The sequence below is a fragment of the Podarcis filfolensis genome (assembly GCF_964270895.1).
Source record: "Podarcis filfolensis genome assembly, chromosome: 5".
Taxonomy (NCBI): Eukaryota; Metazoa; Chordata; class Lepidosauria; order Squamata; family Lacertidae; genus Podarcis; species Podarcis filfolensis.
Genome location: NC_139608.1, coordinates 33,238,023 through 33,501,317, shown reverse-complemented (window position 1 = coordinate 33,501,317; position 263,295 = coordinate 33,238,023). Strand labels below are relative to the sequence as shown.

The 263,295-nt window shown below is 42.6% G+C and overlaps 4 protein-coding genes and 4 long non-coding RNA genes across 33 annotated transcripts; 3 read left to right on the top strand and 5 right to left on the bottom strand.

Moving 5' to 3' along the window:
• Positions 1–20,599: 20,599 nt before the first annotated feature.
• PER2 (period circadian regulator 2) lies at positions 20,600–44,584 on the bottom strand. 16 transcript variants are annotated; one of them, XM_083613696.1, is made up of 24 exons: positions 44,236–44,578; positions 38,930–39,048; positions 37,473–38,672; positions 36,379–37,195; positions 35,318–35,472; positions 34,635–34,756; positions 33,574–33,775; positions 32,601–32,652; positions 31,774–31,910; positions 31,599–31,677; positions 30,433–30,539; positions 29,381–29,534; positions 28,082–28,187; positions 27,165–27,299; positions 26,887–26,989; positions 26,456–26,612; positions 26,216–26,334; positions 25,520–25,723; positions 25,055–25,315; positions 23,503–24,347; positions 22,811–22,997; positions 22,523–22,712; positions 21,697–21,847; positions 20,600–21,384 (listed from the first exon to the last, which is right to left on the bottom strand). In XM_083613696.1, exons 4-24 carry the CDS (start codon positions 36,600–36,602, stop codon positions 21,274–21,276), a joined length of 3,801 nt encoding a protein of 1,266 aa, XP_083469822.1. In that variant the 5' UTR covers positions 36,603–37,195; positions 37,473–38,672; positions 38,930–39,048; positions 44,236–44,578; the 3' UTR covers positions 20,600–21,273. The 16 variants fall into 16 exon arrangements, with proteins under 16 accessions (XP_083469822.1, XP_083469814.1, XP_083469813.1 ...); XM_083613688.1 differs by lacking the exon at positions 37,473–38,672 and having other exon boundaries at positions 35,318–35,469; positions 36,379–36,803; positions 38,966–39,048; positions 44,236–44,584; XM_083613687.1 differs by lacking the exon at positions 37,473–38,672 and having other exon boundaries at positions 36,379–36,803; positions 38,966–39,048; positions 44,236–44,583.
• Positions 44,585–56,908: 12,324 nt separating this feature from the next.
• On the bottom strand, positions 56,909–78,089 carry LOC310763114 (vesicle-associated membrane protein 3-like). The gene is made up of 5 exons (XM_083614927.1): positions 77,826–78,089; positions 64,396–64,519; positions 61,510–61,668; positions 60,921–60,972; positions 56,909–59,008 (listed from the first exon to the last, which is right to left on the bottom strand). Coding segments are annotated over exons 1-5 (354 nt in total). The 5' UTR covers positions 77,828–78,089; the 3' UTR covers positions 56,909–58,991.
• Positions 78,090–83,317: 5,228 nt separating this feature from the next.
• Positions 83,318–86,009, top strand: LOC310763137. Its single transcript, XR_014548508.1, has 3 exons — positions 83,318–83,361; positions 83,479–83,611; positions 85,792–86,009. It is a non-coding gene; the product is annotated as an uncharacterized lncRNA (long non-coding RNA).
• Positions 86,010–91,560: 5,551 nt separating this feature from the next.
• Positions 91,561–195,035, bottom strand: PIK3CB (phosphatidylinositol-4,5-bisphosphate 3-kinase catalytic subunit beta). 10 transcript variants are annotated; one of them, XM_083613732.1, is made up of 25 exons: positions 194,899–195,035; positions 190,371–190,521; positions 143,220–143,359; positions 131,367–131,550; positions 129,117–129,342; positions 125,831–126,054; positions 123,908–124,090; positions 123,294–123,455; positions 122,432–122,518; positions 120,273–120,524; positions 118,788–118,884; positions 116,756–116,886; positions 115,247–115,300; positions 113,834–114,022; positions 112,162–112,283; positions 110,367–110,510; positions 109,169–109,268; positions 106,969–107,147; positions 105,819–105,928; positions 105,046–105,124; positions 98,710–98,877; positions 97,025–97,148; positions 95,603–95,748; positions 94,171–94,303; positions 91,561–93,030 (listed from the first exon to the last, which is right to left on the bottom strand). In XM_083613732.1, the coding sequence occupies exons 4-25, from the start codon at positions 131,517–131,519 to the stop codon at positions 92,893–92,895; spliced, it is 3,201 nt and encodes a 1,066-aa protein (XP_083469858.1). In that variant the 5' UTR covers positions 131,520–131,550; positions 143,220–143,359; positions 190,371–190,521; positions 194,899–195,035; the 3' UTR covers positions 91,561–92,892. The 10 variants fall into 10 exon arrangements, with proteins under 10 accessions (XP_083469858.1, XP_083469859.1, XP_083469862.1 ...); XM_083613733.1 differs by lacking the exon at positions 194,899–195,035 and adding an exon at positions 192,609–192,725; XM_083613736.1 differs by lacking the exon at positions 194,899–195,035 and having other exon boundaries at positions 143,241–143,359; positions 190,371–190,659.
• LOC310762657 lies at positions 172,416–182,335 on the top strand. Its single transcript, XR_014548113.1, has 3 exons — positions 172,416–172,543; positions 177,625–177,708; positions 179,422–182,335. It is a non-coding gene; the product is annotated as an uncharacterized lncRNA (long non-coding RNA).
• Positions 195,036–196,190: 1,155 nt separating the features above from the next.
• Positions 196,191–202,980, bottom strand: LOC310763106. 2 transcript variants are annotated; one of them, XR_014548487.1, is made up of 3 exons: positions 202,394–202,980; positions 200,943–201,069; positions 196,191–196,300 (listed from the first exon to the last, which is right to left on the bottom strand). It is a non-coding gene; the product is annotated as an uncharacterized lncRNA (long non-coding RNA). The 2 variants fall into 2 exon arrangements; XR_014548488.1 differs by lacking the exon at positions 196,191–196,300 and adding an exon at positions 199,839–200,047.
• A 33,468-nt stretch (positions 202,981–236,448) lies between these two features.
• FOXL2 (forkhead box L2) lies at positions 236,449–238,662 on the bottom strand. The gene has a single exon (XM_083615171.1). It carries the CDS (start codon positions 238,263–238,265, stop codon positions 237,024–237,026), a length of 1,242 nt encoding a protein of 413 aa, XP_083471297.1. The 5' UTR covers positions 238,266–238,662; the 3' UTR covers positions 236,449–237,023.
• A 5-nt stretch (positions 238,663–238,667) lies between these two features.
• Positions 238,668–245,751, top strand: LOC310763281. The gene is made up of 3 exons (XR_014548559.1): positions 238,668–238,929; positions 242,461–242,555; positions 244,568–245,751. It is a non-coding gene; the product is annotated as an uncharacterized lncRNA (long non-coding RNA).
• Positions 245,752–263,295: the final 17,544 nt, after the last annotated feature.

The following is a 263,295-nucleotide window of genomic DNA, read 5'->3' as shown; positions in this document are numbered from 1 at the left end:
CCCCTTAGACCCTTGAATAGGCAGTGTACATCTTGGTACCCACACATTAATAATGGACTACCTATGCAATAAATGAATAGGAGTTTTTCAGGAGAAAATAAAACTGTAGCCAGCCTTGAGTTGCTCTTTGCACATTGTGAGCAGCCTGTTATAGGTACTTAAGCTGTCTGCACTTATGGGCGATTATACTCTCTTTATCCAAGTGGGTCAGTGGGTCTGGCTGTTAACCAGAAGGTTGGTGGTTCTGGCTCACCCAGGGAGGAATTCCTGTGTTGCTGATGGCTGGACTACATGAGAGCCTTGGGGTCCCTTCCAACTCTATGATTCCATGTTTCTGATTCCTGGGTACAAATCTGAGAGGTGTCTTGTGACTGGGTTCTATCCCTGAGGGCTGGGTTTACGTACCTACCAACCTTGTATCATTCTTCCGAGCCATTTTTCTCAAACCTGCTGTGGGGAGAGGAGGGGAGACAGAATGTACAGCCAGCTTTGCCTTGCTAGTTGTTAGCTGAAAATAATTCAAAAACTGTTATAACCATGTGCTTTGTGGCCCCACAGAAAGGGACACATGTTATAAGAGTTTATGGTTCCCTCCGCCTAGAGGTGGGTGTGGGAAGAGGTTGCATATACAGGGCATGGGTAGGTATATCAAAAGAGGTTTAAAGGTTTGGGTGGTGCAGAAACGTTAGCAAGTTCTAGGTGTGTGGGTTTGTGCACGCAATGTAGGCATTTCTTCTTGGACTTTTGCGTATTTGTGGGAGCACTTTGTGCATAATTGCATGACTTCTAGTAGAATTGATCATATGAAAGTGGGAATCTGGAAGATATGGTTCATCCAGACTCATATTTCCCCTTTCCCGTGTGTGTATGTGAGAGAGCCACCTCTGTCCAAATCTTGCAGGTTTGCTGTGTCAGTAGTTTTCTCACTTGCAGGTCTATGGCTTTCTAAACTTCTGCCTAGGTGGCTTTGACCAAAGGAAAGCTAAACTCATTCTTGTCAAAAAGACGACCTCAGCCTTTCCTTGCTATTCAAGTCTCATCTCTTTCTGAATGATGATTATGGGAAGCAGCTGTCAGATCCCATCCAGTGTAATTGGCAGTTCTACTCTCCAGCCAAAGAGAAATGAACCTTTTTTTTTGGTCCTGATACGACTTGCAAGCCTCAAAGTGACAACCGTGGAAACAAGCAAATACTAAAGTCGTGAATTTTTAGCAATAATTGCTTGGGTCACTTTGCTCTATATTAGTCTTTCTGAGTGTCACTGAAAAAAAGGAGGGTGCAAAAAGCAAAAACAAAACCCCATATTCTGTTCACAAACCTGTACAATTCATGCCTACTTTTCTAAGGTGCCAGAATCTCTGGTAGGTCTTTGCAACTTTTTGTTGTGATCCTGCCAGATGTGAGTTTGTTCTGGTGGCACAATTATGTACTGTAGGAAGAGCTGTCATATTCCTGAATGCTGCTTCATGTAATTCCTGCTGCTTGTATGTAGTAAACTCTAGGGGGGAGATTAGTCTTCTCCTTAGTTTAATACAGAGGTGGGAAAACTGTGACCATCCAGAGAATTTTGGATTCCAACTCCCATCATCAGCTGTTGGCATGACTGATGGTCAAGGGTTGAGGTGGGGAGTTATAGTCCGACAATAACTGAAAGGCCGCAGGATTCTCTCCCACCAACTTGCGATCCTGAAGTCTACTATCACATTTTTATGAGGGCAGCATCTAGTGTAGAGAAGTTATTTTCTCCTTTCTCCAGTAATGTTCTGTGTCTTTAATAGGTATATGACACATTCAACCAATTAAACGGATCCTTGCATAAGCAACAGAGAAGTCTAACCTGTTCAAGTTCTGCTTGCCATGCAGCCGTTTTGAGCAAGAAAACCACACAGCTGTTTTAACAAAGCAATTTGATACGGTAATGCTCCTTTCCCCTGGTTGGTAAAGCAATTCTGCTAATGCAGGGGTGTCCAACCAGTAGATCGCTATCCTTATCCTTATCATGTACAAAAAGTTATGGGGCAGGGAGCTAAAAAACTCTGTGCAATCCTTCCCCCAAAAAGCTCAACAACTCTGGGCACTTCCCTCCTAAAAAAAGCCAATGACAATGGGTAGATCACTACCAGTTTTTTTTATACTGGGAGTAGATCACAGTCTCTTGGGATATGGCCATGCCTGTGCGAATGGAAATACTCTTGTATGCATTGTGTTTGGGTCAAGGGTGTTGTTACTGCTCTCAAAACAATGGTGTACCTATTAGACCAAAGTATGTATGTAGCGATTGCTCACTGTTGAATATGCAAAACAGGAATTTGTGGGATGAAAGCCTAGTTAATTGAAGATAAGGTACTACAAGATAAGGTACGACTACTAGTAGCTGCAAACTTGGAGAAAGGGGGAGTATTGTAACTTGTGAACAAAGTTTAACAAAAGTGAAATTTTGATGCTAGAATAGAGAAGAGAGTCAATGGAAATAGGACAGCTGATTCTGAGGTATGTAATTCTGGAGTTGCACTTTGTATATTTTTTTTGTCTCCTGCAGACATGCAGGGGGTTATAAACAGGAGGTCTAACAAACTGAAGTCATTCAGAAGAGCAAAGGACCATCTTCAAGTTCTGTATTTTTAAATTGTCCAATCTGGAAATGTACAACTAGCATTGAAACATTCTGAGAAATGTTGGGGTTTGAAAAACACACAGCACAAATCCACAAATTAAGTTCACAGAAAGTTTACATCCTCTCATTAGGTGTTACCGGGTTTCAAAAAATTTGCATTTCTGTACCTTACTGCAAAGGTGTGAGATCTGACACCTCCTTGATAAAGGCAGGAAGAGTGAGCTTTTCATTGGGGTGGGGATGTGGTTTCCAGCAGTTACACTGAAAAGAAAGTTCATGCTTTTTCTCTTTTCTCTCCACCCCCTACATAGAAACTGCCTTTATTCTTTGCAATTTCAAAGTAATAGCAAGACCCTAGCTGGGTTGTTACTGTACTAGATTGTAAAAAGAGGTACACCCCTCCATGCCATAAGAAGGGGGATATTTGTTTGATATGCAGTTGGAAAACCCTGTAGTTATTAGCACTACACCATTGGCAGTGGTCAGTGATGCTTGTAAATAACTTAGATCAGTAGAAAAGGGTCTGGGAGAAGGGCTTGTTACTGCTTTGGGTCAAATGTCAATGGGGAGTATTTGCCTTACAGATGATCTTGCATCCCCCTCATAATGGCATGCTAAGCAAGGGCAAGGCTCAGAAAATGTTTAGAGTACAGTGAGTATTTGTAGTGCCAAATGGTCATCTATCCAACCCCTCTCCTCCATGCCTGTAGTAAGCCCAAAATCCAGATGACAGGAAGTTTCAGGAAAACGTTTGCAGCCAAATAGTGGATAATTAACCTTGGTGGCTCAACACCATTCTAGCCACCTTTAGAGACTAAAAAAGCCCTCTGTGGCAAGATGTGTGAAAAGGTCACTTAGAATATATGTGCACAGAGGTCCAGAGAATTTGCTTCTTTTAAAGAGGTCAAAAGGCCAATGGCGCAAGGAAGAGCTGTGAATATGGAATATACTATATGGAATGTAAATAAATATATAGGCCAGGGAAAGGTACACTGAAATCTTACTGAAACGAGTGATAAACTTGGATGATGTGCTGTGGGCTCAAATCCAGTTGGTGTTTTCTGTTAAACAAGATTTGAGGTAGACATATGACCTCTTCGGGTGTTCTCGTATTTAAAACCAACATGGAAGCAGGGATGAGTGTGTTAAGCTCCACCACCACCTCCATTGCATTCCGGAAGCAGGGTGTTTTCTCATCTGCTTGTGGAAGTTCCCCGAGTCATTTAGACTTCTGGTCTTTCAATCTTCTACCTCACACAGGGAGCCTATCGTAAGTACAAGAAGAGCTTCCACAGCTTTGAAATTTGCTGTCTAATTAGCAGAAGGTGAGAGGAGAACCTGGTACTTCTGGTGTCCTTTATTCACCCAGGTATGTGAGGGCTGCTCACCTGAGAGGAGGTCCTCCAGGGCTAGAGCAGTAGTTCTGTATTCAGTCAAGTGGACAGGGCCAAATGAGTCCATACACACACCGCTTCCCAGAATGCTCCTGCTTTTTTGGAAAAGACCCACAAACGTCTGCCTCCCCTCCATTTAGATGTTCTCCAAGCCTCACAGATAAGCAGCTCCTACAAAGAACTTCTAAAAGACATCTTCGTTTCAAATTGCTTTCGTACTCCACCCAGTGTGTTTTTGAAAAAAAGCTCAGATCTTTTGGCTTGAGATCAAACTGTTTTAGAAGCAGTGAATAGTTGTGGCAGTTACAAAGCCGCTGCTACAAACCCCACCCACCCCCAGCATTTTTCTTCTTAAGAAATGTTTATTTCCCTGCAAAAGTGCTGAACAAATGTTTACAATGAAAAACACGCTGGGGAGGAGGGGATTTTATAAAAGGTGGATTGTGGAAGTGTCCTAAGTATGGCAAACAACCACACTGGAATGAAAGCCAGGGACTTGAGGCAGCAGATGACTTGAAGTTGGGCAGAAACCATTTCCCTCTGCTGGGGAGAAGTATGTCTATATCAGGGGTTCTTAACCTGTGGTCCAGGAATGGGTTTCAGGGGATCTGGGCAGAAAATCAATTTCTTTCCTGTTACTTTGAAAATTGCCCTTCTGAAAAAAAATCTGAGGTGGGGGGTGGGCTCCATAACTTTCACCTTATTCTCCAAGGGGGGCATGACCCCAGAAAGGTTAAGAACCATTAGTCTGCAAAAAGCATCCTGAATCACCTGCTGAAGACTGTCACATACTCAATACAATCCCTTAACCCAGGGGTCAGCAAAGTGTTTGTGGCTTGGGCTGGTTCACGATCCCGCAGACGCTGCAGTGGGCCGGAGTGTGCGCACACACACACATGCGCAAACGCTATTTCTGGTGCTCCTTCCAGCGCGGAGGAGGCGTGCGCAGCTTCCCATTGGTTGCAGGAGCTTCTTGCAGCCAATGGCAAGCTGGCCAGTGTTGCGGAAAGTGGTCCCCACTCTGCTCTGTGCCGGTTTAGCGCGATGCACAGGAGCCAACCAAGCGGGCGGTGGGGGTCCATGGGCCGGTTAAATGACCCCCATGGGCTGTTTGTAGCCCATGGGCCTTAGGTTTCTGACCCCTGTCTTAACCCTTTGTCAGAAACCCCCTCCCCTTTTTGCATAATATCTAATCTGAAGGAGAGCTCTGTGAAACTCACAAGTGATCTTATTCTGTGACTTTTGGCTACTCTGAATAAAGATGATACGCCCGCCTTGTATGCTAGCCCACAAGAGTTACTAGTCTGCAAAAATAGGAACAGGTTCCTTTGCAATGGACAGCATACATTTGGACACAATTAATCACCCTTCCCTAACCTGATGCCTTCCGGTCAGTTGTAGACGACAGCTCCCCAAAGCCCCAGTCGGCATGGCCAACAATCAGAGATGGTGTAAGTTGTAGGTGGCCAACCCAGTGAGCTTCATGGGGATTTGAACCCTGGTCTCCCAGGTCCTAGCCCAACGCTCTGACCATGGCACCACACTGGCTCTCTATCTTGAGGGCAGCCAGTGGAATTCTTCACAAACTGCAGGTAGGTTCAGCTAAGAACTGGAAATGCTCACCAGTGCTTGAAAAAGGGACTCTTTCTGCCTCCCACCTCAACACAGTTTGCACCTTGCACACTCAACAGAAGTCCTCCTTTTCAAAACGCTTGCTCAGTGTTTGCGCGGATCCATTCACTTGAGCTGCACAATGTGGGCCTAGACGTTTAATTTGTGTACCATTCTCATGTATAAAACAATGGTTCTGGCTGTGCTCTTCCTTCCTTCCTTCCTTCCTTCCTTCCTTCCTTCCTTCCTTCCTTCCTTCCTTCCTTCCCAAGATGGCCACTATGGTGGCTTATTCTGAAAAACATGCTTGGAACATGATCCAGGATCAACTCCATAATGCTTGGATGCTGTGACTCCCTTCCCTAGTTTCTACAATACTATACAGTGGTACCTCGGGTTAAGTACTTAATTCGTTCTGGAGGTCCGTTCTTAACCTGAAACTGTTCTTAACCTGAAGCACCACTTTAGCTAATGGGGCCTCCTGCTGCCGCCGCGCCGCAGCATGATTTCTGTTCTCACCCTGAAGCAAAGTTCTTAACCCGAGGTACTATTTCTGGGTTAGCGGAGTCTGTAACCTGAAGCGTATGTAACCCGAGGTACCACTGTATTTGGATAAATTCGGTGTGAAGTTCAGGCTTGCGGACTTCTTCTCAAAAGAGCATCCTTGCAGCTTTCCCCTCATAATCCTGAGCTTCCACTACTGTGTAAGTTATAAAGAGAGGAAATCCCATGATAAACAAAAGATCACGCAGCCAGGTATTAACCACGCAGGCAGGATCATAACCAGGCTGACAGCATTTTTCCAAATGAGCAATTGGCACGGTTTCTGTGCCTCATTCCATTCAGCAGGGAGGGAAAGGATGGGGAAAACCAGTTTTACCAAAATGCTGCCTTCGGAGAGCTCTGCTACGCAGACTTGCTTCAAAAGTCTGAATTTCACTGTTGAAGGACTGCTGGCATTGCTCTTCTTACATTGCCTACAGCAGCCGCTGCTGAACTCCAGCCGTCTGCAGACTGCAAAGTGAGTCTCAGTTTGCTTGGGTGGGAGAATAGGGGTGGGGGGAGAGCAGAGCTGCTCACTCTATCGAGATTTAACTCTTTCGGCAACTCAGTGGGTTTGCCAGCTCAGAGGGACTGAGGATCTGATGCTGTTCTCAAAAGTTTCAGGGGAAAAGTCTCCACTTTCCAGACGGGCAGCAGCAACTCATATTCTTTTGTAATTTCATAGCTGTTAAAAGGGACAGCAGGCCTGGTAAGAAAAGATAGGCGACCTTTTAAAAAGATAGGCGACCTTTTAAAAAGCTAGGGGGTGTTCTGATTTGCTGCAGCCCAATGTATTTTGCTAGAAAACATTTTAATCTTGACTTTTCAAGTGGTTTCTTTTCCAGTGTTTCTCAGACAGGGTGGGAATGTGGCACACCAAATAATTTCTGCAAAATCCACTCAATCCCCCCCCCCCAATCATTAAAGAGTTATTAAAATGTATAGAAGCAAACATAATAATGATTATATTTTATATAATTAGCTAATTCCTCTTTTTTGGTGCAATGATCAACAGTGTCAGTGAAACCTATTTCCCCATCTTTCTAAGCACACCTATTTATCAAGTGTGTCCAGCATCCCAGGCTGCCTCTAAAGTAGACAAAGTTCAGACAAGGCTGGTTTTATATTGCATTTTGCAGGACAACTATGTCTGGGTTTCGTTGCTGAGTCCCTCTAGGTCTATAAGCCTTCAAAGGCTACACGTAGCATGGTTGTTCAATGACTTCCTGAGCATTTGGACCCTTTGATCATGTCAGATGCATCCAACAAAGACTCTTACCTGTAAATATGCTGCTGTCAGCCTAATGGAGTAAAAGTTGACACCATAAAGTTCACAGGCTCCATACAGCCTAAATTAGGTGACAAAAGAAGCAAATTCCGTAGGGCTCAAGAGGGTGGATGCTAGCCTGAAGTACACTTACTCATGAGTAAGGATGCTAAAGATCGCCACACACAGTTCTACAACTTGACTTACCTCTGTGACAGTTTTGTTCAGCAAATCCATTGGCACATTTAAAAAGACAAATAAAGGTCATGTTGTCTGCAACAAGTTTTAGATAATTCATACCCCATTCCGACTGACACTGTTTTTGCGTGCGTGAGTGTGATTGCACGACTTTATATGGGGCTAATTTTATGCAACCTATTTTTGTCATAAAAACCTATATATTCATGCGTAAAAGCCACATAAGCTTGGAACCATTTGATGTCTAAAAGGAAATGGAAACTTGCACCACAGCCTGCAACCATTCACATGCCTTGCACGTGTAATCATAGAACTGCTGAGTTGGAAGGGACCTTGTGGGTCATCTAGTCTAACCCCCTGCAATGCAGGAATCTTTTTACCCAATGTGAAGCTCGAACCCAGAGCCTGAGAATAAGAGTCTCATGCTCTACCAACTGAGTTGTCCCACAAGTTTATAACAAAGGCATCCTCGGATTTAGATCATCTACAAGGTTGTGGCATGAGAACTAAATGCAAGAAATTGTTTCAGCCGTTAACTGTTTTAGAAAGTGCATTTATAGGTATTATTCTACATGTAACTGGTCTCTTTACTGCGGTCTTTGCCACACCTGTAGCCTGATTTTTCTTGTACACTGTAAATAAGTTACATGTTCTTGCTAGAAGCACTTGCACCAGACAAGTACAGTACAGTGGTACCTCGGGTTAAGTATTTAATTCGTTCCGGAGGTCCGTTCTTAGCCTGAAACTGTTCTTAACCTGAAGCATCACTTTAGCTAATGGGGCCTCCTGCCGCTGCTGTGCTGCCGGAGCACGATTTCTGGGTTAGCGGAGTCTGTAACCTGAAGCGTATGTAACCTGAAGCATATGTAACCCGAGGTACCACTGTACAAGCAAAAATTAAGCCGGAATTGCCTAACTTAGGGCAGGTGTGGGTTCACCCTGTGGAATAAATGAAATAACCCAACAGTAGTATATGCTCCAGTCCATTTTTAATGATTATTTCAATGATAATTTATATTTTACCTGATGCAATCCCATGAGATATAGAACACACCAGAAACCAAAGCACAACATGAATTCTAAAAACGCATGAAAAACTTGCTTTGTATAGGACCAGTTTGCCCATCGTAATCTGGACCTGGAGATGCAGTTTCCGTGCTTCCTTTGTGCTGCATTGTTTCTTTTAAATGCACACAGAAGATCTGCCTGCGTGTCCTTAGCTTTATATCAACACAACTCTTCAATAGTGGAATGAGACATGTATTACAAACTTTACAGCTTTAAAAACTGAAATCAAATGGCCCCATCATTTCTTTTTCATTTCTCTCCCCCCACCCCCTTTTTGCTAAATGGGAGGTGGAGTTGTCAATAAAAGTTTGGATTCCTGCCTGGGATGGAAATCAGATGCAGGCACAAGGCAGCCACCCTGCTCCTTGCCAACAGAATGTCTGCGCAGAGCAGATGGGACATATGGCCTTCAGGACACAATGCCAGCAAGCAGCACGGAGCGAGATAATAGAGGCTGAACAAAACCGGCTCGGAAAGCAACTGCCACATACACGGCTCCAGCTGCTGCTCTGGGGAAAGTCTCAGCACCCTCTTTTACTCTGTGTCTTTTCTCCATTTTTAAAAACATCATTCCGAACTGTGAACAAACGAAAGTGGGGTTTTGGATTCCATTTCTAGCAGAGAGCACTAAGCAGAGAGCACCAACAAAAGTGTTTTTATTAACACAGATCTGTATTGCTTTGGACTGCCTTTTCTTTTTCTTCTAGATTCAAAACTAAAGGAGGCATCACCTACGGCAATCTTCTGCACAAACCCCACAGCAGTGAATGGAGGTTACATCATGAGCCGCTCATTATTTGATCCCAGCGGCCTGCCTATGGCATTATTATCCTCTTCTCCACACAAGGTTTTTAAACAACACTTCATGCAAACACAAGAGCGTGTGGGTTTCCTCACCCCCCCCAGCCCCACTTTTGAGAGTCATTCAGGGCATGTAAAACAGTAGCAGCAATTAATTTTGCAGGCCAGCTTCCTGCCGTCAATTCCAGAATGGAAAACCTGGACGCTGCCAAACAAAACCATCTGCTCTGTAGTGATATATCATTTACAGTCACCAACATTCTTGCTACCACAAGCAGAGTGGACGAAAGAGAAACTAGTTTCAGGCAGGGAAACAAAAGGCTACACCTTGGAGCTATAAGGAAATATATTTTGGTGTTTCCCCCTTAAGCCATTCCCTGGGGGTGGGGTGTGTGTGTGTGTGTGTGTGTGTGTGTGTGTGCAATATCTGTGGCACAGGACACGTCATACTAAACTGCAAACTTTGCTGCATTTATTTGGTCTGTGCCACAATCTAGGTAAAGGTAAAGGGACCCCTGACCATTAGGTCCAGTCGTGACCAACTCTGGGGTTGCGGCGCTCATCTCGCTTTATTGGCCGAGGGAGCCGGCGTACAGCTTCTGGGTCATGTGGCCAGCATGACTAAGCCACTTCTGGCGAACCTGAGCAGCGCACGGAAACACCGTTTACCTTCCTGCCGGAGCGGTACCTATTTATCTATTTACACTTTGACGTGCTTTGGAACTGCTAGGTTGGCAGGAGCAGAGACTGAGCAACGGGAGCTCACCCCATTGCGGGGATTTGAACCGCTGACCTTTTGATCGGCAAGTCCTAGGCTCTGTGGTTTAACCCACAGCGCCACCCGCGTCCCTTGTGCCACAATCTAGTTCAGGACAAATAAGAGTACTTTGTCACGCAGTGCAGTTAAATGATGAAACTCACTCCCCCAGTGATGGCCACCAACTTGGATGGCTTTAAGAGAGGATTGGCAATTTTGTGGAGGCTGCAGTTATCAATGGCTACTAGCCATGATGGCTATGCCCTGCCTCCACAGTTGGAAGCAGTAATGCTTTGGAAAACTAGTTGCTGAAAACTGCAAGAGGGGAGAATGCCCTTGTGATTGGGTCTTGCTTGTAGGGTTCCCACAGGCATCTGACTGGCCATGGTGAGAACAGGAGGCTAGACTAGATGGGCCACTGGCCTGATCCTGCAGGCTCTTCTTTATGTTCTTACCACTTTCCATGACGCCCTCTAACTGCAAATTCAGGGGGTGAGGGCTGGCAGGACTAGTGCCAAACCAAAAAAGAGAGCAAACCCTAAGGGAGTATCTGCCACACCAGCTGCCCAATGAGGCCTCAGAATGCTCTGTAGCCACAAAATGTGGAACATGACTTGGAAAAGAAAACCTGAGGAGGAGGGTAACAGAATAAGAGAATTGTTTCTCCTATGCTTCAAAGTATGAAATTCAAACATCCACTGTAGGGGCTTGCAACTGATAACTTTTAACAGCAGTGCTTCTGCTCAGCCAGCCATGTCCCACAGAATATGCTATTCTCTTGTCAGAATTTGGGACTAGTCAGAAATAAACTAAACAAGGTTGTGAAAACAAGCATAGAGGGGCAGGCCCCAAGAGCCAGCACATTAGAGATCTATGTGGGACAAAAAGAGGACAGACAAATCCCATTCCCTCTGCCGTGCTTACATGATCTGCCTGCAATCGTGGTCAGTGATTAGATTGGCTCAAAAGCCAAATTTATCACCAGTGGACCACAACCTCTGCTATTCCTGGTTTTGCAGGACTTTCTCTCTGTGAACCTTCACTCAATGTCAGCAGCATTTGCAGGGCAAATTTCTTCTCACCTTATGGCCATAAGAGCATAAGAACCACCCCGATGGATCAGACCAAAGGCTGATCAAGTGTTTCCCTACAGTGGCCAACCAGATGCCAATGGGAAGCCCACAAAGAGATGAATGTGATGGCCCTCTCCTGCCGTTGTTTCTCAGCAACTGACATTCAAAGACATGCCATCTGCCACTGATCCTGGAGACTGCCCTTGACATCACTAAAATACAGAGAAAAAGCATAGGATGCTTACCTTGTATACCACTCTGCTGTAATGAACAGCAGGGTGCTCATCAATGAACACAATGCAAATGTGAGCAGTCACAGAAACAGGACTTCAACACGAACTTGTTGCTAAAAAGGGGGGTCTTCTGAAAAGCCAGCAAAGAGGTAGCTTTCTTCTCCTTTTCTGGTAGGACCTTCCAGAGTTTGGCAGCAGTGATCACAAAAGTCCTGTTCTGAGCCACTGCAGTTCCAATTTCCAATAAAAATGGCAGGGGGGAGGATCATAACCAATTCACAGAGCACTTGTCTTAAATGCAGAAGGTTGCATGCCATGTCCTTAATATAGGACATGGAACGACTCCTGTCTAAAACCCTGGAGAGCCATTAGCAGTCAGTGTAGGCAACTCTGAGCCGGGTACGACTCAGTATAAGGCAGGTTTCAACAGATAAAAACATTTGTTTACTAGATCTGTTAGTGAAGGGACTCCACGACCCTTGAGGAATGGGACCAGGCTGAAGAAAGGTTAAAGGTTTTTTAAATGTTCAAACCAGTACCTTGAACTAGACCAGTGCCCACTCCAGATGATGTTGGAAGGCAGTGCTCTTCCTTAAACATATGAGTTGTGTTGGAACCATGTAGGGTGCATTGCGGAAGTCAAGCCTAAAAGTTAACAGAAGCATAGATCCACCTAGCAAGGTTTGATCCATTTAGGAGAGGAAGAAAGTCTGCTCATCTGCCAAACTTGAACGAAGGCACTCCTACAATGACGCTCAATGTACTTCTCAAGAAGCAATACCAAGTTCAAGGCTTCTGAGCTGGTCAGGCAAAGTCAACAGGGAGACTGTAATAGGCTAGCTAAGTCCTTCCAGAGACAGTATGTACCAATATCGCATGTGTCATGCTGGGTTTCAGTATCAAACTATTCACCCTCATCCAGCCTCTATACTGGTTCAGGAAAGAGATAGTGTATGTGGCAGGGCTGCCCCAATATGGCTGAATTTCTGAATAAGAGTTTTACTAGAATCTCTTTGATAACTAAATGAACTATTTCTACACCTGTATACAGAACAGGATGTGAAAAGTAAAACCTTATTTCTCATCCCATAACAGCAGCCCAGGGCTCCATTGCCAAATCCTGGAATCGCTTCTTCTATCTTTATAATTTATGTAGATTACTGGTATGCTAGAGGGTAAATTGCCCTCCTTGAAAAGACATAAACTGAAAACATCTAAAGGGTACAGCTTTTTTTGTTGTCGTTATATGCAGTGCTTTTTTTTCTGGGGGTATGCATACCCCTAAACATTTTGTGAATCTTTGTACTTTGGTCCATTTACTGTATTTATTTTCCCCAATTTGATTTTCTTGAGTCAAGATGAGTACCCCTAAACATTTTTTAAAGAAAAAAAGCACTGGTTAAATGGCATGGTTTTATTTCTTATACAAATAAGGGCACACAGTTGCTAACTGTCACTAGCATATGCAAGTGTGTGGTGATGTCATTATTAATCTTGCCAACTAGATAAAGGAAAGACCCATGCATATTCATGATGCTGAATCCCAATGCTACACCTATCTCTGTTAAGAGAGGCTTCATGCAGATATTAAGCAGCATTCATAATAATATGAATGCTTCCCTCCGTGAGGGAGCCTTCCCAGACCCGCTGAAAGAGGCGGTTATTAAACCGCTTCTTAAAAAACCATCTTTAGATGCGGCCACGATGGCCAACTATCGCCCAGTCTCAAATCTTCCATTCTTGGGCAAGGTGATTGAGCGAGCGGTTGCCGAACAACTCCAGGCACGCCTGGAAGAAGCGGACCATTTGGATCCCTTCCAGTCGGGATTCAGGCCTCATCATGGGACTGAAACTGCCTTGGTCGCACTGGTTGATGATCTCCGGTGGGCTAGGGACAAAGGTGAGAGCTGTTTCCTAGTTCTGCTGGATCTCTCAGCGGCGTTTGATACCATCGACCATAACATCCTTCTGGACCGTCTTCAGGGGCTGGGAGCTGGAGGCACTGTCATACAGTGGTTCCGCTCCTTCCTCCTGGGCCGTGTTCAGAAAGTGGTGGTGGGGGATGAGTGTTCAGACCCCTGGGCTCTCACTTGTGGGGTGCCTCAGGGTTCTGTCCTCTCCCCCATGCTTTTCAACATTTACATGCAGCCGCTGGGAGAGATCATCAGGAGGTTTGGGCTGGGTGTTCATCAGTATGCGGATGATACCCAGCTCTACCTCTCTTTTAAATCAGAACCAGTGAGGGCGGTGAAGGTCCTGTGTGAGTGTCTGGAAGCGGTTGGAGGATGGATGGCGGCTAACAGATTGAGGTTGAATCCTGACAAGACAGTAGTACTGTTTTTGGGGGACAGGAGGCGGGCAGGTGTGGAGGATTCCCTGGTCCTGAATGGGGTAACTGTGCCCCTGAAGGACCAGGTGCGCAGCCTGGGAGTCATTTTGGACTCACAGCTGTCCATGGAGGCACAGGTCAAATCTGTGTCCAGGGCAGCTGTTTACCAGCTCCATCTGGTACGTAGGCTGAGACCCTATCTGCCTGCGGACTGTCTCGCCAGAGTGGTGCATGCTCTGGTTATCTCCCGCTTGGACTACTGCAATGCACTCTACGTGGGGCTACCTTTGAAGGTGACTCGGAAACTACAACTAATCCAGAATGCGGCAGCTAGACTGGTGACTGGGGGCGGCCGCCGAAACCATATAACACCGGTCTTGAAAGACCTACATTGGCTCCCAGTACGTTTCCGAGCACAATTCAAAGTGTTGGTGCTGACCTTTAAAGCCCTAAACGGCCTCGGTCCAGTATACCTGAAGGAGCGTCTCCACCCCCATCATTCTGCCCGGACGCTGAGGTCCAGCGCCGAGGGCCTTCTGGCGGTTCCCTCATTGCGAGAAGCAAAGCTACAGGGAACCAGGCAGAGGGCCTTCTCGGTAGTGGCGCCCGCCCTGTGGAACGCCCTTCCAGCAGATGTCAAAGCGATAAACAACTACCTGACATTCAGAAGACATCTTAAGGCAGCCCTGTTCAGGGAAGTTTTTAACGTGTGATATTTTATTGTATTTTTGGTTTTTATGGAAGCCGCCCAGAGTGGCTGGGGAGGCCCAGCCAGATGGGCGGGGTATAAATAATAAATTATTATTATTATTATTATTATTATTATTATTATTATTATTATACTGAGCCCTGTGGAACCCCATATATTTCCCATAGACATGGACATTCTGACATTCTAATACACATTGCCTCCACAATAACCCGTCTTTGAATTATATAGGAACAAACCTATTGGAATGCCTTCTCAGAGACACCTAGAGGTTGAAGGTAGGGCAGAAGAATATTATGGTATTCAGAATCAAAAGCCATTGTAAGGTCTAACAAAATTGCAAGGCCTAACAAAATCAGCAAAGAAATAATCATTTTTCAGCCTCCAGATCAGGGCTGGCATGTCTAGTTTCCGCCACTTGAGGCAAAATGGGAAGTGCTGCTCACCTCACTCGCAGAAATATAGCAAAAACATTGCATGCTCCAAGATATCTGAAGAAATTGGTGCTGGTACTACTTTTCCCTGGCAGAGGAGGCAGTGGGGCACCACCTTTGAGACTTTTGCCACCCGAGGCAGTGGCTTCACCCTGCTTCATGGGTGGGCTGTACCTGCTTTAGATTCAAGTAACCCACCAGGTAGTTCCACAGCCAGGGTGGAAGCCAGATTGACCCTTTCAAATAAAATCTGCTATTCAGGAATGTCTGGAGTTGCTCAGGCCGTCAGTCAGAAATGAGAACACACCAGTGAAAAATTGATACGATATTCCTTATCCCAAACTGGCATTTTCAGAAACAAACAAGCCCTTTCTTTACGGCTGATGAAAACAGTCTCCATCATACATACTGACAATTTTGGCCCATAATTTACCTGCAGTTAGCGGAGTTTAGGCAATCTGCATGTTGTGGCTTTTACCACCCCCAACATCCTGTCAATATTCTTGAGGAACAGCAGATCTCAAGAAACTAAATACTTGAGTCAAACTGCTGTTTCCAGTACTAAATACTGCAGTGCAGACTACACTAGTAGACAAACAACTTACTGGATAGACTACATGAGTACCAGGGAATGACAGGAAGCCAGAATGACATGATCCAGTGATTCAACAGAGGTGATAAGAGTTGGTCTTTTAGCTAATTTAGTTAATCCATTAGAGTATAAGAAAAGCAAAACCAGCACATCTGCAATGCTTTCCAACTGACTGATACTTTCAGAATTCAGACTCGTGAAAATACAGTGCGACTACAAAATTGTATGAAAAATGGAATCCTGTATCTGTAAAATACTCATCAAAATTCTAAACAGATTTTGTTGTTGTTGTTGTTGTTGTTTAGTCATTTAGTCATGTCCGACTCTTCGTGACCCCATGGACCAGAGCACGCCAGGCACCTCTGTCCTCCACTACCTCCCGCAGTTTAGTCAAACTCATGCTGGTAACCTCGAAAACACTATCCAACCATCTCATCCTCTGTCGCCCCCTTCTCCTTGTGCCCTCCATCTTTCCCAGCATCAGTGTCTTCTCCAGGGAGTCTTCTCTTCTCATGAGGTGGCCAAAGTACTGGAGCCTCAGCTTCACGATCTGTCCTTCCAGTGAGCACTCAGGGCTGATTTCATTAAGAATGGATGCATTTGATCTTCTTGCAGTCCATGGGACTCTCAAGAGTCTTCTCCAGCACCATAATTCAAAAGCATCAATTCTTCGGCGATCAGCCTTCTTTATGGTCCAGCTCTCACTTCCATACATCACTACTGGGAAAACCATGGCTTTAACTATACGGACCTTTGTTGGCAAGGTGACGTCTCTACTTCTCAAGATGCTGTCTAGGCCTGTCATTGCCCTTCTCCCAAGAAGCAGGCGTCTTTTAATTTCGTGGCTGCTGTCACCATCTGCAGTGATCATGGAGCCCAAGAAAGTAAAATCTCTCACTGCCTCCATTTCTTCCCCTTCTATTTGCCAGGAGGTGATGGGACCAGTGGCCATGATCTTCGTTTTTTTGATGTTGAGCTTCAGACCATATTTTGCACTCTCCTCTTTCACCCTCATTAAAAGGTTCTTTAATTCCTCCTCACTTTCTGCCATCAAACAGATTTTAGGGATATCTAAATGTGTTGGAAGAGTGACACCTACAGGCCACTAAAAAGTTGTTTTTTAAAAATATTAAAGATTTCCTTGGTTTACAAAAAGGACATGCCTTGTCTCTTTTTTTCAGGTTGTACAGTCTCTTACATATCAGTTACATTTGTTGTGAGACATTAGTGTTGAGTACACTATAAGGTTGGGGAAGAAGAGCGGGGAGAGGTGGTGAGGCATATTATTTTATAATAGTGTGCGTGTGGGGTTTTGTGCCACTAAAAGGTTTTGTCAGCGTTTCAGAGATTACAAGCACACTCTCATATTGGTTAAAATTGGCAATGTATTTTGGATTGTATCCAGCTAAATTATAGTAGACCCAAAGAAATTAATGGACCTAAGTCAGCCAAGCTCATTAATTTCAATTGCTGTACTCTCTGTATGACTATCATTGGCTGCAAGCCTGTGTAAGTTCCATCTATAAAGAATGACTATCAAAATAATTTATTACTATGTAGGACAAGGATGCAGAATCTATGGTTCTCCAGATGTTGCTGGCCTACAACTTTCATTATCGCTGACTACTGACCATGCTGGCTGGTGCTGATGGGAGTCCAACAACATCTGGAAGACCACAGGTTCTTCATCATTGCTGTAGCAAAGATATAAAATGATTGACAGGCTCAAGAGTTATACCAATACCCATCTGGAAGACAAGAATGACAATTATTCAAAATTCTGGCGAGGATTTCATTTTAAGCATTGCAATTTGGGTGCAGACATTTCTCATAACAAGTCTTCTCAATTCACTGTAGAACAGTTTAACCAGAGAAAGCAATTATGGAAAGACTACAGTTAAAAATAAAATTTCTTTATTTACCGATTTTCTACAAAGCACGTAGTAAAAATAAGTCACGTGACAAAAAACCAATATTGCACAGTAGACAGAAAACATTGTTTGAAGATGGAAAACCTGCACATTAATGAAGTTCTCTCATAGTGACCAAGTATTTTTAAGCTAAAATAATCTACAACAAATCTGGTTTCAGAATCTTGCCTAAAAAGAGAGGCTTGCAATTTTAAAAATTTATAGGAAAATATTTTAGTACTATTCCTGTAAATAAAATAGGTTTTAAAACGATGTAGACATCTTTATGAAACCACCCATTAAAGGATTAAACAACTTTTCTCCCCGGCCTCTCAAAATCGTCGTGAAAATGACCACACATACACGTTGCAGATGTCTACAAAAATAAATTTACACCCATAAGTCCTATACTAAATACTAAACCACACTTGTCACACCAGTAAGCTTCAGAGAGGACTTGGCAGGTGTGGTGAGACTCCCACCTCCAGTGCTTTAAAACATACCCTCAATGCCATTTCACAAGGCTGCTTTTGAAGCTCTCATAGTAGTTTCACCATGCATTGGGTGGCTGCTATAAAAGAAGAAAGTCACAAGCCCAAAGTTCTGTGGAGTGTGGAATTAATCAGATGAGACTCTGAATTTTGACACTTTTAAGCACCGAGAGTTTTCCATGTGATTTAAAAATTACATGTAAAGCCTGTGCATAAGTGACTGCAGAATCAGAATTTAAGTACATGCCATTCGATAAAGCTTCATTTCCTCAAAATGGCCCTCCTCGTTTTATGCTAAAAATGACCAATTTAAGTGCAACAGGATATACACAACATGTTGATGTGTGAGCAGCATTAATAAGTTCAATTACCTAGTTTACAATGAGGAAAAACTACATCAGGCAGGGTTCATAGCTACATGCACATAATGCCACAAGTTGCTCTGAGAGAAGGTTGCAGATAAAGCAAGTATTATTTACCTCTTTCCCGAAATACAAAAATTAGAAGGCACCAGAGCAACAGAAGCAAGCTGAAAATCAAGATACCTGGAGTACCCCGTAATGTCTGCCCTCTTGAAATCTGCTTGTACAATGGGACTTATGGTTTCTTTTCCCTCTGTAATCCCCTCCAATATACTCCTGAGTGCTCCCCAACACTCTCGAGCAGTTTCTGGGGGTACACGAGGGAAGGAGAAGCCCTGCTAATGCTGCGTTGGATTTCACCCTTATTTTATACAACTCACAATTAAGATGTACAATTTATTGGTTCAGATAAAGTTGATTGCTAGCCGATTGCGGAAGGCAGTAAAGGGGTAAAGGGACCCCTGATCATTAGGTCCAGTCGTGACTGACTCTGGGGTTGTGGTGCTCATCTCGCTTTATTGGCTGAGGGAGCCGGCGTACAGCTTCTGGGTCATGTGGCCAGAATGACTAAGCCGCTTCTGGCGAAACCAGAGCAGCACACAGAAACGCTGTTTACCTTCCGCCAGAGCGGTACCTATTTATCTACTTGCACTTTGATGTGCTTTTGAACTGCTAGGTTGGCAGCAGGGACCGAGCAACGGGAGCTCACCCCGTCGCGGGGATTCGAACCGCTGACCTTCTCATCGGCAAGTCCTAGGCTCTGTGGTTTAACCCACAGCGCCACCCGCATTGATTGCTAGCTGATTGCGGAAGGCAGACTCACATTCAAAAATGCCTACAAGCTTCTGACTTAGCAGGAAAGCTTGGAAACAGCCACCATCATCACAGCAGCCACCCAGGAATAAATGAACCCATGATTATCCTGAGACAACTTCTCTTTGCTAAAGCATAGGTTACAAAAAGCTATCGGACTGTATCTTTGGCTCAGAGGACCACTGGCCAGATCTTGTCTGACAGTTCTTACGTGTTGGTATCAAGCATGGCATGACAAGATTCTTGGACAGATAGATTAGTATGCATATGTACATTTATGTCTATTTTATTTTACTTATTAAATTTTTACACCGCCCTTCATCCAAAGATTATAGGGCTGTTCCCAACATAAAAATGAGAACACAAACTACATATTAAAAGAAAAACAAAGCAATATCCCCCCCACACATTTAAAAGGCCATAGAATGTAAATCAGCCCAAGGCCTGGACGTTGAGAAATGTTTTCGTCTGGCGTTTAAATATCTGTAATGAAGGTGCTATGCCAAACTCCCTGGGGAACTACTACAGAAAAGGCCCATTCTTGTGTTGTCGCCCTCCAGACCTCTAGAGGAGGGAGCACATGAAGAAGGGTCTCATGATAAATGCAGGGTCTGGGTCAGTGCAAGTGGAGAGAGGCAGTCCTAGTTACATAAAAGTGATTTTTATGCCGTGACTAACTCCTGAAATCAGCTCTGCTATTCAGCAACAAACAGCATTTTCTATACAGTACTAACACTTCAGTCTTTGGAAGTTAACTTTAGGGGCACAAATAACAAAAGTGATAAATCTAAAAAAGCTTGAAAATGAACTGAATGCAGTTACGGATATCAGATGTACATTAACGCTCCAGTTGCAGATGGCTTTCTAATATGATTTTATTACCACCCTCCACACCACAAGAGGCCACAGTGCTAATGATATATAGTCAATGTAGTATAGTTAAAGTGACTACTGGGCCAGTGGAGAGGAAATTGCCTGTAATCCAGCAGGTAAAAGAGTGCCAGCTGTTTGAGAAGGCAAAGAGGAGGGGCAATTAAAAGCTGAAATGTGTTCTGGTCATGTTGAGCCATGTTTCCTCGGTGGCAGACTCCTTCACTTAACTTATCCTCTTATTTAAATATATGCAATCATTGCAACTCCCAGATTATTATTCATTATGGAAATATTATAATGCCAGCTAAATCAGTCTTAAGATTAGTTTCCCCCGTTTGGGAAAATAGCTCCTTTGGTTCAGAACGCCAACCTTCAAGGGGTAATTTTGTTTTTTTGGATACTAGCAGTTTTTTGTATGATTCTCTACAAGATTGTTTCTGAACTGACAATTACTGATGGCTGATAAAATATGGGAATTCGTGGGAACAAACATCAATTAAAACATTTAACAAACAAGTCACTGATGCATATTTCAAGAATAATTTATTATAATTTTGGATCAAAGATAATTGAAAAATAGGATGGGAATGGTTCAACACTGGCGTGGGGTGGGCGGGCCGCCAGGGATTTTTCATGCATACAACCTTTTTTTAAAGAAGCTAAACAAATTACTTGATATCTTGGAAAGGTGAAATTATTTGAGTTGCTTTTAACAACAGTAAGTATTAGACTATCGATGGGATTGGGTGAAGTTAGGTTTGGGAAACATGCATGATTTTATCCGCTAACCTGAAATTCATTCAAAACTAGAAAATATGCCATATATTTCTAAATTATGTGTCACTGAAAAAAGCAGTCTGAAATAAATTTTTAGGATGGCACAATATTTTGTGAAATTCTTTGCTGTATCCATTCAGGCTCCGAGTATATCCTCCATAGTTTTAAATAATGGATATTATACTTCTTCAGAAATGACTGGTTGAAGGATGCAGCCTCTCAAAGAGATTAATCACAAATGACCTTTTTCTAGAACAAAAAATCCATTTGCTTTATATAAAATTAGATCCATTTCACAAGAAACAAACTTAAAAACCCTGAAGATCTAATGATGTACTGCAATAGTTATAAAGCAGATCATGTTCGAAATGGATCTTCATGGATTAAACATTTTCACTGTTGACTTGGTTCAGGGTAGTTGAGCTATTCCCCACCAATGGCTTCATTCATTTCATTAAGCTCCATTTTATGGATTTCTTCTTCATCTTGTGCATACAGTCTGCTGTTAACATTTTCTTCACAGTAAATACACTCCTTCAAAAAAACAAGACAAAAAGTAACTCATATTTCCTTCCTCAGTGGTATCTTGTAGTTTGACATGTTACTAGAAATACCCAACAGCATGAATTTCAAAAGCGTCTCCCATACTATGTCTGAAATTTTGTGCACACAAACCTGGGAGTAAACCCAGTTAAATACAATGCGACTTGATTCTGCAAAAACATGGTTAGGGCTACACTGTAAATATGGTTCCGAGTGCTCCAACTCTGTGATTTGAGTACTCTTAAGTCTCAAATAGAAGTTAATGCTTTCATACTGAAAGAAGAAATAACCATTGAAACATACCGAATTAGTAACAGCCCCCGGTAGTCCACCCTTCTGAATCCATGGATGCACTTCAAGTAGCTCTCTCTTTTGCTCCTCCGTAAATTTTGGCTGGAACTTCTGCATTTGTTTCAGTTTCAGTTTGTCGTCTTCTAAAACAGTTTCTAAGTTTCTGAAGTAAAATATACAGACAAACCCCTTTCAGGTCTTCAACTACCCGAACATGCAGACTTTATAAATAGTTGATTATTCTGGAGCTCAGGCTTCCTGCCATTGCAGGTATTATGCCAAGCACCCAAATGCCAAATTCCATTTTGTCTGAGAAGGTAAATTAAGTTGAGGGAACTAGGAGAAGATCATCTTTAGCACATTTGCTAAGGCCACATCTGTACTAGACATTTAAAGCACTATCATACCACTTTAACAGTTGTAGCTTCCCCAAAAGAATCCTGGGAGCTGTAGTTTGTTAAGACTGCTGAGAGTCGTTAGGAGACCCCTATTTCCATTACAGAGCTACAGTTTCCAGAGTAGTTTTATATATATATATATATATATATATATATATATATATATATATATATATATATAAAAACATTATTGATAACATTATTGGCATTTGAAATTGACACTAACTCACTTCATTGTAAAGAGGATGGTTTTCCTATTTTATTATATTTCTGTATATTATATTTCTACTTGTTAATTAAGTTTGGTTAAACTGGAGGAAAGAGGCAACAGAAAGAAGTTCTGAGAAATGAATTTTTTTAGTGCTGTTTCAAGTATACATCTACTTGAAGTGGCAGTTCACAGTGCAAGCTGCTTCAAGTCTGAACTAACGTTGAATTACCGGGAGGGTATCTGGTAAGTCATCATAACAGTGTCATCTGTGTTTGCCATCAGCCGCCAGATGGGATCCTGGAGGACATATTTAATGAACTGCTCATTTTCTTCCAGTTCTGATTCCTTTGTTTTCTGATTGTTTTCTGATGAGTCAATGCTCCCAAAATATTTGCTGGTATGACTTGTTTCACTACTTCCTTCAGAAACAACAATAAAAAGGTGTGCTTTTAATTACGGAGAACAGATTTTTCATTGAAATAGCCTCACGATTTCTTAACCGCACACATGATGTTACCTGTTCCACTACCTGACATGCCGCATCCATTTGAAACTGAGCCTAAGGACTCAGCAGCTGCTGAAACACCACTTCCTGACAAAGCAGACCCAGTGCCTGAACTTGCATCTTCCTGGAGTAAAATATCAAGTAAATCACTAGATACAGAGAAGGCATCGCTATTTTGAACTTCCATTGGCGATCCAACCTGAACAATGAAAGAACAAAACCACAAAAAACAAACTGTCAATTCAAAAGGTATTTTTTGTTGTTCATAACTCCAGTTCCTAATCTAAGATTATGCAACAAGATGATGATGATGTATTACATTTGTATACCACCTTATATCCGCAAGTCTCAGGATGGCTCACAGGATAAAACAAGAGCTTGAGATTCATTTATAGTTGGCTGTTTTATTATGGTTTGTTGTTTATTAGTGTTTTTTAAAAGCTTTAAATTATTTTGCATTATATATTTTTGTCTGTACTGTAAAATGCCCAAGATATTCTTTACATTGGGCAACACATAAATTTAAGAACTCTAATATTAACTAGTACAAATCTTCCCAAGGAACATGCACAATTTGAAATTGTTTTAAAATGGAATTGTTTAAAAATTGAGCTTATTGAAAGAGCTCTCCATGTGCATAATTAGATAAAAATGTTGGCTTTTTCCAGACAGATATTTCCCAGAAAGTTACAGACAATGCTTACAGTGGAAGATGCTTTTCTGTTGCAGTCATCTGAGCTCATAGGTTTGCTCGTCACCCCTCCATCAGTTAAAGTTCCATGGCTTCCTAGTGTACCAGCAGCGCCACTTTCAGCCACTTTGGGTATTTCTTCTAATTGCAGAAGGTTCAACTGTAGAGGAGAACTGCACCTGGACTGGAACAATGGTGGTGAGGCTTGACCTTGTGGGCCAGGAGACTGTGGAGTGCATGAACGGGATTGCTCATTTCGAGATTCTACAACAATGGTCTTTTCACTCCCTGCCAGTGGATTATAGTGGAACGGTTGAGGTGGGAATGTGTTTGAGGCAGTGAATGGAGGCTGTGCTGTAAACACTGCTTGGGAAGAGAAAGAAGGCTGAGCAGGAAAGCTAGGTGGATCAGGATAAAGTGCTTGGGGGATCCCATTGTTCATTGGAGGATACATGTAGTTGGGGAGTACAAGTGCTACCACTGGAGTCATCAGAGGGTTGGGAAACTGTGATAATGGCAGGTGACAGGGATTTCCCGAGTCCTGCGATTCACTGAAAGCAGAAAGAGGCGCTTCAGGACCTGGTGGCACAGTTCCTGTTGGTGGAAAAACTGGAAGTGGGTATGTAGACATAACTGTAGGAAAAGGCATTCCTGGATAACTTGCTTGAGAAGTATCTGACGGAGACCAGGCTGTGCTATTTGGGACAAGCCGGGGAAACCTGTGTGGAGGTTTGGTACCAGAAGTTGTGCTGTCTGAAGAATTGTGTGGCTTCTGTCGTTTTGGCTTAGATTTCCTGTTCTTCCCATTTTTCTTCCAAGACTGATCTACTCCAGAGCCATGTCGTGGTCCATGAACACCTGGAGAGAAAGGCAGAAAATCTATTCAACAATGCATCTAACTTTTAAAAAGGTTGACATCAATACTCAAGCACATCTTTGGACCAAAAAGCTATTTCCTGTAAATTCTAGATACGTGGAAACTGGCTACTGCTTATAAGCAGACGAGAGACACTATGCACACATTTAGAGAGACATTCTTTTCTTCACAGTTACCAGGGCCGAACTGGTATTTAAATGAGGTTCCAGTTCTAAGCTGTGGGGAGCCCCAACACAAATCATGTCTCTTCCGCCATCTCATTAATCCTGTGTTCCACACGTAATGGCAAACCTCTAAGCTAGAAGAATAGCACAATCCTATGCATGCTTGCTCAGAAATAAGCCTCACTGTACCCAGTGAGCCTTGCTCCCCAACATGTATGTTTAGGAAAGAAATTACCTTCATTCTTTTGCATACAGTAGCAAATCATGTCCTCTTTAAATCATGGAGAAGGGGAAAACTATGCATCACTGATGATGTGAGTTTAATCCCACATCCACCTGCTTAATACTTCTAAGGTTGCATATTGAGTTTCTGGAGCAACCGATTGTCAGCCAACTACAATTTGGTTTGATAGTAAAACTGAACTTAACTAAGCACCCTGAACTGCCTATGCACATTTGCAACATGACAATGGGTTTCTTTCATTCAGATGGTGTTATGAGGCTATAAGCAAAGAGAGTCGTACCACGGTTACCAGGATGTCCTTTGGGTCTTTCTTGAAAGTAGTAACTGCAATTATATTGAAAAATATGGAACCTTTTGATTTCTTTACATTTGGTCAGAAAGCTCTGCTCTTCTTTTTGTGTATGCACTGCAAGGACTTCCTTTGTAAGCCCCAATTTCTTAAATGACTCTTTTTCTTGATTCTTTTGAGTAGTGGTAGATGGTGGAGCAATAAGCTGACTCTCCATGGGTTCTGTTCCACTGGGACCATCTTCTATTATTTCTAAAAACAAACAAACATTTAGGGGAAACAAAGTGAAATGTTGATCTCATTTTCATCTAATCAGAATTTGTTCTTCCAAATTCGCATGATCTGTCTTCCCATGGTTCACTTCTACATAAAAGAGCACATAGTCATTCTTAAAATCTATTTCTAAAATTTATAAAAGTCTATATTCCTCTTAGAAACTGTAAAGCAGTACTGTACCTAGTTCAGGCTGTGTTTTTTTGTCTCCAACATGAACTATGGTGCTGCTGTAGCTGCACTGACTGGTTAAAGATACAACGCTCTCTGGCTTGCCAGGCAAAGTTAAAGAAGTTAAGTGAGCACCAACAACAGCAGAAGCATTCGATTTCTCAGGTATCTCCAACTCCGTAGGGCCTATGTGGGATTTTGACAGCACACTTTCTTCTCAAATACCAACATATAACAACACAGAGATACACACACACAAAGAAAAGAACAAGAAACGTATAAATTTAAGTTTCTCGAGACAAAATAAATGTGATGGCAAGTGAAGAATACAGTTCAGGTCTAACTAAATTACTTTGAGGAGTCAAACACAGTTCCCACCCCTACTTAACATGACAAGTGATACTGATTGACAAGTTTTTATACAGTGCATTATTCGTGGAAGCAGCAGAGGCTGGTCTGTTAGGCAAATGGGGCACTGCTCCACCAAGCTCAGTCTGCCCTCAGCCGGCCCCCACCTGCCTGTCTTCTTACTTGTCTACAACCAGTCAGGGAATGACTGTGCCTGTCATTGGCTCTGGTGCCACCTGCTGTTGGTCTCCATGCCTTCCACCCCATCAATCCCAGCAGGCACCAGCCACCACTGAGTGGGACTTACTTCTGAATAAACATGCATAGGATTGCATTACAAATTCGGTTAACAGTAAATACCTGTGGGTGTTTTAATGTCATGCCTTTTCTCTCTAAGCATATCAGAATTCAGTGAAGCAGCATTTGAGGAAGGCTGTGATTTATTCACTGCATCACCTGCACTGCAGCTTTCCAAATACCTACAAGTCAAAGCAAAAAACCCCAGAAACCCTTGGTTAAAAACACACACCCTGATATTCTTAGAAATAAAGTTGTCAGTTCCATATAGCCATTGCTTTAGTGGAGTGGAATGTTGTTCACCTGATAACACTGTCTAAACAGCTGATCTGCTGATATGAATAAACAGGTTGCTCTCCCCAAGCCAGTTCTTCTGCAGCCAAACTCCTCTGACAAGCCATTCCAACAGCATCATTTTCTGCTGGCTGAGTAGCACTTTCCACGAGGTCACTGGATTTCGCTGTGTAACAGAAACATCCCAAGAATGTTTATATATGGACCTTTCAAAAGCCAGGAAGCTGCTCAATGCACTCCTGGGAACATAGGTGGGGGCTTTAAGTATGAGCATGTGAGAGTTTCCAGCCTACAGCAAAGCTGTTTGTGCAAAATGACAACTACAAACAGGGCTGGGTTGTGTGCACTTGACCACACATTGTGGACAAGGTATTGCTGGTTAAAGCTAAACTATTGGAGTTATTCCAAAATCTGATTCCAGATTAACTTGGCTATCATACCTGCATATTTTTTCTCACTTTCAAGCTTTGATCTGGAATTGATGAAGACGTGCTCTTTATTTTTGGCCTCACGTCCATCTTTACAAATACCTTGAGAAGAGTTCTAGAGTGAAGATTTAAAACAAACAAACGAGTTACTGAAAAAACTTACAGTAAGCCATACACGGTAATTGCTGATTGGGGTGAATGAAGAAGGTATTAGACTTCTGTTAGAAAAAACCCCAGGGTCAATTTCCCATTAGACTGAAACTATTAAGATAATATAATGAAAATCTTACAGGCTTGGGTATCCTCTGGGTATCTTCATTATTGTTCCCATTGCTGTCACTGGATGAAGCCACACTCATTAGGTGCTCATGTGATCCATTGCTTCCCAAACTTCCATAGCCACTAGAGCCACTGTTATGTACAGGCTAAATATAAATATATACACACATTTTCAACAGAAAAGAAAATGACTAGCTGGAGTCTATATACTGCAAATATTCTGCATACTGTAACTAGTAAGAATCAACCAAGCAATCAAGCAGTTCAAGAATCAAGCAAGCTATCAAGAAAGTCAATAGGGTTTTCCTCATATTCAAGAAATAATTTTAGAATTGCACCTAGAACCTGCATCTTCACAGACACAACCTCCTGTATAGGCAGACAATGATTGCAGGGATATATTTTCATGATAAAACAGGATAACAGGATAAGCCAACATTCTAGTTAAGAAAATGAATGTCATTTTGCAAATCACCCGCAGCATAGGTGACATGACACACCTGGGAAAATGCAAGTACTATCAGCAAGTCCATGCTCCAGAACAGAAATGGGGCAAAAATTGAGTCAGCATACCCATAAAACCCCAGTTGTTCTAGTTTATGGTGATGTAATCCCACTAATTTCAAGGTGAGCAGTCCAGTTTTAGTATCGCTTGAGCCTTCTTGTCCATAAACCTACAGTCAACAGAACTGCTGAAGTGAATAATACTGCAGTGGCTGAAGTAATGATAAATTTCTTAAATAACTGAGAAAAGAAACCCAATGTTAATTTCTAGGTCAGAATTCTAAGAACAAGTATCTAAATACTTTGTAAGCCTACATTACTTTGGGACAAAAATTTATGAACATTTCACCCTATAACAGTCTTCTAGAGGAGACCCCAGAGGTTTAGGTAAATTTAGATTTAAAACACAGTAAGGAAAGTGTACCTGTAATAATAACCGATATATTTGCTCTGTAATTTCTTGGATGCTAGGGTGAAGGATTTTCTCTTCTGCGCACTGAGGTGTAAACACATCTTCGTTCAACGGACCACTGTAAAAATCATTAATAATATCTAGAATACGACAAATGCATTTGTTTCAGTTATATCAGCCCTTGTTTTTCTATTGCATCTACAAACTTTTAAACTAATAAAATATTCAGGCTTACTCACTCCAAACATGACTTCTTCATTCTGAAGTAATTCTTGACAAGATTGGAAAGATCTGCAGCACTTATAAGTTTCTTGTTAAAAGCATTTACTTTATAGCACATATTTAAAAGAGCAATTTTTGTGTGTACCCTCCCTCCTCAACAAATCTATGTTCAGAAAGATGGTTGCAAATAGATTCCATTTTCTTATGTGTGAACTTTGCATGCTCCACACATTTGACAAACGTCTCCATAATTACCAGTACTAAATACACAGAAGCAAAAACACCAGAACTATCCCAAATGTAGTCAGATATTATCCAATTATCACTGGTAAAGCATTTTTGAGCAGTGGCCATAATGTACAACAATTATTATTGCATGAATGTTCTACATTGAATGGAGGTGGTTCTTGCTACTACTAATATGAAAGCCAGCAACTGTTAGTAGAAAGGTTTTCCAAAAGTTGTGAAATATCCACATCATAGGGGCAGCAGATGTTTCAACAATTTAATTGGCACACTGCCATTCTGCAACTGCATGAATAACTTTTAAAAATAAAAACAGGTGCAGGAGCCTGAACTGGATTTGGACCCTGTCGTGAAGTGGGGAGGGGCATTAATGGAGGATTTAATCCTTTGTCCCCCAATCTGGATCAGGTCCTCTGCACTTGCTATTTTGTACTTGAAGAAAGGTGCCCATTAACACCAATAGAAGTGTTTCTTCAATGCAAATAGCACATGAGCCCCCCCCCCCACCTCAGATCAGGTCTGGACTTGGAGTGGGGGAAAGGGTTAAAGTCCCCCTTATATCTGCCAGCATCTTGATCCAGAATGGGCACTCCGCACCTGTTATTTACTTTTAAAAAGCCACTCCCATAATTTCTGGTTATGTAATGGAATGTGTTTCCGAAGATGTATAGATCAGCTCTTAAGAATTATTTTGGGGGATGGGCAGCATTTCCAATAGGTTGTTGCTATTCAGGTAGTTGTGGAAATCGGGTTTCCACATTATTCTTTTCAGTATTTAAGAGACCAATCTCAAATAATTCATGACACAAGAACCTTCATTTTTATTACCACTTATTTACTTACGTTCTAACTTTGTGTCTTCCAATTATAAAAGAAATCTTTCGACTCCAGGGATTGATGAAACTGGACCAGCTAGTATCCAGAGTTATGTATTCACCATTTCTGGTGCAGAACCTGATTGGTGAATAATCAAATGGCTGTCCACCGCACTGAAGAACTGTAACAAAAAATAATTGATTCAAATTTCAGCTTTATTGTAGAAATATTTACAATTTCTCATTTTAAATGATCCAAGCATTTGTAATTCCCATGATTTCACATTGAAACATTTAAATAAAGGTATCAAAATTAAATGTGCTTGAGAACTGAAGACTACTGATTCAATTTCAATTTATTTACGGCTATTAGCCCATAAAGAAGACTACTGAAAATTCACAGCTAAGCATTACTCTATTTTAAAATGCTTCCCTAATTATTAATATTATCTATTTCTGAGTGGGGTAGAGGAATTTGTGGTGGTCTTAACATCAACATGGGATCAAATGGGGCTGTGGGTGTATAAAGAGTCAGTGAATAATGTGAAAACACCAGATGTTATAAAAGTTTCAGTACTAAGCAGATGTAGACCTGGATGGGAGACCCATGTACAACCTAAAACAATAAAAAAAATTAGAACAAAATATATGGGTGCATTAATAACATATTACTCCTAATTTAATACAGTGGTACCTTGGTTTACAAACTTAACCCATTCCGGAAGTCTGCTCTTAAGTGTTCTTAAACCAAGGCATGCTTTCCCATAGCAGCGAGGGGCTCAATTTACACACACTCAACAGGAAGCGAAACATGTTCTGCTTCACAGACCAAAACACCTACTTCCGGGTTTGCAGCGTTCTTAATCCAAGTTGTTCATAAACTAAGCGTTCTTAAACCAAGGTACCACTGTATGATCTAGCTCATGAGTCTACAATAAACAGTGTGTGTATGTTTTTATGATCTAATAATCAGAAGAGCAATGAACTGATTAAAAGTTACCAAAAACTATATGAGGATCCCTCATCCTTTATTTCCCCCAACCTTCATGAAAAACACACTATGCAAAAGGAGTCACCTACTTTTTTTGTGAATTGCTATCATTAAAGGTCTGTCACTTGGATGAAGATGTACTAAGACAGGAGTTCCAATTAAGTCCTGAGGCAAGTATCCCAACAAAGGCACCGCTCTAACAACAACAAAAGGTTAAATAATCATGAAGCAAAATACATTTAAACACAGCCTTAAGTTCATTTACAGACTTTGTTGAAATAAAAACAGAATGTTTGGACTTGTATCAGGTTTAGTTCTGCAAACCAATAAGCGGAACCTAAATATTACTGTGTAATATTTACGACACTCTTTTCTGTGTTAATTGTCAGGACGTAAGAGGCAACTATGAAGCATGCAACCTCCGAAAAGTCTAGTAACTCTAGCAGTTGTGGTCACCTGTGATAAACCAGAGTGGTTTGCCAGGTGGGGCAGAGCTACTACATTGGCTTTATGGCAGGAGAGTCTCTCTTGCTTATCGGGGGGCGGGCAGGTGAGATGGCAGGGAGGTCAGCACAGTGCAGACAAAAATATACTATACAAAACAGAAGCAGGGTGGGGTGGATTAAGTATGCCAACTTCCTGGCAGGTGGGTTGCAGCTGCTTATCAGTAGCGGGTGAGGTGGTGCGGAGGTTGGCATGGTGAAAATGCACCATCAGAAGCACCAGATTGACTATGCCAGTAGATTTACACCACAATAACCTTTTCCCTGCCTCACCTTTCTCCCTCCTGGTAAGCAAGAGTGACCCACCTACTGGGAAGATGGCGTAGTAGCTCTGTCCTACCCAGCAAGCTGCTATAGTGACCATCTTCCCCCTTTTCCTACATAGAACAAGGTATCAAAATAAGATTAAGTTATGCAATTTCAGTATGAGTAAATAAAGAAAAAAGGAGCTAAGAGGTCATCCTAGAAATGCATCCCATCACTGTTTTGAAGAACATTTCAAGAAAATGGGCATCAGAAAGACCTCTCCTGTCCCTAATGTAATACGGGTCAAACATGGATCAAATTCACAATTAGATTCACTAAGAGCTATTATTATTTTTTAATATCCTCATTATTTAAACAACTGCAAAGGTATCCCACCGAGGACATTTCACTATAGTCACACATCAATATTTCCTACCTATTTTTGCATTTTAGTCAATACTATAGCTAAAGACACAACCATGTATATCATAGTTTTAGTAGTTCACCTTTCATCTACATCTTGGAACAAACAACTTGGGGTGTGTGTAGTTGTAAATATCCTTTTATTAGAAGGAATTCTGGGCGCTGAAAGGAAAAAAAAGGACAAGGTTTGTAGAACTAGAGCATTTATATGAACAAGATGCTTTATTTCAAGCACAAAAATAATTGCTGTATTATTACCTTCATAACCAGAGTGGACCTTTTCTGCAAGCAACACACAACAAAGCTGATCATCTTCATCTTGTACTTTGATAAGGTATGGAGTCATACGAAATGGGTGGTAGCAGATCTCACTAGTATGCTCCTCTTTCCCTGCACTAAAAATTAAAAGAAACAACAGTTGAGTTCTTATAGTTTGCATAGCCCACAAGCAGAATAAGGTATTTGGTAGGTGCATCTAAGCGATGGGCTTTGGACTATGCTACTTCCATGCACATATGGGGACTCTTAAACCCTCCTTCTTACTAAAGCATCCTCTGAAAAATCACCAGTGAAAAATCAAGAGACTCTCCAAGGTGACACTCTAGGAAGTGCAAGGAAAGGAAAAAGGCCAACCTCCCGTTTTCCATGACCATCTATGTGCAAGGGCCATTAGGCCTTATTATGTGAGAAGCAATACGTACAGTAGCGGCCAGGTGGGACTCTATTGCTGTTCTCCTGGTTTCCCAACACAGGAGTTACAGTCGCTTACTGAGGGGAAGAAGGGGAGGGGTAAGTTATGGGGAGAGAGATGTAGTCGAGTCACTCTCTTGGTAAGCAACCCACAGTCTTGGGAAGCCGGGAGAGCAATAGAGCCCACCTGCACCACCTCACTTGCCACTACTGAATATGCAACAGCCTAGAAACTGCTTTTTGTGGTGACATCTTAAACTGTAAGGTCTATTCAGCTTTCAGTGAGGATTCTGGAATTCATCTTTGTAAGTCGGCTAAGCCACATACCAATGAACATAAACAGATTGAAGCAAAACATCTGTTAGTCCCCACGCTGACTTAAAATTTTGCCTCACCTGATGCGGCAGAAAAAAGACTTTTCCTCCATGCACTCCTGGGTGGTAGACTCTATAAAAATATAAAAGTATGAAAATGACTTTATAATCTACAGTAACAGAAAGAAGTGTATACTCTGAAAGTCAGAAAGATGTCCCCTGTAATTACTCAGCTGAAAACAATGCAAACACAGAGTAACTGGCAGAGAAAGGTGCCTTTCTTCTTGTTATTTTAGTGCAGTTAAGAGAACTCTACATTGTGTTTGCACCAAACTAATTTATCTAATACTAGATGTAGTTGTTAAAATAGGTTTTCAAAGCTATAAGAGAAAATTCATATTTTAAAATTTGGAAGCTCCTCCCTTATCAAATTTGCTATCTCTCAGGGCATCAGAAGACTGGGAAGTAACGGCATGAAGGTTGTTGTTCTATTCTGAACAATACAGTTTTAAAAGCTGGACAGAGTATATTCACATTAACTGTATGACGTTCCAGTGAAGGGGCTGGAATAATATCAAAAGTAAAGTCTTGTTTTGCCAAAGAATTGAACGGAAGTATGCACAAAACAAAAAAAAAAATTATTCTGGGACCTTAAAAACTAATACAAAAGCTTTCCTCACACAGAGCCCACCTTGTCAGACAAACAACTCAAGGAAGTAAGCTCAGCCCCATGAAAGCTTCTGCCACAATAAATTTTTTCATATTGTTTTTAAGATACCACAAGGCTCCTTGTTGATTTTGAAGCAACAGGCATACACAGTGACCTCTCTGGAGCATGTAAGTACAGTGCTTAATCATCCTATTAGCCAGATGAAATGAGACAAAACAGATCAGAATATATAATATTCGTATCTAATAGCTACAAATGACTGTGCCAATTAAAAAGAGCAAAACACTAAAGAAACTGCAATTAAGCAAAGACATATCCTAATGGCTCAAATGCAGATGAGCAGTGGCGGGGGGGGGGGGGGGGCAACAATTTAAACACACTTACCAACTCCATTGCAAATAGTCCAGGATGGCAATCTGTATGGAGTAGTAGAGCTGTAGAACACACTGACATCCTGAGGTGCCAGAAACTCCACAAATTTGGCATTTTTAAATACATCTTTCTTACAGTGGAGAATAGAGGCAGCCTGATCGGAGATGTACAGAATTTTCCCAGTAGCCAAAGAAACAGCTACAGCAAACATATCCTTGAAAAAAACACAATAAAGCACCCAATACACAGTACGTCAAAACTAGTTCGGTCAGGGAAAATGTTAAACAGAAGTTTTGTGAGTTACAAATATTCTAAAATAATGAGACATGGTAGGTTTACATTTTTTCTTGTTAAGAGTATTAGTATTTACCTGCATATTTATCAATGATTTTTTAACAAAAATGTGGCAGTTGTAATCTAAAGCATATTTTCTTAGATGCCACACCAGAAGAGTAACTCCATATAAGATTGTGTGGAGTACTCCAAGCAGTCATCAACACAATCTTCTTTGCCTCTTCTCCTTCTTGCAGATTGCCTTTGCACTTATCTGAGACAGACTTCCCATTTACTTAGAAAGAATAGGTTCCAATGGCTTACTCTTGACTCTTAACTATGGTTACACAATTATGAATGTTGAGTCTAACTAGACCAAGAGCATTCTCTGTTCACAATGTGACAGATGTATGCTTTACCTTGGAAGGCAGTGGTTTCCTAGATTTTATTTTTCATTTCCTACAATGTTATCCTGTCTTTCCTCCCAAAAGCTGAAAGCAGCATGGGGATCTGGGTTGCTCACCCCAATGTAACTTCACACAAACTGTGTGTAGAAGACAGGCTGCCCTGGGGTCATCAGTGATCTTCACAGGCAAGAGGGAATTTGAACCTACATTTCATAGACCAGGTTTAACACTTTAACCACCACACCACACTGTCTGTGACGTAACACGGTGTACGCTGTTATTCGATTTAGAAATATAGAATCTGTGATTATTAACAACCGTGAATTTCTGCAACTCCCAGTTCAGTCTTTTAAAAAATCATTTGCACATGTGTTCATGGGCAAGGATACTCACTGCATTCTTCATGATGTATTCTGTTGTAATGTTTTCAACATCTTCCACAGTATAGGACAATACATCAAGGCCACATGGATAGCTTTCATTAGTCATCAACAACTGGTAATATTCTTCATTGGCTACAGGAGAACAAAGTTTATATTTTGAATAACACTGTTTACATGGTAGTCTAATTAGAACAGAAAAGTAGCTCAGGAATATGCATCCTACCATCAAGGTTTCCAGAGCCTTAAACAAACATTAAGAAAAGACAACCTCTTCTATATATCTTCAGGTTGCTAAGCAGGTAGATGGTAATCCCCTCCCCCACCTTGGGTTATGACACCAGCTCTCAGGTGGCAGGTAAGGCAAGAGAGAGAGTGTGTGTGTCTAAACATGCAAGCGGTATCTTGTTTCAGAGCAGTTAATTTGAAATTTTTACTCTGCAATGCTTTTACACTGTTCATCTGCAATACATGTTCATACTGAATAGATATCAAACAACTCCCACCCTAGTGTTTTAGCTGAAGAAAGTAAAGACCAAGAAGAGGAAGGTTATGACAAATGAAATGTTCCATGAATCCAACCAGCATACCAAGAGACACAGCTATTAATTCAGAATCTCTCTTGCTGTTTCCTACTGTAGTTCAACAATGAAGTTTAAATTTCACAGATTCAACAGAAAGGTCTGATATAGTTACCTCTGACTTGCTTAATGCTTCCAAGTGCATACTTCAGGGTTGCCAGGATACTAGGTTTGCCTTTGATCCTTTTATCAGGAGGAAGATGCCTTTTTAATTCCTGCAATGTTTTTATTAGTTCCTTCTGGGTTTTAGATTTAGATGGTAGTTCGCTGCTAGACAACATGAACAAAAACAATTCTGGTTTAAATGTAGCTTTGTATTCTGCAAAGCCCAAGTTCTTAATGTTTATTACTTAAGAGAGCAAAATGATTAACTGGATGCAGACTGGGTATACATTGCTCTTAAGACTATTGAGATTTATAATTATTTCTTCCTTACATGGAGTGTTTGTTCATATAAGGATCTAAAAGATGTGTGGTATGATCATTCTTAATTTACTGTTATTTAATATAAAAGAGATTACTTGAGAGAAGACCCAATGGAATTAATGGACAAGACTAATTTAGTTCTCTTTATTTCAATGGGTGAGATCCAACTGCAGCAGCTGTTAGTGCAACACAATACTAGTAGTAGAAGCCCTATTCTTAATGTAGTAGGGATGCCCTCGTGGGATTTCACAGGTCAGTCTGACTTCCTGTGAGATCTCATGACAGCATCCCTGCTGGTCCCAGAGCCAGCACATCAAGCAGGCCTTGCCTAAGAAGCAAGGTAGGGAGCTTAAAAGTTCTTTTGGTGCCTAGTAACCCAAGAGGACACAGAGTGAAAAGAACATTTAAACTCTGGCCTTGCTTTCTGTTCAGCATGCTGACTCTGGTCCCTCTTCACTGTTCGTGGCAGCCCAGTTCCAAGGGAAACATGCTTTTGACTATAGGTGACTTTTGCATATACACTTTACCCTTGGAACCGAACCCCCTCATAAGATGTGAGCATGTTACATTTCAAGTTAGGACTTAAAAACCACCAACACTCTCAGTATCTCCATATAAATGACTGATGAGTGGGGCATATCCAAGGCACCATATTGGATGATTTTGTAGCTACATTAGTGCAAGTTACATATACATTCTCTCTCTCTCTAATTCATTCATACAACCAAAAATACTATGTAGCATCATTACCTTTTATAGCAGTCTAAAGATTCCATAATCATAGTTGCTTCTTTCCCATTTTCTTCACCCTCATTGCTATGTGAATCATGCCCACTGGAGTAATTTTCACTTGCATCATTTCCACTGGATCCACCATTCATTTCAATATCTTCCTGAAGGGCTTCCAAATTCTGTTCATTCTTCATTTGAATATCCATGTTTTCTGCATTTGCCATTTCCAAATAGTCACTCATTTTGAGCAAAGAACTTCAGGGTGAATGACTGTTATAAAATATTTCAAAGAGTTCAAATTGTTTCATATAGTTCAGAATCCAGCTCCTCCGTTATAGAACAGAACACCTGTACTTAGCATAAGCTGCCGTACAGTTCTGATATTTTTAAAGCCATCTTTGTTATCAGTATTCAGCATTTTCAAATTTTACATCTGAGTTCACCTAGGAGGAAGAAAAACATTTGTTGAATGAGCATGCAAAGAACTACTGGCTGAATCTAGATGAAGTTAGTCACACTTTGGTACCACTGAAGTCAGCAGATCTTAAATGTATACAACATAGTTTGCATCTAACCCCATAAATATTAATTGTGAAAAAATGTGTTAATATTCTGGTTGTATTAACAAAATTAGCATATTGTTGCAGGTCATATGGTACATAATCACTTTAGATTTTCTGGCTCACCATTTCTATATAAATGATGGAAGGTTAGAGAAATTGTCCAAAAGCGCTTTCAGAGTTAGTCTCATTTAGGAGACTTAATATAACCCTGATGAACCAAAGGTTTATATACCCTAACTGAATTTTCTAGACATTTTACATCTTGACCCAAGCTTTCACAAACATGCAACACTCTTCTTCCCAATTATCTAGAGATGCATGCAAGATAATTTGCTTTTGGTTGAAAGAGGAATTGCACTTTATGGGCACTGCTAAACTACATGCCAACTACAAGCTAAACTCCTGCCAACCTTGCAGTTCGAAAGCACGTCAAAGTGCAAGTAGATAAATAGGTATGCTCCGGCGGGAAGGTAAACGGCATTTCTGTGCACTGCTCTGGTTCGCCAGAAGCGGCTTAGTCATGCTGGCCACATGACCTGGAAGTTGTACGCTGGCTCCCTCGGCCAGTAAAGTGAGATGAGCGCCGCAACCCCAGAGTTGTTCGCGACTGGACTTAACTGTCAGGAGTCCTTTACCTTTTTAAACTACATTACTACTGCTAGCCATACTTGGATACTTTCTATTATGAAACTTACTGTACTATTCCTCTTACACCAAGAAACAGCCTTGAACCAAATAGCAGCAAGTAACAAGAGGGAATAAGCAAATAATTGGATATAAGTATTTGCAGAGCCATAAATCTATATTGAGAGATATGGTCAGCTACTGGGATCACATCATGAAAGACAACTGTCATGCCTTACCTTATATTTTAAAAAGAAAGGTTGGCATAAATGTACCATACATCACGGTCTCTCCCAGCTAGCATCAAAAAGCACAACCTAGGTCCAGAATGCAACGCACTTAAACCTTGTTTCTTCCTCTTCTAATGTTAATTCTCAGCCATTAGGATCCGGACACCTCTAGAACTATAAAATATAAGAGGAATACCTGGAATCCCACCCCAATGATGTTCTCTACAAATATTTTGGAAGCACATAAATGCCAAAGATGGTCAGTTATGCCAACCCTGTAACAAATAACTATTTAGCCTTTCATTTACAAAAGAGCACCAAGATCCGATTGTCCTTAGACCTTCATAGTTTCCAATTAGATTTTTCACTGACAAGTGGATTTTTCAAGCAACCTCTTGATGTATTTTTTAATAACTCTGGAACAAAAGGTATGAGAAGGGGGAAAAGGCATTACAACTTAAACTAGGTTTATACAGAAGTACCCATGAAATCCAAAAAATGTTACACTATAAAATAGTTTCTAACAGATATAGAATTAATCAGAGCTCAAGAGCAGATAGCATTTTAAGACCAGTGTGGTATTTACAAAGGAAAGTACTTATTCCCCCTAAAACACACACACTAGCAATTTTTTAAAATTATTTTATTTATTTAATAAAATTTATACACCACTTGATCATAAAAAAAAATCAAAGCCGTTTCCAAAAAGATAAAACCAAGAAATCAGAAAAAATTTACAGTACATGAAAACTTTTTCATTAAACAAAAAATTCAAAACATTTCAACTAATTCCTAAGCATACTTTAAGAGGATGTGAGTTCCTCTAAACTACTCAGTCACCAAGGTATCAGATGTATGTGTGAGGGGGTGCGTGCGTTCTTATTATAGTAAATTACTGTATTTTTTGCTCTATAAGACTCACCTTTTCCCTCCTAAAAAGTAAGGGGAAATGTGTGTGTGTCTTATGGAGCGAATGCAGGCTGCGCAGCTATCCCAAAAGCCAGAACAGGAAGAGGGATCGCTGCTTTCGCTGCGCAGCGATCCCTCTTGTTGTTCTGGCTTCTGAAATTCAGAATATATTTTTTCTTGTTTTCCTCCTCCAAAAACTAGGTGCGTCTTATGGTCTAGTGCGTCTTATGGAGCGAAAAATACGGTAAGAATTAAGGATTTTAAAGATTGAAAACATACCAAGCACCTGTTTTAGGGGACACACCTTTTTCACGGGCTTCGAGTCAGTCAAACCGTTCTTTAGAAGAGAGCAGAAGTCGCACCTGTAGCATTAACAAAGACAGTTGTAAATTGGCAGTTTTTGCAATGAAAAAATCCAAACAAACTTTCAAAAAAAAATTCCTTCCAGTAGAACCTTAGAAACCAACTAAGTTTGTTATTGGTATGAGCTTTCGTGTGCATGCACACTTCTTCAGATACACTGAAACAGAAGTCACCAGACCCTTATATATAGTGGGAGGGTGGGGAGGGGTATTACTCAGAAGGGTGGTGGGAATGGGTGATTGGCTGATAGATGTGGTAAACCTGTTGATGACTTTCTGTTATAGTAACAGGTGTAGATTTATTTATTTTCAATTACTCCCACAGTACAATTCAAATAAAATATGGACCATTATATGCAGCACATTTGCTTTCTTAACACCACAGTGCAACTATGAAATTGACAACTAACCAGCACCTTATACTAGAAAAGTGCTGACCACTACATGCTTCCAGCTAAAACTCAGAAATAACACACTGCCTCCAGCCAAGCCTTACAACATAACCATATTTGTTCCAGTTACTGGGACAGGGATTTACCGGTAAATAAGGAAGATGCATATTAGAAATTAATGCATCAACATTTGTTTTTTAGGAAGAAGAGTGATCATGGTACATTCAGGCATGGCTAACATTTTAACATGCCACTTTTTTTTTATAGAGGCATTCATACCTCTTGTAGGAACTGACCAAGCACCTCTCTCCTGAAAATCCAAGTCTCCTAGTCAGGTTTGCAACATCAAGCATTTAATGCAAGTTAATATTCTAATACCATTTCCTGCTTAATCAAGAAAAACTAAACTTTTCTAAACTTCAAATGGTTCCACCATTTTTATTTGCATTCCTCAAGAGAAATAAAGTGGAGATGTAACAGATCTGTTAAATTGCCCCCAGTTATACCTAAGAACAAAGGTTGCATCCCTACCAGGTACAATGGTACCTCCGGTTACGAACTTAATTCGTTCCAGAGGTCCGTGTGTAACCCGAAACAGTTCTGAACATGAGGCGCACTTTCGCTAATGGCACCTCCCACTCCTGCTGTGCTACCAGCATGCAACTTCCGCTCACATCCCGGGGCAAAGTTCGCAACCGGGAGCATCTATTTCCGGGTTAGTGGAGCTAGTAACCTGAAGCATTTGTAATGAGGACGGTATGTAACACGGGTTTCCACTGTACTGTTCATTATAACCATCATTAACTGACAGTGCAAAGCTGTGCATGTTTGCTCAGAAATAGGTCCCATTGAGTTCAAAAGAGCTTTCCTCCAGGTAAGTGGGTATGGCAGCTTTTGCCAACCTGGACCCCTCCAGATGTTTTGTACTACAACTCATGCACAACCTTACTAGCTGGGGCTGAAGTGAGTTGTAATCCAAAATATCTGGGGGGAACCAGGTCAGCAAATGCTGGTAAACAGAACTGCACTCACAGTTTGCCAATAGTCTTCAACAGCAGACACATCTTTCTATCTCATAACCATCTCCAGATTTTCACTACAGATACTATAAGAATTAATTGGCTTGTTGCTATGTTACTTAGTAACTAGGCCTTTTTTGGCAATGAAAACCAGTCTGTCATAGGTATGTGCCATGTGTTTACATAATAGCTTAATGACAAAATGTTTTCACTGACTCAGCTATGAGCAAGCTACATTTGTTACTAAAATCATCTTTGCACATAAATAGGTCTATGACCAAACCTCTACTTGTCCTTTCTATCATATGCTTCTGTATGTTCAATGTATGTTTAAATGAAAAGCTGTCAAGAAACACCAATATTGTAACATTTGTTTTCAAAAGAGAACCATTCTTACAAATGAGGTAAGGGTTTTCATAAAAGGAAGCTGAAAGGGTAAATTAAAGATGTTATTTGACCTGCCCCGAATCTGACACTTTAACCCCTTAATTATATTGGATTTCAGTGTAAAGTCTTGTCCAAATGATGAAACAAGAGGGCTCCACAAATTCTGTCAAAACTGAGAAAATAAGTGTTCTATACATTAAGGCCACCACATTTAAATACGATAAGAGTGGGAAACTAGGGAGAGAAAAAACTGATTAAGGATAAGGGACATTGCAGAGAAGTTGAATGAGTTATTTGCATCTGTCTTCTCTGCAGAATATACAATTCGAAGTCATTATTTCAGGAATGGTATCTGAAGAGCAGAGTGAAACAGTGACAACAGATGAAATTCTCAGACTTGGCAACAAAACTAAGAATTAGAAAGTCACAAGACAGAATGTATTGGAAACGACAGGCAAATTAGCTTAAATATTATATACATACACACAGAGAGTGCATACACATATAGCAGAACAAACCTCACAAAAAAGAAGAATCAGCATGGATTTTGCAAAGCATAGTCCTGCCTCACCACACTTTTCAGTTCTTTGTCAGTGTCAACAAGCATGTGGATGGGAATTATTTGGCAGACATTCTAGTCATGGACTTTCAAACAGCATTTGACCAAGGTTTTCATTAAAAAAAACCGGGTCCTCTTATGGTTCACTATCTTCTGACAATTGGGGAAGCAATGATAAAGTAACTTTCCCTGCCTTTCAGAACCAACACCATTGTTAAAATCAACTCTGAATTACACACACAAAAAAATCATGAATCCTAAGTCAGGCAACTGAAAAGGACCTCTAACTAGCAGGCTTTTAATGGGAAACCAATAGAGGGGGAAATAGTAGACTGCACCAGTGGTTTATTATGAAAACCACAAGCCTCAGGCCAGGGCCCTGTTAGCCTGTATGAAAATCCAAGCCTGGTCAGAACAGCTTCAATTCCATCATCAGAAAAAATAAATCAAGTGCAGGGCCAAGTACAGATATTCTCAAGTACTCTGCCACCTTGCCATGGGCCACTTGAATGGACCTCGGAGATCACAGCCTGAGAACCTCTATTGCAGAGCATGACATGATTGCCTCTTTTTGATTCAGGATATATGAACCCCAAAGTATAGGGGGTAGGGAAAAAATAAAAGCACTGGGAGAAAGGAACAGAAGAATTGCCAACAAAAATAGATAAGATGTCATACAAGTTTACTGAAGTTGTTGAAAATATCACCTTCTAGTCTTAAACAGAATAAGTTTTGTTCAGCCCAAATGCCCATCATTTGCTCCCCATTTTGTACTAGAGCTGACCACCATCTTAAAAGTTTCCAGTTCCGCATTTGTCTTTCTACTACTAAAGAGCTTTCAAAATTCCACTCCTGTGTTTCATAAAAAGCAGCAAGGTTCTTCCTTGTAATTCCAGGCCACAAGTACAGTTACATAAATGACTGTGTCAGAGGCGCACAAACAGCACGCCTGCTTAAAGGAACACAGCAGAAACTTGAAATATCACTTCTGATAAAAACTTCTCACCTTGTTTCAACTACTAATCTCAACTCCACCTATCAACTGCTATAAATGATGTATCAATTAGAGCTCCAATCCTATGCATATCTACTTGTGGAAAAGCCTTATCAATAAGGTGAAAATTACTTCTGTATAGGATTAGACTACAGTACAAGTTCTTAAAGGTATTTTACATCACTGGGAAAGGCTGCAGCAGGTGTTTTCCTTGCAAATAACATTCTGAAATCCCAAACCAATGAGAAGTACTCAATGCAGTATTTCTTGAAGTACTATACTGCTGCACATATACTAGTATCATAATGTTTTAATATTTTAAAGATGAGAGTGACATGAAAGTTTACTATCCAAACTAGTTTAAAAAAGCAAAATTATAAAGTCTTTTGAGAAAGCAAAAGATATAACTTGCCATTCCTTCTCAACAATGCCCATTTACTTATGCTGCCCATACACTATCTATGAATATAACAGGTGTACTACTCTGAATTTACCAGAGGAGTACTAAAAGACGAAATACTGTATCACTTTTGTAATCTACAAAACTATTAAAAATCCAGACCAATTTAACCACTATCTAAAATGATAGCCATTCAGCACTAGCAAACATTTGCATAATCAATCATAAACCTAGGGACTTGTTGCTAAAGACACATCTAATCTCAGTTACATCACATCCTTCTGCAATGAACTTGGGGGGGGCGGGGGCGGGCGTACAAAATTAACAAGGCATGCAACCAGCCAACGGGAAAAGTTTACAGCACCTAGAATTAAAAACACATCTTGGCTCACTGAAAGCGCAAGTGAAGCATTAAGTGTAAACCATTATTCTATCCCACCACCTAACGCTAGGCTCAAAGGATTAGAGAAAGCCACCCTGGCAACCACTGCGCAGCTTACCTGACAGCTCGCCTCCCTGCCCCCCCCCCGCCCCCACCAAACGTACAAATCGTGTAGTACTGCCTTCAACGGAGCCTATGCAGAGTTTGGCCACGACTGACACACGGAAAGCAGTCCAGTGACCCAGCGGTGGCCTAAGCGATCCGGTAGTGCCAGTCACTTACAACCCCCCCATGGGAACCAACTCCAAGGAGGCTTCGCCGCCCCCCCCATAAAATATTTGACTGGGCCGCCCCCTCCACAAGTTGATGGGCACAGCCATTCAAATGCTGTTCGCGCACCACGTCATGTGATCGATTATGCGGAGCGGGGCTCACCTGCCCTCTCCCCCTCCCCCCAATATTTTATTCCAGTTGGCGCTGCAAGGGGCTCGCTCCGGTGCGTGCATTTCAGGAGCCTTATTATTAGTAGCACACTTACACAACCCAGGCACGCGCGAGGCCACTTCTTAAAAACTTCCGCTGCATCCCGATCCCCACGTGTCCTACGGCTGCCGCCGCCGCCACCCCCCCCCCCACGCGGGGGTCGCAGAAGCCACGCAGCTACATTATCTGCTGTACTTCATACCGCCGCTTTTCATGCCCAAGCACCTCGTTTCCTTGAATCCCATTTAAAAAGGAGAAAAGAAAGACGACCCCCCCCCACACACTGCCGCACAGCGAAACGCCACAGAATAAGAGGAAACGTGGGAACCTCCTCCTCCTCTTGGTTCAGATTAGTTAAGCCCCTCCATCCCACCGATACACAGGCAGGAGACCCCCCCCCCCACGAAACCAACCCAACCCAGGCATTTTCTCCCGCGCACAAAAGCAACCTCGGCTCCACCGGCGCTGCCCCGTCCCGCCTCCCTTTTCCTCCCGCAGGAAGGGGGTGTGACGGGCAGGGAAAAGGCCAGGCCTCCCCGCCCTCCGAACACCACCAGCGCCGCTTGCTTACCCTGACCGAGGCTCCCGCGCCCCCCGCGCTCCAGCCCCGGGGGTGGCGGCGGGCGCGAGGAGCGGCAGACCCGCCTGGCGGAAGCCGCCGGTTATACAACGAGTGACGCTGCCTGCCTCGAAAGGGCTCCGCGGGGGCGGGAAACGGGGCGGGGGAGAAGGATGGGAGCGGCCGGCAGTCCTTCCTTCGGCCACCCCTTCCCTCGTTTCTCCCCTCAACGGCTCACTCGCCGCCGCCGCCGCCTCTTCCTTCCCCGGGAAGCGGCCCCCTCACAGCCCGGCAAACTCCGGGCTTCATACCGTCAGAAACGTGACCGTGCCTGAGGGAGCCCGCTCGGGCGGGCGGGGATTGGCTGAGGCGAAGCCACATCTGCATACCGGGTGGGCCGCGCCGCCGCTCGGGGAGCCTCCATTGGCCGCGGCGGACGCCACTCGAGTTGCATAAGCCTCACGTGTGACTCCATGTTTCTTCGGCAAGTGGGCTAGTAGAAGCGGCGGCGGGTGGAGCGATGTTGTTTCTCGGTGCGGCGCTGCTAGCCTTCTCCGGCTCGCTTCAGCCAAGGAAGGGGCGGCTTCCCGGAGGAGCCCGGGGAAGGGGACGGCCAGCCGACCGGCGTCCTGAATTGCCGGCGCCCTAGGCATAGGAGGACGTTTCTCGCGCGTGTCTGGAGGGTTAGCGGGGTGGGAAGGCTTCTGCAGGGCCGGCCCTGTCGTTGGGCCTGATGGAGAAGCTACCCCAAGGAAGCAGCAAATCTGGGGTGTCATGAAAGAGCAGCTTGGGCTGGCCCTGGGAGTCTGCCTTCTTTCTGTGCGAGGAAAACAGGACAGATGGTGTTCCTTTGATAAGCAGTGGGGTGGCCCTGATTTAAATAGCCCGCATGACGCCACTGCTTTAAACATTAAAAACATTAAAAAGCACAATAGGGTGGTATGTTGTTATTATATATTAATTTATATCCCTTTTTGTTCCCTGATGAGACTCAAGGCACCTTAAAGATCACTGAAGAAGAAGAAACCACTAAAAATGTAGAAAAAAGCAATTAAACATTGGTAGTTTATAGATAGATAGACAGATAGATAGATTTAATTCTGTTAAAACCATGCAAATAGTTACAATAAAAAGCACAACACCAGCCCTTTCAGTAAAAGCAGTCAGTTCCCCAAAGCCTGTTGAAACAAAGTCCTCATCTGTCTGCAGAAGGACAACGAACAATTAAATGTTGGGCTTTTCTACATTTCCATTTGGTCCATGTCCTACTGTTTACTGTCAACTGTCGACTGGGTTTTCTGCAAGTTGACGTTTTTTGTGATACAGTGGGGGAGGAAGGGAAAGGAGAATGCTAGCCGCTTTGAGACTCCTTCTAGTAGTGATAAAGCAGGATATCAAATCCAAACTCCTCCTCTTCTACAGTGGCAAGCTGGGTTTTCCCGGGGAAGTGGGACAAAATATAAAACCTCTTGGACCTGTGCCTAGAAGTCACAGTCCAAATGGAAGAAATTGTGAAACAAAGGGAAGTGGATTAGTGCTACACTTCTAAACATGTTTTGAGGGAAGAGAAGAAATGTTCTTTCTGCCTGTTGGATTAGCTGGTGCCTTCACACACTTTTACATCAATTAAATGAGCTGCTTTTGATGTTAACATTTTCAATAAGGAAATCCGCTAGGAGCAAGTGCTCTCCACCTCTGTGTAAAGGGCCAGATTAAGGGTAAAGCAAACTTAATTAAGGTAGAGGAGGGATGATGACGTAAAACTAGTAATTACAAATGTAATTATTGCATCACAGAAGTTGCTAACCCTGCAGAGCCATTCATTACTTCTGGCGTCAAGTACATTGGTTTGGTAATGAAGTTGCACCTAACTGGTTTTAAAGAATGGGCTCAGATGAGCCTGTTACCTTTCACTTCATCTGTCTTACAATTTTTTCAACATCAGGATGTAGAAAAGATTATAGTATGTTCGTTTTTTGTTGTGCCTCAGAGTATTTCAAAGTGTGTTGGGGATTCTACAGTGACAATATCAGTAATGGTGGACAGACTTCCTTGAAAGAATATTGCCCATCACCACCAGGCTTCCTAAAATCCAGTTCCTGTGGAGTAACAGTGAAGCCCAACTAGCCATATCAGTGCCCCATGTAAATGTTACCCAGTATGTCTCTAGTCACACAGACTTTCCCGCAGATAGGTTTGGATATCCTGAAACAATGTTTAAAAATCTGTTTTTAAAGGAACCAGTGGAGTGATTTAAAGCAAAGTCACAGTTCATACCCTCTATAGGAGTAAGTTGCTGCTGCTCTATAACAAAAAATGGTTGATAAGGCAGCTTTCAGGGATAATTAATAAAACGCTTCTGGTCCCACAGGAGGATGTTCCTATGGAAACAACACAGAGATAAAATTCCATAGTCAACTACAGTATCCATGAAAGCCACTTACAAAAGAGAGAATAGGTAGAGAATACCAGGAATGGGCAATCCAGTTCTGCCTTGCCTACTTGACACATCACCAATGCCACATTTCCTTTTTTATATAAAAAAATGCAGAAGATACCCGATTACATTACTTCATATTATGAAATATATTCAGGGTTCCTGAACAGCAAATTTTAAAGTAATCTAGATATTTGTGGAATTGGTGCTTGTTATTTGTTTTTAAAACCTGCCTGCCTTCTGTTTCTTTCACATTTTTTGTCTCCAGCTGTGGAATTGATTCTCCATTGATTCTCAGGAGGTCAGAAAAATTGCCTGACCTCTTTACACATACTTTCTATCCCTTTTAAAAGAGGTAAAATGTTTACTCTGATATCAGCAATATAACACTTTATTGAAGGCAATATATCTATTGTTATGTACTGATAATATTTTTATCCTGTCTCATTTAATGGTGATTTTTGATGTTCATTGTCCAAGAACATTTAAAGAAATAATTATGCATTGGCTTTGTCTTGTACATCACACATGTGTGGACTACATGGCTGTGTACTGATGTTTAGCTATGCTGGAGAAATCAGGCAGCTGCAATGTCCATTTGCACTACTGCTGTTTCCTTGCCATGTAGGATCCCTTCTGTTTTTTAAAAGGAAGTTCTGTGCTCCTGATTTCTCTCTTAAAAGCTGTGACAACACCAGCAGATGCAGGTAAAGTGTAACATTCCAAAAAATACCACAATATAGTTCTAGCAACTGTTATTGCCAACATTTATTTCAAGGAATTGCTAGGAATGTCAGTAAAAAGTTGGCACCAAAATTTTGTCCAAAGTAAAATTCGAAGCTAATGCAGGTGATTCATAACGAATGTTATGAAGAGATCTACAGGAAGTCAGCAGAATTTCAGTAAGGCTGGCAAAAGATCTTAAAGGGATTTCATACATCCAGTAACTTTCCAAATCCTATGTGAGGTACATTTGGCTTACAAGCATTTATGTATTTCATTTTCCATGGGTGCGGGTGCACATGCACTTGTATCATAAAAGTCCGTCTTTCTGACAAACACATACACTCACTGCGCAGTTTACCTTCATCTTGCTGCTTCACCGTCACCACCCTTCTAGGTTAATTCCACACTTGTTAAGAGAAGAGCATTTTGAACACTTAAGAGGATGAAAACTGTAGGGCTCCTCTTCCAAATCCCATTAGTTTAAACTGACATTTCCTCTTTGTTCTAGGTCAGATTTTGTAGTGGAATGAGCCTGTCATTTGTGATGAAAGAGTTAGCCCTTACTGGGCTATGTAAGTAGGGTGATCCTCCTGTCTTTCTAAATGTTTTGTAGAAACTGAATCAGAGGCTAGCAAAGGAAAAATCACTCTGTAAAGCTGGGTTAATGTACATCAGCAGAAAATTTAATTCAATGTCTTTCATATTCTTGCCAAGATTTTGAAATATATAAGTGGTAGATGGTGATGATGCTGATGATTATACCCCACCCATCTGGCTGGGTTTCCCCAGCCACTCTGGGCGGCTCACAGCATATATCAGAACATACTAACACATCAAACGTTAAAAACTTACCGATACAGGGCTGCCTTCAGATGTCTTCTAAAAGTCAGATATTTTTTTATTTCCTTGACATCTGAAGGGAGGGTGTTTCACAGGGAGGGTGCCACTACCGAGAAGGCCCTCTGCCTGGTTCCTTGTAACCTTACTTCTCGCAGTGAGGGAACCAGCAGAAGACGCCTGAAGGAGAACCTCAGTGTTAGGGTTGAACAATGGGGGAGGAGATGCTCCTTCAGGTATGTTGGGTCAAGGCCATTTAGGGTTTTAAAGGTCAGCATCAACACTTTGAATTGTGCTCAGAAATGCACTGGGAGCCAATGAAGATCCTTTAGGTCCTCTTCACTGTCGCTTTCGCCACTTGGTAGGCTCAATGTTGAGCTCTTATTCTGTGTTTGGTCCAATTCAGAATGAGTTTTCCTTCATCAGTGCTCTAGCCGTCTCAGCTATGTTTCATCACCCTCAGCTCGGGGGAAATCCATGGGGCCATCCAGGCTCCATGCAATTGGAGAGGGTGCTTCAGAGCCAGACAGTTAATAGCCCTGGTTAGCTCCGCATTCCAGAGGGCCACCAGGGAATCAACTGAAAGGCCATCAACATGGGATAAAACATCCCCTACTACTCTCTGGAAACCATTTGGTTCCATTTAAGTGGTAGGAGCGGATCATCCAAATTGGTCTCACTTCCCTGCAGAGGGGAAGGGTTGTGGAGAAGTTCAGTTGCACCAGGAAGTGATCCAACCATGACACTTCTTTTGTTTCACTTTTATTTAGTTTCAGATCACCCACATCCATAGAGGTGAACACCAGGCCTAAGGCATGTCCATGGCTATGAGTTGGGCCAAACTTATTCAGGGACAGCCCCATGGAGGCCACGCTTTCCACAATGTCCTGAGCGACCCCTTGTAAGGTGGTGTTGGCATGGATGTTAAAATCCCCTAAGACAACCAAACTAGGTGTCTCCAAGAGGACATCGGCCACAGCCTGAAGCAGCTTGGGCAGGGAATCCTTGTTGCAGCGGTGAGGTCGGTATACCAGTAGGAATCCTGTACTGCCCCTATTACCCAACTTCCGGAACATGCACTCAGAAAACTGGGTCTTCCCAATAGGACGCCTGGTGACGGCTAATTACTTCCTAAAGAATTTGTCAACTTCTTTGGCTTCATGGTGGCATCTGTTTGTATGTCTCCACATATACTAGCACCAAAAAGCTTGTTATCTTGACTAGGACACCAAAAGCCATACACTGCTGTGTATATTTCCAGTTTTCGTCTTCTTGGAGTAGCTCCTTCCAAAGACACCTCTGAAATTGCATCCTATGAAATATAACAGTTGCCACTTGAAAATTGGTATGCGCACAAACACACCTGGTGAATGGGTGAAAGTAGTGGGCCTTTTGGATCCTGGCTCCAGTGTTTATGCACCATAGCCTCCCCCCTTTATATTTAATAAATAAATCTCTGAATTTATCAAAGTCACATTCAAAAAAATGTAATTATAGCAATCACCTTCTTAAAAGAAAAATTTATTGGTGCAAACATCCATATTACAAATGTGTACAGTAGCCTCGAAAAATACACCACCACTTCAAAATTCCACTATACACAAAAGTATAATGCTATCAGATTTTGTAAATAGTGCACATCAAAAGAAGTCAAGTTATTTACATGCAGAATTTCATTACTTAGATGTGCATTTTTGCTGACCTTCTTGAACAAAATTGCTGGACTCTTGACAGCTTTCCCCAGTGACTATATTAAGACATGGTGGCTGGAATGTATTGTAGAGGCATGTAAATCACAACACTTTGTTCTGCATAATAAAATGTGCAGAATGAGAGGTGCTACCTAGCGCAAGTTTTGTTTCAGAAACACATTAGCACCAAACAGATGTTAAGTACAGTGGTTATATCTCTCCCGTTGAGATCAATGAGATTTCAAATTGATTAACCGCTTATGCCCCACTGAATGCAGTAACACTGACTTTTGAGTAAACATACTTAGCACTGTGCTCTTGAATGGGCTCTTTGTGACCAGTGTTGGTCATTAAACCTGGAGTATATGTACCAGTTTAGTGCATAGAGAGGAGACCAATACTGTTTGGAGAAATTGGAAATAAAGGATGGGGAATAGAATGAAAACTATTTTTCTTTGCAATTACAATTTCATCTTCTTTGATAATGGAAATTTCATATTCATTATCAAGTGCTAATGAGATCCAAACGCTCTGTTGAGCTACTAAAGGATGCATCAGTAAAAAAGGAAGATGGATGATTGACAAAAGACCAGTCCCTCTGTCATTCCCTGTGCATATTAAGCTCCTGCTAAATTCAACATATTCTTTGTTATCCTGAACCTGCTATGCAAAATAAATTTCACTTGAGTAAAAAAACAAACACCAAACTTTATCCAGATAAAGAGGAAGGCACAGAAACTCTAAAGCGATGGATTCGAAGCTCTAGAAAGTGTACTTACAAAATAAGTGCTTAACATGTAATATCAGGGCATTTTTACTCAAAAATAAATATATTTACTTGGTTCACATGAGCCAAGATGAGCAACAGCTTGGGGAAAAAGTGGTTTGAGGAAATAACATATTGTACTGAATGGGTACTCTGTGTTTCAGATATTTCGCTTTCCCCCAATATATATGAAATGGATTGTGGCTGCAAGTAATGCATATTTTGTTAGGTGAACACTTGGGGGGGGGTGAGGAATCTAAAAAAAAAAAAAAACCTTATTGCAGTATCATTCTCATGGTTGATAATATATTCTCAGGGCAGTCTTTTGAGATTCCCAGATCTCATGAACTGGTTTTGCTAGATATTATCTACTGCTGGTGTTGGGTCCAGCCCAACACATTTTGCTGCCTGAGGCAAAGCACAAGATGCATCCCCTCTTTTATCTCCCAAAGCCAACTAAATTGGTAGCTGAATATTACTTCAGCACTGGTGACTGGACAGCATCCTCCACTATACCTGAAGCCGTCAGACTCGTTTAGGAGGCAGAGAGTTGGCCACACATCACACACATTTCAGTTCTTCAGAACTTTACTGCTCTGCCTACCTCCTAGCATTTGAACATGAGCCCTGCAGGATCAGACCAAACACCCATCTAGTCCAGCTCGTCATTCTCACATACCCATGGGAAGTCTGCAAGCACAACCGAGAGCAAAAGCACTCTGCCTGAAGGGGCTGCCTCAATTTACCTACAAGGCACAGTAAGCTATATAACTGCTTACAGATTGTTTTTCTTACCATCAAGCAGTATGTAAACTTTATGAAATAAATAAGATATCTTATTTTGACCTGCGGATTAACATTAAAAGGCAACAAAACTGTCAACTCTGTTATTTTATCTGCCACTAAAGGAGGAGGAAGGATTCTGAATTTCTGCCTCTGACATCCAGGTACCTTAGCTCATTTGGTTAATGTTTCCACTGTCTTCTCAGAACTTTCTACATGATCAAGTGTCACAGTTCTTATTAACAATGGTAAGCATTATGTGATGTGAGAGGAGACACTCAGGAGTGTTCACATAGCATTTATTGGTTAAGACAATAAAATTAAATTCAGGGCTATAAGTAGCTGTCTGTGCCAGTGTCCAATCCATCAAACGGAGCTGCAAACAATAAATGAATTATTTCTATATTTTGGGAAGTGGTTTATTTGCTATGTATTTGGACACCTCTTAAGATGTTGTAACCAAATTTACATGACGGTTTCTGAGACCAGGTTTTCATTTATATTTGGATACATGGACACCAATTTGAATCTTTCAAAACTGCACTCATTTTAATCACTGTATTCAAAACTGTGCAGATATTTTGGTTTCATAGGGTTCCCAAGCAATGCTGGGTCCAAGGCTGCTAGTACAATGTAATCTTGAATAGACTTTACTCAAAACCAGAAAAATGATGGGTTTGGGAACAGCTCAACTTTAAATGATGTGGAATATTTTTAGTACATTAAAAAGAATGTATTTATTGTTGCATTGCAACAGGGACTGGGATAACGAGAAAGCCATAACCCAAGCAGCAGATCTTTTTCAAAAAACATATTCCCTTCTGGGCAACTTTTTGGAGGCCACATGCTGTTTGTAGGTGGAGCTAGAACCAAAGTGGGTGGGGCAACAAATGTAAATTTTCCCTTTATATACAGTAGGCTAATTTCCACACACACAAACACACCTCTATCCTCCATTCAGAGAAGCAAGAGGCAGGCATCAGCAAAATTCATTCCAGACAGGCAAAAACAGGCAAAGAACACATGAAGCAGGGCCAGAAAGGTGATATGGACTGGAGAGAGTCCTAAGACTCACATAGAGATGTTTCAAGGGCTATATTTGACACATAAGCCTAAGGTTCCCCATTGCTGCTCTAACAGGTTAGAATATTTGTGGTTTGGTAATATTGGGGTGAGAAGGATGCACATATATCAGGAAGTGAGATGAAGGGAAACACCTGCCTTTCCCCACACCTCCCCTCCAAAAACCTCTCCCCTCTTTGGGAGCTACAAAGTTCTTGCTCCAGGCTGTTTGGAGCCCTGAAGAGGAGCACTCCTTTTAGGGGTTGGGCTAAGCACAGATGCACTGCAATATTTTGCTGTGGGTCTCCACCTGTCCCAATTGAATTATCTCAAAGGGGAGCCTGTTTCCTTTTCCTTTTGAGTTATTCTTTTTTATTAACATGCATACCCTGCCTTCATTCCAACAAGATGGTGGCTGCGTCAATAGCTCACACCTCGCCCACAATTTTAACTGCTCAATAATTCTCTGAAGTATGTTTGGCTGAGAGTGACTTACATCTCTCACCCCCAAGACAACTTCATGACTAAGATCTGAGCCTTGGCCTTCCCAGTCCTACTTTACCTATCATTCTACATTGTCTCTCCTGTTCTGCCTTGGCACATACTTGACTATTGTATGCAAATATAGCTGTTAATAATGGTTCTTATCTTTTCCAACCAAGCCATGCTAGATGTTCACTCAGTCTTATCTGGAGAAATGGTGCATGTTAACATTCATGACAGAATGAGGTTACTGCCTAAATGACTCACTGCTGCATAACTAGGTGTTTACACTCACAGAGCTACATGTAATTGGACCACCTCTGTGCTTCCTTTTCATTCACAGATGTTGCCTTTTAAATGCCACCTCAATGGGAAGCTGTAACTGTGGTGAGTGACTTGAGCCCCTATTGTTTGTGTACAGAGGTGCTTAATATAGTGGCCTTCCGGTTCACAAAGGGAAAAATAAGCCCCTGAGATGAGCTGCATTGAAGTGCTGTAATGAATTGCAGGAGAGACATCCACAGAAAGAAAACACTGGAGGGGGAGAAATGGGAAGTGGGACTTCAGGAAGAGTCAGTTGGAGAAGAGAGAGAGAAGATGCTTCCAGGTGTTGACGTTGCTCTTATGCCCTGTGCAGATCCCACTACATGAAACACTGTCAGCTTCTCAAAACCTGGCTCTGTTGAAGTCTGACTAAAGTTGTGGCAGAGGCACATATGATGAGTAAATCCATTCTGCAATACTTTTTATAGCTTTTTTTAAAAAAAGAGAAATAGCAGGCTGCAGTTTGACAGAGGAGACAGGTGGGTGCAGGGAAACAGAAAGAAAAATCAGCTCTTAAACTATTTTCCTGCAGAAAATCACCTTCCTCCACCAACCCGCTTTTACTATCCTAGTGAAATTACTGTCACTTCTACATTCGATTCCCCTCTGCTTCTCTTTAAGAAATATGTGCAAGGGTTTACAGGGGAGAAGTGAACAGGAAAAGTGGTGCTTAAATGTTTCTTGGCCTCTTGCTTCACCCTCCACAGGTTCTGGATCTGAATTTGCTGGTTCTTGCAAAAATGTTGGCCGCTAAGAAATGGAGAAGTCATTCTGTTTCTATGTTAAAAGAATCATTTAAAATATGGAAGGTGGTAGAAGTGTCTAAATTGACAGAACTGATGAGATGAAGAGATAAGCAGAAATCAGAGTAAGTTTCTGTTAGCATGTTCAGCTCTAGTTAATGCATGAAGGGGTTAAGACCGTAGAGTAATCTTTTTTCCTAGACTCAGCTAGGTCACAGCCCTTCACCTCCAATGATAATCAGTTAGGAAAGTTCTTTGTTTATTTTCTTCCTACTGCTTGTCCTCTTCCACTATGTGAACCTGACCAGGGAGCACAGGGGGTCAGTATACTTATTTGAACAAACATGGTTAAAGTGCTGTCAATTATAGTCTCTTCTTCACTATTCACTTTTGTGAACATTTTTGAAGTGTTAGAATGAACAGCTGTCAGTGACCCCATGTGTTTTATCAGAATGCATACCAATACCTGAATCTTCAAGAATGTTTGGAGAAATAAAGGGTGTGAAAAGGCTGAAATGGTCTCACAGATGGAGCAGCAACATTTAAGAGACACTATATAGTAATCCTCTGATGAACAAGCACTATATAGTAATCCTCTGATGAACAAGCACCAATTTTTTATAAGCAAATCTCCAAGGCTTCCAGCAAATTGTCACAGAACTCAGGCCCTATTTTATAACTTGTACAATTAATAACTACACACAATCAACACACCTTGGTTGCTTTGACAGTCAATGCAAAGTGGCTAAGAATGTTCTGGCTAAGGCAATTTGGGATTCGCATAAGAACCCCAAAAAAGAAGTCATAGAAAATTTGATCAAGTGTAGATTGGAATATGAGAGTCTGCTCAAAAACAAGAAAGCTGAATATACCAACAACAAGAACAACAACAAAAAAAAAAAAACCAGTGTAGGAATTAGGACTAGCAGTAATGGAGCAGAGTGAAGACAAATTCTGGGAACAACATTATTCATAAAGAGCTCTGCTTTGACCTTGAATAAGTGTCAGCTAAGGAATTGGCTCTTCTGGATAATATCCAGAAAGGACATACAACTAAGTAAAAACACCAAATTTCCCCCTTAGCAACCACTCTTGAGAACAGAGCATTTTAGAGATAGTCATCTGACCAAACTCTCACCAGTTTCCTTAAGAAATGCTTTTATTGAACTGCGTTCCCAAGTGATGCCAACTGCAGTCTTGGATGGCCACTACAACAGGGTCCAGTGTACAGAAAGACTTTGTATGTGTGGTCAACCTGGTGGAAGACATCACTCATTCTGTTAGCCTGACCCTTATATAGAGACCCAAGAGATTGCTTTCTGAAACTGTTGTCTACACAAGCAAGCAAGCACACTCTGGCAGAAATGGTTCGGCTTTTTCCCCAGCGACAATAATAGCTTCATGACACACAGTGGGGCCCTCTATGCACTGTCTGAAAAAATATATCAGGAAAAATGAGTTAGATAAAATCACTAAATTGTTGTGGTGATTCAGAGGTTTAATCTGAAGACATATTTGTCTTTGTTGGTGTCTCTGGTAACTTCTCTCTTTTGCCATAAATACTGGCAAACTGGATTTTAAAAAGGCAAATAAGATTAGAATTGGAACTGTCAGAGATGCACAAGGGAAACTGTGTTTTAATGCTCAGCAACTTGGCAAAGTCTTCAGATTTTTACATTATAGATGCATGTTCTGTATTATTTTATTAATACTGTTGCTTAATACAAGTTTGCCATGGTCCTTTGGCTAGAACAATAAACCTGTGAACTGAACTGAATGAAAAATGGATGCAGTTGAGATATTAGTTTAGATATTAACAAATATAGAAATTTGCTTCTGGCAAATAAAGTTTGTCTATTTGTATTGGGTGAAGTCCAGCACAGTGCAAGCCGACTTCCACTTGTGCAATGGAACTTTCCCATCCACTCCTCCCACACGAAGCTCCTTTATGTCCCCAGATTTGTTCCAGAGGATCCAGTCCCTCAGAATAGATTCCCCCCACATTGACCTTTCCCCTTTTTATTCCCCATTATTTTTATGTGTGGTATTGCAGGTTTTGTTTTTTATATTTTCTATATTCTTACACTTGATATTGTGTGTATATGTATATATGATAATATTTACATCATAAGGTGGGGGTGGGGAACACAATGAAAATCGAGAAAACAGAATGAAGATTTCTGTGCCAGACTGAGTGAAAATACACTCAGTTCCCATCTTGTAAAAGCACTGACCTGAAGGAAGAAAGTAGATTTAACATAGATGTGTAGAGTATTGAAAGGTGGCTATGGAAGGTAAAGATGAAGAGCTGGTAAACTATGTGGCAAACCTAGTTCTCTCTCTCTCTCTCTCTCTCTCTCTCTCTCTCTCTCTCTCTCTCTCTCTGCAATGAAAGATTTCAACATATACCAAGAAGAGAAGGAAGAAGGTTTTGGTTAGAGGTGGCAGGTCAAGAAGGCAGAGACAGCCGTCTGCTGCTTGGGTTTAATATGCTGAACAATTTACAGTACTTTCTGCTTGGAGTACAAACTGGAGACATGACTGTGAGCCTGAACGAACACTCCCTTCCTACTTCAAGGTCCTCGGTTCATTCTAAGCAAAGAATATAGTCATTGACTTTACAGTATGCACTGCATATCACATGTATAGAAAATTCTACTTTTAGGAGTATGTGCATACATTGCTAATGAGATGTGTTTTCTTGATCTGCCCTATATATTCAAGATATTTCCCTGTCCTGAAAGTAGAGTTTCTTAACTCAGGAGGAGACCATAAAGTGGCTTTTTAAGACTGGACTTGACTTGATTTTTTTTTTTGAGGGGGGGGTTTAAAAAAGCAACAACAAACAGAATAGTGAGTTCAATTTTATCACCTGCTTACCAAGTAGCCAATTATGGGAAGTGTTCTATCCTGCAAGGTGCAAGTCAGAGGTTACATGTGTTTTTCATCACAAAGAATCATACTCTTAAAAGTTTCCGAAAATTGAGGAGGAGGAGGACAACAGAAGAGAACGAGAGAGCGACGGTCTGGCCAAGGAAATTTAGTAGCAAGAGCACTGGAGAAGGAAGGAAGGCACTGAGAATGGTAGTTTTTCCACAGGAGGGAAAGAGAGAGAAGTAAGCTCTCAAATCTCCCCTATGATGGTGAGCTAAGACCCCCTCTAGGCCAAATAGCAGAGGCCAGGAAGAGTCTCAAGCCCCCCGTCTCCTGATGTTAGAGGGAACTGAAAACATCCCAAGGAACTGAAAACTAAGAAAGCTTCGGAAAAAGAGAAATGCCCACTCACTGGTACATATACTCCCTGCATACTTTTTTAAGGCATAGCTTATTCTTTCCTAATATACATACATGTGTTATTTGTCCAGAAGTGTGCGTATCTATCTCTCTGTCTATTTCCCCTATGAGTAGTCATTTGAATACAAGGATGAGGAACCTGCAACACTCTACATGTTGTTGGACTACAACTCCCATCATCCCTGGCCATGCTAGCTGGGGCAGATGGGAATGGGAGTCCAACAACACTGGGAGAGTCAGAGAGCACTTCCTATCCCTCTTTTAATATAATGCTCTTAGGGTTGGTGCACCATGGGCATAGCTGGGGGGTGCAGCTGTCCCCCCAATCAAGTAAATAAATAAAAATACTTAACTGACCAATTGCATCACAGATAACTCAATTCTGCCCCCCCCAGCATAAAGCCTGCCCCTCCTAAAATAAACCTTGGCTATGCCTATGTGGTGTATCTGTGTCAATACAGTCATACCTTGGTTTTCAAACTCCTTGGGAGTTGAACGTTTTGGCTCCTGAATAATTAAAAACTGGAAGTGATTGTTCCGGTTTTTGAACCTTCTTTGGAACCCAAATGTGTGACGCAGCTTATGCAGCTTCCAATTGCCTGCAGGTGCTTTCTGCGGCCAATCAGAAGCTGCGCCTTGGTTCCCAAATGTTTGGGAAGTCGAATGGACTTCCAAAATGGATTCCATTTGGTACCGCTGTATAGTATAATGCTTAGAGTGGTGGACAAAGCTGGCTTCAGGTTTGAGGGTGTCCTCACTGAAATGTCCCTCCTTTGTTGGTGGTGTGGGATATCCAGCCTCATATTAGCAACGTGCTTGAGTCTAATTAATACATGAAGGGGTTAAGACCATAGAGTAAGCTGTCCTGTTGGGCTTCACTAGGTCACTGCCCCTCACCTTGGGAAGGCAGGGTTATCAAGCATTTCCCATGTCCCCATGTGAACCCTACCAGTAAAGAGGTCTAAGCCAGATGCTCCAAGTTTAGACTACATGGCTTAAGCAAGCCATCTTTGTGTTTCTATACAAATAATTTAGAAACTCTCATTGCTTTGGAGACTAAGTCTTATTGGGATTGATACCTCCTTTTGATAGTAAAATTACACTTGCTGATAAAGTGCCCAGTGGATATGAAGCTCTTGTTGACCTCAGCATATTTAGTGGGTGCTCAGCTTTTACGACAATCATCTATCACTGAGACAGAGGTCTCCTAGACACATTTTGAGAATGATGGCCCCGATATCTAATCACGCATACCTGTTTTGGAAGGTGCCTTTACGTACAAACTCCAAAACTTTTCTTGCTCAATGTAATATATATATATTAAATGGTTTCCAAAAATTTGTTTCTGAAGGTCAGCATGGGCACATGTGAAGACACAGTGAGAGATCAATAAGTGGCATTGGTTGGCAGTATTTGCTGGCACACACACACACACACAATGTGTGTGTGTGTGTGTGTGTGTGTGTGTGTGACATAATACCAAAAGGGAAACAAAATCAGACTATACTGAATCACTGAATTCTTACATACTGTTGCAGGCTAAGAGCCCCAAGACACAAGGAATTAAAAAGCAGGCTTCATTTGAGAGATTATCAGGAAACAAGCCATTTGCCACGAGTGGTTCAGCTGCAGAAATAGACTGGAAGAAAAGAAGAATGAAGAAGGTAAATATTTAATATTTCAGTCAGGGAAATGAGCATGCTTATCCAATCAAAACACAAAGAGCAATTCAGTGACAAAATTATATATGCGAATTTAAAAATGAAATGAAATGAAGTAAGCAAATAAAGGTATTCACGGCTTTGTACTGGAGTTTTGTACTGGAGTTAGCAGGACTTGAGTAAAAAAATGGGGCAGTGGGGGAGGTCATTTGATGTCAGGAGGGATATTACACACACACACACACACACACACACACACCGCTCTTCATTTGAGGTTCATAGGGTGGTTTACTATAAAAAAACACAAAAATACATAACAATATAACAAGCAAAAACAATAACCCTACCAAACAATTTGAAAGACCATAAATTGTTTAATTATCCAAAGGCCTGGGAGAACAGTGGTGCTTTTGCCAGGCACGAAAAGATACACAAAGAAGGCACCAGGTAAGTCTCCTTTGGGAGTGCATTCCACAAAACCAGGACTTTGAATTGGGCCTGGATTGGCATTAGAAGTCCATAACATATTGCCCCAGTGAGCAACCAGGCTGCTGAATTCTGCACCAGCTAAAGTTTCCAAATGACCTTCAGAGCAGCTCCACGTATAATGCATTGCAGTAATCTAACCTAGAGGTTACCAGAGCATAGGGTACCAGCCCAACCTGATGGCAGGCATTCCATGCTGCTGAGGCCACAAGAGCCTCAAGCGACAGCAGTGGACCCAGAAGTACCTGCAAGCTGAGTCCCGTTTCCAACTGAAGTCCATCTGTCCATAGCTACCACAAGGCGATGAAATTATTGTCATATGCTTGTGTCTATGCTGCAATTTTAATGCAGCAAGTAGGTTTAAAAGCCATGTTTTTTCTTCTCTTGCTCATAGCAAAACTGGTTAACTTAATGCAACCCTTTTGAAATGCTGGTCGTCACAGTGAAACATTGGTAGTGTTGGTTATTTTAACCAAACCAGATTGTTATTAATATATTACCTTCAAGGTGCAATCCTGTGCACAGTGCATAGGTTTGCAGTGTCATAAAACTGTAATGGGTATTGTACAAGATAAATCTATAATTTCAGGTGCAATGCCATATTCTAAATATGACAATGCTTTCCTTAACAGGACATTGAATGTGGGTTTACAGTATTAAAATAAATACATTACTGTCCTACGCATACACCTTGTTATGATGAAATCTCAACACATCTCAAGCTTTCCAGGTTTCAGGTTTCCTAATCCACCCCTACCAAGCCACCAGAAGGGCTTTGTCCAGCTCTTGCAGCACCGAGCTAATTTAATGACCGACCCTGGATTCAGAAAGACTTTTGTTGTTGATTTTAAGACCAAGATTAGAGCTTTTATAATTACGTAAGTGTTCTACTTCATCATGAAAAAGGTTTGTCCCTTTAGCAATGAGAAAATTAAGCAGTTATACAATGGATACTTAAGCAAAAACAAGCCAGCTATAAAGGAAGCATTACTTAGTGTGCCTCCTTATAGAAGGAGCAGTGGTTTTTTTCTGGGGGATGCAGGGGTACGCATACCCCTAAACATTTTGTGAATCTAATGGGAGAAGAAACTAAACATTTTAAAAATTTTAATTTCTTCTCTAGCACTATGAATCTTCAGTTCTGTTGCTACCCCCGATGGCGGCCTCATTTCCTGAGTCTCAGACAGAATGCGAGTACCCCTAAACATTTTTTTTCACAGAAAAACACTGAGAAGGGGCATTGGTGATATTTTTGGGGGGTGGGTTGGTGAGAGAAGGAGACACTGGGAAATTCCAAACTTGTAAAATTATTTGTTCACTCTTTTTTTTACCTTCAGAACAGTTTGTCAGTAGTCATGAAATGAAATGTGAAGGTAATTCAAAACAAAGAATTGAACCACTCACTTATAATTATGATGAGAATGACTGCACATACGATACCCAGGATGATCATCATCTAGAGAGGGAGAGAGAGGGAGAGTCAGTTCAGGGGAGGAAAACAGAGAAAGGTTAGCTTTGCCTGTACATTTGGACAGGCTGTTTGCCTTCTACAGCTGATACTTCAGATTTCCCAGGCAACAAACATGTGCTGTAAGAAAAGTAGATCATGATCTACTCGTAAGATGTCTGGGCAACTTGCAACAGATTGCCATGGGGTTTCTGACTCCCAGTCATTTAACAATAGCTAAAACAATTAGGCTCCTCCCCCACCAAAATCAGACCGGTGAAAGGCAGAAATGCAGAAGTGAGGTTTGATCTGAAAGTACTGAACTCAGTTCTGGTACTGAAAAGGTGCTCTCTTCCTTAATTTGATGTGTACGACCTCCCACCTCTATCTATTTTGCACCTGACTTTTGTTGGTGGATCTTGGGGTTCAAATAAAAACACAGCGGCTGCAGCAGCAGGCTGAATGTCTGGCCACCCCTAGTTTAATCTTTGCACTCGTTCTTTTGGAACTATGTCCTGATTACACCCTTGCAGTAGTAACGTTTACCTTGCAGTTTTTCCACCAGTTTTTCCTCTTCAGTTTAGCTGCACTAGTTTCAAACTGGGAGGCACCAGCTTGCAAGGCGTCCGCCCGGTTATCCAACTCCGAAAGCTTCTGGTCTCTTTCTAGTACTTTGTCCACATTGACTCGCATTATATCCACCACCTGAAATGGACATATCAATAGCTTGTAAAACACTGGGGTGGTGACCTATAGGCCTAGTCAGGTCTTTCCCCTCCATGCAGAGAATGAATGTATGGAAGGAGAAACAGAGAGCTATGCTCTTCATCCTTGTGCCCCCCCACCACATTTTCAAACTTGTGCAACGTCCAAAAGGTGAGACTAAGCATCTTCAGACCATGGGCAAATTCATGGGCAGATGTCAGGTATGGGGCTGGGGGAAGCAGTGATGTCCTACTGCCAATTCCAATAACCCCTCTGTCTATTTGCTCTGTGCAGGAAAGAGGAACAACTGAATTAGTCAAATACAAGGCAGGGATTGATGGTTTAAACGCCTTAGGCTGTGATGGAATATGCAGAAATGGCAAGACTAACGTGAAAGATCAGAAACCAGGAAGAACAAGTGTTTTTAAAAAGACTGGAATAACTTTATTGTATTCTTAAAAGGCCACTGTAGACAGTTAAAATCATTGGCAGGGATACAATGACACTTGCAATGTGAAATGAATTTTGGTTACTATGATTATATAATAGACGGATAATGGTAAAAGATGCAGGGAAAAAGGAAAGGAAAAACTTTTTAGAAATGGAACCTATGGAAGGGGGAAGGAGGTCTGAAGGTTTGAAAGAACCTTGTTATTTTTATGATTTGGAATGGTTATAGTTATTGTGTATAACTTTATGCAAAACTAATAAAATTTTTATTTAAGTAAATGTCTTAGGCTGCATTTCTAATCGCACTTGGCAGGAAATAAGCCCCTTAAGTGATACTTAATTCTGAAGGAAACACCCAAAGGCTAGGGCTGTTTATTTCCATTTAGAGAAAGAAAAGAGTAGCTATCTTAAATGAAGAAGCAACCAAAGAATTCTAATTTCAACTATTTAATTTCAGCTAACGGTGAAGAAAGTGAAACACTCAAGACTGAAAAGTTTTCTTAATGAAGTACTCCAGTGAATGACAGCTGCAAATAATACCAAACTGATTCAACAGCTTGACATTTTTCACAGAAACACCCAAAACTGTAATAGTAATAGATTTTATTATGGTGTGGATGTTTAGTGCCACCTTGAGGATATGTTTAATATGGCACCACATATTAATGGACATTTTCTAAGGATCTTTTCAGATGGACTCCCCACTTCTCCAAATTGCAGCAAATGGACAAGAACTGTTATGTGCTTGTTCTGTGAGATCCAAATGCAATCCCCCAAATGCAATGATTCTTTTGTGGGACTATTGCATTTCCCCAATACCAATGCCAGTATTTTGTAGGAAACTGAGCACAGATTTTCTGTTCCTGCTGCTGCTCCCACATTGCCACTTAATGCTGTCAGCTGACTTGGAAGTAGAGGGGGAGGGGACACAACTGGCTTGGCTGCAGGTTTGTTCTGGGACAAGAGGCAGCTGGTGGAAACCTGCTGTTTGCTGTTAACATGTGTGGCTGAAATGCAAATTGGCTCTCACCTCTCTCCTTGGTCTTTGATGGTGGCAAGAAGGTGGCAGGAGATGAGAAGGTGGTCGATAAGCAGCAAACGTTGGCCTGCTGGCTGGCTTGCTGGCGGACTGGCTCATTCACTTGCATGTGTGAGGGCGGATGCAAGTGCAGAGTAGTGAGACAGAAGTGGTGACTCAAGCAGGCATGGGGGGAAAAGCAAGCAGCAGATTTGCAGAGGCTGGTGGGTGGCAGTGGCAGGCTGAGCTCTGAGCTCAGGGATAATAACAACAGTAGTGCAAAAAGGCGGGTTGCCTGTTATATATTCAGTGGTCTGTGTTGCCTGAGCTTGAGTCTGGACTAAGGATTCTGAGCTCCTGTGTTCTGATTGGATACATGATGTCCAATCACAGAACATTTCAGGGTTTGGGCTGCTGCCATTGGCCCTTGAACTCTGAGTTGTGATTTGCAGCTTGGAAGTTTAGACAGCCAATCATGTTGGGAGTGGGAGTGGCCCAGGCTTTCAGAAATGTATATAAGCAGTTGCTTTGCCCCTGTTACCCAATTATGTAGTCAGTGAAGGTTCTTGCTGTTATCACTGTGTCTTGCCTCGTGGGAACTCACCTACACTTCATCGCCCACCCCAAGTGGGCCAAATGGGGAGGTCGCCTGTTGGGCCGGATTTGCTTCATGCGATGAAGGCTCCCCACCTCTACTTTAGTGGATTTCTTCCCACAAACTCCCAGTGATGTTAGCTGTGTCCTGTGCATTGATGAGAGACAGTGTTTGACTCTGCTTCTTGTGTCTGTCGATGCATGAAGGAATGAGAGTTTGTGTGCCTGTCGCTTTCTTATGCCTGTCTGTGTTGTCCGAAGCTGCCCCAACTATGCCCTGTTCCATCTTCAGCTTCTGCCTTAAACATACAAGAGCTTTTAAGGCAGATGAGAGACATAAAAGACGATGCACAGAACCTCGGACACAAGAGCTACTCAATCCTCACCATGTCCACTTGGAAGTATTGAATTCAGGCAGCTTACTCCCAGGTAAGTGGGGCTACGATTGCAGCTTTAGTCACTTCAAGAAACATGAAAAAGGGTAGACCACCACAATACAACAACAATGCAGAATTTGTTACATGAGTTTTCTCCTTGGGACAATGACAGTGCACCATAGGTGAGTGGCATATTCAAAACTGGCACTCAACAGATGACCCAGATCACAATCCTGAAATCCACAGACCTCAACAAAGACAACGCAAGGTGCCTTGTGCTCAGCTCACCTCATTCACTTGAGCCTGTGTTTGCTGCAGCCTACGATTGCTGGTCACGTTGGTCTGGAGTGGAGCCCCTGCTGCACCTGGACTGGGGGCTCCTCCTGCACCTTGGGAAGGAGCTGCTGCTGACCTAAATCAGAAACCCAGCACATATTTATACCCTTGTGAAGTGAAGGACATGAGGCAGGAGTTGGTAATGCAGGTGAGCTGTGCATAAGCAAGCTGCCAGCTAGCTCTGCCGAGGTTCTTTTTATTAGCACAATATGCAAAACCAGTCAGATACATTTTGGACTGTGACCTTTACACATCTTCCAGTCCCAAGATCGAGGGGTGGTACAAAGTTATTTTGGCACCTGTTTCCACCGCGTCATTTCCCCCTTGAACAATGTGTGACGAAGGAGACAAAGGTCACAGACAGGGCACGGCAGACCACTGAGAAAGCCAAAGGTTAGATAGAGGGCATGATGTTCAGACAGCTGTGGCTTGTCTGCAGGTGGAAGTGTGCTCCACACCCGGCAGTCATTCCTTCACCCTTGTATGATATGGCTTACATCCTAACCAACGTTCCACTGGCAGGAGCATCACGCAATGTTGTATTTTTCTCTAATTGCTAAGTTACAGTTCTGAGAAAATGAGAACAAGCTACAGTGCTCAGAATTCTTTGAGGGGAAAGGATGTGCTTCAAATGTGCTTTAAAGGCATAGAGTGCACCCAGCCAACCCCACTCTCTTCTCCCAGAATGCTGGCTATGGAAATATCACCCCTTGCCCCTGCCTTTATGACACGGTTGAGCAGATCTCTCTTAATTTGAGGGCCATATTGTGTCATTAGCAACTTTCTGGGGGCCACACATACCCTCCAATATTTATCTGATGAAAATCAGGATGTGCTATTTCATCATCATCATCATCATCATCATCATTATACCCTGCCCATCTGACTGGGTTGCCCCAGCCACTCGAGGTGGCTTCCAACATATAGAAAAACATAATAAAACATCATACATGTTAAAACCTCCAGATACAGGGCTGCCTTCAGATGCCTTCTAAAGGTTGTATAGTTAATTATCTCCTTGGCTCAGGGGTTGCATAACTCCATACCCTCCATACCCACATGCCTTTAACCACATGCCTCAAAAGTCACAGACTGTGGTGTGGAAGTATCTGAGCACACCATCTTGTTGAAGGGAACCACATGCAGGCCATTTTGGTTTCTAGGATGAATGTAAGGCAGGATATCAATGTAAGGGGGGGGAATAGATAAATGTGGCTAGGGCCAGAGGCAAAAATACGATGGTGCAATTAATTTGAGGCTCTGCCTGTGTATAGTAGGCTATGTTTGAGCCACCCAAAAGTCTTTGGTTTCTATTCCTCTCCCCACAACATTCATATCTATCTCTCCATTCTCTGTCCGGGCAAGGAAGAGGCACCCTCACAGTTCAAGGGCACATTCCAGCCTGAAGAAGGGGAAAAAATCCCTCAAGGAAGGTGAGAAGCAGGGCTGGGTTGGGTTGGGTGCCTGTGGTAACCAGGGCCAGATTGAAAGTAGGGGGACCAATAAAAGTGACTCTTACTTTTGCCTGATAAGGCTACATTTCAGCCACACCTAAGTCAGAGGTTCTACATGTACACATTGTTTTCCATCCAGGCAAGTAAGAGGCATTTTCACATTTGAAGGACAAATTCCAGCCAGAATTTTGCACACTGAAGGGGGACCCAGGCACGTCACAGCCCATTTCCCCTCATGGGGTGCAACGAAAAGTGCTTGAAAAAGATTCCTCAACTTTGTCCTAGGGCATCACTGTCCCATGTATAAATCTAGGAATGCACAAGGCAACTATTTGCACAGTTTCAGGCCCGGAAGTTTAGTGCTTTAACCATTGATCTGCACCACCTCCCTTCGTTGATCCGTATTTCACATTTGAGGTCAGCTTCCTAAGGTTTGTAAAGAATGAAAACAAAACTGAAACATTGATATACGAATGAGAGGAAATTGGCATTTGTTTCTGTTCAAATTAATCCACAAGGCAAGTCTTTTCTCTCCAGGAGCCTGTTTTTCATTACCAAAAACATCCCTTTGGAGGTTTCCTGACAGATCCAATCTGTACTGGTGGCTGAACATCGGCCAGCAAGTCTTCCTCACGCCCACTGGCCTGACAGTTCCTAATGATTCCTTCCTCCCACACTCCTGTGACTCACTGTCCTTTCTGAAAGGTCCCTCGTCATTTAATCCCACAGGGAGACAGCCAACCTCCTCTAGAAGTGCCAAAGAAATCCCTGGGAATGAAGCAAAATGCAAAAATGAAACAGCATATAACAGCAAATGATTAGGGATGGGATGAAAACTGATTCAGGTTGCATGAATCAAGAAGGGGGTTGCATGGAATTCTGGCCAGCTGAGCAGGATTCCTCCCCCTGCTGCCACAATTATTTTGAGGAAGGAATGTGCTTTAAATATGTGGTGTGTACACAGCCTAATAGTGTGTTATTAGGGTATATTACAAGGCATCCAGTGAGTGTCTCTAGAGTTCCTGGAATCTTTCACCTTCTCACTTTGAAAACTATAGGCACAGAGCTGGAATAGTCCCTAGGAAACTGCAAAGGGGCCAGGAAGTGTGTGGTTTGTCACCCTCTGTTTGTTTGTGTGCTGCTGTTATAATCTATTGTTTTAACTATGAATTTATTGTTCTGCTGCATGCCTATAACTCGTTACTGACAGTGGTTGCCATCTATGGTAGGGCAGAGTCTATCAGTTGGCTGCCAACATTGCAATGATTGATCATACAGCATATAACGACATTAGTAACACTGCCTACTACCAAAGACACATTGCCATGCTGTGAGAAATGAAGATCAGTTTGTAAGAGGCTTTGCAGTGGGTTTATATGCAAGCTGAGAGGCTTGCGAATTCCTCTGTAAAGGTAAAGGACCCCTGGACAGTTAAGTCCAGTCAAAGGAAACTATGGAGTGCAGTGCTCATCTCACTTCAGGCCGAGGGAGCCAGCATTTGTCCACAGACAGCTTTCTGGGTCATGTGGCCAGCATGACTAAACTGCTTCTGGCACAACAGAACACTGTGACAAATGCCAGAGAGCACAGAAACACCCTTTACCTTCCCTTCCCGCCAGAGCAGTACCTACGTATTTATCTGCTTGCTCTGGTGTGCTTTCAAACTGCTAGGTTGGCAGGAGCTGGGACAGAGCAACAGGAGCTCACCCCGTTGTGGGGATTCAAACCACTGACCTTCTGATTGGCAAGCCCAAGAGGCTCAGTGGTTTAGACCACAGCGCCACCCGCATCCCTGTAATTGTGAATGCCTACATGCTGCAGAATGCCTACATACTGCAGAATGTCTACAATTCATGCCGGCAGATGACTTATCAAGAAAAAAAATATTTTAAATAGAGTGGTGCAGCAAAGAATAAGTGATGTTCTGAGATGTGACTTCTAAAGCTGATCTGAATAGTCCTCACAAAATTGCAATCTATTAATTTATGATTTGCTTGCAAATAGGTGTCTTATTAGGGCAGCTCCATGCATTATGATTGTTTCTAATGTTTGACATTTGCTGTGTTTTTATTATGTTTGAAGCCACCCAGAGTGTCTGATGGGTAGGGTATTAATAAATGATGATGATGATGGTGGTGGTGATAAAATAGAAAGGGTCTTCTCAGTGGTGGCACCCCAATTTACCGCTCTCTCCAGGGAGGATAGGATTGGTGGGAGGGGGACCTCACAGCATTAACACTCCTATAGATCTTGCTTCCCCAGTAGGTTTCCAGGGATCTCTAAGCCAAGCACAGAGCACCACATGTGTCCCCAGCTTCCAGCATTAGCCCAGCTCTCATTTTTCTCCATCTTACAATGATGGGCATCCAGGCAGGAGAGGTGGAGAAAATTGTCTTTAAGGCAACAGAGCGCACACTTTCAAAATGTGAATAATGGAAACTTAGCTGAGCAGCTAAGACCAGTCTGACAGGTTTCCTCTCATAGACTCTACTCTCACAGATACAGGATCACAGGCGTGGAAGATTCCTGTTGTATTAACCAGACCCAACTCCCTAAACTAGTGGATTTATTACCTGCCATCCCATCTACCAGCTCTTTCTTCTGACTGAGTCAGAAGGTAGCATTTGCTCACCTTGAATCCACAACGAACACATCTGACAAGCACCAAGATGAATCACTTCTGTATGTTAGCACTTAGTAATATTCACACAGCAGAAGGAAGACCTATTGCGGTATAAGGTCCATAAATTTGTTTCCTTTTTTAAGTTGGATAGTTTGGATGATGGATATATTACTCAGACGGGATCTTCTTGGACCCCATGTGAGGAACACATCAGTTCTGCCACTAGCCTAAGTCTCCTTGAAATCTTTTCCACAGGTCAGTAAATTGTGGCTACCTCATAAGCATGGGAACTCTTTTTCTACCTTGTGATCAAAGAGACCACACCATTGCAATAAATGCTAAATAATACTGTTACATGCCACCCCATTCTCTGAATAGTGAGAGATTCCAGGGGTACTAGGGGCTTAGCAGACTCTATGTTTCCTTTTGGACAGTGAGAGATTGTCCTCATGATATATGGTTTATTTACACATATATACAACCTGAGCCTACAATGGAGGGGTTATAGCATTACACCCGCAAGTGGGTCCTGTCTCTCTCTCGTGGCTGCCACATTGGATCCAAAACTGCTAGTCCCCATTGTGCTCTGGCCCCACTTTCTCCAGCTCGCAAGCAAAAAGCCACTCTCCTCTGCCGGCGCTCTCACTGTGCTGCTGAGAAGGATTTATTTCCCTCCAAGGATACAGCCCCCTCCCCAAAAACGTTACACAGTATTTTACAAATTGATTGCGCTTTTCATAAAAACAGGGTCCCAAATGAGCACAAGCAGTGTGCAAAATATTGCAACATGTGCTGGATAAGACTGATTGCCGTTGTCAGCCAATCAGCACTGAGCGCAGCTGTCTCTACAGCAGAACGACAAAATCCATAAAGGTGGGGAAAGCTGGATTTGCCTAGACTGGGGATGAGACTGACCAATGTTGCTGGACTCCAGTGCTCATGCATAGGACTGGCCTAGTCATGAGGCAAGGTGAGGTTTCAGTCCGCAGGATCCACAGGGGCAGCAGAGCCAGCCTCCAAACAACGCATTGCCCACTGCTGCTGCCACTGCAGCGGCAACGATGGCTGAGGCATACTCCTTGGAGGCCAGGTGTCAAAGTCACTCCACACTCAAGGAATGCACACAGCAGAAAGTTAACTCTTTATTGTCAAGCTGGCACTTACAGTCATTCTATGGCTCCGAATACCCACACACGCCAGTCTAGGATCTAGGCCAGGGGTCGGCAAGGCTTAACGGGCATGGGCTGGATCACTCCTGTGGAGATCCTCTGTGGGCTGGACCGGCGCAGAGTGACACTGGAAATCACGTCTGCGCATGTCCGCGGTGCTGGAAATCACTTCAGCGCATGCTCAGACACCAAAAATTGCGCCTGCGCAGGCGTGATTTTCAGTTTCTGGGCATGCACAGAAGCAATTTCCGGCACCGTGGACATGTGCAGACGTGATTTCTGGCATCTGGGCATGCACAGAAGTGATTTCCAGAGCCATGGAAGAGAGTCCCCATGCTGTGCTGCGCTGGTTTAGCGCAGCGCACGGGGACTAGCTGAGTGAGTGGCTCAGTTCGGGGGCGGCTCATGGGCCAGTTAAGCAACCCTCATGGGCCGCTTCTGGCCCATGGGCCTTAGGTTGCCGACCTCTGATCTAGGCAGCAATTCCCAGGCCTGCGCTCTACTGAGCAACTGCAGCAACAGGGGCTACTCCCCCTCTACCAGTTTAGGTAGCTCCTCCCGATGGGCTGTGTGTGTACAGCTGGAGACTATGCCTGTGTGGAAGTTGCCTCTGCTCTTCCCACCTCAATTTTCTCATGTTTCTGGATGACAGTGGTGCAGGAGAGGGTGGGGAAGCACCTAGCCCTTCACGTGCCTGACCCCCCTCTTCTTCCAGCCCGTCCTGTGCTCCCCCCTCCAGCTCTGAAGCTTCCCCTGCCTCTGACTCTTGCATCCTGATTAGTACAGGTCACCACAAATCACTGGCCAGAACTCACCATGAGCGCCTCCCTTGTTCTCTTACAAAGGCAATGCAACCCATTTGAGAGGTGCCGGAACTGAGTTCTGGTGAGTTCCAGCTGGAAAAAAAGCCCTTCCCAGGACTTTCCATGACTGTTAAAGTGATATAAGAATGCTTTAAACATATGGTGTCGATATGCCCACAGGGTACACAGTCTAGTCAAGCTATGTAAGCCCTATTTATTTATTAAATTTCCATACCGCCCTTCATCCAAGGTTTTTTCCTAATAAAGGTGAGTGGAACAAAATTTAAAGGGTGGGTTTTTGAGGGGTTGAAAATATGGGCAGTTTTCAATACGTACTTGACAAAATTACTTTTTGCATCCACGATTTCTAGATTATTCTCCAGGGCATGGACAGAAGCTAAGAATAATCAAGTGCAAATTGTTTGGAGAAAAAGCATTCAGATGCCATTTAAAACAGCAACAAGGAAGCATGCAGTAGCCTGTTATAACTATATCTTTATGCTCATGAAGATGCGCATGCAGTCATCAAAAACTGTGTGATACGAAGACTTCCTGTCCCTGTGAAGCAAAAGTGTTGGTACAAGCAGTGAATATATTTACGCCAAGGGTTGTCACACATTTTGCACAGCACGTAAAAACGTTTTCATCTGTGATACGTACTTGCTGATCTTTCTTCCTTAAAAATGATTATTCACACCATTAACCATTGACCAACCGCAATCACAGGAGAGCACCAATAAAACCAGATTCTTGCTTATCACTTCCAGCCATGCCCAGTCCCTAAACTTGGCATACTTTTAGTAAACACTGCCAATTAAGGATGTGTGAAAACACACAGGAGGAATTCTATTTCTATGCCTGTTTTCCCAAGTCTAACAAATCTTAACATACGGTGCATATCTGGAGGTGAAAAAAGAGAGGAAGGACACAAAAATACTAGGGAAAGGAGAGGGGAAAAACACAGGTCAGCAACTTCTGGAGGCCAAAGATTACGGACAGGGGCAGTATTGCTTCTGAATACCAGTTACTGGAAACCACAGAAGGGGAGAATGATCTTGTGCTCAGGTCCAGGTTGCAGGTTTCCTCCAGGCACCTGGTTGGCCACAGCCATAACAGGATGCTGAACTGGATGGGCCACTGACTTGATTCAGCAGGCTCATCATATGTTCCCCACCGCTAGTGTATAGGATGGTAGCCTTAGTGTTACTTGTTTTGTTCATCCATCCTGCATCACAGGTTTACCATTAAAAGCTTCAAGCATTAATACTCCCAAAGAGGCACTGGGAAAGGAAATCGCTATCACTTCTCCATTTGTGGTGCACAGATCTACCTTTCAGAGACTGATGGGGCAAGGCAGGGCCTGGTAAAGTCTTCCCCTCTCCACAACCTTATGATTTTATGAAGTGAACGATAAGTAGCAAGCATTGGCAGCTATCCTTGTTGGTCTGCCCAAGACATTCTGTTGCCTGAGACAAAGGACCATCCCCTTTCCCCATTCAACACACCCTCCACATTCAATCCAAACTGGTAATTGAATCTTACTTCAACCCTGTCAACGGGACGGGATGCTTCAACACACCTGAGGGCAGCAGGGCAGCTTCGGGGGCACTGGGCAGCCCCCTGTATGGAATCCGCAGTTGTGCCCTCAAATGCTTATGCTTCATTACTGGCTTCCCACCCTCCAGTACCTGCTGCCTGAGGCAGCTGTGTTGCTTACCCTAATGGTAGGGGTGTGTGTGTGTGTGTGTGTAGGAGGTAGAATAAACTGCCTGCAAAGCTGAGGGCTGAATAATCTTCTGCACTGTCCACGATCTTTTGCAAACTACTTAACAGACATCCAGGAATGGAAGAGTAGTGAACAGTAAGTGTTGAATCAGTAGTGTTGACTCATCATCCTCTACAGGTAGATAAAACAAAGGGAGGAGGGTAAGTCATTTCCTGGGATGAGACTATAACAACAGAATGTTCCATTTTATCTATATGCTGCCATTAAAACCTGCTTTACCTCTGCAATCAGGCAATGTGCAAAAGCTAAAAGCGCATGAAACCCACACCAGTGAAAAAGATTCTGTTGTTATCCAGGTGTAACAAAGGAAGACAATGCATCTGCAGGGTGACAGAAGGCCAGGATGCCAGGAACAGAAGGTCATTCAATCAGTGACTCATTCCCTGGGAAGCACTTACAACAGAGATGACTGCGACCAGTGATGCTGTCAAGTGAGACAGGGGACCAGTGTGACGCACTGAGTCAGGTCCCAGCACACCCATCTTTGACTCCCACTCACCCATGACATTTCCAATATGATCCTTTGGCGGTAACATTTCCAGCTGGTGGCTTGCTTACGGAAGTCCCAAAGGCTTCCAAATGTTTCTTTATCTAATTTTAAAAGATTGTAAACATGCTTTGATGTTATCAAGGTATCTGATGATGTGAGACTTGCCCTTTCATACAGAACAACCTAATAAGCAGCATGCGGTGGTGCCGGGAGATGGTCATCCCTTCTATTTCCCATGTTCAAAGGCAAGTGCTGATGTAGCCAAAATGGCCATTCTAACTTTTTCTCCCCCTCAAGGCAGTGTTTGGATGAGACACACATTTTGACATCTCTTCATTGATGATTCAAAGCTGTATGATTGCGAGCACCAATCAACATTCTGGCAGCTGCAAATTGAATCAATTCAGATTTCTAAACTGTCTTCAGAGGCGTTTCATACAGGGTGCGTGTGCTTACAGCATGAATGGCCAAAGCCAGGTCCATCTTGTCCAGGAAAGTGTGCAGCTGGTGCACCAACTGAAGCCAGTAAAAAAATGTTCCTAGTCACTATGACCAAGGCTGACATCAAGGGTCACCATGGCTGGGCATCTAAAAATCAACTAGAGGTTCAAGCTTAGTTCTCACCAGGGCCAGAATGGGGATTAAACTGAAGATCTGCTTTATGCAGCGCTAATGTTCTACCAGAGAGTAATGTCCCCTATCTAATATCTTGTTGGAACTTCCTATTTCCAGCAGTCTTCTGGAGACTGTTTTTAAGGAAAAGGCTGGTGCTGTGATGTTTTCATTGCAATGATCTGTTTGTTTTAATAGCTCATATTTATGCATGTGTGTGTGTTCTATTAATGTTTAATTGCTTCCCCTCCCCCAATGTTTTTGGCTGCTTCTATTTTAGCTGTAAGCCGCCCTGAGTCCCCTGTCAGGTTTTTGTGTGTGACTTTGTTTTGAATAAATATGGAAGTACTAGAAAACACACAAAGCAAGATAAATATAGAAGGCCTATTAGTACAGTTGATGTAATGTGGCAGCAGGAAATAGTTGCATTAATCACCAAAGAACAGCCCACGCAAATAAAGGTATTTGACGTCATCCTGCCTACTTGCATACACACAGCTAGGCAACACAGCAGCAATAGCAGTGAACTGCAGGGCAAGTTTATAAATGCTGGAAAGATACAAGGTGCCACATCAAACCAAGCAGTGTCTGGGAAGAATAGCTACACAGTTAAATGAGTTTTATTTTAAATCAAATAAAAATAAAAATATCTTAAGTTATGTGTTTGTTTAATAAGAATTATCCTATAGAGTGCAAGCAAATCAGGATAATTGATTAAGAAACTGATTGCCTGAAGGGGCTGATAGCCAACATCAAATTTTGTGTGGATGCTGTCAATGCGCTTTACTCTTCAATAATCTAGGCAATCAATTTTCGCCTTAGCTCCTTGGGGATAGATCAGTGACATACAGTATATAATGTTGTTAAATGCTTTTTTTCCTTATGAGACATGCAGAGCAAGCTTACACATGTCTACTGAGAAGTACGTCCTGTTGTGTTCAATGGAGCTTACTCTAAGGTATGGGTGCACAGGAGCGAAGCTTCAGGCATGACTAACTTTAGATGAATCATGCCCAATGTCTTGCCATACCTATGGAAGAAGGAAAGCATTTCTAATGGTATGTAAATGTGAAACAATTCAGTTATGATGTACTTATTCAGAACGGCAGGATCTGTGAATCTCTTAAAAGGCAAGCATAAGTATTTACTACATGCCACTATTTTAGGACGCTGGGTGTTGAAAGCCAGACTGTGCAAACATATGTACAATTAGCTTTGTAAAATCTACAGCCCTGTGAGAATTAGCATGGTATCCAAACTTGAAATTTGCTTGTGTGTGTAGAAATGAGCTGACTATACAAAGGTATTTTTTTGGTTTGCTTGGTTATCTCTGGCCCCACCCACAATTGGCAAGTGGCCCTTGGAAGGTTGCCTGGAAGGTTTCATGTGGCCCTCAGAATGAAAAATGTCCCCCATCTTGGTTCTAAAGTAAATCTAACAGGGCTATAGCTTCTGGGAACACCTTACCTGGGGGTAGGTGCTATTCATGTAAGAACAGGGGACAACTACAGCCTAGTGGCTTGTCTTGGGTAAGGTGTTCACTCTGCAATAGAGCAGGGGTGGAGGGCTTCATTTTCTTCAGATAATCTGTTAGGAGCCACATGCCAGTGGAGGGTGGGCAAAAGGCAGAGGTGGGCAGAACCAGTGCAAAAAACATTTCCCCTTCCTCCCTCTGACACGCCTCCTCTCTATCTCAATCACCCTTCCCCATCAGTCAATGGACTGCTGGAAGAGCACAGGTCAGGGCTGTCATATGCTTGACCTGCTCATTTTCTGAGGACCTTTGAAATCAGCCCAGGGTTGCCAGCCCCTGCATGGGAGACCTTGCAAACGTTCCAAAGCCTTTACTTGCTCCTTGCCTGGTGGGCACACCCATTGATGAATGGGTTCTTTTGTATCTGCTTGGCTCCAAGCACCAATCTATGTTTCCATGGGAAGGCTTGGCTTGGCTTGGCTTGGCATGAGATGAATCTCTGGAGCTTGGAGGTATCTGGGAATAAAAAGCTGGCATCATGCAGCCACATTCTATTTTCAGGTGAGCTTGACCTAGAGAAAAACCAGCTCATATTTATACCATAGCTTCAGAATGTGCCTAACTGGTAATGTAACTCATATTTATAGTGCCAAACTGGCTACTCATCCTTTCATATTTTTTGTAGTCGTTTAATAAGTGCTACTGAGTGGCATGTTGCCAGTGTTCTGGAGCAATCAACACAACTGTGTCCATATGGGCTAGCTTTGCACAGATTCACTGGCCTTAATTTCATTCCAGGTTATATCTGTTTATAAATACTGATGTCTATAATATGAATGAAATATGTGAAAACCAGAAAATAGATTTAACAACTGTCATCATTCAGTAAAGTGCTCTGCCATGGGCTCCTACTATCTTTCCAAAACATTTCAATACATATTAAACAGAGGATGTTCTGATAGGAGGTGGAGTTTAACAACATCTGGAAGGCCACAGGCTTCACATCCCTGCTGTAACATTGCTTAGATAAGAATGTTAGAAACACAACACAGCAAGCTATTGAAGATTTAGAAACCTGAGCAGATCATAAAGTCTTGTCTCCATAATAGTAATGTCTATTCTGTCTCTGAGCAGAAGTGTGAACACATTATTCAGCACAAATGACCATCTAGGGCAGGGATGGGTAATCTCAGGCTTGAGGATTGAATGCCACCCTCCAGACCTTTCAATCTAGTCCTTGGGACTCTGTCCAGCCCAGCCTAGCTGTCCTGCTTGAGTGACTCTGCATGGCTGGAATGTACCTTGAACTCTAATAATTATTCTTGCTTGCCTGGATGGAGAGGGAATGTGAGCATGTACAGAAACTAGCCTACTGCACAAAGGTAAATTTCACACTTGTGGCTCCACCCACTTTTGCCTCTGGTCCCACCCACCACTGACATGTGGTCTCCAGAGGGTTGCCCAGAAGGGAATGTGCCCCTCAAGCTGGAAAAGTTTCCCCACCCTGATATAGGTCGATTCACAGGAGGCCAGTGGATATAGAAACACAAAGTAGATACAAAGTCCCAGAGTCCATCTGCAATTCCTTTCCCTCCTCCTCCTTGTGAGAAACACACCAACTCCCATGGTCTGAAGACTCTGCAGGTCAACAGACAGACTGCTTGTGAACTGGTATCTTCAATATCAGCCACCACCTATGTCTTTTTGCCCTTTCTCTCTGGTGAGAAAAGCATGGAACCTAAAGTGTATCACCCTCTGCCAGGAACCCAAAGCTACTGCCCCCAGCCTTGATACCCTTAATTATATTACAGTGTGGCTTTTAATTATAAGCTGCCTTGGGAGACAATCTTGGCTGAAAAGCAGTGTGTAAATATAATAAATAATATAATATAAAGAAATGACCTATATCAAGTCAGGCTAACAGTCTGCCTGTCTAGTACTGCCTGCCCTGCATGGTTGCAGTTTTCTTTGTTTTTGTTTGCCAGGGTTCATTGAAGTCCTTTGCTGAATATGCCAGAGACCAGAATGAAGCCAAGATATTGTGCAGGTAAAGTATGTGTTAGACCACTTCATTGCAGCTCTCCCTGGAGAGGAAGGTTCTGGGTAAATTACAGTCAGCTGCAAAGCAAGATGGTCATCTGATTGCTCCTTCCTACTGCTAGCTTAAAGCTTTCAGCCCACAAGGAGGCAGGTAAGAAATTTTTGCACACCTAAGTGTGGACTACTTGGCCCACCCATTGCTAAAATGAAGGCATCAGACCACTATTTTGCTGTACATCAAGCTGAAATATGTATTGGAGATGTGTCTTAATCAGAATACTGAGTATTTCCAGCCCTCTCTTTACCAACATATATCTTGTAATGTAATCTCAGAAAAGTATATTACCTACTGAACTGCCAGTTATGACTACCTTCAAGTGCCTATAGGTCCAATGCTAAATCACGGGTGAACTCCTTCTTTACTTTAGTGGAGTTCTATTACAGCCTCATTCACCACTCGGCTATACCCCATAAAGCACAAATGGAGGTTTTGTGTTCCACTGTAATCCGCTTCTGCTATTCAGAACAAAATACAGAACAAAAAGCCATCGCACAAAAGCTCAAATCGCAACTTTTCATGGTTCCTAAGCAGGCATGAACTTTCCGCGGACTGTGTTGGCTTTCCTAAATAGAAACCCTCCAGAGGTCCAAGTTTCCCCACTTTCTACTGAAAACAGAAGCCTATCTGGGGCTTGGAGTGTCCCCGCAAAGGAATCTCGACCCCTCGAAGCCTTGTAGCCCTCCTGTAGTTGTAGAGGAAGGAACACGCCCATAGCTCAAGCTGAGTAGTCGGAGTTTTTCAGCACCACAGCTGCCGGACAGCGCCCGAGCGCCGCTTCGACATCACCCGCGTTCTGGAGCCCCCACAGAAAGCCCATCGGCGCTGCTAGGGCGAACCTTTTAAAGACAAAACCAAATAGGCGATACTCACATTGTTCCCCTTTTTATAGTCTCGGCTTTCCCTTTCTCTCTCTCAGTCGCCAGCAAAGATGGCTTTCCAGTTCTCCTTCTGATGCAAACAGCCTCTTAGGATTGTAGGCACTGTTGCTGAGGCGAAGGCACAAGCTACTGAGCATGTCTGCACCTCATCGCTCCCACCCGCGAAGACGAGGAGTCAGTGCGCCGCTTTCCACCTTCTGTATCAGTGGCAGTCCCAGGGCAGCCGGCAGGGGTGGAGTTCTGAATCCTCCTCCTGCCTGGAAAGAAAGAACGAAATCCAAAGCAGCTGCGTAGCGTTGGTAAAGAGGGCTAAACAGTGAAAAGCCAACATCTCTTTTATTTCTTACATTTGAATCCCATCTTTCCTCCAAAGAGTTCAGGGCTCCTCCTTTCCTCTCTCACAACAACCCTGTGAGGTTAGGCTGAGAGAGACAGTGACTAGCCCTAGATCACCCAGGGAGCAGACTTGAATTTGAGTCCCCCCAGTTCTGCACAATGCTCTAATGCAGCCTTTCTCAACCTGTGGGTCCCCAGATGTTGTTGAACTACAACTCCCATCACCCCTAGCTAGCAAGGCCAGAGCTCAGGGATGATGGGAGTTGTAGTCCAACAACATCTGGGGACCCACAGGTTGAGAACCACTGCCTAATGGTTAGAGTCTAACTAGTAGAGCACCCTGGCAATGCAGAGTTACACTTTGTGAATTCCAACTATTTGACCCAGATTACAAAAATGTCCTGTGCAACAAGCACATGACTGTTATGTGATGTTGCCAACTTTTGGGCCAGTCCCTGGTTGCTGTGTCTTTAACAGCAGCAACTAGTGGTTTTATCTTCATGCTGTGAAAAGCTTCACCTTTGGAAGATGCAGAAAGAACTTGCAACATAGGCTTCAAAGGAAGGGTCAGCCCATCAAAGCAAGGGAGTTTTACACCATCATTCTACTTGGTTGCCCAGAGAGTGTAGGGTCCAGTTTCGAATGGGGTTTTGTTAAAGGACTGAAATTTGTTCATTTCAGAACATCTCCCTTTGATGCACTCTCAGGTACCATAGGATGTAAGCTCCCAGTATCTAACAAGAAGCACCATCCATTCTATCCTCCTACAAAGCAGTTTCCTAGTAACATGAAGAAGAGAATGAAAATGCTTAAACCTTCATGTTACATCGAACACACTGAAATAGCTCTGAGTGACAAGCATTTCCCAGTCCTTCATGTATATTTTTTGTTTTAGGTACTCAATAAACATTGTCCCTATATAAGTGTACATTATTGAGTCAAACTGCCAATATATGTTATTTCCATGGTTCAAGGATTCTAACACATGAGACTCTTAGAATGGGCATAAGTGAAACATGTGTCTACTAGGGAGGCTTGCTGACCATGCTAGCTGAATTGATGGAATTTGCAGTCCAACCACAACTGGAGGGCCACAGATTTCTTCTCCCTACAGATCCACAGGTTCACCACCTGCAGAGTAGAATGCAAGTATAAACCATGGTCACACCTCTTGGATAGATCATGAGTTTGACAGGCAGCATGGCCTATTGGATAAAGTAAAAGTTTGAATTGTAAAAATAAAACCAACAAAACCAACAAAAATTAGTCATGTGGCTATGCCCTTGGGATGGAATTCTGTAAGTCTCTCCCCACACTTTGCTCAGGTGAGCTTTCCTCCTCTATCCCTCCCATCCCCATTTTGCTTAACATCTGCATTGGTGAAGAGCTCTGGAGAACTTGAAAGCTTGCTTACAATTTTGTTAATTTTTGGTTAGAATCATAGAATCATAGAGTTGGAAGAGACCACAAGGGCCATCGAGTCCAACCCCCTGCCAAGCAGGAAACACCATCAGAGCACTCCTGACATATGGTTGCCAAGCCTCTGCTTAAAGACCTCCAAAGAAGGAGACTCCACCACACTCCTTGGCAGCAAGTTCCACTGTCGAACAGCTCTTACTGTCAGGAAGTTCTTCCTAATGTTTAGGTGGAATCTTCTTTCTTGTAGTTTGGAACCATTGCTCCGTGTCCGCTTCTCTGGAGCAGCAGAAAACAACCTTTCTCCCTCCTCTATGTGACATCCTTTTATATATTTGAACATGGCTATCATATCACCCCTTAACCTCCTCTTCTCCAGGCTAAACATGCCCAGCTCCCTTAGCCGTTCCTCATAAGGCATCGTTTCCAGGCCTTTGACCATTTTGGTTGCCCTCCTCTGGACACGTTCCAGTTTGTCAATGTCCTTCTTGAACTGTGGTGCCCAGAACTGGACACAGTACTCCAGGTGAGGTCTGACCAGAGCAGAATACAGTGGCACTATTACTTCCCTTGATCTAGATGCTATACTCCTATTGATGCAGCCCAGAATTGCATTGGCTTTTTTAGCTGCCGCGATGTGTTTTTGCTCCTAATGTGTTTTTGAAGGGACGCAGGTGGCGCTGTGGGTTAAACCAGAGAGCCTAGGACCTGCCGATCAGAAGGTTGGCAGTTCGAATCCCCGCGACGGGGTGAGCTCCCGTTGCTCGGTCCCTGCTCCTGCCCACCTAGCAGTTCAAAAGCACGTCAAAGTGCAAGTAGATTAATAGGTACCGCTCCAGCGGGAAGGTAAACGGCGTTTCCGTGTGCTGCTCTGGTTCACCAGAAGTGGCTTAGTCATGCTGGCCACATGACCCAGAAGCTGTACGCCGGCTCCCTCGGCCAATAAAGCGAGATGAGAGCCGCAACCCCAGAGTCGGTCATGACTGGACCTAATGGTCAGGGGTCCCTTTACCTTTACCTTAATGTGTTTTTATATTTTGTTGGAAGCCTCCTAGAGTGGCTGGAGCAACCCAGTCAAATGGGCAGGAGTACAAATAATTACATCATCATCATCATTCCACAGTCACTGCTACCCATCTCCTCCAGCTACACAGAAAGGAATGTAAAGAGAGTAATAAAAGCCCCCTCTCCATCTCTTATCATATATATAACTCAAGGGTCAATCTTAAGTTGTAACATACCTTCTCTCATGCAATGTTCTCATTGCAGGTTTTAGATCTCTGGTGACCAGATGCAAAGGAGTATAGGTTCCTATGCCTTTAAATGGTTGTATAGAAGAAGAAAGGAATTTTGGCAGGTGTAGCTCATTGTGCAGTGATGAGAAAAGCTGTGACTGAACCTTCAATTTCTCCCAAACAATTAAAGGAACAGGGAACTCAGTCTCCTATCCATAAGTGCATTGGAATTTACTTTGACCAACAAATATTTGCAGAAACTGCATACTTTACTCCAATGAGGCCTAGAGAAACTGGCTCTCTGAATATATTTTTACTTGCAGTAAAGCAGTGTGCTTAAATAGCACACTTAGAACTGGACTCCCTGTGTTGAATGTCCAAGTATGATTAAGCCCAATGATATTATTCCCAATAGTATCAAAGCTCTATAGTAAAAGACTGTTATAAGAAGTCAGAAATTTCCCAGATACCTGTAACAGTCACTATAAGCTACAATGTAGCTTTAGGAAGTGATGCCTGAGTTTTCTTGTATTCTTTTCCATTTTGTGTCATGTCTTTCCGACTGCAAGCCTGTGGTCAGGGTATCTCTTGGTATTATTGATCTTAGAATCATAGAATTGTAGAGTTGGAAGGGCCTCTAGGATCTCCTTGTCCAACCCCTTGCAATGCTGGAATCTTTTTCTCACTGTGGGGCTTGAACTCACAGCCCTGATATTCTCATGCTCTGCCAACTGAGCTATCCCAGAGCTCCCCCCTACCCACCCATGAAGCATTTCATTCCTGAAGAGAAAGGAAAAAATACTACAAATAAACAAATAATTATAATAATTATAAATAAGAGCATGCAGGTAAATTTTATTGAGGTACCACAGGTATAAAAGATCATACATTCAATAATTAATACTGAGATATGAAGCCTGTCCACATTTACACAGATGTACGTCTCAATGAATTAAATGAATTTATTCTCTAGTAAATGTGGATAGGACTGTAAGTTTTTAACAGCAGTTGAAGAAGCCCTACAGCAGTTATTTTACTGCTGTAAAAAAGGAGATCGTTACTGGAAGAGAAGGGGGTCACTGGCTGCATTTGGATCACATTCCTTCCCTTGGTGAATTCTGAGCACTGCAATTTACCCCTCAAAATGTTAGCATTCTGAGCTAACTACAGTGCTTTAAAGGTATACTGCATATGCAGTGCCTCCAAACCAACAAACCAACAGAGGAAAGCTTCGATAGCATGAGCAATCACAACAATTCTTTTTGCCTCATTCACTTTGCTCTGTCTTAGAGCCATTGGAGGTAGTATTCATAGCTGATAGGAAGCTACCTTATCAAGTTAAACCACTGGTCCATCTAGCTAGTTCAGTATCTACAATGACTGGGAACAACTCTTCATGAATTCAGGCAGGGATCTGTCTTGATCCAACTTGGAGTTTGAACCCTCACCCTTAGGCATCCATGTGTTCTGCTACTGAGCTATGGCTTTTCATCCACCAGGTCAGAAAGCATAGAGCCTTTCTCTCATTTGCAGAGGTGATGTCACAAAGGGGTGGGACTTAATTACTGCTGGTAAAATCTGGATATTTGGCAGGTGATGGGAATAGTAAGGTGAGGAAGTCTCTAGGGTGAATTGAAAATGGGACTATCTTCCCCTGTTTCTGAAAAGGGATTTCAATCTGGATTTTGGGTAAATATATTTCTTAATGTGTGTGTGTGTGTGTGTGTGTGTGTGTGTGTGTGTGAGAGAGAGAGAGAGAGAGAGAGAGAGAGAGAGAGAGAGAGTCTGCCCAAAGACCTCAAACCTATAAGACTATGAATTTCACTGTCAGACTGGGCCCCCTTATGCAATTCTATAATTCAATAGATTCTTAAACAGACTATAATTAAGGGGTAGTCAGTATGATGTAGTTTGGGACTGCAGTTTAGTGCAGGAATAGGAATACTTTGCAACTACTTTTCAAAATTAGTTTTAATTATCTGTTCTTAGAAGTAATTATTGGGAAATGCTTCCAGATCTGACAAATCACCAGGATGAGCCAGAGGTACTTACGGAGACCGAGAGCAAGTGTAAACTGTGGGGCAAGTCCATCAGCCAAAAGTAAATACAATTACTAAAATATCAACTGGAGAGCAGAGAGACTAATGCAATTAGAGTAGGCAAAAGGATCTGTCTTGGAGATGCAGTGACACGTCGCGGAAATGAAGACTAATCAGTTGATTTACCAAAAGGAGAAAGAAATTGTTTATATGCAGCACCCTGAGCAACAGTTCACTTTCTGGCTTTGCGCTTGCTTCATTACCAGAACTGAATTCTCCTTCCCATGCTCTGCATACACGGGAGACTCTTGTTGCTTCTACCACTGCTCTGTAAGGGTCATTTGGAAAGGGAGAGAGGCAATTTTTAAACTTAGCAACCATTGCTGCTTCTGATTTGTTGTGTTAAGAAGTAGGCACACCTGGCCATGTCTTCTTTCTTAGGGATCCCTGAAGCTGGAGTTTTCATTGCCTGAGACGCGCTGCTTTCCAAAGATGCCTGCAGGTTAGTACGCAACTTGGACTTATGACCATCCCACCTTCCCTTGGGGAGTAGGCTCCTTATGTGCAAACATGATGATCAGAGAGCATACTTTTGCATTCTGCTCTGCCATTGAGACAGGCCAGAGTTTCAAGAAGTCAAGAAGGGAAGAGGGTATCGGTGAGGCAAAACACTGCAGGAAAAAGGATGGGCATCTCTTTAAGAAGAGGCTTTCAACACTCAGTCTCTTTTCTGGACCTTCACGGGATGTGATGTAAGTGTTTCTCTTTTTAATATTTTATTTCTAATGAAAACTAAAAATGCTATGGGTCAAACTAAAATGGGACACCGGAGCCATTGTGAACATTGAGTAATCATGAAAGGGAAAAGGTTGATCAACTAAACAGCCGAGACAGACAAGGCGGCAACATCAAAGAGTGCCATATTTTCAGGTGGCTCCATTGCCCTGAGCAGCAGCTTGCTATGCAGACACCAGCAATTAATAACATCTTGGGGTTCTTTCAGACCGTTGCTATTTTTTGAGTGGGATTCATTTACTAATTGGCAAATTCGGTTTGCACAATTACAGCTGATTAGAGGGTTTGCACAATAAAGTCACTTCCCCCAAATACTGGAAGTTTTGTGATAAGGAAAGCGATGGGAAATTGGGGGGTATTACTTCTTTGATGCAGCTTCATCTAACCTGCAAGCAAATTGGAATAATGCTTGTTAACTAGCCAGTGTCCTTGAATCTCCCTGTGAACAAATTGGGCTGAATGCTTCATAAGCAGCTCATCTGGAAGTGCTGTAAGTTTATCTGCTGTTTGCTTATTAAGGTGCTGTTAAAGGTAAAAGGGGAGGTACAGCCATCCCTCTGCTGACCAGCTGGCAACCCCAGTCAAAATTGCCATTTTCAAGGGCTCAGTTCAAGGTGCTGCTGATTAACTTTAAAGCCATAATTGTTTTACAACCATCTGCTTCCACATTGTCCTTCCCATGAACTATGATCAACTGTGTTTTATTTCATGTGTAATCTGAAAAATGTAGATTTTTGCACTGTGCACCGAAAGAAGAACAATGGTAAGAAAACTCTGGACCAGAATATTATATATAGAAATAATGGGGAATAAACAGAATATGCTTGGTTTACAAAAAGAATATAACAATAGAATTATTGATAAAAACTATTAATACAGTGGTACCTCTAGATACGAACGAGATCCGTTCCGGAGCCCCGTTCACATCTAGAGGTAAACGTATCTAGCGACGGCACGTCTGCGCACGCAAGCGTCACTTTCCACTGCTTCTGCGCGTGATGTCATTTTGAGCGTCTGCGCATGCGCAAGCGGTGAAACCCAGAAGTAATGCGCTCCATTACTTCCGGGTTGCCGTGGACCGCAACTTGAATGCGCTCAACTTGAAGCAAATTTAACCCGAGGTATGACTGTACAACTATTTAAAACCTTCACAAAAATTAAACCCGCAAAAACTAAAAACACATCATTCTAGATATCTGGGTAGGCTTGTCTAAACCAAACTGTATAGCTTACTGGTTACTTTTGTAAGGCACAACACTTTGTTTCATACAAACACTCTTTACAGCGAAATTTAAGATTGTGCTTAACTTCATATTTTAAACCTGACTTTGGAAAGATAATTTCTTTCTAGGATGGTTATTGTCTTACACTACCCAGTTCCTTCTAGAATCCTAAATTTCCCCTCAGCTAGTTAGAATCTGTTCCCACTGTCAGATATACCCTACCAGAGTCCACTCAAATAGTCAGAGATTCCAGTTGCCCACCATGTCTCCAATCCCAGGTTCCTGTCTCACCCATAGATAATCCCTGACTGCACTCTCTGACAGTCCCAGCTGATTATTAACTTAAATTCCTCTCTCTCTCTCTTGATTGGCTGAGCGACTTGTCAGTTGCTGAATCACCATGAGGCAAACCCAGTGCCTATCCCTCCCAGGGCCCTCCTGCTTTGGTGCAGGATATTAGGCTGAGGAGGTAATAAATCCCATTAAATCTTCAAAAAAATACTCAAATGGCTTGATTCCTTTTTTTTGTAGTTCACCAGTGTGATGCCTCCTTCTGCTATGCAGCTCTAAAATTCTATGATTCATCATACATGCAGTGAAAAGTAATAATAATAATAATAATAATAATAATAATAATAATAATAATAGTAAATTTATTTATGCCCATCCACTCTGGGCGGCTCCGAGTCCCAACAGAATTAAAAGCACAATAAACTATCAAACATTAAAAACTTAACAGGGCTGCCTTCAGATGTCTTCTAAAAGTCAGATAGTTGTTTATTTCCTTGTCATCTGGTGGGAGGGCGTTCCACAGGGCGGGCACCACCACCAAGAAGACCCTTTGCCCTGATGCACTTTGGAAAATGGTAGCTGCCACTGACTGTTCAGATCACTATTTTGTCTTGGCTTTTTAGTCCTCAGGAAAATAATGGGCACCTTGAAGACAAGAAGAGAGGTGTGCAAAGAAAAGAGTCCATGAAGCTGAAAGCCCAGAAGGAGATGTGTTCCTTGGGGAAGGCTCACTCTGGGAAAATGTGCCCCAAATGCGAAATTGTCGTCTGCAGGGTGTGCAACATGCTACATACTGAAAGCAGCTTCATTGCTCACAGTTTGCTAGATCACTATGACAGAGGAAGGCACTCATTTTGCTGCTTGGATTCTGAATTTCCCCAAGACCACCATGTATGTAAGCACTGTGCAGGACCATCCTTCTCTCCTGGCAGGTCTTGTAACCTGGCTACATTGGAAACCGAATCTCTACTGCGACTCTCTCTATCCTGACTTTGTAGAGACAAAGTGAAGAAATTTCCTTGCCCTGCATAGCAGGCATTCAATAGCCAGATTGATTCTTTTCAAATGGCTCAGTAGTGTGCACATTGCCGAGTCTGTGTGCAAGGTTAGTATGTGAAATCGCCAACAAAGCACAGGAAGCTGTATTCCTTCTGCTGCATGAAACATACAGTAATTGATTTCACTTCTCAGTCGAGAAAAGAATAGGGTTGCATTGATGCAGATCTTGGCAAGTCAGGCTAGCTCAGTAAAATATATTGTCTGATCTAGGACCTGTTGTCAGAAAAATGTTCGTTGATGTTCTAGTATATTAAAGTTTTATTGAAGTTTTAAACAGTGTTTGTATGTGGGTTGTACAGAAAGACTGAGACTACTTAAAAGCCACTGGGCAAGGGCATTCTCTGGGTGAATCCAGACAACCAGGAGTCGTTCTGGAGACTTGCAATCTCTAGCCACAGCGGAACAGAAAATGAGCAAACTCTGAGATAATACTCTGTCTCAGCACCCGAAAGTATCGGCCTCCTCATGTGGTTACAGGTGCTAATGCAGCAAGCTTTTTCATAGCTGGATTCACACAACAAGGAGCCATTGTCTGGACACCTGGAAATAAAATGGCCTTTCTGGGTAAGTCCAGAGATCCATTTTAGATCAATGGCTTCTGGAGGTTCACTAGTTATTTTGGGGGGTGTCCCCCAGCCCCTTATTTTTCTTTCACATCTTGTCATGGGAGCCATAGATCCAATTTAGGCAAACAGCTACCCAATGTTAAGGTTTGGTTTTGACCACAGATTTGCAGAATCTGCACTGAGGAAAGGTTACTGGTGCTAGAGCATTTGCCTTGTATGCAGAAGGTTCTAGGTTCAATCCTTGGTATGCCCAGGTAGGTCTGGCAATATCCCCTGCCCAAAGCCCTGGAGATCAGCTTCCAGTCTGTGGAAACAATACTGACCTAGATGGACCCGTTGTCTGACCTGGTATATGTCAGCTTCCTGGGGTGTGACCCCCCCCTGCACCCCACCAACAACCTTGTTGTTGTTGTTTAGTCGTTTAGTCGTGTCCGACTCTTCGTGACCCCATGGACCAGAGCACGCCAAGCACTCCTGTCTAACCTACTGTTTGCTAAAGCCTGGGTTCCTTATGAAGTGGTAAGAGACTCCCACATTAACCACTTGGTAAATTGATTGTATTCCCTTTCAGATGTTCTGGGAAGTTAGAGATGTTTGCTCAACCTTGCATCCTTGCTCTCCCTCCCCCCACACATTGGACACAATTTAAATCATGTGGGGAGCCCACATCTCTAGAGCAGGATCCCTCCCTTCAGAGCTCTTCCCCACCCACCCCACATGGATGGGGTGCAGAGAATGTTGTAGGTGGGGCAGAGCCAATAAACGTGCCACAACGTCCCATTATGCAATTGTATTTATGTGAGGGAAGAATGTTTGAAAAGGGCTTGTTTGTATTAATAACCCAAAGCAGGTGATATCAAAGTGGGGAACTTATCTCTGACTTCCACCACTGCAGGCTAAGAAAAGTGGCTGTTTCTTACTGGAAAACAATAGAGGGGAATAAAAGCTTAAGGGTTGAATCTTGGTCTATCTCATAATAAGATGGTCAGATCATCGTTGTTTGAGAGATTCTGTGATCATGGAAGGTATTGTTATCGCTGTGTGTTGTGCGATGAGGAGTTGTGAGGACGTGTGAGAATTAACTGCGAAATTACACACAGTAATGGGTGCCATGAGCTAAACAGCAGCACAACCTTAAAAAAAAAAAATTAATTCCTGAGATCAACTCCAAACAGGGGGGAATATTTTATTGACCTCTTTGAAACACTATCACTATGCATCAACTTTTATTGACCTCTTTGAAACACTATCACTATGCATCAACTTTTCAGAGTGTGAGAATGGATTAACCATCACCTTCCCAAGGCAGAGAACCAGCAAGTAGTGATAAAACACTGCAGCAAGGCATGGAGAGAAATGTCTCTTCACTCCATAGCAATAGAACAAGTCAGTAACTAGGGGTGGAGCAATGACAACCACAGCAAACACAAAGGCAGCCAAGGTCATCTGTTTTCCTTTTAGCACATTTTAACGCCCATGTAAGCAGCAGGCAAACTCCCAAGTTAGCCATGTGGTAAACTGGTCTGTTTTCACCCAGAGTCTGTCAGCTTGGAGGAGCCACACAGTTATCATAGATAACAGCTGCTAATCGGCATCATCCATAATAGCTGGTAGAGGGAGAAGAAATACCTGATTTTTTCTTTAAGCAGCACATACCTAAAGTGATACCATAAAGGAGATGGGCTAGTTCTAGGATGTATTCACAAGCTGTATTCCATAGCCTAAGGGTGTTATGAGGAATAGGATAGTGATGGAAGGATCCCTTCTTCACCTAAGTATTTAATGTTAAAAAAGCCTCTAGCTACCACTTCATTTCACAATCAGTTGCTATAAATCTCTGTGAGCAGGCCATCTTAATTCGTCGTCCTTCCTCTGCAGGGAACAGTTGACTCTTTCAGACTAAAGCTCCACAAAAAATGGTCTGACCACGACAACAGGGTTATCTCAAGCCAACTCCTCTCTAATATCCAGCCCTACACACATCCCTCCTCCAATCCATAACAACTTTTACATGCAGAATAATAAAGTTTTCCCAGGTGTCACTTACATTCTGAACTATTCCCATACTGAATGGGGTTTAAACACAGAACTATAATGAGACCAGAGACTTCTCTTATTTGAAGCCATTTCCAGTCACACATTGAAGAAGCAAATTATTGGGACAGGCAGCGGCATAGGAGAGCCATCCAAGAGTAACGGCAGCCAAAGCCCTTGACAGTATCTTGCAATATTACCTCAGCAGCACAGAAACCACAGAAGCATGACTCCTTTCCTGGACTGCTTTGGTAATGTTGGCAGGCCAGGGATATACACTCTTTCCATTTCAGCATGATGTCTCTTGGAGCTGCTATAACCCTGGCACCAGAAAGCCTTGCACTATGAATTCCTTCTGTACAATCTAGGGCACTATCATACTGGGGCATCTCCTACTTTCTGAAATAACATGAGATGTGACCTATCAAGTAAATTGGCATTTGATCTATTTCTGAGAATACCAGCTAATTGTCAATGATGGGATTAAGGTCTATGGGCCAGGGAAAAACTGAGTAGCCTGCTAGATGTGCAAGTGGCTGGACAGAGGATGGAACTTATGGCCTTAATTATTTCAAGTATCTCAGCTGGAGATATGGTTAGTAATAGAGAGAGCAAGGCTAAGCTTGTTGCCAAATTTTCTGCCCATAGTAAATATTGTATTCATAAGGTGCCTGGTTCTGAGGCAGCAGAAGATCAACAGGCACCTCAGATCTGCTAGCTAGGCCTTCTCCATGCCAGCATGTCGTATGTTCAACTCCTTACTAGAATATGCATTCAGATCAACAGCACTCTTATTTATGTACCACCTTTCTGCCAAGGCACCCAAGGTGCCTCACAACCTCAACACAAACGGTAATAAATGTTATCAGTCTAACTTCAGGAGCAGATGCCACAAGCTCTGTGGGCCTAGGCTTCCTCACTTCCGTCTTCCCTCAGGAACCCACAGGTCTATGTGAAGATGCCTCAGGAAAGGAGGTGGTGGTGGTGCTCCTAACAGATCTTTCTATTGATGGTGTCTTCAGGAACTGGTGATTCCCAGCCTTCTTCGTTTCCTCCTGCCGCCCCCTCAAGGCACACGGGTCTTAGCTCCAGTGAAGGTGGGAGTGGAGCTGCAGCAGAACAGAAGGGCGTTACCTTTCTGTAAATGACCATAGTAATGCCTCCCTTATGTGCAATGGATCCCAGCAACGCCTTTCCACCTGTAGCAGAACTGTTTGATACCTCATGCTAAAGTGCTGCATGGCAACAGTGAAACTGAATGCAAAAATGTTCTTGTGTGACATCTTCAGCCAGCAAAAGCACAAGAACTGATGTACAACTCTTGCCAGGGTTTGCACACAGTGCTAGCACCCGTTTCTCTTTCACTCACAGTTCTTTGAAGGCGCTGCAGTGTAAGGGTTATCATTGGCTTTGAAGGTAAACGAGGGACAGGGTTCAGAAGAAAACTGTGATCACAGGAGATTTATGACAAAAGGGAAGAGCATTCATTTGAACAACTAAATGAAACTATTGAGCCACCCTTGTTTGTTAGGAAAACTAATGGGAATTCAAGTGAATAAATTATAAATGAAAAGCAATTAGGTATTCATTTGTTTTTCACTGGTTTCTATTGCAAAGAAAAATCACAACACTCTTCCAACAGCCTTAACAGGTATAAAAACAATGCATGAAAAGGGGGGAGGAGGGAGAGAACATATAAAAATGGCATCTATAAAAGGGGGACCCTTTATCCTGTTGGAGATTTGGCAAGTCTGATTTTTGGAGGAGTAACAGAAGACTTGAAATTTTTATGCCCAAAGGATATAAACACAGAGAAATTACTAGCAGGAAAAATGGAGCTGGGCCTCACCACCAAAATCAAATCTGAAGAGTATAGGGCAGGGGATGGTTAACTTTTCTAGACTACAAACTCCCATCACCCCTGATAACTGGTCATGCAGTTGGGAGTCCAGCAACAGCTGGAGAGCCACGGGTTAGGCACACCTGGTGTGAGGTGCACCTCTTAGAATTACATATAAAACTGAAACTGTCCAATCTGCCTGAAAAGCACTATATCTGATGCACATGGTATGTGTTGCGTAGTAGTTAGAGTGCTGAGACCAGGGTTCAAATATCCACCCACAAAGTTTACTGGGTGACCTGGTGTAGCCACACACACTCTCAACCTAACATCTCACTGGGTTATTAGTGAGGATAAAATTGAGAACCATTTGCACCATGCTTGGAGAAAAGGTGGAAGATGATAGATAGATGATAGATTAGATAGATAGATAGATAGATGATAGATAGATAGATAGATAGATGATAGATAGATAGATAGACAGATAGATAGATGATAGATGATAGATAGCTTCATGCCACTTAGATGGGATGTTTCACTGTCATAGGCACCAGAATACAAGCTGGATCTCCCATTGAAACACAAACATGGGAATAATTAAGCAGCTGGATTCCAGACTGATGATATAGTATAGTAAATGACAATACTGAAATAAATGACATTTTACATCATGGAAAGAGTAATTGAAAGCTTCTCAGTGCTACTGTGTGTATGCTCACACACTTGTGCATGATTATTGTAATTAGTGTAATTTCACATTTATGACATATTCCTCATTAAGCTTTGGCCTCTTAGCATATTCACAAATCCCCAACATGATTGCAGCTTAATATTAACACAGAACTCTATCCAACTGAATATAGTATACTTTAGAGAAACACAAACACATCTGACAAAGTAAAATAGACTTTAATGCAATTCCTATTTAAAATCATTGTTCTGATTCAAAGACAACTTTATATATAATTACTTTCATTCAATCATCACCAAAGTTAAGAACTACCAGTGTTCTTTGGCGAGTAAGCAGTAGTTAGAAGTCCACCTCGCCACTGTTTCAAAACATTTTATGTTTACATCTTTAAACAAGCAGTTCCTATTGCACTTTTAACTTGAATTACTCTTCTGTTATAAGCACCTTAAAGTATGGTACCTCATTGGATAAATTAAAATAAATCCAGTTTCTCCCATGTATCAACTTAGGCAAAATACAAACTTCCTTGACAAAACAAACAGTGCTGCAGGCATTTAAGTAGTAAAGAACAGGTCTGACTCCCTTCTGGAGTACTGTTTAAAAATGCTATAATATAGCATTTTTTAAAATCACAATCTCTTGGTTTTGAACATACACTTCCCTTAGTTTGAGCTGCATATACAAAACCTGACTATGATGCTTAATGCTTTCCGCTTTGTGATTTACACAAATGTGTGCAGATAATATAGTTGTTATGGGTGGCCTGTTGGTTTTCCAGTGACAAACTCTTTATTGAAGTGTCTTCAAAAGCTTAGATGTTGCAGGCTTTCGCTGAACGTTCAATAAAATTCAAAAAGGCAGTAAACGTTGAGGTGGAATTTCCAAGAGCAAAAGGTTGTCCCAAACATATATGCTCTACATACATTCCAATACATTTATATCAACACAGAGCACTTGGGGCAAAAGAGTCTCTTTAAATATTTTTCTTTTCATTATTAAATGTAGAAACCTCTCTTCTTCTGGCAGTAGTTCAAGACAATAAAGCAGCACCCTGCTGTACAATGAATGATCTGGCAGTTATTTACAGCAGAACAAATATGTTTGTGCCAGAAAAAAAGTATATATACACACAACAATGTTCAGTTGCAGCAGAATTAAAGACATCAGAAACATCTCTGATGCTGTTTAGCAATCAGATCTTCAAAAAGTCTCTACCCATCTAGACCAAGTTAGAGAACACTGTCCAAACATAAAAAATCTCAAATATTTACAGCTTCTCAATGTATCAAAATAATAATAATATAAAAGCTTAGTGGTAGCTTTCAGCGTGCAAAGTCAGCAGAAGCGATTGAGGAATCTGCTAATGTTACAAAATCCCAAATCTTGTTGAAGCATTCCAAAGCAGAGTGCAAAATAAAATCAGGAATCATTCAGGCAATTTCCTTGGGGTCTGTTTTGAGAAAGAGTCTGTTGTTTCCCTTTTAATACTTTATTGTCAGGGTAACATTAAGCTTAGTGCAAATTCATGAACCACCTAGGATCGGTAATCCTTCCGGACCGTGTGTGCCATCCAGTTCACTTTAGTAGTCCAGCTTTCTCTGAGCGCTTCGTCAAATTTCTGCTTAAATTGCTTTAGTGCCTCTTCATCATTCTTTCCTAAGGCAAGGGAGTCCTAGGAACAAAAAGTAGTATTAAGAAGATTGCTATTTGCCTTGAATAACCAACCCTTGAGAATTCTTTACTTGCCAGTACTGCTATTCCATGGCAAACTGCCACTGTTTTGCTGCACACAGTAAGAATATGCTTCTTATACTCTATGAACAGTATTGTTTCTTCAGTCTGATACAAAAATAAATCTGCCCAATTTGAGGACTAAATAGCAGCGGTTTTCAACCAGTGTGCTGTGACACCCTAGGGTGCCACGGGCAACACTGGCCTCTGTCCCTCTTTCCTTCTCTCCTCTAATGCCCTCTTGTATCTCTGCCTCCCAAAGGCTTGCACAGCTGTTTGTTGCAGCAGCCCTAGCTACAAGCTCTGCAGGAAAGTGGTGCCTCTGGGGCTGGGCAGGGGCTGCTTCCCAGGCCCCTATGGGGGCAGCATGAAAAGGCACCTCTCTTTGGGGCAGCGGGGGCAGCTCAGAGATCAGGGGCAGCAGCTGTGGCTGAATGAATGAATTTATTAATTTCGGTCACAGACCAGTTCCAGCTCACATACAACATCAGGGAAATAATACAACACGACAGGGATACATTTGAATTTGCAATTGGGCATAACAGGGACAATACAGATAAAGAAGCAGTTAAAATATATATAAGTTAAATCTTAATCACTAAAATATAATCTAAAATTGTCAGTTAAGGCCTTAGAGCAGGTGTGGCTACCCAGAGGACTCCCAAGGAGAGGGGAGAAGAGAAGAGGCTGAGGGAACCCTCCACAAGGAAGGGGTGAGGGGCTGTCAGCTCTGCAAGCAAGGGGTGACATAACTGGGCCCCTAAACCCCACAGTGGTGCCGCAGAAAGAATGTAGTTGGTCAAGGGAGCCGTGGACTCAAAAAGGTTGAAAACCTCTGCTATGGAGTATAGACTTATCTAGTATTCAGATGAAAGAAAACAAACCATGTTGTTTGAGGTCTTGGATAGCCATCGTCCTTTGAAGTAGACAGCACTAGACTAGACCAATGACCTCAGCTTTTTATGTTCACAGCATATGAGGAAGACCACACCAGTTACATTAGGAGCACCACAGTGAACAAACTTTGAACATGGTTAGGAAAAAGCACAAATATCACCTAAGGTGCCTATCAGAGTTTTACCTTTAGATACTGGATGTCTTTAACAGAGGTTAACTCTGGAAGCCCAGCTGTTAACATCAGTGCAAAGAGAGTGATAAATAGGTTTCCATGTTTTCGCAGAATCAAGTACGCTTCTTCACAACATTGGCGGAACCTTTAACATGCACAAACAAACACATACTGTAAAGCAGGGCAACAAAAAGTAGGCCAGACCCCAGGCAGCCTGATCTGGTTCAAGAGACATTTGTTTGAACAGGATTGACTCATTGCTGTTATCTGAGGTAAATGAACTTGCTAACCCATCACCTGCACCCATCTTGCAAATTGACGTGGACAAACCAAGGGCTGTTCCCTCTCTAGGTGAAAAAAGGGATCCCTTGCAAATCACTTGTTTTTCCTCCTGCGTAGCAACAGAAAATACAAGAGCGGCACAATTCCAGTTGCTAGAAGGAAGGAAGCCAAATATAGTCATTTGTACTGCAGCGCCAAAGCAGATTAATGTAGCCAAGGAACAGGTGGTGACTGTATGGTTTATGGGGCGTTGTTCTATGGCATGAAGGAGGGAGAGGAAGGGGGAGAGGGAGAGGGAGGGATGGATGGAGGGAGAGAGGGATTCACACATATTGTAGCCCACGTGAAAGTACCAGGTTAACTAGTTTGCAAGATTTGCAAAGGGTTGCGATGGATTATGGTGCAGCGGCAATGTAAAGGCCCTTCAAGAAAGACTTGACTGTAGCAGAAACTGCTACTTAGTTTAGGGAAAGTCATACTGGGGTGATTCCATGAAGGAGGATCAGAAAACTGGACATTATTGTGGATATGATGTTATTGGAAGCAAACATGTCTAAACTGCTCCCTAGTAATAGGAATACATATTCCAAAGATATCATTTCTTACACTTAATTCCACACGTTTCTGAGTGTGTTTGTACCTTAATATGTCTTCCGAAATTAAATTCTCCAGTGTGTTTACTATACCTAGTTTTTTTTAGCCTACTAACAGGAAGATTAAGAAATTAGACTTGATACAATGGGAGTGTTATGTATTCCTTTTAAGTGCTTTTATACCACCCTTCAATTATATTTCCCAGGGAGGTTTACAAAAATAGCAGGAAATTTTCTTTTTTTTCCAACAAGGAGAATGAATGAAAGAAAACCTTCATGCGAACACAAGTAAGCTGTGAGACTGTGTGTACATCATATTATGACAGAGAAACAGAAAGTGAAAAGAGATAAGCTGTGTGACTGTAGAGGTGGTAGTCCACTAAATTTTACTCAGAGCAGACCCACTGAAATGAATGAATTGCTTTAACAAAATATCAGTCTCAACACTGAGATTATATTGTGTGATTTTGTTCATAATTATGGCTTTGTTTTTATTTTACTGTTTGATGACTTCATTTTGTGGTCCACTATGATATCTTAGGAAATTATTTTGAGAATTAAGGACTCACCGGCCAAACTTTTCAGTGTTTCCAGTTTTCCCCTGCTGAATGACATGTATAAAATCATAGGTAAGGATGAAAGGCACTCGCTCCCTTTTAATTCCAAATTTGGATTTGAAGTTTCCAAGAATATGGCCAAAATCTATGTGAAAGAGCTGCGAAAAGGAATAGGAAGAGAAGTTAGTGAATAAATCAATAATTTCATAATTCTGTTGCTCTAATTGTTAAAGCATTATTACATGCATTTTCTCCAAAATGCAACATGAGTAATTTTTCTTCTAGCCCCAGTGCTCAGAAATGGTTTGTGACTTAAAAGTTACTTTATTAGCAAGTAAATCAGCACAGCACCAGACATATGGCCCTAGGCAGAAGCCACCATTACATATTAATGAAATGCAAAACAGAGCAGGTTTCATAGTCCCCAAACATAACGTTATTTTTTACATTTAATACCTGTGTAGGAAAACACCATGTAGAAAGTGGTTCTTAGTATTTATAGAATGGTACACGATTCAGACCTGGGTGGCGCTGTGGGTTAAACCACAGAGCCTAGGGCTTGCCGATCAGAAGGTCGGCGGTTCGAATCCCCTCGATAGGGTGAGCTCCCATTGTTCGGTCCCAGCTCCTGCCCACCTATCAGTTCTAAAGCACACCAAAGTGCAAGTAGATAAATAGGTACCGCTCCGGCGGGAAGGTAAACGGTGCTGCTCTGGTTCGCCAGAAGCGGCTTAGTCGTGCTGGCCATATGACCCGGCCGGCTCCCTCGGCTAGTAAAGGGAGATGAGCGCCACAACCCCAGAGTCGTCTGCGACTGAACCTAATGGTCAGGGTCCCTTTACCTTTACATGATTTAGAAGGGTATTACACCTTGAAAGTAGCATTGCTGTTCCATCACTGAGTGAAGCCCCACGTGCTTTAGTTTGGGATAAAGCCCAGCTGTGTAATGCTCTTCCCCTCCAATGTGCGGCTGATAGTTCAGCTTTTGCCACCAGCTGAAAACCCTTGTCTTCCTCCTTGCCTCTGGAGGAGATGGCAGTTGAGATAAGCACACTATGTGGTATTTTCATAAGAAGCAACTGAAGCAATACGGATTTTATTGCTTTAGTGATTTCTGTATTGTTTTTAATTTAATGTGACCCGCTTGTGTGATTTGCTTGTGATGAATCGTAAAATCATAGAATTGTAGAGTTGGAAGGGACCCCGAGGGTTATCAAGTCCAACCCCTGCAAGACAGAAATTCCAACATGCGGTCCTCCATCCAATATGAAACCATACTGGACCCAGCTTAGCTTTGCAACTGTGCTAGCAGTTTTATTTATAGGAGGGACAAAGGGTGGGATATAAATAAAATCAATACAGTACACTAGGTTCCAAGCAAAACATTTCCCCAAGAGGGTCATGTAGTGCTTTGTTTGCCTACCATGACCTTACCTGGCCATTCTTCCTGACCATAATATTGTCACTATGTCTGTCTCCTATGCCCAGCACGTAAGTAGCTACACAGTAGCCAGCACAAGATAGAGTAAATGTCTCAATGGCTCGATCCAAATCATCTCTGAATTGAAAAGAAAAAATGGATTTTATTGGTATATTAATGCATTTTGTTCAAATCCATGCTGCTTAAAATTAAAAAAGAGAAACTGGCATTTCTTGAATTGCCCCTTGCACAGCATAAGGTAAGCATCTTCCTAGATAGAAGGCAAACACAAAATCTACCTTAGAGTCTCTTTGAATATAACCAGATAATGAAACATTGTGAGCTGTGTTTTTATGGGGGCCTTCCAATATGTGAAATTGCTGTGCAAATTTAATTCACAGAAAGAACACTGTAGAGAGCTACACTTGTCCTTTATGAGATTTACTGTGAAAACATACAATGAACAGGCAATATGTTCATTGTTTGGCAATGGTAACGCATCAAGCACCTTGCTGACAACACGGAACACGCCTCTCACAATTATTGCCTGCAACTTTCAAAACTCTACTCAGAAACACAGTGCTGAGGATCAGTTAAACTGGATCTCAGGATCTGAATGACTGCCTGGTTTGAAAAGACTGACTGCAGCTTTAAGAAAGACACTGAAAGGAACGGTGACAGGAGACACTTAAAGCATCAGTGGCCAATCTTTTTGGAAACTATGGGTGGTATCCAATGCTCTGGGTTCTGTTGGTGCAAGGATTTCCATTCATGCCATAGAGCTTCCACCCCACTCTGTTTCCCACTCTCTCCCCAAATCTGTTCCAGAGAGCTGATTTAGGAGGCCTGTGGGAGGTTGAGCAGGGAAAGAAAAGGGAGGGGAAGTTCAGGTGCACCCCAAAACCCCACTGCAATATATGGCATCTGTGCCTTGTGTCAGTTAACTATGACTAAAATAAATTCTAAGGAAAGCAAAATAGACCTAGTGGACAGGACCACGGCTACTACTCTCTTGCTTTTGACTGAAACTGAATCCCAGGAAGAACAAACAAAGCCATCCATTTAATAAAAGGGATGGGTGAGGGGAGGAATTTCTCAAGGGGAGCATTAATGAAGAATGTTGGTTTTGATTACAATTTTAGGTGAACACTATATGGGTGGAAATGATCGCTCTCTCCCTCCCTGGATGTCATGAAAGATCAGAGCATCCTTTATGCCTGATAGACCAGATTCCAATGTGGAATTTTGGATGTGTTGAAAAGTTCCACAAGGGTGGAAGTCGGGAGTCCCATACAGCCTGACACAATGAGGATCTTTTGGGATTTAGTTTCCTGGGAGATAATGTCAGAGAGGTGCTGCTTTTTAATTAGCAGAAAAGAAAAAGAAGAAAGGCAGAGAGAGGGGAAGTTTCCAGCTTTAATTATTATGAGTTAAATCACCCTTAGTAATCTTGTTCAGCTGAATTTAATTCCATTCACTAACTTGCATTAGTTTATGGCTTCTGTTAAATATCTTGTTTTGCAATATGCTACTTGGAGAAAGTACTCAAGGCCTGTGCTAACACAGTTAGATCCCACCACCAACATGCAAATTATGATAGCTCACCTCTAATGCATTGTAAAGGTCATTCGTGTGAACTGTGAGATGTCAATGTTTTATGAAAAATCCAACATCATAAAAAAAAAAAATTACAGCTTACCCGGAATTGTATTCTTTAAGCCAATTTAAGAGAGCATCTTTGTTGAATGCAGCAGCAGCAGCAACATTACTACTATTTAGCTGAATGTCTGCTATTGTCTCAGAAGTAGAAACAACCTCAATTAAGCCAGAATGATCTCCTGTTGCTAAACATCCATAAGGTAATATTCTGAGGAAAATGGAGAAATTATAAACAAATCAGAAACATGCTTAAAAATATTTCTCGGGACAAATATATAGGTTAATTTGAAAGACTGGGTAAAAAAACAACAACTATTGGAAACTCAACACAACATGTTGTCCAAGTTCTAGCTTTTCAAAGCAGAGGGAGAAAGATCATAGTCTTGAAGTTCTAATATTCTGACAACAGATGGTGCTATTTCTTTTATTTCTTCCTTCCAAGCTGCTGCAATGGTATGTTGGCATAACAGACTATGTGGAAGAAGAAAGAAGCATGCAGACCTCACCAGCACAAAAGAGAGACTCTTTGCAGTGAACGCAGAAGCAAGAGCCTAACCCTTATTGATTTTGTAAGGAAATTCAGTCACTTTAATGCATGTGTCCCATTCGCAACTGACAAGTGGATCTTGCCAATTTAAAATCAGTCATACTTTGTACTTAAAGGACATTAAATAGCTTCTGGTGTACCAGCCACATGGAGAGTCATTTGGGGAGCTTCATGAGATGAGGCTACTTACTTTAGCAAGGAACACAATTGTGGAAGGATAAAGCATCTGTATTCTGAAAAATGGATACCCAGGATGCGGCAGTTGAATGAAGAAGTTCTTCAGGCTTTAGGGGCTGGATAGTTTCATGTTGTGAATGGCACTGGAATGGATTTTTGTTTGGGATTTGTGGTATAAATTTGATTTTCTGTTAAAGGGATGGGATAAAGAATGGCAGAATTGCCTGAAGTGGAAAGAAGTTTTTTTTAAAAAAAACCAATTACCAGGAGCCTACAGAGTAGGATATATAATGCAACTTTTGTGGAGGATTAGAACATTATAAGAGAATTAAATGGATAAAAGCTCGATATCAGCTTGATTTTCAAATAAACAACAACCTTTTACAGATTGCAAACATTCCTTTTGAAGAACATTCCCACCAAAGCCAAAGTTCAGTTCAATGTGTTTAAAACCAATGACCAACGCAGAGTTATATAAGAGAATCTGTTACTCCATCACTTAGGAAGCTGAATGTTAATGCAAACACAGCCAAGCCATGTTCATTGGACAATTCCATTTTCAAAAATGCTCAGAGTAGAAGTCCAGCTATCCTCCTCCCCACTTGCTCCAAGTTTCCTACACTGCAGGGCTGGCAAACCTCTGGCCATTCAGATGTTCTTTTGTCTCCACCTCCCATCACGCCAACAAACACAGCAAACAACATCTCAATCTCTGCCATCGTGCTCAGTTCAACATTCCCCCACATAATAATAATGCTGAACCCCACCACCAACTCTAGGTGATCGCACAGCAGCTGCACTTCTGAAACTCCTGCTGCCACGATCTAAGGAAGGGCATTTGAGCCCTTATTACGGCCTGAGAATCTTTGGGCGGGTTTTGTGAGGTTAAAGTGTGACGCTTGCTGCCTGCTGCACTTCGTGACATTTCAACCCACCCTTACTTGCAGTTTTCGCTGGGCACGTTTCCAACAACTTCCCCTTCAAAAGCAGGCAATGATGAAAGCTGCTCAGCCCCCTGAGGATGGCAAGCTCACAACCAGAGGAAAAAACATCCTCGTCAGAGAGACAGCTTGACAGGAGTCAAGCTGGGGACAAATCCTCGGGGCCCTGGTCCACCTCATCCTCGCCTTCAACATCTGTCAGAGGGATTCTTTCGTCCCTATAAAAGAACTATATAAAGATAGCCTACTGACAGATCTATAAGCCACCCTGAGAAACGACTGCTATTTTCCTTCTGCAGTGTCCCCCTAAGGTCCACCTATCAGTTCAAGCCCTGCCTCTTTCAAATAAATTTGATGTGGTTTGGTGCTTTTCTTACATCAGAATTAATCTTTGAATTTATAATCTTCTCTGTAACAAAGACAATATTTTACCACAGGCTTGTTGCCATATTTTGAAAAGCAAAAAAGAGGGCACATTTGCTGACTTCTACTTTTAACTATGAATCACTATGACAACTCTCATTTTACACACCCATCAAAAAGAGGACATGTCCTGGAAAAAGAGGACACATGGCAACCCTAAGTAAGTTTTGTTTATCAGCCTCCACAATGCAAAACTTTATTCTTTCCTTCATGGATTGTTGGGAGTGTGGGGTAGAGGGTAGAGGGGGTGAGTCAGCTCAGGAGTAAATTGCTTGCATTACACAGAACTTCATGATGCTGGCCTTGCCATTTCCCAAAGGCCAGGTTATCGGAGCACCCTAGAACCCATTAAATGTATTATATTTACCACTGTCTGTATCATTCTTCCCTGATTTGCCCACTTTTATTTGTTCCATAAATATATCCTTTCCATAGCCATGCCACATTTTTAAGAATAAAAAGGAAACTTATTGCTCATTATTAGTGTTGTCCCTTTTTCCTTAACAGAAGATCAATCCTTTAATGGCTACATGGCAGGCAGAAATTCAACAGGGGAAGCTTTAACCTCCCACCTCCATGCTAACAGAATAATATGTGCTGTATTTCTGACTTTGGGGCAATGGTTGAAAGCATAGAATGCCAATATAAAAAGGAAAAAGTTGGCAACCCTATTAATTGAAGGTAAAGGTAAAGGCAAAGGACCCCTGGATGGTTAAGCCCAGTCAAAGGTGACTATGGGGTTGCAGTGCTCATCTCGCTTCAGGCCAAGAGAGCCAGCATTTGTCCACAGACAGCTTTCTGGCCAGCATGACTAAGCTACTTCTGGCACAATGGAACACCGTGACAAGTGCCAGAGCGCACGAAAACACCATTTACCTTCCCGCTGCAGCGATACCTATTTATCTACTTGCACTGGTGTGTTTTCAAACTGCTAGGTTGGCAGAAGTTGGGACAAAGCAACAGGAGCTCACCCTGTTGCGCGGATTTGAATCACTGACCTTCTGATCCGCAAACAGAAGAGGCTCAGTGGTTTAGACCACAGTGCCACCCCGGTCTCCTTTACCTTTTACCCTATGAACTAGAGTTAGTCTGATGACACACATCTGTACCCACTTTATAGACATCATTGCCAAAACTGGATCAAAAGCAGATATGGTAGTGCCAGACCAAGGGACTGAAGGCATGGAAACCCAGGTAAGATCACCTTCTCTCCATTTGTCTGAAAGGGTGCACAGCCATCACCAATGCCCTGGAGGTATTAGCAAAGTGAGCCCCAAGCATTTGGAGACTGAGTCACAAGAATCCTGTTCCTCCTTGCAGTGACCGCTTTTGGTAATGCAGCAGGATACTGAACAAAAGTATGAGAATGAGAATATACATTGAGGATGACATTATTCGGCAGACTCTTTAGTTTCATAATTTGTGGGGGGGGGTTTCCCTTGGAGGGGAATACTTAAGCACCAGAGCTTCACAGGCAGAGAATTCTTAGAGTATGCCACTTTCTCAGCAGATTGTAAAACTCCGTAGTTCCAATATTCAGAGGCTGGCCTGGTCATTCTGCTCTCTGCTTCCCTCTCTATGGAGAACAGGGCTTCAATGCAGTCATTGTCTTAGACCAGACACCCTCAAACTCGGCCCTCCAGATGTTTTGGGACTACAATTCCCATCATCCCTGACCACTGGGCCTGTTAGCTAGGGATGGTGGGAGTTGTAGTTCCAAAACATCTGGAGGGCCGAGTTTGGGGATGCCTGTCTTAGACCAACCTTCTCCAACCTGTGGGCCTTCAGATATTCTCAGAGTACAACTACCACCATCCCCAAACATTAGGGCATGTTGGCTGGCTGATGGCAGCTATAGTAAAAAAATATCTGGAGGATACCAATATAATGTAGATGTATTGTTAATGAGGACCACCCTCTCCAACTCCCCCCCCCCCCGAGAAAAGCCTGGACAAACATCTGCTGGGGTGGCAGCTGAGGAATCCAGCAGAAGGCTCTATGTCTGAGCAGAAGCAGACAATGCCCCATTTTCTCCAACCTAGATAAAAAGCATTCAGTCGCTCCTGTAGGTTTTGGCTAACTTAAACTCCTCTTACAGATTCCAACATTGCAATTAAAAGGGGGTATAAAAATAAGCACAAGGATTTCTGATGGAGTTTATCACAGCTCATTTAGCCTACCATTCCTTTTTAAAAACAAAACAAAAAGCCTAACATTATTTGGGAAAAAAAGATTGACACATAAGACACTTATTATAACAGCTGGTCAATCATTTCCTGGAAGATTTAAAAAGCAACCTTTGAACTGCCTCATCCTACTCCACTTCCTTAAGTCGGCCTCAGATAAGAGTGAATCAGAGAAATCATTTCAAATAACTCTTCCAAACTCAGCGCTGATTGCCAACAAAGTATGTGGGCGAGATTTATAAGCTCCACCCTACGTTAGGGAGGCAGCAAATGCAAAACAACTGCTCAGCTTTCTCATTTTTATTGTTTGACATGTGCCAGATAGGGAGACCTTACCCTAAGTCTTAGCAAAATTAAAGCTGCTTATTTGGAAGAAAAATATCTCCAAATATTTTTCCTGTTACCAAAAGAGATGGTAAATCAATATATGACTTTAGAGAAAATAAACACTCATTTGTTTACCCTGAAGGAAGCAAATAAACTTCCTGAAATAATCTATATTTAAATTCTTCTGATACCAGAGACATAATTAAAGAGAACCTCTTCGTGAATAGCATATTTGCCTGATGGGTCACTGTTTTACAACTGCCGCTCTTATCTGCGTGGGCTATGGCTGTGTGTCTGAAGCTCATTCTGTTTGCTCAACTCCTACAAAAAATATTTAAGATATGAGCTTAAGATCACCATCTGGTGTGTCAGGAATACACTTCCTAGCCTTGTAAAACAATGTGCACAGTAGCAAGTAAAATAAGCAAATACTGTAGAGTCCTATTAACTTACGGCACAGTAATACTCCTATGTAAGACACTCTGGTCCAGGAGACAAGGGACCATGCATGGGACAAATGGCCAACAGAAGCACTTCAGAGCATTTGGAAGCCACATTGTTTATTCTCATGTAATGTTAATAACCACAGTTTAGTGCAGGAGCAGGGAACCAAATAGACTTCTCATCTGGCTCTCCCTCCCTATTCTCTGGTCCACACCCCTTTAGACTGCTGCCCATGACAGGGCCTTTTTACAATGGCACTGAAGCTCTGAAATTCCCTTCTGGAAGATGTTTATTCAGGACTCTTTTCTGTTGAGGCTATTCTGAAGTCAGGCAAAGGTTGACTTCAGGGTTATGTTTGCAGTTTCAGGGTACGTTTAGGATCTCTTCTGAAAGTTGCAGGGCTCCTCCCCAAAGCTCATATTTTGGAGTCTTTACATTTTTGTTTTTTTAATGCTAATTTGATTGATTTGGGTTTTATGTTTTAAAACGGAATGCAACTATTTTAGTAAGTAAAATAAAACAGTGATTTGGAGAGGGAAGTGACTGCAGGTGGAAAAAGTGGAAACCACTAAATTTCAAGAGCAGGATTCAAGATGCACGCATGCATTTTGTTTAAACGTTTTTATGTAATCTGATATTTACCGTACTTATTTATTTTGTTTATTCAGGCGAATCAAGTTGACTCATATTTGCAATTGCACCATTTACCAGGGGTAGCGTCTTTCCCCATTTTATTGCTAAGTGTGCTTTTTTTGCAACTGTGGCCCAGCTCTCACAGCAATCCTGCAGAGGGCTAGAACTTGTTACTGTGCAGAGAGATGTACTGCCTCCTAGATATCTTTGCAATATATAATGTGTCCCACAATGGTGGGCATTTTGCTAGCAATTGAATATTGACAGCACAAATCATGGTATCATACAGAAACACCTACAATGCATGGAAGGCTCCATGAGGAGGTGTAGTCACAGACAGCTCTGCAATGCAACACTCAAACAGCTGAGATGCTGCTGAAGATGAGAGGAACTCAGTTCACAACTTCCTTATAGCAAAGTGGGCAGCAGTGAATCTGCATAAAGCCATACACAGCTCAGGACCCAAATGTTATTTACACTGCCAAAACTAACACAAGAATATAGAATCATACAATAAAGAATAATATCACCCCCTACCAAGAAGTTAAAAATGAACAATATAAAAAGTGCAGTTATCTGAAGCAGACTCTTTGCCATTTGTATGTCATGCCCAACATGTTCACAGTCTAATTATACATCTCTGAAAAGCAAGAGCTTGGCAAGAACACAGAAAATCTAGTAACTGCAGGCACTCTCACCGAAGATCTAGACCAGCCTCTTTCCAAAGTAAATCCATCAGGCGTAACATCTGAAGTGTTAACATGTCTTGCCGTAGATCTGCAAAACAGGAAGGCATGATTTTATCAAATAGCTGCTACTAAGAAATTTGAATTAGAGACCAACAGTGTTATGTGCATTGCAACGAACACAAATTAATTCAAGGCAATTTGTTCAAACCTCTAATTCAGGGACGGAGAACCTTTGGCCTTCTGGATGTTAAATCAGCCACACCCACCATGGTTAATGGTGAAGAATAATGGGAGCTATATGATGGAAGCTGTAGTCCAGAAATATCTAGAAAGCCACAGGTCCCCGACCCCTGCCTTAATCACAGAGGTGAAGTTAAATGGAGCCATGAATAAACCCTCTTCTTCCCAGACTGTACAGTGGTACCTCGGGTTACATACGCTTCAGGTTACAGACTCCGCTAACCCAGAAATAGTGCTCCAGGTTAAGAACTTTGCTTCAGGATGAGAACTGAAATCGTGCTCTAGCAGCGTGGCAGCAGCAGGAGGCCCCATTAGCTAAAGTGGTGCTTCAGGTTAAGAACAGTTTCAGGTTAAGTACGGACCTCTGGAACGAATTAAGTACTTAACCCAAGGTACCACTGTATTGTGGTACAAACAGCACCGAAATGATAAAATTTATCCAGTGCTCTTTCACTTAACAAAACGAAAGGATTGCAATGGTAACAGTAGCACAATTAAGATAATAGCAGTAAGGGGGGAGGGGAGCTGTTTTGTTTACTTACCATCTCCATTTTTAAAGATGATCCCTACCAGATCTCCCCCAAACACTTTGTTGTTGTATACGATCCATAAGGGCTTCATTTTAGAGTCCATGTATTTACATTTCTCCACACTAGGCCAAAGTGTAATAAATAATGTTAGTGACTTAAAAAGGGAAATGAACAATCACCCTAAATGTAGCAGGGTAAAAATAACTCTGAAGGTAACTCAGTAACAGAACACTGCAACTTGGACAAATGCCTTAAAAAACTTTCATTTTGCTGCTACTGTATAAGGTACACTGGCAAGTTGGCATGTTCTGTATATGGGGTATGTCGCATATATAGAGAGTCAACTCAACTGCTCCACTAGTGGAAGCCAGCACAAGGTCTCCTGCTAACATAAATAGAGTCCCCCTGTTCCCCCGCTTTCCCAAATCTAGAGGGCCGGGAGAACCCTCAGAATGGCATATCGGGGAGGAGACGGGAATTTGTTCCATCAGGCAAGCAGAAAAGCTTGCATGGATGGCATAACCTCCTTAGTGATACATTGAATTCCACACTGAAACCCATAGATCTTGGATCTCTATCTGGCAGCTACCAAGGCAAGAAAATAAGTGTCCATATTAACTTAGAAAACATATTTCATTTTTTACACACACACACACACATTCTCCCTATCTGGATTAGGGTCTGAAAGACAAAGGGTAAGTGTGGGTGCGAAGGAAAATGTGTGACATTGATTAAATGTCAACACGTCAGCCTTAGCTTTGCATTTTCAGGCTTTGTGGAGCTTGTGCCAACATGGGATAGCCTTAAACTGGTAGGTTTTCTGATAATTTAATATATCTTTTGTCAGTCACTGATTGCTGACTTGAAGGTGGCACACAATTCAAGGTATTGTAAGAACACATTTTAAGTACGAAAGGTCGATCACAAAAATCTTTAGTCCAAACCAAAACAGGCATCTTAACCTTAGGAAGCCAGAGATTTGCTTACATAGCCAGGTCAAAGCATGAGGGAGTTGTCAGCCACATGAAGACATGCCGCCTTGTGTGCCAACGCGTCTGCTGAGCAATGCAGCCAACAGAAGTCAAAGAGCAAGAGCCTTCTGCTTGTCTGCTTCCACCTAAGAGCTACAGCATACATAAAAGCAAGAGACCACTCCACTTACTACAGTTCTGAAAGCAAGACGGAAGGATTCAGAGGGGACTGAAGATTGGAAAGGGCTTCTTTGTAGGTCCTTTGTTTTAAACAGGTGTGCATTGCATCTTTTCCTTTGGCTCTGCTTTGTTTCACAGCATTCAGTTTTATTATACTATTCAAAGTCTTCATCTTATTCAGTGCTTCAACCTGAAATAAATTTGCAAAATAGATTTTAATTTCTAAATCTCTGTGAGGTCAAAGACTAAGTCAATCAAAATGGAAGGGATCAATCTTGTAGAAAACACTGCATTACCCTCGATTCTGACTGGGCAGCAATGACATCGAAAGGACCCCCATTATCTGCACTGCCCATCTGGCGCAAAGTCAGCACCATGGGATAAAGCTGCGAAAAAGCAGCTTCCACACAGGAGCTTTTTTTAATGTGAAAAGGATCCTTAAGTACCTAGATCAGGCATAGGCAAACTCCAGCCCTCCAGATGTTTTGGAACTACAATTCCCATCATCCCTAGCTAACAAGACCAGTAGTCAGGGATGATGGGAATTGTAGTCTCAAAACATCTGGAGGGCCAGAGTTTGCCTATGCCTGACCTAGATCCAAAAAAAGCTTAATGTTTATGTCATCTCGTCTGTCAGGATCACCAGGAAAATATTTTGCTCATTCCATTAATTCAGATGCATGCCTGATTGTTTCAATGTGATCACAAGACTTCCCATCCTTAGCTATTTCTATCTGCCCTTGTGCCTTCAAAACCCAGATGAAAGCTTACATGCTAAATCCAAGCCAAAATAGAGGCTCTGTTTTTGGCAAACGTCGGTCACAAACACAGATCCCACTGCAACTTCTGCTTTGCTGTTTCTCCCAATTATCTCCAACTGTTATCTACTTACTGTTGGGAGTTTCTAGGAGGAAGCAGCTGCGATGCCTTGAAAATAATTAAGTGTTAACACTGCAGAAGTGTTGTGCACCTCTCTGCAGCTCCAACATAGATCGATTCCCTTATTATTAAGCGAACTAAGTTTGGGATAGGAGGCTGAGTAGGTTTCTCTGCACCAGTACTGATTCACTTTCAAATTTACAGTTTTTATTTTGCTGTAAAATTTACCTTAATGCATCAGGCACAGTTCAAGGGCTGAAACTTTCTTACAGATAAGCTGATTTATGCCTGGCAGGATGCTGTGGAAGCTGTATGGAGTTTGATTACAGAAGAGAGGCAGTGGAGACCTGTCAGGTCAGCCATCTGTCAAAACCCAAAGCTCCCTAATTTCCACAATTCCAGGAGCTGTGCAAACATCAGCAACAAGGGAACAAAATGCAACCTGTGCTATACAAACAGGAACTTTTTGAAGTATTTCTACTTTGTATTTCTTCCGTGTTTGCACAGTTGGGAATTTTTTGCGCCCCTTCTTTGATTGCACTGACATGCACTTCCTCCTCTAAAGTGCACAGAAATGTCACAGTCCCAAAGCCTATCATTGCTGAAATATGCTTAAGACTCCCATTCTCTTTTAGGAGTTCATTCAAACACATTTGTAAGAAAGAAGACATTTTCAATACTCCAAAGCTAAATGGTTTTCTTTTGCAATGCAGATTCCATTAGAACTGCTGAATTCAGGTAACTATGGTTGCACAGGAAAAACCCACACACATCTAAATTTTTGCCAACCTACAAATCAACTATAAATAGCACCATTTTCAAAATTATTTCATTAGAAAAGACCAGTGCTCTTATTTAATTGCATGCATGCAAAGATTACGACTGCTATGCTAGGTGGTGTTTAAGCCTAACACAAAAGAGCAGAATCAGATTGACTGCTAAAATTCCGGATTATGTCCAGGACACCTGTTTACACATCATAGTACCCATCTATCCTCTCTCTGCTCATCTCATTCCTATTCACAGGCAGCATTTACATGTCTCAGTAAACCATAGTTAATGATTTACTATGAACATGGAGATGGCTCCTCTCCTAGGATGAGCAGACACAACAAACCATAATCCCTGTCTTAGTGTTATGCCATGAAACCACAATATTAATCCATACTTTGTTTTTGGTTTAGTATCATGGTTTGTCTGATAGGGGAACAGTGAAGTGGGAGCATTCTCCATGTACATAGTAAACTGTTTCTGCGATGTGCAGTGTGCAACCTGGACCATCATCGCATCTCCAGGAGTGACTTGAAGGTAAGGATTTAAAATAAGCAATACCTGTCTGGAAAGTACTTTCATGTGAGCAATGCTTCCACGGCAGTAAGCTTCAAGTATCACACCAAACTGCACTGAAATGGCAGGTATGTGCACTTCTGATCTACAAGAAAAGAGGGGGAAAACCCTCCATGTATAAATACGTCTCTCACAGTCATTCTACATAATTAGGGAGTTGTACGATGGATGTAACAATATCATGTCAGTGTCTTAAAAATAAAGAAATTCAGAGTCAAGTGGGCATGTACCCTTTCATATGGGATAGCATGATACAACTGTGACCTCAACTCCTTTGCAAAACAGCTGTCCATCCCATGCTCCATGTGAAGCATTCTGAACTCTCAAATCATACCTTGCTAAAAGGAATAAAAATGAGTAGACATGAGTCTTGTCATGAAGTCAGTCAAAAATACAGGAAACAGAGTGGGAGTCAAACGTTTTGGCAGGCACCTTCCTATGTGGGAGGGTTTTCCCCTGACTTCTCTTCTACATTGTTAGCTTATTTTGTAGTAGGAGGAATGAATGCTGGAGCCTTGCCAGAGAGATGGGTTTCTGATGGGTTACAGTGCCGCAGCAGCATCTACCATCTTTCTGAAGTCCTTCCTCACTGCTGTTCAACGTGGCAGTGAGACAACTGGGGAAGAGCATAGCTGGAAGGGAAATCTCAAGCACTCTCCCTCCCATAAGGCAGACTGTATCCTTCTCCCTAATAGCATCTCTTATTTTACATAGACAGGCTAGGACTGTTTCTTCTTTGAAGGCAGAGAACATGTCAAAAGGTGGCAAGAAGAAAGTTAATCTAAAGCCAGGAGGTAGGTGGAGCTTTAGTTATTTTTGCTTTTATTTTGTAGAATTTATATGCTACTTAATTGTAAAAAAGCAAGCAAACAAACAAAACAGCCTGAAAACGGTTTACAAATTTTCCTACACCCTTGCTGGAAGATTCATCTAGATCCCTTTTGGTGCCTGAGACATTGGCTCAGCCTTAAGAGTTTCTCATCACATCTATTAGGGCTAATAAACTTGGTCTCAGAAGAGGAGATTCTTCATTTTCCAGTTTTTCTGACAGAACATATAAATGAAGGGAGGATGAGACTAGTCTCAAGGACACCAAAATCATGGTATCAGTAAATTGCTACAGGAGTTCTGTGGAAGAGAGATAATTTATACATTTGCGTATCAATAGATGAGCAAGCCTTACCTCAAATGCCAAAACAGCACCTGTCCTATCCTCCTATTTGCCAGAGCTTTCTCTAGCAGGAACCTGGAGAGAGCACAGTCGAGAAAAGGTTCATATTTCAATACTTGCACAAGCTGCAGAAGATACTGAGAAAGTTCTTCATCACTGGAAGAAGATAAAGAAAACCCAAGAAACTAGCTTAGTTGTGGGAAGATGCATTAAATCAACAGGAGGGAAATTCTCAACATGAAATGCATCAGATTAGAAACATGTTCATGATATATGAAGCAAATGGATGATGTGCAATGAATAAAAGCAGAGGATAGGAACCAGAAGGATTTAAACAGCAGCAACATTTATTATCATTCATAGCAGATATCTCTGATAGATGTACAAAGTATTCAATATCAGTCATATGAATTTGTCTTAAAGATCATCAGGCAAGTTCAGTAACTGCTTTCTGGCTTTCCTGTGCTTACAACATCTTTTTTTAAAAAAATTTAAAAAAAGCTAGTTTGCAGCTGTTTGGGTTTGAAATGAAATTTGAAGTAATGGGTTGTTTGTTTTTTTAACCTAAGGAGGAAACATTGTTCACTCATTTATTTGTGAAAAGGAATAACTATTACAGGTGACAAAATAAAACACTGCTGAACTACCAAATAGTTCACTGTAACTTAAGGGGTTCTTCTCATCTACTTACAGCCCAGCAAAAAAAGAAAGAAAAGATGTCCAAACAAATTAACATGTTGTACAGTGACTAAAACTACTCTCCTGAAAAGTATGTCAAATGAAAAGTTACCCCGCCAAAAAAAAAATTACATAGGCATTCAATTATTTGACCGCATCAAGGAGTTAATAATGAATATACCTAGAATGAATTCAAAGAAATCTAAGAACAACTCTGTCAGCAGTACTGGTTCATTACACAAGTCTAGACCAGCCTGACAGAGCAAATCACCTTGTTTACATTTTACTGAAGTCAAAATATGTTGTTAACAATTTAGCCTTGAAAATAATACAAAAATGTTGTACATCACATCCAGTACTCTTGAGAAGTCAAGGGAAATAGGAGCATAGCAGCATTGCAACTGATAATATCCCATTTCTTTCCTGGAGCAAAAATGGCATTAAGCCCATGAATATTTTAAGTAGATAAATAATAATAAAAAAAACAGCTGAGAAGCTTCTTGAAAATACATAGTTTTTAACATCCACAAGCAAATTGGATGTATGCATGGCAAACTTAAGCACGCTTACTCAAAAGTACGTTTCACAATTTTCAGTGAAGCTTATTCCCAGATGTTTGGATAGGATTGTAGACAGAGGACACCAGTGACATACATAGGTACGGAGGAGGGAAAATAGATTCAATTCACATTTAAAGATGAACCTACCAAATCCACACTTTCTGAAACAATGCACAAACTGAAGCTTTGTCCTCCTTCAAAATCTGCACTTCTCTGAGTTCTGCAAAGCAGTTCTCCAGTTAAGTAATGTGTGAAAGCATTATATTCTAGGCAAACCTTTAAAAACCCATCAGCTTTCCTTAAGGCTTTTGACCCAGATACCAAAGGAAGCCTTCTTCTGTCTCAACTGGACAGCACTTCCCAAAGGAGGACCACCCACTCCGGTTCCACTGATACAATCAGTAAACTGGGATAGCAGCCTAGCCCACAGCTGGACACTGAAGAGGCTGCCTGCTCCTTAATTTGTAAGATTTATTTCATGCAGGGTGAAAGTCACCGAGTCTTTTCATTGTGGCTGCATTTTAATTCTTTGAGTCAGCTGTTGAAATAAAAGTTGCCAGCAAACTCACCTCATCTGCCTTAAACAGCCCACGGCATATTCTCTTACATATTGATCTGGATAATTGAAATCCAATAACTCTAATGCTTCTCTGGGAGGCAGCTTGGACCATATCTGGAGAAGAGCCTGAAGCTGTTAAGGAAAATAAATACACACATAACTAAGCAAGACTAAATAGATACATGTTTAAGAATATCCATGGGCAGATTTCCTGAGGAAGGAAGGTGAACTGTGTTCAACAACTATATAGCATAAATCACAGGTACCCTTCCCCACCCCCAACTTTAGAGAAAGCTGTAATTCAGGGGGTGCATTTCTATTTTCATCTAGGTGGAAATGCAATTGGGAAAAAGAGGCTGGGAATAGCTGGCTTTGCTTTTCTAGCAGCAGCAGCAGAACAACCGCCCACCAGAGGGCAGAACAGAACAAGCACAAAGATCCGAGTATGGCTAATGAAGCAGCAAAGGAAAAATGGGCAAAGGAGGTTTTTGTGGGGAGGGCAACAAATTGGATGTGGCATCAGATAAGACACTTAGGATTATCTGGAGCTCCTTCTATGATGTGTTGCCACTTGATAGAATCATTCATTTAGTATAGTTGTCTGATCTTGACTGTGACAGAGGCAGGCAATTTAGTTCAACCCTGAAGAATTAATTACAGATTCTAGAAAGCTTGGGGTACTGGCTAGTTTTATATGGCAAACTCTCATATGCATCAACCTGCTGTCCACACGTGGAACGTGAGGGTCTGTCTTTTGCAATGATCCAGGTTAGGACTAATTAACTGTGGACATTAGGCCTGGCCCGGGTAATATCTGGTTTTCAACACTGAGATGTATCAACAGTTAAATACTGTGATATGCTGATATATCACGATGTCTGACTCTGGAATGTATCTTAGCTGTTTCTTCCTCCCCACCTTAGGGGAGTCAGAGGGGTGGGGGGGCTTCCTCAAAGGCAGGCAGGCAGAGCCTGAGAAGCTTCTGTTTAGTGTCGGAAAGATGCTAGTCTTCCTGGATTTCAGAAGCAGAGTCTGGAATAGTCTCTGATACTTGTGTGCAATGCTTGTGCATCTTCTATGAAGTGGCACAATTACTATATGTAGGAATACCAGACAGGTGATACTGACCCACAAAATGCATGTTTGTTTGGAAATACGTATATGGGGAATTAGTATGTGTGTAGTATTTCCATAGGAGCTGGCAAACCTAAACTGGCAAAATGGAAGCTTTAGCAGTTAAGAGCAGGGATAGAGAATTTGTAGCCCTCCAGAGTTGGTGGATTGCTACTCTAATCACCCCTGATGGTTGGGCCAGGCTGACTTGGGGTGGTGTGTGTGCTCACAGGAAAACCACAGGCACCCACCCCTGAGTCAGTGCCTTGTTCACATTAGGTTGACCCTATCTATAACAGTAGGTAAACAATCTCTTCTTTTTCAGATCAAGCACTGCTGACAAAGAGGGTGCAGAGCAGTAGCTATGCAAAGTCCACTAAAAACAAGGAAGAATGTTGTGGCACCTTAGAAGACCTAAGAAAACCAAAATCCATTTAATGGCAGTTGGTTTCACTGATGAGCAGTTAACGGAAATTAAAATAAAATCTCCCACATTGCTCCCACAATTGCTCACATTCTGCCCCTGGCATTACTATTATTGCTGTACAGGTATTTCTTTTTCCTCTTACCTGAGCAACATCTTCAAGTTTGTTCCATTTGACAGAGAGCAACAGCTTTGGTAAGGATTGTGGGAAGTTTTCACGACAGTCATACCGTAAAGTCCAAATGAGATCCATTTCATTTTCACACAGCTGAGACAAGGGGTCCCTTTCCATGATCTCCTTTAGCTCAATGTAGAACTTTTTGCCACCACGGCCCTTTGGTTAAAGGTCGAGAACCACCGTTTACAAGTTATGCATATAACACTGAGACAAATGTGCCTGTTTCTATACTGCATGTCCAAATGGCATGAAGCTAGAACAGCATGAACTCTCCTTGCTAGCAACTAATGTGCATTATACAGGGTGAGTCTTTTAAAAGAAGCCCCATGGAACATGTGTACTCTGTATCCATGGGGCCTCTTTTAAAGGACTAACCCTGTATATATTTTAACACTCAACTTTAGCAAATGTGCACTTCAGCACTAGAGGGCACTACTGCTATTTCCCCATTTAATCTGGGAAATATTTCTGCTGAGCCACGCTGGAGGCTTATATTTGCTGCACAGGCACTGTAGATGTCTCTAGACCCACACAACTAATGAAAATTGAGCATTTCTAGCAACTTAAATGCTAGTATGCAAATGATGAAAAAGAGCACATGAAGCCAAAGCCAAAACTGAGGAACAAGTCACTAATACTTTAAAACTAAAGCAGTTTTGCAGGTAATGCTAAAAACTGACTTTTCCACTTCCAACATCTGTTATTGAACTGTAACAACCACCACCACCACCATCACCAAAGAGTTAACGTTTTAAAACAACTATACCGTACATGCTATCTCTTCTGACTTTCTATTCCACATTAATTAAACATGTGTACAGAAGACATTTCAGTGAGTTTCAAATGAAGTTTTATATATCATAAGTGGTAAAAATTGTTTATAAAGTCTGTACATTCAAGAGGCTATTAGCATGTGAATTTATTATCTACACTCAAGTTGTGTAAAATAGAATGGGGTATTCTTAGAAGATCAGTTATTCAGATGAAATATTTTGTTGATATAATTAATTCTTATTATTTTGCACATTAGTGAGGAATTTGTGCACTATGCTGAATGGCATATTATTTAAGCTATAATTTCACAACATTAAAATTATAGGCTATGACAACCAAGCTGTTCAAATTTGTTTAGGATTCCAAATTTGCAATCATATTAAAAATATGACCATAATGTGGACTTGGCCTTCAGTGGGTTGTAGGGAAATGAACAGGTTTTGTGTGTTTACCCCGTCCTTTAAAAATGTAATTTTGAAAGTGCAGAACAACTTCACTACACCTTGAAGAGATGCTTTCTGGACAAGCAACGGGAGGGTAATAAAAATACATCTTGTTCTAAGTCTTAAATGGGGGAAGGATAATTGTTTCACCTTTGATACTTACTGCCATACCAGAGCTATCATTATTTCTTGCAATTTCAGCTGCCTTTTCAAGTATCTGCAACAACAAACACCAGACAGGAATTAAATGACAATGTTGGAGAACAATGAAATTAAAGACAATCAAACGGTATGATCTCTATAGTTTGAAAAGTCATGTAAGTAAATAAAATATTTATGCTCTTCTTTCCTAACCCCTTTTGCTAAGTGCAGTATATAAATGCGTGTACCTTATGCCACAATATGCCTACATAAACAAAGTGCATAATTCAACAGGGACTGGATTAGTGCACTGCATCTTCTAACGCACAACAACAGAACTGAAAACAGCCTCATGTACGGAAAGAATTAGCCCAGGAGCACGTAGACTCTGAAACACTATGGTCCCCAAAAGGTCAGATTTATTTTGGCTAGAGTTGTGCACTCTATGATCCCCCAAGTTTAAAACATTTCTCTTACACATTTCCATTTGGCAGAACTGTAATAAAAAATCCTTGGGTTCAACAGCCTTGATACATTTGCAGTAGAAGTAGAAAAATGGACATGGGTCATCAGCTTGGCTCAGATTATACTCTGGTCTCCAAGATGGGTACGTTTGTTGACTGTTTCTTAAGATGGAGTTATATATCACCCTTGGTTTAAATTAGCACTAATAGGAGAAGGGCAGTTATGCCGAAACAGTGGAAAGCTCCAAAATGGGGTACTCTGAGGAGGGAGCTAAGCCAGCCCAAGATCTGCTGGATCCTGAGATGCTCTTATAGCTGGTACCGGCTGGCAACAAGCTTGATCACTGCACCAGTCTGGAGCGGGTACAGGGATCAGGGTTGATCTGCCTGTCCCCCAGCCTGCCACCATGAGTGGCCAGGATGTGGGTCTGCTGCTCTGCAGAGCTTTGGTGGCAGCAGCAGGGAACTGGGATTGTTCTGTTAGTGAATTACACTTAGTCATAACCAAGGGAAATGTTAGTCATGACTAACTTCATTCCCACTGGTTTTTTGTGACTAACTTGCAGGCTAATGACATACATTTCTACTCAGAAGCCCCAGTGTGTATAGAATTGAATCCTTTGTAGCACTATGTGCATGTGTGTGCACATGTGCATCTGCGTACATGCAGTTAGGCAAAATGTTTTCCAAGTTTAGTCAACTTTTTGTAGACACATATTCATATACAGTGGTACCTCGGTTTAAGAACTTAATTCGTTCTGGAGGTCTGTTCTTAGCCTGAAACTGTTCTTAACCTGAAGCACCACTTTAGCTAATGGGGCCTCCTGCTGCTGCTGTGCCACCACTGCACGATTTCTGTTCTCATCCTGAAGCAAAGTTCTTAACCTGAGGTAATATTTCTGGGTTAGTGGAGTCCGTAACCTGAAGCGTATGTAACCCGAGGTACCACTATACTTGAGTGTCGTTACAACAGCAACAACTGAGGAGCAACTCTGTAAAGTTAGAGAGAATGCATTCAGGATCATGCATGGAGGAAAAGAAAATACAAGAACCCATAACAATCTTACCTTATCAAAGGGAGGGTAATAAATAGGAAATTTGGAATATTCTTGAAATTTGATCTGCAAAGCTGTTGCATTTTCAGTGTATGGATTTGTCTGTACAGTTCCCATTGGATTCAACATTTCTTCAAGTTCATCTAGGCAACCAGAATACACATTTTGTGTTTATATTTTAAAGCATTCAATCTGCAGCATAGCTAAACAAAATTCAAGTCTGTGTTAAATGTATACTAACAAGGCATGCCAGCCACATTAGCAGAAAAGCTCCCAGAGCCACAGTAAGAGAGACAAATAAAACCATCAGCCTCAAGTAAGCAGAGCCCACTTTTATTTCCTATACAATTTTAATTTTAGAGGCTGGGTTTTAAAAGTCACAAGGCAAGCTGGGAGAGGTGGTCAACTTCCACTGATGACTTTCCAACACACATTCTACCCATCCATGGCCCCCCACCCTGAAACAAAGTGCAATAATTTCATCACACTGTGATGCACAGAAGTGTTCTTCTACTCCTGGACCATTCCCATCTGAGTGTAAGAGATACCTTCTAATTCAATGTAGAAACAAGTTTACAAATCCCAGAGGTTGGAAAAGTCTACAGTGGTCTATTTCTATTTCAAATCCATAATAAAAATGTAGCAGACTTGCTATAACAGAAGTGACGAGGACATGAATTAAGCTCCATTCAGGATTATCCTTACTGTGTTGGATTTCAAGTTCTGATATCCTGTTTCAGTGGTAGATGTTGGACATGTCATTAGCTTCATACCGAACATGGTGACTGGTGTACAGTTATACCTCATGCTACATTTGCTTCAGATTATGTTTTTTTTGGGTTGCGGACCACGGGAAACCTGGAAGTACCGGAACAGGTCACTTCTGGGTTTTGCCGCTCGCGCAGAAGCACCAAATCGTGCCGGCGCCTACACAGACGTGGCACTTCAGCTTGTGAACGTTGCAGGTTGCGGACATGCCTCTGTCACGGATTACGTCCACAACTCAAGGTTCCACTGTAGTTATAAAGCTATTGCCAAATGTATGGTACAACAGGCCTTGCTCCCAGTTAAGTGTACATCGCAAGTGTAGCCAATGGGGTCCTCCAGATGTTGCCAGATGTGGTAAGGGATGTGGTCCAACAACGTCTGAAGGGCACAGCACTGGCTACCCTTTCTGTGCAGAAGACTGCAGCCTTTATGGACTTGAGGACCAGTGAGGTTTGGAATAATGTACTGGCAGAACAGAGATAACTCTTTCCTTTAAACCAAGGAGCACACACAAGTCAATGAAGTGGTTTGGCACTATTTTACCAGAAATTTCTGCTAAAACTTTGATGTGAGGGTGGGGATTACTTTTGGGGCTGGATTTGTTTCTTTTTCTAAAGAGAGAAAAAGCTAGCAATTCCATTCCAGGGATACAATATCTGTTATAAAAATACCGACATTCACTTTTTGCTATGTTCTGCATTTTAAAAGAACCTCAAATTGCAAAAAAGGCAAAATGTTTAGTCAGCAGGAACTGGTAAGGATCCATTGAATTAATAATGCCAATTCAGTCTGTAGTCATGCAGTGATTATCCTATAGAATGGCTACTATTCCAGACCAAGTTATTTCATGCATTCAGCCAAAGCTGCACCTTAGCTGAACAGTTGCTCCAAGCCCATGTCAGATGAGTTAAGTGGAAAACATTGGAGTCTAAATTTGCCATAATAGTGCTTTTCCTGCACAAAGAAATTTCTTTATTTTACCTCAAGGTAACATTTGCATTTTTTATATTACGAGGCATATTTTATTTTATTATCCATATTCTATTTGCGTTTTATAAGCATAATCATTATCTTCATGTGCTCAGGAGACACTGAACTCTGTATTACAGGAAGTACTGAATGGATTGTGATCTGATGTTACGAAGTCTTCATTCAATTTCAGAGGGGCTTTTGTGGAAGCCTAAGCAAGGCAGCCCCTCTGAAATGGACGGAGGCTGTGCAGTAGCACTGCATAGCTGATGGCACAAGCAGCTTCTTATCACAAATTAAGCCTTACCAGGAAATGACGACCAGCTGTACAGTACGAGGTCTCCAGTTTTCAATTGTCCTTTAAAATCAAACACCATAGTATTGACCCATGCGACAGGGTAGTGCTGCAATGAAAAATCATACTGTTTGAAGATGAGGCCATAGTGGATTCAAAACCTTAAGACAATAGAACAACACACACACATAACATACACAGAGAAAAAGAAGTTGTGATGTGGATTTGGAAAAATCCTAAATGCAATGTGCAAAGAGTTTTCTATAATAAGAAACTACTAGTCTGAACTATTCTTGAAACTGAATGTCCACAAGCGTAAATTAATATATGCATTTCAAGCTAATTGCTGTCATATAGTACAACAGGCATGTCCAACAGGTAAGTCATGATCTACTGGTAGATCACTGGACGTCTGTGGAAGCACAACAACATTGGCTCAAAAGTTTTGCCCCACCCGCCCCCCAAAATGGCCTCCCTCCTTCTCCCTAAAAAAAAAAAAAAGCTCAACAACTTTGACCTGAACCTCCAAGAAATGGGCCTTGCTCATTCCTTAAAAAAGCTCAACTTTGACCTGAACCCCCCAAAACAGGGCTTTCCTTCCCCAAAAAGGGGATAGATCACTGCGAGTTTTTAACTCTGAGTAAATCGCAGTCTCTTGGGAATTGGCCACCCCTGTAGTATAAGATGCTGGAACTACATGACGGATGAGATGCATCATATTACCTCTGGAGCAGGGTTTCCCAAACAGGGAGAGGGGTCCCTCCAGCTGATTTTGGACTACAATTCCCATAACCCCTGACCACGGGTGCTGCTAAGGATGATGGGAGTTGTAGTCCAAAAACAGCTCAAGTTTCGGAAACCCTGCTCTGGGTCATGAAAATAGTTTAGAGCGTACAACACACACACAACAATGTTGAGTGCAATTTTGTTTGTAATGAGAAACACCATGGAAAAGCAAGCAAAGCCTCAGCAAACTTGACTTCTATGCAGTGTGGAAAAACTCTTGAGAACTAGGCTGAACACAATTTGTGCAATCTAGAATGCCAGCAGAACTACAGCAAATTGAATCTATGCTTTTTAATGTTTTTCCAACGTGGCATTTATTATCCTCTGGCAGAAAGCAATATGTGAATATATATATATGAGAAGCATTCACCTTTATTCCTTTTATTGTATTCAAATGTAGAACGGTATGTGAAATTCACAAATGGTAGAAATAAGAATGAAGTAGAATAAACAGTAAGGCAAGATTATTATTGTTTGGTCCTACACCCCTGTTTAGTACATACTCAAGTGTGTGTGTGTGTGTGTGTGTAAATATACATATTTCTTTCTCTCTCTCTGTATGCGTGTATGTGTGTATATATATCAGCATATATCCCAACTTTCAGTCTGAAGTTTAGAATTTTAAAAAGCTATGGAAATGAAAAGTATGCAAAACACATGCAGAGACTTCCCAGTACAACGAACAGGAATGTAAAGAAACGAATCCATTACCACTTTGCCAGCTTTCCTAATGGTCTGGTATTTGGACGGATTAAGTGTCTTGCTTGGATTATTTTTTTTCTTTTTATCCATCACAGCATAGACCACAAAGCACAGCCTAGCCATTCTTGGCAAATCACAGACGTTGATATCAAATTCCAAGGGTTCGTTCCAAACATGGTCATTTCTCCCAGATATTTCTGAGCTTACGATAGGTTTACAAAGGAGCTCAGTTCCATGGAAGAGACCAGCCCTGACATGAACCTGCAAGAGAGACATGACAGGGAAGTATCCAAACACATTCCAGAGAGTAAGGATTATTTACCTAGAAGTATTTCCTGCTTAGAAAGAAGGCAAGGCAGCTTTAGAATATTTGCCCTAATTAGTGTTCTTATGCTACGTGCTAGAGAATTAGCTACACTGAAGACCTAAGCAATCTGTGGGTATTGCCAAGGTAAACTGATGGTAAATATTTTGCTTCTCATGACTGGGCACAAAGTTTACCAATTAGGAGAGTGGATGGTGACAAGAAGCATAACTAACCTCACACACATATTTTTGCTTATATTTCTAGAACAGGAATGATAATGGCAATTCAGGATGCCTTTGAATCTTTGGAGGCAATTATTACAACTGGGAAATGGTTCAATTTGTTTTTGAATTGCAAATTAGTATGCATGTACGGTATGTGATTATTTTCAAGTGCATATAATTGGCACATGCCTTAATATTCTATACTGTGTCCTAATGGAGTGATATTCCTATGTAAACATAGCTTTTTTTAAAAAAACAACCCACAACGTATTTCTAAAGCTGTAGTCCTTTCTCTTTAATATAATTAGCAAACTTTTGGGGGCTGTCTAAGGTACCTTTGCCAAAAAGCACTTTTCAAAATAGTAATACAAGCAAAAAAGTTAGTCACTCACAATCAGATTTCCTTCAGAGCTTATGGAATGGGTTTTAGCCAGAACTAATGCTAAATCTCCCTGATTTTAAATGTGGTTTATTTCTGACAAATCTTTGTGGCAAAATCTTAAATAGCAGCTTAAATGAAGCACTGAGCACTTTTTTTTTGGAAAATGTAGACAAAAACTTGCTGCACACATTATTGTCCCATTTTTTAAACAGATCATTGCACAATCTCTTTTTTGTCTCTCTTCTGTTTTCAGGAAGAAAAAGATTGCTAGGATTATAAATATGCATAATTTCTGCAATATTCATCCAAAATAACAAGCAGGGAAACAATATTATATATTAATTAACTTTGTATACCACCCTTCATCTGTAGATCTCAGGGCGGTTCACAACATAAAAATACAATATAAAAACACAGATTACATAAAACGCAAAATGGTAAAACACGTTTCTTAAGAATAGCTTTGTGGCATTCTGCTTCTCCTTAGCAATTACTGCATTTGTCTCCCTTTCAGATTATAAAAACTTGAACTGATTTTTGTTCAAAACAATTTGTCCTGAAAGGTCAGTGAATTGTTTTAAACATCATGCCAGTCATGCCACACTATGAGTCCATTCATATATATATTTTTTTGTCTTCTCTAGCTGAAAATTCATTCATTCACTTAACTGTATGCCAAACAAACAAGGGAAAAATGCATGCCATTCTATTTCATAGGCAAAACGCATAGGAAGGGGTTTGTGCAGTAAGCTCTTACATGTTACAACCTTGGTTTAAAATGCATTCTTTTTACAGGAAATACCATTTCATTTGCTTCTGCATTCAGCATCTTCATTGAACTAAGTACAGAGCAAAATGCTTAGTGGAACCAGATTATACTTGCAAATCTTTTAAAAGCTGGAAATTCATCTGAACATTAAAAAAACATTTACATATTAATGCCATAAAATTAGGAATATCTTTCAGTTAAATTTTCAGATTGATTAAGAGTTCACATATCACCTTACGTCATATTTCTGTCTACCTAAATATTTTTTTCAAGACATTTAGCGTCACTCTGTAGCTTTTGATTTACAGTTCAGCCAGAGATTCAAGCCAATTCCCGATTGTAATCATGTAGTCATTTAGACTACTGGTATTTAAATCAGGCCCTTGTTTATTAAATAATCAAATCAAATGCAGCCTTGACAAACAAAGGAAATTTGTTAAGACAACCAGCAGAAACATCACTTGTGTTGGGGAGGAATTTAGTTACCTTAGCTGTCTCTTCTGTGTTCAACTTGTTGCCATTCACTAGGACTACCTTGAAAGGATTGTTAATATCCCATACACTTTGAGTCAACTGTTGTAGAAAGGAAACAGCGATGAGAGATTTCCAGGCTTTTTGAGAAACGCATACATTTCAAGATCATGCTGCTTTAAAAAAGCCCTGCGCTAAATCAATAACTAATGTCTCTCTTCCGCAAAGAATGTTTCTCTTTTGCCAAGAATGGCTTATGGAGGTAACAATACAAACAATTACCGTATATTTCGCCCCATAGGGCGCACCGGCCCATAGAACGCACCTAGTTTTTTGGGGGGGAAATAAAGGAAAAAAAATTTATTCCCCCCCCCAGGTGCGGGGCTGGGGCGGGGGAAGCCCGAGCTTCCCCCGACCCCAGCCCGAAGAACAGGCTGCTATCCGCAAGCCGTGGGAGAGCTGCGCGACTTCGCGCAGCTCTCCCACGGCTAGCGGAGAGCTGCGCGAAGCCCGAAGCCTGGGGTGTGCTGAGCACAGTGCGCCCCAAGCTTCTGGGTGCAGGCAAGCTCTCTGCTAGCCGCGGGAGAGCTGTGCGACTTTGCGCAGCTCTCCCATGGCTAGCGGATAGCTTCCTTAAGCCTGGAGAGCGAGAGGGGTCGGTGCGCACCGACCCCCCTCGCTCTCCAGCCTTCAGCGAAAGCCTGCATTCGCCCCATAGGACGCACACACATTTTCCCTTCATTTTTGGAGGGGGAAAAGTCCTATAGGGCGAAAAATACGGTAACTAACAGTCAACTTTAAGCTGCATTTTTAAATGATTTGCTTATACCTTCCAGACATGAATGCAACAATTCTTAAAATGAATGAGAAAACTCACACGTGTTTTTTTGGGTGGTAGAGGAACAGGAGGGTTGCCTGGTTTTCGGTTTATGGCAGCTTCTATAGCCACCATTTCCTGATCACACATTTTTTTTATGGTGCTGCATTCAACAAGAGTGAGTTGAGGAAGAGCTCTGCTCATCACACAACGATGGATATACTGAGAAAGGAAGAGAGGCAATGAATCTGTTATTTGCATGCTGAAAATTAAACATGAAGTCCTTAAAGCATGTTTTATTTAGGTCCATATATATACTTCAAAAAGGAAGGGGGGAAAATCATTTGGGGTCATTTATGCTTTCAAAAATCAATTAACCAGTCAAGCACATTCACACTTAAAATATTTGCTGCAACTCTTGATTCATTTTCAAAAATGTTTCATATATTTGGGTGCTTGGGCAACAAAGCACCTAGAATAGGTATTGTAGAGCAAAACACAGAGTTCACATCTGAATTGTCCAATTATATATTTCTTCATGTATGACATTACCAAAGAAGTAAAAAAATAGACATCTTGGGAGAAAACACCAACTTCCACCCACTCAATATCTGATTTTTTTTTTAAGACACACCTCCTAAACAATCATATTGCTTTAAAAAAAAAAAGAATACCTGGAACTGAATTAATGGATGGTCCCCAAAAACATATTCCAGTCTTCCACTAACTTGCAGAACATAGTCAGAAGGATCAACTTCTTCATCTTCTCTTCCATGGATAGTCAAACGTTTACGAATTGCTAGTTCATTCAGCTTGATAGGGTTTATATTAGGAGACACCTGAAAACTAAATACGTCCTATTAAAAAGAAGAAGTAATAGCTATTACTTTCAAGTATGAATGAATATAATAATTCATTTTACTTTAGAGAATAAAACCCCCAGTCTATGGGCCATATAGGTTTTAATAAAAATATTTCCTGATTTATATAAAAAAATAAACCTGGTAGGTACCCATTTTACTATTTAATACGCAATTGTGCAAGATAAAATACGTTTTTTCACATGAATCCTCATCACAGAGTCTATGCACAAATGCTTTTATAAGAGTACATACAGAGCTTTTATTTTTTCGAACACACTAAGAAGATGCAGGAATTCAAAAGCAATTATTTACAAATGCCTGCTTTCATTTTACATTTTATGATGAATATTATTTTTTGTCTACAGGCCTATTTATATAGCAGCCTTCTGGTAGCAAGCCAAACCTTGCAATGGAAAATCATAACCATAATGAAGAAGTCTGTCAAAATCAATTCAATATTTTCTCAGTTTCAAAAGTTATCTGTCTCAAAAAAGCTACTTTCCCTGAAGTTAACTGCCAGATACAGAGGCCCTCGCAAATCAATTTTTTTAAAAAAGGAGACCTTCTTAAACAGTGTTTCTATAGAATTTTTTTTTTAATGTTCTAAACACTAATGTATGAAGGTCAAAATAGACTTAGATTAACAGCATACATTGAATCTCATGCTTTAGAACCCTTCAGGAAGATGACTCAGAAACTTCAACTGGTCAAAAATACAGCAGTCAGATTACTGACTGAGGTTCAATTTAGATCTCATATAACCCACTTTAAAACTGCTGCACTGGTTGACAGCTCATTTCTGGGTCCATTCAAGGTGCCCAGAAATGTTTTAGGCCCAAAGAAAGAATTGTTGCCATTGCACCACATGGTCAACTAAGTGTTACAAATACAGCTTGCCACTGTATAAAGCTAAGTTTTTTTTTAACTGACTGCTCGATCAGACTTGATTTTAACAGTGTATATATTTTTTATACTGTTATTTGTATATCTGTACTGAATATTTATTGTATTTGTATATTTGTACTGAAATGATTGCATGACAGGCAGTATATAAATAGCTTAATAAAGCAAACAAACAGTACTTCAAATAGGGCAGATACCACTGGACATAGATAAATGTTACACAGAGAGGTGTTTATATAGGATACATAGCCCCCTCACCACCTACACTATACATTTAAAGCAGTATCATACCGCTTTAAACAGCCATGGCTTTTGCCAAAGAATCCTGGGCGCTGTAGTTAGTTAAAGGTGTTCAGAGCTATTAAAGGTAAAGGTAAAGGGACCCCTGACCATTAGGTCCAGTCATGACCGACTCTGGGGTTGCGGCGCTCATCTTGCTTTATTGGCCGCGGGAGCCGACGTACAGCTTCCAGGTCATGTGGCCAGCATGACTAAGCCACTTCTGGCGAACCAGAGCAGCACACGGAAATGCCGTTTACCTTCCAGCCGGAGCAGTACCTATTTATCTACTTGCACTTTGAGGTGCTTTCGAACTGCGAGTTTGGCAGGAGCAGGGACTGAGCAACAGGAGCTCACCCCGTCAAGGGGATTCGAACCGCAGACCTTCTGATCGGCAAGTCCTAGGCTCTGTGGTTTAACCCACAGCGCCACCCTATTCATCTCACAGCGACAACTTTCTGAGTGTTTGACAATGTACATTTTGCAACTTGCAAGTGGGAATTACTTGAGGTAGCTGTGGAAGTGTTTTCTAACTATGGCCAATAATCCTACCCGGCAGTTGTCAAAATGAACAGCCACAACTAGATTGCCACCATAAAGTTTATCTTGGAGGTTTTCCTGTGTTGGGGGCTCTAGGTGCGGTGGGTAAGTGTACTTCAACCAGTCCATCCAAGACAGCCCCACAAGTGACTGCATCTTCTCTTCACTGATTAGCCGCATTTTAATCCGGAATTCTTTGACTTCTGGATCTTGTAGGGCATCAAACTCATGGAGGCCTGAAATGATTTAATTAAACAATACATATTTTTTAAAGTGTCAGAGGCAAAGAATCACATTGCACCACACGGCCAACTAAGGTTTACTCCGAGTAGACCCACTGAAATTAATGAGCCTAATTCCATTATAGACACTGATTTCAATGGGGCTACTCTGAGTAAAATTTAGCTGAACTTAGCTAAGTTAGCCCAAAACTTAGCCCAAAAAGTTGTTTCTTCTTTTAGTGTTATTACACAAACCAATTCAATGCCACATTTTCCATTAAAAATCCATTTAACACACACACACACACACACACACATATTCAAGATACTACCACAGCTGTCATTTTGAACTTTCCATGTAGAATATTCTGCTGAGGAAGTCTGAGATTTATTTATATTTTTGTAAATCACAGCTATAGGTTTACCTTGTCTTCCACGGAACACTGAAATCATATTTTGACTGAGTACTTTGATAAGTATTTTGACTTTTATAGGAAAAAGACACAAAAAGAGCAAAATTGATATAGGCTGCTCATTCAAAGGTTATGAATTGCACCTTACATATGCATAGTACAGTACTGGAGGTGTGGGAAGAAGAACATTACATTTTCCATTAATACTTTAGTAATAACTTCAGTTGTATTTGCCAATGTCTAAGGCGTTTAAACACAAGCCTTCACTGAGGAGCACATGGCATAAAGCGCAGGTCAAGCAGGTTCGAAGAGGAATAACTAATTCTACCCTGAGAAGTACAAAGAACCAGAGAACTTGCTTTGTTCAAAACGGGGGAAATTGCCCAGTCATTCTTTTTCGAAATAATCAGTTACAAAAATCTATAAAAGAACTCTGTGCGTCAGTAGAAGCCATTGTCAGCGCAGACAAGTTAGGGTTCAGTTTGCTGTTGAAAGCTAAAAAGAACTTGTAGATATTGTGCCAGGAACTAACAACTGTCCATTGTTTCTGATGGGAAGCATGGCCTGCCTATTGATTATTTTTAATTTCAACATAAAATGCATCATTCCCTTTGCAAATTGCAAGCATGAAAAATTTTATTATGTTAAAAATTCAACAGCAACTGACTGCATTATGCCTCTGTGTACCAGCTGCTGGGAATTGCAGGTGGGCAGAGTGCTGTTGTGCTTATGTCCATCTTGCAGCCTTCCCACAGGCATCTGGTCATTGGCATGATCTGGCAGGATCACCTTATATTCTTATGACTTGTAGTTTCTGAATTCCTCAATAAGTAAATTTCTAGCTGTATATGGCAAGACAACCACTTGCATGCCAATGGTGGGTGGGACCAGAGGCAAAAGCCAACAGAGAAAATGATGTAAAGCTTACTTTTGTACAGGCAAGTTTCTACAAACATTTGCATGACCCTCTCAACTCTCCATCTAGGCCAGCAGTTCTCAACCTGTGGGTCCCCAGATGTTGTTGGACTACAACTTCCATCATCCCTGAGCTCTGGTCTTGCTAGCTAGGGGTGATGGGAATTGTAGTTCAACAACATCTGGGGACCCACAGGTTGAGAAAGGCTGATCTAGGCAAACAAGAAGCATTATCAAAGTTTAAGAGCTATGGGGGAGCAATACTTGGGGTGCAAAACACAGCCAGTAAAAGGGTGTGGCAAGGAAGAGCAGAAAGGCCCAAACAGAGAGGTCTTGCAGGCTGTATCCAGCCCCTGGATCTGAGGTTCACCCTAGCCCTGCCTTAAAGGCAGGTGAATCAGAACATCCAGAAGAATTTTAAATACACACATAGAAAACATATTGGTTATTCAAATGCTGAAGTAGCAATTTTACGGCCTTTGCTAATGCTGCTGCAAAGATGTTCCTCTCCCATGCAGTCTGCTGCAGATGGTAGAAAAAGAGGATTTTCTCTGGCTTGCCCTTCTCTTTTGAAAGGCATGTGCACAGCGATTGGTTACTACCACCACTAACATGAGGAGCACCTGGTTATAAGGAATTGCTCCAACTCAAACATTGGGTCAGCAGCCTTTTTGGCCCAATTGCATTCAATAGATGTGGAGGCTTTAAAACTTCTCATGTGTATGTGCGTATGTGTTTTAATGTTATGCTGTAAACCTACCCATGGGCAGGATATCATTTACAAAAGAAACAAAAGTACAACTCCTCATGGGAGAAAAGCAATGAAACCGATAAATCTTACTTTCACTTTTGCAAACCATATGAAAACAGATATTTCTGTACTGTGTTTCCAGTGATCACTGACAGGTGTGTCATTGCCATCACTAAAAAGTATGTGAGCCTCAGCTTTCCTGTCAATTTTGGGAGCTGCAGATGTGTGCAGAGGTTTCCACCCTGTTCTTAGTTCCAAGGTATTCTTTGGCTGCTGTATTGCTGAGGTCCCCTGAATGACTAGCATAGAGCCCTACAGACAAGTCCCCACCATCCTTTTCAGTAACAACCTTGAGCTGTGACAGACAGCAGAGAATTGTTGCTGACCTTACATGAAGCTGCAACACAAGATTAGAGCTCCTTACAACCACAATTTTTGTCTTGGCAACAAAGACTGCCCCAAGCCTGTGGAGCACTGGAAGAAGTAGAAGTTTGGTGTCTAATACATTTCTATCTTAAGTCAAGATAAGCTTGTTCAATTATACCTGATGGTGAAAATCATTAAAATGGGTTTTTAAGGAAAGAATATCCAATTAATAGGAGTTATTTACAGTCCAGTTACTGGGTAATGTACATATTAATGTGCATCCATCATACCTTGTATGCACATCATTAATAGAACATTATTACTATCCAACATTTGTAACATCCTAACACAGAAACACATACAACTGATTTCTGAATGCGTTCTTCAATATGGTATTTACTCTAATTATGATGCTATGTAAAAGTATTAAAATTTGGGTGTTTTTTTCATAGTTAATTAGAACGAGGGATACACATTCAAGGACAGAAAATGGTCATGTTAAATTTTATTTGGGGTTAATCTTACTATAGTTAAGCCCAGTCCTTTTAATGCTTTCGGGCTAATTTCAATCCACCTCAGTGCTCTTTTGGTGCTGTATCTCCATCTCCACAGCCAAGAACACCAATATTTACCTTTTCCTATGAGGACACCTATTTTAGAGTCCAATTTTTCCCCTGGGTCGCAGCTTCTTGTAATTAGTTGAAGGACAGGAAGGAATGGTCTAACGTCACAGAGTCTGCGTGTCTCATCTTCCAGTTCTTCACGTACCGCTGTTTGGTTCACACAAGAGAACATATAGGAGTCGATCTCCATAAGAAGATGAAACAGAGGGTAACTCTGTGCTTCCTTCCATAATAGCTGCAAATAAGCACAGAGATTGTAACAGTAGAATGCTTTGTTCACAAAACCCACTCACTGGAAAGTAAGACCTCTGTCAACTGTACGCACAGCATTAGGTAGGTGTTTCTGTATCACTCATGCAAGCCCTTACTTCAGCTTAAACAAACTTCCTTCAATCAAACACAGCTGACTCAAGACTCCAGAGAATAGTGGTAGGTCATTCATCTATTTTAAATTAATACAGCCATTGTTTTTTAAAACTAAAAATCACTGGTCCTGAAAGAAAACTGGTTCTCTCTGCTGTAAAGACTGTGCTGGAACAAAGTGTCAAGAGTAAAAAGGTACACATGTCACTGTCTTTATTCATGTTTTAGTAATAAAAACAAGTGCTAAGAGGTGGGGTGGGACTTCTTTCCCAAGTTAGTTCTTCTGTATTATTTTTTTTTGACTGCTGGTTTGGCAAGATTCTTATAGGGTTTCGGCCATGAAGCATCTGAAAAGGACATCAATTTCAGGCCAGTTGTAGAACTTATGGGCCACTAAGATTTCTGCATCTATCAGCCAGTAAGCTAGTTAAACAAATGACATCTCGGCAAAAAAGAATCTGTCTACTAGTAAGAGAATATGTAGCAAGGTTCCCAGGGCCCCATAACACACTACTGGTGGCGGCTGTTTTCCATGGGGTTCTGTTCCTGCCCGCCCCCCATGTTGGCAGAGGACGCATAAGCGTGATCTTCCTCATTATATCCCCATTATGCCCTGACTCCAGGGGTGGGGGAAGGGAGGTGCGGTGGAGGTGGGCCACCCCAGGTGTCACCCCCAAGGGGGGTGACAAAATGCTGGGCGGCACTCACCGTGGGGCCTCCAGAGAGTGACGCAGTGGCTTGGGCGCCCACAGGCTCCACGCTGCCCCAAACGGTCTGCCTGCTGCCTCTTCCCCAGTTGTAGGGTAGCTGAGTGGGAGAAGGTAGGCAGACTCCTTGGAGACCCCATGGAGCATCCTGCCCCAGCTGGCCCTGCCCCTATGGGCAGCTGGCCATACCCCTGGGCACAGGGTACACGTGCAGCACAGGCACCTGATCAGCTTGCCCTGCCGCTGTCTGCCCCACTCCCATTACATCCCCATCTTGCTCTCTTCTGGGTCCAAAAGGACCCACACATCGGCAGTCACACATCAATTGGATGGGCGCAAAACGGTCACCTCCTGTACTTGTGAATTCTTTCCTGTAAAGTCCATGGGGGTGACTAGAACTGCATTTAAACATGAAGATTATTCCATTAGCTTTCCTGGTTATAATGCTAGCACTTCTGTCCTGCTTTCTAAAGTTCCATTTACACTGCAATACTTGCTGTGTTGTGAACTGTTTTGGTTTTTTTTTTATTGATATACTACTGCCATGTCACAATAAATCTCATTCGCACGAGTGGGTTTGGTGTTACACTGAATTGTGTCATCATTTGTGTGTGTGTGTGTGTGTGTGTGTGTTTCTATTCCCCCATGATTCCCCCATAAAAACTGTGGGAAATAACTGTATGCTGGAATGCCGCTCCAAATTTCATCACATGGCATGACCGATGAAAACCACGGGGAAATCACACCACAGGATTTTCCAGGTAACCAGGGTTGCATCTGAATTTTCTCTGGAAGCAATTAACACAGAAATTAACCCTAAAATTTCCATAGATTTCCATAAATGTCCCTTAATCCATGTGAAAGATCACAAAAAAATCAGGTAAGGAACCCCTGGAAAAATGGAATAAAATACTGTCTGAATGCAGCCTAGTTCTAACCAACATAGTTACAAGAATGCACACTGGGATGAAAACAACAATGAGATGATGCTCATGTAGAAGCTAATGTTTTATAGGGATCTGCCCTTCAAACCAGACCCCTAAGTCATGTTTCACAAAATTTAAATCAGGTTACATACTCAGGAATATTATTCTAAACACTTAAATTATATGAGAAACAAAATGCACTTCAATGAGAAGCAGGTAATAGACAGTTTAAGAGCAAGCCAGTTTTACCTGTTCTGTATTACCTGTTTTATAAGACTGATAGTGGCATCACGTGGGACATCTAGACTGATGTAAATTCCAGTGGGAAGCAGGAAGTCCACAGATATTAAACCATCAGCTGCTATCTGTGAATCTACTGCCCAGATGTCTAGGGCATCTGCCATGGCAGGAGGCATAATGGACTTTAAATCTCATAACCATGTGGTCCTAGAAGAAAAATAAAGTTATAATAATTTACTATGTTCACTTCCATAGGACTGCTTTTAAATCAGAATCAAATACTGCACAAACATCAAAGGGTACCAAACAGTGGCACCAGCACTCACATTGACAAAGTTTATGAGAAGACGCTGCCTTTTTAGGCATGACTTCTGGTCAGAGCTTCACTTAAGTTTGTCTAATGTAGAGTAAGGGAGGAATAAAGAAGGAAAGAACTGCAATATTCTGAAGGGTATTTTTCACATTTAAAAAACTTCCAGTCTAGTAGGCATTTGGAAATGAGGAGTTCTAGAAGGCAAAAAACAACACACACAATAGATTGCTATGCTAGCTCTGAGCTGTGATTAGAAATCTTTGTAATGGAGAGACTGTCCAACTGTGAAATTATAAGAAAATACAAATTTCAAGTTAGAATATCTTGCTCAGACATTTTTTTTTGGGGGGGGGGGGGAGAAGCACAAAAGTGTGATTATGAGATGTGCAACTAGTAAATAATAATCCCAGAAGGTCGATTTTTGCTGCCATTGAATCAATAGTCTAAAGACAGCACAACCCCAACCCCCATTTTGCAATGTCTAGGTGCATAAAATACATCTTATAATGCATGTTATAGCCCGAGTTGAGAATTTACATTTACAAAGCTCAAGTACAAAGCCCTCTTGGACAAATATTTACATGGTCCATTGGATTCCACCATGTATGCAACATAATGGGTCAAAATTCTAAAAAAGGCATATTTAGCTTAGAAAAGGGAGAATGTCATAGTAGCTTTCATAGTACCTAAAATCCTATTTTTATATAGGGCTATTTTTATATAGGGGTCAGAAAAGCAGAGCAGCAATTGGGTGTTCTAGAGATACTTGCAGAAGCATGAAAGCAAAGGGGTTTCAATAGGAACAAATCAATTAACAGTTTAGCAATGTGTACAGGGCTAAGTTCACCCATGCAGTAAAGAGGTATGGAAGTGGCTTCAAACTGCCACAGAGCGCAAGGCTGTGTACACAATACCAACTTAAAATACAGCAGTGGGAGCACAGTGGATGCACAGGACATGGGAGTGTAAGCCCAAATTTCCTTACACAGTAAGCCATTCATGTCAGAAGCTTACCCTCATCCCAGGAGTTTTCACCTCATTCTTACAAAGATGTCACAATGGACATGGCGAAAATCACTGGAGCCTTGTGGGAAGTGAATCCCATGAACAGCATACCACACAATCTCTCTTCCATTTAATGGCCTTTTTCAAGTGGTGATCATGTCATAATGTCATGTGTGAACTAGATGTAATCGTATAAGCAATCCTGCTCTCACCAGGTGACATTTGATGCCTGCAATTTTAGGACTTGGGAACTGTTTCAGGGGGTTAAACGTTTTTCAGATGTCAGGGGCACTAAATTAGTACACAGGCTGAAAATTACAGGCTTGGGGAAGGGAGAAGTCCCTAAAGGGCAACAAAAACCTGAACCAAATATATTCCTCTTTTTTGTGTGGATACCATTTTATAAACTTCTGGTTTATTATTAAACTGTGCATTCAATAGGAAGCTGCCAGGAGGGAGGAAGTGTCCCAGGTGAAGATCAATTCGCAAGCGCTGAAATCAAACTAGCATTCGGGGGCGTGTTTTCAATATGCAAATACAACAACTGCACAGTAGAAAGGAATGAGTGAGCATTTTGTTTATCAACGAAACAGATTAGCTTATTTCAGAAATGACATCCAGTCGCCATTCTAATTTGTGCCACTTGCGGACAACATAAAGGTCAGAGAAGTGCAAAGTATTTATACAGAAAATGGCACTTGTCACAGCCATGAGACTGCTATGAGAATGAATCACAGGCCAAACTGTATAATGCAAGGCGATGCCTGTGAATGACTAACACCCTCACATCCAGCAGTTGAAATAATGCCAAAGATCCATCTGTGGCAAATAGTTACATGAGAGGAATTTTAAACAGCCCACAGCAAAAGGGAGAAAAAGTTTGTATGCAACTATTTATACCTAATGAGCCAGTTCAGACATCATGATGAACCATAGTTCACTGTGATGGGAATGAATGTTAGTGGGCCTCTGGCTCTCACACTCTCTTCCTCCTCCACCAAGTGCAAGAAGATATGCAGGTTTGGCTTCCATTAAAAAAATAAAAAAATAATTTAACTGCAGCTTCTTGTTTTGTTATCTTTAACTATTGTTTGGTTGAAACAATACAACTTCAAAATCATTTTGATGAAGGAGAGTATAAAAATATTTTAAATAAGAAAGTTGAAATCTGTAAAGTTGATTTAAATCTGTAGAGCAGAACTGTAGAGTTGGAAGGGACCCCAGGGGTCATCTAGTCCAACCCCCTGGAATGCAGGAATCTCAACTGAAGCATCCAAGACAGATGGCCATCCAACCTCTGCTTAAAAACCTCCAAGGAAGGAGAGTCCACAACCTCCCAAGGGAGACCATTTCACTGTCAAACAGCTTTTACTGTCAGAAAGTTCTTCCTGATGTTTAGTCGGAATCTCCTTTCTTGTAACTTGAAGCCACTGATTCGGGTCCTACCGTCCAGAGCAGGAGAAAACAAGCTTGTTCCCTCTTCCACGTGACAGCCTTGAGATATCTGAAGATGGCTGTCATATCATATGTGATAGGTAAATGTGACAGGTAAATTTAAAAGTGTTGGTAGAAACACACTTTTTGTTCAGTGAATCACGCAACTGTTTGTTTTAATGTTTGTAGTTTCTGCAAGTACATTTTCTTGCGTGCTTATGCATTTATATACAAAATAGTATACAGTTTATATATAAAACAGTAGTTTGGAACTTTTCTATTTTAACTTTGCTTGAGTTGCTGCACTTGATGATGTAAACTCACCTCACATTTTAATACAGTAGAGAAGTATTCTACATAACGCTGCATTGAAAAACTGCCAAATATTCCTATTCAACTGTGTATTTCTTTAAAAATTATGTGTTACTTTTTTCTGAAGATAACATAATACATAATAATCACATTTTCTACATAATTTGTGCTTGTGAGTTGCAGTACTTGGTAGGGGTGTCTATCACCTCCATGTGTAATTCAAATTACGAAGCAAATAGGAGTGATGGCATCGTTAACAAGGTATCTCAGGTGGGATCAGGGACTTGCTAAAGTTGTTCTGTGAACTCGGGTGCCCCCAAACCACTGCCTTCTTCCATTTAAAGTGGCCAAGCTGACTAGAGAAACACCCTAAACTTGAGTAGGGTGTGTGTGTGTGTGTGTGGCCAGGGTGGGGGTGGAATCTTTCATTTTGTTGAACAGGTCTATGTTTTAACCACAGTGAATTATTTTCACAGGGCACTCCGAACACAGTGATTTGAGGGAAGGGTGTTGGTGCCCTTCTGAATCACTGTCTCTTTCATAACAGTTTAAAAATCAATACTTCAATCAATTTGTGTTCATTCTTAGTTTGTAAACCTTTAAGAGAGCTCAGTATAGGATCGCTCCAGTTTCCTTCAGTTCCGTTTCTGTTTTCACATGATTTATTTGTTCCTTTTTATTTCAATCCCTTTCTGTTTTCCAACAAATACCACCTACTTAAATTATTTTTTCATTCCATTCTTATTTTTCTTTAGGCTTCTGCAATATTTTATTAGAGTCCCCATCCCACACAAACTGCCGTGTGTGTTGCTTTTCATTCATTTAAGATGTTATTTCTCCCAGTTTTAGTTTGCTAGTTCAAGGCTTCATTCTCCTGCCTCCAGTTTTAGGATGCCTGTGATTCCATTACATTGAGTTCTTCCTGGTGAGTATTATTAATTTATATTAAAGTTTTCTCCCCCCTTTTCTAGGTCTAGTATCTTCACATACACAGAGACATACTCAGCTATGGAAGCTTGTCCCTGAAGTACAATCCCAGTTGTGCTGCTCATTGCCAACCCATCATTACCCAATTATCCAGGGGCACCACCTTGTTGCCACCAGTTTCCAGACTGATTTCTATTTAACCCACCCAGTGGTTTGCCCTTGTAGGAAAACCACTACACCTATTCTACTGAAAGTGGCAGACTTTGGGATATAGCCAATGCTTCAGCTCTTTGCATACAACATAATTTCCCCACCTGTCCCCTCCAGTCCCCTCTGCACCCTCAAAATCAGCACTGGATAGCAAGGGCATAAGAGGAAACAAAAGCCCTGCATTGGATACAACCATTTATCCCTTCAGAAGGGCCAACAAATTGCCTGTGAATTGCATCCAATTCTGTGAAAAAAATTAAAGGTTAGAAAATTTTTTGTCAAGGTTCCCTGCACACAGACAAAAACCCTGCAGTTTGACTGGTCCAGGAAGAGCCCTGTTGCCTTCAAGTTCCATCCATTTCTGTTTTCAGATTACCTGTTTCAGTCAATAGGATGGGAGAAACAGACTTTTGGATTTAAGAGATATGACGCAGACTTGAATAACAAGCCAAATCAGAAAGACAGTGGATTCAACACAGTTCAAGTTGTTTTGTAATGCTACAGATACAACGTGAATCCTGTGGCTGGTGCACACCACTAGCGTTTACGGTTAACTTAGGTAAAAGATGGCATATATTGAATATCATTTAACAGAATGCCATTTTAAGACAGATAGTGAATTGAATAATCTTTGGCCCCTGCCGGGTCTAAGGCTTAGATCACAAGGCCACAATCCCACATACGCTCACCTTGAAGTAAACCACACAGAACACAGTGGGACTTTCTTCTGAATTAACATGCACAGAACTGTGTCATATGTACTATGGCCTAGTTCCTGGGGTGTTAAGTCCCATCCAGTTCAACAGAAGTTCCTAGTGGGTATAGGAAGCAGACTTATTATGCCAAGCCATTGGGACATTTAGCTCAGTACTGTTTATTGTTGATTGGCAGAAGATCTCCAGAATTTCAGGCAGGAGTCTCTACCAGCCTACCTGGAGATTCCAAATATTGACTCTATGACCTTCTGCATGCAATGCACATGCTCTCCTATTGAGCTATGGGCCTTCCCCAAGTGATCCAGCTTGTAAGAGGCTTTTACTCCAGCATGGCTCATCAATGCATTGTGTTTACCGGAAGGCATTATGCGTTTCACAGTGCAAGAGCTATACACTGTTTCTCTGAAGGAGGGTATAAATAATTAAAAACAAAATGGCTTAACATTGAGCGGAAGCCCCTGCCTTTGTTCTGCACATCCCTTTTAAAGTACTCTTTAGTTTGCTTCCTAATTATTCTATTAAGAGTATGCATGGCATGCTCAGTAATTCGTAGCACTTCTCATTTGCTCTAATATAATAGAAAGAGATGCTGTAATGCCTTTTGGAACAGCATGCATCTGTATAGGTCAACTGCAGTTCAGAGGGTCAAGTTGTCAATGAATCAGTGTTCACAATGCTTATCCCCAAACATGCAGAACTCACATTATCTCAAAAAACTCACACGCTCCATTATAAAGGTGATCTTAATAATGGTTTCTTTTCCTGGCACTTTGTACTGATTTTCAACATGACTACCTGACTCAGTCAGTAATGTAGTCTCACCCCTTTTCTAGCAACTTATAACTGTAATTAAATTTAAGCCATAATAGAATTTGGGAATAAAAATGGGGCAGAACTGGGGGGGGGGTGTTAACTCATCCCTATTGAAGAGAGGGGCTCAATTATCAATAATTCTACCCAGATGCAAAACTGTAAAAGGAGGCACATGATTATTAGAAGTCTCTTTTCTTTCCAATACTTTTGTATCATAAAAGTAGATAAATATCTGTTTTTCAAATCTTTAGATTTTTGTTCTAATTTTAATTATGTTGTTTCATTCATCACTGCTATCTATGATTTACTGTTAGAGATAATTTAAAGGTGTTACTACACTGCTGATATGAAAAGTCTCTTAACATACAAAAAAGACACTTCTGCTCTAAAGTCTCCCACCACAGTGCAGGTTCTCAGTTGAGTGTCCTTGATCTTCTCCAAATCTTAGGTTCCTCTGTCTCAGACAATTCACAATCCCATGGCAAATTCACCCCACCAATCTCTCTTTCTTATCTTTGTAACCCACTCACTCCCTGCCAAAGGAAGTGTGAAAAAGAAAAGGATTTCCCTAGGTTTGAATACCATAATCAATAAATGGTTGGGTCAGCCAGAAAATCTTGTTGTAGACAATATTCAGCATTTGAGTAACTATTCTAGGAGCTAAGGATATTTTGCGTCTTAGTGAAGAACTGAAGAAAGAGGTGAACCTAAAAAACTGAACATCGGCTGCTGTGTCCCCAGTTCAAACTGTAAGCCACAGGACTTAAAATTATATTGGCTGCATCTGAGAAAGAGGTGAGAAGGCAAGGCCCTTTCTGTTGGCTCTGTGGGAGCAAGCTCCCCTAAGGCTCCTCCCTGAAATGTTTTCTGCACTGACTATGAATTACAGCTGGTAATTGAGCCACTCCATACAATACCTGGAGGCACACCAGATCAGCCTATCTCCAAGCATCCACACAAAGATGAAATCTCAAGTACAGCTGTACACATGAAATATCTTGCACACACAGGTCAGCCTACAAATTTTATCTCTACTGTTGTGTAAGAGCATATTCTTACCAGGCATAATTTCATGACTATGAAAAGTACAGGGCCCATAACTCTCAGGGTCTGAACAAGACATGACGGAACAACCACCCATGAAAAAGGATGTCTCATATGAACCCCCCCCCCAAAAAAAAACCACAAACCCAGACCAAAGGAAATAGTATCTCAAGATGTTGGCAAAATGAGGACCTTGTTTTCAAAACAGCCCAACACATTTTGGCCATTTGTTATTTAAAGGTCTTCTTCAGAGGTCAAATGAACAAACAGCTTGCAAATACATCAAATACAGCCTGCAAATACTTTCTGTTAAATACATCATCTATTCAAATTAGTGGGTGACTGACTGGGTCTCCAGTAAAGGTGAATAGATGATACAATTAAAGTCAGAATGGGGAACTTGTGCACCTCTAGATGTTGCTGACAACATTAGGCTAGATGGAAAACAGGATAGCCTGGCATCAGGCAGCTTCCAACATACTTAATCCTCATGCCCAGTGGCTATATATGTGAAGAAGGCAAAGACTCTGATAAGACACATGGCTCCCGTGTAATTCCTACTTTGGCCCTCAAATTATCACCCAGTGAACTCTGTTGAACTTCTTTACAATAGGGGACTATTAACACAGCATAGCAGCTTTCATATAGGATGTCCCCCTCAGAAGTAATTAGGAGGAGTTCTTCTTTAGTAACCTTCAACCCTTATCAATGCTTCAAGTATGTTTCATTACAAACCCTGATATTTCAATAAGTGATCACAGACTTTAACAACTACCCTGGAGAAACTAACATACATAACATTAAACATACTGTAAATTCTTGGTAAATGAAATGAAGTGACTAGCTATTTAATACTTCAAGACCCTGAAGCAGTTTTGTTCTGCTGATGAAATTGGCTGATGAAATTAAGAACTATTAATAAATATTCTCACCATTGCTTTGCTGTCATTTGGGAAAACTCTATTGCGCCCTCAATTTCCAAATAGCATCTTCAGGATTAAACACATTTATTGAAGAAGCACATTTGTTATATTCTGGAACAGGAAATTTCTGGACAAGGTGCACCTTTGTTATTTCTTCTCTATGTTACAGTATTTTCCTACATTGTGCCTCTTTTGTATTTTTCTAATATTAAAAACATTACACCACACATTCACACTCCTTCTATAAGCAAACACTAATGAAGAGTAGAAACAGTAATATAGACATTCAATACTTTTAAATGAAATATTTTCATTCTTGTTACATTTCATAAGCTTTACACAGCTGCTTAGAACAATGACAGTGTGATTTTGTGGTCAGAGCTGAATTCTGCAGGGCAACTTGATCCTATACATGCTTACTTGGATGTTAATTCCCAGAGTTCAACGGGACTTACTCCCAAAGTAGTATGCATAGTACTGCAGACTCAGTCTGATCACTGAATTGTTCAATATTAGCAAAGCTTGCTGTAGTCAAGAGAATATTTGATTTCCGGAGCTATGAAAGACAGCCTTTGACAGGTCCTTCTGCACCATTACACAGAATATCCCCTTCTGGGATAGCAGTGAAGTTAGCTGGCAAGAAACCATTGTTTGAATGTCTGTGGCTACTCTGTCTTTCTCCCTTTATTTGGAGCTTCTGTGATACACGAAACCTCGCTCAGGAGCAAAATACAGTGGAAGCTGTACCACAAGTATGTTTTTCAAGACTTGTAATATTTGGCCAGGATAATTCTAATTGAAGAACATATTTATTATACTGAAGAACTGTGAAAGTACAATGTTTGGAGATGTTAAAACAACCACTAGGAATGGTTTTTATTTCATCCAGAAACTTAGATTTCGTACTAACCAACACTGAAGAACTTATTGTGCAAGCCTGTCTTTGACCACATGCATTTATAGAATGTATTTACAAGATTTTTATCCTCCCTAACAAAGATTAAGCTGGTGTACAGCTGGTGTGGCATAGTAGCCAAGAATGCAAGCTGGTGGATTGTCTCTCAAATCTCACCTCAACTCCTAGGTAGAATGAAGTAATATTCAATGTTTCTCATCTAGAAAATGGGACAGTGATATTTACCTACAATAAAGGAGAGCCCTCCACAATCTGGTGCCCTACAGATGTTTTGGACTACCACTAGCCACAGGATGGCCAATAGCCATGCTAGTTGAGGCTGACAGGAGTTGCAGTTCAAAACATCTGGATCCCCCAGGCTGGGGATGGTGGTGTAAGGATTTCTGAGTACATTAAGAGTACTCAACACTCCAAGTAATATAAAAATGCTAAGTATTACTATTATTGAAAACATAAATGGCTTATAAATGATTTTCATGAAGTCTATTCTGTTCTCATACCATCCACTGAAAAATAAACAGGAATTTGACAGTTGCAATCAATATCTCAACATTTAGTTCTAACTACCATGAATACCAACAAGAACATTCCTATTTCTTTGTTCCTTTATGTGTCTAGTATTAGGTCCCAAGTTTCACTTTAGCTTTTACTCTCTGACATCTATCCCCAGGTATTATATATATACACACAGATACTTTTCCTGGTTCTTTCAGTTTTTCAGGGGGGGAACCCTGGGAAACAGCCCATTCTCCCTAAGTATTAACCAATTTTTCAGGAAAAAAACTGGGGGGGGGGGGAGAGAGAGAGAAATGGGGAGATGTAGTGTTTACCCCTTCAATTTTCCATTTCTCCCTGGAGCTTCACATCTCTACCACAGGCCTGTTATAACTGCAAGCATCCTGAAACACCTTCAAACAGGAACACAAGCAATTGCTATTGACAAATACCACTGCACAGCAAGATCAAGTGTTGGGTTAAGACCAGCAAGACCCAGGCAAAAATCTACACTTGCCCATTAGGTGATGTTGGGCTAGTCAGAACTATGTATGCTATCTAGAGCTTCCTGAGGTACAGGCAGAGGCAGAAATAAAATATTTCATTTAAAGGGGGGGGGGCAGTCACAGAACGCTACTAAGTTCTTCTAAGAGTTGGTCGACTGAAATCAATTACTCTAAGTTAGTTCATCTACGTCAATGGGTTCACACTGAGTAGGTTTAGCATTTAGCATTGGTGCAACCCACTGTTTACCAGTATCAATTTGTTTTTGTAATTCACACAGGTAACAAATTTGTTGTTTGTGATCTTTCTTTCTATAAATTTAAAGGCTTAAAAACAACAACTTGACCACTCCTTTTTGACTGATCAAATGCCCAATCACGACCTTCAAGAAGCAAATCAAGAAGGATTTTTTTAAAAAAAGAAATAGGTAGTATTTTCTTGATTTTGCCTATCAACACTACATTTATTGGATTGGAAAGGTATCTACTATGCCAACTGATTTAATGTGGGTCCTCAGTAATTAAGAGCCACAGAATTCTATTCTATTCAGGCTCTTTAAGTGTCATATACAGATGTGCCCCATAAGATAAATCAATGCTGAATGAGGAAAATGCATTAAAACAAAAACAAAAATGGGTAAATGGAGAATTCAAATAAAAAAAAGCAAACAAGCTGCAATTCATTACTCAGATGCAGAAAAGTATCTGCAGTAGTTATAAGACAATACAGAAAACTTATTTTATCCTTTAGCAGCCTGCCTGAAGTAGAAGAAAACCATTCCCCTATGTATCTTTTATATACCTTGTGAGTTTTGTTTTGTTTCAACTGAAGGGTGATATTAAAAAAATAATCATAATCATAATCTCTCCCCCCCCCAAAGATTCCCATTTACAGATGCCATACAAGAATAATCGGGCCTGATAAATATCAAGTTCCTTTAATGACTAATAGGATGAAGTAGTAGGTGGAACTATGATTGTTCCAGAACACTTCCTGTTTACAATTACTCAGAAAATCTCAGGAGCCTAGATTGGAACAGCTGCTTAGCTAGGCCTGAAGAATGAAGGTATCCAGTATGAGATTTCCTGCATTGTGCAGTGGCCCCAAAGTCTGACAATGGAAATCCAGGTTCATTTCTGCAATCAAACATCTGTCCACACAAACCCAGATGCTACATGGCAGACACATAACTGTCTCATTTTTGTTTACTGAGAAAATTAGTGGAAAATCAACTTTAGTCAGGTGAGGTCTGAAGCCCCCTGCAGTTATTTTTCTTCTCAAAATATTGGGTAAGTTTTGCAATGTGACACCTGTGCCTTCCCCAGATATTGTTTGGCTACAACTCACATCAGACCCAGTGAGAATGTCCAATAATCAAGGCTGATGGAAGCTGTAGCCCAGCAACATCTGGGGAGCCAGATTCTTCATTCTTGATGCAACCTCTATTTTGTCTAAGATCTACTGAACTCGGGCAAATTGTTACAGTGCAGAGAAATGTTTAAGATAATTAACACAATGGTGTTTTGCCTTAAATAGAGTTAAATTTACAAAAATGTAATAAATTCATGGTTTTGCTTGCCAGAATAAGACCTGTCCCCATGGGACAATAGTAGTAAGCCACTAGCAAGGCCAGCATGCCACACTTAAAACAGTGACACTGGAGAAGACCTTATACATGATACAGAGGTAAACCATGGTTAGCAAATACACTTTAAACCATTATTCCACATCATCATTTGTGGTTAATGATAATTGTTGAGGACTTATTCTTACCTAAATGAACTGCATAGGGTTTTCTAGCTCCGAGCGAGATTTTTAACATAACAGAAATATGCCCAGTATCCAAAGTCTTAAGTTTTTAAAATGACAGACACAAAAGTCCTTTATGCACATTTGTTCTACATGTGTGAAGGAAAAGCCAATCCTGTCTCCTGAGTGTTAAAAGATGAAAACAGGGCTCTATGAACATATAGCTGTAGGCACAAAGACACTTATACCATCAGGGGATCTGATCACAAAGGGTCTGTGTTCAAGGAGCTTCATTCCCACCCACGTATAAACATACAAAAGAAAGGTTTCACCTGCTGATGCAAACCTGTTCCCCTCCCTGTGTGTCTGGAGAGGAAATACTGAGTTTAGGGTTAAAAGCTCTACTCTTTCCAACAGAGCATGCATTAAGAGCTGATCTATAATGACAGCTACCTAGACTTTCCTCTAAACATGTTATTAAGAGATAAATAAGTAGCATAAGTATGGAATGGTACCTTGAAAAAGGAAGAGCTTACATTTTTGCTTTTTCCCAGAGAACTCTTCTAATTTCATTCTGGCTATGTAAGCTTATTTGTACAAACCATCTTTTCTCCTGGTTTCCTTGGAAGGCTCTATCAGATGTTCAAAAGTTAGCCTTTAAGAAAAGAAGAAAAAGAAAGGGGAATTGGCATGTTTTTAAAATAATTACATGAAATGAAATTTTAAATTATTGAAACTCCAAATTAGCCCTTAATAAACACACATTCAGCCAAAATACTCTCCCTGAACATTCCACAGTGCAACATCATGTGAAATCTACACAATTTTACTGTTGATAATAATAATAATAATACTGTAATAGTAATAATATATTCACTAATTTATTGGCTTAGATGCAGGGAAGCCAACAAAGTGCTCTTCAGATGTTGCTGGAACCCAACTCCCCGTAGGCTTGGTCTGGCATAGACAATAAGTGGCACTGCAGTAAACTATTCAACACAAGGAACTGAGTGCTACAAAACAACCTGAATGACAGCTCTGGCAGGTCATGCTCCTGAAGGAAAAGGACTGCTAAGTTCTTACCTAGAGCATGTCCATATACTCAAAGCAACAGTGGAGAACCTCTAGCCTTCCATATGTTGTTCAATACAACCCCCGCCATCTCTTACCATTGGCCATGTTGACTGGAGCTCTGCTGAGGGGAGTTAGAGTAAAACAACATCTAGAGGTCTACAGAGGTTCCCCATTTCTGTTCTAAAGGCTCTAAAACACAAAGGTAGGAGCCAACCACTGTGCCTCCTGCCCTGATATTTCCTGGGCGCTTTCACCCACCTGCTATGACTGTCATGGCTCTACATGGTTCTACTACAGCAATATGCAGTGGGATAGATGAGGAGATGACCAGCTGAAAAGAGCAAAAGATGCAGCAACTGCACACCCTCTTACAGTATCAGAAGTATAAACACTGTATCAGTACAAAGCTTTGCAATCCCAGGAAGGAACTGTACTTTGCCTTAGGTTTGTGGCCAACTGCAAGCCTAGTATAGCTATTCAAAGTCAGCTTCAGATAACTTGTGTACACAAATGACAGATCTCTACTAAGTCATTACACATCAGAAGAAACATATCAGATGTTAAGAACTTCCTTATGACCTTTCAGCCTATGATAATAAAATTAAATACACAGGATCAGTTAACAGGAAAGGAAGGACATTTCCCCACTATTTTTTGGCAGTCTGGCTCAAATATTGTTTATTATCATCAGCGAGGGTACAAGAACTAGGGTACAAATTGCTGCTTCAGCTGTAATCCATTACCTCTGAGTCTACTTATAAGTGCCACCACCAATATCTCTGATAATGACAATGGTAGACAGCAGGTAACTTATTGATCCACTAACAGTGAAGGCCATTTATTTATTGTTAAATATATAGTCAGTGAAGATTTCAAATGGTAGCCAAGTAGATATAAAATCTGCAGTTGAATCCTACCAGAAATAAGTTTCATCAATTTCAATGCGCTTTCTCTCAGAGTACAAGACTGCAGCCCTAATTCTTTGCATAACAGGTGCTCAGACTGCATTTGCACTTGTGTCTGCACTGTTGCAAAGCAAACTGTTCCACAACAAACCAGACCTGCATCAATAGTAATTATATAGCATCTCACTACCCATTTAGGGGGAAATTCCACTGATAGTTATACAGCATTTTACCAATCAATGTAATGTAGACACCGACATTACAATTTATCCCTCTGGATTACCCTTTTATATGGGTCAGTTTTCCACTGACCTGAAGCACTATGCAGATTGCACAAGTTGGTTGTGCAATTGTATGCATGCAACATGAAACCCCCACAGATCTGTACTACTGAACAAACAACCTAACTAGTAGCAGACTTTACTGGTTACAGCAGATGTGGGAAACCTGTGGCCCTCCAGGTGCTGTTGTAATACAATTCCCATCATCCCCAACCACTGGCCATGCTGGCTAAGCCTGATAGGATTCAAATCCAGGACATCTAGACAACCATGGATTCCTCATCCCTGAATTACAATCTGCAGAAGAGTGGTGCAAGATTCCCAGTTCCACCATCTCCAACTGACACTGCTAATACAAGTCCAGTATGAGTCAAAGATTTTAGACAGAGGGGCTGTGACCATGTATAGCAAATGATACTCCACAAATCTTCTCTGTGCTGGTTTGTTTGGAAATACACATTGCTGTTTCCATCCTCCACCACACTGGCATGCACACACAAGCACTCGCATGTGCGTGCACACACACACACACTTATCCTCAAACACTCAAAATCTGTCTCAATAATCCAGTTAACACAGAACACTCCAGCAAGTAAAAAAATCTCAAGTACAAAAGAGTACACACACCTATAGTAAAATCAGCTGTCAATTTCCTACATTCTTTCCCAAAAGAAAAAGAGAGAGAAAACCCTATATAAGTAAACACATCATATCATGGAACACAGTAGCATGCTATTAATATTACACTTGTATTACAGGGTAAAATGTAAACATTGCTGAAATCTAGCAAGAACTGGTATTATTTTGCATTACCTTTCACAGGGATAAAAAGCTTCCAGTCCATAAAAACCCTTTTAGACTAGTGCAGCAAAGCTTTCACAAATAGGTTCTGCTGCAATCCAACACAGCGGATGAATTCACAGTTAGCTTCTTGCCAAAGAAGAAAGCACTGCAGTCTCTTCTCTACCTTACAAAACCATCCTGGAAGTTAAACTGAAAATAAATCTGAAAGAGCCAGCAGGAGATGAGGGACTAAGCATTAAGGGCTGAAATTCTAGCTCTCAGCACAAACTCCACCAATTTCCATGAGGCTTACATAACAACTAAAAAAAAAAAAAAAAGAATTCTAGGAAAGATAAGGGTCTGAAACTCAAGCTTTTTAGCTGCAACAGTTTCTTTTTCCGTGTTCCAGGAAATGTATTTCCTTACCAGCCAATGAGATCATATAATTAGAATATGAAGGGATTATTTCTGTAAACAACAATAAACATTTCACAAGAGTAGGGAATATGAAATACCATTTAAAATGGGGGCACTCAGACACAACTATTTCACATATGCCAAAAATGTTTTCGTCAACGTATGAGTAATTATTTTACATTCAAAAAAAGAAAGGAATACCTAGCTTTCTGGCTACAATACACATACCAACTGTACAGTGGAAAGACTTGCATTAATCAACGGATAAGATATTTTACTACATTATATAGTCAAGACACATCACTGGTTTTGTTTTAACCACCTTTAGCATTTCTTTACTGATTACTGTATATGCAACACACACGCGCGCGCACACACACACACACAGAGAGAGATACAAACATGCATCACTACAGCTAAAAAGAACTCTACACTTTATCCAGAAATAATCCAAAACTACCCCCACCCCCCATAACCAGAATCAATTTACTGTCTTCACCTGCAGTTTTGCAAAAATTACAAATTCTAATGAAACTTCTATTTTCTGTTCTCTGCAAGATCTTTCAGACAGCCTTAATTCACTGCTACATTTCTGTTAACATTTTGAAATCGTTTGTGGGCAACAGTTTTCCCTAGTTCCCTATTTATTTCCTGCACTATTTTAGTTTGCATTTAAATAAGTGACAGACAGACTTGGAGAGTCACAAATATTGCCCTATCAATCTTGCTATCAATCTTTTATTTCCTCAAATTGCTGATCAGTTAAGGCCACATCCACACCATATATTTAAAGCATTATTATACCATGTTAACATTCATGGCTTTCTCCCAAAGAACCCTGGGAACTGTAGTTTGTTAAGGTTACTGAGAGTTGATAGGAGTCCCTTGTTCCCCTCACAAAGCTACAATTCCCAGAGTGGTTTAGCAAGCAATCCCTCTTCCCAGGACCCTGGGAATTAGAGCTCTGCAAGAGCAACAGAGGTCTCATAACAACTTTCGGTAAGTAGCCTTAACAAGCTAGAGTTGCCAGGATTCTTGTGGGAGAAGCCATGGCTGTTAAAGAGATACAGTATACAGCAGGGATGTCCAACAGGTCGATCACGATCTACTGGTAGATCCCTGGGAGGTTTTGGTGGATTGCGGTCAATCACTGGGTCCCTTTTCTTAGCGTTGGTAAAAGAGAATCCAGTCCCGCCCCCTCACCCTGCCCTCCATTGTTGCACGACCTGCAGAACTTAAGACGGAGTTTACTCAGAGAGGATGTTTGTTTTGCCAGCGATCTGTTGGTGAATGGCTGTTCCCCTTGAGCTTAGGCTTGAATCCTCAAAATCAGGGCTTTCCTCCTGCCTAAAAAAAGCTCAACTTTGACCTGAACCCCCCAAAACGGGGTAGATTACTGCCAGTTTTTAATTCTGTGAGTAGATCACAGTCTCTTGGGAGTTGGCCACCCCTGGTATACAGCAATAGTGCTTTAAATGTATGGTGCGGGTGTGGCCTTAAGTTGAATTCACTTAAAGGCTTGTGCACCAGTGCAGGAGAGCAACAGCCACAATAGCACCTTCATTCCTTTCAGCAGATATAGAACAAGTTCTGCCTCCCAAGCAGATGTGAGGAGGGAGACTGTTGTGCTTATATTATGAGTATAACCGGTGATAGGATACAGAAGTAAAAGAGAAGTAGAAGCCCAAAGCAGTCTACTGAGAAGCAAACACCACATTTAAATCAGTATTGTAACCTGCACCTGAAATGCAATGTGGGTTGTTAAAGGCAAGAATTTCCGTAGCAAGATCTAAGTGGCTTACCATGCATCTGTACCTGATACATGGCGAATTCTACCTATTCCTTCAAAGGATGATAAATATAACCAATTTACCATGAGGTCATATGTACATCTCATTAAGTAATCTTCTGAATCCACTCACAATGTACACAAAAAGGCGAGGAAGCTCAGTTGAAGCCTCACAGTCAAAAATACAAACATTTTTGTATTTTTTTACCCACAATAAGCTATTGTGGGTAAAAACTAACAGGGACAAATTAAGCTGTAGGTGAAAAGATTAAAATTCCTCTTCTTCCATCATTAGGAAAATAAAAATCCCAGCAATGGAAGAGGGAGCCTATCCCTGTGATAGCTATCTTCTCCTAATACCCCATGTGGGACCCTCATGCACCTAAAGTCTCCACTTGTGGGGTAAGCTGTCTCCCTCAGGAACAGTTCTGCCACAAGCTGCCTTTCAAAGTAGCCCACTACGCAAATCAACTGACATCTCCATCTATTTGCAGCATAGGGCTGTTGGAAGGGATGAGGAGTGCCAGCAGAATCAGGGCAGAGGATCTACCTGAGGTGGGCAGTGTCCACCTCCAATTCAGCTTGGAACAATTAGAGAAGTGATGTGCACATGTCAAGCACCCTTGTTCTGAATTCTCATCCCATTCCTAGTAAAGCAAACCGTGGTTTTTCTTCATCTTCAAGCAACACATATCACTGTGATGTTCTTTTATGTTTCCAGTTAGGATCATGATGGGTTTAATGAGTGCATACAACTTCTGAACTGGAACTTTCTCCTTTACTATACTTTTGTTTGGAAAGGAAATGAACATACAGAGCGAACTTACCAGGGAATATAAAGAGTGCTTACTCAGGTACTTACCAGAAAGCTGAATAGCAGATGTCAAATAAATTTACTCTACTCACTTGCATGGTACTGAAACAGTATTGTGAAATATAATGAGCACAAAGCAAGTAATTAAACTGAGAAAGAGATTTTATTCACTCTTATTTCTAAGAAAGCTGTTTCAGATTTTAACCTTTGTGGAACATAGGCAGGACTTCGATGTAAAGGGGTATGGGTGAGGCTCCAGATACCAATAAATTCCTTTAAACCGAACAAATATCAAATGTTGTCCAAATATCATCTTCTCCCACTTTTCTGAGTTTAAAAGTAACACACAAGAGACTAGTGACTCATTCTTATTACATTACTTCAATCTATTCTTTTTGACTGACTTGTGTCACGACTTCATTTTTATATTCAGATTAAACTAATTTTTCAATCTGACATTACCTTAAACTATTCTTACAGCTCCTCTTTGATTTACCATTGTATTGGAAGACTGGGCTCCTCACTTGACTGATTCCCTTTCTTCTTATTAGGTGCAAAATCTCTTTTTCCATCAGACATCCACCATTTTTCTCTTCTTTCCTACCATGCCCAGGACATTGTCTTGGAACATTATTCCTTACTGTTCCTTCCTTCTTTTAAGAACATTTTAAAAGTCTTTTTTATCTCTATGTTAACTCCTTAATATTTTAAACATGAGTTAGAATACATTTTTGTACCTTCGCTGCATTTGCCATCACATCTTTAGGATTAGGGTGGCTGCACTTTCAACTATGCAGTTCCCCTCTTCTACCTTGCTTTATTTAAAGAAGAAAAAGAAGAAGTACACAACTTTGCACAGAGATCAGCTCACTGGATTGTTTTGTAATGCAGTGAACACGCTTTTAGGGCATACAGCAAAAAATGTGCTCTTGGGCAAAAATAGTGTACAAAAAAACCACATTTTTATTCAATTTGGTATTTAAATATATGTAGGAATGCTAGAGTGATATGTTTTCTTAAAGCTAGCTTCAGTAACACAGGAATTCCATCTGTGCGTTCAGACACAGAGTGGTATTTCATAAAACTTGTGAAATAATTGTATCATAACTCTGTATTTTGGCTAAAAGCTGGTTTTTCCTGGGACTTTCCATGCTGTATCAGTTCTCAAGATATAAGAAGTTTATTAAAAGTTCCTGTTTCTCCCTGCTGGTTGCAGCAGGAACAAGACATTTAGAGACTAGTGATCTGAACTTTGGAAAGCCAGGCTTGTAATACGTCCTCATCGCCACTGACAACTACAAATTGCCCTAGGTGACCAGGTGGTGTCTCACACTCCCTGACACCAATGCAAGTCTAAACCCACTTTTTTAAAAAAGCCAAAAACATGCTCAGTTCAGCCTCAATTTGCAGTGCAAGACTACGCATATTTAACTAAGAAGCAAGTCCCATTTCCCCCCTGGAAAGACTTGCTCCCAGAAAAGCATGCACAGGACCACAGCCTTAAGCATGTATTCACGTACCAGAACTGCTGCTTTGCTTTACAACAGCCTCCACCAACCAAGTCCTGGCTAGGGCTAATGTGACTTGTAATCCAAAACATCTGCAAGGCACCAGACTGATTAACATTGTTTAATGAAGAGCTGTGCCATTGTATCTTTTCTCCATAATTTAAGTAAATTGTGATAAAGAATAATAGAAATCCAATTTTGAATTCTGCCTTTGGAAAGAGATTCCTTTAGATCTATGTAGGACCTTATTGTGTATTTATTTATAGGCCATGTTTCTAGTGAAATACAGAAGACAGCAAACAACAGTGAAAAAGAAACACATTTACAACTGGCTACAGGTTATCAGCGCCTAGGACTTGCCGATTGAAAGGTCGGCGGTTCGAATCCCCGCAGCGGGGTGCGCTCCCGTTGCTCGGTCCCAGCGCCTGCCAATCTAGCAGTTCGAAAGTACCCCCGGGTGCAAGTAGATAAATAGGGACCACTTACTGGCGGGAAGGTAAACGGCGTTTCCATGTGCTGTGCTGGCTCGCCAGATGCAGCTTTGTCACGCTGGCCACGTGACCCGGAAGTGTCTCCGGACAGCGCTGGCCCCCGGCCTCTTAAGTGAGATGGGCGCACAACCCTAGAGTTGGACACGACTGGCCCGTACGGGCAGGGGTACCTTTACCTTTACCTTTACAGGTTATAAATCAAGCTTATACACAACTCAAAAATCCACAACCATAATTTAAATTAGCAGTAGGCAGAGCCCATCCTAAATAGTTGCATCCAAAATGCTTGCCTGCAAGAGATTACCATTCCTCAGTGATAATAAGATACAATTCGTCAACGAGAAACAGCAATTTATCAGTGCAGAAATCACATTACATCATGTATTTAGGGGCTGAGCCCAAGTAGTAGAAACAAGTCTGGCCTGCATTCTAACAAGCCCTTACCCAAAAGGAGGTTGTGGTTACATTAAAATAAAAACTAAAAACTAGAATTCATAAATTTGTTGTTCAGTTGTGTAACCCTCCAAACAGCTGTGTTGTTTAAACCCACGTTTCTACACGTGGAGTTTAAAATGTAAACAGGTAGAGAGAATGCATTTGAAATGCACTAAGCAAACCTCATTTATCTGTGTAACCTTCATTTTAAAGAAACCACATTAAAGAAACCACATGTAACACTCAGCAAAGTTTTCATGAGTTTCAGTTTCATATCAAACCCCTCATGTTTGATAAAGGAAAATCTTCTTGTCAAGCCTATAGCTTGAAAATCTCTCTTTTTTGTCTTTTTTTGTTCATTTCTGGGACATAAACAAAGTGAAACAAATGAACAAACCCCCTGCCCCAACTGTTTTTTAAATTCTCATATGGGTTGGTAGGCAGCCAACTAAGATTTATTGTAGGGGTGGGGATATTATTAACTTCTGAGGACCTATTTGCACACCCAGGTACCATGAGACTGCTGCCCCAGAAGCTAAGTGTGGGTAGTAGAAGCAGTGCTATTTTTCTAGAAAAAGAGGTGCCAGAACTCAACAGTGATACCCTCCCTTGTTCTCATATAATAGGAATAGCACCCACCTGAGGGGTGCTGAAATGGAGTTCCAGTGAGTTCCTGCTGGGGGAAAAACCCTGAGGAGAAGTAACCACAGGTCACTGATCATGGATCAAAACAGGCCACAAATTTATTGATCACAGATGTAAGGCTTTGGGATAGTCATTGGGTGTATACAGAATCACCCAGCCTGACTGCTGGCTGATTGTTGCTAGGGGTCAATCCTTGATGAGGATTGCCCTATGACATACATCCTCAAATACATGCAACCCCTCAGGATTGCAGCATTGGAGGAGTGCTATGCCCCTAATTACCTTTCTGGGCACTGGACAAAAGCACCTTCCCTAGGATCCCTTTAGTGGGATATCCTGTTTTCCTGGAGAGGGTGGAATGAGTGGCTTCCATCCTGTCCACACGCCCCCCCCCAACCCTGACTAAGGATCCAGCTCCAACTAAGGTGCTGGCTCCTGTGGCGGCTGGAATTTAAGGCTGGGAAGTGGACCTGAGTGAAGCCTTTGCATTTGACATTCAGTAACACCTGACTAACTTCCATAGAAGTACTTCCTCTGCCACCCAGAAGAACAACTGCTTCTGCCAAATTTACCACAGTGCTATGTAATGATCAGTGATAGCCCGGAAGTATCAAAACAAACACTCCCATGCACACAATAGGGAACTGGCATCTTATGAGCTGGAAAAGTAAAAAGAAAAATTGCTACTCATGAAGATTAAGCAGCTTGCTACTCTGTTTGCACAAGTAATTCGGAACAAGGAGATATTTATACAAATAAGGAAACTGACCTTGAAACTGACCTGAAGGAGCTCCTGATATTCAATCCTTGGACCTGTCTGATAAGGGAGAGGCATTCAAAGGTCCTGCCACCTGGTCACCCATGGTAACTCAATAAACATGAGTGCTGCTACCAAGGTTTTAATAGCAGCAGAATTCTGCTTGAACAATAAAGTTCAGTCCATCTCTAATGAGTGAAGTACTTCAACATCTGTGGCATACTTATTGAAAACTGCAATATTTAAACTTGATGTCCATCCAAGATGCTTCAAGTATTTTCATGCTACAGCAACAAGCATTCTATATTGTGATGTGAAAATTTCACAAAAAATATAGATATCAGCTACCTAGAACTTTGTTTCCCCAACTCAGTGCCCCCCAGATGTTTTAGATTACAACTCCCAACACTTCTGAGCACCAATCTTGTTTGTTGGGGCTAATGGGAGGGCAATGGGTTTGGGATTCCAGGTCAGACTTCCCAGAGTGTAAATATACCTTACATTCTACAAATCCCACGTCATACGGCAATAATCCCAAGGTTACATGCTTCTTAATTGCCACAGATCCTATACTGGCCTAACTCAGATGGTATGATTCATGAGTTAATGAACTGAGTTTATCAGACCCAAAACAAGCACTGTGCTTGCACTCTTTCATCTCTTCTATTGTGCACATCAATGCAATACTTCTAGGACAATGGAGCACATCCTTCCCCTGTTACATTAATTTAGAGTGAGTAGTAGTCACTTGCAAATGTCTGTAGATAAAACATCTCACTTGTCTATCTTGGCAACTGTTCACACCTCCTACAGATGTTGCTATATAGTTCACCTTGTAATAGGCTAAAATTCCTTATTTGTAGTATTTTATTTACAGTAATCAAGATGGCTGAACTCATAACACTATTCTATCCCTAACCTGGGTTCTTTGTTCCTCCATATGTACTCAACCATTCAGACATTTTCCATTAAATGGACACTACATCATGTCCTGTCCCACCTCATATAGCTTGAACCTCGTCCCAAAAGACAACTTGCTACTTCTCTTCAAATCCATCCTCAAAACTACCTGCCTCTTTTGTGAAATCTTTTGCCAAATCCTCTAGTCCTTACTCCCAACTGAAACAAAGCTTGAGTATATGCAACTATATTTGCACATACTCCTCTGCACCCTTACTTCTGCACCCTTTTTGATGATGTTTGGAATGCAAGCTGCCCATCTTTATAAAAACTGACATTTAATAATAATTGTATCTAGTTCCCTACATCACTATGGTCCACATATGACGAAGAAAGACATCTAAACTTAAAGATTCAAAATCAGTTCATACTTGAGTCTGTACCTAAAAATGCCCAGGAATCCCAGGTCATTCACATTTTAATATTTTTCAAATATTAGCTTTGATAGATGTGATTCAAAAGAGGTGCTTGGACCTGAACTGAGGCTACCAGTATCAGTCAGATGCACAAACTGGATTTTTGGGGTTTCTTTGTTTTTTAGGATCAAAGCTTGAGCCTGAATATAATGAATTCCCTGTACATCACCACTAGTATCTATAAAACAGCTCCAATGTTTGTTTGTTTTTTGTTACTATTATTGGGGGAGCAGGGGCATTGTGAGTCACTGAACAGCTAGTGTACTTTCACTGAAGTGACTACAGAACATCCAAAATATTGTTGGTAATTATGTGGGAGGACCCAAGCTATAAATAAGATTTTATTTTCGGAGGAGTCATAGAGAAGATGGGGAAAACAGAATAAAGAATGTATCAGTTCAAACAATTAATGCAAAGGCACTCACAATTGCAGCTTCATACATGTTAGACTCTTCCTGACTACTAATGCAAGCAGTACAGTATGCAAGAGACTATGTAAATGCTGTCGCCTGCATAAGCAAACAGCAAATGTTATCTGCCTGAGGTCAGAAACTGTTCATTTCAAGTCTTATTGCTCATCACAAGGCTCTGAAAAAGCTTCAGTGAATTGCACCAAGGCAGGAGCACTCAATTTTAATAGTCTGTCCTGTAGGTAATGGATTTTCAAAATTGCACTTTGTCACAAAACAGCTGGACAGATGTGAGGGGTGTCTCAACCTCCTCTCATTGTCATCGGTTAGCTCTGATGGTCAGATCACAGATGGACTGCATGCATGATCTAGGCTTAAGCACTCAAGTAATAAAGGAGACTGGTGATAGAATTTAGTGTCCAAGGTCTGTGAGCAGCATCATAAAAGACCTGGAAATTTTTAATTGACACTTTCTCAGTGCAAATTTGTATCAGGCATTCATCTGTATCCATCTGTACCAAGCATTCACTGGCTGCAGAGCTAAATGCAACACTTACATAGAAATAATCACACATAAAATAAGCAATGACATTCTTTATCAATCCGATGGGTTTTTTAGTATCCAAAGTTGCCAATGCCAGCTACAACCAACTTTAAAGTAAATATTTTTGTTACACAAACTATAAGCCAGTAATGCTTTGACTTCGCAAATAAAGAGCATCAATGTAAATGGCTAACAAGCCAATGTTGTTTTTGTCAGCTTGACCAATTCTTAAGGAACTAATCCTACCACAGGCCTAATGGGAGAGGTACCTTCTTGTATCCAAAAACATAATACTGAATACACTGGAACTTGCTTCAAAACAGGGAGCGCTTCTGGAAGACCAGTTTGCTGCTATGACCAAGGCAAAAGGTGCTTTTGCACAACCTGAGTCTGCATCTGTTTCTGGAGAAAACCAATCTTGCCACTGTTGCATCTGCCTTGGTGACATCCAGTTCAGTTTTGCCCGGGGCTGCCTTTGATATGTGCCAAAAAAGTCAGCTGGTACAAAACAGAGCCACACTGCTGACAGGCGCCCACATGTCAGATCACCTAACACCAACATATATTTCAATGGCTCCCAAGCTGTTTCTGGGCCCATTCAAAGTTTTCCTGTTTAATTATGTTTAATTAATTAATCATGTTTAATTATGCTTGGGGCCTGAATCTTCTGAAACAGAAGATTCTGATTTTTCCCTATATGAACTTACCCACACATTTTGCTCATTAAGAAAGGTCTTGGTCAAGATCCCTCTGACCAGATTTACTAGCTATGGCAAGCAGGGTGCACAAAATAATCAATCCAAGCATTCATATTTAACTCGGCTGTGGAACATCTTGTACATGTGCTGTAGATTTTCCTTTGATTGATTAGGACCTCTCTCTCTCTCTCTCTTTTTGACAGCACAGAAATAGCTTCTTTTTTTCATAGTTGGACTAAAACTTATAAGAAAGCCAGATTAATACTGCTTTCTAAGAACCTGCCCAATGCCACTAAGAACCTGTCCAAATTAGAGTTTCCAGAAAAGAAGCTACCGGTGTCTTACTTGTCTAGGATCATATGCTGTAGTTCAGTTTGCTTCACTTCCATCAACTATATTTGCCATGCTAGGTTCTGTGACAATGGTGAATGGAACCAGGAACTCCAGAGCAAATGCATCCTGTTGAACAATGCAAGTTTGCAGACAAAAGTCATTATATGCACACCTGAACGAATATAAATTCACCCAGGCAGGGGAAAGATCACACAAATGAAACCTCTAATAGCTGTGCAATACTCTTTTGTCCACTGCCAACAGCTCACTACCAGAAGAATTTTTTAGAAGTCACATTTAATGGCTTTAAAGCAATATACTTTATCACACCTCTAGCTGAAGTTACTGCTGTTGCTAAACATTAATTTAGCACCAGTGCAGTTGAGAGCAGAGAAACGAGACTGTTCCTTCCCAGAGGGCAACCTTGACCTTCTAAGGATTGTTTTGAAAAATAAGCTACATCTTTCATGCAGTCCATGATTCTATACTTTGCTCCGAATGAGACAAGCTCTGAGAAAGGTGCAGTTGGATTATTATTATAAAGCAATTCATGGAAGTTTAATCAGAGCATGAATTTTAAATTTTACAAATTGCAAAAGCTGAAAACAGCAGCCCACCCAAGCAACCTCTCTCTCTGTCTCTATAATAGAGAAGTAGTTCTTCCATTTCCCACTCTCATAACGCACCACATGTTTAGCAGGTAGTTTGTGTCATATAAGGCAGAGGTAGCCAACTTGGTGCCATCCAGACATTGCAGGCTACAATTCCCATCATTCCCAACCATTCATGCTGCAAGCTAGGGCTGATGTAAACTGTAGTCCACAACATGTGAAGGGACTGTCTACCTTGATTGCAGATGAAAAAAACAATAGAAATCTCATTGAAATATTAAGAACAGTCACATACCCAAGGAAATATAAGTCCATTGTCCCAGTGGTAATGATTCCCTCTTTTTTGAGTTACTGGCCTAATATATGGAAAGCAGGTAGTACAAGGAACCATTCAACCAGCTTCTTCAGACCTGCTTCCATTACTACAGGGATATGCACAGACTCAATCAACACAGAAGACAGGGTTAACCAACACCCCAAATTTAAATGACATCAGGAACATAGGAAGCTGCCTTATACCAAATTAGAACACTGGTCCATGAAGCTCAGCATCATCCACACAGAGTGGCAGTGATTTTCCAGGGCTTTGGGCAGGAGTATCTCTCCTAGGCCTACCTGAAGAATTGTCTCTCCAAGAACAAAGTCTTTCCCAACCCGCCCTAGAGATGCTAGGAACTAAACTTAGGAAACGTAGGGACCATCTATACCACTGAACTACAGCCCAGCTCTGGAATGTGGAAGGGTCCACTTGTGAATGGGGCTCTTCTATAGCTATCCGAGATGGAGCAATAATAAATGAAAAAGGGTGGAAATTATGATGAGGCATGGCATTTTGAAACACTAGTAAAATTTAGGCATTGACAAATGCATTTTAGTTTGCTCGGAACCTCTGGATATAGACCGATCCAAATAAAACACAAAGTTTACTCAAGTGTTAGTCCAACTCATTTCAACAGAATTGCCTTCCATTAACATCTTAAACTGGTTTAAGCCCTGAAAAGGGGACAGGGGGGTGTAACAGAAAGGAAGGAGACTTAGGCTGGATCCTAAACCATGTGACCTTGTAACCCGGCATAAATTAAGCTGGCAAAATGGGTGGTGTAATTCAAACTCTGTTTTTAAAAGGTTTGTTTTCCCTATGCCAGCCTTACGCTGGCTCTGTCAGCATTAGCCCTGCTCCTGAACCGAGTCTGAATTTGGCATGATTTATTATGACTTCTCATACTTAGTATTGCTCCCTTAGGATCATTTCAATCGTCCATATTGGATTTCTGGATCATTACATTGTTTTACCTTGCTAGAGATCAATGCACATGCATTTCAACTTTGAGAGCAGGTTATCAGGTTGCTATCTAATATATTGCTATGGGACTCCACACATCTCCAGGAGCTGAGAAATTCTAGAGGCAGTGCTACCAAGGCTTGCTTTCCTTTGGAAACTGGAGACTTAAACCAAGTGATGCAAAGTTGGTGTATTTACAAATATACAACAGAACATAAGCAGAAACACATGGCACACACACAAGGCGTCAGATCTCCTACCTCACAATGGCTCTCTCAGGCGGAAAAGTGTGTCTAAGCCCCAGCTTACTTTCCAGCTCTCTACTTTGGTTTTTCCCTGTCATACCAAAACTTTTTTGTTTCATTACATGCATCCCTTTTCTAAACTCTGATCATTTTCTCATTCCACATCAATCTCAGAAGATTAGCACATAAAAAGTGGGAACCTACCAGCCATCCTGGGCCATTATGAAATACGGTCTTTAACGGCATGGAACCCTCAAGAGGTCAATCCTCAGACATCTCAGGCTGATATGTTGTGAGCCCCTTTGGGCACAATTTTGTAGGAAAGTAGCATACAAACAAACAGATGACAATGATGATGGAGCTACCACGGGGGGAGGAGGGGAATCACAAAACCTCCCCACCCCATCAGGCTTTTAGTGGGAGTTAAGATTGCTCTGTAAATAAATATATCTATGGAGGGGTTTTTTTTCTTCCTTTCCTTGATTTGTGAGCCACTTTCGAGACCTTTTTTGGCTGAAGAGTGGGATAAAAATGCTTTAAACAAGTCAGATCCCAGACTGTGAAGCAAAACCTGACCACAGTATGGGATCTGATGAAAGATGCTTAAGTGATGGTCCACCTACAATAATCAGGCAGAAATCTTATAATGTGTTGGTAATATGGTAATAAAACAGAGGACATGGTTAACTGGGTGCTGCCCCTACCCCCCGCCCCCTGCCAGTAACCAATTCAAACTCCATTTCATTTTGTTCATGTAATTCTTTCAAATATGAGGCATCAGAAGATTTTCAAAAACTTCTACACATTGTTGTCAGGTCAGTGCCACAGATTAAAGTCAGGTTTTAAAGTATGAGTTCCAAATCAATATCTCTAGCCTTCCCCCATTAAAGAAACAGGATCAAGAAATGGTGATAACTAATGCTTAGCTATAATTCTTAAAGCCAACTTTTATCTGATCTTATGTTGTAACCGCCCTGAGACCTGCGGGTATAGGGCGGCATACAAATTTAATAAATAGTAATAATAATCTGTTCCTATGAGGTGTCTCATAATCAACTGCTTCTGCATAGTAAAAGGACACACCTCCCTCTTGCATTAATGGGCCAATCACTTTGTAATAACACCTGCCTTCTTCAGTCTGTGCTTATCAGATTTCCAGAGAGAAACCTTGCACCTGAAGTTGCTTCCAGCCTTCAGCAATCTGTCTCTCTCCCTGTTTCTGTCCCACACCAAAACTGCTTCTTTTATTATTGCTGACACTCATAAACAGAGTATCTGTCTCAACCAATCTATGCTTCATGCATCTTAGAAAATGAGTTCTGGCCCAGGGAAACCCATTTGTAAGTCATTTCAAAATCTCTCTGTTGGTTTTTCTGCAACAACCTAACTTAACCCTGTGGAATCTTCAAATGGGATGTTTCCAAGCCATGAAATTTCCCAACTACCAGACTTCATCCTACAAAGATCTGGCTCCTGTGAGAGATGGGATTCCCAAGCAACTGTGTCGCTGTGTTCAGATGAAGCATTAAACCATGGCTTAGTGCAGAGGTTGAGAACCTCAGGCCATACGTGACCTGCCAGGTCATTTTGGCCAAGCCACACCTGCCCTACACCTGCCATCATATATGATGCTGGATGTGGGGCAGGTAAAGATGGGGCTTGGCCAAAAGGGACAATGCCTGCAAAGTCCCTTTCATATCGCTTCCCAAGCATCCAATGAGCAGCTGACTGACAGACATCTGGGAAGTACTGTGCACTTTGTAATTCCTGTGCTCATTGCTTTCCAAGCACTACACACAGTGCTTGAAGAGCCCCTTACACAGCTGGATGTCAAGTGTTTAGGAAGCGCTGTGCTTTGAGAGGTATCACTTTTAGAGGTATGATGTCAGATGATTGACTGGTGGGTGACCACACCCACCTGCCAAAGCTGGCTTGCGAGGGCAGGAGAGATATATATCTGGCCAGCTGGGTGAAAGCATTTCCTCACCCCTGGCTTACTGCTACATGAATGAGCTGCACCAAGCCCTTGGCCTTACATGCTCCCTGTTTCCCTTCCCATGCATCAAGGAGCACTTCCACATTTAATTTCAGTTTCCTTTAAAATCAGCTTGTTGTTTCAGTCAAACTGTTGATCATTGTTCACATTTGCATCAAACAACCATGCATATGCTTTGCGCACCTACATACAGCCTTTTTGCTCCTGCTTTTTCACCACATGTACGTCACAAAAGATTTCCAAAACCCACAACTAGCCATTGCTTCCTATTTTTTCTGAGCTGCCAGAATATAACGAATGCCAAGGTTTAAAGTTGGCTTCCAGATCCTGACTCATCTGGAAGCCATTAACCATGGTTTCACCAATCAGACAATACATGAAGCCATGCACAGGTACATTAAGCTCATCTGGACCTCAGCTTATTAAGTCTCAATTTGATTGTGCGAACATGGCCACTAACTACAGCTGGTTTAAACAAGCCAGCATCAGAAATCATGGTTTGAAGCGGATTTGTTTTGAAAGTGACAACAAATAGTGATATTCCATGATCATGTTTAGCTGACTGAAGAACATGTCAAGTTTAATAGAAATTGGAAGTAATAGCTGTCAAATGCTGCCACATGTGCAGAGAGAGACTGTGCAGGTCTAAAGCTCGATAGGACTGTGATTATTCTTTATGATTTATTTATTTATGTATTTATTAAATTTGTAGTTTGACCTTCCTCCCAGAGCAGTCCAAGATCAGTTTATGCAATCAGGTAACTGATCATCCAAACCACAGGTCAGAAGCCGTCCACTACATTTGGCATTTGCTGCTACAATTTATACCAGTTAGTCTCCATTAACCCCTGAAATGAAAACTCTTTTCTCCTAATCAGTTCATAGGAAGTGTTTCTCCATCAACTGAAACATGAGCAGTACCCCCTCCCCCAAAACAACCTATTACTTCCAGCCGTTGCCCTGGAAAATTAGTATTCCTTACTGAATTACAGGCAGTGAGCTACAATGTGTACATTCAACCACACATCACACAGAAGTATATTATAAAAAGAAAACAAAGTTGGCAACCTCATGCTTAAACTACAGAAAGTGCTCTACACAGGCTTCCCATCAGACTGGATTTGAGTGGTGGACATGCATGTATTATACTGCACTGAGAGAAACACACTGACTGTAGATTAGTTAACAGGCCATGTTCAAGGTAGCAGATTATTAACATATAAAAAGCTCTGAATAGCTCAGAAGCAGGTTATCTGTCCCTGTAAGACTAGCAGCTGATACAATTTCTTGTGGCATCATGCTACAGAATATGACCAGGAAACCAGCATTTTCTGCTATTGACTCCAACTTTCAAATGCCCTCCCCCTCTGTTAAAGATGAAGCATCACATCCACTATTTGCTTCAGATGTATTGCAAACATCTTTTCTGCAGGCTTCCCCAAATCACTGGATTTCCCACCACCACCACTGGATTTCTGTGTGGTATTTTAACCTCAACTTTTACTGTAATGCTTTTGTGTTTTTATGTTGATTTGTGCACCACTTAGACATTTCAAAAACGAAATGGTTTAGAAATAAGTTATTATGATTATTTATTTATCTTGGTTAATGCTTTGTCTTTCAGGCCAACATTTCAGAATACAGTCGTACCTTGGTTCTCAAATGCCTTGGTACTCAAACAACTTGGAACCCAAACACTGCAAACCCAGGGTTCCAGTTTACAAACTTTTTTTGGAAGCTGGACGTGTTCCGTTTTGAGTGTTCTGTTCTGAGTGTTACACTGAGGTCTGTTTTTGCTATTTATTTTATGTTTTTGCAGCTCTTTTTGCTTTGTTTTTGTGACTGTGTGGAACCCAATTCAGCTACTGATTGATTGATTGTGTGACTGCAGTACATTGTTTATTGCTTTCATTTTATGGATCAATGGTCTCGTTAGATAGGAAAATTCATGTTAAATGGCTGTTTTAGTGGTTGTTTTTAAAAGTCTGGAATGGATTAATCCATTTTGCATTACTTTCTATAGGAAAGCACGCCTTGGTTTTGGAACGCTTTGGTTTTGTAATGGACTTTCGGAATAGATTAAGTTTGAGAACCAAGGTACCACTGTACTGACACACCCCTTCTTGACAGCAGGCAGAAGTGTATCCCCCCCCCCCCGGGCTCAGCCAGTCTCCCAACAGAGTGACACAAACGTCAGCACCAACCTCCCCTTTATGCCCACTAGAAAGACAGAAGGCACAATGGCCAGTTCCCCACCAGCAGAAATCCTCAACATAGAGTGTTCAGGGAGAGGGGAGGCCCAAGTCAGTCTGTGCTGGATCCCAAGCTGGTCTCCCAGTCATCATGCAACAACATTGGCTACAGATCAGGCCCAATTATTCTGCCATCCCACCAGTGGCAAAGCTTCATGGTCCGGCACCGGGGGTGGAGAGCAGGTGGGGGCGGGGCTGGCATGCGTTCTGGGGGCGGGGCATGCCACCTGCGGGGGTATGGCACCCAGAACGGGGGGGGGCAGTCGCGATGGCACCCTGGGGATCGCACTGCTGGGGGTGGTGCGCTCCCCCCGCACTCCTCTTTCTCCGCCAGTACAGCCCACACCTCCTGCTGGCACCACCATGAGCATCAGGGCTGTGGCTCCGCCTCTCCATGTAGCCCCTCCCACAAGGGGCGTGAGTTAGGATTGCACTCTTATTTTTTTTTTTTTTTTTTTTTAAATAATATTTATTGAAGTTTCCAAAATACAGAAAGAGAAGAAAAGAAATTATGAAGATACATTCAGAACCTTATTTTCAAACATCCACTTTCTGGGACTCCCCCCTTCCCCCACCCCTATCGTATTCCCCTTTCATATTGTTGTTTCCACAAGTTCTGTTTCTGATTTAAAGCACAATTTATATACCCCATTGTTCAAATTTAAATTTATACAAACCTTATGCAACACCCTTGATAAAAAAAAGCAAAAGATCTCTCCCCATAGCCCGCCCCCTTTTCTTTCCACAATGTCCCCCTTTTTTCCCATTAAAGTAAAAGCACACAGAATAAAAGTATAAAAAAAATAAGAAATATATTAGAAAAAAGAAAACCAATTCAGAAAATAGTTGCAAGCCTTTGGATTCTAATTCTCCCTCCCCTTCCCCGGTTTAATTTCCCTTATCCTCCAATCTATGTTTCCAGCCTGGAAGTCTTAAGTCCATCAATCCCATTTTTCCCCCAACTCCTTGCAGAATTATTTCCCATTTTTAGGATTACTTTTTAAAAATTAATTCCTAAATCTTTAAAAATGTCAAATTATAAAATTCCCCCCATTGTTCTTTCAAGGTTATAGTCCAGCTTCCTCTTGTTCCGCTGCTAAAACTTTCTTATTCAGAAGTTTAGTAACTCTACATGGGTTGTTGTTATTCAGGAACAAAAACTTGCGTTCAGTCCCTTCCTTCTTCAGTAAAGTATTCTGTTGTCTCCTTTTAGTCTAAACACCCTGTAGACGAGATTCAGTTTCAGTTTTGCAGCTTTCCCAGGAGATAACCAGTTCTGTGAAATTCCGAAGTGTTGTATTTTTCCCGGCTTACGCCCATCTTTGTAATGTCCCGAAGCTCCTCTAGGGGGGTTGTTGTAACTTTGTTTCCAAAAATCCGATTGTTCTCCGTATTTTCGCCATTTTGTATTCAAGTCTTAACAAATTATATCAAGTTGTAACAAATTTGACCAGCAAGGTCCTTGTAATAAAGTCCTCTTTAAAATTCCGACTTTGACAGCTACTTTGACAGCTGTCAAAATCACCGGCTCTTTTCACCAGGCTCACTCCTCAATCGCCCCGGTTCCCAGGGAGGGGGGTGCATTTTCCTTCTCCTTCAATTCTTCCTCCAGCACAATTCTTGTACTTTCCCATCATGGAATTCTTGATTTTAGCAAAGATACCGTTCTTTTTGGGCCTTGGCTTCCCAATCCTTGTTTTAAAATGTCTACAATAGGGAGGGGGACTGACTTCCTTTTTAGATCCCCCCCCGCTCGTCTCAAATCCAAAAAATTTTTCTTCTTTTAAACCCGATTTCCAATTTACTCACGGGTTGTTGTTAAAAGTCCAAATTCTCAATGGAAGAAGTCAGCGCTCTCCGCCGGATGGCATGCGGCTTCGCTCGGCAGGGGTGGCAGAGGACTCAAAGCACCACGCTTCTCCCCGGCACCCGATCCGTAGCCTTTAAAAAGGCTCCTTCACGAGTCGGGAGGGCGCTAGCGGTGCTAGCCGAGTCTCCAAGTCCACGGCCCCCGTGGCCGTGATTTCTAAGGGTCCCCGCATCGCCGGTGCGGTAAAACCCAGCCCCTGCCGAGCCGGCTCCCTCCGGAGCTCGGAGGGAGTCCGCCATTCGGCGATGGCGCCAACCCGGAAGTCCTAGGATTGCACTCTTAAGCAGCTATGTGCGCCTGCACAAGCAGTAATGAAAGACAACACTAATATTAACACAGCATGCATTACAGGCACTCAGGTGAGCTCCAGCCCTATATGATACCAAAGTCAGTGACTGTGCATTAAAGCTGTCAGAAATGAAGTTGTGATCTTGCTAAGAGAAGTCTCATAATGAGCTCGTAGGAGGATTTGGAAACAGAGAACACAACTGACCCAAGCAACTTCCCCTTCCTCATTTAAGTGCTTGAAACAGATCAACTTTGCTTAGAAATACGGATCCAATGTGAAGAAAGATCTCTAGTGTCAGTCAACAAGAGAGTCCAGGAGTTAAGTATGTTGTACAGTTCAGCAAAGCAATGCTCCCAGAAAGTGTTAAGTCTTTAACAGTGGAACACTAGGAATGCCCATTTAACTCCATTCTCAAGACTAGTGAGGTTCTGGAAATTCTTATGCAACATCTGAACATGTTTTAAAACAACAGCAAGGAGCTGCTGAATGAGAGAGACAGGGAAAAAAAGAACTTGAAACGGGGCTGGAGGGAAATAGCTTTTTGCCAGAGCAATCGAAGGCACCCTAGAAGTTTATACACAACAAAATAAAAGCTGTATTTAAATACGAGAACCCCAAATGTAAAACATAAACTTGTTTTCAAAAATCAATTCTTACTCTCAGTCGCTAAGCTGTAAAATGGGAGGAGCTGTGCCTCGCAGTATGAAGTCAAGCAAGATTAGCTTTGCATGCAGAAAAGGAGAGATACAAGTGAGGGATAACATCTTAAGTTTAAACATTCACAGCTCGAGCGCTTATCGTTCCCTTTCGGAGGCGTCCCCAGCCCCTCTGTCTGAAGCCTTCACTCATCCCGGCCGATAAAAAGAGCGAGAAGTGACTAAATTTCACATGACCGCTAAAAGGAAGGCAGAAGCAGACGGCGGACTCCGCTGCCTGTTGAGCAAGTCGGTGTTGCAACCGAAAGGGAGAAAACCAAGAGAAATACCTTTGCCGCCTTTACTACGATGAAACACCAACAGGAACAACAACAACAGCAACACACTGCCATGTCCCACACAAGAGTGAGCTGTTCCCGGAGGGAGAGGGGCGGCGGGCGGGTAAGAGAGAAGAAAACAGGTCTCGGTTGGGGACAACGGCCCCAGAATCCATGTCAGGCTACAATCCCGGATCGGCAGAGTCACGAAGGAGGAAGAAGCCCCACAGAAGCCAGCGGGACTTGACTGCTAAATAAACACGCCCGGGTCGTAAAAGTCCGCGCTGGGAAGGTTTCGACCGGAGCTGGGCACGCGCTCGCGCGCAGGCGCCGCCGCAATCAGGGGCTGCTTCAAACAGCCGATTTCCAGCGGCTTCCGCGCCACATTCCCCACCAAGAGCTCCCACAGCCCGGCGGCTCGCTGCGTCAGCAGACACGGCGATTCCAACCAGCCAGCCACCCCTTCTCACATCCCCTCGCGCTCGGGTGGCGGGGCAGGGAAGCCGGGAAGCCCGCAAGTTCCCCTCAGACCCTTCCTCTCTCTCTCCTTACCTCACCAGCCCAGGTAACGCCAGTGGTTTCCCCCTCAGAAGCCAAGCGCAACCCGCGTTTCACACACTCACCTGGGCGAGCAAGGGCGGCGGCGGCGGCAGCCACAGCAGCTCCTGCTTTCCCTCAGCCGCCACAGGCTCTTTTTTCCTCCTCTGGCCGCTGTTCTTCGAAGCCAACGCGGCGGCGGCGGTGGCGGCTCTCCCTGCCCTGCCCCTGACACCGGCAACTCCTGCTCGTACGGTACCTTCCGGGGCCCAGGTCGCTCCGGCGCCAGCCCCCTTGCGGCGAGTGTGCCTGTCTGGCGAAAGGCGGCCGGGCGCGCGCACTCTCCCTCCCCGGCGCGCGGGAAGGGGGAGGGCGAGCGCATCACCTAGGCAACAGCTTCCCTCCCTCTTCTCCTCCTGCTCCTCCGCCCTCCCAATTCGTTCCGCCAATCTCCTGGGAGCTCGTGGCAGAAGGGCCAATTAAAAAACGCCCAGGGCCCCGCAAGAGTGCTTTCGCTTTCCTCCTCCGGCTTTGGCCAAAGGGAGGTGGTTGGAATCTCCCTTCGGTTGGTACGAGCCGCCGCAAACAGACGTGCCTCCCTGGCAATGCGGAGTCGGTTGCGCGCGGCGCAGGTTAGCCCGGGAGACGACTCCGAAGACCCTTTGCCGGGGGTGGACGCGTCCTGGACGGGAGGGATCGCTTAGCTTTCGGGTTGTTCCATGGAGGGGAGAGAGGGTGGAGAAGGGAAGAGGTTCGTGTGCGGTGGGCAAGATCAGAAGAGCCTGCTGGATCAGCCCGGTGGCCCATCTAGTCTAGCATCCCGTCCTCAGAGTGCTCGATCAGATGCCGGCGGAAGCCCGCAAGCAGGACCCGAGCGCAAGAGCAGCCAATTGGGTTGGGGAGGCAACTGCGGTCTTGGTTAATTTAACGCCCGCGCAGTCGGATTCCCCGCATTTCTGCTCGGAGTACGTCCCGCTTGTGGTCACTGGGTCTTGTGACTAAGGACGTTTGCACTGGACTGCAATCTTCAACCACGATGCCGCACTCAAACTCCAGCAAAATTTCCAGTCCGGTGGCTGTAGTTGCTTGCAGGGTATTCTTGGTTACTGCTTGATGGGCAACCTTGAGATTCTGCCCTCTTTCGAACGGGTGACCCATCTGTACATTTCTGATGATTTACTTCATTGGGTAGATGTATTTATTTAAAGAACTGTAGCCTTATTGGCTGCTGCTTTACTCGTTCTGCTCATGGTTTTTTGTAATTATTATACTGTTTTTTATTATGTTCTCCATTTGATGGTTTAATTGCTGTATTAGATCACAAAATGTTTTACATGCTGTTCTCCCCCATGAGAACTTTGAGTTAAAATGCGGGTTACACAGTTTCTAAATAAAGAGTGAATTCCATCCCTACCACTCCCACCTCCACAGTTTTAATTCATGTTTAATCAGGAACTGATAAGCCTCAAGCTGTGGGAACAGAGCTAAGAGGTGGTGATTAATCTCAACTGAAGCAGAGGCAGATATCAGCACAGCTATCAAAACAGTACATACAGCACAATCATATACATGTTTTACTCAGAAGTAAATGTTCATTGGGGGCTTGCTCTCTACTACATGTACTTAAGATTGGATCAGTAACTTTTAACAAAGATTCTTGTGCCTTCTTCCAAATTCCAGGATTTTGAAGGATAACCAACCTCATAGTCAATATCCTTAAGTCTAATCAATGCATGAAATCGTTAAGACCACAGAGTAAACTGTCCTGCCAGGTGATCAAGCCTTTGTTTCCCCACCCCTCCACCTGAGAAGCTCAGTGTGAAACCTCTTCCTACTCCAATAAGTTAGAAACTTTCACCACTTTACAGCTGTGCAACTTTGTCTTAATGCTGTATGAAAAAGCACATGACACTGACCTTTTGAGAGTTTGTAAGTAAACCATTTTCAACTTGCCAAATGTGTGGCCCTTTTTTATGCTTTTCTCACGAACCTTCAGAGTCTTTCCCAGAGCACAGATTCAGGCCATCTGGATTGCCCAAGGAGTTTGGGCTGCTTATGAGAAATAGATTCATACAGAGTAGCCCCTTACTTCCAAAGAGCTTTGTTCTTCAGGCAGGCACTTTGGACTTCTGGCAGCTGACTGGAACTGCACCTTTAGGAGCCAGTGCTTCCATAGACTCAATGGCAGCTCACCAATGGGTGACAAGGAGGAATAGGGCAGGAGATGCACCACCACATCTCAGCCCCAAGTAGAGGAAGTGGGTGGATAGTGGCAGTGATGCAGTTCTTTCTTCTCTGACATTACTCTTACAACTGGCTAGTGTTTTCTGCTTGCTACTGCCAGTGGTTGCTTTCTCGCCACCTGCGGCAGGTGGGGCCTCCATCACTGCGCTGGTTGAGGCCCATGAAGAGGCATCTTTGCATCATTCTAACCCCTCCAATATCAATTGGCAAAGATAGGACTGTGAACTACCCTGAGACCCCCAGGTATAGGGCTGTATATAAATTCTATTATTATTATTATTATTATTATTATTATTATTATTATTAATAGGACTACACTCTTAATCTTAACATAGTAATCTTTCAGTTTTAACTTAGGGCTGTCCCAGTTAAGGAATTCTTAGTGAATCATCTGTTTTAACAATTTATTAAATTTACATACAGTACAAGTAAAAACAAGTTTGGAGATGATGCCAATTAACTGGTCAACTACTATACGTACATCAGTTTTGTCTGTAAGACTTTTTCAAAGCCTGATACATTTTCTTGTTGGTTCTGCCTCTCTGTGTTTCTCTCCTTTCCCGTTACTACGTAATGGAAAATGTGAAGCATGTTGGTGTACCCCTTCAGACTTTCCTGGAAAGGCTGGGCCCAGAGCCACGCTGAACTTTGAGAAAGAGATTTAATGCCATTTTCAAGCAGCGACCTAATGGGAACTTTGCGTTGTGTTTTAAGAGAATGTACACTGCCTCAAAAGGAGAAATACTGCAGACTGAGGATGAATGTTAAGAGTTGTCCTACACAGAATGTTTTTACTAGATCAGGGATGTCCAACCAGTAGATCGCAATTTACCGTTGATCTTCCTCCCTCCAATGACAATGGGTAGATCAATGCCAGGTTTTTTTTATACTGGGAGTAGATCACAGTCTCTTGGGAGTTGGACATGCTTGTACTAGATAATACAGACAAGTCTGTATAAATGGGCACAAACCTAGCTTCAGAAACAACAATATTCAGGAACTAGTAGGAGAACATTTCCACTCCCAGAAAACTTGGTTGTGCAACTGATCTTGGGACTCATCTGCACCAAATGGACACTCCAGTTGGACTATCCCTTTCCTCTCTACAGGATCATCTTAACACCAACTACCCCTGGGAAGGGAAGCCTGCGAACATAACATCAAGTTCCTTCTGTCCCAGCCCCCTTCCATACTACAGCAGTGGCAGCTACTACCAATTGCTCTTTGAGAAAGAGCAGGAGAGGCAGACAGGGACAACATCAAACTCCAGCTGGGCTGGGTTTTCTGTCATTTTGCATGTGTCTGTTGTCATCATAAGGAAGTTTGAGGACTTCAATGGAAAGGGGGATACAGCATTAAATAAGGTGCTACATAAATGCGATGGTTTCTATAACCACATATCTGGAACTATGGAATGTCAGTATGACACAATTTTATTAATTGTTGTTGCTACTACAGTGGTACCTCAGGTTAAGTACTTAATTCATTTCGCAGGTCCGTTCTTAACCTGAAACTGTTCTTAACCTGAAGCACCACTTTAGCTAATGGGGCCTCCTGCTGCCGCCGCGCCGCTGGAGCATGATTTCTGTTCTCATCCTGAAGCAAATTTCTTAACCCAAGGTAATATTTCTGGGTTAGCGGAGTCTGTAACCTGAAGCGTATGTAACCCAAGGTACCATTGTATTACATTATTGTTATTTATTTATTAATTTTTCTATCCAACCTCCAACCTCCCGCCTCTCCTTTCCTCCCTCCTTCTCTCCTCCCTCCCTCTCTAAGCAACCCAGGGTGGCAAACCACAAAGTAATAAGCACAATGCAATGGAAACAAAACTTGAGCCAATCACTGCCTCTTAAGCTTACCTACCTCAATGGATTCTTGTGAGGATAAAAAATGTGGAGGGAGGAAACCTTGTATGCCACTCTGAGCTTCTTGGGGAAAAGGTGGAATAGCTATCAAATAATAATAAACATTGTTTTAAAATGAATAAGAATGCATAATGTTATTTAGAACAAAGGTTTTGTGGAATATTATAGGGCAGTGCTGTAGGATGAAAACCTTCCTATTATTGGGGTGGGGGTGGGTTTTGCTCCTTTTATGGGATACTTTTTTTTAATCCAGTGGTTTTGCTTTAATTTACTGTGCTTGAGTCTGTCATTGCTGTATTGTAGCTGATCTGGAATTGTATTGCATTTTTATGGATGGTTTTGAGTGTTGCCAGCCACCATGATGTGCACAAGCACCGAAAGGTCAGGATATAAATTTTAAAAGGAAGCATTGTTTAAATAGCAACACTGGCGAATTGGCCACTGGCAATCCAAAGGAAGATTTATTGTGAAAGCTACTTTTCCTTAGAAAAGCCTATTAGTTTTTCAGTAAATCCTGAACCTTAAATGAATTGGGATTTTTTTAAAACAAAAACAATCCTAAGGCAATTGCCAGTTGCAGCACAAAACCTTTAACAACAACAATCAATGTCTATTTTTAAATCACCAGCAGCCAAATAAAGGAAGGCTGCCAATTTCCTGCTATAGTGAAGTAATTTTTTATTTCTTTAAGTGTGTTTTTAAATTGACTTGAGTAGAAACAGATGATTACTTTGTTCCATAAGTGAGCATAGCTTTGTGTTACTATTTATAAATAGTATTTATAAAAATATTATTTATAAATAATCCAACTGGAGGCTCCAGCATGAAACTACTGAACTGCAATGCATCAAGTAGTTTGATACTATTAATCTGAGTCTGAATGGAGACAATGGTTTCCTGTCCCCCTACAGGTGTTAGTACAATTGATTTAGCAAAGTTGATTAAGCAAGAAATCCTATAGCAAGATGAAAGGGATCCATCAGGTCTCCAGCTGAGCTCTACAGTGGCTTAACTGTCTCATGGTTGGCTCAGCCAGAGATATACCAATGTATCTTCCTGATCTATGCTGAGACCAAGCCTGGTGAATCTTAAACTGGCATAAACCCTGAAAAAGGGGTGCTCTGGGGTGCATTGTGGTGATGGGACCAGAGAGGGGGGACTTAGGCTGGATTCTAAGCCCATTCATCTTATGTCACATGGTGACCTGACATAAACTAAGCTGGAAAAATGGGTGCTGTAACTCAAACACTATTTAGCAGAGGGAAAGCAAGCCTTTAAAATATAGGCTGATGAATGGAATTTGGACCTCAGGTTTAACTTGTTCCTTGCATTATTCCAACTTTTGTGTGTTGAATTCAGGGCTGGTCCACTCACTATGCCATGTGCTCTGTGTCTTATTCAGCTTTTCAAGACCAAAATAAACTCCTCGGTTCTTTCCATTGATAACTAATACCCGACAAAGACACCATAAACACAGAAGAAACTGCTCTGTGCGATATACATCTCTGGGGAAGGGACTCCAAATAACAGTATATTAGATAAGACCATGGGACACGGGTGGCGCTGTGGGTTAAACCACAGAGCCTAGGACTTGCTGATCAGAAGGTCGACAGTTCGAATTCCCATGATGGGGTGAGCTCCCGTTGCTCGGTCCCTGTTCCTGCCAACCTAGCAGTTCAAAAGCACCTCAAAGTGCAAGTAGATAAATAGGTACCGCTCCGGCGAGAAGGTAAACGGCGTTTCCATGCACTGCTCTGGTTCGCCAGAAGCGGCTTAGTCATGCTGGCCACAAGACCCAGAAGCTGTACGCCGGCTCCCTCGGCCAATAAAGTGAGATGAGCACCGCAACCCCAGCGTTGGTCATGACTGAACCTAATGGTAAGGGGCCCTTTACCTTTACCTAGATAAGACCATGTTGACTTGGTTCTCTGCACTGTGAATATGAAGGTGCAGAGAATAAGAAGTGCACTCTGCCTCTAGTCCTAACCAAAGCCTTTTATGAAAACCAACATGGTCAGGAAGCTGTCCTTGGTTCTGGGGTGGGGAGGCAAGAAATCCTCTCCCAGTGATGTTCCTTTCCAGTTCCATTCCATGTAGAATTGTACTAACAAAACCACTGAAAGTTCACGTTCCTTAAAATAGAACTCGGGTGTAGTTTGTACGCTTGACTCAAGGAATCCTTTTCATGTTCTGATTGGAAACTGTAGTAGAAAACCTGAAGTGCTCAACTGGCTTTGCTCAATACCTCTGCCAGGTGGCTTAATCATAGTAGCCAGGTGCTATTATATACAATCATGGTTGAAGACATGACTTGCTGTGTCACTGTGTTGTTGAGTGCCTTCTAGGTTTCATGATGGAAATGGCTCATGGGGTGAAGAGATTTCTCAGACTGTTCAATTCCTGGTACTGCAAGTAAGTTTTGGGGGTTTTTCAACTGGCAAAATTACAGGTAAAATGCACAATAAATTCTGCTGGAATTTTATGAGGACTTTTATTTTACAATTGCAATGTGGTGTGGAAATGTGTTGAACTGAAGAGTTGAATAAGAAGTTGAAATTTGACAGATTTGTCCATCTTTAATCAGACTTGGCATGTGCTCCCTAGTTGATTCTTAATGGGGTCAGATATTTTTTCACTGTGATTCTTCACTGAGCTCTTAGAAAAGCACTTTGCTGCTGCAGGTATTACATTTGTTTACTGCCCTTCCTCTAAAGATCCCAGGGCGAATCCCAACAGAAAAATTCAAAATGAGAACACAAAATACATAATAAAACAAAAACAAACTGATACCCTGCTCCCACTCTACTTTCGCATCTTATTACCATTCAACTTACATCTGAGTAAGCATGCACTGGATGGTGCTGCTAAAACAGCTTGACAGCAACAGTTCTTGCATGGGAACTCTGGAAATTTGATTTGTAAGAAGGGGAAGCTAGAGCTCACTAACAGGCAATTCTCTAAAACTTGCATTAGAAAGATCTATTCTCTGTGGCTTCCCAGCCTGCTCCTGCAAGTGGGCAGGAAGCCAGAGGCTGGCTGTGTCAGCAAGAGCACAGCTCCTCCTCTCATTCATCTGTTTTGGTCAGAAAGAAGGAAGGAAGCAAAATTTGCTTACACTATGCCTTGGTGGAAGCTCCCTCATCTTACACATGCTTTGGTCTTTGCCTTTCCTCCAGGGAAAACTTGAAGAATGGAACACTGAAGGCCAAAGGTGATGCTAATGATATCTTCAGCAATCGCCAACTGTGCTTTTGAAAAGGCACAGGGAAGGGTGGTTGGAGACAACCCTTTCCTACGCACCACAGCCCCAATGAAAATTTGGAGGAAGGAATGGAGTCTGCAATTATTTATATTTCATTTTATTTTAGGGTGGCAGCAATTCCTAGTTATGTGTTCAGGGGCATGTGTAGCTTGGCCCAAAGACTGCAGGAGAAAAATAAATTTCCTTCGGGTGGGTTCCTGCCTGCTTAGAGGAGAAAAGCAGAAGAGAGGCAGAAGCCAAGGTGTACCCTCAAAGGAGGATTCCTGCTCCAGGGGGGTGGGGTGCATACATTTACACCTCACTTTTTTTTAATAGTAGAGTGCCTTTTTCAATACAGTTGCCAATAGATTAAGATGGCATATCATCCCATTGCAATAGACATGGTAACTCCAAAGCTCATGAAACTTTCTACACCTACAGTGACCAAGTTGCATATAATGTATGCATTTGGTTCCAGGAATGGTCTGGAGGCATATGAGGCCATCACAAATCTGTGGATTTGTACAGTTGGAATATTGTGTACACTTGCGGTTGCATCCCCTCAACAAGGACATTGCAGAGCAAGAAAAGGTTCAGAAAGGACAACCAAAAGGGGAAATGACTGAACCAAGGGATACAGGCATCTCCCTTATAAGGAAAGGTTATAACATTTGGGGATTTTTAGCTTAGAAAATGGAGAATAAGGAATGACAGAGGTGTATAACATTCTGCATGGTGTGGAGAAAGATTTTTTTTCCCTTCCCTCTTATAATACAGTGGTACCTCGGGTTACAGATGCTTCCGGTTACAGGCTTCGCTAACCCGGAAGTAGTACCTTGGGTTAAGAACTTTGCTTCAGGATGAGAACAGAAATCAGGTGGCGGCGGTGCAGCGGCAGTGGGAGGACCCATTAGCTAAAGTGGTACCTCAGGTTAAGAACAGTTTCAGGTTAAGAACAGACCTACAGAATGAATTAAGTTCTTAACCCGAGGTACTAGAACTGGAACACTCCATTGAAGCTGAAGGTTGGAAGATTTAGGCAGCCAAAAAAACCACTTTGGCTTCATACAGTACATAGTTAAACTGTGGAATATGTAGCAATGACCACTAGGTTGGTTGGCTTTAAAAGAGGGTTAGACAAACCAATGGAGAATACGACTATCAGTGGCTACTCTGCACAATGGCTATGTTCTACCTCATTATTTGAGGCAGTATGTCTCTGAGTATCAGTTGGTAGCAACTGCAGGTATAGGGAGTGCTCTTGCACCCGGGCCCTGCTCACAGCCTTCCCATAGAAACATGGCTAGAGCAGGAAACTGGTCTGCATGGGCAGGATGTTCTTATGTTCATATGAGGAGCTGTAGGCTGCTGTTAATCTGCTTTCATTCTATCAGCTGCACACCAAAAATCTTTGACGAGAAGCATAATAATGGATATAGATGCAAACTCCTTTGCACACGAAGGGCATGTTCTACAGACCACTTTAGTGTACCAAGTTTGAGCATGTTGACTCTGGCTGCCCCATACAGCACAGCCACCTCCACTGAAGAAGTCTGTATGTCAGGGTGGATTAGAAGGTCATATTTTGTTTTTTATTAAAGATTTTCTTGTTTAACAGAAGTAAGTGTAATGCCTCATATTTTTTCCATGTAACATTTTTTTTTAAAAAATAAGTAACTTAGTACAAAAAAATACATATAAACCAGCATAACAGGTTTTTTTGGGGTATTTTTTGTAATGTTTTAGAACAAGATCAATTATAATGTCCAACCTTGTGCTGCTTTCAACCTGCTGAAACTGTATTGCTTTTTGCTCTTTATATTTGCTTTATTTTATTAAACAAAATTAAAATGGGGAAAAGAAGAAGGTCATATTTGGTTCCAAGATGCAGTTAACATAATGTGAGGGAATGGAGGAGGTTGGCTTTGGTGCTTCGAAAGTGCACCAGCATCACCATGTCATTTCTGAAGCATTGAAGAGACTGTTGAATGAAGTGTATTTGGCTTTTAAACTGTTCATCGGTAACTTGGATGTTACTTGGGTTTTCCCTTAGTCTTTCAACAAATGGTAGCTACAGACAAAATGTCTCTTGTATTAAAATCAAGGAGACCATCACTTTCTTTATGAAGAAGCTGCATGGCATAAGCATCTCCTCTTGAATTCTGCCTGGTGCAGAGAGAGGATCCAGTTCTAATGTAAAGATGTGGAGCGAAATGCATTACCCAAACCCCAGAAACTGAAACATGTGGAAGTTCTCCTTTTTAGTAAAAGCATTAGTCATTACCTTGTATTACTCATTACCCTTTTGCCATAAAAATATCCTCAGTATTTTCAGCCTGCCCAGAATGCCCCGTGATTTCTTGCACAATGTGCTGAGAACAGAGTGGAAGTGCTGAGGACAATAGTCCGTTAGGGAATCACCTGAAGGAAGTTTATTAATGCGGGGGAACAAGTGTCACATTTGAAACGCCAAACCTAATTCACAGAAAGTGCCCCGTGTCTCCAGAAGAGGAAATGGGTTATTGTATAAATCATGTGAACTCAACTGTATACGCATAGTGGCTGTCACGTAGAAATGATAATTTGTAAATGCATTTATTGTGCTTTGTGCTGGAAGTGCAAGGGCAGGGGCTATTCAGTTTGTTACTTAAGGTTAATTTTGATCCTGTTAAAGTCAGCTGGAGGGGTTGCTTAGCAACCAGGCAAAAGAACATGATCTCTAGTGAGGTAGCCCATTGTCTGCCTAGCTGTGTAGTTCTGAGGGATTTTTTTTCTGTGTATTTTTGGCGGAACGTCTCCCTGCTATGTACAAAGTCGGAACTAAGAAAGGCAAAACCCTTTCTCCTCAAATTATTCACTATGTTTGTGCAGTTTTCTCAGTAAAGTGCTATCAATACATTCCCATCTGGACTACATCATTAATTGACTTTGCTAACACTTTCCTCTCATTGCAAATTACAGGCATGGGAAGGGCTGCTTACTGTCTTGCTGGTGAGTGGTGGTTGCGGCCTGATGTGGCGCCACCTCTCTCTCCTGGACGCGCAGTGCCATTTTAGATTGTTTCCCCATCTCCTCCAGCCACCACAGGGGCTCACAGGTTCCCACCTAACCCGTCCTTCCAATGAGCCAATCTGTGGTGGCCGGGGTGGGGGCAGGGCAGGGCCATCTACTTACCTGACCGACCACTCAGCACAGCATCCAGTTGGATGGGAGCACATCTCCCTTGATGCTCAATCAGGACCAGTGCAGGGACAAAGGGTTAAATCCCACTAACCCCAAATCTTGCTGCAAATCCAGCTCAGCTATTTCATTAGAATCTTGCGTGCTAGGACAAATTACATGACAAACATCATGTTTCATTTGACCAGAGTAACAGTGCATAGAATATACCATTTTTGTACGTTATTTTCGTGAATATCTGCATTTTTATGTACAATTTACCTAACGCCTGCATTTTGGACACTTTACTTGGCTGGAGAACTGCACTGCAAAATTTGGAGAAGCGTGAATTGCTGTGTTTCAGTTTGCAGATTGTTTTGGAAAGTGGGAATTAGGTAGATTTTATGTTACTTCAAAGCCAATGAAGCTCATTTCTTAAAGCATACAAACACAAACCAAACAATTCTCCTCCACCGACCCAACCCACCTTGTAAGGTATGTACTGCTCTTTTATCTGAAAAATGCCAGGAATGACAATTTGTCTGGAAGGTTTATTGGATGACTGAGGAGACACATATTCATTCTCACACTCTAGCTTGCTTGGACTACTAACAGCAAAGATAATCCTTCTAAAAATACACAGACGGCCCAATCCACAATCCTGTTAACCTAATTACAAATAATGGTACGGAGATTTTCCCCTTTCCCATCATGTTCTGATTGAGTGAATTTTCAATCTGTTCTCTATCTGTTTTTAAAATCACCCAGAGATCACACCCAATTCATTCAGTCCAATAGTTTAGCAAATAGACAAAAGTTGAGCCTAAGAACCCTTGTCATTCCATCCCACTTTGACACACTGATCCTAATAGCAATGCATTCTGGTCCATATTTCTGGAATTTGTACAAGAGAACATAAATCAGCTCACTCAAGTATACCTGTATGCTTTGCATTCCCCCTATTTCAACAACCAGAAACCCACCTGGCCCCAGAACCCCAATCCCAGCACCAAATTATATTGGATTTTCACAATGAGATGAGCAGGATCTGTTCATGTTAGATGCTTGTAATTGACATATTCTGTTTTCACAGAGCACTATGAGATATCAAGATGGGGGCCCTTCCATTGTCAGTCTGCAAGCAGCTCAGCTGTCTTCCAAGATTTCGCCAACCAAGGTTGCTTACGGCTCTGAAATTTCTGCAGCTGATCCTTTCGGTGCTTAAGGGTGTTGTTAGTTTACATTGTTTCTCTTTCCTCCGGCTTTATGCATTTTCATTTTTATTATCTAAGCTCTGAGGGCCTTTATGAATTTGCCCTCCCCCAAACAAGTATCAGGTCACAGTTTTCTTTTGAGAAACTCGAAGCAAAGCAGTTTAGTTTTGTATTATAGCCAGATGGGTTAAAAAAGGTTAATGCACAGATGAGCAGACAAGTCCAATGCTACTGCTATGCTGGGGGGGGGGTTGCTGTGGCATGACTACAGCTGGCATAATATGAATCCTGAGCTGCAAAGGGAAAAGCAAAACACTGCCATGAGAACAAGAGGTAACACAGCAACACTGACAGCTTGGCCCAAGGTGTCCCTGTGCGGCTCAGTGGTTAGAGTGTTTGACTAGGACCCTGGAAGACCAGGGTTTAAATCCCCATGCTGGAATGATCCTCACAGGGTAACCATGGGTCACTCACCATCTCTTAGCTTAACCTACCTCACAGGGTTGTTGTGAGGGGAAATGAGGTGGGGGAGAATCACATGGGCCACCTTGAGCTCCTTGGAGGAACAATAGGGTATATGGATGTAGTAACAGAAACTCCGCAAGTGCCAACCAATCTCACACTGCAGAGAGAACAGGATTTGAACTAAGCTCTATTCCTTTCCTACTAAGACTCTGTCCAGGTTTTCCTTTTGCACTCTTGGAGCTCCACAAGGGTAGGGTTGCTATACGTCCAGAATTTCCTGGACGTAGCTGGAATACTGCAGTCGGAAGCAGTGTCCGGGCAGAAATCGCAGAAATTCTGGGCGTATGGTAACCCATGTCGGCAGTATTGTTTTGGGCTTTCCTTAAAAACAATAACCCTGCCGAAAAGAGAAGAAAAAAGCTCAACAACTTTTGTGTCTGGATTTTCACTTTTTGAAATATGGCAATATAATAATAATTATAATAATAATTTATTATTTATACCCCGCCCATCTGGCTGGGTTTCCCCGGCCACTCTGGGCGGCTTCCAACTGAATATTAAAAACAATACAGCATAGGCAACCCTATGCAGAGGATAAAGTGTCTTAAGAGATTAGGGTGCGCCCCCCCACCCGGTTATATCAAAGCTCTGTTGCTGTCGGTGACCTCTGTAGAGTAAAAAGGCTAAACTGCTTTTCTGAAGCATCTTTTGGGTGTTAGGTATATATGCGTGTTTACATAAAGATGTGGTTTGAATGGATATATGCATGAGAGAGAGAGAGAGAGAGAGAGAGAGAGAGAGAGAGGGAGGGAGGGAGGGAGGGAGGGAGGTATAGTGGGCCAATCAACCAGTGACACACAGTCTCTACCTCCAATGGTTAGCCAGGAGAGAACGCAGCCCCTGGGCTGGAAAAGATTCTGTACTCTTAGCCTAGCTTCCCCTGGCACTGGGACCTTGCTACTCAGTCCTATGATCAGGGAACCTGGCATCTGATCCTATGAGCTGCTGTCTCATGATGCCAGAGCTGACCACAAGCCATTCTTCCCCAAGATGGAGAGCTAAAATTATCATACAGCAGTACAGTGAGCACTTTGTTGTTGCTAAAGCAGCGAGAGGAATAGACTATTGAGGTGTTTGAGGCAGCTGTTCTTTCATTGCAGCCTTTTCCTGCTTTCTATTCTCTGTGATAAACTTCCCTTTGTTTCTTCCAGCTGCACAACTGAGGGAGAAGGACACCAGAAAAGAACGGCTCAACTGACATCCGCACCAGATTGTAAATGCAGGTGTTGGACAAACGAATTTCAGGCTTTGATTACCGAGAGCAGGTGATGTCCATAGAGATTAGCAGCTCTTAGCAGTATTGGTTCTTTGCTAACACAGTTAACTGCAAAGTTTACTGCAAAGTATATTGGGGAACAAGATTGCAATAGACAGTTTTAATACCTGCATAAGAACATATTGATTTAAAACCAATAATCAAATAAGCAGAGATGAAAAGCTTCATCTCTTTGTTCAACTTTGTTCAACTCTTTGTTCAGGTAACACAAGTGAGATCAATGATGCAAACATGCTGCAAGGAAGACCTGTGTGCTTTTGACTATAATGGGCTGCTTAGAAGTGCACAAAAACCCTGCAATCGATTTATTTCATTTTTAAATGAATAATACTTCTCTTCAGTTCTATAAATTCAATACCGCTTATAGTCACCATGCTGCACATAAACATAAATGTGTGGGGGAAATGAAGCAGTTTTACAAACTTGCCCATGATGGCACTGCCCTAAAGCTGTTCTCTGTACATGTCCAGTGCCATTTTGCCACCATGGCTTCCAACACCACCAAAAATAATTTAAAAATTCAAATGAACTTGCTCGAGTCTCTTATAGTGTGGCTACATAAGCTCCATCAATATTAGCACCTGTCTTAATTCAGAGGGAGGTGATTGCAAAGAGAAGATGGGGCATATTAGATTACTCTAATATACAACCACCAGCTGTGGAGTGTATGTTTTTTAAAACCTTGCACAGCATTAGTTTGCTTACCTGCATGAACCATTCTTCTTAGATATATTATCTTAACTGCCCTGGTAACTGGCTGAAGAGCAAGGGCTAGATTTGTAAAATAAAATAATCCCTAGCAAAGAGTACAGAAATAAGATACAAGCTTATTTCTTGCACATGGTCGTTTATTTCTCTCCTTCTGCTACTGCCTTGATATACTGCTGCTCTGAAGTATTAATGAACTAAGGTTAAGTAGGAAGGGAAGCAGAATCAATAATAATTGCATCCCATTGATTTAATAATTATTTAATTTCACTAGGGAGCATTTAGTTCTGTTCAGTAGTTTCCTCATTAGATTAAGTGCTGTTACTGGGATGCCTTGCTGGATCTCATCCCCTGTCTTAGAAGTACAGTGGTACCTCAGGTTAAGTACTTGATTCGTTCCGGAAGTCCGTTCTTAACCTGAAACTGTTCTTAACCTGAAGCACCACTTTAGCTAATGGGGACTCCTGCTGCCACTGTGCCGCCGCCGCCAGATTTCTGTTCTCATCCTGAAGCAAAGTTCTTAACCTGAGGTAATATTTCTGGGTTAGCGGAGTCTGTAACCTGAAGCATATGTAATCTGAAGCGTATGTAACCCGAGATACCACTGTATTAAATACCTTGCTTGTTCATGTGATCAGCACTGGGTCCCCTGCTGTCAGAACTCCCAAGGTTTCCAATAATGCTCTGGTCTAGTCCAGCCACTCTTACTAGGTATACAGGCAATGTCCAATATATTGATGTTCAGCTACAAAGAAGACTACTTTTTGCATTGAACTAAGTAGCACCACAACAGCAGCTGTAGCAGCTTAAACAAGGAGGGAAGCTATTATTGCCTTTAAAAAGTGCCAGTCAATAATGTTATTGCTTTTCTCCCACTTTCCTGCATCTATTTTTAAAGCTGCTATGCCGCTCTCCCTTCCAGTTACTGATTGATCTCATTAAAATATGGAGCACTCTTACCTACTCTCTTTGGCAATGTATCAGAGAGAACTTGGATGTCTCGATTTCTCCATCTCCCTCCTTTCAACTTTTACATTAGCTCTGCTAACAAAACAAACTGCCTAACAGGTGACTCATTCCAATGGGAGTGCTTTCAAATGTTGGAGAAGCGATATTCAGGAAGCTGAACCAATCCCTCACTTCCTAACCCATCACTTTCACGTTTCCTCCCCATGATTTATTGTATAGGCTGGATATGAATTCCCCTTGTTGCTTTTACAACACAGTGCATTCATCCCAGCACTTGTGATGATTCTGAACATTAATGTACACAAGCACACCCTTCAATATTGTCATGAATGCCTAACAGTAATTGCTATTTTAAGTATACATGGTTGCTATTGTTATACTAGCTGCTTTGAAAAAATACATTGCTTTTATTTTCCATGTAAGACTACGCACAGGTTTCCACTGGAATTTGTTGCCTCCCATTACTAGTATTTTCTGTGGGAGTGTTCAATTAGATGCCAAGTTCCTGCTGTGTTTTTAAATAGAGTATTTTGCTGTTCTGACATGCAGAGAGCATTATGCAATGACACACCCTCCCACTCATCACATCTGCTCAGAGTCATAGTATCTGTATATGTAGGAGGCACAACAGTCTGTGTTTACTGCTATTTATTTCTGGTAGCCTTCAAAAAGGCAGCATGATTCAATTTCCATCTTTCCTGGGCAACAACCGACCTGTGTGCTAAATTGTACATTGGGCATCCCGAATATGTAAGGAAGTCAATCCCAATTGTTGGGAGGGGAGGCGCAGTCAAAGGTACATATTTCCATAGGTGGTGGTGGTGTGACATCATCAAACCCTTCTGAACACTGTCTTCAAAGAAATAAGCTTGATATACAACAAAATGATTGAACTGTCCCCTGCACTAGCATTACTTGGGTTTAGGATCCCATCTGCTCATGATTATCCTAAAGATGATCTTTTAGCCTTTCTATTGACTGCTGCGCATATGGAGATAGCCAGATGTTGGAAAACCGGTGATGGGCTGAACTTTGAGTCTTGGTATAAGTAATTTTATCATGACAAGTGACTTGTTTACTGTTGTAACAATTGTTTTCTCAAAATTTATCTTCTGTACCATGAAAATAAATAAAAACAGTATTTTTTATTTTTTTTAAAAAAAATCAGTAAATTAACACTTCCAAGGCTGGGAGTAAACACTGGCCTTGGCCCAGTATACCTGAAGGAGCGCCTCCATCCACATTGTTCTGCCCAGACACTGAGGTCCAGCTCCAAGGGCCTTCTGGTGGTTCCCTCACTGCGAGAAGTGAGGTTACAGAGGGCCTTCTCGGTAGTGGCGCCCAGGGCCTTGCAGAGCCAGGCAGAGGCCCGGGCCAGGTAGATAATGTGCCCCCCCTTTTTTACCCTGGAGATAACTGAAGTCTTATAAAGAAGTAAATATATAAATAATTTTCAGAAAAGTTATGCTGACAATTTTATTTCAAGTCTTGAACCGTATCCGCATATAAAGACAAAATGGAAAATATAGATAAATATGCTGACTGAGGCCCCCTTTGGAATCGGAGGCCGGGCCAAGTGGCCCATATGGCGCCCCCTCTGTCTGGGCCTGGTGGCGCCCACCCTGTGGAATGCCCTCCTATCAGATGTCAAGGGAATAAACAACTATCTGACTTTTAGAAGACATCTGAAGGCAGCCCTGTTTAGGGAAGTTTTTAATGTTTGATGTTTTATTGTGTTTTGAATATTCTGTTGGGAGCCACCCAGAGTGGCTGGGGAAATAAACTACTACTACTACCACTACTACTACTACTACTACTACTACTACTATTTCAGCATTTCATAAAACACCTTGATTTGGCTTGGAGCAATTTAAGGGCTGTTAGATTGGGTTCAGAAGTCTGGGTGTGCTTGGTTCCACCACCCCCATTCACTATCAAGAAATTTAATAAAATGCCGTAGTCATTGCAACGTCCTGCATTAGATGCTGTATCTTTTTAATGGACAAACCACGGTTTAGGAACCCCTGCTTTGAAGCATTTGCAACTGCTTCTCCAATTTTGTAAACCTAAGTAACAAATGACAGTGCTAAGCAGCGCTAGATGCCGAATGACCCTCTGAGTAACCTAAAAGACAGAAGGTTAACAAATCCTATTGTAAGACAAAACATGGTACATTTGCTACCAGCAGATGAGGAAATAGCCAGCAAGCCAGAAAGCAGAAGAGGCCTATTGAGGTTCTGCTTGAGGGCTTTCAGGGACAAGAATGCTGGACTGCATAAACCTAGGGTCTGATCCTGCAGGCAGTCTCTTCCTATGATCACCAAGAACCTAGGGTCACCCACCTAAGAGATCTGGGAATCTCCAGAACCATTTCAAAAGCGCAAGTAATTTCATTGTTATCACTGCCATATATGGTCTCTGCCAGAGCTGCAGTGTTTCCTCAGATTTGTTCCAATTTAGAGTTTGTTGTTATGCATGTGTGTTACCTGCAGTAACATCGGCCAAGAAGCAGGGCAAGCCTATTCAAAGCTGCAGCATTCCACTCTATAACCAATGCAAGCAAAGCTGCTAGACCGAAGCACTGACGTAACTCCACCAAAGCAGAACAGGAATTGCCCTAAAGTATTCCATGGAGATCTAACTCTTATTGCACTTTGCAACAGGAGTGTTATTGTTTAACTCCATATTTAAATATTACATTTTAAACCCACACTAACTTTGCCCTTCTTCTGTGACTTTAAAAATGGGTTGCTTTCAGCAACAGCCATTTTCGCTTTTCTTTAAATCAGTACCAATCTGAAACTAAGGAGAGGTGTCTTCAGTTAAAGAAAAAGCACTGAGCTCTTTCCACTTCCCCCTTACATCTCTTTGCCTGAATTCTGCTGGTAGCTGTCAACATAGTTAATGTTCTGAAGCTGAAGTTTAAAAGGGCTGAGCTTATTCAGCAGTAATTTTGCTGCCCACATCCCCTTTGTTTTGTGAGCCTCAAGTGTGAGGAAAGGGGGACCTTTCATGTGTAGGCAACAAGATATAAGAGGAGAGACATCCTTGAAGATAACCTGGAACAAATAGGAGAAATTGCTTGCATTGGACCACAACATTGTCTATTTAGAGAGCCAATAAGGTGATGCTCCTGGATAACAGGATTTGAATACCCACACAGCCAAGAAGCTCACTGGGTGACCTTGGGCCAGTCACTGTCTCTCAGCCTGGCCTACCTCACAGGGTTGTTGTGAGGTGATAGCCATATGCACCATCTTGAGCTCCTCGGCAGGCAGGCGGGGGGAGGTGGTAGATAAATGTAATACGTAAAGACATATGAATTCATGGATATGGGTGAGAACATAGCAACTCTTGTGCCCCCTCCTGAACCGAACTCCACACCAAGCTTAACAATGCCCCACATCTATACTAGATCTCTTCCCCTCTACCTCCTGTGATTAACCCAGGGTAGAAATGAGGTGAGATGGAGAATGAAGGACATTAGGGGGTTGGGGAGGAAGGTAAGGTGCCAGATATCTTAAAAAGATGACTTTGAACACATGTCATCTACAAGTGAAATATTCTCAGAGTCGAGTGTGGATTTCATGCTCTTTATTCAGCTCATAGCAGTGAAGAATGAAAGTTCCCCCAAAGTATCTGCTTTATATACATTATTTACACAATGGGCCACACGTGATTGGCTAATTCCGGGATTCTCCCGTAGGCCAATCAGGTTGCGAATTCACTTCCACCTGGAGCTGGATAGGGTGGCTCCTGTGGACCAATCATACTGCTGCATTGTTCTAGGACCAATCCGACTGCTGCATTTTTGGATCCTATTCAACTCAGTACATAACATACAAGTATCAATAGTGGGGCAGCATATAAAAGTTTTCTTCCATAATCACCAGCATCACCACATTATTGTATGTGTTGTTCTTTAAAACTTATGCTGGGATGCAAATATGCCCAGAACTGAAAACTACGATACTTTAAATGTTGGTTCTGCTCAAGGAGGAAACACAGTGAAGGGCTGATGTCACCAAGTTGCTCTCTAATTCAGCATAATAGGCATGTGGTAAAAGTCTGCATGTTATTATTTACTAAAACCACAGAGGTCACAAAAGGGATAAGCATCCCCATCAAATACTGGGGGAGGGAGGAGAGGAGAGATGGAGCCAAAGAAGGTGCATTTATGGGCGTACAAGTGGGGGAAATGTGGGTTTGAAAAATCATTTATCACTGCTGCTAGTTGTGCAGCACGCAGTCAGACATTTCCATTTTCAGCACTGCTGCCTTGTACATTAAGATGAGGGTAGCTCTTTTTAAACATGTTCCAGGCTATGAAGGATGTGGGAAAGGATTGGATGGAACCTAAATAAACAGTGAAAACAGGATAGCAGGAAGATCAAAATGGAAGGCACATCAATTCACCCTTACCAGGTGAGAGTAAGGTGAGAGTGAATCACATTCCAGCAAATTCAGGTTGCACAATCAAAATTGATTAGGAGTTCTTCTACAGCCAGCAACGCCCCTACCCAAAGTATCAGACTTTTTGATGTAAGGAAAGCGACAGGAAAATGCAATGGAAAGTGAAGGTCCAAGCCAAATCAAGGTGTTTTATGAAATGCTGAAATACTACTACTACTACTACTACCAGACCCATACACTAAAGATAGTAAGCAATAAACTCAAAATAGCAGGTCAGCCCAAGAAGACATGGCCCAGAAATGTGGCTTATTAATACATAAAATGCATGAATGAAATATTCACCAGTTGACAAATGGAATGCCACAATCAAAGATAGAATGAATAAGGCAGTCATTGGAAAGGTCATTGAAGTGGGTGGTTGTGACTGAGATGATGCCTTGGTCTTCCCTGTACCTCTTACACTGCCAATATTATTATAGGTATTTCCAGTTTTATTCTTTCCATCTAAATGCAGCAAAAAAAAAAAAAAAAAAAAGTTCAGGAGGTTGGTAGGGGAGAATCTGCTGAAGCAGGAGACGGTGTGCCCTGTGCATATTTTCCAACTCTATGTAGGTGTGGACAGTACTTGTACCAGGAAGCTAGTCTTACCAGGAAAGATAGGGATCTGCCACTTTCTCTCCTCCCACACAGAAAATGATGCAGAGGGGCAGAACATGTACTAGTAGACATAACAAAGAGGAGGTAGAGTTTTAAGAGCTGCGTCATGTCTGACTGTTTCTTTCCTCCTGTCAAAACTCCTACACGTGTGTGTGTGGACAAACACCAAAACAACACCCACATCCCGAGAATAAGACACTGACATTTATCAAGTGCTTTTAATACCCTTCTATTTTAATCCAGGACTCCTCACCCAAATCCTTTTATAAGTACTCTGATTCCTTGCAAGGATCTTTACTTCACAATGTGATATCCTGCAAGCCCCCCAAATAATCTGGATAAATTTTCTAATATTGGCTGTATAACCCGTTGGGTCCCCAGATATTGTTGGACTAGGTAAAGGTAAAGGGACCCCTGACCATTAGGTCCAGTCGTGGCTGACTCTGGGGTTGTGCCGCTCAACTCGCTTTATTGGCTGAGGGAGCCGGCGTACAGCTTCCGGGTCATGAGGCCAGCATGACTAAGCTGCTTCTGGCGAACCAGAGCAGCGCACGGAAATGCCGTTTACCTTCCCGCCGGAGCGGTACCTATTTATCTACTTGCACTTTAAGGTGCTTTCAAACTGCTAGGTGGGCAGGAGAAGGGACCGAGCAACGGGAGCTCACCCCGTTGCGGGGATTCGAACCACCAACCTTCTGATTGGCAAGTCCTAGGCTCTGTGGTTTAACCCACAGCGCCACACGTGTCCCTCTATTGTTGGACTACATCTGGCATAATCCCTGACTGTCAGCGAAGATGGCTGTAGGATGGGAATTGTAGTTCAACAACATCTTGGGACCCATGGCTGAGGAACACTGATCTAGAAAGCCACTGAGTTTCCCCATTTTAACTCTGTGGAATTGAATGGGGAGTTTGGTAGGGTATGGATTATCCAAGCAGTATTTATTTACTGCTTTTTAATTTTTGACTTTCATCCAAAGGCTCCTGAGGCGGTTTACAGTTTCCATATTAAAACAGTGAAACCATTCATAAAACGAAAAATCAAGAGACTAGTAACAGCAACAGACAAATCAATTTCAGCTGATCCACGATGCATCGTAAGTGATATGCCTATAAGGTAAAAAGGTAAAGGTAAAGGACCCCTGGACAGTTAAGTCCTGTCAAAGGTAACTATGGAGTGCGGCGCTCATCTTGTTTTTAGGCCGAGGGAGCCACTGTTTGTCCACAGACAGCTTTCTGGATCATGTGGCCAGCATGACTAAGCAGCTTCTGGCACAACGGAACACTGTAACAGAAGCCAGAGTGCACAGAAACACCATTTACCTTCCTGCCACAGCGGTACCTATTTATCTACTTGTATTAGTGGGCTTTCGAACTGCTAGGTTGGCAGGAGCTGGGACAGAGCAACAGGAGCTCACTCTGTCATGGGGATTCGAACTGCTGACTTTCTGATTGGCAAACCTAAGAGGCTCAGCGGTTTAGGCCACAGCACCACCCACGTCCCAGTTATGCCTATATGGTCTTGAGCACCTTTCTAGGGCCAAAGTTTCAACACTACATTACATTTCCAACAGATACACAGAACAACCCTGAAAGATGGAACCAAACAGTGGGAACTGGACAAGATTTCCCGGTAGACAGAAACCATTGAAGGGAAAATCCAGTCTCTCCACAGGGAGGATGCGTAAAATGTGACAGGTATGTGATGATTCATATGAGTAAGACGGGAACATTGTGCCAGGTACACCAGGACTTTTAAAGAGATAGCATTTTGGGCTTTCTCTACAGGTGGGTCATGAGGTCTTGTGAACAGAGAACAATAGTAACATGATTCAAGGAGAGGCAGAGAGAGAGAGAGAGAGAGAGAGAGAGAGAGCTGCAGACTGGGAGGCACCTTTCTGATTTCACATCTCTCTCTCTCTCTCTCTCTCTCTCTCTCTCTGGGAACCTGAATGCAATTACTGTGCTATGCTGTCCATCTTCACCTATTCTCCATTGGTATATTTATAAACTCAAATATTACAGAATCAATCAATAAAAAAATACAGAAATGCTATTATGTCCATAGCATTTTTTGCTCGAGAAGGAAGCTTAACCAGTTAGCACTGGGCTTGGAGGCTGTTATTGCATGAAGAGGCAGGGAGTGCATTAGCAGTATGAAGGGCACCTTAGAATACATTTGCATGCAGACCAGAATGGCTTACATAACAAAAATACATGAAGTTTTATTTATTTTATTTATAATAAGATTAATCTATTGCTAGATTTCAAAAAGAAGCAAACCTCCAAGTGGTTTACAACAATATACAGTAACACGTTACAAACCTTAAAGTTTTATGGGGTATATATCCTGCTGAACCCAATATGTGAGATTCAAGGGATTTTCCAGATGCTGTAACTTACTTAATGGGGAACTGTGCAGCTGTTACTAAAACCACACCATTTCATCCATCAAGCATTTTCATGGCAGGGAAAATCACAGATTTCTCAACTATCAAACTACTGAGCCAAGTTGCTAGTAAACTGCAGCAAGTCGTTCCTCTGGTATTGAAAGCCTTGAGCTATAACATCACTAAGTCCCTGCCATGATCATTTTTAAACTGCTTTTGTCCCTCCCACTTTGGAGAGAGTGCATTCACATTTTCAGTACCCAAAATGCTCACTTCCTACAATTAAAAACAAAGCAAAAACACAAGGCTGCTACTGTTGCCACAATGTCCCTTGTAGGAAGAGTGCTCCATGCACTTTTAATTACATGAAGATACAGCAGCTATTTTGTGACTGGTGTCCCCAGCACTCTTTCAAAATTCAAAATGTGCTCACTGGCCAAAAAGGTTGGCCACCCCTGAGATACATTATCCCGGAAGGTCTTGTACGACAAGACTAGCAACAAGAAAAACATTGAATTAAGTGACTCGACCACTGGGTTGTGTATCAATGGCCTAGTTTGCAATTCACACTAAGGCTGCATTCAGGCAGTACTTTATTCCATTTCCTTACTGATTCATTCCCACATTTTGTCTGACCTTTCACACAATGTGAAACCCACTTCTGGAAACCCAATGGAAGTTTTGCACTCCCTTTTCATGTTAATTGTTTCCAGAAAAAAAATGCATTTGCAACCCTGTTGAGACAGAAAATCACAGCAGTTTTGCTTTGTAATTTCACATGATGAAATTTGGAGCAGTATCCTGGCATACAGTGCTTTCCCACCATTTAAAATTTACCATGACATGGCACTATTTCAGTCAAAAGCCACAGGTACTGCAGTGTAAAAGGAATGTTAGAAATTGGGACAGAAGCCAGTGAACCTAACAGGATAAAACCCGTGCCTGAATGCAGCCTTAGTCAAGCCTTGGCTTAGAGTGAATGCCTAAGAACAAACTTTGGTTACAATTTACAGTTAGTCTGGAGAATGCTCAGTCACAAGCCTGGGTTCAGGCAACAGGCTATCTATGCCCAATCTTTGAACTTCACCCCTCCTAAAACAAAAGTAACACAGCTGTTTGATACCTAATGGTTATCCAAAGTGTAACTTTCTCTCTAATGTTTAACAGATATTTTGTTAGGATTCTGGTTAACGATTTGATCAGGTATAACCTTCTGAGTAGAAATGTCACAGTGTACCTTTTGCATTTTTTAGCTTTCACTGTTTACTTCAGGAGTTTCCCCCCTTCTCAAAGTGTGTGCATCCACACCTACCAACTATTTAGGCATCTGTTGTGTGTGCCACAGTCCATGAAAAATAAAATTAGTTAGTCTTTAAAGTGCCACAAAACTATTATTAGTTCTTCTTCACCGAGTTTGCCTTGTTCTTTTCTCTGTATTATTCTTCCTGTTGCACACCAAAAATTCATAGTATTAATATCTTTGCCCACCTTATTTCTCTTATAGAAATATGTAATCTTTCTCTAAATTTCACCTGTGCAGGTTTGTAATTTCCAATAGAAGAAGCTGAAAGGGACAAGGGCACAGAATACCACACACATGACACAATACTTCATAAAGAGAGGGGCAGTTGTTAATAAATGGCATTGGTCTGTTAATAAAGAAAAAATAAAGAATTTAAGTTCCTACCTTTGTCCGGGTTCCGATTCTGTAGGTTTCTTCTTCTGGGTTCTCTGGTTAGGTTTCCATTAACACAAGTAAGCCACAGAGAGGCATGTCATTCTTCCTATAAAGTCATGATTGCTGTACTTTTTTTCTTTTCAGCTCTTTTGCTGTATATCTGTTCGGAATACAGAAGAAGAAAATGGGGGTGGGGCTTCACCATACAGGTTTGTGTGAAACAGAAACAAAAGTGCTGTTAGGAGCCCTGAATCCCTGATACAAACACTCAAAACAGTCATCAACCGGAGACTGGAAGGGAATAGAAAACCCCACCTCTTTCCCTGCCTGCAGGAGGGCAGTGGCAAAGGACAGCAAAGAAATAGTTTAGCTGCTTTGATGAGTAGAAAGGTAAGAATGCTGGATGAATAGTTTTAGCAACTGAGCTGTGCCTGAAAGATATGCAGAGATCTATGAGCGCAGTCATCCGTTTGAAGATTGCCCTAAAGGCACAGAAGCAAAATAAAGATGCAGCATTACTTTAGACCAAAACATGCTCTCTAAAAATAACTACCCAGGACCTCTGGATGTAAACAACGGATTATGGGATGCTTACTCATGGGCAAGTGCCATTCACACAGACAAAAAAAAAAGTTTATTTAGAGTGCAAGAGCAGAAGGCTATAGTCATCCTACAATACCACACTGACTCACTCCTATTATTACCTCAGCTTGGACAGGGAGATCTTAGATAAATGAACGTATTTACTCTGTACATCTGTACTCCATCCTTCAATACATCTATTTCAATGCACGGCAGCTAACAGAGCTACAATGCAGCAAGAACTTTAAAGCAGCAATGAAAACAGAAAAAAGAACAAAATGGCAGATGTAAAAGCATCACAGACTATAAGAGTGAGAAACCCTGAGGCGGCGGCGGGGGAGGGGGGGAGGCAGAATCTTTGCTTAGCTTGTATCAAGGTATTCTATTGCATTTTGTCTTCCATTTTATTTATTTCAGCCATTTATATTCCTCCGTTCCTCAAAAGACCTCAAGGCAGATACAAAGCTTTAGAATGCAAAGATCAAAACATGGAAGTCACAATACATAAATCAGTCTAAATGTGCTTTTCAAAACAACTTCACCATATTACATAGATCAAAGGTCGGACACAACATTATGATGGCTGACTGGGAACAGTTATGGGCCACAGGTATGAAATTTACAGCATGTAATGCCTTAAAAGAGAATCTAATGAAAATGATCTACAGGTGGTACATAACACCAGTCAAGCTTGCAAAAATCTATCATTTGCCCGATAATAAATGCTGGAAATGTAATGAGACTGAGGGTACATTCTTCCACCTTTGGTGGACATGCCCAAGGATTAAGACTTTCTGGGAGATGATTTATAATGAGATGAAAAAGGTATTTAAATATACCTTCTTGAAGAAACCAGAGGCCTTTCTCCTGGGCATGGTCGGCCAATTGGTGCCAAAGAAGGATAGAACTTTCTTTATGTATGCTACAACAGCAGCAAGAATACTTATCGCAAAGCATTGGAAGACACAAGATTTACCCACCCGGGAAGAATGGCAGATGAAGTTGATGGATTACATGGAACTGGCAGAAATGACTGGCAGAATCCGAGACCAGGGAGAAGAGTCGGTGGAAGAAGATTGGAAAAAATTTAAAGTTTATTTACAGAAATACTGTAAAATTAAGGAATGTTAGAAGGATGCTGGAATGAAGTTACATGGCTTTAGCAGAAAGGTTACAAAGAATTAAGTAAAAATAGATTGTTAATGGGTCAAAGTGGAAAATTTAAGGTTAAATTGGGTTAAGATAAATTATGGAACAAAAATTGAGTAAGATGGAATGGATTTGCTGAAACAGCTAATTGAACTAGAACACAAAAAAAGGGAGGTGTGAGGAGGTCGATGAAACAAGTAAATGAAAGATAAAGATAGGGAAACATTGGATGTGTTTTTAAATGCTTGTTTTTCTTTTTTCTGTTTTACTGTATTGTTTTTTTTCTTTTTTTCTTTTTTATGTATTTAATTTTTCATTTTTTCATTCTTTTTTTCTGTAATCTCTAAACCCTTAATAAATATTATTTTAAAAAATACATAGATCAAAGGTCTCATTATCAAGAGGACTGAAAGAGGACAAGCTTCAGCCAATGCCAAAAGTTAGACAATGTTGATACCAGCCAAACTTGGGGGGGGGGGATAATGTTCCAAATCTGAGGCACCACTGCCATCCCACCTTGGGAGCCCAGGCTTCATATCCTGCCTTTCTGCAGAATTAGGCTCCAAGTCTTCAGGAAGATCTTCAGCCAAAAGATAGCTGGTGTGAGCCAAACCTCTGGGTGGTGGCGGTGGAGTATGTTGCAAAGCTGAGGTGCCAATTGCCAAGAATGTCGCCTTGTGACCTCAGACTTCTACACATTTAGCCTTCTGAAGACCCTTCCCTCAAGCTGCAGAAGTTCTACTCACACCACACCTGTGTTTCAAAGCAGCTAGGCTCTTATTTCCATATCATCCCCACTTTGTCACATCCTCCATCTGCTATTGGTTTGTTTCCTGGAGGGGTGGAGCCACAGTAGGAAAGCTAAAGGTTCAGATTCAGTCACAACATGAAATTATATTATTTTTCAAGAGAGGAAAAATGAGGGTAGGGTTACTAAATGATTGAACGAGTAGACCTGGAGTTGTAATTAGCTGATTGCCCAGCTGGTGGTGGTCCTAGAGCCTATTTAGAAATTGTTGTCCTATAAAACTTCCAGCAGCATAAGAAAGTAGAGCAGGGAGCTAATTAACTTTTTTTTGTTTTGTTCCCTTGTCTACTGAGAAGTCTGATCTCAAACTATCATATGTTGGGCTTATAGGTATGTTTCGCTTATGCAGTCTTCTCAAGCCTCAGAAAAGACTATTTTCTTGGTTTGTGTCAGATGAAACCAACCAGGAAAGATGCATTCTAGTAGCTAGGAAAAAGGGAAATTTGACATTCCAAGGATTAGGAAATGAGACAGAAGCAGGGAAAGTGCACTGAAGGGGAGGGGGAAATAGCAGCTCTTTAGGACCCCAGGGATTCCTAACCCCCTGGTGTCCAAACAACTCACTCACCCGTCACAACTCTGACTTCACTCATTCACTAAAAACACTGAAAGGCAGTAGTAGTCAGGCTGACTCATCTCTCAGAAATCACTTTGCATGGTACTTGCAGCTTTTGTTCCATAACTTCCTTTCTAGGAGAGCTGAAGTATTGCTTCTTTAAAAAATGAAAGCTCAGAGTCTGAGATCCCTGTAGGCTGCGGACTGAGTGCATCAGTACCAACAGCACCCATCGCTTGGTGGCACTGGACATGATAAAGGTAAAGGGACCCCTGACCGTTAGGTCCAGTCATAGCTGACTCTGGGGTTGTGGCGCTCATCTCGCTTTATTGGCCGAGGGAGCAGGCATACAGCTTCTGGGTCATGTGGCCAGCATGACCAAGACGCTTCTGGCAAACTAGAGCAGCACACGGAAACGCCGTTTACCTTCCCGCTGGAGCGGTACCTATTTATCTACTTGCACTTTGACGTGCTTTCGAACTGCTAGGTTGGCAGGAGCAGGGACCGAGCAACGGGAGCTCACCCCGTCGCTGGGATTCGAAGTGCCAACCTTCTGATCAGCAAGTCCTAGGCTCTGTGGTTTAACCCACAGTGCTACCCGCAGCTCTTCACTGAACATGATAGCACTCTTCAAATGCCAGAAAGGCTGCCATGGAGAAGAGGGCAAAGATGACTTGTTCTCAGCCCGGAGACCAGGACTAATTCCAATAGGCTTAAGTTACAGGAGGGTAGTTTTTGTCAAACATTATGGACAAACCTAGAGGGGTGGTGGGGACGTGGGTGGCACTGTGGTCTAAACCACAGAGCCTAGGGCTTCCTATCAGAAGGTCGGCGGTTCGAATCCCCGCAACGGGGTGAGCTCCCAGTGTTCGGTCCCAGCTCCTGCCCACGTAGCAGTTCGAAAGCACGTCAAAGTGCAAGTAGGTACCACTCTGGCAGGAAGGTAAACGGCGTTTCTGTGCGCTGCTCTGGCTCACCAGAAGTGGCTTAGTCATGCTGCCCACATGACCCAGAAGCTGTCTGCGGACAAACGTCGGCTCCCTTGGCCTACAGAGCTAGATGAGCGCCGCAACCCCAGAGTCGTCCGCGACTGGACTTAACTGTCAGGGGGTACCTAGAGGGGTAATGGACTCCCACTTACTGGAGATCTTCAACCAGAGGCTTGGCAGCCAAGTGTTGGGCGTGTCCCACCTCATATGCAGGATTGTAACTGGTTTTGTGATGGTAGAAAGAGTCACAAACAATCTCTTTTTCAACAGGCCAATGAAGCTATGTATTGTACTGTCAGATATGGGCAAGCAATATCATTTAAAAAGAACAACAGCAAAGAATGCAGCATAGCACCAATGTGTTAAATCACCCAAACCTTTCCTGTTCCGGAATTTAAAATCTTATGTCCCCTTCTTTATTCATAGGTTCAGAACCTGCTGCGTTATGCATACCTTTCAGGTTGTGCTCTTCATGTTGTGACATCATTTGCCCCAAGGCGAATTAGTTTTATCCTGGAGTAGTTGACATCATGTCTGCATTCCACCTCTCTGCATTTCTAGTTCAGTTCAGATCAGAAATGATTGCTCATCTGAATATGAGACACTCAAGGCAAACTCAAGGAGCAGAGATACTGCAGTAGATAAGAGGGCTGTGGTGGCTGGTATTGTGACATTTATCTGTCATCAACCTATTTGGCTGAGCTTAAATAATTTCCAATGGTTATTGTCAGAGTGGGGGTGGGGAATTGAGAGAAAACGTTTGTTGATGGGTAAAAATATTTTTCCAGTCATGCTGTTCTTCTGTGCAGATTGATTGCCCCACCAAGTCTGGCAAAGCTTGTTCCTTGACACACCCGTGAGTGGAACCTCTTGTCTAAGATAAACTTCCCTTTACAGCATTCAAACACAGCATTTTATGTACATTATAAATTTAACTTTATCAATCAGGTCAAGGTTTGGCTCCTACTGGCATGAAATAGGAACCTGATCAAAAGAAAGAAGTATCTGGCCCCGTCTTGGTTATTTTTCCTCATCTTCCAAGTTCCTCTATGCTATTGTTACAAAAGAAACTTGAAAGCCTTATAATCCCCTAATACACTTGCCAGAGCAAGGAAAGTCCATCAATTACTCTGGTGTTCCATGATGATGTAATCACCCCTTCTCTTTAAAAAGTCATGGAACTGTGCTCCCTCATGTTTCCCCTTCACTGAACTGAACTGAATAGTACTTGTGACAATTCAGGTGCCTGGGATATCTTACTATTTGATGCCAAGGGTGCCGTAACAGTTATCATGACTAAAGTTACTACAAAACAGGAAGCGGTTTTGTAAATAAAATAGAACATCATCTGAATGCTAGCTGCAGCAAATCCAGGCACTCTTTTTATAGGTGCATTGGCTTATTTCCTGTGGTCATTTTGTATGATCCCAATGTAAATTAAATTCCTTAAAATGAGAAAACTACTTTGTAAGATGAGGAATGGATATTTCATAGACATCTTCTAATCTTGGGACTAGCATTCGGTACTGTGGCTCAGTATTTATGGAATCAGATAATCAGATAGTCTTCCTTACAAATCTTTAAGCTATCTTCCAGTTTATTGGCAATACATACTCAACATAAGCATAAGAAAAATGGCTAAACTAGCCTCATTGGTTCCTTAAAAGAGCTATTAGCCCCACCTAGTGGCCAAAACAGAATTCCAAATTGTCAGTGCATTTATTCTTGGATATATGGATAGTTTTGTGCCGCTCTCAGTTATTTCATTGAACATATGCAAGATAAGTTGCTCTAATTCTGCTATGCTGCTTCATGCAGATTTTCTATGTGGGTTTGTTTTCCCTTCCATGTTACACTGAGAGTACAAAAAGATAATATACAACTGTTCATATGCCTGCAGTTAGAATGTCTTTATAATGGCCCCATATCTAATAAAAGGATTTTGCAAAGTTGTTTAAAGGTAAAGGGACCCCTGACCATTAGGTCCAGTTGTGGCCGACTCTGGGGTTGTGGCGCCCATCTCGCTTTATTGGCCGAGGGAGCTGGCGTACAGCTTCCGGATCATGTGGCCAGCATGACTAAGCCGCTTCTGGCGAACCAGAGCAGCGCACGGAAACGCCGTTTACCTTCCCACCAGAGCAGTACCTATTTATCTACTTGCACTTTGACATGCTATCAAACTGCTAGGTTGGCAGGAGCAGGGACCGAGCAACGGGAGCTTACCCCATCGCGGGGATTCGAACCGCCGTACTATATTAAACAGTGCAATATAATGTACGTTTACTTGGAAGGAAACCCTACTGTGTTCAAAGGAGCACACTCTCAGGTGAATGTGCATACACTGTTGCCAAAGTGTATTAAATAGTATAATGTAAGACATACTAAATATACCCATTTTCCATGGTTTGTAGTCAGAAACAGATAATCAGGGAGTCTCTGTATATGGAAATGTTTGGCATTTTGCATTTAACTTAGTTGCTTCTCATAAGTGGTTTTAAGAACAGAAGAAGAGTTCTTTCTGCTGAGTCTGATCAGAGGCCCAGCATTCTGCATCCCACTGTTATCAACCAGACATCTATCAGAAGTCCTCAAACCTTCTTCCACTGTTGATTTCCAGTAGTATGCTGCCTCTGAAACTGGGGGGGGGGGGATCTTTCATCACAGGGATAGCCAATGTTGTGCCTCATTGGACTACAACTCCCATCATCCCTGAGCATTAGCCCTGTTGGCAGCAGCTGATGGGAATTGTTTCTTAATCTGGAGGCTACCTCAGTGGCTACTTCTGCAGCATGTGAGTTTGTCTAACTGGCTAGAACGCTCTACATTAATTGTGCATTGTGTGAATAATATTCTCATTTGAATAATTTTCTGCCATTTACAAGTTTGGATATTTCACTACTTACCCTGGCTCCACAATTTTTACAATCTGCTTAATATTCATTAAAGAGCATTGGTCCCATAATATATCCACTCTATCCCTTGTGAAAACAATCTAATTTTTGGCCACAATTTCCTTTCCCTTAATCCTTTCCTCTATTTCTGAACTTCAGAGGCAAATGGCAGTCCTAATGCGGTCAAAATAGAACCATTAATGCAAAAGTGGGAGGTATCAACAGGCTTGGGAGAACCCAAAGTTTGCAGAAGTACAAAAAAAAGCTTAGTAATTTTTTTAAAGGAAATTCCCAAAACAGCCCGGTAACAGCTAAGCATACTCAGAGGTTGTGGAATTCTCATTCATTTATTCATATGCTGCTTTTGTATGAAATTGTCCACAGAATCGCTCACAACATGTCAAATGGGCAATACGCACACATGCACACACATCACAAATAATCATATCAATAAGTAAATACACATTGACTGGGATGCGGGTGGCGCTGTAGTCTAAACCACTGAGCCTCTTGGGCTTGCCGATCAGAAGGTTGGTGGTTCAAATCCCTGCGATGGGGTGAGCACCCATTGCTCTGTCCCAGATCCTGCCAAGTAGATAAATAGGTGCAAGTAGATAAATAGGTGACGGAAAGGTAAACGGTGTTTCCGTGCGCTTCCATCACGGTGTTCCATTGTGCCAGAAGTGGTTTGGTCATGCTGGCCACATAACCCAGAAAGCTGTGTGTGAACAAACGCCAGCTCCCTTGGCCTGAAGCAAGATGAGCGCCGCAACCCCGTAGTCACTTTTGACTGGACTTACCGTAACCATCCAGGGGTCCTTTATCTTTACCTTTTTACCTTTACATGCTGACTAACTGTTGTGGCTGAGTAGGATGGGGGATGCAATAAAGATGTATGGGCATTAGGAGGTATACAAATTTAATAATTAAATGGATGAATAATGGTGGAAGATATGACTAAATGACTGGTTGTAGCACTGAACTGGAAAATTCCACACTGCAACATTTTGTTGCAGGTCTGACTTGCTCAGTTACTAATCTTTGCATTTTTTTTGTTCCTGCATTCTTATCTACCCCATGACTGCTTACTGAGTTTCCTTAGGAGACTTTGTTGAGTGATTTGTTGAAAGGAAATGTGAACATCCAGGCATATAGTGTCTACATGTTCATCCTATCTGCATGCTTACCGACATTCCTGTAGAACACAAAGATAATAGCGAGGCAAATTTCACTTTGCAGAAGTCATGCTGACATTGTGACCTTCGGCGGTAGAAATATTCTCAGCTGCACACTCAGGTTTTCTCAGGGCCTTTGCTTTCGATTTGAGCCCTGCATTTTATGCCACAAAGTGCCTGGTTCTCTGCTACAAAATTTCATTTTCAGTCCCAGTTGCTTCCTGGTGCTGTTGAGCATTGCACTGAAATTTTCCTTTGAAGCTCTGCCTGAAGGGGAGTAGCAACAGAACTTCAAAGCAAAGCTGACCCCATCTTTGTGCAGTCTGGCCCATGATGCTTGGCAGCCCTCGAGAAGCAAGCAGGGGAGTTAAAAAGAAATATCCATGTAATTAGCTGAGTGAGTGAGTGTGAAACTTCCAAATTCAGTGCCAGCCAGTGCCAAATGATGGGAACAAGGAATGGCAGTGGAAAACGTTGCTAGGCAAAGATTTCTGATGCTTTGGTAAAACTGAAGGTCCAAAATGGAAGAGGAATGTTGCCACGTTTCAGAATCATACTGAAGAAATTGGCAGAAGCTTCTGCCATAGAGAGGTGCTTGTAGAGAATAACACCCCCTATTCCTAAACACCTGCACTCAAAAATATCTCAGAAGCTCTGCTGAGCAAGGGTAGAGGTCGCCTGCCATATAAGAGGTAAGATGGATGTCCTCAGGGCTGTGGCATTATGTCACATCAGATTTTCTTGGGTACTTTGTGTAAAATGGAAATGTAGCATTCTTGGGACAGAGGACCCTCTGTTTCTCTCAGGGCCCTGATAATAATAATAATAATAATAATAATAATAATAATAATAATATGTTATTTATACCTCACCCATCCAGCTGGGTTTCCCCAGTTACTCTTGGCAGCTCCCAACAAAGTATTAAAATACAGTGGTCTGTTAAACATTAAAAGCTTCCCTAAACAGGGCTGCCTTCAGATCTCTTCTAAAAGTCTGGTAGTTGTTGTTCTCTTTAACATCTGGTGGGAGGGTGTTCCACAGGGCGGGTGCCACTACCAAGAAGGCCCTCTGCCTGGTTCTCTGTAACTTGGCTTCTCACAGTGAGGAAACCGCCAGAACAGCCGCAGCACTGGGCCTTCAGGCAGAACAATGGTGGTGGGGACGCTCCTTCAGGTATACTGGGCCAAGGCCATTTAGGGCTTTAAAGGTGAGCACCAACACTTTGAATTGTGCCCAGCCTTGCCACCCTCCCGAGCCAGCCACACCTGTTGTCAATTATTGCAGTGCCCCACCTAAAGAATATTGATTTCTCCCATGCTGCTCATGGGCTGAGTCCATCAATCCCTGGAGAGCTTCAGGAAAAGAGGTAGACAGGGAACTAAGTGTTTGCCCTTGGCACAGAAATGTCTAGTTCTCACACTGATCTACAGTTTGTCCACATCCACTGTTTCTTTGGTTGCGTTTTGGTGCTTCCTTCATTTGAAATGAGTCTTGGAGCTGCTTAGACTGTTTCTGACATTTCAGTTGTTCATCTTCCTAAACGGAAACAATTCAGAGCGGGGCATACATTTAATCAGGAGATTTCCCTTTCAAAGACCTCATAATCCATCTTGATCCCATTCGTTTAAAACAACAGTTGTATGTTTTCGTAACTTATGTATTAATTTATATAGAGGAATAAAGATTTTCCCCTCCCCTTTTTCCTATTCCCACATACCAGGCTTGGTTCCTGATATTTATTTACTTTCTGTCATTTAATTCTGTGCCCCTTAAGAGGGTTTTAGATTAAAACCAATTTCTTCCCAATGAACTCCAGGCAGCTAAACTGGTTTAACTTCCAGTTAGCGGTGAGTAAAGATTACTAGAGGCTTTAGTTATTGTGTACATGCAGTAAGTGGTTGTGGCAGAAGTCAGAAATAACAAAGCCTGGAGGCATAATCTACCATGAAGATTAGTCATTAGGTGCTAACGCCAGGTACAAAGGGGGACTGGATCTGAACACCAATTACAGGTGACCATGAGCACAATGAGACTAAAAAGGTAAAGAACCCCTGGACAGTTAAGTCCAGTCAAAGGCAACTATGGAGTTGCGGCACTCATCTCACTTTCAGGCCAAGGGAGCTGGTATTTGTCCACAGACAGCTTTCAGGGTCATGTGGCCAGCATGACTAAACCACTTCTGGCACAACGGGACACCGTGACGGAAACCAGAGCACATGGAAATGCCGTTTACCTTTCCGCCGCAGTGGTACCTATTTATCTACTTGCACTGGTGTGCTTTGAAACTGCTAGGTTGGCATGAGCTGGGACAGAGCAATGGGAGCTCATTGCGTCGTGGGGATTCGAATTGCTGACCTTTTGATCGGCAAGCCCAAAGAGGCTCAATGGTTTAAACCACAGTGCCACCCGCTGAGACTATTGCCCTCCTGACCTGCTTGTGGGCTTCCTATAGGATGCTGTAATAGATAGGTCTTGATCCAGCAGGGCTCTTCTTAAGTTCTTAAGATCTCCTTAAGATCTCCTGCAGAAGTAATAGAATGCATGACCTTTTTGCAAAGCTGTGCAGAAGAAAATATGGCTACAAAAGTCTCATTGTTCAACCAACTGAACATCCATCTACAGCAGATGGGATCCTTTACATGATTTAAAATACTTCTGATATTTCAAAAGTGATCCTCAGTCTTTGCATGATTACTTAGAGGACTTTCAGTATTTTTCAGGTTTGTACCATGCTGAAGAAAGACTGACGAGACAGAAGTATTGTTTCTGGGGGACAGGGGATGGGCAGGTGGGGGGGACTCCCTGGTCTTGAATGGGGAAACTGTGCCACTAAATGACCAGGTGCACAGCCTTGGGGTCATTTTGGACTCACTGCTGTCCATGGAAGCCCAGGTTAATTCCACCTGGTAAAATGGCTGAAACCCTAACTGTCTATGCCTTGTCTCACCAGAGTTGTAGATGTCCTGGTTATCTCCTGCTGGATTACTGCAGTGTGCTCTATATGGGGCTGCCTTTGAAGGTGGCTCGGAAATGGGTGGCATACAAATAATAAAAATTATTATTAATAATTATTTCAAGAAAGCTTACAGCCTGAGTCTACACCTGTTTACTTCAGACCCAGCAAGCACAGCTTCCTCCCAAGTAAATGCACTGACCATGTCAATCTTCCAGCATGCTTACTCACAAGTAAATCCTGCTGTGTGTTCAGTGGGCCTACTCCCAGGTAAACATGACATAGGATCAAACTCCCCACCTGATTGTGACGGATGCGAGTCGCTTGGACTTCATTCTTGAGGTTTATTCCAAGTAACTTAACTCCGAGTGCAGCTCCCTTGGGGGCAAATTCTTTGGAGGGGATGGCAGAGGGATGTGGTGTCATCTTTAGCTGTTAGAAATACTGAGGGAAAACATGAAACCCCAAAGGGGCCGACATCCCATACAGTTCCCTTTGTATCAAGTGTCTGGGCCTCCAGAGGGAATAGGCAGAGGCTGCTAATGCTGCGGACTGAGGGGAAGGGGGGCAGGAGAAAGGCGAACACCCATTCCTTATTTTTAACAGTTAAATTCTTGAGGGAAATAATAGATATCAAAGGTGGCAGTGGTGTCCTTTTCTATTAACTGTCTGTCTTTCCGGGAGATGGGGTGGGAGCGGGATGGACAAGGACTTGCAGTGATTTAACTTTGGGGGGTGAGGCGGGGGAAGCTCTCACACTGTTTCAATTAGGGCAGTCTATGTTGTCATATAGCTCCAAGGGATAACTGAAACTTTTTGGAGACCGCTTCTTAATTCACCGGCCCCCTCTTTTTTATTGGCCGCTGCCACATGGAGTTCATTTCACATTTCTGCTATAATGTAAGTGATATAGAAAAAATAGTTCTCACATTGTGTCAGGTCCACTGGTGCACAGGCGTGCTGGTTTCATTGCAGACAGATGATGCACTTGTTCCCCAAGGCTGCTACCTCCACCCATACCAGTCTTGGAGGAAGGGGATGGAATTGTCTGTGTGTACACACACATCGTATTGCCTCACTTGGTCGTCTTTGCGCAAGGCCTGCTTACTCGCAACAGATGAACGTGTGAACGGATGCAAGGTGATATTAAAGGGTCTGCAATGTTTCACTTTCAAGTACAAGTGATCACTGGAAGTTGGCCCTCATCAAGTGATGGACAAGCATGGATGGACCAGCCCTTACATGAGAGGCATTATCAGTGGCGTAGCATGGGTTGCCAGCATCTGGGGCCATGTGGAGGGAGGGTAGGAAGGAGAGAAATGGACGGAGTATGCCTGCACATTCAGCATCACCCAGGAGATCGCAGCCACAGAGATAAGAAAAGAAGAGTCACTCCATTGTCTGGGGAGGTCACTTCCTGGTTCACATGGACAGGTCGTTTTCAACAGAGCCCAGCGATGGAAGTGCACATCTGTATTGAGGCAGCACAGGGTTTTGAAATTTTGTGCCCCTAACAATTTTGCATCCGTAGCAACCACCCCTGCTATGCCACTGGGAGTTGTCAAGTGCTGTGTGACTGCAGCATTGTAGATCATAGCATACATAGCCCTATCATATGCATGCTACTATTTTTTAAATCTTTTTTTAAAAAAGTTTTGACTGTTACCATTATTTCATCCCAAAATCTACAGGAGGGCAATATCTTTATCAGGCCAACCAAAATGTGTGTGTGTTTGTGTGTTCATGCACAAGCGTTTGAATTCTTCAGAAGGCTTCATCAGGCTAGACAGCAAACTAAACAGGGAGTGGGGGGTGGGGAGAATAATAATTGGCTAATGTTGGAGCCACTGATGTATACCCTCCAGCATCTCTATTTATACCCCACACATATTCCTGGGTTGCTCTAGCCACTCTGGGCAGCTTCCAACATACATAAAAACATAATAAAACATTAAACATTTGGGTCATTCTACATCAGTTCAATGCGGTCATGCCACCCACTGTCTTGGATTTTGATGAAACTTGGTGTACACCCTTCCCTTATGGTTGAAAGAAAACCCCTTAAATTTCCCCCCTCTATCTCTAGCCAATTTTCATGGTTTTAAATACCCCCAAACTGAAAAACAAGCCTGCACTTTTGGGAAAAAAAAACCTCTGTAATAACCAATATTATTTTAGATTTTAAGATGAACAACTTTGTTTCATTAATTTTTTCTATTACAGCTATGGATTGTAGGAAAGTTGTACCCCTAGCCATTTTCCCCCCCAAGATGTCCCCAAAATGTAAAATTTTGTTAGAAGACATAAGAGATCCATAAATTTTATTCTTTGTTGAGAAAGAGCATGTCTTTGCAACAATTTTCACCATGAAAAACTTCTGATTCCATCGTGCCCTCATGCTGAAAATTTAGGTTTTCTATACCTCATTTTTCCACACAAAAAACTACATTTATACATTTTTTAAGGCATTTATAAAATCTTTTGAGTGCTGGTGTATTTTTCTCTGAAATCCTCATCATGTTATTGAGCTCTGTGTAAAATTTCAAAGATCATTGGTTTTGGAGAAAAAAATTAAAATACCTACAAGGCGGAGGATCTCAAGAGGGACAGATTTCACGAAACTTTGAAGTGCTATAAAATTAAAACCGTTCGAGATGGAGGGGGGGAAATGTTAGGGGTTTTCTTTCAACCATAAGGGAAGGGTGTACACCAAGTTTCATCAAAATCCAAGATGGTGGGTGGCGAAACCCTTGTTTTTTGCATTGATTTGATGTGGAATGACCCATTTAAAAAAATTTCCCTATACAGGATTACCTTCAGACAGCTCAAGGGTCAGATAACTCCATACCATCCAGCATTTCTCATCCAAAGGAAACGTGGGACATTCCAAGATGAAATCAGAAACCAGGGTAAAGGTGAAGGTAAAGGGACCCCTGACCATTAGGTCCAGTCGTGGCCGACTCATCTCGCTTTATTGGCTGAGGGAGCCGGAGTACAGCTTCCGGGTCATGTGGCCAGCATGACTAAGCCGCTTCTGGCGAACCAGAGCCACGCATGGAAACGCCGTTTACCTTCCCGCCGGAGCGGTACCTATTTATCTACTTGCACTTTGAGGTGCTTTCGAACTGCTAGGTTGGCAGGAGCAGGGACCAAGCAACGGGAACTCACCCTGTCATGGGGATTCGAACCACCGACCTTCTGATCAGCAAGTCCTAGGCTCTGTGGTTTAACCCACAGCACCACCCGCGTCCCTAGAAACCAGGGAGACTTCTCTAAATCAGGGGTGTCCCTGAAAAACAGGGACACTTGGGGGGGTCTGTTGATGGCGTCTGTGCTTAGTTTCAGTCTTAAGATGTAATGTGGAAGGAGGAAGCAGACAGTCAAATGAGACTTTGCTGTGTACACCAAACTCTCCAGGATGCTGGGTATTGTACCCACCATAGACCTACAATTCCCAGCACCTTAAATGACAGTTCTTTGAGGGAGGGTGTGTGCTGTGTTTTATTAGGTGCTTTGCAGGGTTTGAGTTGCACCTGGGACTTCAGGGAAGAAGGTACATACAGTGCTTGATATCCCCTCCCCATTTTGGTACATACAGTGCTTGATATCCCCTCCCCATTTTGGAAAAATAAAATCCAGCTGTTACCCGGATCTGTTTCCTAAAAGATTATTTCACTATAAGCCATTTTGGATTTGTGTGCCTGAATGAAACAGGTTATAATTTTAAATTTAAATAAATAAGCAAGCAAGCTTAGGAACAAATCCCACTTAGCTCAAAACCCCAAGTATGCATAAGCTTTACCTGACAGCAAATCCCACAGATTCCCATTGGAACTTACTCCCCAAATAAGTGTGCCTATGGTTGCAGTCTAAAATAATCTCTCTGCGTGTAGGTGTGCATGGAATCCAGACTTCTGAAGCCAATGTTTGATCTGGATCTGAACTCCTCAAACAATATATTCATGATCCTTTCTGGCAATCACAAACATAACTCACAATTGAGTGCCATTCCCAGGGAGTTCCACACAATTCAGTACATTGGAATAAATCATGTTGAGAAAAGTAGCTTTTTTTATAATGTTCCATTTTTTTCCAGTTAGCTTAAGACACAGCTACTGTAATTCTGCAACGAATCAGGCTGCCATTTGAAATTGTGTCTGTTCACACAACCTCTAGCAAACATTTAGGATTTGCCTGGGGTGTGGTTTTCTTTCTTTTTTTCAGAAACCTGAGGTCATCTGTTGAACTCTGCAGGGATCATTTTTGGCAACTAGTGTTCATTGCAACTTCCATTTTCTGAATGCAAATAGGATCAAGATCTCACTATGTCCCTAAAAGTTGCTTGCAAGTAACTGTTCTTAAGGCTTCTAATCCGGCCCTTCTGTTAACTGCTTATGACATCCTGATGTAGGGAGAGTTATAAGAGAGTGGGGGGGCTGCACTTTTAGGGAGCCATTTAGAAAATCTGTCGATAGAACAATTGTGAGATAAGCTAAAGGTTTAGAGTGCTGAGAAAACAAAATTTGTCCCAGTGATTGGAAGGTGTGAGGAGCTGCAATCAAAACAACTCTGTAGTATTTGGACTCTTCTTTCCACACTGAACTCAGAAAGATAAAGTAATCAGGAGTTTGCACTTCAGGCCAACTGCAGCTAGTTAGTTTGTACTTCTGCACTGAGCTCTAAAATGTGTAACAGTGAATATCAGAAAGACACGTTGGGGAACTCTCCCCCTTTAATAGGAAACAGTTGAGGTTTTTCTACCAAATCTGTCAATTTTGAAAATGAAAACACGAGAGAGGCTAAGAGATAGCGTCGTCCCCCCACCCCCCAAAGTTGCAAAAGTGCACTTTGGTGCAGATACTCAAAATCGCTCCTCAAGAAATGGCAATGCTGATGCGGAAAAAATTAATGACCTTTCTGGTGTATAGAGAAGTCAATGCTACTTTCCTTCTCTCTTCCATCTACTCCCTTTGTGTCCAGAATATCCAAGATTTAAAAAGGCATTGAGGTTTTTTGGGGGGCTGGGCTGGGAGTGTTTAAACGAACGGTTCACATATCCATTTCAGGGGAGTTTGTGGCATGTTCATAAATCACTTTATTTATATTAACCAGTAGCTTCTAAAATATGACAAATGGTGGGCTGATACACTCCAGAGTCAAACCTGAAGCACAGTCCTGCAGAGATCCTGGAGCAGGCATAGGCAAACTCCGGCCCTCCAAATGTTTGGGACTACAATTCCCATCATCCCTGACCACTGGTCCTGTTAGCTAGGGATGATGGGAATTGTAGTCCCAAACATCTGGAGGGCCGGAGTTGGCCTATGCCTGTCCTGGAGCATCCAAACTGAGGCCCATCAACATGAGCAGCTGAGTAGACACAATACCTTATCTCTGCTGCTGTTATTTACTATTTATGCTGATTGCAGCATCTGGGCTTGATGAGGCATGTGACCCTCACCTGCTCTGAGCCTACTTCAGTTGAGGAATCACACACCTCCTTCCAGAGCCAGCGAGCCCCACCAGGCCAGCCAGAGAGCTGGGTTGTGGGTCCTGGCCTGCTTCAGCCTCGTGGAGCACCCCACCTGCTGCTCCCTACGCCTCACAGCCTGCCGTGTTCAGGGAAACAGGGGCTCCTCTGGCTCTGGTGATGGGTCCTGCTGATCTGGTTCCTGTGCACTGAACCCCATCCCCTCATCATCCTCCATCACCTTGTGAGTACTTCCTGCACCAACCTCTTATTCCCCATCCCCAGCTTTCCCCTGTGTCTCCCAGTCCCAGCTACACCCCTCGCCGGAATCCTCTTCCTCCTCTCCGCTGTCCTGCCAGTTCACGACAATATTTTGCTTAAGCCCCACTGAAAAGTATGGGAGCTGCAAAAGGTCTCTGCTGCTCCTGTGCTGCCCCCATTAATTCCAATGGGATTTAAGCCGAAGAACGTCCAGCTCTATTGTGCCCAGAATCTTTATTGCCAATAGCATGTCATGTGCTCTTCAAAACAGAGAATTACCACAGTCCCTGCCTGCAATTTACAATAATTGCATATGAAAACAGAGCAGGACATGCCAGGTACTGACACATGAGCAATGCAGATGGGATGCGGGAAAATTATGAGGACATAGAGGAACAATAGCAGTTAGAAATCTCAGTTTAAAAAAGAAATGTCATGCAGTTTATCCAAAATGATGTAGAGCACAGTATGCTTAAACTAACAAAATACTATATAGTAGTGATTTAAGTGATATCTTACACAACTTTAAAATGTTACAAAGTGCCTAACTGGATTAAACCAAGATGCATCTACTCATATCCTTCATTTTCCATGTTTGGGAACTGAGTGTCATTTCTTAAGCAGCCAAAACAGCATCACCCACACACATTTGCAAGTTTGAGGGAATCCTAACGTTTGTCTATAAAGAAAAACTTTATGGGAACAAAACTCTAAGTGGGGCGAACGTTCCTAAGCTCAGCCCAATGCAGACTATCCTCAATGGCCCCAGAAAACTGTTTGAGAGTTGTGGGAGAGAAAACAGTAAAACTGGCGTGGGACTGAATGGAAAGGAGTAGATGACATCCCGAAAAGGGAGCACTCCACACTGCAATATTTTATTGCAGGTCTCACTCACCTAGGTTTCAAAATCCAGCAACAGTCAGGCAGATAGATGCCTCTGGGAGCCCACAGGCGGAACATGAAAGTTTTCCCCCTAGCATCTTTTATTAGGAGACATCCTTTAAAACATTTACAGCAAGAATGCAGAACCCGTGGTATTCCAGTTGTTATTGAACTCCAACTCCTATCAACCGCAGCCGTCATGGTCAGTTGTCAGGAAAGATGAGAGTTAAGAGTCCCATTTAACACCTAGAGGACCACAGGTTCCTCATCCCTAATTTTCAGGGTATCTAAATTGACATATACAGATGTGCAGAGTTTTTTTAGCCAGAACTCACCTATCAGGTGGGCACCATCACTGGCAGAGGAAGGTGGGTGCAGTAGGTGCAGTCTGTCCTGGGTGTCATCCCTGGAGGGGGGGGTGACATCGCTGCCCCACCTCCCTGGGATGCTTGCACTGCCCCCATGGGCGGCTAGCCCTGCCCCCGGGTGCCAGAGCAGCAAGCTTCACCTCTGGGCACCATAGCTATTATAAGAGAACAATGGAGGTATTCATGGTGAGTTCTGGCACCTCTTTTTCTAGAAAAATAGCACTGCAAATGTGTCTGTACCAGCAATGCCCTATCTCCCCAGGTCCTTCCTTTTCACCTGGTATACTTCGAAACTACATGGAAAGTGTCCATATAATGATTAATCACTATGGCCGCCCATGTTGTTGTTGTTTAGTCGTTTAGTCGTGTCCGACTCTTCATGACCCCATGGACCAGAGCACGCCAGGCACTTCTGTCTTCATGGCCACCCATAGTGGCCCAATTCAGAGGAATACAAAGCAAAATCTAACTTTGTTCAAATTGTGGTCCCAATTCTATTCTTGCTTACTTGAGAGAACGGCCTATTGTAGTCACTAAGACTTACTTCTGGGTAGACATGCAAAGGATTGTGCTGTCAGGAATTTAAATGTTAGGGCTGACTCTTTCCCCTGCCCTCTGCTGGTTGATAGAGTCAACATTTACTGACAGCAGAACCCTGGAGACCAGAAAAAACACCTCAGTAAAGGGGCACTCCTTAACTTCTGCTAAGTTTTAACGCTCTCCCAGTGTAACTTAATTAAGCCTGCCCTGCTTTACAAAAATATTGAGCTGAAAAGAAAAATAAGGCGTCTGGTTTCTTTATAATTACTCTGGGTAAGCATCTGAATTTGTTTACCAAGGGTCTTCTAGAACAGGGGCTGCCAACCTTTCGGGGGCCCATGGGTGCTTTTGCAAACCAAAGAAACTGTTGTGGGCACCGCAGACACACCACAACCCCACACACACTGCAGCCGTTTCTATAGAATGCATCTTCCAAGCAAAATTTCAGCAGGAAGTGGGGACATGTGTCTGGAGATGCCAGACTGGTGACTCCTTCATAGACTTAAAGCACCATGATGCTACTACAGAAACAGTCAAGTCTTCTCCCCAAGAATTCTAGGAGCTGTAGTTTGTTAAGAATGGTGAGAGCTGTTAGGAGACCCCTATTCCCCAACCAGAACTACAATTGTCAGAGTGGTTTAACAATCATTACTGCTTCATGTAGAACTTTGGGAACTGTAGCTTCTGGGGACGGAGAAATAGGGTCTCCTAACATTACCCAGCACCCTGAACAAACTACAGCTCCAAGAATTATTTGGGGGAAGCCATGACTGTTTAAAATGGTATCATAGTGCTTTCAATATACAGTGGTACCTCAGTTTTCGAATGTAACCCATGTCGGAAGACCGTTCAAGTTCTGAAACATTCAAAAACCAAAAACTCAATAGCCAATAGCTAGATGTGGCACGTTGGACTTCCGAGGCGTGTTCGAAAACCAAAATGTTGATCAACAGAGACGCTCAAAAACCAAGGTACCACTGTAAGGTGTGAATGAGCCCCCAATGTAGAATATTTGCATTGACTCTAGCCATGTTTAGTTTGATAATGGAAACAGAACGAAATATAAATAAGCTTATTCATCTTATGCCTGACCAAAGGTGTAACCCAAATGAATGAAAGCTGCACAGAAGCCTGATGCTGTACTGTTGGGCAGCTCCCACTGATTTCAATGGGGCTTGAAGAGGAGCATTTCCCAATGGCTTGTGTCCAAAGGTTTTACATGCCCAGTTGGACGTAAGAACCTGTGGGCCTTACTGCCTAGGGAAGTGGGATAGGATTGTAGCCCCAAGGGCCTCTTCTTTCCACTGAATTTAACTGTGAATTTCTCTACAACAAAAAGCTGGTTATTGTGTTGCTCGCAAGGGTGGCTTTTTGTGAATGCATTTTTCTTATTTTCTTGTAACAAACTTTGGCTGACTTCTCTGGACTTTTGGACAGCCTTCTCTCCCCCCCCCCCCCGCTTCCTCCAGCACTGGAGTGAAGGCCTATGCGAAAGGGCTGGGAGTTGTCTGTAGGCAGCAGAAAAAAATTAACTTAAGTGTAAAATCCCCAATAATGAGATTTCCTAGAAGGGATCTTATGTACACGTCGAGCTGGACAGCCTCAAGGAAAATGTGTCAGTGATTTCTTCACAGTGTGCTGGGGTTATTGTTTTCTCTTTTTTATATTAACCCTTTCCCACCAGCCACAGTAATATCTAAAGTACAGTGGTACCTCGGGTTACATACGCTTCAGGTTACATACGCTTCAGGTTACAGACTCTGCTAACCCAGAAATAGTACCTCGGGTTAAGAACTTTGCTTCAGGATGAGGACAGAAATCACGCGGTGGCGGCACGGCAGCAGCGGGAGGCCCCATTAGCTAAAGTGGTGCTTCAGGTTAAGAACAGTTTCAGGTTAAGAACGAACCTCCGGAACGAATTACGTATGTAACCAGAGGTGCCACTGTATCCAGACATAAAGATGCATGCGGGAAAGAGCTATTTACGTATCCTGAGCATTAGAACCTTTGAATGCCCGGCTCCAGAGCAATTTCCTTCCCAGTTGCACAGCAGCGCTGGGATTAGGTAATGGGCTAAGTCCCTGTGCTTTCTTCTCTCAGTCAATCCCAACTCCATCCCTTAAACCTAATGCAATGTTCACATACAGTTTTATTTGATTGCCATTAGAAGTGCCTTGCAGGTCCAGATGTTCTGTTAGTCCTTTTAGGTGACATAGAGCATGTGAGGCTTTGTTAGTCTCCTATACATATTTCAGCTGAACGTTAGAAGCATCCGCTCTTGATGGCAAAAAGAGTTTGGCATTGGGATCAATTACCTGGGCGGGGGGTAGGTGTATTCACTGGTGGCTGGTCTATTAGGGCAAATGGAGCACTGCCTCACCAACCTTGGTCAGCCTTAGCCAGACCCCACCTGCCTGCCATTTAATGAAATCCAGTCTCCTGGTTGACCTTGTAGAACTCAGAAAGGAGGTGCACAGGACTCAAAGTAGCATCACTTGCATCTGCCTGTCATTAGCTCTGGCTCCACCTACTGTTGAGCTCTCTGCTTTCTGCCCCACCATTCCTGATGCTCACCAGCCACCACTGGGTGAGCTCTCTCTTCACTGAGGGTCTTCAAGCAAAGCATGGGCAGCCCTCTGCATTAAGCAAGGGGTTGGACTAGAACAGGCATAGGCAAACTCGGCTCTCCAGATGTTTTGGGACTACAACTCCCATCATCCCTGACCACTGGTCCTGTTAGCTAGGGATGATGGGCGTTGTAGTCCCAAAACATCTGGAGGGCAGAGTTTGCCTGTGCCTTGACTAGAAGATGGCTTACAGGCCCCCTCTCCAACTCCACAATTTGACATTCTCACACTAATCATAATCATAATCATAATCATAATCATAATCATAATCATAATCATAATCATAATCATAATCATAATATTTATACCCCACCCATCTGGCTGGGTTTCCCCAGCCACTCTGGGTGGCTCCCAACAGAATATTAAAAACACAATAAAAGATCAAACATTAAAAACTTCCCTATAAAGGGCTGCTTTCATATGTCTTCTAAAAGTCAGATAGTTGTTTATTTCCTTGACATCTGATGGGAGGGTGTTCCATAATGCGGGCTCCCCTACCGAGAAGGCCCTCTGCCTGGTTCCCTGTAACCTCACTTCTCACAGTGAGGGATCCGCCAGAAGGCCCTCAGCACTGAACCTCAGTGTCCGAGCAGAACAATGGGATTGGAGATGCTCCTTCAGGTATTCTGGGCCAAGGCCATTTAGGGCTTTAAAGGTCAGCACCAACACTTTGAACTGTGCCCGGAAATGTACTGGGAGCCAATGTAGGTCTTTCAGGACTGGTGTTATATGGTCTCGGTGGCCACTCATGATCCATTTTGTGAAATTCTTTATGCAAAATCTCATTAAGGAGGTGCAAACCTTCATATGGTTGCCTTGGACTGGTCCCATTACAGCTCCTCGTTAGATAGCCAAAGCTTTGATGTCAGCCTTCCCCTCCAGATGTTTGGGATTACAGCATTCAGCTGTCTTCAAGCATCTAAAGGTTATGCAGAAGTGGGTCTCTATAGTACAGGGAGGCATAGTTAGACTTAATATCAGGAGGCATTTCCTAATGGTATTGGTGTGTGCACCCCAGTCTCTGAGCAGTGAGAGACTTCAGGGGTTCCCGCACTTACCCAGGGGTTGGTTTCTTTGGAATGAAGACTCCAATGTCTTTAGGATGTATTGTTTTATTTACACACATATACATATCTGTGTATATGGGCTCACAGCATTAACAATCTGAGATCTTGCTTCACCATCCACCAGGGACACTGTAGGTAGCTGCATCCTGTATTGTAGATTCTACATACAGGAGGGAGAGTATGTATGCTTGAGACTATCTTCTCAGCTGAAGGCAGGTAACAATGCTGAGGTCCATGAAGGTATTCCCTGTCTCCTGTCTGAACTGAGTGTGTGCCATACAATAATAGAATTATGGAGCGGGGTACAAGGAATAGCCAGCTTCATAATTCTATTATTGTATGGCACACATGCAGTTTGGGCAAGGTACAGGGAACAGGCTCCTGGATCTCATTGTTGTTGCCTGCCTTCAACTGAGAAGATAGCTTCAAGCATATCCAAGACCCAAACATTTTCCTCCAGCTACATGCAGCAGAGGAATTTGGTCATAAGGTGCAAGCTGCCTTTCAGGGAAATTGGTGGGTCATTTATCATTCTAGAACCCTTGAAATGCTTTTGGGAAATAGTAAGTTTCCACATAACCGTGGCTGGTAGGCACAGGTGTATCTGAAGTCAAGTGTGTCCCTGTTGCAGGAGAAATAATAGCAAGAATGGCAGAAATAAAAATAAAACAAGAACTCGGTTTCGTTCCAAGAGGTTCTGTTCATCATTCCATGTTACACTTCCAGGAATCCTGAGTACAGTGACCACATTGGTTTCTACTCCCAAAACACAACACAGTGTGAAACACAAGAGACAGAAATACATATTACAGATGCAGGCACACAGCAAAATTCTGTAAAGTAACCAATGCCCTTTTTTAATTTTAGAAACAAAAATGTGAATTTTGTTTTAACAATACCCGGATCTCAGTGAATGAAGGCTTTGCATATTTTCCTGTTTTAATCGGTTGTATTATAAACAGAACTGACCCCACACTTGCTTTTCAATGAGGTTAAGGTGAAGCCCAGAGCATGGGACTGGAAATTGCTTCTTTGACACTTAAAACACAAACAAGAATGCCAGGAATCACGCTGAGTCAAACATCAACATTGGCCAAGGGAAAGGTGTACAGTACCTTGAATGATACTCTGGGCCTCCTTTGTTCATGGGGCACCAAGATGAATAGGAGAGGATGTGACCTCAGTCCCAGGAGCGTTGAGAACTTTCTTGCAACACCCAGAGATACAAAGGGCCTCTTTGACACATTGCATTTCTCTTCAGTGCAAGTAAGTTCCTTGGAGAAATTCCATGTGGTTTAAAGTGTGACATTAGGGTAGTTGCTAAGAAACTTTTTTTTCAGGCTGAGAGTTACAGGACAGTGGAGAGTAGGGCCAGAGGCAAAAGTGGATGGAGAAACAAATGTAAATTTTATAGTAAGCTTGCTTCTAAACATACGCACATGACCCTCTCTATTCTCCATGCAGACAAGCAAGAAGTATTATCAGAGCTCAAGGGCAATGGCTGGTGAAGAGTCATAGGCAGAGTTTCCCAAACTTGGGTCTCCAGCTTGGGACTACAACTCCCATCATCCCTAGCTAGCAGGACTAGTGGTCAGTGTTGATGGGAATTATAGTCCAAAACCAGCTGGAGACCCAAGTTTGGGAAACCCTGGTCATAGGTGTCTCCCCCTCCTGCTGCAACAAGCTCCCTTCCCTCCTTGTCTCCCAGAACCAAGAGAAGCACGAAAAGGGATGGGGGAGAGGTTGGCTGCATGCAGCGTGATGCAGGCGAAGTTTCCACTTTCTTGGGGAAATCCCTGAGGAGGCCGGGACTTTCAGTCTCAGCAACTGATTTTCATGAAGGAAGACCACTGGGAATGAGTTGCTCTTCTCATTGGACTGACATTCAGTCAAGATTGTGGAGATTGTGTGTGTGTGTGTGTGTGTGTGTTTGTTTGATAATAAAGCCAGTGTGGTGTCGTAGTTAAGAGCAGTAGACTCGTAATCTGGTGAACCGGATTCGCTTCCCCGCTCCTCCACATGCAGCTGCTGGGTGACCTTGGGCTAGTCACACTTCTCTGAAGTCTCTCAGCCCCACTCATCTCACAGAGTGTTTGTTGTGGGGGAGGAAGGGAAAGGAGAATGTTAGCCGCATTGAGACTCCTTTGGGAAGTGATAAAGTGGGATATCAACCTCCTCAAATGTTTCGCCTGGCTGAAACAGGTCCTTGATTTCTGAGAGTGTCCCTTGCGTGCCCGGATGGATGATAGACAGGGGTGTGTGTATGTATATAGAAACTAGCCTGCCCACTGGTGCCTCTAGCCCCACCTGCCACTGGAGGGTGGTCCCTGGAAGGCTGGCCAGAAGAGAATGCAGCCCTCTGGTTGAAAAAGGCTTCCCACCTCTGATCTAGCACCACCATATACATGATTCTCCAATATCTGAGGCAGAAACTCTGCTGTCTTATCTCATAGGTGACCATGACATCTGTGACTGCTCTTGTACGTAGGCGGGTAGAAGTGGTAGTGTGACATGACATTGTGATCTCATTGATCTCACCCCAATCTCTGAGTGGTGCAAGAATCCAGGGGTTCTAGGTGCCTCCCCAGGGTTTGGTTTCCTTGGAATGAGGGCAGTGGAGACTGTGGTATCTTTAGGATATGTGGCTTATTTACATCTGAGGCTGCGATGGATGGGCTCAGAGCAGTAGCCTCCCAGAAGGTATTGCTTCTCCCATAGCCACAGCCTTGGATTCAAGCAGAAACCAAGCATGGCTCTCCCTCTCTGGTTTCCGCCACCTCCTAGCCCAGCTCTCTCATTCATCACCAGCCAGGTAAGGGAGGGGACCACCCATCTTGCCTCTGACCCAGAGCATCTTCTTTTTTATACCAACAATCCATTCTTAGAGGGCATTATGGCCCTTGACTAGCTACTTAAAAAATGTGATCCTCCATTAGATTTTAACCCTTGCTGGATCCAAGAATTAAAAGGGACTCAGGCAAAATATAGCCTAACCCCCACCCCAAATTCACAACAGGATTGTTCCCTAGCCTTAGCCAACTGGTTGGCTCCAACTGCTTGTGACAAAATCCCTTCTTAGTTCTATACTACTTCATTCACTTGGGTATGGAAAGAGAATAAGTAGAATTAGAAAGTGCTGAGTGAGAAAAGAGGGCTGCTCTTCCCCCATTCCAGAAGCTAGGAAGAAAAAGATTTCCCCCACTGAAGGCTTTCACTTACCCGCAAAAGCCACTTTTTAAAAATACTACCTCCAGCCCTGTCCAAAAGGCTTATTGTGCAGTAGAGTACCTTGGTTATTTTAGACCAGGGGTAGGTAACCTAAGGCCCGGGGGCCGGATGCGGCCCAATCGCCCACGGACGGTCCAGGAATCAGTGTGTTTTTACATGAGTAGAAGGTGTGCTTTTATTTAAAATGCATCTCTGAGTTATTTGTGGGGCACAGGAATTTGTTCATTTTTTTTTTCAAAATATAGTTCGGCCCACCACATGGTCTGAGGGATGCTGACCCCTGTTTTAGACTCTGAACTTAATGCATACATCCTTCATGAGATAATAATGTTGCACATCACCCTGATCTCAGAGCCGTGTGAGATTCCAAGCCTTCCAGGCACTTACCTGGGTTTGAATGTTAGGGTGGGTTTGGTTTCCTTGGAATGAGAGACAGCAGAGACTGTGGTGAGTAAAAGCAGTGGCGTAGCGTGGGGGGTGCAGGGGGGGCGGGCCGCACCGGGCGCAACATCTGGGGTTAGGGCAAATCCATGGGTTAGGGGGCGCAAATCCACGGGTTAGGGGGCGCAAATCCACAGGTTAGAGGGCGCAAATTACTTGCCTTGCCCCGGGTGCTGACAACCCACGCTACACCACTGAGTAAAAGGAAGTAAAAAGATAAAATGAAAGTTAATAAATGTTGACTCGGGTTTTTATGTATACATTTTTTTTATTAAAAAGTTGTTCCATTGCAAATGGCTGAATTAGTTGTGTTTTGGGGGTGCAGAAAACAAAATCGCACTGGAGCCCCCCTCCCTGATATTTGCATAGAGGGGAGTACAGTGTTCACTAGCTTGTGCCCTTTTACTGATAGAATAAACTGACCATATTGGATTCATCCTCTCAAGAAGCTATGGCTAATTGCAACACTTTCACGATGCAACTAAATTAAGGATGTAGGGTGGGATTTAAGCAAAAGCACTTCCACTTGCACAATGGGTCTTTCCTCCCCCTCTCCTTGCCAACATGCCTTCCAAAATTGGCTCAAGGGAGTGGGAGAACCTCAAGAACAGAGGGCTTGTTTCATCCAGCAATGTTTGTGAAGACGGACTGTTCATCATAGCATGATGCTGAATTACACCCATAGTCAGCATCTACCGAAAGGGCGACTAATTTGCGGCCCTCCGGATGTTGGACTTCAACACCTATCGATACTGGATAATGGAAGTTGTAGTCCATATCGTGTGGCAAAAGGCAGCCACCAATGACCTATAGAATTCTTCTCAGGCCATCCCTCAGTCCTGGGGGTCCTCAACAGAGCTGGCTTTAAATAATGATGATGATGAGAGTTTTGTTAAAGGATAGAAAAGAAAAGAGGGGGAAAAACAAGTTCAGACTGATAGCAAATAAATGAATGCAAATGACATAGAGAAAGCTGCACAGAAGTACGAGTTTAGGGAGAGAACCCAAACAAGAGAATCTCAGCAAATTACAGGTATTATGTATTAAGTACATCCTACCAAAACGACATGTGTGGCTTGGCACCCGGTCTAACAAAAGAGTCTTTGTTTGCATGCAGTACAAATGGGAACCAACTTTTTATAAGAGGATAAGGATTCAGAATGAGGCAGACAAATTTGTAAGACAGCAGACAGGTGATGCCTTTCCTATCAATGCAACTCCATGCCGGGACAAGCTTTAACCATTGATAGTTCCCTCTTGGGTTCTGTCCATTAAAGGTTCTGTTTTGCCTCTTGGAAAGGTTGGATGCATCCAGAGTGAAACAGTTCATCTAATGAGAAAGGAATCAGTTTTTAAATTCAGAATTGGAGCCTCTAAATATTATAATATATATATTACAGACCAATTAATTCAGAATAGCACACTTCATTCCTTAATCCAGAATAATTAGCACCCCCTGGTTTACTAAAATGAACTGGATTTTTTTTTTCTACCAAGAAATGTGCATGTAAAGGAAGAGGGAATCTATTCTTTTGTTTATTTATAACTTTAAAACACATAAACAAATGACTCCACAATAAACTGATACTAATACCAAGGAAAAAACAATGTACAACTTATCAAAACAACATTTCAACTCAAATTCAAAAGGCATAATAAGATTACAATCTTTCATTTACAGTCTCTAGCTTTACAAAAACAAATAACCTTTTGGTTACAAAAACCATTGGCCATTTCAAGTTGAGCTCTTTATGCAGTAAACCCAATATCTCTTCTGAACCCATTTTAAAATGACCTTCCCTCAACTACCTTTAAAGCCATATAATGAAAAAATATATAAATGGAAACCATCAACTACATGCTAAAAAGCAAATATTTAAAAATAAAAATAGCTGTGCTTTCTTGCTGATTAATCTGTATTTCTGGCTTCTGGTGGGGTGGGAGATGTATTATGGTTTCTCATCAGATCTTTAAGGACCTGATTTCAGTCTAAAGCAGAAATGGGGAACTCCAGATGTTGCTGGACTACAGCTTTATTCCTGCCATGCTGGTTGGGGGTGATGGGTCTAACTGCATCAGGAGGACCATGAGCTGCCATCACTGATCTAAAGGCACATCAAATCCTAGACTTGTCCTCTGATAATTCCAGTAAAACATCAAACCATGTTTCTGTAAACCTAATATCTTCCCTGCTGACCCTTCAGGTAACCTCTCAAAATAACATTATTTTTAAATGACCTCATTCTTCTTCCTGTCTATCTAAATCTACTTAAAATTGCCCATAAGAGTTTGAAACACCTCCTTCCAGCATTCATGACCAGCAATTTCAAAAGCATTGTTAGAATTATTTTATCTACTCCCTCGGTTTGTTATTGATCCACACTCTTTAAACATGGATAGGATTGTTGCTCCTTCAGAAGTCTCATTGTGCAATCCTATACTTAAATTCTCAGAAGTAAGCCTCATTGAGTTCAGCAGATTGCAGTCTTAATAGTTGTAGGATCCAGCTAAGGATTGGTACTATTTTTCTACTTTTTTTATTCCATGAGAGCCTGAACTTCAATCAAATATATTAAATGGTGGATAAAGGTGGGATGTCATCATCATTGGGATGGAACTGGCCATTTAACTGCTTTAGATACTTTTATTGTTTGATTATATGCCTAAAAATTGGTGTAAAAGACCTTTCTTTCGGACTAAGGGCCACCTTTCCTCAAGAGGAACCTTCCAGGGGCCTCATGCATGGCAACTGTGGGTGAAACAACGGACGTGATTCTTACTTTTGTCCAGCAGCCTACATTCCAGCAACACACCAATCAGAACTTTCTACATGGTTCAAAAGAAGGTCCAGTCAGGCAAATGCACTCAAGGAGAGCACAGAGCAGGGCAGATGAAGGGATGGCCTGGGGAGATGGCATGGTCAATGCAGAGTCCCAAGGGCCAGATAGAGAGGGCTACATTTGGCCTCCAGTTCTGAGGTTCCTCATCCCTGCTTTAAGAGTTGGTGAGAATCAGAGTGCTAGGCTACATGGACAAGGCATCTGAAATGATATAACAAGGAAGCTTTCTAGTATTTCCAGACACCTCATTCCTGTCAGTGAAATTAGTTGCCCTGGGGCTATAGGTAACAGCTCCAATCCGACACAATGAACTTGACAAACAAGAAGCCCTCCCCTATCAACCCAGCTGTTTACAAAATATCTCACATGGGTGTGGTTACTGTCACTCACAGCCCCTCCCCATCCTTACAAAACAAGCTTCTGTCAGCTCTCTACAAATTTTTGCAGAGGAAAACATCTCACTAGAAACATGATTTCCAGCCAGGCTCAATGCAGTGACAGCCAGCTTGGGCTGGAGGCGGAAGAGGCTTGTCCAGGCATATAGATCAGGATGGTTGAAAATTCAAGAGTTGCACATACAGAGGCCCGATCTGGAGCAGATGTATAGGGAACCAGCAAACGTTCCTGTCTGTAATAAAGAATGTAAAGGACAATAAATCAGCAATATCTGATTGAGTTTAATAATCTGAATCCAGTTATACTGGAGTCCTGGGGTTTGCCCACTGGGATCCCAGTTTTAACAAAACAAATTTTCAAGGAACTGTACTTAGAGCTCCACAAACTGATATGGTTCAGACTGGGATGGGTAGGAGGAAAAGAGGATAAAACATGGGAATTGCTAGGTTGTGGTTCTTCCCATTACACAAGTGACTAACCTGTGGTCGTACATATGTTATTGGACTACAGTTCCCATCATCCCTGCCCACTGGCCATGCCAGCTGTGGGTGATGTGAGCTGAAGCAATGACACTGAGAGGGCCAAACTTTCCCCATTCCAGACCTAAGCTCAACAAGCAGTTAGTGAAATCATAGAGGAGAAACATTATTTTGGCCACTGAAACTTATTTTCATCGAACCAACGGACATATAGTCTCCACAATTCCAATATGCATTTTCAGTATTAATATATCCATGATTTCTCCCTCCGTGTGTTTTTAAATCTTAAACACAAGTTTAAGAGCACAATGTAATATTTATGGGAGAGAAGCTTAATTAAGGCCATGATACCCAAATCACTTACGTGAAATAATCTCATGGGTATCAATTGAATTGCCGCAGAAGAAGTCAGTGAAAGACTCTTCATTCCAATGGCTAAAGTCAATAGAAACCCTGGCTCTAAATATGTTTATTGAAGAAACTGGATTGTGGGTTTAAGATCACAGTCTACAAGAGTTGTAATTGGAAGATTGTAGTTTTGAAGATCAGGTCTAGGAAAGCCTTGTTCTTCAGCAGTCTGCAATCCACAAATCCATGAGCCCAAATCCTAAGTTTATTGATTGAGATTTCAGTGATTCGCTAAGACATGTAATAATATTTATTCCAGATCTCATCTTAAAAACATGAAGTTACCAACCTGTCGATACTTTCGGAATTGCCTGTTTGCTCCTTACTTTTTCCACGCAGGACACTAGCAAGAGCTTTTTGTACCTGTAATGAAGGCTGGTCTACCCATAAGGCCAGGTGAGGCGACAGCTTCAGGCAGCAAAGTCCACTGGGGCAGCAAATCCTGATGTTGATCTTTCTTCCCCCGTTGTTCCTGATGCAGATCTTCACTCACCCCTTCTTCCCTGGCAGGTACAGGGGGCACCTTTTTGGGGTTTGCCTCTGGTGGCAAAATGTATTCTGCCAGCCCTATCATGTAGCATACATGCCCTGTGCATTTTTCATTTGCATTATTTTAGACCAAAATGCCACTTTTCTGCTTCCTAACCACCATCCCCAACATTCTCACATGAAAAGAAAAGCAGGCAGTGGGAAAGAGGCTTCAGCGAGTCCTTTGGAGAATGCCTGTCCCCTCAATCCTATACAGAGTTACTTGGGAGTTGCGCACAAAACAATGAGATAGTCTTTGAGGATAGAAAATCGGCTTCCATCCAAATCTCCATACACGCATCCTTTAAATGGTCAGCTGTCCAAAAATCCCTTCCCCTGTGTTATTCTGTGCTGTTGCCAAGAGCTGAGGGACACAGCGAGGGGGAAATACTACTATTTACATGTTAAAGGGCTACCGTGAATAAGAAAGGGTGCTGTTCAAACAAACAGCAACATCATGAGGTTTTCTTTTTAATACGCTGAAAGAAATTGTTTACATTCAGCTGCGGCCTCTGTTTATAAAATAATGAAAATATCCTATTGCATATATATATGGAGCAAAAAGCCTTCCGAATAAGATCGCCCGATTTTTTAAAAAATCATCCCCTAGAATGACTATTTACCTTTAAGAGCCTGTGATAAACAGAAATTTAACTGCTGAAGTTTTCATCCTACCAGAAGGAGAATGTTGGCAACCCAGTCCCTGATGGGAGCAGTGGGGGACAGTGGTTAACGACCCGATCCTATGCATGTTTTCTCGGGAGGGAAAAGTGTTCCTGTTGAGCTCAAAGGAACTCACTCCCCAAAAAACAAGACTCAAAGCTGCAATCCTAGATCCACTTACTTAGGAGTAGGTACCACTGGATTTAGTAGTGCTTCCTCCCGAGTAAACGTGCCTCGGATCGAGCAGCAGGGTGTGCGAGTCCGGAGTCTCATGGCGATTGGAAATGCGCAGCTGCAGCTGCTGGTATGCAGCAATTAAGAATCGAATCCGGTTTGACTCTGAACTGAGTAGCGTTTGACTGCTGATAGCACTAGGCGTGTCAACAGAACTCATGGGACTTACCTCCCAGAGAACACGCAGTTAGGATTCGACTTCTGCGTAGATGCGCATAGGATCGCTCTGCGCTGTAAAGGACCTCAGCAGTTTCCCCATACTATTGGAAGAAAGAGGGTGGGAAGGCATCGGCGACTTAAGCGTGTGTGATAGAAGCGCAAAATGAAACCCTTTCCGAAAGGTGGGAATTATTAGCCGGGTGACTTTTCAAACAAAGTAAAAGTACGGAAGCCAAACACGCGCAGCCCCTTCCAGAGCCTCAGCATCATCAGTCGTGGTTTATCTTAATCCGCTGCAGATGGGCCCTTGCACTCCGCTGGCACCTCCAGGACGGGCCACCGAAGGGACCTGCATGGAGCTGTGCTTTCCAAACCGCACAGAAGTCCCAGGGAAATCGAGGCTGAGGCTGACACTCTATCCTGATCGTGCAGAAACAGCCCGCAAGGACGAGGCTTGGCTTCCCCTTCGACTTCCTCGGTTTTTAATTCAGTTCCAACCCCTCAGCTCTAAATATCACATTGTTTAAAATTATGATTATAATCTCTCTCTCATTTTAGAAACTCAGTCCATACAAGAACTGATCGACCACATCCAACTTTCCTGGCAAAGTTAGCGTGTTGGGCTAGAACTTGGGAGACGAAGTTGACTGAAGGACCTTGGGCCAGTCACTCTCAGCCCAGCCTACCTCTCAGGGATGTTGGGAGGATAAAATGGGGAGGAAAAGAACCACGCACACCACTATGAACTCCTTGGAAGAAAAATGGGATATCAATCCAATAAATACAAGTCAAGTAACTGCCCCCACCCAGCTACCCATCCCCTACCTAAGCAATGGGGCCATCTGGTTAGGGTTTTCAGGCAGAGGTTGAATGAGGTTTAACTCGGCAGAATGAGCAGGAGGACCCTCAATCGCAGCAGGACTGAATGACCGTGTTTTGTAGGAGCTGAGACTACCATCCCAAGACGCCCTAAACAAGAGCATGACGTCCAAATTTTCTCACTGAACCACTGATACGGAAATAAGTGATCACCAGTGAAGACACCCAGGGGGAAATATCCGAGCCAGGACGCCCCTGAATATGAGCTACTGAGAACCACCAAGCGAGCGGTGTTGTGTTGCTTACATCATGTCTTCCTAAACGAGGACACTTTAAAATAGGTATAAACGCCGAGAGAAATCAATTCCTTCGAAGGGAGGAGGGCGCAGGATCGATCCCTTGGCTTGCTCTCCAAACTGACAAACCTGGCAGATCTAGCAGATGGTTCTGAGCACTTCCATAATCATAATCATAATCAAAGTAATAATAAATTTATTACATTTATATGCTGCTTTTTCTTCCAAGGAGCTCTAGGTGGCCTGCATGGTTCTCCTCCTCTGCATTAATCCGCACAACAACCCTGTGAGGTCTTAATAATAATAATAATAATAATAATAATAATACCAGACCTGGCACAGAGCACTACAAAACTTCAAAGACAGGAAGGAGGCTGTTTCGTTCCGTTCGTTTTTACCCAAGTCTATAAAGACTTTGGTAGCTCACAAATTTAATGTTTTGCGGTAGATCTGAAGTGACCGAAATATCAGCCTTTTATTTGTACCGCCTTTCCTTGTGTAGGTTTACACGGAAGTAAGTCCGGTTGAATTCAATGGGACTTTCAGCCTTCACTATAGTTGTGTGTGTGTGTGTGTGTGTGTGTGTGTGTGTGTGTGTGTGTGTGTTGGGGTGGGGGTAGGGTTTTTTTCCACGCTTGCTCAGCTATCCCACTGATATTTTCAGTGGCGTTTATTTTCTCCAAGCAAACGGTTCCGTTTTGCAGCCACTCGATCAGGGCATCCCAGAAATGCCCCCGTGCTTGTTCCCTTGTTGTCCTCCTTGAAATGCGCGTCCCATGGTTGTTTTCACATGGGTAATCGCATTGACATATTTCAAAAGGAACAATCATGCAAGATTTTCGAGGATCTAGCGGGGACCTGATTGGGACCAGCTGAAGCCTCCTTGGAACATTTTGGAGAAATATCAAGCCAGCCAGCCGCTCCCCTTTTTCCCCCTGATGCGCCTGCCCTGTTTTAATAATAAAAATGCCCCGGAATGAATAATGCAGACGGGGCCTTCCTTGCATTTCTCCAGTTCTGGCTCCACTGCAGAAGAGAGGAATCAATCAAGCAGATGGAGGGAATTTGAATATAAAAGGACATTACGGTTCACAGCATTGAAGCAATGCTCAGGAACAGATCAGCCGTTTGATTCTACCCCGCCGTAATCTGTCCCACAGTTATCACGCAAGGATGCCAGACGACAGAGATGCCACCAAGAGGACATCATCTGGGCAGGCCGCTCCTCTCTCCGCCACACACCCCTCCTCGCGATCTGCGGCATAAGAGAAGGGGGACTGACTGGTATCATCTCCTGAAGTCTTTTTTTCTGCTTGAAAAGCGCAGCAGAGGGAAATCGGCGGAGCTTCCAGCCAGGGGGCACAGCCGGATTTGAACTCTGCGCTGCGATTCTTGCGCAATTCTTTCAATTCCGCGGGGTTGTTGTTTCGCTTGAGGGTCGGCTGGGTGCGTGATTCACATGTATGTGTGCCACTTTGTGCATGTATGGGTTGTATTTAGCCAAGTCTTACTCCTGCCCACCTAGTAGTTCGAAAGCACGTCAAAGTGCAAGTAGATAAATAGGTACCGCTCCGGCGGGAAGGTAAATGGCCTTTCCCTGCTCTGCTCTGGTTCGCCAGAAGCGGCTTAGTCATGCTGGCCACATAACTCGGAAAAACTGTATGCGGAGAAACGCTGGCTCTCTCGGCCTATAGAGCGAGATGAGAGCACGCAACCCCAGAGTCCTGGGCGACTGGACCTATTGGGCAGAGGTCCCTTTACCTTTACCTTTCTCAGGGTAGACATACTGAAATCAATGGACCTCAGTGAGCCATGCCCATTGATTTCAATCTTTGTTATTTATTGTATATTTCCTTGCATTTATAACCCACCCTTTTTCTCTCCAAAGAGCTCAAGGTGGTGTACTTAGTTCTCCCCCTCCCCGTCTTACAGTATCCTCACAACAACCCTATTTGGTAGATTACGCTGAGCGTGGGTGACCGGCCCAAGGTCCCCCAGAGAGCTTCATCATGGGGATGTGCACCCTGGTCTCCCAGGTCTTAGTGCGACACTCTAATCACCACACTACCCTGGCTCTTCAAATGGGTTCCTTTCAATGGATTTGCTCAATGTTAGTCTAACCAATGACTAACATTGGCTACAGCGATGTGTCTTTATGTCTCTTTACTTGGAAGTACGTCCACAATGTTTAAGGGGGCATAGGATTGCAGTCTTTACAGGTGTGCGCGTGTGGGTGAAATATTGCACACGCTTCTCTCTCCATATGGCGTCCAAGTAGCTCTTGTGTCCTAATACTACTGGGTAATTTTATACAGTATACGGTATTATTTACCAGTAATTGTGTTTGATAGGCAAGATCTGATTCGAAATCATATGGAGGGAAAGATGCGCGTGTCTAAGCACCCCCACTCCTGCAATCCTTTGGCCCATTGGGAAGTAAAGATACAAGTATAACTCTTATTCTTCAGCAAGAGGTATAGCAATCGCTCTGATGAGGTGGCCCACTAACAAAGACCCAGTTTTAGCCCTCTGCAGCCTTCCAGTTTTGTTTTTTAAAAATACTGGGGACTTCTTAAGGTAGGCGGGTGTCTAGCAAGCGGCTCAGAAATCTCCGCTCAGTTCCATGGAGGAGTATTTGTGTACACACTAAAGTCACGAAGTGACCTGAGTCGTGGGGGCGGGAGGCAAGGAAGCCACCGGAAAGCTCCCGTGGAATAATAAACAATGATCAGGATTGAAAGCATCTGATTCAGAGCAGCAATGCCCTTCGCACATCAATAGAGAGAGGAAACAATTGGTCTGCTTCTTTTTCCACCATCTTTCATCTCGCTGGAGGAGGAGGTACGTTTTCCTTTGATCGATAAGGAGCGCTCCTGTCCTGTGTACGTACTCCCATTCACATAACGCCAGGAACCCGAAATACCTGGGATTCGGATCATACATACCCCCATCACGAAGAAAACACGTCTACGGGATCAAGCACTATTTCAAATGCAGGGGTCGAATTCGATGGGATTTAGTTCCAAATGTTGTGAAGAGTGGGGTGTCCCTGTTCTTAGTTGAGCTGACAGCTGGAATTCATAGCCCAGTGAAACAGAATGACCACGCTTTAAATCGAGTCAACCCCAAATTACTGTATATGTCTTCCTTTTCAAACCTCCTTGCAGGACGACTTATTTCTGACCTCCCAGTAAAAAAGCTTAAACATCATTAGCTTCAGCAGAGGTTAACAGTGTAATCCCATACAGGTCTGCTCAGAAGAAAACCTCACTGACTTCAGTGAAGTTTCCTCCCAGGAAAGAGGGCATAGCATCACTGGCTAAATTTACTGAACGTGTGGCTCTGGAACCACATTGCTGAGGATTTTAATTCCGTTGAAATTAATGCGTTTTGGTATCACTGGATGTAAAGAAGTATTTCAGTTTTGGAGGACCAAAACGTCTGAAGTGAGAAGTAAAGAACCGAATTAGGCAGTGTGAGCCTATGCAAATGGCCTTCTAAATAAATAGCAATTCAACAACAACAACGACTTGGAAATTAGGATGTTGTGCACATTAAAGTTACACAGTGCAGGGAAAAATAGGAAGGCCTGTGGATCTTGAGGTGAGCGTAATCTCCGCTTTCGGGGAGGGCTGATCCCAGGTTAATTAATGCCAGCCAGTTTCCGCTGGGTTCAGTGAGCCCTTCATCAGGCCCTTCCGGACAACAGGGGGAACTGGTGCTATAACTTCTTAAAAACAACAATCGCCCCCCTCCCTACGCACAAGATTCAATTCTGAAAAGTAAAACTCAGAAGAACCGCAAGAACATGTGCTACAAAAGCAGATGAATGAAATCCTAAATACACTTCCTGGGTTGCAGAATCTGTGCGCGCGCGCCCCCAAGATTCCGATGTGCTACAACTCCCATTATCCCTAATCCTTGGCCACTGGCTAGGCTGATGGGAGTTGGAGTCCAACAACATCTATAGAGTCACAGATTCCCCCGTCCCATACTAGAGAGTAAGACCCAGCAATGAGTCAATGGAACGTGCTTGGGATTCCACCGCAGGTCTCTGTCCCTGCCTAGGCGTTAGCGCTGGAGCCTGGGCAGGAGTAATCGCATGGCGTGGTATTCAACTAAATTTTAATCTGAGTAGGCCCAATGAAATTAATGGGCCTATTTAGTCACATTCAGTCGGTGTACTCTGCGTAAAACGTAGCTGACTATACCCTAGGTTGTTAGCATGTTTTAACCCAATATCTATGAAAAAGGCTATTTTTGCCATACTCCTTCACTGAGCACTGAGGCTGGTACCATATGGCTACAATCAATGCCCGGTTAATGCAAATAGCGCAACTGAAAGGAAAAGCAGCGGAACCTACACAAGTCAATTTAAAATTGTTTACTTTTAGGTTGTGTTTCCATCCTGACTCTTAGAGAGGCTTTTCCTTTGGACTCAGGATGTTCAAAGACTGACTAGGAGTTAGATCCAGACTTAGAAATTAGACGAGATCCGTTGAAATCAATAGGACTTAAATTAGTCTATCTTAAATTCCATTGATCACACTGGGTCCAAGCGTAACTAAATCTGGCTCTAATCCCAGGTTGTTGTTTTTAATCTTTGGTTTCCTTAAAAAATATAGAGAGGCGTGCTTAGAACAAGACATTTCTAGAGTTCTGGGTAACCCTGTTAAGTCTCTTGCAGAAAACAACAACAGAAAGTCTTGTGGTACCTTCAAGACTCACCACTTTATTATGGCATAAACTTTCGCGGACTGCTGTTCCACGTACACATTCTGATCGGTGTTAGACCCGGCTGCGAAGCATCTGAGCCACAATCCCGTACAGTCATGCACCCTACACTGAACTGGATGAAATTAAAATGCGCCTTCTCTATATGTGGGATTTTGCAAAAAGAATATGGGTGTACTTAGCAATATAATTTCTCCTCCACGGATTGCATTCAACTAACTGTTACTCAGAGTACAGCCATTTAAATTAATGGTCATGGCTAATTTAGGCCTGTCCTTTCAACGGGTGTACTCTGAGTAAAACTAGGTAGAATACAACCCTATGTGTTTGGACTTGGGTCTCAATCTCTCTCACACCATATACTTGAAATCAGTAGGTTTAAGCAAACCTAACTCTAATCTTTGGCTGTGACCTCGGTATTTAGATTTAAGGTACCTATCCAGCCAGACATAAAACAATTTTAAAATAACATTCATTTCCGTGGGTTTACAGCCCAATCCTATGCCGTTTATAGGGAAATAGCCGTCTCAAATGCTTTAAACTTGGCTTATTTTCCTATCCAGTGTGCATAGGATTTCGGAGTCAAGCTCATACTTACATTACCAGTTGATATCAGAGGTACCCCTGGCCAGATGTAGTTACAGTTACAGGAGAGTACCGTAAGTCCCAATGAACACAGTGGAAGTTACTTCCGAGTAAATATAAGAAGGATCGGGCTGTTATTTTATGTTGGCTGATCCTCCCCACAGATATTGTAGCACACTTAGAACAGTTCGGGTAAAAAGTAAAATAAAAACTCTCTCTCTCACCAGGGTTCACGAAGAACCCAGCTAATTTAGAAATTACCTTTCACCGTTATGAATCGATACAGCTTGGAACTCAGCTTACACACCATCAGCCTAATAATTATGTACTTGATTGTTACCTCCCTTCCTCTTCCTCACTCCTTGCGTTGTGTTGACGTCTTCCCTGCGGAAAAGCTCTGGAGATGCCTGTAGCTGGCCACACTTTTGTGACATTTTGCCTGGTCTCAATAAAGCTATTGCCCAACTGAGGATTTTGGAAGGTTTGCATCTTATGTACTATCACGGCTACATCTGTTTCTTACAAGTGATAGCTGTTTCCAATGAACATAGTATTTGAGAACGGGGGACTCGATCATTTTAATAAAGGCATATGCCTCCTGTCCTAAGTGCCTTTACCCCAAAGGCCCATCTGGTCCAGGATCCTGTTCTTAACGTTGCCAACCAGATGCTCACAGGAACCCCACCTGAGACTCTCAGCAGCTGGTAGCCAGAGCTACGCTGCTTCGACCAGCGGGGATTCCTTCGGAAACAAGTCCCGTGGGGTCCAATGGCGCTTACTGCGAGGTAAATGCGCTATAAATTGCAGACTTATAGCACACGCCTATCTACGTCTACTCAGAAGCATTTCCCAGTGAATTGGCTGGGGCTTACTACCAGGAAAACACCGGAACAGGATTGCAGCCTTCATTTCTAAATGTTTACACATACACACAGGGGGAGAGCGAAAGTGAAATAAATACATTTCAGGAAAATTAATGTGCACAATCTTGCCAAAGTGCAGCATTTATTTTATTTTAATTTTTTTACAAAAGTCCGATTGACTTAATTCTCTCCCCCACGCCCACCCCCGCATTCAAAATATGCTGAACTGTGCTGGAATCCTGCCTAAAGGGTCAAGGTTTTTAAAATTAAGTTCTGGAAGCAGGCATTATCGCGGCAGCCACTCCAGCCCTCCCTCCACTCCCCGCTCCTCCAAAAAGCTCCAGAGAAGTCCTAGGAGTTGGGAAGAGGTTGTGAGCGAACCGAAGAACAGTCAGCAGTGTGGAGAAAAACATAAAATGAAGTAAGTCAGCCTCAGAGCCGAAACGCAAGAGTTTCTATTCCCATACAGCGCAAATAAAGTCTCCCGGTGTCTCCTACACTCGACTCCCCCTGACATTAAGAAGACATGTATTGACTTTCCGAAGACATTTATGAATGTGATTAGTCCTCCCTATGCGATAAATCATAACCCGTCAGTTTTAATTTTTTGTTTATTTTTTGCTTGGGTTTTTTTTCCTTCTAAACCAAGCCAGGAGAAAATCCACACGGAATCTATAGAGATGCTTTGAGAACGTAACCAATTGAACTGAACTGGCACAGGATCGTTCGCAGGCTGGCCGGTGTTATACTTTCGCTTGGTTTTAAGGGCTGCGGGATCAAGCCCTCAGCTGGAGCACTTAGCTCCGCACACCTAGCCCCAGAGTCGTCGTCCCCCCCCCCCGCCCCGCTCCCGCGCACACTTAGAGGGAAAGTCAAGGCGTTTGGATATAAGTCGGCGGAGGAGTTTATATGGAGAGGGGGTAATTTGTAAACGCACAAACCGCGGCTTGCTGAAGTCAGTTTCATTTGCAAGCGAGTACAAGCTATTCCCGACCTCCGCTCCTCGGAGGGATTGCCTCGGCTCGATTTTCATCCCGACCTTCTAACTATGTTTACGGTTTTCCGTAAGACTTGCTTCTTAATAAGCCTGCTTGGGATTTCATGCCTAATTTGAGGTGCAAGGGAGAGTAATTCCCTGTGAATTTGCCTTCGTTTTTACAGAGACAACCCCAAAACTGCCCGGCCACCGTCCATAGTCAAGGTGCGTAGTTGTCCCCAAGGATAGTTGATTTTTGGTACTCGAGGCAGAAGGTTCTCCTCCCGCCAGAGCCTCTCACCTTATATGGCAATTTCCCAAAAACGCAACAATAATAGTTAATGTATCATCATCATCGTCATCGTCAATTAGCTATTTTCTGCCCTTTCATTGTACTAGCAAGGAGCTACTTTGAGGCAGTTAGCTCACTCTGCTTAAAACAATGGCGGGGAAATCAGACAAAAGAAAGGTGCTCAGGATCTGGGTGTCTAAAAGGCGCACCTTATGCAAGTCTCCCTAACCATTATTCTGCTTCCCTCATCCCGCAGGCAAAGGCGTCGGGACCCGGAAGCAGTTAAGTAACTGTCCTAGCGCTCTCTCTCTCTGTGTATATGTGTGTTGGAGGGATGAGTTCGAAAGCGGGTCACTGATTCAAATGAGCCCAAGGCTATTCCCGCTTCCACAGAACTCCTTGGCAACATTCCGGTGTGGAGCACTGAACTCCTCCTTAATTCACCCAAAATATATTCCCAGTGCGCAATCCTTTCCATGCCCGTTTAGAAATTAGCCCCACTGAGTACAGAACGGCTTTCTATCAAGCAAGCAGCCCAGGTTACAGATATGCAGTGTCCAACGCGGGTTAGAATCTGTTTTGGAACCGGTTTTGGAACCGGTGCTCTGAGAAGGAAGGGTTGCACAGAGGCGCAAACTCCCCCCCCCCAATTCCAAAAGTAACTTAGACTTCTCTGAGGATACCCGGCCTTCATTTCAATGTCCAGGCCCGCACCGAAAGCTCCCATTTATACACAACCCCCACGGCCAAATTCAAAAGAAGCCTGCAGAAAGAGGGATTGCAAACCCTTCAAGTTCAATTTAGGGAGCGAGGGATTTGCCGGGGAATAAGGTTTCAAAATGTAGGCACCACCATTTACAGATTCCATGCATGCTTATTTTATTTGTCGTTTTCCTATTGCGCCCTCGCTCTCCTAAGAGATCGCAGAGCTGCATAGAACAATACATTCCTACTTAAAAACAATAAAAATCATTTAAAACCTCGAACAGATCCTCATTAATAAAAATAGAAGCAGATAAGCAAGGAAACACGCTCGGCAAGGGTCGGGATTACGCTGAAGAAACTGTCCTGCGTATAACCCTAGGCATTCTTACACTGGGAGTGAAGTCCCCTCTAACTCAGGGGGACTTCCTTCCCAGGAAACAAGCAAAAGAATGTCTAGAATAGTTAAAGTAAATCGGAATGAATTCAGGAGGAAGCGCGCAGAGGATCAGGCCGGCCAGGGACAATCCGGGCGGAAGGGCAGCGGGGAGCCCGCGAGGCGGACTGAAAACAGCCTTGCAAGAGCCGCGGTGTCGCACCCAGAGCAGCGCTAGTCGCCTGGCAGCAGATCACAGAATTGTGGACATGGAAGAGTCCCAAAGGGTCATCTATCCCAACCCGCTACACTGTGATAGATAGTGGGAGCCTCCACGTGCTCCAAAGAGGTGGATCGGGTCCAGCGCGTCAGCAGAGACTCAGGGCTCAATTTTCCTGCCTCGGAACAGATCGTACCGATCTCCCTCCGAGTGTTGTGTGATGACATCTACCTGCATATAGTCTGCATGTTGTGGAAGCTTGGGAACGGGCTTTTTCATTCCGTTCTGCAAAGGCCGCTCTCTTCCCTAACATTATTTTTTTCTCTCCTATCAGCCAGTGAAGCCATTTTAAGTCGAGTGACATCCCCCGTGGATTCCACTGGGGCATCCTTCTTGTGAGCAGTAAAAGATCACGCCGGATGCAAGGGAGCGTTGTTAGGTAGTAGACCAGGAGGAGTCTTTGGCTCGGGGTCCTAGATCTCTCCTGCCCCTTCCTCTCAGTTTTTACAAACTTAAAAAAAGAAGGTTTTTCTTAAAGGACGGCTAAGTGCTTTGCAAAACACCATGCGGGTCCGGCCCCAAACACCCACCATCTTAATTTACTCAAAGGCATATATACTTTTAAAATTAGCCTATGCAAACGCTGTGCACATGTATATTATTGGCCGGTGCCAAGTATTGAGCAGGGTCCATCGTGCAAAGCTTATCTAAAGGTTGTTGCTTTTCTGCACACTTCGATCTTTACCACACCTCTTCTGGCCGACACACACACACACACACACACACACACGTGTAGGGGAAAGAATAGGGCGACCGCCTTTAGCCCTCCCCGTCAGCGAGGGGAGCCTTACAGAGCCGGCTTAACTATGACTAATCAGAAATAAGTCCTATTGAATTCAATGGGGTTAACTTTCAGGTAAACGGGGTTAAGATTGCAGCCTTAAATGACTATTCCACAGTCACGCACTTCCGAAGGACTTGGATGGATGAATCCGCCTTCCAGGTTCAGGATCCGGCGGGGGACTTTCCTTTTTGGTAGTGACTGAGGGACTACAGATTCTCCGGGCTTCCTCAGTCAGCGGAATCGTTCCTTCCTTTCAAAAACCAGCAAGCAGCCTTCTGAGCTGTGAAATTCCCCTCCACTCCCCAATTAGTTTTGCTCGCGGTCCTGTCAGCCTATTTTCCTAATCTTACACATGCAGAACTGGACTGAGATCAAAAGTTTGCAGGTAGCCCTGAAGGTGTCCTAACCGGGGGGATGGGGAGTTCCCAAATATTACAGCCTGATAAAACTGTCATAAGGACAGCATTAAACGTCACAGAATAGTTAAAAAAAAGAAGAAGAAGAAGTCTGGAGAACTGGAAACCTTGCCCGCTGCTCAGTTGAAATGGATGGGGCTTGCTATCAAGTAGCTGCGTTTAGGATCCTTGGTCAAGAAAAGGCCGCTTGGCAAACGAACAAAGCCAAAGGTCTGAAAGAGGCGGGCCCTCCCATAGCAGCAACAGAGTGACAATTAAAAGAATCGAACAGGGATCACTGAAAAGGAGAGTCTCCCCCCAAATAGGATAATTATGAAGGGGGCATTCACATCTCTGCACATTTTCTTGGAAGTAAGTCCTCGTCATCCTCGCAGAATTTGCCTCCAAATAAGGCTGCAATTCTTAAGCCTAATCACCAGGAAGTCAGTCCCCACTGAACCACGCTGGAATTGACTTCAGAGTAGCCATGCTAAGGATCAGGCTGCTGTTGCAAGCGAGCTTAAGAATAGCACCGTGCTCGTGTCAAGAAGGAGGCATTCCCCCCAAATGACCTCGCTCTCCGAAATTAAAAAGAACAGCGCGAGCATCTGATACTTCTTCGCACTCGCAGACTTCTCCCGCCCGCCTCCGATCTCTGTCATCTGTGCCTTCCATGATATCGGCAAGCCGCAATTCTGCACGCATCCCTGTTCTCTTGTGAACAAAAATGTGTAAGGAAACTCATACCACTACACATAAAAAGTCTTTAAAGCGCCACGGGCATCTTCTTCAACGCACAAAGACGCCAGAATGGAAAGAGCATTAAAAGCGTGCAAGCAAACCATCACCCCAAACAAGGAACGCCGGGCTTAAGCTACTTGATTAGAGTTTACAATAAAAGTTTGATGAGACCTGGCTCCAAATACGCTGTTTCTACTTTACTTTTACTTTACCTTTTTGTTTACTCTCTTTCTAAAGCCAGCCTCGTCAGGTAATGTGCTTTTGCAGCCATATGTCCTGAGGAGAGCACCCTGTTGCTTTCATTGGGATATAGATCTCCCAGTGAACACCGCTAGCATTGGACTGTTGGCCAGCGCTCCTAATAAGCGCAATGGCTTAGCGGTAAATTCCTCCGCAACCAATGGGACTTACCTTCTGACCAAACGTGGTCGAGAAGGCCAGGCTGTTAGGTACCGCAGCCCCTAAAACGCATTGACTTGGAAATAAATCCCAGTGATTTCAGCAGAACTTACCTGGAAGGAAGCATCACTGATACTCCAAATAAAGGTGCTTAAGATAAGCAGCTGTGGTTATTATCATTATTTTTCAAAACAAGTAAGCCTTAACACAATTGAAGCGTGCCCAACAGAAAGTAAATTATTTCCATTGTATTTTCAGGTGACCAAAAACCGGGGCGAGCAGAGGCGGGAGAAGCCGTTTAGAGGATTGTATTTTAAAGTCTTTCTTTCCCCGAATTATGTCGTTTTTTAACGATTGGAGTGGGTGGGGGAGCGTTGCGTGGAGAAGGAATAATCTAACCAGTGACTGAGGGCCTGACAATTCTACGCACGACCATAAAAACATTCCAAATGCTGTTAGCAGCCGTTCCACCAAAATCCACACGTTAATTACCAAAGCGTCACTTTTAAAGGTGTGTCAGAAAGAGGATAAGCCAATTAAATTATTAAATATTTGACAAAAGGAAAATCAAACTCTAGTAAAAGAGAACAAAACCACATTTTATTGGAGACTATACAATGCTACGATATACAATAAAAGTGCTAGGTTATTCTAGAAAAGTTGGTCCCGGGGTGGCAGAATACCAAAATATCTATTTGTTTACACAGACACCGAGGAAATCATTATTACCTGCCCCTCCCCCCCCAATTAAAAACACTTTTTTTCTACATTAGCTCTCTCAGGGTTTAGGATTGCAACTCTGTTAAAAAAAAGATGATGATAAGAATCTAACGGAGATTCGTCTGGGTCAAAAAATATTTAAAAATCACTCTTAACATCCATTGAAAAATAATAATAAAAATAAAAATATAACAATTGCATTTGGAAAAATAGTCTCCATTATTATTACTATTAACAATAATTTCGGGAAACAGTCTTGTTTTGTCCGAATAATTATAGTCTTGTATAAAATTACTCTATCTTGAGAGAACGCTTTCTATTAAAAAAAATACATATACATATACACCTATTTTTCCCACAACTCTTCTCAAATCTCCTCCGCGTTTCAACAATCAAATCAACATGGCTACTAGATACTGTATAAAAGGCTGTTCTTGCTCAAATACAGTCTCCAAATAAGTACTACTTTGGATAGAAACATAAATCTTTGAAGAAGTGCAATATTCCCTTTAGGAAATTATAATAAAAATAATCGGTTATCACCGTGAATGAGATCAGACTGGCAAAGAGTTAGTGCCTTACACTTGTTTAATTCCGCATCAGCAGAATTTCAAAATCACCCCCCAAGGCAATTTTTCAAAGGAGTTTTTCCTCAGCTTTAATCTGAACGTTTGGACCCCGATCCTAAATTCATTCCCTAGGAATTGAACCGGTTTTCCTCGCTCATCCCCAAATATATTTTGGAGCTAAATATTGTTGAAACTGTTTTGGGCCGAACTACCCGACCAAGTGTATCCGAGGTGTGAATTAAACTGACAAGGAACAACTGCTGAGTCTTTGGCACCTCTAAAAATACACTGTGCGTAGTGTGCGTGATTTGTGTTTTTCTTCATCCTTTCAAAGGAATTTTCATCCGCAGTGCTATACTTAAAATAGCCACCTCACCTGGAAAAATATTCTAGTAAAATTATTCCATTTGTGGTTGGCAGATGCCATCAAATGCAATCCTATCTGATTATCATTAATCAGATGGCTGTGGATTGCAAAATTATTCGTGCTTAAACGCTGCCGCAGTTAAAGGGATGTAAACGATGGAGCATATTGTTAAATTAATTTGTTTCAACGGGGTTTTCTCTGCCTTCTCCACTTGCTGGACGGCTGAAGCCCCATCTTAACTTTAATAGGATGTACTTCGCAATAAACCTAGCTGACTTTTTCTGGATAGCGCCAGGAATTCTGCAGAAAAAGGGAATTATTTTTCAGTGCTTTTGTTCAACCCGGCGGCAGAGCAGCTTATTGCTTCGGCACGTTCCCTCCCTAACTCGACAGACCTCTTCTAGTTTATAATTCTGTCCCTAACCCACTAAGCGCTTTCCCCTCTTCTATTTTTCTCTCTCCCCCCCCCCACCAAAAATAAAAAATAAAAAACCCCACCTTCACTCTCTTTAAACTCCCCGCGAAAACAATGAGACCAATACCTCGACCATAAAGAGATTTACGTACCAGTGAGCAACACTTCTAACCAACAACACTTCTAACCAAACAGTGCTTATGATGGGGATATTAATTTTAAGGAAATGCAAAAAGGAAAGGGAAACAAAAGGCAAATACTGTTCGGCCACCTTTATGTGCGCGCGCTAACCCTAAAACCCAGTGAAAAAAGAAACGCAGAACCAAAGGACCCACGGAGCTCCTGCAGCAATGAGGATGAGCGTGGAAGTCCTCTGAACTTACGCTGCCTTCGCGGAGAGGATCTGTATGATTTCAGGCACACAGGACTTGGGCGAAGGGGGGTTGCGCGCGTGTGGTTCTCGTTTCGGCACCCAAAGTCACTGTCCCATTTCAGCAGCGGGTGGGGGGGAAAGGGGGAATTACAAGAGGGAGAGGGAGAGAAATCCAACATGATGATGATGATGGTGATGATGATGAAGAAGAAGGGGATGCCGAGGACGAGGGCGCTGCTGCTTCTTCTCCTCCTGCCTGCCTGCCGTCTCTCTTCCCCCCCTCGCTCAGATGTCTATCCGGGAGTGCAAGGCGCTGTGCTTGCTCTCGTGGTCCCAGTAGGAGCAGTGCATCATGGCCAGCTCGGGCGGCTGGCGCCCGGCGCACGCGAACTGCAAGCCCGCCGGCCCGTTGGGCGAGCCCTGCGGGGAGCCGCTCCCTGCCGTGGCGGCCGCCGCAGCCGCCGCCGCCGCCGCCGCCACGGCCGCCGCTCCGAGCTGCTGGGCCGCGGCGGCCGCGTGGTGGTGGTGCTGGTGGTGGTGGTGCGGGTGGTGGTGGTGCGCGTGGTGCGCGTGGTGCGGGTGGTGGTGGTGGTGGTGGCCCCCCATGCCGTTGTACGAGTTCACCATGGCCGGCAGGCGGGAGTAAGGCCCGTACGCCGAGGCGGCGGCGCCTCCAGGCCCGGCCGCCAGGCCTACTCCCTTGACGCCGCCGCCGCCGCCGACGGGGCTGAGGGGACCGCCGCCTCCCGCCCCCGAGCCGCCTCCTCCGCTCCCGGCGCCTGAGCTGCCCGCTCCCTCCGACATGGTGCAGGCGGCGTAGGATCCCGCCTGAGGCGCCTGAGGCGGCGGCGGAGGCGCGGGCTGCGCCAGGGACCAGGAGGCGGCGGCCGCGTTGAGGAAAGGCGCCTGCAGGTACTTGGCGGGCGGCGCCGTGAGGTAACCGTAGCCCGCCGCCTCGGCCGCGGCGCCGAAGAGGCTCTTGCCCGGCTGGAAGTGGCCGGCGGGCGGGCGGAAGGGCCTCTTCATGCGGCGGCGGCGCCGGTAGTTGCCCTTCTCGAACATGTCCTCGCAGGCCGGGTCGAGCGTCCAGTAGTTGCCTTTGCGCTCCCCGCCGCCCTCTCGCGGCACCTTGATGAAGCACTCGTTGAGGCTCAGGTTGTGGCGGATGCTGTTCTGCCAGCCCTTCTTGTTCTTCTCGTAGAAGGGGAACTTGCCGATGATGTACTGGTAGATGCCCGACAGCGTCAGCCGCTTCTCGGCGCTCTCGCGGATGGCCATGGCGATCAGCGCCACGTACGAGTAAGGGGGCTTCTGAGACGGGTCGCCCTTCTCCGGAGGCGCCGACGCAGCCGAGGCGGACGCCGATCCGGCCGGGGAAGCCTTGGCCGGGGCAGCCGGGCTCAGCTCGCTCTTGGCAGCCGCCGACTCGCCGCCCAGGCAGGGCTCCTTGATGGCCTGGTGCTGCTGCTGCAGGAGAGACACGGCGTCCTCGGGCCCCGCGGGGTCTGGGTAGCCGGTGGCCATCATGGCACCACCTGCGGCTGCTGCGGCGTCTGCGCCCCTCGGAGGCGCCTTCTTCTTCAGGGGGTCTCTTGCGGATCCCGAAGGAGGCTCCCCTCGATCTCTCAGGGCGATCTGCGGGGAGCGCCTGTCCCGCCTGCCTGCTTTAAGTCCTGCCTGAGTCTGGTGGGCTTTTTGGTTCTCTCTGTCCCCCACCCACTTCTCCTCCTCCTCCTCCTCCTCGCTTCTGTCTCCCTTGCAAGAGGCAGCCTCTGATCAGCGGGCTCAGATATCCACTCAACTTCTGGACGAGCTCTCCTCTGATTTGTATGGGCTCCGGCAAGTTCCGCTTTCGTCAGGATCCCTTTTCTCCCATCGCACCCCCCCCCCGTCTCTCTCTCTCTCTCTCTCTCTCTCTCTCTCTCTCTCTCTCTCTCTCTCTCTGTGCCACCCCCTCCCCCGCCCGTCCCACAAGCCTGGGAGCCAGCTGGGCACGGGCGAGTTCATGGCGAAGTCAAACCGCGCAAGTCCACCCCAGCGAGGAATCCGGAGGCTGGAGCCCCCTGGGGGTCCCAGAGCAGAGGGAAGGGCGGGGGTGGGAAGAGGCGAGGGCAAGAATCCACGGCAGGAGAAAAAGAAAGAAGCTGCGTCTCTGGCGACTCCTGCACGAGGCAGCTTAGGAGGAAAACAAGTGAGGAGAAGCGGGGGGGGGGGAGTTGGTGAAAACATTTCTCTTCTTTCCACGCTGCAAAGAGATTGCAAATTTGAAAGGGCGATCTGTCGACTGGGGAGGTAGGGGCTCCTCAGTGAGCCGGGATGGATGGCTGGCTGGCTAGCTGGCTGGGGGCCGCTGACGGAAGCCACCATCTCAGGGATGTCCAGCGAGGTTGCTCTGGAAAACGTAGGCTGGGAACGCGAGGCAGTTTGAAGGATCTCGGCTTGGAAAGGTGACGACGTCTTGCTGCAACGCCTGTTTTCCAAATAAGTGTTGCTGTTATTGTCACCTTGTTTGAGAGTACAAAGTTGCACGCCCTGCTCATATATTTTAAGGAAGCTAATACATAGAAGGGGTGTCACAGTCCTCTCCCTCTCTGCCTATCTATCTTGTCCATCTAGAGACAGAACGAGCCGCGTGATTTCTACTTTGAATCGAGTTCGGGCGCCCTTCCCACTTGACACATCAAAATATAAATATCCCACGCATATTGGGGTTCTGTCCTTGCAACCTTTTAGTTCACCTTAGGCGTGCACAAAAGCAAACAAGCCCTCTAACAGCTCGCTTCGCTGCCGGCTCCGGACAAGATGTTTTTCAAAAACATGTCATTCAGGTATCACTTGTTTGTTTCTAGATTTCAGAGACATCCCCCAGGTCGGGGGTGGGGGGGGGAAAGCAGCGAGACAAATAAATAAATCAGCGAATGAATGAGGAGGGTGGGGAGCTGGGGGAAAGGAAGAGAATTGCTATGTTTTCCGCGAGACTTCTGCAGAAGAGCTCGAGGAGGCTGCTGTTTCCCCGGGTTAATTGGTGCCTAGGACAGGGCCTCCTCCCCGAGCTTTCCTTCAGGTGCTCCAGTGCCTTCGGGCAAATCCCACGCACAGGCCGGCCTTGAAGCCTCGATCTCTGCGAGGCCTTGGACCGAAGCCTATCAACCGAGTTAGCAACCGGGCCTTCGATTTTCTGATGTTTCCCCAACAGAGATGGCTCACTTCCACGTTCCCGTGACCTGTAAACAGCAGCTGATCTTGATCTCAACAGCCACGGGCCCGTGAGGCTCCTTTTACTGTCCAAGGAGAAACAATCCCTTTTTGCCATTCATTTGGTATGGCCACTTGGGACCATCAGGTCTTGCATTTCCGCTTCGAATGTACATAATTTCATTCATTCTGGGCGTGACAGTCCTCGCCGCCCCCACTTCCAGAAGAGAAAGGGGCTCTGTGAACGCAGTTCTTGCGCACTCTGTAATTTTCTCGCTTGGAAAGGGCTGTTGTGAGGGGCTTTGTAGAGATTTTAACCTTGGGTGGGTAGGCCCTTGAATCAGGGTAACTTGCCCGCCATGGTTTATGTAGCCTGTTCGGAAATTATGCACGCTTGATTCTGGGGAGTGGAGCATAGAGCTAAATACAATGGGAAATATCACCACGCTGGTTCTGCCCGCATATATATTTGTAAAAGAAGAAGAAAAACCCATTGGTGTCAATGGGTCTCAACAGGCACCTAAATGATCTCTTTCTGTGGGTGCTTTTGTGTGTATGTGTAATTTATGAATATCTTTTTGCGTTCACACAACTGGATTTCTTTGTAACTGTACGTGATGCTTTTTTAAAAAAATTGGAATGTTTGACAATTAGTTTCTAATAAACGCACATGGCAGTAGTTCCGTTCCCTTTGTCGGAATCAATAAAATCAGGTTTATTTGATATCTTCCTGATTTACGTAAAATGTTAAAGACTGAGGTGACCAAATTGTGGCAGGTCACTAACAGTCCCAAACGCATTTACCTCCAAATTTCATCATTTTCACTAAAACTTTCCTTCCGAGTTAAGTGTGACTGTTTCTCGCAGCTTAAAAAGTCACATGTTCAAATATATGCTGTTTCCTATTGGACGCGTAAAAAAATCAAACAAGTTTTACGACTTGTTCAGCCATCTAAAAAGAAAAAAAAGAAGCTTACTTAGAAGGAAGCCCAAATGTATTTAATGCGATTTACTTCCGATTAAGTAGGCTTAGGACTGAAACATTGAAACAAGAGTCTCCTAAGAGCATATTGTCTGTACAATGTATCTCCCAACAGCAACCAGGGAAAGTGCTGCTCTCTTTTCCGTTAAGACCTGTATCTTTGTATACTTACATACGCTGATAACACTATTACAGCCTAGAAGCAAAATAAAGCCAAAAGTTTTATTGAACAGAATGAGACTGTCGTTAAAGATCAGGAAGCCCCTGAGTCAATGTTTCAACTAAGACGAGGTACATAAAGGGACAGAAGTATATATTTTTTTAAGCGCATTATTTTTGGTTTGCAACCGAGGTGCTAAGGATCTATCTTCGTGTGCTTCTAATGGAGTGCCTATTTCTACTGGAGTCATCTCTGTTGGAATCCCTTCTGTTGCTTTTCTGGAGCTTGGGTGTTTAAAGTGAGCTCTCCGATTTAGATCAGCCCCTTCCTGAAATCTTAAGCCCAGAGAAGCTGGCGGGGAAACCTCTTTCCCACGTAGGACGCCAAGCACGCACCCAAAGGCTCTGTGGATCCAAATAAGCTGCGAGGCTCTGCCGTCCTGTGAGCATTTACTGGGAAGTAAGCACCGCCGAACTCGAGGGGTCTGATTCCCGAGGGCCAGCTTGGCTGCCCCGGAGCAAACCGGCCCGAGGGTTTTGCAGCAGCCTGGCTTCCCTTTTGCTAAGCAAGCGGGCAGTCCCTGCCTCTGGATCCGACGGGGCCAGCTCCTGGCCCCCCGACGGAAACCGAGCGCTCGGCCGCCTGCTGGGATTCAGAGCCGCGGCTGCTCTTTCTTTCGGAGGCCGGTGGCGTGAGCTAGTGAGGGCCAGTTCCTTCCCCCTGACCACCCAGGCTGGCCGGGTCTGCTTCCCCCACCCCGCCCCGCTCGCAGGCATTTCCTTCCGCAGGTGTAGCGGCAGCATTGTGCTGTGTGTCATCACCTCCGCCAGACTGCAGAGCCCTCCCTTCCCAAGCCTGGAAAGGCGGCGGCGGCGGCAACAGAGGCAAGCGCGCTCGGCCAAAGGGTGGCTTTCTGGGGAGTCTCTCTTTCTCTCTCCTCACACGCTTCAGTGGGATCTGACAGGAAATCAGAAACTCAGGAGGAGGAGGACAGAAATGGCGAAGAAGGTGAGGGGACAGCCGTGGGTGTCTCTGCCCAGCGCGCAGGGCTGACACGGAATGCCTGGCGGGGGTCACTGTTTCGCTCAAGGAAAATCTCTCCTTGCTCCCTCTCCTTTTCCTGCACACTGGCAGCCAGCCCCTGCTTGGCAAGCCTTCCTGAGGATATTGATATTATTATTATTTTTAAAAATAATGGTAGGATCCATGCAGCTTAGCTTTTCCAGAAGCAATCTAGTTGTTTATAGAATAGGTTGGATCCGAAGGAAGTGACAGCGCATGTCTACTCAGGAGCAAGCCCCACTGAAGCCAATTAGACTTACTCCCAGGTCAGGGCGCAGCAAGGTCTGCAGCTAAACTCGAGACTGACAAGACTTTCTCCGCAGGTTTCTTGGAGAACTAAGCGCCGCTTCCAGTACAATCTACTGAGCATGCCTACTGAAGAGTAAGCCACACTGAGGTCAATAGGACTTACTCCCAGGTAAGTTTATCTAGGTTGGTACCTAATTTGCTCTGGCTCCATCCAGCCTGTAAATATTAAGCGTCCAGGGATCGAGATGTTCTTTCCCTGGCATTGACTTCGAGGTCACTCTTATCAGGGCTAAGGGATAACTGTATACATCAGCAGGTTTAGCATCTTCCGCATAAATAAATTTCTTGAAGAGTTGATTTGTGAAACCTTTCTCTTTGAATAGGAGGGCTCACCCCGAAAAAAAGGAAAAGGGGTGCAATCAGTTTTTTTCTTATAGATGCCCTTAGATTCTTAGGGATGCCACTGTTCCATCCCTTTCTTTCTCCCCAAACTCAGGGCTAAAACCAGTGGCGTAGCGTGGGTTGTCAGCACCCGGGGCAAGGCAAGTAATTTGCGCCCCCTAACCCTGAGTGAGCCAGGTAGGGGCAGAGAGCTGCGAGTGCGAGCGCGCCCCCTCCCCAGATGTTGCGCCCGGTGCGGCCCCCCCTGCACACCCCACGCTACGCCACTGGCTAAAACGTCATGAAATTAGAAAGGGTGTGCAATGCACAGAGGCGAAGGTATATCTGCCTTCAGCCAAAGTGGATTCAGGTTCACAAGGTCCAGTTCTAAAATTCATAAGCAATCGGGAGTGGAGCTAAATTCCTGCAGAAAAGGCTGCGCACGCTGTTTACAACGCAGTTTAACAGCGAGTTAAGTCCCAATGACAGCAAGTTCCATTGAAGAGGGTCCAACTGAGCAAACACGGTCAGGATCGCATTGCCAGGCACAAGTTTGTATCTGGATCTTAACCTGGAACTACTGAAACCCACACGGAGGGTTTAGTCTTGGCATCTCCATCAGATTACGACCTGCTTTCTATCCAAATTAAAGCGACGCACCGGGACCCGAGATATAACTGGATCTAGATCCAGTCGGTTGAAATTCAACATATTCAGGGTTAAGCAGAGCGACAGGTTTAGCGGGGCTTGAAATGTAAACTTGGAGATAAATAACAATCACATGGATATCAAAAGGACACGCCCAATAAGACTTCAGCACCTGAAATACTCCGGGAGCCGATACTACGGTTTATTGGCAATCGGGATAATCTCAAGAAGGGATAAGTCTAGGGCACAGATTATAGGTTTTCCAGGGGATCATATCTTTCTTTTGTCTAAACGATAGGATTCCTATTCCCCGAAAAATAGGTTCTGCCGCAATAAACCGGGCTTTACTTCTAAGTAAACCGTTTAGGATTCGGGTTTAACTTGGAAGTAAGGCCCATACGGCGTTTTCTTGAAAGTCACAGTTTAGGATCGTGGTCGCCGTGGCGCAGTCTCCATCCCCGCTGAAAGGAATAGCCAGTCTTCCACGGGTGAATCCTTTTCTGAGCTTAAGAGGGAAGGGCAGATGAATCATGCTGAGTTGCTCTGTTAGCTATAGAAAGCTGGAAAACCATATTGCCTAGATGCTCCTGGGCAATTCAGGAAGTAGCCAAGGGGGAAAATCACATTCATTTCATTTTAATGACCCCGGCTCAGGAAATATTAATTGCTTTCAATCACACAGATTGACTCAGGGTGATGAGTAAAATGGTTGGCTTGGATCAGGGTATTCACAGAAACAATATTTTGAAAGGGAAGAAAACCACGGAGTACAAAGCATAATAATGATAATGGTGATTATGTTGTTTTCATTGGTTTTTTTTAACCCAAATATCACAACAGTTCTTTCCTTTTTCTTTTTCTTTTAAAAATGGTGCTCATTTATTGCTTTGCTTCTGTTGACTAGAAATTCAACAGTTTCTAGGCCACATTGAATGCAGTGGGTTTTACCTCCGAGTAAATACGCGATGGTTTCCTCTGTTTAAGTAGCATTGGTCTCAGAAAGAGAGAGAGTTAAGCGCACAATTAATTATACAATTGACAGCAATGGAAAATACGACTAACTTCGGCTGGATCTTACCTCAGGATTGCAAGGTGGTGCGCGCATTTTAAATAAGATACTGAGGATATAATTTTTTGTTCTTGTTCTTGCAGACAAGACTCAAGAAATGCAAGGCAAAGTGAAGCGGCTACAATACCAAAAGCGAGAAGGATCCTGAAAACCTATTAAGATCAATTCCTTATTGAACGGAGGCTATTGCCCTTAAAAAAAAAAAAATAAACACGTTTCCAAGGGTGGCTCCGAGGATAACCAGCGAATTTGGACCATTCAGATTAAATTTCTCACACATTGACGGCTACGGCACAATGGAAGTTCTTTACCATATCTCATTTCTTTCATCTCATGTTTTTGTTAAAAGATGGCATGGCGGGTTAAGTGACAGAAAACACGGACATAGTAGAAATTACCGAAAAGAACAAGCCCGCTTTGAACATCCTCAAAATTCCTCGACAGGTAAAGAAATGAAATCTTATGATGGTAATGAATTCACCTTGTGGGGAAATCAATGATTTTTATAAACTAATTTTAAACAATTCTTTTAATTTATGAAGGCTAAGACACTGAGAGTATAACAAACAGATCGTCGACACCACTGTAACGTAACCTATATCTGAATTCAGAGGGTACAACAGCAACTAGCTTGGCAATTGGATCAAATAATATTTCAACCTGAGCCAAGAAGTCCCATCTTTTCCGCACTTGAACGTTTGAGTTTGTGGCTAAAGTTCGCCAGTCTTTGCCGGGCTTACCAACTCTTTCCTGGCAAGGCGAAATATACCAAAACAAAACTCAGCAGGGAAATATTCCTTTACATTTAAATTCTTTGCTTTATTTTTTTCTTAAAAGATAATTTTGTCTTATTTTTGTCCTTTAAAAATACATGCCAATCAGAGCCGACCGGTGTCTTTGTTTCATATCATCATTATCAACTGAACAGTTTCGATTCTAGGCTGAAAGAAACGTATTTTTCCCTCTTTTTTTAACCTTTTAACTCTGATGAATGCTGTAGCTATGCCGCCCTCCTGCCCTAAACGGACGATCAGCTAGGGAAGCCGGTTCCTCTCTCTCTATTCCACGTAAAGGTTATTCTGACTCCAACGGAATAAATAGGAAGGGAAGTACAGAGGTCGCCTCCCCGAAACCTGCAGAGCTCTCTTCACAATGGCCCGCTTCCCCAAAGCCTCTTTTGTTTAATTTTCGGAAGCTCCTACCGAAGCCATTTGTCTCGTCCTCAAGCGGCCCGACTCGAAGAAAAACAGAATACTTCAATTTCAACTTTTGCGTGTAAACATACTTCTCTCTCTTTTTTTTCGTTTGGAGAGAGACTGTGAAAGGGCGGCTACAAATTACACAACACAAGATCCTCTCGGAAAATTTCAAAAGAGGTGGGTGGGGGAAGAAGAAGAAGCTGACTGTGGGGTAACTGGATCTCTTCCCCTTCCCCCACCCCCGCTCCACCCTTCACCAAGGGAATCGTGTTTGCGGATCCCTCGATCACCTACTTCTCGCTTGCCACTTTCCGGCCTGGTTTCATGCAACTTGTCAATTTCACACCAATTCAGAGGGAGGAGAGGAACCCTGCCCTTCTGAAGCCCTCGTTCCCTACCTCAATCTGTTAAGAATGAACCGAGCCTTGCACAGATTGACCCCCAGCAAGATGAAACGGCGGAGAATGTGAGCTCCTTCGTTCCCAAGAAGAAAAGCCGTGGGGTTGCTGTTCGGAGGTACCTACCTCCTCCCCTCCCCTCTTTCCTATTTTCAGCAGGCTTGCGGCATCAACAGTTTCCAGAATTGATTTATCTTGCAACAGTCTTTACAGAAGTCTGTCTCTCCCACCCGCCCCTTATACACTCCCCATGCTTTATTTAAAGATCCTGGATTATTTGTTCCAATAACAATTGGGGAAAGAAACAGGCATACACATAAACATGGCATTTTAGGCACTGTTCTTTCCTCTAAAAGTAATGAGACCAAAGGAAATAAAGTGTGGGAAATGGAAGGGAAAGCTTTTCTTGAAGGAGGGATTTTGCATCAGGTTCAGATTGGTTTTTCGCAGGATTAATAATAATAATAATAATAATAATAGAAGTTTATTATTTATACCCCACACTTTTAGGTTTCTCCTAAAGAGACCGAGCTTGATTATAACCCACATATATGCACACACATTTATGTACGCATTACTTGCAAAAGAATACATTGAAAATGTTTGCAGATGTAGGGGGGAAAACAGGCAGTATATGCATATAGAAGTATAGCCGGAGCATTGCAAAGACAGATCCATAAATAGGAACACCAAAAAGGAATATACGACCACAATGAAAATGGTATTTTGAGTGTTCAAATTGAGTTACTGACATACAAATTATGATCAGGCCTCAGATGAGTCATTTAATTGAGGATTTTCAATGTGTGCATCTATTTAATCAACCAGGCATCTAATCAGCCAAAATCAACAATCACTTGAGATGCCTGCACATTATGTGCATCTAGGTGCCATTATTACCTACCTAAACAGGCCTCCCAAACATATAATGATACAACCTTATTTATGCAAATTGCCTGATGGAATGGATTACTTTTTGTTCTTTCGTTAGTGAACAAAAATGGTAGAAATGGAAAAGCTGTTTATTTGAAAATCCTTTTCAGAATATAGTATTTGTTTGATTAATTGCAGTTCTGCAGTACACCTATGATATTGTGTGAGTTTCTTGATACGTGTCTACACACATACCATAAAATCACACAGTAGAAAGAAGTCCAGTCACCCAGTCCTGACTACAGAACAGGACCACCCATCAGTTCAGTCTATGCAATCCAAACTTACAACATGCCGTGAACAAAGAACAGGGGCATCTCACAAAGATGCTCCCAGACCATGCACCCCAAATTACTGAGAGCTGCTTCCCATACCAAACAAGAACAAAACAAACAGTGCAATCCTATGTATGTCTACTCAGAAGGAACCTCACTGAGTTCAATGGGACTTATTGCCTGGTAAATGGATATATGATTGCTGACTATGGTTTTCAGAATATTCTGTAGTAATCAATAACTCTCTTGAAGTCCTTGAATCATCTTTGAACTCGCCCAAACAAACATTACTCTTTAGTTGTGTCATTCATAAATTGTTGCATTACATGAGGGGACTAGTCAGCTGAGCATTAAAAAAACCCCAAACAAACTTTAATATACTTGGGTTTTTTGTTGTTGCAAAATCAGGGATTGATAACCTGTGGCTCCAAATGTTGTTGGACTACAGGTCCCATCATCCCTAACCATTTACAGTGGTACCTCGGCTTAAGTACTTAATTCGTTCCAGAGGTTCATTCTTAACTTGAAACTGTTCTTAACCTGAAGCACCACTTTAGCTAATGGGGCCTCCTGCTGCTGCCACGCCACCGAAACACGATTTCTATTCTCATCTTGAAGCAAAGTTCTTAATCCGAGGTAATATTTCTGGGTTAGTGGAGTCTGTAACCTGAAGTGTATGTAACCAGAAGCGTATGTAACCCGAGGTACCACTGTACTAGGCTGGCTGTGGCTGATGAGTGTTGGTGCCCAACTTTTGGATAGCCACACTTAGTCAGGCCTGGTCAAAATGTTCAGCCTCCCAGAATCCAAATCAAACTTTGTTCTACATCACTGTTGAACCCATATATCTGCATTCAGGTTGATTAGCTCTTGGGGGAGCAAGTCCTGTTAATTCACAGGTAGCAGCAGAAATCAATGGGATTTCCCCCCACATACTGTATTACTGTCGTCACACTGTACATTTAAAGCACACATAAAGCACATGGCTTTGGGGACTGCAGCATCCTCAGCAGGTTACAATTTCCCAGGATTCTTTGGGAGAAGCCATGTGCTTTACATGTAGGGTGTGATGGTTGTATGGGGTAGAAATGCACATACCAACACTAATCAGATTCAGTTGGAGCCCAGATTATTGTCACTGGTTCAGGGCAAAAATGCTTAGGGATGGGATGCCTTTGCTATCAACTTCATAATGGAATTAAACAGGCTCCAGGAGTCTAAGCGCTTGGCTTAATTGCATTGCAGATCACACTGTTGGAATGCTGGGGTATTTAAAAACACCTAATGCATGTCTTCCAGCGAGTATAAGCTGTATGCTTCCCCATGCACACCCAGATGAAATAAGAACTGTTCAGTTCTCTGAGTTTTGCATTGGAGAATATCCTAGTATATCTGATCTATTGAAGTCCATGAGTATTTTGCTATTGAAGTCAAAGAGCTGTGCATTGTGCACTAAGGCTCATGCTTTTAACAAATTCCCCACAGTCTTTTTGCAAAGGTTGTTGTTTCCCACTCTTAATCCCCGATAAAGTTTTCCTGCTCTATAAATATGATTTGTGAAAGTGACATGAAAGTCATTGAGTCTCATTTCTTGTCTATGAAACCTTCTTTAAGGGGCCTCAATACTATCTTGTTTTTGTTCTAACAAACTAACATGTCTGTCTATCCCTGTGGAAATCCTCTAACGTTTCTCAAGAATGACTAACCCTGAAATCCTATATAAATTCAGAAGTAACCCGAGTGAGTATAATGGGACTTATTTACAGAAAAGTATGGCTGGACTGGCAGCCTAATAGGGAAGGGCATGTATTATCTACATTCATCCGGATGTTAGTATGGAATAAGCAGGTGAATGGCCGAGGAATCCCATAGCAGAGAACAAGAGCTGTGCTTTATTAAACAAACACAGATTATTCAAGAAAACAAGACCTTGTTACATGCTACAGGAAAGGTAGCAGCACAGTCTCTGCACTATAATTTTCTGCAGCATAGTTATTCCTTTTTGCCAGGAAACTGTGCAGAGATCAGGGAGCTATAGAACAGAACCCTGAGAATGTCACTAAACTAAATTTGTTGGATGCCCCAGAAACAAAAACACAACCCAGGAGCGAGGGGATCCATCTTAAACCTTGGGTTGTATCCAACTAAGTTACACCTAGAGTAGATCCACTGAAATTAATGAAGCTAAGTTAGTCATGCCCATTAAATTCTATGGGTCTACACTGAGTATGACTAGCATTGATAGAAAGCCAAGAAATTAAAGTGTCAAAAGGACTACCAGTTTCCTGAAGGCAAAATGTTATTTGGTATTAATATTAACCCTTGCCTTGCTGTAAAAGGCAGCTCAACTCCAATGGTGTCCATCCCATATTCCTCAGGGCAGGGGCAAATCCAATCCCCAACCAATAGCATCTTCCTCCACACAGTATCCTCCCCTGCGTGAATGTCTTTCACTGCAGACAAGAACAAATGAGTAACGTGTGTGAAGATGAAAATTCTAAACTCTAACCTATTTTCACAAGTCTCAAAATACAAAAAAGCACTCCTGCATTCATTCAAAAACAGAGATACTCTGAAGGAGCATGCTGATTGAACTCACAAGGCGGCAGCCGGGTGGGGGGTGGCGGGGAGAGCTTTATTCTCAAAACCTTACTGAATTTACACAATTGGTCATGTGATAAAATGTAAACAGTGTTGTTGTTCTTTCTTGGTGTATGCAGTGTTAGATTGGCCATCCAGTTGGCTGTTATGGGCTTACTGGCTGCTGTGATTATCCTGTGTTGCTGCTGTCCTGCAGTCACTGGCCTACAGCAAGGCTGCTGAACACTGCAAATGAAAACAAACAGGCCAGCCTCCCCATTTGAAACAAAAGAGAACTGATGTCCCTTTAGGAAGCTGTAAACATAGACAGCTTGGCTCAGCTTCAAAGACAAGAAACAGGAATCATGTTCAGCCATGGCCATTTTCTAGAGCAGAAAATGAAATTTTGCATAAATGAAAGTTTGGCTACATTTTAAGAATTCAGATCAATGTCATTGCCTGTGTCAGCATTTTGCTTGTCAGTGACACTGAGGCAAACTTAGTGACTTATTTGACAAACAGGAATTCTTTCCTCTTTGAAGGAGAACCCCTAGCCATCACTGAAACAGTAAACACACTTTACAGAATATCTGTCTGTGGCAATGTGTAAATAAGGTAAAAATGATTTCATAGGGCCGAGTGATCTACCTTAAAACAGAGAGCATGCCTAACTAACTGCTGATCATCCAGATGCTGAGGAATCCCATGGCAGATAAACCATATAAATAACAGAATCATAGAAGTGTAGAGCTGGAGGATCATCTCATGGAATTATATGCTTAGTGAAACATAGCTTACTCAGGAAAACGAACCAAGCTACATGTTACAGGAAAGGCTGAAAAAGCCTTAGGATATATCTACATCAGTTTCACCCAACTTGGTGCCCTCCATATATTTTGGATGACAATTCCCAACAGCCATAATGGGATATTCAGGGAATATCCCATAATCAGGGAGGAAAGTAGTTTGGAATTCAAAGCATCCTGAGAAAGCTCTCCGGCTTGCGCCTTTGTCAAATTGGGTCCTGGCCACGCCTCCCCAGCCAGGGAGCCTCCGGGTGATGTGAGACTCAGTCCCCCACCCCCAGAGGGGACTTGGTGGCCACGTGGTCCACTGCAACTCCTCCCCACTGCTAAGTGGAGCAGATCTGCTCAAGACCTAGCATTTTTAGGTGGGGCTGGGAAAGTTTCCCTGCCTGAAATTCTGGACAGAAGTTGCACCGATGGTCTGCTTTGGTATAAGGCAGATTCCTATGTTCCTATGATACCAAACAGATCATTCTCTGCAACCGACCACACTACAATTCCCAGCGTTCTTTGCACAGGAGGAAAGCCATGACAGTTTCAATGGTTATATAGCAATGCACCAGAAGTTTTTAAGGTTCTGCTCATGACTATCAATTTTAGAGTAGCATTTCTAAGGAGGTAAAACAAAATAAAAAAATTCCTTCCAGTAGCACCTTAGAGACCAACTAAGTTTGTTACTGGTATGAGCTTTCGTGTGCATGCACACTTCTTCAGATAACTTGAAACTAGAACTAAGGAGGTAAATTATCTAATGCAATGAACAAAGCTTTGGCTAAATTTAGCTTTCAGATTATACATAGCAGATGATAGAAAAAGTGATTTCTTTATCTCTTAAAAATTGCACTGGTGTGGTCTCTACTTAATCCATGTTTCTGGATGCATGCTTGCATATATTCAAGTGCACTGTCACACAAAGAGATTGAACTGGTAAAGGCCGAAACCACAACTAGTCTTAAAACATATTTTACAAGATTTTGAGTGCCATGCTATGCAATGCTATGCATGTAAACCCCACTTAGTTCAATAGCGCTTACTCCCAGGAAAATATACAAAGGATTACAGCCACAAGGTTATCTGCCATAACTCTTCAAAAGTAAAATGCATTGATATCTGGTCTTCAGTATTTGTCTATCAAATGGGATATAACCCTGGAGTAGGTTATGTTAATTGGATTAGAGCCCAAGTTGGTTTGCTTGGGGAAGGAATTATTTAAGGCTGAGGTTAGAAATAGCGTTGCGCTGAAATCGGTCTTCCAATTTCTCAGAAGTTTTTCTTCCATCCAAAAGAAGCTTCCATTTCCTTACCTCGTTCTCAGGGAACTTTAAACATTCTTTATTTGAGTTCACACTATCATTGCAAGGTGGGCGAAGGGATATGTGTTTATTTCCAGGAAACATTTATCCAGCACACTGCAGCCTTCCTGGCTTCCCACACTTACTTGTCAGAAACAGCCCCAATGATGTTACCTAATGATGCCTCACCCCTGGGTTTTAATTGAGGAGAAGGCACCTGGGAAGGCTGCAGAGTACACACCACTGTTGGGATTATTTATAGAATGAAAGAAAAGGCACCCCCCTCCAAAGTAACAAAAGTGGGACAAAAATCCTACACCCCAACTATGAAAATTCCACTGAAATCTTCTCTCCCCATTCATTACTTCCAAATGCAATTTATTTTATCATTAAAAACATGGGAGAAAAATTTGGTCCAGGACTAATAAGAACTCACCTTTGCAACATTGTTTTGGAATGAAATTGTAAAGAAAGCAGCTTTTAAAACTCTCCAGTCCCTATATGAATTTACTTCATCCAAAATTATTTCAGTGGAATTATCCATATTTTTTGAAACTTACTTTTATGTTAGAATGCTGAGGATAGTGTGGTATGTAAAGGGAAACTCAAATTCCACTTGACTATTATAGAACCTTTCAAAGAGTTAGTGAATAGACTATGGTAATAAATGAGATTTGTTTTTTTAATTGCTCAGGGTAACATATATCTCCAAAAAGAAAATTGAACATAAAGTGGTCTAGTGGTCTGGTGAAGAATTAATGAAAGAAATGAAGAGACCAGTTATCATAAAATTTATCACTGGTAATGTCACATCTGACTATTTTGCAATGTTGTGCTAGTTTGTCTACAAGTGCAACCTTCCAAACTCTACCATACCAGTTTTGCATAAGTTTTAAAGTTTGAATGCTATGTTTGCTCTGAACACTTGCTCTAAAAAGAACCTGTATCGTTCAAATGACCCACTGAAGTCAATAGGGCTTATTTCTCAGTAGGCCTGCATGGAATTGGGCCACATGTTTCTGTTATACAGCACAGAAGGGATTTGTGAGGAGGACAATACCTTACTATACAAATTGTAAGGCAGCAACCCTTGTTAAGGTTAAAACCCATAAAATGCAACTAAAAGATATGCTTATTTCCTCTGTTCACCTACCAAAATATACCTCACTAGAATCTGAAAACGACAGGATTATGGTTTCTTCCAATGGAATAACCAAAATTAGATTGTAAGGTCCTCGGGGCAGAGAGTCTGTTTTTAATTTGTACTTTAAAGCAGTATCTCCTCTAAGCAATCAAAACAGCCTAATGCATGCTGGCAACAAGCAGCCTACCAACCAAATTGTAAATACATGTTTCATACCTTTGAATCTTTGTGCTGTATTAGTCAAGCACACAGCAGATGTCAGTACACCACACATCTTAGGAAGGCTGCAATATAAATAGAAAAGCACCAATGACATGAGTTAGGTGCTGCAAAGTGCGGCACAGTGACAGTAATGAGTACTTTACCTCTCTCATCCATGTGTTTTTACCATATGGAATTTTGCACCTCAGCTACTTTTGAAACTCTCCTTATGAAAATTTTGCCTTGCTAAAATGCAACACCTCCCCAGGCAAGGACGGACATATCCTTTTAAGCAAATAGATGCAGCAGGGAAAAGAGCCTCTTGATCACATTTAGCTATTAATTAAAAGTAATTTTCCATGTAGCTTGACTGTTAAGTGCATATGTGTATGTGTGTTTGCATATACTTGCGTGCATGTGTGTGTCTGCTGCTTAATCTTCCTAGGTTGAAGACATCAACCCAAAGCAAACACTTTCCTGACTAGGATGCCATTGTTGAATCACAGCTGCATCATCAAATGTTAAATAATAATAATAATAATAATAATAATAATAATAATAGCTCTTAATCTTACTGAAGTCTGACCCTGAGGTACCATAAACACCCACTCACTCTCACATATGGCACTGATAGGTCTTGTAGCCCCGCCCCTTCCTTCCTTCGACACACCCATTTAGTGCTGCCCCTCCCATCTTTGACCATGCCTCCGTTTGTTATGATTCTGATGCTTATTCCTGCCCTTCCTTACAACATGTAAGTCAGGATGCATGACAAAGAATCTATCAAGATCACCAAAATAACTTTGTGGAGGAAGAAGAGAAGAAGCGTTTGGATTTGATATCCCGCTTTATCACTACCCTAAGGAGTCTCAAAGCAGCTAACATTCTCCTTTCCCTTCCTCCCCCACAACAAACACTCTGTGAGATGAGTGGGGCTGAGAGACTTCAAAGAAGTGTGACTAGCCCAAGGTCACCCAGCAGCTGCATGTGGAGAAGCGGGGAAGCGAACCCCGTTCACCAGATTACAAGACTACTGCTCTTAACCACTACACCACACTGGCAGAGATTTGAACTCAGCTGCTCCCAGTCCAAGTCTAGCACTTGCTCCACTTCACAATCCTGTTAAAGAAGCACTGAGCATTAAGTCGCCACCCGCCCAGCTTCTCTGCGCAGCATTTTGAGGACACAGTCCACATTTTCTTTTGAAACCTTTAGAGTTGATTGCTGCTAAACAATGTCGATTTCCCCATTTCTAGAAACATAGGAAGATGCCTTACACTGAGTCAGACCACTGGCTCGTCTAGCTCATTATTGTCTACACTGACACTCCAGAGTTTAGGACAGAGGACATTCCCAGCTCCACCTGAAGATGCTTGGAATTGAACATGGGACCTTCTGCATGGAAGGCAGATGCTTGCTGCATCCCATCCCCATGGTTTATGCCTTCCTGCTCACTTTAACTGGCAACACTATAAGCCTCACTGAAAAGCATCCTCTCTTTTGTCCATAGAACAAGAGAACTCCTCACAAAAACAAACAGCCTCTCCTCTTTTTTCACTCCTTGATCTGTGCTGATAATGTAGTGTGAAAGCCCAGGGAGTGTTTTCAGATAAAGGTCTGTATTCTCAGGAAGCATAGGACATGCACCTCAATCCAGGGGGTTTCCTTACTTTGTGCACCCAATTTCCCCATACGCCAGAGATCATTGTCTGGACACTTAAAGGACAAGAGTTACAAAGATCATCCAACATTCAGTTGCTTCTCAGGAAACTGCAGAGGGACTTAAAAAAAAAAAGGCTGTTGTGAAGCTAAGCAGAATGTTTATCTTTCTTATCTGAAAAAGGAAACCTATGGGAAACTGTATGCCATATTCTCTCCTGGTCCCCTGTCATATAATTATAATGCATTACACAAAGCAGACAGCTTTTGGAAAGCAGTAGGTCTAAGGAAGGGACAATCCCTTATTAAATGTGGCTTTGGCTTCCTTTCCAAATGTTTCAGGGCTCAATTGAGTAGTCCTCAGTGTAAAACAATACATGAGCTAAGTGTTTGGATTAGGACAACACAATGTGCCCTAAGTGTCCCATGGTGTTATGGGAACAATTGCTGCACACAGCAAAACTCGTTTTCCCCAAGTAAAAGAACGAAGGCCAGATCCCCCCCCCCCCGCCTTCAGACTTCAAAGAAAGAACACAGAGTAAGGCCTTTTACATGGCCAAATTGCTTAAGGGGGTGGGTGGGGAAGACTGATTGTAATTTTGCCATTACATATTTGATCTAACTTCAAGTTTTCCACCCCACTATTAATTTCTCTCTAGACCAAGTTAAATCAGAATCTCAGTGGATCCAAGTCATTATTTTGGAGAAGTTAAAACTACAACATGGCAGTATTATGGAGCACTACGCTTCTAACTGTGTGTGTGGGGGAGTGATATTTATAGAACTCCTTAACAGCTGTGAATAAATATCAGTTGGCAGAAGGTATACTGAAGAAATCTTGACCACGAAAGGCCAATTCCTGTCTGTCTGTCTGTCTGTCTGTCTGTCTGTCTGTCTATCTATCTATCTATCTATCTATCTATCTATCTATTTATCTTTACACAGAAACCCAGCTTTCAATAACAAATCCTATTGCAATGAAGGTAGTAACAAACCACATCCATAAAAACATAAGATTAAAACGAATAAAATAAAAGCTACGAACACTGAACGCTCTTCCGAACTACAAATATTATGGCAGTCTGCTAATAAAATGACTAACAAAATAAAACATCACTGTGTGTGTCTACTAGCAATGTTCTCTCTTATAGTTCTCCCAGACAAAGGTTGCTGCTGTGGGCAGGGGAACCTCAAGCACATTTTTACTAGGAATTTGGTTGCATTAGTTTTAATGGGACTTGCTTCAAATATGTAGCCATTTCCAACAATTTTTTTTAAAAAAGAGATATATAGTAGCCATTGGAGACTTCAACTACCCCAATATCTATTGGAACACAAACCAATAATGTAAGGTCCGACAAATTCCTGCATTGCCTCACTGATAATTTCATTTCCCAGAAGGAGGAAGAAGCAACAAGGAGATAATCTCATTTGAACCTGGTCCTCACTAACAAGGAGGAACTGATGAATGAAGTAGAAGTCCTAGGAAACTTGGAAGAAAATGATCATGTCCTCCTGGGTTTCATGTTACAGAGGCAAGGGAAAGGTGAGTGTAGTCAGACACACACTCTGGACTTTAAGAAGGCTAATTTCAGAAAACTTAAAGAACTGTTGGGAGAGATCCCATGGTCAGAAATACTCAAAGAGAAGTGAGCCCAAGATGGATGGGAACTTCTTAAAGGTGAAACATTGAAGGCACAAATCCAGACAATGCAAACAATAAAGAAAAGTGGGAGGCAAAAGTGTGGCTACAAAAGGATTTTCCAGATGAGCTGAAATTTTAAAAGGGCATGTATAAGAAATGGAACAATGGAGAAATCATGGAAGAAAAGTATACACGAGTAGCCAACAGTTGAAGGGAGAACGTAAGGCACAGCAAAGCTCAGAATGAACTGAGGCTTGCAAGAGAGGTTAAAAATAATATAACAGTTTCTTTGGCAAGGTCCAAAGCAAGAGAAGAACAAGCAAGCAGTAGATTTTCTGTGTGAAGATGGAGAAATGCTGTTGGGTGACAGAGAGAAGGTGGAACTGCTCAACACCTACTTTGCCTCTGTCTTCACCCAAAAGGAAAGCAGGGATGAACCAGGTGATAATAGAATAAATGATGCCGGGGGGAGTTGCATGCCAAGATAGGAAAAGAGGCGGTAAGGGAACACCTAGCTGCTTTAAATGAATTCAGATCTCCAGGGCCTGATTAGCTGCAACCAAGGGAGCTTGTGGATGTAATCTGTCTATAATCTTGGAAATTCTGGGAGAACAGGGGAGGCCCCTGCAGACTGGAGGGAGGCAAATGTTGTCCCCGTCTTCAAAATGTTGATTTGTGTGCAGCATCTATTCTTGGGTTTTCTTCTTTTAATAGACTTGCAGCAGAGCTTCCTTTTAATTGAGTATCTTTATTATTTACAAATATTTACACTAGTCGAATAAAAATAAAATAACATAATCCTTTCCTCTTCCAGCCATCCAGCCAGAGACCTAATGCTGACTCATGCTCATTTACACACTGACACTTTACACTAACTCTTGTCGATCACATGCCCTTCACAAAGTCTCCTGTTGCTGGGTAGATTTTTCTGTTGCCTAGCAACCTGTTCAAGACCAATTCTCAAATTCTTTTTAGAATATTCCAACACAAAAGGGGGAGAAAAGAAGACCCTGGTAACTACCAACCCATCAGCTTGATGCCAACACTAGGAAAGGTCACAGAGCAGATAATTCAACAGTTGGTATGTGAACATTTAGTAAAGGACTCTGTAATGTTTCTCAAAAACAAGTCATGCTAGACCAATCTCATGTCTTTTTTTGATGGAGTTACAAGCTTGACGGATCAGGGGAATACTGTGGACATAGTGTATCTTGATTTCAGTAAGGCTTTTGACAATGTCCTCCATGATATTCTTGCAGAGAAGATATTCTCTTGCAGAGAACCTGGTAACATGTGGGCTGGATGAGGCAACAGTTAGGCGGCTTTGTAGTTGGTTGACTGACGAAATCCAGAGTGCCCACTAATAATTTTTCATCATCCTGGAAAAAAGTGACAAGTGGGGTGCTGCAGGGTTCAGTCCTGGACCCATTGTTGTTCAATGTCTTTATAAATGATTTGGATGAAGGAACTGAGGGGATGTGCAGGTGATACCAAACTGGGAGGAGAAGAAGAAGAGTTTGGATTTGATATCCCACTTTATCACTACCCGAAGGAGTCTCAAAGCGGCTAACCTTCTCCTTTCCCTTCCTCCCCCACAACAAACACTCTGTGAGGTGAGTGGGGCTGAGAGACTTCAGAGAAGTGTGACTAGCCCAAGGTCACCCAGCAGCTGCATGTGGAGGAGCGGAGACGCGAACCCGGTTCACCAGATTACGAGTCTATCGCTCTTAACCACTACACCACACTGGCTCTGGGAGGGATAGCTAACATTGCAGAAGACAGAATCAGGATTCAAAATGACCTTAGCAGATTGGAGAATTGGACCAAGGCTAACAAAATGAATTTCAATAGAGACAAATGTAAGGTTCCACACTTAGGCAGGAAGAACCAGCTGCACAGATCTAAGATGGGGAACACCTGGCTTGCCTGTAGTACATGAGAAAAGGATCTAGGGGTCTTAGTGGACCACAAGCTTAACATCGGTCAACAGTGCGATGCAGGAGCAAAAAAGCCATTGCTATTATAGGCTGCGTTAACAGAAGTATAGAGTCCTGATCAAGTCATAATATCACTCTATTCTGCCTTAGTCAAACACCACCTGGAATACTGTGTCCAGTTCTGGGGCCCCCATAATTTAAGAAGAGTATTTACAAGCCTTATGAGGAGTGGTTGAAAGACCTGGGTATGTTTATGCTTCAAGTTACAAGAAAAGAGATTCCGAGTAAACATCAGGAAGAACTTTCTGATGGTAAGAGCTATTTCACAGTGGAACAGGCTTCCTCAGAGGGTGGTGCCCTATTCTTCCTTGGAGGTTTTAAAGCAGAGGTTGGATGGCCATCTGTCATGGATGTTTTAGTTAAGATTTCTGCATTGCATGGGGTTGGACTAGATGACCCTTGGGGTCCCTTCCAACTCTACGATTCTGTGTTTAGGAAAATATCTTAAAAATATTTGCTGCTTCCCTAAGCATACATACTAGGAAACAAGTAGTAAATGATTTTGACTCAAATGGCATGGATTTATAAGAAAAATGGTTAAAGATATGTCTGAAAGATGGGTTAAAACACAAGACCAGTTAATGCCAACATTTTGTGGAAGAATTTAAAGACTGGCTGTAAAGAGATCAAGCTGTGAACACATTACTAACAAACTGTTTTTAAAGTTACAAATTATTGGCTTGTCTACAAAGTCCACATTGAAAGAATTTGATGTATAGGCATTTAGGCAACCTTCAAGATCTCATGACACATAATTAGTGCCACATTTTCTCTGTGAGCATCCTAGCAGCACCTCACATGCAGAGGCTATGGGGTCACTCATTCTAGATTTTCTCTGAGCGCCAGCAGCCTCCCTTCCTGTCATTCTCCTGCCTTTTATGGGATTCTCCTCTAGCAAAGTCATCCACAGTTAGTTACCCTTCACAATGTTCTTTGTGACTTTATAATTTCCTCTTGGAATCTCCAAATAAATTGTTCTTATTCCCTTCAGACAGGGGTGGGTGGAAGGTAGATGTGGGAGATATGCAAGGGCTTCTGACTCCCATTTGTTTAACTATAGCAGCAAAGACTTAAGTTCTAACTCTGTGGCTTTTGATCTTGGCTCTGGTTGGTAGATCTTGGTAATCATAACAATAATTTATTACTTAATACCCTGCACATCTGACTGGGTTGCTCCAGCCACTGTCCAACCCAGTGTAGAAAGACAAGCTACAATTCCTGCTACCTTCTGCAATTCTCAGGCATGGAAAATAGGCAAGCAGTCTTCACTGAGGGAGGTAGTGAGTATTAATTTGACCATGTTAAAGAGGTACAGTAGAGATAAAATGGCATTTACTTCCTGATTTACACCACAGTTCACTGCAGAGCTGGCCCAGAATTGAGAAGAACCTTTACAGCAGAGTTGGTGAAGACCCTCCAGGTTTCCATCCCTGTGCTTGTCTTATGTTGACCACTGTTTTTATCCTGCCCTCCAAAGGCTAGATGGTGTTATTAGTCCCTTCCAACGTTATGATTCTAACTAGAGTCGACAGGGTCATGTTGGGCTACCAAAGGATGTATTCTACTGCTAGGCTACAGTCATTACGGTCACCAAACCTCATAGTCCTTCCATCTTGTATATTCTGCAACTCACTTATGTTCAGTGGAGAAAACTTCTCCCTTCTTCCTTTTCCTCATGGGGTAGTTGCTTAACTATCTCTGTATAACCCAGAAATCACAAAGGAATGTTCCCATGTATTAGAGCTTTTCATCTGCTTTAGGTAAAGTCTGAATACTGAGTCTGAAGCAAAGAGGACACTGCACATGACAAATGTCCAGTTGTACAGAAGAGTGCTTCACCCACATAGAAGAGAAGTGGATAGTAAGGAGAGGGGAGATGCTTAAAATAAGAGGTCTTCCATCAACAAAGAGAGCACTCAAGCAGTTCAAACAAGGTTCGTAACACAGGGAGCTTTCAGATGACCCGACCGATTTGTTTGAAAGGAGGTTGGACAATGTTAGATATTTATTAAGCATCCATTCTGATTTGCTTATGGGAAGGTTAGACAATATTGCATCATTTGTTTCCCTACACTTTTGAGTGTATTTCCCCATCATTTCCTCATTGGACTTGTGGATTGGTTCAGCAAAACCTGCAAATCACCAGTAAGTACACAACTAGAATTTGTCAGGATGTGATTGGATTTCGCCCAAAATTGTCAACAGCCTGGAAGTGCTCTTAAGTGTTAGGAAGGAAGTTGATGTTTCAACAGAAAACAATAGATTCTGCTGCTTTGAATAATTACATTTTTAATTTGTGTGAAATAAAAAATAATTAATTTGTTAAAATAGCTTGGCAGAAGTGGCTGATGAGAGGAAAGACAGAGCAGAAGAATGAATTAAAATAGTGGACTGCTGTTGCTATTATTATTATTATTATTATTATTATTATTATTATTATTATTAACAACAACGGTACCCAATCAATATCATGCGGACCACAACAGATGGATGAAAACAAACAGTAAAGTAGCTCAGGTTTTATAAGCACCAGACAGGAAGATCCAGTGATTCAGAAGTGTAGGGCAGCTTTTATTTGCCATTTGTATCTTAGCGAGCTTTCAGACTCCCTGCCATCATTGCGATACAGTAAAAATAAATACCGGACAAGTGGTCAGTATAGCTTGTTACACTATAACAACGTACAGCTACAAGCCATTTCCCCACTAGAAATGCCATTCATCATGATGGATGTGTCACTTGGCCTGCTGAAAATGTTTTGGTTTAGGTGGAAATCACCAGGGATACCAACGCTTCTTACTATTTCTCTTTGCTAGGTGACTTGAGATGCTCAGCCACATAAGCATCGAGTTAAATGGCAAAAAGCCTTGCTATTCAGAAACTATTGCACTGTCAACAAAAATGAAATGTCTGAAAGGCAAGTTCATACGCTAGATTGTTTGCCTTTCAGGGTTACGGCCAAAGAGCCAATCAAACTCTGCAGCAGTGTTTTGCTGTTTCTTTAACTTCTGACTTCATCAGCGTAAGACAAACATACCACCTTGAGCCCCTTCTGACCTATAATCTATACATAGTTCAGGAGACCAAGTCTGTTATGGACTACCAATCAAAGAAATGCTTGCTAGGAGCTGTCATGAAAAATGGACACTTAAGGCCTTAACAACATTTACTTGTATATGTGGCACATCGAAGGTAACATTTGGAAGTAAAAACAAAAATTGTTGAGCTTTTTATTCTATTTTTACAAAAATGCCAAAAATTTCAATTGACAAAGCGGAAATCACCCGCCCCCCCGGACGTCAGTTCCATCTTTGAAATACAGGACCTACCGTATTTTTCGCCCTATAGGACGCACTTTCCCCCCTCCAAAAATGAAGGGGAAATGTGTGTGCGTCCTATGGAGCGAATGCAGGCTTTCGCTGAAGCCTGGAGAGCGAGAGGGTCGGTGCGCACCGACCCCTCTCGCTCTCCAGGCTTTGCACACCTCTCCGCAAGCAGCGGGAGCCTGGCGCTGGGCTCCCGCTGCTTGCAGAGAGTTGCCTGCATGCTGTCGGTGGAGGAAGATTGGAAGAAATTTAAAGACTATTTACAGAAACATTGCAAAATTAATGAATGTTAGAATGATGTTGGAATGAATTTATGTGATTTTAGCAGAAATGCTACAAAGATTTAGGAAAAAACAGACTGCTAATTGGTGAAAGGAGGGAAAGTAAAGTTATATTAATATCAAGATAAATTTACAGGACAAAAATTTGAAAAGAGGGAAAGGATTTGCTGAAATGGATAATTGACCTAGAATACAAAAAAGGGAGGTGTGAGGAGGTCAGGGAAATAAGCTAATGAAAGATAAGTAATGGGAAGATTTGCTGTATTTTTCCTTGATTTTTCTTTTTGCTTAATGGATTTTAATTCTCTGCTCTTTCTTTTTTATTTTTTATTTTTATTTTTATTTTTTGTATTTTATCTTTTTTTGTTTAAAATGATGTTTTTTCTTTTTTTCTTTTTGTACCTCTAAAAATTTTAATAAATATCTTATAAAAAAAAAAAGAGTTGCCTGCATGCTGAAGCCTGAGCTGAGCTCAGCGTGTCCAGGCTTCGCGGACCTCTCCGCAAGCAGCGGGAGCCAGCGCTGGGCTCCCACAGCTTGCAGAGAGCTGCCTGTTTGGGGGCTGGGGTCGGGGTCCCCCCCAAAAAAACTAGGTGCGCCTTATGGGACGGTGCGTCCTATAGGGCGAAAAATACGGTACTTATTCTCTCTCCTCTACTGCACAAAAGGGTACCCTCCAGGAAAGGTTAAGCCTATTTATGCCTGGTGTATTTCATGATGACAAGCCTGGTTAACTTTCCATGGACTGCAAACTCCAGCAAAGGCCCATAGGGTGCTAATGAACACATATAGTTCTGAGTGTGTGACAAGGGTCCAGGGGAAGCAAGGCTGTCCTATTGTTTTCCGCGATCCACAGAGCACCCTGTCATAGAACTGGACATTGAAGCTGTATATTGAGCATGGGATAGGTGCCAACACATCTACCCAAGGTTGCATCTAAGGTAGCGCTAAGTGAACATTCTGCACAACCACCTAATCTGCTCTAGGGCTTCCCCAACATTCTGGAGCAGATTTTGGGGAGGACATGAGGTAAGGGAGGCGAGAGGGAGGGAGGAAAGTTTTTATATATGTTGGA

Excerpts from the sequence above, each read along its gene's own strand:
- PER2 (XM_083613687.1), bottom strand. The coding sequence starts at position 36,602 with ATGAGTGACTATTTGGAAATGGCAAATGCAGAAAACATGGATATTCAA. Across the intron at positions 27,300-28,081 it reads TATATCGGTTATTATTACAG|CCTGTACATAACAGTGGCTC; the intron begins GTACACTTTCCT and ends ATTTATATTTAG. Across the intron at positions 21,848-22,522 it reads ACTTACCAGATACCCTCCCG|AAACTTAGAAACTGTTTTAG; the intron begins GTAATTCAACGT and ends ATTTTACTTCAG.
- LOC310763114 (XM_083614927.1), bottom strand. Across the intron at positions 61,669-64,395 it reads CACAGGCTCAAGTGAATGAG|GTGGTGGATATAATGCGAGT; the intron begins GTGAGCTGAGCA and ends TGTCCATTTCAG. Across the intron at positions 60,973-61,509 it reads ACTGGTGGAAAAACTGCAAG|ATGATGATCATCCTGGGTAT; the intron begins GTAAACGTTACT and ends CTCCCTCTCTAG.
- PIK3CB (XM_083613732.1), bottom strand. The coding sequence starts at position 131,519 with ATGCCTCCTGCCATGGCAGATGCCCTAGACATCTGGGCAGTAGATTCA. Across the intron at positions 109,269-110,366 it reads GTGCTGTTTTGGCATTTGAG|ATCAGAAGTGCACATACCTG; the intron begins GTAAGGCTTGCT and ends CTTTTCTTGTAG. Across the intron at positions 97,149-98,709 it reads CTTAAAGAATACAATTCCGG|AGATGATTTGGATCGAGCCA; the intron begins GTAAGCTGTAAT and ends TTTTCAATTCAG.
- FOXL2 (XM_083615171.1), bottom strand. The coding sequence starts at position 238,265 with ATGATGGCCACCGGCTACCCAGACCCCGCGGGGCCCGAGGACGCCGTG.